The sequence below is a fragment of the Anser cygnoides genome, chromosome 26, assembly GCF_040182565.1.
Source record: "Anser cygnoides isolate HZ-2024a breed goose chromosome 26, Taihu_goose_T2T_genome, whole genome shotgun sequence".
NCBI classification, from domain to species: Eukaryota; Metazoa; Chordata; class Aves; order Anseriformes; family Anatidae; genus Anser; species Anser cygnoides.
The window spans coordinates 720,014-986,225 of NC_089898.1; the positions used below are offsets into that span (position 1 = coordinate 720,014).

A 266,212-nucleotide genomic window follows, 5' to 3' on the forward strand; every position below is an offset into this window, starting at 1 on the left:
GAAAGTTCTGCAGCTGGAAAATGCCTGGGGCTGGGGCCAGGCGCGGGGGCAGCCAGGTCTCCTTGGAGCAGCCCTCCGCGCCGTGTTTGTTTTGCTGGCCGGTGCCAGCGGCTCGGCGGCTGCGTGCCATGGCTGAGCAGTCAGCGGCAGCGTGGCCGCCGTGCCAGACCCGCCTCCCCGCGCAGTCACTGGGTGGGTTTTCGGCTGGCTACATATGGAACGGGTTATGTTTTTATAATCATCTTTCTGCAACCCTTTCCTTTCTTCTTCTACACTCCCAACATTATTCCCGCATCGTTCCTCCGCTCTCCCCTCCACGGTCTTTCAAGCCTGCATCCACGGGAGAGCACCCCAAGCCTTTCAGGGCCCTGCACGGTCCCCTCCCGCACAGAGCCCACGGCCCATCCATCTCCTCTTGCAGTCACCTCTCGTCCTGCGGACCCGTGCAAGTCACTGTCACGGTGCCCACGGCCAGCAGGAGCCACAAGCAGAAAGAAGGGGTAGGGGGGTGGGAGCAGCTCTGATTACGCTACCACGGGTCCCCAGTTTCTGGCACTCCTCGTCCTCACTGAGGGGGTTCCTGGCATGGGGCTGTGCCCTGGGCTGCTCTGATGGGGACCTGGAGCGCGACCAAAACCTCCCAGCTCGCTGAAGTCAGCCCAGACTCACTACAATTGCGCTGAACATCGCCATTTCCCTCCCTGCACTTGTGCTTTGCCAGTTACCCGGGGATCTCTCGGGCAGGGAGGCTCTCTCCCCCCTCGTGCACAGAACGTGAACAGAGGAGGGCTCGTGCCTGTGGCCACGGCAGGGGGCAGGAGGCGGCGGGGAGCTGGCGCCCCGCTGAGCACCCCAACACCCCCTGCACCGCGCTGCCTCCCCGCGCAGCCATCCTGCGACCTGCAGGCTGGGATCACTGGGTCGGAACAAAAACCACCGGTGTGCCGGGATCGCTGGCTCTGGGTTCACCGCCTGAGCCTGTGTTCACCTTTTCCAAAGAAAACAAGGAGACAAGATTCCACTTTTCCACATCGCTGACATATCTGAGCTCACCCATGGCCCCACTGTTAAATCTTTGTGTTTAGAGACCAATCTACTGTGGTTTTGGTTTTGTTTTGTTTTGTTTTTTTTTTTTTTTTTTTTTTTTCTATTTTTTTAGAGACTGAGACTGTCGGTGCTATCTGCTGGAGCCAGCTGCGCGTCCTGTCCTTTGGAGAGCCTGGACTTGTTTGGATGCGTCCTCAGGACATTTTGCTGGCAAACACATTCCTTTGCCCTGTTCCCTGGAGCTCAGCGCCACACCAGCCAAGTTAGGAGGGCTTTAGCTCCTGCGGAATGGCAAACCGGAGCCTGGGCTGAGAGCAGCTTCTTCGAGGCCCTGCGGCAGCAGTGCCCGGGCAGCCCCGCGGGCTCCTCCTGGCCGGACCTGGACCGAGGCCGCGCTCGGATCGCCCTGGCCATAAAAGCAGACAGGGCTTGAGATGCAGGCAGGGCAGAGGCAGAGTGCGTGTTCTCACTGTAAATGAAACGAGATGATTAATTAAAGTGCACGTCTGCTGCCAAGAGGAAGAATGGGGCTCAGGTGGCTAATTAAACTCAGGCTGCAGATCCAGCCAGAGAATTTCTGCCGTATGGTCGTGCACACAACATCTGCTCCATTAAGATTTCAAGAGATAAAGGCAGGAGAGGTGCAAGAACTGAGGAATTCCAGGAGAGCTGCTGCAACAACCTGGCTGCTGCCGCGCTCTGCTCGGGGCGCTGCCGCTGCCTGGCGCCGTCGCGCCCGGGACGCACAAGCGGCAGCCTGAGGCTCTGCAGGGACACATCCCCGGGGATCCCCCCTCCCTGGTGGGAGCAGCAATGCCCCCGTAACCACTGCTTCATCCAGCAAGCCGTGCTGAGGCTCTGCTCCCGCCCTGCGGCGGGGTAATATTGAGTTCCCTCCCTGAACATCTGTGCAGATGTTAACAGGCGTTGCGGGGCTTGGTTTTCAATACGAGAGGCGAAGGGTTAGAGTTGAGCTCTTGGGTAAGCGACACCAAGAAAGCCGACGTTTAATTGGCATTCCTGCCCGGGATGAAAGCCCGCGGCTGCCAGCGGTCACGGGCTGCAAAGGCCACACAGGCGGCCCCGGGGCAGGTCGTGCGGGAGGAGGCGTCGCAGCCGGAGCAGCATCCCCGGCCCCTCCGGCAGCTGTGGGGCAGGACCACGGGGCTCAGGTGAGCCTCCAAACGTCCGTGAGCAAAACAAACACGTGGGAAGAGCTGCTCCCAGCCTGGCTCTGCACTGGGGAGGGGGTAATGCCCGTGCAGGACCCCAGCACAGCCCCTCTGTCCTCCCCCAGGCTGTCCCTCCCGATGCAGATGCACGCTTCGGGGCACCGAGGGAAGAGGAGAGCCCCGCAGCCACGGCGCTGCTCCCTCCCTCGTCTCAGCTGCGCCTGATCGCGGGGCTGGAGCTCGGTTGCTGGTTCCCATTAGCGCGAGGTCCCCTCGCTCTGCTGCGGAGCTCTTCCCACGTTAAACGCTTCGCTGGGAAAACGGAGCCACCGAAGGCAGCCAAGGCCCCCGTCCCTTTCAACTCCGGCGCTGTAGGGGAGCTCGGGGCCCCGAGGGAGCATCTCTGCTTTGGGCTCCTCGGAGGAATCAAAGCAAGCGGAGGAGCATCCTCCTGGAGCCGGCCCTTCGGGGGGCTGGCAGGCAGCCTGCGAGCCCCCGCGCAGCAGCCGCCCGCGCCGTGCCCCCGCGCAGGGCGAGCAGCCCCCCCGCCAGCCCCGCGTTGTTTTCAGTTTGTTAAGGAACAGCGAAGCATTTAGTCCTCATTACAGAGCTCTCGGCTGCCAAATCCTTTCCTTCAACTCCACATCTGTTCCCGAGTTGCAAGAGCCACGAGCGCACCGGGGCTGCAGGCTGCTGCTCGGCCCCCTTGCAGCCCGCAGCTGGCCGGGGAGCAGGGGGCGAGGGGAGCAGAAACCCCCGGGGATGGGGATGGAGACGGAGACGGGCAGGGACGAGCAGCCCAGCTCGGGATAGGGCTGCTCGGGGAGGCTTTGCACCGGGGTGCGCGAGCCAGGGGATGAGGATCCCATGTCCCACCTTGGCAGCCACACAGGGCACGAGGTGACAAAGCAGCCACACAGGGCACGAGGTGACAAAGCAGCCACACCAGCCGAGCACGCAGGGCCAGGGCCGTCCCTTCCTGCAGCCCCCAGCCCCCAGGGACACCCACGCAGCCCCGCAGTGCCCTGCCGCCGCAGCCCCCGCTGCTGCCCTGCCCAGGCCGCGCTCCCCGGGAGCCTGACCCCCTGGGTTACACGTGAGCTTGTCGGAGGTCCCTAAGAAAGGCTCGGCGACTGGAGCCAATTGTAGTCAGGTGGTTGTTATTATCAGTAGTTTTCATCGTAATTCAGAGCTGCTGCCACTTGCCAAGCGCTTTCTGCAGCAGCCCGTTATTAATAGCACATTGAAATGCAGCCGAGCTTTGCTTTTCCTGTCAGACAAGTACTTCTGCCGTCAACTGCTCTCTGCAGCCCGACAAAACTTTGGGTTTCCCCTGCGGACAGTGGGTGCTCGGCGTCCCGGAGCCAGCGCCGTGTGCGGCACCATCCGGGTGCAAAGCCCGGCGGGGCTGCAGGGCACCGGAGCTGGTGATGCCTCGTGGAGGTGCCCAAGGAGCAAGATGGGGCCAACGTGATCCCACACCCCACCCGCCCCTGCGGCCAGGCTGGATGTTTCGGCAAGTCGAGCGATCCTGGAATTACAGAATAATCTACCATAAAAATTCGTCGTGATCCCCACTAGCCAGCGGCTGATGCACACCACGCGGCAGGATGCCCGTCCCCAGCTATTTTTCTGCAGTTCCTCGGGCAGCCCCGTGGGAAGTCCCATCCCCTCCTGGCACTGCTGGGGTGGGGATGGGCCAGCAGGGGTGGCACGGGTGGCCTGGGGGGCTCTGCGAGGACGAGGAGCCGTGGTCTGTGCCGGGGGCTGCACTGAACAACAGCAGGAGTTAATGCTGGCTCAATCTCTGACACCGCTGTGCTTGAAATCAATAAAAAAATCTTACGAAATAAAAGCTTTTTGTGCAAATACAATGGGCCCCTCTACCCTCTCTTTCCTCCTTGCTCTGGACCATCTGACTCCCACAGGACCACGAAAATCTCCCCTGTGGTTACAGCTCCAGTGCCGCACTGCCGGGACCAGCCCTTGAGCCCTCTCCCTGGTGCCCATGGTGAGGGTTTCAACTCCCTGCTTCCTCCAGTTCCAGTGAAACCGTGATTTTCACACAGAAAGAAAAACTTGAGAAAGCAACCTTTTGGCATGTTTTTGAGGCCAAAAAAAAAAAAAAACTTTGCTTAGAAAACAGGCCAAAGCCTAACCCCCATTTGCTTGGAAATTGGCTTTGTTCTGTTTGAAAAAACAGCCCTATTTTTCTATGGAAAATTGGAAAAAAGACCCAGATTGGCTTCAGAAGAATGCATGTATCGCAACACAGCTTTCCATGAAAATGACTCGGCTTTGGAGGTGGCAACAAAGGAAAAACCCTCGGAAGTGGAATTTAGCCCTGCACCTCGTGGGGCTGCTGCAGGGCAGTGGGGCAGGGCACGGGGCCGGGCGCCCGCACCACCCCGCAGCGAGCATCCCGCCTTGCTCCCACACGTCGCCACGGCCGCTGCTGCCGGCCTGAGGAAAGGCAGGTGCCCCGGAAGGTGCGGCTGGTTTTTTTCCAGCTAGCTGGTTTAATACGAGGAATTAACTCACCCTACAAAATTTGCCCTGTTAATGCGATTTTGGCGTGGCATGTTGCCCGATAGGATTTCTATTAAAATGTGATTTCCTCCTGCTTATAATTTCATTATCTGAGGCATTTGTGTAGAACATCGACCACGCAGGTAATATATGGGAAGGGTTGCTAAATTAGAGAGCATGTACATTTTTTAATGGAAGGTTGCAAATAGACATGAAATAATCAAGGCTGGATACAGCTGCCATCATTTACTGGTGTCTGACATGGTGAAATACTTCATCGAGGGGTTATTGCCATTTAACACATCTTTCACTTCTTCCATCTTTCCTGAATAAAGTGCCCGGCTGTCCCATCCGTCTCCACGCGGGGATCTGTCAGCGCCGTGCTCTGCACAGCCTGCCAGCAGCGCTGTAATTCTGATGTATGCTGCAATCACCGCGGCCGAGCAGGAAGCATATTTCTCTTTTATTTATCAGCAGCGAAGGTGTTCCCTGTAAATGCAAAGACAGGGCTGCGCCGGTGAGGAGGAAACAGTCATGTTCATCTCTTGCCCCATCCATCTCACCCTGGATTCTCCGGACCATAAATTCAGCTCGGCGCCCATCCGCGTGTCTGCAGGCGGCTGGCGTGGGACGCGTGGGAGGGGTGCTTTGCTGTACAGCCCCTTCCCCACGGCTGCAAACACCTCTGGGAAAAGCTTCTGTTCTGTTCTATTCTATTCTATTCTATTCTATTCTAGAAGCTGGGAGGGAGCAGAAAGGTGTTCTCGTGCTGTGGTGGTGCTTGGGCGTGTGGAGATGCTCTCCCCGGTGCTGCCACTCAGCATTCGCCCAGCGTCTGACAAATAAACGCCGCATTGTTCTAAGCCCCTCACTGCAGAGGCAAGAAGCACTTAGGGGCTTTCATAAAGCCCATCTGCATAATAATGGTGGGGAATTCTTATCTGGAGTGATCTGAGTGTCAAAAACCGCAAGCCAGCCGTGAATTATGGGGAGGAAACACCGAGGGGAAAATGACCCTGGCTGCTGCCCAGCCCAGGGAGGAGGGGAGACGGCTGGGAGCCGCTCTCGTGCTTCGCCCTTTCCACCCAAGGTATCAGCAAGGCTGGCTGCATCCGTACACGTAGCAGAAACATCCAGAGGCCAGACGTGCTCCCGAAGCCGTCTCGGGACCTCCCCAAGGACCGTGGCACAGAGAGGGGCACTGCAGAAGGGCGCCAGGGCCAGGCCAGGGGTGCTGGCTGCGCACCCAGGCTCCCCGCGCCCGCAGCGGAGCCCTGCCGAGCTCCCTCGGGGCTCCGCACCCGTGGGAATACGTGCCACCTACCAGATGGGCGACTGCTGAGGAAATTCTGATTTACGAGCAGCCAAACCTGCCAACGCCGCCGCTCTCCGGAGAGGGAGATGTGTTTTTTGTGGAGCGCTGCAGGGCCGGGGGCTGCTTTGAGCCCCGAGCCTTCCTGAGCTCCCAGCCCCTCGGGGTGTGAGAGACTGGGAGGTGATAACTTATGCAAACACACATGTTATTACCCGGCCAGCTGAATTTAGCATGAATCAGGAACTCCGGCTTTGCAAGAAAAACAAAGACAGTGAAACGAGGCAGGGCAAATGGAACAAAAGCCCTTTCCTAATTAAGAGGAGAGCACAGACGGGGAGGCAGCCAGGCTCAGGGCTGCGAGGCCCCGCAGCCCTGCCTGCCCCTGGAGAAGTGCTGGGGAAACGTGCCCCGAGCTCCCCTTGAACAGCAGCGCAGTCCGACGCAGCTCGGATTTTTCTCCTCCGTAAAGCTCTCGTTTCAGTAAAGACCAAGAGGTGTCCTCGGGGTCTGTCTCTGGAACTCCAGCCCCCGTAGTTCGTGTGAGCACAGCGGTGCTCAGGCTCCCACAGCCCCCCCTTGCCTCCCCTCCCCTGCCCTGGCCTCCTCCTGCCTCCTCCCTCACCACCTCGCAGCCTCCCGGCTCGTTTCAGTGTCGACTGCCCGCACCTCTGATGGATGGAGGACGTGCTGAGCCTGAGCTTGCTGGGCCGTGGGGTTTGCTGCTGGTGCAGCGTCTGCTCCCCTGAGGGGCCCCCGCCTGCCATCCTCCCGGCCCCCCCAGCCCCGTGCCATGGCAGGAGCTTTGTGAGCCCGGTGCTGAGGTTTGGGACCTCAGTCTCCTATGGGGAGGCAGACACCCTCAGACCAGAGCAGTGGGCAGGGGCTGATCCTGCCCGCACCCGGGCACAGCAGGGCTCGGATGCAGGCAGCAGCCCCCGGGGCCGTGCCCAAACACGGCGCCCGGCAGGGAGGGGAGCATCCCCCCGCACGGCTCCGATGTGCTCCCAGCCCGGACACAGAGGGAGGAAGCTGCAGATCGGAATCACATCCATCAGCCGAAAAGAGCCCTTGAGAGGAGCCAAGAGTTCAGCTAGCACATCTTTAAATCATAATTTACCCTGTCTAGGAGGAGTTCAAAAGTTACTGGCTGCGAGGTCCGACCAGACCCCTCCGAGCACACCAGGGTATTGCAGCACGGGACACGACGTACCCGTGGTGCTTGTAAGTCATTCGCTGCTTGGAGCTCAAAACAAAACCACGTGTGTCCCACCCCCAGTCCTCAAAACTTCCCGTTCCTCACGCAGTGCAAGGAGAACATGGACGGGCATGGAAGGAAAGGGGCTGCTGACACCAGCAGATTGGTGCCCATTGTCACAAGCAAAGGCGATGCGCCGGCTGTCCTGAGCGCTCCCATTCCCAGGAAGATGCTGGGGTGTAGCACAACAAAACACGATCTTATTTCTGCCAAGTTGCATTAGGATTTACAAGGCATTTCCAAGATAGAAAAAAAAATGGGGAAACCTTGTGGATGCGCATGAATTTCAGCTCCATGCATGAGAAACCTTTACTGACTTTGGCAGGAGCCGACCGGGTCCTCTGCACCCGCCATGCAGCAGCGCCAGGCACCGGCCGCAGCCGTGAGCAGGAAGGATTTTTTTTACCCTGGAGGGTAAAAGAGGGTGGTGGGAGCGTGGGCTCTTGGGCTCCCTTCCCGGCTCGGGTCTAATTTGCTGAGTGACCCCAGGCTAGTGCCTTGTTTTGCTTTCTGTGCCCTCTGGAAACCACCCATAAAATCAGTTCGTGAGAGGCTTTTTTTCCCCTGAAGAGCCTTATGACACAAGGAAATGACTTGCATGAAAAAGTGCCGTTGCACCGGAGGAGCGCGGAGCCCCTCGCAGCAGCGCCCGGAGAGCCCGGGGGGGGGCGGCTGGGGGTGGCACCTCCCGCAGCCCCTCGGAGCCACGGCTCAGCCTGCAGGGACTGCACCGGCCACGGGAGCTCTGCAGAGCGAGAAGGGAATTAAGCATGCAGTTATTGATTCATTCCAGTTATTTTAACAGATTACTGGAAAGAATAAAGAACGAAACCTGGCATTGCTCGGCTCAGCCCGCGGCGCGCTTCCTCCCAGCGCTCCGCCACTCCCCGCGCGATTGCTCCCTGCGGACGCATTAAGTGAAGAAGTGCCCTGCTGCGGGCAGCATTGGCCTCCTGCACTGGCCAGACTGGAAGCCGGGGGAGGCATTTCTATTCTTAGCCGGCTGCCGCATCCTCTCGCAGCATCCAGTCAAGGTTTGCCTAATTTTTTCCTCCACCCCCAGCTGGTTCTGGACAGACGTTTTCGTGTGCAGGAACGTGAGGTGGGGTTTCTAGGCAGGGCAGATCTCCTGCAGCAACATCCCGAGCCTCTGGGCAGCAGGCACTTACGGCTTTCTATTCCAGGGATGGGCGCCTTCCAGAGAATTGTTCCTCCTCGCAACCTTCAGCAAACTGCGGGCTCCCCTGGCAACGTGCAGCGCTAAGTGCAGGCTGATCGCGGGGCCAAGTGCCACAGTGCCCGGCCAGCTTGGGGCCTTCGGTGGCTTTGATACATCCTGAGCAGCTGCCCCACAGCTACCGAAGGATTGGTGCCCAGCACTTGTCCCCTGCCTTTCACCACCCCCAGCACTTTGCAAAACGCTCACACCACTGGAAACAGCAGGGACATTTGTCGGGCTGTGGATGCCCCATGAGAAAGGGACCTGGAGCAGTCCTGCAGGCACTTGTCCCCCCCCCGGACATCCCTGGGCAGCACAAGAGGCTCATTCCCGCGGGGAGCAGAGGAGCCCTGCAGCACCCTGCAGCACCCTGCGGCACCCGCAGCTGCAGCCGGCGCCAGTCCCCGCGGGCAGACTGCACGCACCGCATGCACCGCACGCACCGTACACCCCGCACGCACCATATGCTGGTGCTGCGCTCACACCCCGAGGGCAGAACACAAACACCTTTTGTTGCGTTTCCCTCCTATTAAATATTTATCAGCCTGATTTGCATGGCTCCTTTGCATAAGCTGCTGGAGCTGTCTCTGCAAAGTGTCTCTCTTTAAGACAATCTGAAGCACTCATATAAATAATTCCGCAGGCATTTTGACTTCCCAGGACAGAGCCTTTGTTTTATGCCATTGCCAGCAAATTCCTGGTCACATGGGTTCAGGTTTCCAGCACAAGATTAGTACACAACAGTTCCCATTGAGAGCAGCAATGGAGAATTTCCCCACTTCCTTCCAACCCGGAGCAACAGCAACCCAAATCGTGTTGGGAAACCTGGTCCTTATTTAGGCGTCCAAACAGAACCGTGCTGAAAATCCCACTTGAAAGTGCCCTGGCACAGCGAGCCCCAGCAGCACTGCACCGAGAGCCGTGCAGCAGCATTTCTGCTGACATTTTTACGTGCTTTACTTACTGAGGCCATTTAACCAGAAGGCTCCTTTCTTACTTCTCACAGCTCCATTGAGCGAGAGGAAATAGGGTTGTTATGCTTTTGATTTCAGACCCTAATTAGGCCTCAGGAAAGGAAATAGTGCTGCTAAGGTAATGCACGCACTGCTCACTAAAGGGTCCCAGCCATTGCTCAGAGCTTTGACAGATTTCAGCCGCGCAGAGCGTCCCTGCTCGGCTCTCCTGGGCTCTGCGGTCGGGAGCGCGGAGGGGACGCTGCCCCGGTGACAAAAGCCCTATTGAGGGCTTTCAGCAGGGATGCAGGAAAGGAACGTTTCCTTGCAACCTGGCACACGGGCAGAATGCACACTGGGAAAATGGTTTTTAAACAAGAAACACCTTGGAGAGCAGAGCTCCCTGCCCGGGGGAAGGCGGCAGCGACGGTGGGCACGGGCAAACCCCGCGCCTGGGATCCTCGCTGGTGCACGGAGCCGGCGATGCTCGGGTGGGGGAGGATGGTTTCAGATGGAAGGAGCTGGAGCAGAGCCAAGGGGCTTGGACTCAATCCCAGCTCTGCCACAGGCTGCTGCTGGCCCTGGGGACAAGAGTGACGCTGTCTTGGTGGCACCTACAGGGAGGCAGCCGCAACACCTCGCCCTGAGGATGGGGCTGCAGCTGGGGGTGAAGCATCCCCAGCCCCAGGCAGGCAGATCAGCTCACACGCATCCGCGCCTGGGACATGCTGAAGGGCTGGATAAACCCTCCAGAAAATATTGTATTGCAGCGCTGAGTGGCATCCCCCCAGAGGGCCATCTGTCCACTTGTTTTTTTCCCTGAAAAACTGCCCCGTCACCATGGGAAAAGCCCTTTACCAGAAGGGAGCCTGACTTCCATACCCGTGTCTTCCCATGCTCGTGAGGGTGCGGTGCCCGGTCTTCTGCCATTGCCCCCTCCCTCGCCACCATTCCCAGCCAGCAGCTTATCTAACAGTCAAGCAAAGACCTAAACCATCAGAGGGAAAGCACAAAAACCTACATTTCCCGTTATTTGGTGAGAAGCAGCCATTCCGTGACACATTCCCCAAACCAGCTGCTGCAGCTCTGGCTGGGGAGGGAAGGGGCAGCGTGTGGCTCTGGGTCTGGGAGCACTGGGAGCACTGGGAATGCTGGGGCTGGTGCTGGAGCCTGGCAGGGCAGGAAGCCTTATGCTCCCACTGCCGTGGGCAAGCTGCACACGCAGCCTACGTGACGGAGCCCTGAGTGTTTGCCTGAAACAGCCTCCGGCCTGAGCAAGGCCATTGATTGAACAATTCTGGAAAAAGAAAAAAAAAATACCCAGCAACAATCCAATAAGATGTTTCTGCAAATACATCACTGCCCATTAGGCCAGCACGCGGCTCCTCGGCTGCTCGATGGGGCGGCTGCACGGCGCGGTGGCTCTGCACGCCAGCCCGGATCAATGCTCCCGCCGTTATAAACCCACTAATCACCCTGATTTATAGGCAACGTGTCTCGGAGGCACCTGGAGGCCTCCTGCATTTGTTCCAAGAAAAGAGCTTGAAACTCGGCTGCTTTTTAGTAATTCTGGTTGGGAGAAACTGGTGGTTTCAAGCTGCCTCCAGCTCCTTCCCTGCCGCCGGCAAGAAGTGCGAGGGGCAGAAGGCAGCCCCGGCTGGGGGAGGGCTGGCCGGCTCCTGGGGGGCTCGGGGCAAGACACACAGCTTTGGTGCCCTAGCAGATGAAAGAAGAAAACATACAGTGCCTTTCATGATGGTGTACACTTTCACAGGGAGAACGAATGTGTCTGCTCTCTGCCCTGCCCCAGGAGTCAAGCAGTCCCGGGGCAAAGCCCCCACGGCGCCCACAAAGCCAAGGAAGCCGCAGGTCCCCGCGCCCTGCTGGGGACACGGGGGCATGGGGCAGAGGCGCTGGGGAGGTGGTGCAGGGCACTGCGAGGAGGGAGCTCGGCTGGGGAGAGCGCCTGGCAAAGGTCCCCACCACAGGGAGGGAGCAGGAGAGCAGCCCCGGCACCGCGGCTTCCCCGCGGGGGGCCGGCACAGCCTGATGAGCCCAGCACCTCCCTGCCCCGGGAGGGCTGCAGAGCAAAGTCTGCTCAAGCTAATCAAGGGAGGCTGAGTGCTGCCTTGATTACGGTGACTAAGTACCTGCGCGGGCAGCAAATGCCAGGTACTGGAGAGCTCTTCAATCAAATCGTGCAGAAGATGGCACAGCGAGAGCCGGGCGCGCTCAGGGCGTGCACGGGGACCAGCGAGGATGATGAGGGGAGGACGGGGGGGGCTGCGTCATCTCCATCCTTCCCGGGGGCTGCAGGAGACCTGCCCGGCTTGGGCACACCGGCCTTGGGGCTCCTTCTGGCCTTCGAATCCATGGGCTTTATGTGTTTTCAAAGAATTTCCTGTATTTAAAGAGAGAGATGCTCTTAAGTGCTTCTCTGGACGAGGGCCAGAGCTGAGCGCCTGCAGGACAGACGCGGGATGGGGACTGCGTGGCTGCCGGCCTGGCCCTGGAAGGTGGAAATTCCCCGCGGCCGGCACCTCTCACCTCTCCTGCACGGCTGCAGCGTGCCCAGCCCCTGGGCCATTCGCCAGCTGCAGGACGGCACCAGAGGGGCAGTGGGGATGCCCCCGGCCCCGCACTCTCCCACCCTGCGCGCGTCTGAAATGATGGGCAGCAGCTCCTGGGGCCGGCATCGTCCGTCGAGAAAAGGCAGCACAAACCTGAGAGTTTAACAGTTCATATTAACCTTTGCACTGTTAGCACCTGTTAAAAGGAGGCAATTAAACACCTTCACGTCGGTTTATGGACGGGCTTTGCAAACACACGCCTGCACGCCCAGAGCAGCGCCGTCCCTGCTGCAGGGAGCTGCACACCGCGGGCACTCCGAGCCCCATCAGGGACAACACTGGCTGCCCTGCGGCTTTTGAGGTGCACTCAGGCGGATTTTTTTCCCTCCGAGCCCCCTTTTTTTATGCTATTTCCTTCAGGCTTTCCAAGACAGGCTCTTGGCTCCCCAGAGCTGCCTCCCCAGCCCAGCGCCGCAGCCCCGAGCCCACGGCGCACCTCCAGGGAAACAGGAACCCCGGCGTCCCGGTGCTGGAAAGGGAGGAGAGGTGTGAGAGGCTGCTTACTTGTGTCTTGTAAATAATGCATTAGTTTGCACTTACAGGAGTCTGAAAACACAGCGAACCGTTTTGTGTTCCTGCCAGGCTGCTGAGCCGGCTGCTGCTCCCTCAGCGACTGCTCCTGGGGGCAGAGGCGCAGCATCTCCCCCTTCCCTTGGGCTCCTTCCTTCCCACTAACTCTGCTTTTTACTCTTAATTTCCTCTTTCCTATTTAATGAGCTGGTAAATATCAGAGATGATGCCTTTCTCAGTGCGCCCTGTGCATTAGTGAGAGATTATCCCATTGGGAGCAGCCTAGCTCTGTGCACCACAGCTGCAGGCTCCTGCAAGAGTCCCCCCAGGCAGCTCTGCCCTCTCCCCGGGGAGCAAAACGTCCCTGGGGAGCCCCGAGCGTGCCCTGTCCCGGTCCTGGCCCTTCCCCAGGCCGGACACGGCCCTTGCTGCGCACCCAGAGAGTCCCTGCTGTGCAAAACAAGCGAGGCTTCACCGGGGGAACGCAGAAATTCCCAGAACTGTGGGTCACACTCTGAGAAAAACACGGTGGTTTTGGTTTTCTGCTAGTGAGAAAGCAGAGAAGAGCAAACAGGTTCTGCTTTTGGAAACCACGACCTTCTAGCCCAGGGACCAGGACACGTCAGCTCATCAGCGCCCATCTGCCAGAGACTCTGCATGTACCGGAGGTGTCAGAGCGACAGAGAGCGTAATTGCTAAATAATTCATCAGAACGGGCCAAACAAAAGCAAGTGAAAGAGCAGCCCAGCAGAGTAAATACGCAGGCAGACCCCAGAGATGCAGCACGGCTTCTACTCTGCAGCGAGCTCTCTGTTGGCAAGAGCGGCTTGGAAAACTCCGGGTGGCTTCGCTCCCAAGAACACGCCTGTTGATTTTCCCTCCGTCCCTCCAGCAACCCCTGGGACACCGCTTCCCCTTCTGCCCCTCCTGCTCGTCCCTATTTCAGACCACGGTGTGGGGGGGGTCCCCCAGCCAGGGCCGCTGGGTGCCCGCACAGCCCCTCGGCTGCACCCTGGGGTCCTCACCGGGGGCGACGGGGGAGCCCCGGCCCCCACCCGCAGGTGCCAGCCTGGGCACTGGCTCCCCTCCACGGCTGGGTGAATCTGCATCCAGAAATTGCCCGGGGGCACGGCCGGCAGGTTCCTGGCACCCCTCGCGCAGGTTAAATCTGTCTCAGACCACAAATGAGACGTGTCTGTTGAGCTCGTCTGAAATTACAGTGCAGAGCGGCCCTCGTAATTAGGAGCTTCGCTCTGAAAGCACAGCCCTGCAATGAGTGCCCTGCACACGCTTCTTCCTCCCTGGCATAAATCAGAGCAGGGGGGCCCTATCCTGCCCACGAAACGGCGTGCAGGAGGGCTGCAGCCCGCGGGAGCTGCCCCGTCCCAGCTGGCAGCCGCCTGGTGCAGGACTGCAGCACAGATGCGTGTGCGCGGGGCACGGGACTGCTGTGTCCCTGTGCCTCGTCCTCCCCCCGTGCAGTGGGATTTCCAGCTCCGAGACAGGAACACGGGGCCCTACACTTCCAGCTCCTCGCAGCGGGTCTGGCCACAGCAGGGCTTCCCGCGAGGGAACTGCGGTGCGATGGGGATCGCCCGCCCCGTGCCACGCAGCAGCAGCAGCAGCAGCAGCAGCAGCAGCAGCGGCACAACCCGGCCCTTGCAGCCGCCCCGTCCCCTGGCAGAGACCCCGCGGCCGTGCCAGGAATGCACTTGGCCGGCAGCTTCCCAGTCCCGTAACTGCCCGGCTCTGGAGCCAAGTGGCCGCTTCCCAGTGCCCGGGCAGCAGCAACATCTGCGGAGGCGGCCTTGGAACCGCAGGAGCCTTTGTCCTACAGAGGGAAATGGCAAAGCACCCGCATCTGTCAGAAAAAAAAGCCCTGCAGGAGAACGGGGGCTGCGGCCCGTGTGCTAGCGGAGCAGGGCAGGGCTGAGGGGTGGCAGGTTCCTCCCGCAGAGAAATACGCGGGACACTGAGGCTTAGCAGCTGGCAGCCCGGTAAAATGAAATGCCAGCCTCTGTAAAATCTCCTTGCCCATCCATCACCGACTCCTCCATCTGCAGCCTTGGAGCTGGGCCTTGGCTCCTCCGGCCCCCTCGGCAGCAGCAGCGGTTTGTGCGCAGCCTTCAATAAATCTCGCTAACGGAGGGCCTGCGAAATCCATTTCCAGACTGCAGGGCAGGAGGGGAGAGCCCCGGCACAAGTGGCAACTGTCCCTGTCCTGCCAGGAGCAAGGACACGGGCACCACGGGCATGTGTGCATGGGGACCCCCCCGCAGGCTGTGCCAGTGAACCAGCAGCGAGGGGCCCGGAGAGGTCCTCACACGGAGCCGGCCTTTTCGTCAAAACAAAGCAGGACAGAAAATCTGGAGGGTTTTTTTCACTGAAACCTCACATTCTCTCTTGCAGATAAAATTTCACTTTCTGTTTTTTTTCTTTAAAACCAAAATAACCTAAAGCATCTCAGAAATGCGCTCCGTAGCCCAGCCCCACATGCCTACAAGCATCCCCGTCCCAGCAGCACGGCTCCCGGGGCCGCTCCTCCCCACCGCATCCCGCGGCGCAGATGCGAGGGCACAGCCGGGCACCGCGCGCAGGATGCGACCGCGGTCTGCTGCCGGCCGGCCCCAGGACCCCGGCCTCGCCCCTGGGCAGTTGCTTCCTGCCGACCCGATGTTTCCATGGTCTTGCAATTGAGAGCAAAATTGCTCTTCCCTTCCTGCCCGCGCTGGTTTTGGTACCGCTTCCAGAGCAGGCGGCTCGTGCCAGCACGGGGACGTGCGCCGGTGCCGGGGCTGCAGCTCCCTGCAGGAGCAGTGTCCGGGACGTGCAGGGTGAGGGACGAGCAGGGGACGCTGCCCAGGACGCAGAGGATGCATCCAGGGTCCTTGCCACCCCCTCAGTAGCGGTGCTATTCCTGGCCTAATTGCTGCTCCCCAGCCAGCAAAGCACGCACGCTGCGGCTCGGTAATAGCTTTAGTGCTCGCGCATGTCGCTGGTAATTACATTAAGGCTCGGCAGGATCCTCCATCAAGCCCTGCAAGCTCCGACACTTGCGCAGCGTGTGCGTGTCCTGGCAGGAGGGGCAGGCAGGTCCCACCTCGGGCTCCTGCTGCCCCCAGACCCCCGGTGCCTGCCCCCCGCCACCCTGAGCCTCGCCGCAAGCCCTTGGGTGAGGCCACAGCAGGCGCCTCCAGCTGCGTCGCACCAGATGTACGCTTGGGCCGCTGCCCCTGTGGGTCTTTTGTCACCTAAAAATGCCACCTGTGTTTTCCTGCACAGTGGGGCAGTTTGTAATCGGTGCATATAAATACATACGTATGTATATATACACGCACAGCTGACCAGGAGAGCTATTTAAAGCCCAGGCAAGGAGGAGGACCAACGTCGAGCCCAGTGCTTAGGAAACGGGTGCAAGCCGAGGACACGCATCCACCCCAGCGCCTGTGCTGCGGGGTCACGGACTGGCAAAAATAGGACCGTAAGTAGGGGTTGGAGGAAGTTTAAGCAAACACCGGGGGCGGCACCTGCCCCGCCGAGGGGCAGCAGCGTGCGGTGCGGCCCCCGCTCAGCCCCGCGGCACCCCGGGACAGCCGCGGGGCGCGGGGCGCGGGTGCCGATGGCGCAGCCGGCGCTGCCCTGGCCGCCCAGCACCTGCTCTGCCCTCGCACCTGGGCACAAAGGCAGCCACTGTGCCGGGAACCCGACACCGGCCAGCTGAGCCCGGCCGCCGGGGATTTGCGCAACAGAAACCCCAGGCCCCTGCCAAAGCCAACAGAGGCTGCTGCCGGCCGGGGAAGGCGCGGAGCGGAGTTCAGAGCGGTTGCTCCGGCCCAAACACAAACCACCTCCTGCCAGCTCGGATGCAGTGGCTTTGGGGGTTTTTGCTTCCTCCCCACGATCGTTTGAGTCAGCCCTTTCTGCGGCACAGTGGGAACAAAAGCCCCTGCGAGAGGCAGAGCACTGGAGCTTCCCTTTGGGCCAAGCACTGCCACCAGCCCTGGGCACGGGGCAGCCCCGGGGCCAGCAGCAGGGCTGGGGTGACGCTGCACCCCCAAACCCGCCATGGCCCCGCGCCCCTCGGAGCCACCTCAGGGCTGCACCCACATGGGGACACCGCTGCTGGGCAGCTCTGTCTGGGAGCTGAGGGCGAAGGTGCTGCATTTTGGGGCAGGGAGGTGCTGCTGCCGTGGGGACAGACATCCCTGGGTGCGGGACACCCCTCTGCCGTGCATTCCCAGACAGCCCCATCCCGACCGTGCTGCGGGGATGCGTGCTCAGGAGACCAGCAAGGTCTCATCTGCCCCTCTCGGTGCCAGGGACGGCGTGCCCAGGGCGGGAGAGCTGCTGGCCCCCAGCCAGCACAACATCTGGGCAAATTAGGAGCGGCGCTAATGAGCAGCCACCCCCAGGAGCCAAGGGTGGGAAGCCTGCTGCATGGGGCCAGGCGGGAAAGGCTCTCTCGCCGTGGGGTCTGGTTTGGTTCTCCTTCCCCAGGACCCGTGGGGAGGCTGGGGGGTCATGCAGCCTCCAGGGGCAGCAGGTACCCCGCACAACAGTACCTTGCAGGAGGACAAGACCTGGGGCTGTCCGTGCTGCGATCGCTCTGGGCATCCTCCTCCTCACACCCCGAGCAGTGCTTCTGGCACAGCCGCCCCGTGGGGGTACCTGCTGCTGGCTCCGTCCCCGCACAGCCACCGCCCCTGCTCGGGGCCAGCTGGCAGGTGACGATGCGGGGGCTTTGTCTCTGGCCTATGATGTTGCCCATGATTTATAGGTCATTTTACAGCAGCTGTAAAGAGGCTGTAAATTATAGGAGGGGCATAAATTAGCCATGGACCCCTTTACTGGCCATAAAGATCTAAGGCCCACCACAGCTGCCTTTGGAGCTGGCACTCGGGAGCATTCCCAAGGACAGCCAGGGGTGTCTTCAGCCAGGCCACGGGGGCCGCGCGCGGTTGTTTGGCAGCCCCACATAAATGGGCCCTTTTATTGCAGCGGGGCCGAGGAGCCGGCGGTGACAGGTGGGGAGGGGCCGGGGGCACCCAAAGGGGCCAGGCACGGGGGGGCCGGGGGCTCCCTTCCAAGTCCGCACCTCTCCAAACCCATTTCATTGAGGGGTCACTTTGTGCCCCCAGGGGCCCCCGGCACAGCCCCGGGAGGGTTGGGGTCCCGCAGTGAGCTCCTCACCCTGCTGCAGCGGGGATGCGTTGGGGTGCTTGGTCTGAGCGGCTCGGGAGGGCGATGCTGTTGGGCTCCTGTTCCTGGCGGGTGGCAGCGGGACCCCCCCCCCCCTCACCACCTCTGTGCCGTGGGACGCCAGAGATGTTGAGGTCCCCAGCTATAAATACCGCGGATGAGGGCAGAGGCAGCTGGCACGAGCCCAGGCACACGCCAGTGCGCTGCCGGTGACACAGCCCCGGTCGTTGAAGCGCAGGAAGGAGCTCGCCCAGGGCAGCAGGCTGGGCACAGGCAGGGGTGCACAGAGCCCCCCGTGCACGCTGAGCTCCCGCAGAATCAACCCCACGTCCTCCTCCTAAGGAGCCCCGGCTCAGCGCCGCGCTCAGCTCTGGCAGCTCTCGGCAGGCGCTGCTGCGGTCGCTGCCTGCGGTGCTGGGTGCCCTCTCCGTGCAGAGCCTCTTGCGTGTGCGAAATTCCCCCGAATTCCTTCGCCGTCTGGCCTGCCCCGGCGTCAGTTGGTGCCCTGTTGTTCTCGTGTGTGACCCTGGAGCACAAACAGCTTTGCAGCTCCTCGCCATCCCGTTAATTACATTATGTCTAACGAGAAGGATCAGGCGGAAGGGATTAAACTTTGATTCTGCTTCCGCGGTCCCAGCGCACAGGAGAGAAAAGCAGCTTTATCCGTTCAAAACGGGAGTCATTTTTCACACCCGCTCCAATCCCAGCGTTAATCTTCTTAGTTTGAGAGCCCGCAGGCAGCTCCCCGTGGCTGGCAGGGCAGGGTCCTGGGCTCTTCCCTTCCTTGCCCAGCTTGGCAGCTTGCTGTGTGGTGGTGGAAGTGATGGAGCTGAACTTTGCAGCCCCTGCCCCAGCACTTGGCTGCTGCCACAGCCCTGACCCTTTTGGTGGCTTCTCCCCTCCCTGAGCTGCCTTCTGCCTGTCCCAGCCGGGCAGAGCAGCACATTTGGGATTTCAGAGAGTTGCCAGAGGCTCAGCATTTCCTCCTGCCTGGGGCTGCAGCTGCTGACCGCATGGCCACGAGCAGCAGTTATCTGCTTGGGACGCAGCACGTACCCCGGCGTTTCAGGCGGGAGCTTCAAACATTCGGGGTCCACACGTGCACGGCACCCACCCCCAGAGCCCACCCAAAACCCCGTGGAGGGCACTTCATTGCATGAACACAAAGGCAACTGTCTGGGCTAGGACTTGCCTAGCTCAAGGGTAGGAACAGTTTTGCCCAGCAAACCCTGTCAGCTGGAGCAAGCACGTTGGCACCCTCGCTCCTGGGTGAAGGATTTGCATGATTATTCTGCATCAATTTGCCTTCGTTACAGCGCAGGGCACATCCAGCAGTCACCGCTCCCGACGAGCCGGTGCCGCAGCCCGGCAGAGCTCCGGAGACGAGGCCGGAGCGGGTCAGCGGCTGGCGGCTGCGGCTGCTGCCCTGCAGCGGTGGGGTCACCTTGCTGCCACTCAGGCTGCTGGCAGGGGGGTGCTTTGCATTTTGAAAGGCTGGGGCACGACCCGCCTCTCTGCATGCAGCGCCCCGAGCAGTGCCGTCTCCCCGCCGCACCGGCTGCTGGCTGCCGGGGCTGCCCAGCTCCCCGGGGAATTGGGCAGGTGTTTCCTGCAAGGCCATCGCCCTCCTCAGCGCTGGCCCATGTCACTAAGACCGCTCGACGGCAGGCTTTCTCAGCCCTGTCAGGGGCAGGGGAATGAGCACCAAGTGCCACGGCAGAGCCAAGGACCGGAGAGGCGTTCTGCTCTGGGTAAGGGCTGCTCAGCTGGAACGAGGGCCGTGCAAGCCACAGGATAGCACCAGAGCTGAGATTTCTAAGCCCTGTGGCAGACGAGGAGAGCTGTGGCAGGACGCTGGTGGAGCAGGGACATGCCAGCACGGCGCTGGGTGCGGCCTGGCCGCAGCCCCACGGCCATACCGGGGCGAAGGGCCCCGCTCCGTGCGCCCGGCGCGCCCCAGCAGCCAGCCGGCACGCTGCCCCTGCGAGCGCCTGACCCCCGGGTCTCCCAGGAATAACAGGGATGACCTCTGCCCCCCGCACAGCACAGAGGGACCCTTGTGCTCCCCACCGTGCCCAGACCCGGCGGCAGCGGCTCGGCAGCATCACGTGCTGCAGCTATCACAGCTAACGAGAGGGGCTGGGGGCTGCCCCGCGGTGCTGTCAGCAGGGGCTGTGGGGTGGCAGCCTCTGCCAAGCCCCCCCGGTAGCTGCAGCACTGCGGGGGCCACGCGCAGCCACTGCCCCCAGGCCGGGAGCGCAGCTGCCGTCCTGCGCTCACTGCTCGAGTGCTAGACAGCAGCAGTAAATCTGGGCTCGTTGCTGGAGACCCCAAGGAGAGCATCTGCAGCTTGTTTTCAGCGTGAACTCCTGTAAAAAGGGCACCGTCCCTATAAATCCATCATGGGGAAACTTCCTGGAAGCTCCTGTTCCTCTAATTCTTCGTGCACGGACACCCTGCCACCGTCGGGACACGCTGGAGGGGCCTCACACCTTCGCAGCCCGCCGCCCTGCTCACGGCACCTCCCCGGTGCCCAGCAGCGGGGGCTGGAGCTGCCCTTGGGCACCAAGTCCCGGCAGCTCCCCGAGAGCCAGCCAGAAACCTCTGCTGGGGCCATTCTCCACACCATGCTGCGCCCTTCCGTCCCTGAGCACCACGCAGATAGAGCAGGCTTTAAAGCCTTCTTGGAAATCACTGTCCATCGGCAAGGAGAAGGGTAAACGTGCTCAAGTCAAATATCGGAGGACAAGCATGCCGCAGGATGTTTCCTAGACCCGCAGATTAATCCCTAAGGAATTAATCAATAAGAATCTAATTTAAGAAGCTTTTACGCACCTGGGCCGCTGTCGCGCTCTCTCTGTACCACTTGCCCAGCCCTGCACTGCAGGTGCTCTCACACGCAGCCGAGGACGAGGCACTGGGGAGCTCTGGTGGCCGCTTATCTCTTATCTCTGGCTGGGGGTGTGGTGCCGGGCCAAGCTCTTCCCACCCGTGCTGTGAGCCCCATTCCCTGCCCGTCCCCGGGGACAGCGGGGGCACAGCAGCGGGGCACCCCCAGGGCTGGGGCCGTGTCCCAGGGCGCAGGCGCTGCACCCTCGCGGGCGCTGTCCCTACGGAGGGGTTAACCCCCCCCTTCTGCCGGGTTTGCATTCCTGTGTCAATGGGAAATGTGATCCCGAAGCACCGGCCCCATGATGCCCCCAGGAAACCCGGCTGATGACAAGCCGAGGCCGCAGCCACCGGGACTGCTCCGGCCCTGGTGGGATGCGCTGGCGGCTGCGGCGCGTCCCTGGCTCCCAGTGCGGCCAGGTCCTGGTATGGGGCCGGGGGGAGCCCCGCGCTGTGGCCGTGCCCGGTGGCTCTCGTCCCTCTGGGGAGGTCTCTGAGGGGCTGGAGAAGGTGCCGGGCGGACGGGATGTTGGAGGGGATGTGTCTGGGCAGGGCGAGCAAGGCAGGAAGGGCTCTGAAAGTGGGTGGTGGAAGAAATGAGCTGGACGAAACTAAATGTGGTAACGCCGCGCTCCTTCCATCTTACTGCTTGTCAAAGGGCAGGGATGAAGTGTTCTTCCTCGATGGAGACACCCTTAGGAGAGGGCCTTCGGCCCAAGTTACGTTCCCCAGATGCCCGGGGAGACTTCCAGAGCCCTGCAGAAGCATCCCCAGCCCTGGGGCTGAGCGCGGGTGCAGGGCAGTCCAGCGAGGGTTGGCCGTGGCTGGGGGGGACGTGTGAGCTCCGGTGGTGTCTGGGGGGGGTGCCTGGGCGGGGTGTGTGTGTGTGTCGGGGTGATGGGAACACTGCCTCTGCGCTGGGAGAGCCCCTCTTACAGGGAGGGCTGGGGCAGCTTGAGTGTCTGCAGGAGCAGGGAGAGGGCCGGAGGAGCCCGGTGATCCCACGAGGGAAGGTGAAAGGAGCCGCTGGCAATCTGGAGGGGGTTAGGGAGTTTAGGGTCTGCCTGTGGTTTGCTTTGCCTTCCTCCTCCTCCCCTCTTCCAGCGTGTGGGAGGCAGCTTCGTTCCGGCCTCAGCAGCAGCAGCAGCCTTGTGTGGGTTTGGCAAAATAAGCGGGCAAAGCTCTCTGCCCTGGTCTATAAATACAGCGGCTTCTTCGGGGCTGTCTAGACAGGAAGCCAGCCTGCGAACGGGGAGAAAACTCCCCATGTTAAAGGGGACCGGCAGCCCGTGCTGGGAGCCCGGGGAAATCCTCCCCAGATACCCAGATGTGTGCGGGAGCTCCTCCGAATGGGGCACGGGCCCTGTGAGCGGGGTGACCGCTGGGCTGGGCGCATGGACGGAGACTCCTTGGGCTCCAAAAACCCTCCCTTCCCTTTCCTGGGGGTGGGCAAAGCCGAGCACCAAGGACCTCACGCCCCGCTCCTCGCCTGGATCGGGGAGGCAGCGTGGCCACGCAGCGCCCGTCCATCGGCGCTGAGCGACACTGCTCGGCCCCGGGGGTCGCCCTCCTTCCCCCCAGGCTGGGAACCTGTTTAGCGTTGTCTTTGCTTTCATTTTATACCCTTGCAGGGGAAAGACATCTCCCTGGTTGTTTTGTTGCTGGCTGTGGCTTTTTTTTCGCTATAAATATCCGAGCGTTGCTTGAAAGAAAGAAGAAGGGAAAAAAACACCACTCTAGGTAGTGGGAGAAAAATCATAGCCCATGGGTAATGACACATAATTGCAGCCTTTCTCCTGATGAAAGAAGCTGCCATTGGACTCCTAAATGACAGCGTGCAGAAAACGCTATTATCAGATTATCTGAGTGGCGGAATCTTTGCAGCAACAAGGAGGCAAAGCGCTCCCTCCGCTCCTCCGGCCGGGCAGGAGGCGAGGCCGTCGCCCTCCCGGTCCCAAAGGCTGCTGGTGCACACGGGAGCTGGCCTGGGGAGGAGAAGCCACACACCCCCTGCACCCCCGTACCCAAATCCTCCTGGCTGCCCCAGCAGCCTGCATGGTGCTGCCAGCCGGGGGGGCCGTCCCTGCGCCCCCCGTTCCCAGCAGGGACGGGGTGCAGCAGCCCCAGGGGCTGGGCACTGCGGATGGGGCTGAGCGGATGTGATAAGGGGGTCAGATCGTGCCCTCGTGGGCCGGAGGAGATCTGCGCGAGTGATTTGTCTTTTGCTCTTTGCCTGTGTCATGGTGAAAGCTGTAAATTGCGGGCATTTGTTATCTGGAGCTTCCTCCTCTGCTAGGCTAAGGCAACAGCCAGCGGCAGCTGCTGTTATGGCTCTGATAGGCTTTTGCACCTCCATTTACCCCTGGAAATCTCTGCGGGCCTAGATCCTGCAGCCACAGGAGCCCCTCCGGGGGGGAGCCAGGAGGATGGGCAGTGCCCAGCAGAAAGCGTCTTGCCCCAGCCCTTGGGACAGCGGCTGCTGTGCTCCTGGCATCTTGGGGGGAGTCCTCCGGGGGCTGGCCCGCTCCGTCCCAGGGCCCTGAGCCTGCCTGGGCTCTCCAGAGGGGCCTGAGGAGCGTGGGACGTGTGGAGCACCAGCGCAGCTAATGAAAAGCGCTGGATGTCCCCCGGGACGGCTAATTAAACGTCGCAGCCCTGCGAGAGCCTGGCTGGAGCAGCGTGACATCCATAACAGCTCAGCTGCGGCGTGAGGGGGCAACGTCAAGCAAACATCATTAATTTCCCTCTGCAAATCGATCGGGGGCCAGAAGTCAAGCCCGCCTCGTACCGAAGGTACACGGCGGTGAATAATCCTCCTGACGGCCGCGCGCTGCTCACCTCCCGGCGAACGAAACCTCCCCAGGGCTGGAGGTGAGAGGAGCTCGCGGAGCCCTCGCCGTGCCTTAGCTGCTGCAGAAAGCAGCGCAGGGCCCAGGCCGGGGCAGGTGTCTGGGCCCTGCACGGGGCAGGAGCAGAGCCCCCGGCACGGCGCCGGGTGGGACCGGAGCCTGTGGGGCCGTCGGGCTGCGGGGGTGCCGAATGCTGGCCTGGCTGCTAGCACTGCCCCGCAACTGGCTGCCCCAACTGTTGTCTGCAGACAATAAAATATCATGTGATGGCTTAATGAGCCCCTTGGTACTTGGCGACGGCGGGGAAAAAAAAAAAAGAAAAGCTGGGCTCATGTCCTTTGAAGGCAAGGCAGGATGGCTTCGGTGCTTTGCTCTCCCCGGCTGTGCTTGCTCGCTGCAGCTCCTGCTCGGCCTCCTGAATGCCACGTCTGTGACCCAGCGTGATCCTGAGGGATCCCTGAGCACCCCTGGTCCTGGAGCTGGTCTCTCCTCTGGCTGGTGAGGTGATGCCCGGGCTGACTGGCAGCCAGGGGCATCCGAAGGATCCGTTTCCCTTCCTCGCCGTCAGAAAAGCAGCCGAGCGGCACCAGATGGAGGGTGTTACGGTGCTGCTAAGATGCAACCAAGGAAGGAAAAAGCTGGTTTGGGTCAATGAAAATAGCAGAAAAACCTCAGAGTGAGGAGCGTGCTTGGGCCAGCGAGCTGAGCTGCAATCCTGTGGCCCCGCAGCCAGCTCTTCACCCCAGGACAGCCGCGTCCCAGCACCGGTGTGGGCCAGACCGGGGCCGCGGGCAGCCGAGGCCCAGCTGAGTGCCTGTGGCTGCAGCCAGAGCCGCCAATAAGGCTTTATTGAGCCGGAGCGGAGAGGCGAGAGAGGGGGCTTCCTGTAAAGGCTGTACTTAGCTTCTAAATCACGCCCGGGAGCTAATGTTTGCTTCCCGTCGCTGCTGATTTTCCTGCGTCACATTTTCTTGGGAAAGCTGGTGTTCTGCAAGCTGCCGGGCGAGCTCTCCGTGGCGTACCCGCTGGAGGCCGAGGCCGGGAGCTCGAGAGGGGCTCGGTTGCTCTCCGAGATGGCTCCAGCAGACCTGCAGCAGGCTCCTCCGCACCACAGACCGCAGCTCGGAGAGCCCCGGCCTTGGGACAGCGTGCCTGAGCCGCTCGGCGTGATTCAGATGTTCCCCCGGTGGGGAGCCGCTTGCCAAGGTCAGCCAGCACACCTGGCAGCCTCCGCAGCGCGGGGGAAGCGGAGAAATGACGACAGGGACGGGCATCGGCGCCGGCCGCCTTCACGGCGTGGTTCGGGTCTCCTGCCCGAGCCACGGGACCGGGCTGCGCCCCCCGGTGCGCCCGCTGCCCTGGGTGCAGGCGTCCTGCAGCGGGGCCGGTGCCCGTCCAGCCTCGAGCACCCACGCAGCGGAGCGGCACACGTGTGTGCAGCCAGCCCCCGGCAGCCTGCCCGGCCCCTCCTGCGGGCTGGGACCCACGAGCCAGGCAGCTGCCCGCACCCTGATGGGCTCCGGCCTTTTCAGGGAGAGATGAAGCTGACAAAGTCTTTGTCCCGTCAGATCTTTCAGGGAAAGCTCTTTGTTCTTCAGCACTTGCTCCTGCCTCCCCCTCCCCAAAGCCAAACTAGATGCATCTGCTTTTGTTTTCTAAATGCAGAATTAGGGACTGAAAAGGCTCCCTTTGTAGTGGGGAGGAGGGGAGAGCTGCAGATCTTTAACTGGGAAACCTAAGGTCAGGGGGGAACCGCTCTATTGTGCCGCAGCTCTCCGCCTCCCAGCTCAGCCCTTCTGGTGTCCCCCCCCCTCTCACTCTGGTTCCCACTATAACCAGTCTGGAGACACAGGGAAACAACTGGGCAGGCTGCACTGGGTGCTCCCCAGCCGGGGCTGCGTTGGTGCCCACACCGTGCCCGGTGTTCCTGCGTCCGATGGCAGCGATGGTGTGGGTTCACCCGTGGATGGTGTCGGTGCCACATGGGAGCGTGCGGGTGGCGGGGGACACCCCACAGCCTCGAGGGGGTCGGCAGCCTGGCGGTGCTGTGCATGCTGATGGGTACGTGTGGAGCCTGCAGCGTGCCCCTGCGTGGGGATGCGGATAGGCGGGACTCCCCGGCACGGCGCGGTTCCCAGCAGGTGGTCCCACAGCAGGAGCACAGGAGAACCCGGAGGAGCGCTGCGAGCAGGAGAGGGGCTGAGCCCTCCGGTGAGCCTCTGCTGCCCTGCTGGCTGCTGCCACGCTGCCACAGGACCTGCCCGACACACGGCAAGCTGCTCAGCTGTTGTGGGAGCCAAGACCTACTTCCAGTTTATCTTAATCCTGTTCTTGATTAAGGGCAGTTAGACTGAAACGAGCCCAGGTTCATGTGAAATTAGCATCTGCATTGCCTTGAAGTCGCATCACAAACGCGCGTGTGGAGGAGCCCAGCACATCGCGCCCGAGGCAGGGAGGATGTCCACGGGTGGGCAGGGGCAGGGAGGATGCCCACGGGTGGGCAGGGGCAGGGAGGATGCCCACGGGTGGGCAGGGGCTGGCGCTTCCCTGCTGTGGCTGAGTCCTCATTCCCTGGCCCTCCACCTGTCCCCAGCAGGCAGCGAGCCCCAGCTCAGCCCCCGGGGCCCTGTTGCTCCTCGGGACCCCAGCCAAGGCTCTGGGCAGCCCGAGGCCACCCTTGGGGAGTGCTCGTCTCCCTCTCCGTCCAGCAGGACCTGTTCATACTCCAGTTGTGCCACCAGATGGTGACAACTTGTGGCCACTCCCTTGCTGAGCCCCGATGCGGTGCTGGGGCCGGGGATGCAGGCGGATCCCTGAGCCTCCCCGGAGCAGGGACGGTTTTCCCCATCCGAGCCTCCCGGTGATGGAGCGAGCAGAAAACCATAACCAAGGACCGGGAGCAGCAGAGGCACGGTCCCTTTGCCTTTCCATCGCGGGGAGGTGTTACAGCGCAGCCCTGGAGGATCCGTTCAGGGCCAACACCAACGAGTCTGGCACAAAGTCCGGGGTGGCTCTGCTGTCCCCGCGCTCCCTGCTCTCGGCTAAACTCTCCCGTGCTCGGTTCGCCGGGGGAGCGTCCCGGCGGGCACGTCGCCTTCCCCTCCCTCCCCCCGTCCGCACCTCCTGGAAGTCAGCCTGGAAGGGCACCGGGGCTCGGCACAGCGCCCTCCGCACGGCTGCCGCCGGGGGCGGACGCCCGGCGATCGGTTCAAACGCGGCGGCGCCGCTCGGCCCGGCCGCCGCCCCCGCCGCAACCGCACCGCTGCCGGCGCGGGGCCTCCCCCGGCGGCCGGGGGGTGGCTGCCCCGGGGGCTGCCCCGGAGGGGGGGGGGGAGCGCGGCCCGGGGGGCGCCGAGGGGGCGGCCCGGCGGCGACTACAAGCCCCATCAGGCCGCTGAGGAGGAGGAGGAGGGCTGCGAGGAAGGCGGGGGAGGAGCCGGGGGCAGGCGGCGGGGTGCCGCGGGAGCGGCTCAGTCCGGCGGCGGCGGGCGCGCGGCGGGGACGCGGCGGCAGCGGCAGCGCAGCGCCAGTGGCGGCCGTCGGGGCGGCCGCGGCTCCCGGGAGCGCCTCCCGCCGCCACCTCGGGGCCGGCCCCGCCATGGGGCGGCCGCTGTGAGCGCGGCGGCGGCGGGGCTGCGCCTCTCGCCCCGGCCGGGGCTCCCGTCCATTGTTCCCGGGAGCGGCGGGCACCGCGCCGCCGCCGCCGCCCCGAGGGGCTCCGGTGAGTAGCGGGGGCGCGCACCGGCACCGGCACCGCGGCGGGGGCGGGAGGGGGGAGCGGGGCGGCGGGAGCTCGCTTTGTGCCCCGGGGGGGGGGGGGGGGGGGGCCGATCGGGACCGCGGCCCCTCCGCCGCGCTCCTCGCCCGCCGCCGGGCGGCTCGACGGGGCTCCCGGCTCGGGGCACCGGGGGGGGCTGCGGCGTGCGGGCACCGCGGGCCCGGCCTGGCGGCGGCCGGGGCTCGGCGAGCGCCGGCCGAGCTCTTGCTGGCGGGTGCGGTGCCCGTGCGCGGGGGGGGCTCCGCTTCGCCGCCGCTCGGCGCCCGCCGCTGGGGCCGGAGCTGGGCGCCGGGACCCCCCCCCCCCCCGCGCCCCGCAGGCTCCGCGCCGGGCTCGGCGGCGCTGCGCGGGCCCCGTGCGCCAAAAGTTCGCGAGCGGGAGCCCGGCGGCCCCCGGGAGGGGGTGGGAGAGGTGGGAGAGGAGCCGGGTTTTGTTTCGTCTGGGGCGCGAGGTGTCGGGGCGGTTCGGCAGGAGCTGCGCCCCGACGTGCTCCAAAGTCCGGCTTGGGCTTTGTGTCGCCTCCGGTGTTGGGGAGCCGCTCGAGGGGAGCTGGGCGGCTCGGAGGTGGGGGGCTCGCCTCGCCCTCCACCCAAACTCCCTGCCAGGGGATCGCTCCCGGCGGTGCGTGGCGGAGGCTCGGGGAGCACGGCGTGGCGGTGCCGTTACCTGCTGGGTGTCCGCAGCCTGCCGAGCGCAGCCGGCGCTGGATGGGGCTGGCGCTGCCTGGCGAGGGCAGCCGGCCGGCCCACGGGCGTGGGCAGCGGGGCCGGGGGCTGCGGGCCCGTTCCTAACGCGTTCAGGTTCCACCGAGAAGCGCTGAAGCCGCCTCGCGATTTCCCCCCTGCGCCGGGTCGTTGGGTAACTGCGCGCTGCCTCGCGTGCTGCGGCTGGCCGCCGCGGCTGCCTTGCGGTGAATGTTTAAACCTTCACGGCACGGCTCGCCCGTTAATAAAACTGCTTGCGTTAATAAAACAGGCGGATTCGGAGGTTGCTGGTTTGTCGGGGTCCCAGACGGAGTGGAATTGGGATTCGTGTCCAGCCGTGAGCAGGCAGCGGCAGCGGTTTGCTCTCCCCGGAGGTCTCGGGGTGCCACCCAGCTCCCTGCGGGCAGCAGCGACCCTGCGCAGCCCGGGGGTGCTGCAGGAGCAGGGGCGCGGACCCCATGCACCTCTCTGGCTAGCAGCCATTTTCCCCGCACGGGAGCACTTCCTCCCCTAATCTCTGCGGTGGCTGGCGTGCACTGTTGCCTTCTTGTGTTGCTTAGAGGGGATTAAAACAAATGAGCACAGTCCCTGCCCCGGCAGGCTGAGGGCAGGAGCAGCGCCGGGCGCGGGGCTTCGCTGTGTGCGAGGCACCTGGCTGCTGCAGCTGTGCTGGGCAGGAGCCCAGGTCGCTTGCAGGGGCAAACTGGAGCTCCCTGTTTATTTATCTGCCTGAAAATGTAAACTGGACTGGGAGCTGCTTTGCCTCCAGCCCCAGCTGATTTCACCCTGGTGCTGTGCTCTCCAGGCCTGGGCTGGATCGCAGATGCTCGTCCCACAATTTGGCTTTCTCCCCGTCGGGGACCTCCTGCTTCTGGGGATGAAGGCAAATGTGAACAGTAGGGGATACGTTTGCCGGAGAAGTGCGTGTCCTTCCGCTCCCAGCAGCTTTCCTGGGAGGAGCTGAGTGCAGGGAAGCCCCATCCAAGCTCCAGCCGCCTCTCCGGCTGGATAACCGGCCTCTGCCTCTTCCAGAGGCTGTGGCTGCGTCCTGGTGTCCTCATCCTGGAGCGCTCCTCGGCAGAGCAGTCAGCGGGACCAGCCTGGGGAGGTTTTTGGGTGCCGATGGATGCTCTGCAGATCTGAAAACTGAGCCCTGAGGTATGGGGCCCTGGATTTGGGGATGCTTCTAAACCTGAACTGGTTTTACAGAGACCTGGGGGTGAGGCTGGGCATTTCCCCGTCCTTCCTGCCCCATGCGCCAGACCCCTGCTCACACCACACACAGTGTGCGGTGAACTCGGCGCTGGAGACACTCCTGGTAGCTTGCAGCAGGCTGTAACGCGTATGGCTGGGAAGGGTTAACGCTGTATGTGTGCTGCACAGTTGGATATTTATTTTTCCAAGCATGCGTCTGCTTTAAGCATTACAGTTTTTCCCTGTAGTTACATTTGCAGTTGTGTTTGCTTTTTATTTCAGCAAATACTTGGTTCCCGACCTGAGGCCGGGGCAAGGAGTGCTGGGTGAGGGGAAGGTTCTCCGCGTCCCCCGAGAGCTTTGCCTTTGCCGTGCCCTTCTGTCCCAAGGGAGCTCGGAGGGGCTGCTTGTGTTGGGGCTCGGAGAAAAATATCCGTCTCTCTTCTTCACGGCCGGGCACATGCAGCCTGCTCCTGGGGGGCGAGCTCGGGGAGGGTTGGGTGCCCCCAGCCCCCGCTCCCAGCCCAGGGCGCCCCAGCCGAGCGGCCACGCTCCTGCTTCTGGCACCTTGGATGCGTTCCCAGGGATGAGCCACGAGCCGGGAAGGGGCTTCCCCGCCACACTCAGCTCAGAAACGCTCATCGGAGGCGCTGACGGGGAGGGGAAGGGCCCTGCTTGTGCTGCGTGTGTGCCGACAGCTCAGCCCTGACTCACGGCGTGGGAGAGCAGAGGGCGAAAGTCCGGCCCCCGGTCGTGCCGAGGGCAGCACAAGCGACAGGTTGCACGGGGCTGCTCCTCGGGGGCACGCGGGTGTGCAAAGGCTGGGCTGGGGCGCGGGGTAGGCGGGCACGGGGGTGTTCCTGCCGGCGCTCCTAAATAGCTCCGTGGGTGTAATGGCCAGCTATAATTGCAGCCTCGGCAGGCAGGTCTCTAAGGGGCACTTAGCCCTGGTTCCTCTCGCTGCTTCCATTTTTAGTTGTTTGAATCCACCCCAGGCAGCAAATTGCAGCGTGCTGGGGCCGTGCGGGAGCGGGGAAGATGCTCTCTGAGGCTTGTGCCTGGAAGGAGCCAGAGACCCTCCCTGCCTGGGCTGCAGCCCTTCAGAGCAAGCGATTTCCTGTTGGGATTCATATAAAAGCTGAGCGGAGCAGAGCCATGCCTTTGTCTGCGCAGGTAGGAGCCCTCTCCTGCTACCCCAGCTCCTTGCAGAGGGCCCCCGGCTGCCCCTTCCACCGGCAGCAGCTCCTCGCTGCACACCAGTGTCCCCGGGCTGCAGCCGAGGGGAAGCTGGGGGAGCCCCCGCTTCGTCCCCACGTGCAGGGCAGGTCCCCGTCCTGCCCCTCTGCTTTCCAGCGGGGCCGTAGCTGCCGCCTGCCTGTGCTGGGAGCTGAGCACCGAGCTGAGCCCCCGCTCCCCGCGTCCTGGCACGCGGCTCCCTCCCCTTTCCCCCCCCGTGACTCTCCCCGCCGTGGGGGCAGCTCGTCGCCGCTGAGAGACCCGCGAGCAGTGGAAAGAGGCTGCTGTCGAGCCCCTGAATCAGCCGGCCGGGCCCGCTCCGAGGTGGATCTGGCGAAGGAAGGGCTTTGCTGCGCGCCGAGCCAGCACTGACTCACTTGTCAGGAACTGCCGCTCGCCGAGGTGCAGCGCGCCCCCCGCCCGCCCCTCGGCACGGAGCCGCCCGGGGGCCCACGCAGACGCTCCGCATTAGGGCATGTTCCGGGGAGCATGTGCTGTCGATAAACAAAACCGCTTAGAGACAGAAAATAATTTCCAGAAATACCGACAGACTTTTTTTTTCCACCTCCCCCTTCCAAACCCTGATAAATTGCTAACATTCAATCACTGCTCTGAAGTGCGCTGCCTGGCGCCTGGGAGCGCTGGGGCTCGGAGATAATGCCGGTGTTTGCTGGGTGCTGCTTTTCCCTGCCCGGCCTCGTGTCGATATTTGGGGTCCCAAACGCTCCAGCGCTGGTGGGGAAGGGGCAACTGGAGCCCCCAAACCTGCTGGAGCTCTGTGCGAGCCCCCCAGGCAGCACCCAGTGTTAAACGTGGGTCCTTCAGGGACGGCAGGGGCAGCTGCCCTGCCTGCCCCCTGGGAGAGGCGATGCTTTGGGAAAGGGGAGCGGTGGCCCAGATGCGGGGCCCGGTGCCGTCCCCATGCGCCTGCTCCCGGAGCGCCCGCCGCCACCACCCCGGCCAGCGCAGCCGGGCTGGGGTTATGCAATTAACGGGGCAGGGAGCTCGTGCGCGAGCCCTGCGGTAAAGCCCGGGGGAACAATTAATGGCTGCTGGTGTCAGGACCTCAGTCGGAGGCTTTGCGATGTCGCAGATGTTGTGGAGGACGGAGCGCGGTGCTTCGCGCGCGGCTCCCTGGGGAAGCAAGCGGCTGGCTGGGGACAGCCGAGGGCGTCCGGGCTCTGGCTCCAGCTGCCCGCCCCGAGCAGGGTTTGCTCGTGCTTCTTCCCACGTGGCTGAGGGAGGCTCGGCCCCGCCAGCGGGAAGGACGGAGGGCTGGAGGGGCACAGATGGAGGCCACATCCCTTCGGCTCCGGCACAGCAGCCACCCGGAAAGGTTCCTCAGCGGAGGGAGCTCTGTGTGCACTACAGATCCCGTGGGAGATGGAGGGGCTGGGGGTTGCGGCAGGATCTGCCGTGCCGAGGGTGCGTGGTGACACAGATAACGCCGTATTTTGGTCCGGGCATGGGGGACTTGCCCAGCAGGAGGTCTGCAGCGAGACCCCTGCCATTTGGGCGCAATCTGCCTCGCCTCCCTGCAGCCCTGACATCCCGAAACGGCTTCAGGAGCACCCGGCTTGGATTAACCACACCGGCACCTGCTGCGTCCCCGGGGCTGTGTCCTGGGCTCGGCGCGGTCTGGGAGCTGCCTGGGATGTTTGTAGCAGAAGATGCAGTGAAAACAAGGAAGAGAGGCAGGCGGGCATTTGCAAACGTCATGCCTGCAGGCATGTGTGTGCGGGAGGGAAGTGGCCTGGCTTCCAGAGCCCAATGGGAACACCTCTCTGGTCCCACAGGACTTTTGGATCTTGAGACTTCTCCGTTTTGCATATGGGCAGAGTTAGAGAAAACTAAAAGGCTTCTGCCAAGTCCTGAAGATCTGGCTAGAATAAAGGGAGATTTTTCTGTTGTTGTTGCAAAAATTTTACAACATTTCGATCTGTATTAGACTTGCTTTTTTGGTGCCAACTATGTGAAGGAGAAGGAAGGGAGTCGAGCAGAAACCTCCCCTCTTTTAAACAGCATTTGACAATTTCTCCCACCATTCTGGGAAATTCTGCTTTACTCGGTTCTGCTTTGCCAGCAATTTTGCTCTCAGCGCATCGGCCTGTTCGTTTTTTTGGTTGTTTTTTTCAGAAAAACCTCACCCTGCCGATCTGAGCGCTGGGTTGCTGGAGGCTGCGGGAGGTCCGTGCGGGTCGGGGTGGCTCTGAAGGTGCCTCCCGCTGGGCTGGGGACACGAAGTGTGTCACTTGCCGTGGCGAGCACGTCCCAGCGCGGTGCCCATGGGGCACCACCATGCCTGCGCCGCGGGGCTGTTGGTGGGGGCTCCCCTCTGCTGCCAAAGGGGCGCGAAGGGGAAGGGGCTGCGGGGCGTGGGGCTGCTGTGCGCCCTGTCCTGACTCTGCTTTCCTCCTCCGCAGCTCGCAGCGGCCGACGGCCCGGCGGAGACCCCCCCAGTGCCCCCGCCGGCCGACCCACCCGGGGCCCCCATGGAGTGGGAGCTGCGGAGCCCAGTCGCCGAGCAGTAGCCGCAGCAGTGGGATGTTTACCTGGAGGTGCCTCATCCTTTGGGCTGTGCTGGTCACAGCCGCGCTGTCTGCTGCCAGGCCGGCCCCCACCCTGCCCGACCAAGGTAAGGCGAGCGCAGCCGCCGCGCCGGCTCGTTCTTTGTGTTCCTCTTGGGGCGATAAGATACCGCTATCTCTCCCGCCTTGCAAAAGAGGCAGAGGCTGGGCTGAGGTCCAGCGCGGGGCTGTTGCCCGCGGAGCCGCAGCGTGTGCGAGGGCACGACCGCTGCCGCGTGCGGCTGCCGGGTGCCCTGGGGCCACGGGCTGGTGCCAGGAGGGACGCGGCGAGCGTCGTCTGCGAAGAGCGAGTTGCACGGGCATGAAAAGCGCGTGCACGCTTCCAGCGTCGCCTGTGGGTGGTGTGAACCAGGAGCGAAATGGTGGCGAAACCAAACAACGGTTTGGAGGAGGATACAGCCCCTAAAGACCTGGCAGAGGCTGGGAGTTCGGGCTGCCTTCTCCAAAAGCACCGGGGTTGGGGCCAAGGGCCGCAGGAACTCGCTCCGACGGCCCCGCAAGGCTCCGGACCCTGGTGGCACCTTGAGACGCGGTGGATGGGGCTCCGTGGGTCACCGGGCCCCAGAGAGGGCCGGCCCCGCGCAGGGAGGACGCTATAGCATTTCAAAGCACGGCCTTCGCTTGGTGAGGCAGAGAATAAACAGACCAGCCACCGCCGCCCGGGACTTCTGACTGGCTGCCTTTTGGTTTTAATTACCCGAGAATGTCTGGGCTGTGGGGTACGACTTTACTTTTTAAGGCTCGCTCCTCCTTCCCTCCTCCTCCCACCAAAACCCCAAAATGTGGACGGACGTGGGGCTGCCCAGGGAACAGTGGCGCTCCCCGTGCCTGGGGGCTCTTGGTGGCTCAGGACCTGAGACAGGAGCGTGTACCCCATGGCAGCAGGCACACCAGCGAGCAAACCCCGCTTCGGCTGGGGTCCCTGAGCTGACTGCGGGGCATGCAGTGTCCGGGGGCAGCAGGACCCCATGACGGATGCGGCCGCTGCGATATCTGGAGCTGTGCGCGTCCCCGGGGAGCTGCAGGCTGCTGCCACTCCCGAGCAGTGCCTGGGCAGAGCATCGCTCACAAGCGACCTTCCCCGAGACTTTTCCACTGGCACGTTCACTGCCTGTTTCTGTAAATAACGCGGTTGACAGCAGTAAACATGTTTTTCTCGGGAGGTTGCTTCTCCTGGAAGAGGTTTCGTGGCAGCGCCTGGGGGAACGATGGCCCTGGGAGGGCGGCGATGGCGCACCCGGGCTCGGTGCTGTGCGGGTGCACAGCAGCTCCCTGGGCTCGTGGAGGTGCTGCGCTCTGCTCACCCTGCTGCCACCCGGGGAAAGCTGCCCGGGTGCTCGGGCTGAAGGCTGGTGTGAGCCGAGCTGGGTTTGGGGAGCCCTGGGGAGCCCTGGAGGGAGCAGCGTCAGGCCGCTGGTGCTGGTGGTGGATGAGAGGAGGGAGCTGGGCCCTCGCCAGCCCCATGGCAGGGCTAACAATAACTCTGGAAGCGCTCCCCGACACGGCTCCCACCAGGGCGGCCCAATTAGTGCCACAGCAGGAGCCCGGCTGGGGCAGAGTCCGGCCCCTTTGGCTCCGGAGCCGGCTGCTGGGAACGAAATGTTCCCGGCGTGGCGCGCGCCTCCGCACCGGGCCGGGAGGGAAAAGGCCGGGCCCGGGCCAGGACCCGCGGCAGCACCCGGAGCTTCACCTGCGAGGGCAGGCTCCGGATCCGGCCCTGGGGGGTTTGGGGTCCCGTGGGGGCTGTGTGTGGGGCACCTGCATCCCACCCCGGGGCTGGCGCACCGTCCTTCCCCGCATCGCCCGCACGAGCATCGCCCGGCGGGCGGCTGCGGCCGCGCTCCCGTCCCCTCCGTGGCGGAGGCAGCAGCTTTTCCGGACTTTGTTCTAGATGTTTATGGGGTTTCAGTTTACTCCTGGTTTTGAGGCGGCTAAGCTCCCTTCCCGGGGAGCGAGTAATCCCCCACGCTCGCTCGCGCAGGGCGAGCGGCCCCTGCCTTAGCTGCAAAGGAGGATTTCAAACCGCCGGCCCGCCTCCTCCTCGTGGCCTGGGGAGGGGGCTTGGAAACCCTGCCTTTGTCGGGGACTTGCTCCTGTGATTGAAAAATCTGCAGCAAATAAAATATTAATGGGCACTTACTGCATTTTATAGTTACCTAAATTTGGAGGTGGAAAAAAAAAAAAAAGAAAGTTAAGGGAAAAAGCCAAGAAATTTCCATGAGCAACCTCCGTCTCCCTCCCTCACAAAGCCAGTCTTTGTCTTCAGGTTAAACAGAAACCTGCAGAAAATTGCAGAGGGGATTTTTTTTCCCCTCTCTCCTTGTCTGCTATTGTCCTCTCCGCTGTCGGGGCTTTTCCACTGCTCCGGGTCTGCCTCATCCCTGCGTGCAGGGGATGCCAGCGGCATGAAGCACCCGAGCAGGTTTCCGCGGGGAGCCGGGTGCTGCTGGGCCCCGTTTGGGGAGCAGCACGTTTTGGGGTGCTCCGATCCCTGGAGGCTGCCCCGCTGCAGCAGATGCCTTTGGGGGGACGCGTCCCCCCCTGGGGAAGGGCGATCGGGGGCAAGGTGTGGTGAAGGGGAGCCCCGTGGGCAGGGGCAGAGCCGGGGGCTGCAGCTCCCCAGCGGCTCCGAGCCCCCTCCCCGGTCCCCTGGGGCCGCGGTGCTGGGCTCTGCCCCATTTCCCGGCGCAGACGCTGGCCCAGCTGGCTGCGGGCTTATCCCCCAGGCCGCGGGGGCCCTGCTCCCAGGTCACAGGGCTTTGTTGTGGCCGCCTCGTCCCCGGGGGGCTTGCTCCGGACCCAAAGGGACAGAGCTGCGAAGGCTCAGAAACCTCCTGCACTTCTGCTGATGGTGGCAGCCCAGGATCGATTCTGGAGCTTGGGGGGGTGGCCAGCAGCCCCCACCTGCACCAGTGAGCCCACTGGCTGGGGGGGGGTCCGTCTGCCCCGGCCCCCCATTGCTGCAGCCACTCTGTCCCCGGGGCACCGCCGTGTCCGCTGGGGCATCACGCTGCTCCCTTCCCCTCCCAGCCTGTCGAGCAGGCATTGTTCCCCGCCTCCCGCCTTTCCACTCGGATGCTGTCACTCCAGCCCTTAATTGAGGAGGGAAAAAAAAAAGAAAGAAATATGAGTCTTTGGGAAAGGCAGCGGCGCTCGGCCGCAGCCCAGGCTGCGGAGCTGCCCTGTGCCTTGCCCCATGTGCGTGGGGCTGGCCGCTGCCCCCGTGGGATCGCGCCGTGCCCAGGGTGCACGAGGCGCTGCCGCATCCCCTCCTGCAGCTCCGGGGGAGAGGAGCGGGGTCCCCACGGCGTTAGCTCCCTCTGGGCAGCGAGCAGGGGCCCCGGCAAACCGCTTGCTTACTGCAGAAAGCCACGGGCACGTGTGTGGGTCCCCGGGGATGTGCGGGACCCCCGGCTGCCCCGAGCTGCCACCCCGCAGGCTCCTTGGCTCCTGGGGTGTCACAGGGGGCAGGTGAGCATCCACCCCGGTGGCCTCGCAAGCTGCTGGTGTGCCTGGTACTGAAACACTGCTGCACCTCATGCTGCTGCACCTCACTGCTGCACCTCACTGCTGCACCTGCACCTCACTGCTGCACCTCATGCTCACACTGCTGCACCTCACTGCTGCACCTCACTGCTGCACCTCACTGCTGCACCTCACTGCTGCACCTCACTGCTGCACCTCACTGCTGCACCTCACACTGCTGCACCTCACTGCTGCACCTCACTGCTGCACCTCACACTGCTGCACCTCACGCTGCTGCACCTCACTGCTGCACCTCACTGCTGCACCTCACACTGCTGCACCTCACACTGCTGCACCTCACTGCTGCACCTCACACTGCTGCACCTCACACTGCTGCACCTCACTGCTGCACCTCACTGCTGCACCTCACTGCTGCACCTCACACTGCTGCACCTCACTGCTGCACCTCACTGCTGCACCTCACTGCTGCACCTCACGCTGCTGCACCTCACACTGCTGCACCTCACTGCTGCACCTCACTGCTGCACCTCACACTGCTGCACCTCACTGCTGCACCTCACTGCTGCACCTCACTGCTGCACCTCACCTCACTGCTGCACTGCTGCACCTCACTGCTGCACCTCACTGCTGCACCTCACTGCTGCACCTCACACTGCTGCACCTCACACTGCTGCACCTCACTGCTGCACCTCACGCTGCTGCACCTCACGCTGCTGCACCTCACTGCTGCACCTCACTGCTGCACCTCACACTGCTGCACCTCACACTGCTGCACCTCACGCTGCTGCATCTCACACTGCTGCACCTCACACTGCTGCACCTCACACTGCTGCACCTCACTGCTGCACCTCACTGCTGCACCTCACACTGCTGCATCTCACTGCTGCACCTCACTGCTGCACCTCACTGCTGCACCTCACTGCTGCACCTCACTGCTGCACCTCACTGCTGCACCTCACGCTGTTGCACCTCACTGCTGCACCTCACGCTGTTGCACCTCACTGCTGCACCTCACCCTGCTGCACCTCACTGCTGCACCTCACTGCTGCACCTCACTGCTACACCTCACACTGCTGCACCTCACACTGCTGCATCTCACTGCTGCACCTCACGCTGCTGCACCTCACGCTGCTGCACTGCTCACGCTGCTGCACCTCACGCTGCTGCACCTCACGCTGCTGCACTGCTCATCTCACACTGCTGCACCTCACACTGCTGCACCTCACACTGCTGCACCTCACACTGCTGCACTGCTGCACCTCACACTGCTGCACCTCACACTGCTGCATCTCACTGCTGCACCACACTGCTGCACCTCACTGCTGCACCTCACACTGCTGCACCTCACGCTGCTGCACCTCACTGCTACACCTCACACTGCTGCACCTCACACTGCTGCACCTCACTGCTGCACCTCACTGCTGCACCTCACTGCTGCATCTCACTGCTGCACCTCACTGCTGTACCTCACTGCTGCACCTCACGCTGCTGCACCTCACTGCTGCACCTCACTGCTGCACCTCACACTGCTGCACCTCACTGCTGCACCTCACACTGCTGCACCTCACTGCTGCACCTCACACTGCTGCACCTCACTGCTGCACCTCACACTGCTGCACCTCACTGCTGCACCTCACACTGCTGCACCTCACGCTGCTGCACCTCACACTGCTGCACCTCACACTGCTGCACCTCACACTGCTGCACCTCACACTGCTGCACCTCACACTGCTGCATCTCACTGCTGCACTGCTGCACACTGCTGCACTGCTGCACCTCACTGCTGCACTGCTCACACTGCTGCACCTCACACTGCTGCACCTCACGCTGCTGCACCTCACACTGCTGCACCACACTGCTGCACCTCACACTGCTGCACCTCACACTGCTGCACCTCACACTGCTGCATCTCACTGCTGCACCACACTGCTGCACCTCACTGCTCACACCTCACTGCTGCACCTCACTGCTGCACCTCACTGCTGCACCTCACTGCTGCACCTCACTGCTGCATCTCACTGCTGCACCTCACTGCTGTACCTCACTGCTGCACCTCACGCTGCTGCACCTCACTGCTGCACCTCACTGCTGCACCTCACACTGCTGCACCTCACTGCTGCACCTCACACTGCTGCACCTCACTGCTGCACCTCACACTGCTGCACCTCACTGCTGCACCTCACACTGCTGCACCTCACTGCTGCACCTCACACTGCTGCACCTCACACTGCTGCATCTCACGCTGCTGCACCTCACACTGCTGCACCTCACTGCTGCATCTCACTGCTGCACCTCACTGCTGCACCTCACACTGCTGCACCTCACACTGCTGCACCTCACACTGCTGCACCTCACACTGCTGCACCTCACACTGCTGCATCTCACTGCTGCATCTCACTGCTGCACCTCACTGCTGCACCTCACACTGCTGCACTGCTCACACTGCTGCACTGCTCACACTGCTGCACCTCACACTGCTGCACCTCACACTGCTGCATCTCACTGCTGCATCTCACTGCTGCACCTCACTGCTGCACCTCACACTGCTGCACCTCACGCTGCTGCACCTCACACTGCTGCACCTCACTGCTGCACCTCACACTGCTGCACCTCACACTGCTGCACCTCACTGCTGCACCTCACTGCTGCACCTCACACTGCTGTATCTCACACTGCTGCACCTCACCCTGCTGCACCTCACACTGCTGCATCTCACTGCTGCACCTCACCCTGCTGCACCTCACACTGCTGCATCTCACTGCTGCACCTCACTGCTGCACCTCACTGCTGCACCTCACACTGCTGCACCTCACACTGCTGCATCTCACTGCTGCACCTCACTGCTGCACCTCACTGCTGCACCTCACACTGCTGCACCTCACACTGCTGCACCTCACTGCTGCACCTCACACTGCTGCACCTCACTGCTGCACCTCACTGCTGCTGCACCTCACACTGCTGCACCTCACTGCTGCACCTCACCCTGCTGCACCTCACACTGCTGCATCTCACTGCTGCACCTCACTGCTGCACCTCACTGCTGCACCTCACACTGCTGCACCTCACGCTGCTGCACCTCACTCCTGGCTCGGCCGAGCAGCGTGCCCGGGGCTGCGCGGCGATGTGCCTCTGCTGCTGGAGAGCCGGGTGGGAGAGGGCACGGGGCAAGGGCCGAGGGAAGGAACCGGTCGTGTTTCTACGTGTGCCCTGCGGCGTCTCCCTGCTCACCGGGCAGCGGTGGCGGGACCCCCTGGGCAGGGGTGACGGGACCCCCAGCCCGGGGGATGCCGCGGGGCCGCTTGGCCACCTCCGTGCGCGCCCAGGGGCAGCTGCGGGGGCGAGCAGGGAGAGGCACTTTTTAAATAAGAAAGAAGCCAATCCCCACGTCCCGGTAAGCGCTTCCTGTTGGGATTAGCAGAGCTGTGGGGCATGTGTGTGCTTTTTCTTCAGGAAATACCTTCAGTGAGCCCTGGTGGGGTTTCCAGGGCAACCGGCGGCCGGACCCGCTGCTCGCGGCCATTCAGCCCGGATTGTTCCTGCGCCGCTTTGTTGGCCGCTTTATTGCGCTCGCTCTGGCAAACACAGCGGTTCGCGCTGTTTTGTCAGGGCTGAATGCAGAACTTCTGCATTCTGGCGGCCGGGCTCTGGCGCGGGGCCATTTGCATGCAAAATCCTTTCGAGGGGGAAGGAAGGCGGGCGGGCGAGCGGCCGGGCCGCGCTGGGAGCAGGGGGAAAGGTTAATCTGCGCCACCCCGGCGGCCCCGGCCTGCTGCCCCGGCCGTCCCCGGCCCCGGCAGGGGCCATGCCTGGGGGAGCGGTGGCAGTTCCAGGAACCCGCTGACACTCTCCATCTGGCTCGCGCTCGCCGCGCTGAACTCCGCGCTCGGTTCCGTTTCGAAGCTGGAATAAGGCAATGAAACGGCTGCCGGCGGCCCTGCCGTTCGTTACGTCGCGCATCCACTTCTCGGGCCCGTTTCAAGGCGAAGGCGCGTTCCTCCGGGGCCGGGGTCGCCCCTCCTTGCGTGGGACGTGGGGGCCCCCCCACGGGCTGTGGGCGCTCCCTTCCCCTGTGGGACGGGACGGGACGGGGCGGGACGGGGCTCCACCAGCCCCCCTCTGCAGCGGGAAGCTCAGGATTCCTCCCCAGGCTGAAGAATTCAGGTTGAAAAGGGCACGGCGGATAGCTCAAATGTGCCAGATTTAACGTGCGTTGTGCTGGCTTCTCCAGGCCTGTGCAGTGATGCTGGAGCTGGCGGCTTTGCCTTAAAACCCACAGCAAAAAAAAAAAAAAGAAAAAACACAACCAGAATCTCTCAGCTGAAGGCCCCATCCTCAGCCCTGCAGAGAATGCCTCTCCTGGAGTTGTTCTGGGGGTTCCCCGGTGTCCCCGGGGACCCAAATTCCTCCTCTTTCCTGCAGTGCTGCCTGCAAGGGGGCCACAGCCACGTGGGGCTGGGCGCTTTGGGAAGGCTCAGGCTGGGAGAGGGGCAAAGCAGTGCTGGGGTGGCAGGCACACGGGTACCCGGGGCCCTGGGGCCGCAGGGAGCAGCAGGGAACCTTTGCGGGGAGGCTGCATGTGTTCCCTTACGCCTTATTTATGTTTTGGGTGGCTGTTTCTCCTCCCCGTGCAGAGCAGCTGGCAGACAAGGGGGGTGGAGGGAGCCGGAGCCCCCCCCTGCTGCAGCTGGGGGCAGGCACGGAGCCCCCAGCAGGAGCAGCACCCCCCGTGCACCCCGTGAGGGCCGGGCGAGCAGCGCCGTGCTCTGCTCCCTGCGCTTGGCTTCCCTGCCAAGCAGTAACGGGACGGGCCAGGCCCGAGCAGAGCCAACCGTTTGTCCGGCCGATTAAGCTTTCGCTAGCGGGGCCTGCCTCGCGCTTGCTAGCACCCCGCTCGGAGCAGCCGGCTGCCCTCCGGAGGAGCTGCACCTGCTGGCTTGGTTTAAGTTACAGGAAAGCAGAGCGTATGAAAGAGACGTTTCAGGCCGATGGAGTCCAGCGATCAAACGGGCTCACCCTAATTACCATACGTGGGGGCAAGCCCGTCCCCGCCGCGGGCGCTGTGCGGCCGGGGGCACCGCGCTGCCCGGAGCGTGCCCGTGTTTCCGCAGGGGCTGCCCGGGCACGGCGCACATCGGCTGCGGTGGTGCCAGCCGGGCCGTCCCAGCGGGCCGCGGCGCTGTCCGCCTGCCAGGGCCGCCCCGGCAGCCGCATTGTGCCGCTGCCGCCCGGGGGGGAGCTAACCTGGACATGCTCATTAGCCTGTGAATTCGTTTTCAGGCCGTTCCCACCATGCCGCGTTTTCCGCCTTATCCCCGAGTGCCAGAGATGTGCTTTGGGTTACCGAAGGGCAGGATCCTGCCTGGCCCTCCGCCTCCCCTCTCCGTCAGGGGAGCGCCCCGTCCATCACGCCCCTGCGCCTCCCCGGTCACGCTGCTGGTGCAAAGCAGCCCCGGGCTCGCGGGGCCGGGCTGGGGGCACCAACTGAAAGGCACACCGGTGTGGGCAGCACCCCCGTGAGCCTGGGCTCTGCCCCCCGAGCCCCAGCAGCAGGTGGGGGTCTCCAAGCTCTCCCCGCCTCCAAAGAGCTTTTCTCCCCCTGAGCCTCTGTGTGGGTCCAGCTGGGAGGTGTTTGGGGGCTGCAGGAGTTCAGACCCGAGCCCAAAGCAGGTGCTGGAGGGCATGAAACAAGGGACAGACAGCTCCGGCTGCTGCGCCCGGTTTTCTTTTGGGTTTTCGTGGCTGTTTTTCGCTGGCTGACCTTGCCGTGTTTGAGAGGCGGGCGGGACGGGCAGGAGGATGCGGTGTTGTTGTGCCGTGCCGCTCCGACAGACGGGACAGAGCTGCTGCATTGTGTGCGTTGGGTGCTGCCTGTGACTAATCCTTTGAAACACAAATCAGAGCTGCTAGGAGTGCCCGTCCTGTGTGGCTGCGGGAGGAAAACACAGGGAAAACGGTTGCGAAAGCAAGGCTCGTCCCCCAGCAGCTACGGGACTCCGCCAGCCTCCATCTTCCACGCCGCAGCGCTGCGTAACCTCGCTGCTAGATCGGGAGCCTGGCTTTTGGTCCTCTCGCAGTCGAGGAAAGCGCTGAACTCTTCCCCAGCAAGCTGTTTTCGTTTAGGCGTTAAGCAAAAGAGAGAAGCTCTCAAGCTGTTCCTAGATGGTTTTCCCCTGAAGCCTCTCGGATGTGCGAGGACAGAAGTGGCCAGAAGGCAGAGCGCGGAGCATGGCTCGGTGAACGAGTCGCTGGAAGCCCGAGCTCTCCTTTCCAGCAGCAGGGGGGAGCGGAGCCTCCCGGTCCGGGCGATGGGCACCTGCTGGGCTTGCCCAGGAAGGTTTGGCACGTGCTTCTGCCGGGGTGCTGGCAGCCGGGCAGTCCCGAGGGCTCTTGCGAGGGAATCCCGGGATCAATGAGCGGTCACAGTTGGAAGGGACCTCTGGAAGCCGTTCCGAACCTTGGCACATGCAGAAAATGTTCCCGAGGATTTGCTTTGGGGCTGCCTCGTGAAAAGGCTCTGTGCTGAGCTGGAGCGAGCGGAAGGGGATGGCTGTTGCTCTCAGCCAGCCTGCAGCTGGCCGGCCACTGCCCAGAGAGCAGCGAGGACCAGGAAGATGCTGTAGGAACGCGGCTGCACCCGCCCTGCACCCTCACGGGGACCCTCAGCGCCTGCGGAGATGGTGACGGAGATCTGCAAGAAAACCTGTGGTGCTGGCACTGGAAGGGAAGCCAGAGCTGCACCTGGCTGAGCCCGTCCTTGGGCCACGAAACTGGAAGAGATTGTTTGAAACCCGGACATCTGCGCCGAGCCCAGGACCCGGGGACCAACAGCTTTGTGCACCGGCACTGCCGGGCGAGGGCAGCACTGGGGGATACGGCCCCGTCTGCGACACCAGGGACCAGGAGGGAGCAGCCCGCGTAGCACCAGGATGGACGGACAGGGTCTTTGTGCTGCTCGCATGAACATCTCAGGGTGGCTGCAAGCGAGGAGCGCCCTGCCGGCCCTGCTTGGCCGGAGCTCCCCCGGACTGAGTTTTCCCAGTGCTGCCGCTCTTGCCAAGCCTCGCACCCCGCCTGCTGCCCCCCCTAATTGACCCGGCCTTCTGCCCTTCCCCGAGGCGCTCTGACCGGAGCGGGGCTCCCTGCAGCATGGGGACCCCGGGGCCCGCTTCGCTGGCTGAGACCGCTCCTGGGCAGGGGGCACCCCGGGACCTGTGCGCTGCAGCGGGGCAGAGCCACTGCAGAGCTCAGCAGGGCTCGTCTCGGGTTGCCCATTTCTCCCCCATTTTAAATCCCTGCCACAGCACACTCCCTCTGCGAGGGACCGGGCCAGGCAGAGACCGAGGGCACTTGGTGGTTTTCAGCTCCCCGGCTGCTGCCTCGCCGTGCCGTGGGGCCAGGCGCTTGGTGCTGCTTCGGCCGCTTTCAGCCTCTGCCTCTGCTTCCCCTGCGCCCCGCGGGCTGCGTGGCCGCGCTCGGGGACAGCCGGCCGCAGGGCCCCCGGCACGTCCCAGCAGCGCATGTTGCCTGATTAACACAGCCCCTCAGCAGCTTGGTGTCCTTTTGTCTCTAGTTCTTTTCTCCTTCTTTTTTTTCCCTTCTCTCTCTCCCTCCCCTAACTCCTCCAGTTCTGCCCAAAGCGAAAATCGAAGTGGAGTCCTACTCGGCCCACCCCGGGGACCTCCTCCAGCTGCGCTGCCGGCTGCGGGATGACGTCCAGAGCATCAACTGGGTGCGAGACGGCGTCCAGCTGGCCGAGAACAACCGGACACGCATTACCGGGGAGGAGGTAGAGGTCAGGGACGCTGTGCCCGAGGACTCGGGGCTCTATGCCTGCATGACCAACAGCCCCTCGGGGAGCGAGACCACCTACTTCTCCGTGAACGTCTCAGGTTCGTAGCGGCGCAGGGAAGGGGCAGCCCAGGCGGAGCGAGGAGCGGAGTGCCCGTGCGCACGCGTTTGCATGCCCGCCGCCACGCGCAGGTTTGTTCGGCGGCAGCGCAGCGACTCCGGGCGCTGGCCGAGGGTCCCGGCCCCGCACTGCCCGTGGAAGCACCGTGCTCCCCACGCGTGGCACGGCCACAGAGCCCGGCTGCGGAGGTGGGACCCGCGCTGCGGGGTGCCTGGGGGAGCCGCCGGCTTGGTGCGAGGGCTCTCTGCCGTGCCTGGAGGGCAGCCGGGGTTGTCGCGCCCGCTGGGTCCACGCGGGGCACAGGCTGGCAAGGACCGTGGTGCACAGAGACCTCTGCGGAAGGGCAGGCACCGCCGGGTGTTCCTGCCGGCCCCGCGGGGCAGGGGGAGGCTGAGGCTCCCAGTGGGGAGCACGGATGGTATCCGACGCCCTCGCTGCCCCTGCGAGCCCACGGGGTGCATGCGTGGGAACACGTGTGTGCGTCTGCATGGGCTGGCAGGGCTGCACATCCGACCGCCACAACGAGCACGCGCTGGGCTCAGGCCGAGGTTCGCTTTGGTGTTGTTGAGGCACGATGGTGGAGGTGAATGCTGCGGGTCGGGAGGTGTCGGCTGAGCCCTGGGGGCTCAGCTGCCCCCTGGATGGATTGGTGTCGCCAGGCACGGGCAAGGCGCGGTGCCTGGAGGCGCAGCATGGGGCGCTGCCATCCGGACCCCAAAATCAGCCTCTGGGGGCAAATTGCGCTTGGACAGCGGGCAGTGCTAGCTGGGGCCCTGCTGGCTGTGCCAGCGGGTGCACAGCATCCACCCAGGAGCCTCGCACCTCCCCGCCGTGCCTCGGTGCTGCCCAGGTGTCGGGCCCCGTGCAGGAGGAAGGGCAGGTCCGCGGGCGGGCACTCAGCTGGGCGTCTCTTCTCTTGCAGACGCGCTCCCCTCTGCAGAGGATGATGACGACGAAGACGATTCCTCCTCAGAGGAGAAGGAGGCGGATAACACCAAGCCGAACCGTACGTTTGCCGGATGGGTTTGCCCCAATGCTCCTTTGCCCTTCCTCCTCTCTGTCCTGGCTGTTGGGGTGGGAGTGAGGGGAAGCCGGGCATACACGTGGGCATCACGCAGGGACCGAGGAGAGGGTGGGCAGGAGAGGGTGGGCAGGAGAGGGTGGGCAGGGCCCTGCTCCAGCCCAGGGCACCTGGTGTCAGCGAGGGCTCGATGGGGGAGCAGCCCCGGCTGCCCCGGGGCACAGCAGCACTGGGTTGTGATGGGGAGGCTGCTGCTGCGGCCGGGCTGGGCGTGCGCCTCGCCCCCGTCCTGCCCCGGGCATCCCCAGCATTGAACCACGAGCGAACGCTGGCCCTCCCAGTGCCCAAACCCCCGCCGTTTGCCCGGTGCCCTGCGCCCGCCGCGCTGAGCCCACCGCTCTGGCTCCCCAGAGGCCGTAGCTCCCTACTGGACCTATCCCGAGAAGATGGAGAAGAAGCTCCACGCGGTCCCCGCCGCCAAAACGGTGAAATTCAAGTGCCCGTCGGGCGGGACGCCCAACCCAACGCTGCGCTGGCTGAAGAACGGCAAGGAGTTCAAGCCCGACCACCGCATTGGGGGATACAAGGTACGGGTGCGGGCTGGGGCAGCACCCACACGTGGGTGCTTGTGCAGCTGCGCGGGCTCCATCCTGATGGGTCCGGGCTCCGTGAGCACCTCGAGGGGCCGAGCTGGGGGCTCGCTCTGGGGCGGCGCGGGGAGGAGGGGGAAAATGAATGGGCTCTGCGGCTTAAGAGGCACCGAGCCGCCTGTTCGCACAGCCCCGGGCCTCCAGAGGGGCAGATGGGCCCCCTGACATTCCTGTTGCAAAATAGACCCACGGCAGTGACCTGCTTCTGGGTCATGTTTGCACCAGCCTCAACCTTTGGGGGAGGGGGAAGGATGAAACCAGCCAGCCTTGGCCGGCCTCGCTAATCCCCCCGCGGAGCGTCCGCCCTGGGATGCTCCTCCAGCATCCCGGGTGCTCCTCCAGCATCCAGGGCCGCCTCCAGCCCCGGCACCCCACAGCTGCCCTGCCGGGGGGCACCATCCCCTCTCTTCATCCCTTCAATATTCCACGGGGGCTGCTGCTCTGGAAGCCTCTGGTTGCTCCGTTTGGTTTTGGAGCTGGGCTGCAGCTCGGGGCGCCAGGCACAGCCCGTGAAGGCAGCTTCCCATGGGGCTGGGGAGGGGAAATGGGAGAAGTGGGGGGGTGCAGGGGCTCAGCGTTTGGGATGCGGGGCTCAGCGCTGCACCCCGGGGCAGTGCGTCCCCGTCTGTGCGAAGCAGCTCAGCTGGAAGGTGGCGGCACGGCGCCCGGGATGGCTGCTGGGGCCGAAGTGCTGGGCTGTGGGCATCACCAGGTCCCAGCTCGGGGGGAGGAATGCGGCAGCCCCGTGTGCAGCAGAAGCAGCCGGAGCCCGGGAGCTGCAGGGGATGGGTGCAGGAGGCCGATCCCTGCGCCCCACGGCCAGGGGGGACCCGGGAGCGCTCGCAGCCCGGCTGAGCCACCCGGGGACCCAGCTGAGCGCCCGGACGGGCCGGGAGGAAAAACGCTCGGTCAGCAGCACCCAGGCCGCCCCGGGATGCACTGCGCCCTGCCCGCTGACCCGGCGCGGTGTCCCCCCGGGGGGCAGAACAATGCCGCTCTGTTCCCTCGGGGCGGGCGTCCCTGCGCCCGGCGAGCCCGGCGCGCGCAGCTCACAGCATCTGCTGCTCGGCTCCGTGGCGAGGCTGTCCCGGGGCAGCTGGGAGCAATTACGGCCCCTCTGTAGCAGAGGGGAAAGGTGACCTCGAACCCAGATTTATGTCGTGCCGGCGAGGCGGGGGCCGGGGGGCTGGGCCGGCTCTGACACGCACGCCCGGCGCCTCGCACCTAACGTGCCCCCCCCCCCCCCCCGCCCCCAGGTCCGCTACGCGACCTGGAGCATCATCATGGACTCGGTGGTGCCGTCCGATAAGGGCAACTACACGTGCATCGTGGAGAACAAATACGGGAGCATCAACCACACCTACCAGCTGGATGTCGTGGGTGAGGATGGCGCTGGGGGGGCAACGCAGGCCCGGCTGCTGCTGCTGGGCTGTGCTGGTCCAGGTGCTGCTCCCGAACCGGCCCCAGCCCCACGCCCGCCCCTTGCTCATCTTCCCCGAGCCGGGTGGGTGCTGCGCCCACCCCAGCCGCCTGTCCCCAGCACGGGACGGGGACACGGGGAGGGGACGCGCTGGGTGCCCCCCGGTGCAGAACAGGCGAGGCGGAAGGGTCACCCCGAACCGTTCTGGGGGCTTTTAATTGTGGTGGAAATAATTTCATAGAGCAGACAGAAACTTTTTCTAATCGCCTTATTAGCCATAATTCCCAGCTGGGAAGGCTGGTCTGAGCAGTTCCACATGTGGAGCTGCTCTAAATGCCAGTAAATGAACCATTAAAAATGTGATTTAATTTGATTACACTGAGCAAACTGAAGGGAACAGTCAGCGAGGTGAACAAAGGGGTTTGTTAATGCTGACTCACCACAGTGGCAGCCGCTTTGTTAACGGCCGGGGCCCTCGTTAGGTTTGTTTGACCTCTGACCCCCCAATAGGTAGCCAAGTCCCCGCACCGGGGTGTCACCTACCGGGATGTCACCCGTCCCCGCGCCCTGGGGCTGCGGGAGGAGACCCCTGGGGACAGGGGAGTCACAGCCCCCCCCCGAGCGGGGGTCCCCGTGCGGGGGGCTGCGGGGTGCCCCGTGGTAAGGCGGCCCCGTCCCTCCGGCCCCTGCAGAGCGCTCCCCGCACCGGCCCATCCTGCAGGCAGGGCTCCCTGCCAACAAGACGGTGGCCCTGGGCAGCAACGTGGAGTTTGTCTGCAAGGTCTACAGCGACCCCCAGCCCCACATCCAGTGGCTGAAGCACATCGAGGTGAACGGCAGCAAGATCGGCCCCGACAACTTGCCCTACGTGCAGATCCTGAAGGTAAAGCCGCACGCAGGGCTGCCCCAGCCCAGCTCCCTGCGGGGTCCCCGCCGGGCACAGCCGGGGTCCCACAGAGCCGGGGACCCCACCAGGTGGCACCGAGGCCGCCGGAGCCCCAGGGCCACCCCCAGCCCTGCGTGCTGCGCTCCGGGGGTGGGAGGTGGGCAGGGAGCAGGGAGGGCAGCGCGCAGGGGGCGCGTTAATCCTTGTGGTGCCCCAAAGGTGCACGCCGTGGGGCTGGGGGGGCCCTGGGAGCCAGCACGGGGGCGGACGGCTGCGCCCTGCTCCATCCAAGCAGGAGCAGCGCCCTCCGTGCACCAGCCGCTCGGCACCCCGGGGTGCTCGCCTGTCCCCATCCACGCCCCGGACCCCGGGGCGCATGGCTGTCCCTGCTCGTGCCCCTGGAGGCGATGCAGCAGGGAGCAGCGCTGCGGTCCCTCGCCCGCTGCCCCCCCTGCCCGGCTCGCCGTGCCCCCCAGCCCTGCCGCCCGCGGCGGTGCCGGCTGGGGGCAGCCCCCGGCTCGCCGTGCTGGCGGAGCGGGCGCCGATGCTCCGGGCGCCGCGAGTTTTGACGCCGTCAATGTGACTCCTCTGTTGTTGGTCTGTTCCAGCACTCGGGAATTAATAGCTCTGATGCGGAGGTGCTGACCCTGTATAATGTGACAGAGGCGGAGAGCGGGGAGTATGTTTGTAAGGTTTCCAATTATATTGGCGAGGCCAACCAGTCTGCGTGGCTCACTGTCACCAGACCTCTGGCAAAAGGTAATCGGAAGGACGCCCAGTGGGATGCTTCCTTGGACAGTCCGTCCCCAGCGGTGGAGAACAAAACTCTGGGCTCTCTTGTTTCTGCTGTATTTCTGGTGCAAAAAGCCATGGAAAAATACCCAGCGAGGCTGGCTAGGTTTTGTGCTGTCCTCCCCCCCCCCCCCCGCCATGTGCTTCCCACCCCACTGCGCAGCCACTGGAGCCGTGCCGGGTCTGTGCTGCTGTCCCTGCCCTCCCTCCTGTCTCCGTCCTCGTGCCCCCCACGTCCTGACACTCAGCCGGCCGGCTCTCCCTGAGGTCTATTTTTCCATGTAGCCCATTGCCAGCATGTTCAGATGGGCAGGACACTCAGTTTGGTGAAGGGTTTTTAACCGGCATCTCCTTAGGGCCGCTGGATGAGTGGTCATCCTGAGGGTCTCTTTAACAGGTCTGCAGTGGTCTCTGTCTGCTCCCGGGGGTCTGGCAAATGAGCCTGTGCTCCCTCCTCTCTGGCCCGCTTCCCAGAAGATCTCATGTCGTTTGCTTCTCCGTTTTTTGCTTCCATTTTTCCTTCTAGACGGCTGGCGTTAACACGACAGACAAAGAAATGGAAGTCCTTCACTTAAGGAATGTCTCTTTTGAGGATGCTGGGGAGTATACATGTTTGGCGGGTAATTCTATTGGGATCTCCCATCACTCTGCATGGTTGACAGTTCTCGAAGGTATATACTCCTTTTCCTGTCCCTTTCCTCCCTCGTTTCCACGTGTCGTATGCATTGCAGTCCAGGGCAGGGCGCTTCCCTGGTGGGTAGGGGAAGGGACGCGCAGCCCTCCCCTGCCCGGCAATGCATACCCGCCTGCTTTTAACCCGGGTTGGACCCGGGGCCAGGCCAGCATCCCGGGCACACGCCGGCAGCGGGGGGCTGGGGGGGGGGCGCCGGGGGTGCTGCCCGGCTCCGTGTGCGAGGAGCTGGCCTTGCCCCGCGGTGTGGGAGCGCGCCGGGGCTGTGTCGCTTTGCTGTGTCCGGGCGCATTGATGCTGCTCCCGGCCATCGATGCTGCCCGGCCCCACGGCTGATAACAGCAGCCAGGGAAAGTTTTTGGGGCGCCGCCTGCTCCTCGCTTTCCAGCCAAAAACTTTCCCCGTTATCAGCCGCCGCTTGGCCAGCCGGGCGTGCTCGGAGGTGGTGGCTGCAGGGACAGGAGGTTTCCACTCTTCCACCTCTCTCTGAGGCTCTGTTCTCTGGGGGTCAGGTCGGGGGTGCTGTGAGGGGGGCAACAGCAGCTCCCCCGCTGCCAACACGTGGTTTGTGGCTGCCCCGGCCTGCCGCCTCCTGTGCTGCTGGAGCCACCGAGGCGGCGCTGGGACCCCTCCCCAGCAGCCCGGGGGCCCAGCAGGCTGCTGCCGCTGGAGGCGCTTCTGGCTGCTCCGCTTGAGCTGCCCCGGTGTCATCTGTTACCAGTAACACCCGGACCCCCGCAGAGCTGGCGCTGCTGCGTGGCCCCCTCCGCCGCGCCGTAAGCGCAGGCCCCGGGGGACGCCCGGCTCCGAACGCGGGCACAGCTCAGCAGCGGGGCGGGGACCCCGCGGGGCGCTGCAGGGGAGCATCCCCAGCACAAACCCGTGGGCAAGCTCGGCCATGCGGTGCCACCGGCGCCATCCCTTCCCATGCGGAGTGGGGACAGGCACCGTCCCCCCCCCACGTCACACCTCTCTCAGCTGACCCAGCCTGGGGCCCCATCCCGCCTCCCCCTGCCCCAGGTGCCTGCCTGCGGATGCGGCCCAGGGGTCCCCGTGCGGCTTCCCCACAGCCTCCCTGGTCCCTGCTGCGCCCCAGGCCGGGCTGACCCCGAGCGAGGAGAGGGGCCGGGGTCTCCCCAGCACCGCGGGGCGGGCTCCTGCTAACGCCCTCCCCATGCCGACCCAGCTATTGAGGACACGCCGGCCATGATGACGTCCCCCCTCTACCTGGAGATCATCATCTACTGCACGGGCGCCTTCCTCATCTCCTGCATGGTGGTGACCGTCATCATCTACAAGATGAAGAGCACCACCAAGAAGACGGACTTCAACAGCCAGCTGGCCGTGCACAAGCTGGCCAAGAGCATCCCGCTGCGCAGACAGGTAACAGAAAGTAGAGAGGGGGTTTGTTTGCACCTACTGCTCCCCCCGGGGACTCGCCCTTGCCCTGGATTGGGGTTGGGGGGACACCAGGGCCGCCCCCCACCACGCTGCGTGCAGACCCTGTGCAGCCCTGTGCCCACCCACGGTGCCATGCAGGGTGGGGACCGTCCCCGTGGGGAGTGAGGAGGGCCGGAAGGATTTAAGGCAATCTAATGTTTGAGCACAAGAGCCTGTTTTACCCACCGAGGAGACGGGAGGACCCCCAGGCTGTGTATTTTGCGCTATCAGCAAGCAGGAAATTAATTAAAAATAATTCAGTCGCGCTCCGACCGGGAAGCGGCGCTGCAGGGGCCCTGTGCCCGCAGACAGCGTTCGGGATCTGGGCAGGGCCGGGGGGCGAAGGGCCCCGGTCAGAGCCTTCCCCCCGGCGGGGGCAGCCGGCCGCGGCCCCAGGCGCTGCGAGAAGGTAACCCACGGCCCCGCTGCAGGTGTCGGCCGACTCCAGCTCCTCCATGAACTCGGGCGTGATGCTGGTGCGGCCCTCGCGGCTCTCCTCCAGCGGCACCCCCATGCTGGCCGGCGTCTCCGAGTACGAGCTCCCCGAGGACCCGCGCTGGGAGCTGCCCCGGGACAGGTGAGGGTGCCGCGGGGTGGGAGCAGGGCCGGGCGGTGGGATCGCCGGTGGGTGCCGGGCGCCGTGCCGCTCTCCTTCCCCTGGCGTCAGGCCGTCTGTCTGTCCTCCCGGCAGGCTGATCCTGGGCAAGCCCCTGGGAGAAGGGTGCTTCGGGCAGGTGGTGCTGGCGGAGGCCATCGGCCTCGACAAGGACAAGCCAAACCGCGTCACCAAAGTGGCCGTGAAGATGCTCAAGTGTAAGCGGTGGTGGGAGCTGGGGGGGGGGCCCGCACGGTGCCTGGGGCCAGGCGTGCACGGCGCGGGGGGGACCCAGCCTGGCCCCCGCCCCGACCGGCGCCTCTGCTGCTGCAGCCGACGCCACGGAGAAGGATTTGTCCGACCTCATCTCCGAGATGGAGATGATGAAGATGATCGGCAAGCACAAGAACATCATCAACCTGCTGGGGGCCTGCACGCAGGACGGTGAGCGCGTGGGCGGGGAGGGGGCGTCCCGGCTGCTGCGGGGGCGAGGACGGCCCCCGGGGGCAGAGCAGGGGCTGGGGTCCCGCTCAGCACCGCTCAGCCCCGCTGCCCGCAGGCCCCCTCTACGTCATCGTGGAGTACGCGAGCAAGGGCAACCTGCGCGAGTACCTGCAGGCGCGGCGCCCCCCCGGCATGGAGTACTGCTACAACCCCGCCCGCGTCCCCGAGGAGCAGCTCTCCTTCAAGGACCTGGTGTCCTGCGCCTACCAGGTGGCGCGGGGCATGGAGTACCTGGCCTCCAAGAAGGTGAGGGCCCCGCACGCCCCGCGGTGGGGACGGGATGGGGACCCCGGTGGCCGGGCTGTGGGAAGGGGCCGTGCGTCCCCTTCTCCGAGCCCGCGTCGCCATGGGGGGGGGCCGCCGGGGTTTCGGGACCAGCTCACGGCCCCGCGCTCTGCCCAGTGCATCCACAGGGACCTGGCGGCCAGGAACGTCCTGGTGACCGAGGACAACGTGATGAAGATCGCTGACTTCGGGCTGGCCCGTGACATCCACCACATAGATTACTACAAGAAGACGACAAATGTGAGTGCCGTGGGCGAGGGGCTTTGCGGAGGCAGGGGGAGGCAGCGCTCAGAGAGCGGCAGGCTCCGTGCGCAGGGGTGCCCCAGCCCGTCCCAGCAGGTTCCCAGTTGTCCCCTCCGGATCCACGGGCTGCCCTGGGGCACTGGGCTGATGGGGGATTTTCTTCTGTCCCAGGGTCGCCTGCCAGTGAAGTGGATGGCCCCAGAGGCCCTGTTCGACCGAATATACACTCATCAGAGCGATGTGTGAGTACCCTGGGCACGGCCCGGCAGCAAACAAACCAATTTCTGTGCACGCACCCAAAGCTCTCCGGTGCGGCCCCCGCTCGGCGCAGCGGGCTCACGGTGCCCCCGCGTGCTCGCCCGGCAGGTGGTCCTTCGGCGTGCTGCTCTGGGAGATCTTCACGCTGGGCGGCTCGCCGTACCCCGGCGTGCCGGTGGAGGAGCTCTTCAAGCTGCTGAAGGAAGGCCACAGGATGGACAAGCCCAGCAATTGCACCAACGAGCTGTGAGTGCCGCGCCGGGCTGGGGACCAGAGGGTGGCCGCGCGCTGCGCCCCGCCGGTGCCGCTGCCCTCGATGCACCTCGGGGCCGCCCGTGCAAACCTCAGGCAAACCTCGTGCTCCCGTCCCGGAGCGCAGGCAGGTGCTCGCTGGGGAAGGCAGATGTTCAGAGTTACTTTTCCAGCAGTTCCCGGCCCTGCGAAAACATCAGCTCAATCTGTTTGCAATAATCAACATCTTCCTTTGTTATTCCTCAGCAGGAGTGAATCCCAGAATGACCCCAGAGCAGGGACTAGCTCAGTTTTGGCTAGGTCCTACCAAAACAGCCCCGTGTCCTTCCCCGTGCCCACGGCGGGGGCATTCCCTTCCTCCCACACAGGAGATTAGCACAAAATAGCACAATCTCCCCGAAATCCCACCTCTGCTGGCTGATGGTGCCAGCCTGCGGTGCAGAGCTCCCCGTGCGCCCGCGGGACCCGGCTCAGCTCTCGCCCCTTCGCCCCCAGGTACATGATGATGCGAGACTGCTGGCACGCCGTCCCCTCGCAGCGCCCCACCTTCAAGCAGCTGGTGGAGGACCTGGACAGGATCGTGGCCATGACCTCCAACCAGGTAGGGGAGCCCCCGTGCGCCCACCCCATCCAGGAGCCCCCCCCCCGGGGCTGCGCCGTCCCCGCCTGAGCCCCGTCCCTTGCAGGAGTACCTGGACCTCTCGGTGCCGCTGGACCAGTACTCGCCCGGCTTCCCGGACACCCGCAGCTCCACCTGCTCCTCGGGGGAGGACTCTGTGTTTTCTCACGACCCTCTGCCGGACGAGCCGTGCCTTCCCAAGTACCCCCCCCAGCACACCAACGGCGGACTGAAGCGACACTGAGGCTGGCACGGCCAGCGAGGGACCGGACGCCCGCGCGTGCCGCGGTGCCGGGGGGGTGCCGCCGCGCAGCCCGGCCGTGCCGAGCTGCGTGAGGGCCTCGGAGACACGGCCGCAGCATCCCGGCGCCAGAACCACCCCCGTCTCCTGCCAGCTTCTCCTGCCGCCTCCGTTGTGAACTCTGCAGCCCAAAGGTTTCGCTTGGTGTTTTGGGTGTCGGTTGTTTTGTTTCCTTTAAACTCTTCCGTGAGGTCTGCGCTTGAATCTCTCCACTTGGTTAAGCCTAAATCCTCCTCCGGGGCCAGCGCCCTGCCGGGGAGCGGCCGCCCCTCCTGGGACGCGATGTCCTGGGGGGAAACGGGGAGCCGGGCGTGCGCCGCGTGTGATCCCGACCTGGCGCAGGAGTCTCCGCGGCACGGAGCTCGCGGTGTGCGGCGCTGTAAGGCTGGCCCGCCAGCTCGCCGGTGCCAGTACCAACTCGCTTCGCTGACCAAACCCTTGGGACCTTGGAAGGGAGACGCCACGCGTGCATCGGCTCAGCACCGGTGGCAGAGGCAGCCAACAGCCAGTGCTGAAAACAAAAGTCCTGTGTACATAGCTAAAAATATGTATAAATATGAATATATATTTACATGTCTTTTTAAAAGGGTTGTTACCAGAGATATACCAGTTTGGTAGTAAGGTACTAGTGGCTGGTAGATATCAGTTGCTATAAAAAAAAAAAATCATATATTTTGCTACTTTTGCTGTTTTTATTTTTTTAAATTATGTTCTAAACCTATTTCAGTTTAGGTCCCTCAATAAGAATTGCTGCTGCTGCTTCAGTTTTATATGGGGTTGTATTAAACAATAATAATTATGTGTCGATGCCTTTTGGGAGCACGTTGTCATGGTGTAAATGGCCTTTCCTCCCCCTGGCTCCCGGGGTCTCCGGCGGTGCTGGGCCGGGTGCAGCCCCCCGGCGCTGTGCGGGTGCTGCCCGGTGCCCCCGGCTGCCACCGGGAGCTGCCACCAGACACCGGGGCGCTGGCACAGCACGGACCCCGCTCCCGGGCCATGCCCGCCTGTGCCTTAGCGGCGCCGCGGGGAGCGTCCTCGTGCCGGGCACCGCTCCCCGGGCCCTGCCCTGCCCGGCGGTGCCGGTGCCCAGCCCGCGGAGCTGCTCGGCGGGGAGGGCGCCGCGGTGCCTTGGTGGGGGGCGCGCGTCCCCGTCCCTCCCCGGCACCGGCGTCGGGACCGCAGAGCCAGGGCGCTGTTACTTGAAAAGTTTATTTTGCCTTTGTATGGAGAAATATTATTTGTTGTAAACTCTTCTGTAATGAATCTGGAATTCTTGTAATTATTAAAGACTTTAACCAAGCCGTGGCGGAGACGAGTTTTGCCAGTCCCGCGTGCGGCCGGGTCCTGGCCCCAAGTGCTGGGAGGCGCCGCGGGCCCTCGGCTCCTCCGGGCTGTCCGTTTGGGAAGGAAGAGTTCAAAGGCTCACGAAGAACGCAGGCTGTTCTTGTGGGAACTCTTTTTCCTGACTTCGAAATTCCCTGTATGAATACCACCCCGTTCAGCGACCTTCGCCTCCTCTCCGCCACCAGCGCGCGGTGCCCATGACGGCGGCGGCGTCACCCCCCACGCGTTTCCCTCCCGCAGGCTGGACCCCCCCCCCGGCCGTTCCCCCCCCCGGCCGCTCCGTCCCCGGGCAGGGAGCCCCCTCCCAGAGCAGGGGGCTCGGCCGGGGGTGCAGCCAGATGTTCTGGCAGCCGCGTGCGCGCTGCCGTCCTCGCCAAAAGCTCCGTGCGCAAGGCCAGCTGGGCTCCAGCCTCGAGCGCTGGAGATGACCGAGGGACCCTTAACCCCCTCCCTGTCACCCGTCGGGAGCTGCGCCCCGGGGTGCTGGGACCCCGCGAGGAAGAGGAGGCTGAGCCCCAGGGTCGGCAGCTGGGCGGCTCTTTGGAGGCCGGGGGGAGAGGTTTGTGTCTTTGGGCCCCCCCTGCCCGAAGGTGCTGGGGATCTCTGCAGCTGGGCGGCCGCGGGCAGCCCTCCCTCGGCCCTGACGTCAGCCCCGAGTCGATCCCTGCACTTTTCCCGTCCTCTCCTCCTCCTCCGAGGATGGAGCCGGTGCCAGCTCCAGGCTGTTTGCATTTAGATTTGACCCGCTGCCCGCAGAAACCGCGCCGGCCCTGGGAAAGGCGTTGCGGCTCCCGAGGAGCACCGAGCGGTTACGGGCATCGCCGGGAGCCCTGGGGGGGACGTGGTGGGGGTGTCCCCTGTACCCCGGGGCCGGCAGCGTGGCTGGGTCCTGACTCACCCCCCACAAGGGCGAGGGGCCGCCGGCTGCTCTCCGTAGCCATGAAATGGTTAAGGCGCAGCGGCTGCAGGCTCACGGTGCTCCCTGTCTCCCCGGCCCTTTTAAAAGCATCTGCTTGTTGCTATTTCCATGTGTAAATTAAATCGATCAGCTGCGCTCTCGCCCCCTCCCCTCCTAAATTAAGTAGAGCTTTTAATCAAGTGATTTATGTTGAATTCACAGTCCTAGATTAAACTCGCAGCCCAGGCAGCCAGGAGGGGGGGGAGCGGGGCTGGGGGCATCCATAAATCACCGCTCTCCTTGGGACCGGCTTGGCAAGGCGGCGGGGAGAGATGGAGCTCGTGTTTACATCATCAGAAACTGCTGCTATCACAATCTTCTGCTCATTTCCTGGGGTTACCAGGAGGGCAATTAAATATGATAATAAGCAGAGCGACTCCAGCAGCGCCGCTGGTGCCTGCCATCACACCGAAGCCTGGAGGCTGCAGGGACCGTGCTGCTTGGCCAGGGACGGGCACGGGGCAGCTGCCGGGCACGGAGCAGGGAAATTCTGATCCTCTCTGCCCTTCCTGGAAGGCGTCCTCTTCAAACTCGGGGAGACAGACACCCAAACCCCGAGATGGAGACACCCCAACCGGAGCCCCGGCCCGCAGCCGCACCCCGAGCGCGTGGCCAGCAGCACCGGGGGCACTGGTGGCCGCCGAGCGCTCAGCCCCTGGCCGCATGTTTGGCTCCTGCAGCGTCCTTTGTCTCTTCCACTCCTCGCCTTCCTCCTTCTCTCCTTTTAAAGCCCTCCGGCTGTGCAGGACCTAGACAATCTCCTGGCCCCGGCCCAGGATCTGGCTGCTCTGCGCAGCTCGGAGCTGGGCTTTGTCTCGCTGCCAGCGGCGTCAGGAAGCCTTGTTTGCAGTCCCACCTTGATGCTCCGTGCGTGCAGGTCCGTGAGCATGGCCGGGGGGTGGGAGCGGGGCCGGGGTTGTCCCGGGCAGGGCTTTGCCTCCTCCCGCCCCGTGCCAAGCGCACACGCATCCCGCGGGTGGCCGATGGCCCTGCGGCCGGGGGCAGCTTTCCAGCCATAAACCGTTTCCTTGGGAGGAAATAACCCCCACCCCGAGAGGCGGCCGAGCAGAGCGCGCAGGAAATGGAGTGGAAGCATCTGCCCGCGTGGCTCGAAATCCCCGGGCAGGGCTGGGGGCTGGAGGGGGAGCCCTTTCCCCCTCCTCCTGCATCACCACGGGACAGGCGCTTGGCGTGCCGGCAGCGCTGGTGCGGGAGCACGAGGGCGGAGGAGAGGAGGTCTGGATGCGGCCGCTCGCACGCGGGGCTCTGCGCCCCTGCCCGAGCCCAAGGCGGGTGTGAGGGGTGTCAGCCCCTGGCGCGCGTCCCAGCCCCGCACCGAGCACGCGGGACGGCCGCAGCGCGCGCCCGGGCCCTCCCGCAGCAGGAACTTGGCAGAGCGCTCGGCGGGGCTCTCCTGCTGTACATCACTTCCCCTGACAGCCCGCGCACCAGACACTGTCAAACACCACGGATCGGCTTGATTTCATCCAAACAAAACATCGGTTATGAACCGGGGCAGCTGCAGATAATTCCCGCTCCTGTCAAAGCCCTGCCACTGTGCGGAGGGCTCAGGAGGGATCCTGCGCCCCCTGCTCCCCGCTGGTCCTGCAGCACGGTGCTGGGGCTCGCCGAAATCCCGGCCGCCAGCTGCAGCGGGCAGAGCCCCTCTCAGCACCCACCTGCCCAGCACCACCGGGAACAGCACCCGCGAGCACCCCCCGCCCTCCCCGTGCATCCCGGGGCCACCGGGTGCAGCCGGTGCGAGGTGGGGAGGGAAGAGCCCTGGCTGATCCCGGGGGATCCCTGCCGTCCGCACCCCGTAACTCTCCCGGTTCCTCTCCTTGCAAGGTTTGGCTCTCGAGCCCTTGTTCTACATTATTTTAAGCTGGTGTAAGCCTCGGTCGTCTTTGTTACAAATTTATAACAGAGACAGAAAGCCTGCTAGGAATGTAATGCTCTAATACCGAGGGCTATAAATCTCAGCCTTTGTTGTGCTTGGGCCTCACTAAATCAGCGCTGCTCCCTCTGAATATTAATCCACTATAAAAGTGCTGACCGGTGCATCTTTCCCCAGCAGCCTTCAGGGGAGAAGCTGATGTAAGGCCGGGGACGGCCGTGGCACGGGGGACGTCTCAGCAGAAACCCCCAGCATCGGGGCCGAGCCGCTGCCCCCCTGGCAGCACGGCCGCAGTGGGACGGAGGCAGAAGGGGTTCGGAGCTGCGGGTTTGGGGTCGCTCAGGACCGAGCCCTCCCCTGCCAGCGTGAGCATCGCCGGCCCCGCACCGAGCGGTGACCGTGGGGATGCCCAGGGGAAGGACAAAGCCCCGCGAGCCGGCTCTCGGGAGCCAAGGGGAGGGCTGAAAGGTGTTTGGCACCGGCGGGGCTGGAAAAGCTCTCCCCACGCCAAAGCACACACGGCCTTGGAGCTCTGCAACGTTTAATTTGCCCGATGTTGCAGAACAGAATCCAGTAATTTATGGGGCTCTGCTGGGTTCGTTTCCTCCGCAATCTCGGTGGGTCGCGTAGCGAAAACGCTGACTTTCCCCCATTTTGTGCTTGGGGAGCAGGGGGGGCGCAGGAAGCTGCGGGGCCCTGGCCGAGGACGCGCGGCTGGCGCAGAGCTGAGCTGAGCCGGGGGAGGTTGGGCTCTGCCCCCCTGGACCCTGTGGGGCTGGGAAGCGGCAGGGATTTGGGGTCTGGGAACGGGTTTGTTCGGAGCAGCACAAGCGGCACGAGGCCGCTTTGGGCCGGTGATTCGGTGCTCGCGGGTTAGGAGCCAAAGCTGGCAGTCCCGCCGCGTGGCTGGAGGCAACCACAGCAAAACCCAGCAGGAGCAGGCCCCAGCTTCCAGCTCCTTCTAAATTAAAAATCCAGGAGGAAACCGAAGGGGAAGCTGCCCCCGGCGCACGCCAGCCTGGCCCAGAGAGCAGCCAGGAGCAGGGGGCGCAGGCAGTGCCAGCCGCGCTGGGGGGCTCCCTGCCAGCCCCTCTCCTCTCCTCTCTCCGCCTGCAAACCCCCCAGCAGAGGAAGGAGCTGCTCCCTCGCGCCGGGCTCAAAGGCGCTGCAGAGCCGGGGGGGCGCTGACCCGGCTCGCGGCCACATCCCCGGCCAGGAGGTTCCCCTGACAGTGCCGGGTGCTCCCGGGCTGGCCGGATCCCCCTTGGATGAACCTGCTGCTCCCACTGGGGCCGACTCGGCCCAGGGACTCTCAGGAAACTTCAGCTGCCCCTTGCCAGCTGCCAGCCCTGCCACGGAGAGCGCGGGCAGGACCAGAAGCTGGAGCAGGCGCGGGCTGCAGAACACCAGGCTGCAGAGCACGACTGGTGCCATTATCCCGCACCAGGTGGTACATACGATGTTCTCCTAAGGTGTATTTAAAGGCTGTCAGAGCGGCAGTCTTCCAAGGGAACATTACCCACTTGCAGGAAATTGAGGATGTTATCTGGGTAATTTTCTGCCCACCTCCTGCACCGAAATCAGAAAAGCCCCCAGCAACTTGAAATTCAACTCCAAATTCTTCGAGCGCCCGGAAGAATTTGCAGGCTGGCAGGATAACGCCGCGTGTGCCCCTGGGCGAGACCTGCCGTGGCTCGGTGCAGCGGAGAGCCCAGAGGGCTGGGGACACGCGTCCTGCTCGCAGCCCAGGGACCCCCGGGCCCTGCTCTGCACCCACGGGTCCCCCATTCTGTCTGCAAAACGCGGCCGCAGGTGGGGCCGGCGCTGCAGGCTCAAGCAATTGAGATCCCCTCCACGGGCTGGAGCTGGTCGAAGCGCAGCACCAGCCCGGGCTTTGAAGCTCAGCTGTTGCTGCAGGCGTGGAGAAACCAGAACCTTTGAAGTCTGGTGGGTGCTGAAAACACTTCATTACGCCGCGCTAATGAATGGCTTATTCTGTGAATTTGAAATTCTTCAGCCATGATGGGTGCCTTCAGAAGGGCTCTGCCAAGAGGGTATTTCTGGGTAACGTTCCCTCCTAGGGCTCTTAATTGCCCCTGGAAATAAAAACAATTCCTCAACCAAATTGTGCCTTTCCTGACAGATGCTGGCTTGTTATTGCAGGGTTGCGTGCAAGGAGCAGACTCCGCGTGCTGCTCTGTTGTTGTAGGGCTGCAGCCAGCTCTTTAAAATGAGAACGGGCTAGCAAACGCGTCTCGTGCATGTGGCTTTTACGTGCTGCGGGGAGAGGAGAGCCGCAGCTCCAACCCCGCGCGGCTGGACTTCGCGGGGCCCGAGCGTCTCGCGCTGGGTGCCGAGCGTGCCTCGCGCCTGGCGGACGGGAGCACGGCCCAAAGGGAAAGGGCATCCCGGCACGCGAACCCGGGCCGTGCGAGGTTTCGCTCCTGCTCCTGAAGGCTTCGGCAGCGCCACGCTCGGCTCTCGCCCCCCGTGCCCGGCCCCGCGACGCCTCGGCCCCAGCCCCCAGCCCTGGCGGCCGGCGCTGCCCTGCGCTGCCGGGGAGCGAGGGGCTGAGGGCGAGGGGGGCTGAGGCAGGCGCGGAGCTTTGGAGCGGGGCTCAGAAGCTCCCCAGAGGCAGCCGAGCTCGGAGCAAACCCTGAGGGCTGCTGCTACCTGCCGGTGGGAAGCGGCACTGGAGCCGCGTCCCGCCCGGCCGGGGAGCCCCAAAGCCGGGGCTGAGCGCGGGGCCGGGGCGCGCTGCGCGGCTCGGAGGGGCTGGGGGAAGGCAGGAGGAGAGCCAGAGCCCCCTTCGCCTGCACTCCGCCGGGTTTTGTGGCTGAGCCCCCCGGGGCAGCGAGGGGCACCCGCTGCTTCCTCCGTCACCGCACGGCCGCCGCGATGCTGCTCGCGGAGCCCCCCAGGAGCCAGGCACAGCCCGGCCTTGTTTGAGCACCAGCAGCGGTTCCAGCACGGAGGAAACGTTGGTTGGGGCTCATTTGTGCGAGTCGTGCGTGCAGCAGTTACCGTCTGGCCCCTCTGCCTTGCACTGGACAAACACGTCCCTCGATAATAGCAATGGAAACTGGTGACTGCTAGCAAAGGGGGAGTTTGGGCAGCGTAGCAGAGCCGGAAAAAGTCGTCAATATTAACGGAATTTTTGTATGTACCTGCTGCTGTGGGACAGGGATCAATTCCCTCAAATTGCACTAGTATTAGCGAAACTATCTGTCCTGCAGAGATGGCGCTCAGGCTGCAGTTATCCACCACGAGGTGCAAACAGATCTGAGGTCTCAACCCTGGCTCTGCGGCAGACCAGAACTTCTGCACTTCAGGAAAACCTATCCGAAGTTACTGACCCTGTTCACGTTCTCAAAAATGGCAGCTTGCCTCCTGACTGATGTTCTTGCTTTGACATGGTTTAGTGAGCTAGGTGGCTCTGCGAGCCCAGTTTGTGTGCTCTGAAGACACTTTTGTCTTGTACGGCTCTTCCCACTAACCTCAAGTTCAGGAATTGTACCTATAAATTCGGGAATTGTACCTATTTACCTGCTTTAGCCGGAACACAGAAATTACTTCCATTCTTCTACTTCCGCACGTTAACCTCTGTTCTCAGCACCACTGAAATACTGCACTGAATGCTTATGCTCAGCTCTTTAGGGGAGAAAATGCTTCTTCTGAAGAAGCAGGCCCTGCAGATGTTAGGTCACAGCTCCACTGGGAGATCAGCGGCTGTCAGTGCTTTCAGGGAGGCGAGGCGTTCTGCTGAACGGACAAGTACTCAAAGGCTGCTGCTGGCGACACCTCGTCCACGCCGCAGTGAGGCAGGAGCGACGCTTCAGCAATGGGGTTCTTTTATTGAAGTCATGTTTGCTCTCATTTACTGACCACCAATTAAATACCGATATTCAGCATTGCATACTGGTTACTAACGAGGCAGAGGTGCAGGTACGGAGCTAGGAACACGGTACAATGGGAGCTGCCTTCTGCAAGGTGTTTCTGTAGTGGTAGCAAGAGCCTGAAGTCACACGCTTAAAGCACTGGTAACACCTGACCTTGAGATGACTTTTTTGAGTCTGACTGCCCTAAAGGCTGTCTGACCTCTAGAAAGGACCTTTCATTCTACTTAGCACCAAGTCTAATTTTAATTTTACAGTAGGTATAAATACGCGTATCTACTGTCCATAAAGTAGTCTCTGAATATTTACATAGGCCAAAAAAAAAAATAAATGCTAAAAACAGCTTTTCAGTACCTTCCTCTACAGTCCACTAAAAACCTGTTGACATTGGAGTGTACGAAGAATCATTTATAAAGTAGTAAATCTGAGAGAACTCACTGCTGTGCAGTTCTGTGCCTGATGGGGGTTAACCTGGTCTCTACGTGGGAAATGTGTGGGTCCCCAGGTTGTTGCCTCACAAGACCTTGGGGGGGGGGGGGGGGATCCTGAAAAATGCAAGCCTCTGTTTTCTGTAAGAGTGTCTGGCACCTGGGCATGCCCGTGATGCAGCTGTTACTGACAAATGCAAACGCTCACACGGGGAGTTGTCTTCTCCCATGCTACTCCTCTACAGCAAGTTTTTAAGCCTTTCTGAAAAGCTCAGTGATACCAACGATGAGAGCGCTGGTCCTCCTTTCCTTCACTGTGGTTATTCTCTTCAGTACAAATGGGAGTTAAATGCAGTGGCCACCTAGGCCACTGCGCACTTTTTAATCAGTTAAACCACACTACCTAGGATCAAGGGCTCGAACCAAGAAAGCTGCAGCAGCAGGACAAGCTGCAAGCCCTGGATACGTGGCTGTGATCTTGCATGGGATTTCAAATCGCAGAACAGGCTTTACTGGGCTTCTAGCCTAGTTCTTTGTGTGCCCAGACCTTTGTGAGGATGAAAAGCAGCCTTTCCTAAGGTTCACGAGCACAAGCACCTGTTCAGTAAGTAACAGCACAGACAGTAGTGCAAGTATCAACATATTTACAACGTAAGTTAAAATGGTGGGGGGGGGGGGGGTAGAGGGAATGGAGTACAAATGAGAAGCTGGTGTCATCTGGAGAGCCTTAGCACTGCCTGACTGCTAATAAGCTTGGAAGAGAGGGAGAGAGCCCCTTAGGACTACTGACATGTTTCTGTGTAAAAGCAGCCAGCTGGAAAATCATTCTTCCCTTTTAAGGAGGTGGAGAGATGAAAGCTTTTCTCTTCCAGCGGTAGATTGTCCTTGCTGGCTTCAGGCTAGACTCCGCTGGCACCAGCCTTGCTGCTCTGAGATGCTTCCAGTTTCGTCTAAGTGTAAAAGTTGCAGATTTTAGACAGTACCAATGCAAATGCTTCTTAAAATCTTTTTTTTTTTTCCTTCTCCTGAAGAAAATCCCTTCACATTTTAATAAGGAAAGCCACTCTGAGAGTAACATTTAAGTGAGATCAAAGTTCTTCGGAGTTAAGGCGCATTCTACTGACAATAAAACTGTCTGGACTTCCAAACTTGCCTGAAGTGGGCATCCTAGATCTAGATGTAAGCAGCACCATTTAAATCAGGTATTCACAGAAAGGAAATGGTCAAGGGAAAAGGCTAGTCACTGTAGACACTTTTTTTATTTTTTTAAAGATGCAAAATGGCACTTAACACTGCACTGGTTCTGACAGAAGGCTGGTCTGTCCTAGTGGTCCTAAGCAGATTATTAAAGAAGAGACAAAGAAAGAGCATGCTGATAACTCCCTGCAACGCCCCGCAACCTCCCCATGTCTATTTTTGTATTCAGCAGCCCTCAGTGCAGTTCTGGTCCACAATTTCTCCAGTCGCTCCTTGACCTTAACATTCACAACATCTTGTAGCATGAATTTCCACAGCTTGACTGTAAGTTGTGTGAAGAACAATCTCCTCTGGAAAGTCTAAACATTTTGAAAAGCTTACCTCGTGGGGGAGGCTTAACTGGCACTTCTGACACTGGCAATTTCTCTGTTGGCTGAGATATAAATTCTTCATTCTTTAAGGAAAAAATAGCTTTAAGTCCCAGACCTTCTCAGAAAACAAAGCTCTAGCTAGACTCCATACAGTCCCTTTCCTTATCCGAACAAGGCTGTTTGCTGCCATGCACGTTTGTGAAAGCTATGTTGACATTTCCATAATTTCTCCTGCACTACTTAACAGGACTATTTTGAAATAATTCTAGCTGTTGACACAATTTTCTTCTTTAATTTTCTATTGTTGCTTTTATCAGATTGGACTAATATAAGAACTCTCTTTTGAATAACCAGCCGTCTCAAGCAACAGGGCAAGATGTGCTAGCTCATCTCTTTGTGCTTTCATTACCTCTCAAGACAGACTACGCAGCTGAGGCTCTCAGGCTAAAACACGTACGCAATACAAGAACCTACATTGCTCATGTACTCTGTGCAATTCTGTCAAACTCCTTTTTTTCCCCCTCCTTGCTTTCAAAAGTGTTGTTCACAAGCTATTCCCTAAGACCGCAACACTACATTTTCCTACTTGCAGGCCGCTATTTTCTAACCTTTCTTCCCTGTACAGCGGGGGCAGGATCCACCAGAGTTTCTTGGTGCTCAGGAACGGATGTCATCACTTCCTGAGTTTCACCTATCTAAGGAAGAATACACAGTTCAGTACAGTTAGAAATTCAGTCCACTTGGAGGATCAAAAAAACAAGACTCATGTCACAGTGCTTCACTTTTATGATGTGTAATGGTTAAACTATTAACCTCAGAGCTTTATTCAAATAACTCACCTTATTTTCTGGTACAGGCTGTGGCTTTAAATCTATTAAGTACAAGGTACGGGAAAGTAGGAGCAGAGAAGGTGGAACATTCTCTTTTAAATGCAGATCTAGCCACTATCAGAAGAAAAAAAAAAAAAAAGAAAAGTTATTTAACATCAGCTCTAAGTCACTACTTACTTATACAGCACTCCTTGTCCTTACAAGATCTTAAAGCTACCTTGAGTTTGGTTAATAGTTTTACGTTACCACAACGAGAAGAAATAGCTTTGAAGAGAATACCTATAGAATAGACACTAAAGAGGAAGTTTACAAGTAATCTGAATAATAAAACAGAAGTCATCTGTTTGAATAATTGTAAAAGACTAGTGGTGGCTCTACTTTAAGTTTTGGCTACTTTAGAAGCTTAAAACATTTTTTTCACCCCTCTTCATCTTGCTTCTAACCAGACCTGGTGCTTATTTGGTTGATTCTGTAGTCTGAGATGTAAGTAATTACTAAAGCTCAGCTATGCTGGCCAGGATCAGGCTAAAAACAATTGCAGGAATTCCTTGTGAAACCTCTGCCTGTTTTATCTGAACACTGCGCACCACTTCTCCCAGGAGAAACCTTCCCAAACCAGCAGACCAGAGCACACTCGCCTGTCCGAGCTGGTCCTTCAGCTGTTCCTCCGAGAGGCCCAACAATCGCACTCCTCTGGCTCTGCACGCACTCTGCGGTTCAGACACACTTAAGCCATTGACTCCTTCCTTGGCAATCATCTCAAATGAGAAGAAATGTTCCTACCTAGGCATACAACAAGCCGAAACCTTGATGTACTTGATAAGCTTGTGGCCAAAGAAACGTCCGTTTAGACAAATGTGCATAAAATCATTGCAAAGACAAGACAGAACTGACTTGAGCTAATTCATTCTGTCCTTGAAAAATGACAGCATTCAGCTACACAGGATGGAAAACTGGTCCGTGTATTTAAGCACCAAGAACTTCATTTTTAAATGTGATCCTACAGGTTTGAAGAATTCACTCAGCGCTAGGTCACCCTGAGAACTGTTGTTCCAGGATGAAAATGGTTGTCTGCAGTTCGCTCTGACAGACGGTTACAAGCTAGCTTGACTAGGGTGTTAGCTGCCAGGGGGCACAGCTAACAATGGATACCTGAAAGGGCATCTCTGTGCTGTCAAAGCTCTTTACAGTCTTCGAAAAATTCCCACTCTAACTGCCCAAAAAGAGCACTAAAACTGGTGTACGTACGGCTGCTGTCACTCCCAGTACAGCCCGCTTTACCTGGTGCACAGAGGAAGAGAATTGTGCAGCGCCCGCGGGCCGGGCCGGGCCGGGCCCTCAGCAGCGCGGGGCGGCGGCTCACGGCGAGCACCGGGAGGCACCGGGAGGCACCGGGAGGCTCCCGGGAGGCTCCCGGGAGGCCCCCGCCGCCCCCAGCAGCGCCCCGGCCGCGAGCTGCCGCCGGGGCCTGCCCCGGGGCTTCCGGTACCGGTACCGGGCCCGGTCCGCCACCGCCGTCCCATCGCGCCCTGCGCCGGCCGCTCTAGCCCGGGAGCGGCGCTCTATGGTTCTCCCCCCGCATCACGCGTCACGGCCGCTTCGGCGGGAACCAATCGGGAGGCGCAGCCGCGGCCCTGCCGGCGGATAGCCAATGGGAGCAGGGCGGGGCGGGGCGGGACCCGAGGTGCCCCGTAGGGAACGGCGCTCATTGGTGGCGACGCGCTAGGGGGTGGGAGTAGGGGGGTGTCGTCACGAGGCGGTGAGTGACGCCAGCGCGAGGAGCGGCGGGAGGTGGGCGGGGCGGTGAGGCCCCGTTCGGCCCCGTTCGGCCCCGTTCGGCCCCGTTCGGCCCCGTTCGGCCCCGTTCGGCCCCGTTCGGCCCCGTTCGGCCCCGTTCGGCCCCGTTCGGCCCCGTTCGGCCCCGTTCGGCCCCGTTCGGCCCCGTTCGGCCCCGTTCGGCCCCGTTCGGCCCCGTTCGGCCCCGTTCGGCCCCGTTCGGCCCCGTTCGGCCCCGTTCGGCCCCGTTCGGCCCCGTTCGGCCCCGTTCGGCCCCGTTCGGCCCCCTTCGGCCCCCTTCGGCCCCCTTCGGCCCCCTTCGGCCCCCTTCGGCCCCCTTCGGCCCCCTTCGGCCCCCTTCGGCCCCCTTCGGCCCCCTTCGGCCCCCTTCGGCCCCCTTCGGCCCCCTTCGGCCCCCTTCGGCCCCCTTCGGCCCCCTTCGGCCCCCTTCGGCCCCCTTCGGCCCCCTTCGGGTGCCGTAAGTCCCCACATGCCCCGTAAGGCCCGGTAAGGCCCCGTAAAGCCCCGTTAGGCCCTGTTATGCCCCGTTCAGGCCCAGTTGGGCCCCGTTCAGGCCCCGTTAGGCCCCATAAAGCCCTGTTTACGCCCCGTTCAGGCCCCGTCAGGCCCCGAGCTGCGGCCGGCGAAGCCGCTGGAGCCCCGCACGGCCCCGCGCGGAACAGGCCCCGCTCAGCCCCGGAGGCCCCGCGAGGTGCCCGCGTGCGGGGCAGGAGCGGGAGCGGGAGCGGGACGCGCCCGAGCAGGGCTCGCGCCTGGGGCACGGCCCGCGGGGAGGCGGCTGCGGGAGGGGGCGGCTGGGAGCGGCGGGGGCCGTGCCCGGGGGCCGGCAGGAGGCTGGCAGGGCGGAGAGGGCCCAGGGCAACGCGTCGCGTCAGCCGCAGCGTTGTAACGGGAGGGAAGGGCCCCGTGGGTGCTCGGTCGGCCGGGCAGCGTTAAAAACAGACAGAAAAGGAGCTGGGAAACGCGGGTGAGGGAGGCGGAGAGCTGCCGAGGCCGGCCGCCAGAGGTCTCTCGCTGCGCGTCCCAGCGGTTGAGGAGTTGAGCGCGATTCCCAGCGGGGGCCGGTCTCCGGGTCCTCTAACTTCTGGGAAAAAAAACTCCCCGCCGTCCATCCGAATCGGTTTTTACGGTCCGAAACATTTCTGGGTTGTTAATGCGGGCTATGCAACAGTACGGCTTTGTCCCTCAGTGCCTTGTCCTGCTAACGTCCATCCTGCTCGCGTGGGATTTTTTTCCTTAGGAGAGGTTCTTGCTTGAGGAAGTAACGGAATAGGAAACGAAAAGTGGATGAATTGGGAAACGCACGCACGCTCCTGTCCTGTGGCCAGCGCAGGAAGGTACCCCTTGCTCACCGTGCTGCAGCGAAGATTTGTGGTGCTGTGCAAGCACTCTGCCTTTCAGGAGCCTGGCAGAGCTCGTTTCGGCTCATCAGAAGCAGTTCGGTGGGGATTTGGCTTGAACTGCTCGGGAGGATCCCTGTGAGCCGAAGCGTGCCGTGGGGTGGGGAGGCAGAGCCCCCAGCTCCCCGGGGGCCTGCGGAGCCGCCAAGCACATGGTCAGAGCGCCGCTGTGGGAGCGGTGTCCCGGATTAGCGCAGGCTGCGTGGTGATCCTGGTAAGGATCACTGGTTACGTGTGCGTGCACGTTCCCCTGGGAGCTGTTTACTTCGTTCTCCTGGTCCCTGCAGACAGCGTTAGTAAAGGGCCGGTGTGCTGAAGCAACAGGTCAGCACTCGTTGTTTTCTGATAAACGTCTTATGCGAGAGCAGGCAGTAACCTCTGCCCGCTAACTTTCGCTTTCACCTAGATGTTAGAGTTAAAAACTTCCTTTATGCCAAACTCTTTTTCCTTGAGAAGCTGGATACTTTTCAAAGGCCAAATGTTTTCTTTACCCGTCCCAGGGAACAGGCAGAAGGGCGTTTTTCCCCCCTTGTTCCATGTTTCGTGCTGGGCACTGCACGGGTTGTCCAGCCTCCCTCGGGGGCTGAGGAAGGTCAAGGTGCTGCCGCGGAGCTTCCGTGCTGTGGACTCAGCGTTAGCTCCGGGCGCAGCTTCCCAACCAAGCGGCCATTTCACGTAAAAACTGTTGGGAAGAGGCACAAGTGGTGTGAAAGAAAGCTGAAGAGGAGAAAAATGGAGGAAGACGAGAACTGCTGTCAGCACATTGGTGGGCTGTCAGGAGGAGTCAGCAGGAAGCAGAAGATGCGTTCCCATCCCTCAGCCGCGAGAACATCAGCACCAGCCCAGGAACACCGAGCACTTGGGGCTGAAACTCTACAGCAGGGAGAGGAAGGGGAAGAGGGGAAGAGCAAGCCTTTCTAGGTCACCTCCACGTTGGATGGTTATAGCATTAGGGAGGAGGAGAATTGCTTTTTTAATTCCCTTTATTTGCAGCACTCGCAGCCCCTGCCCCGCACGAGGACAGCGCCTGGTGGCCGTGGGTGCTGAGCCGCTGGGCAGCGGGACGTGCTGTGCCTTGGGAATCGTCGCTCGGTGTTTCCTCGGCGGCTCGCGGAGCTCAGCACCCCCCGGTCTCTTCCTCCCCGTTGGGTCCCATCCCTCGCTCCCCAGCCGTCCCGGTTCATCAGGGGTTGGACTCGATGATCCCTGCGGGTCCCTTCCAAGCGGGGACATTCTGTGGTTCTGTGATTATCCGGCTCCCCGCAGCAGGCATCACGTTGTCTACCAGTCGTGGTTACTCCCCGTGCTCCTGCGCTTCTCTTGTTTCCATTTTATTATGTTTTCCTCTTCCTTTCCTCGCACGGTGCTGTTTTGCTGCAGGAAGGGCGCGTTGCGTTGGGTTTTCGCCCACAGGAGGCGGCTTTTAGAGGGGGCTTCATTGCGAGCATTTCCGTGCCTTGCTTGCCAGCCAGGGGGGACCCTTAGCCGGAGGACGATGTGTTCCCCGACCCGCTGGGGCCCCCAGGCCCCGCTCGCCGCCTGCGCCCCCGCCCGGCACCACCGCAGGGGCAGGATGCGACCCCGCGCCCCCCTCCTCCCGCAGGACTACATCCCCCAGCGTGCCCCGCGGCGGGCTCCTCCCGGGCGGCCAATGGGGCGCGGCGGCGCGCGCAGGCGCGGGACGCGGCGGCGGGGGGGGGGGCGGAGGCGGCGGCGCGGGAGCGGGGCCGGGGCCGGGGCCGGGCCGGGAGCGGGGCCGGGGGCACGGAGCGGCGCGGGGCGGGCCCGGGGCGGCCCCGCAGCGCAGCGCAGCGCCTCGCCGCCCGCCCGCCTTCCCCCGCCGCCCGCCCGGCGCCTCCCCGCGGCCGCGCAGGGGGCCGGGCGGCCTCCCGGGGCGGGGGGCCCGGCGGCGGCGGCGGCAGCGGCGGGGGCGCGGAACTCGAGGCCGGGGCTGCGGCGCGGCCTGCAGCGGCGCGACGGGACGGGCGGCCGGGCCCCGCCGCCCCCGCCGCCGGCCTTTGTCTCCGCGGGGCTCGGCGGACGCGGCGGGGGCGGTTAGAATGGAACTGACGGAAGGTGAGGGCGGGGGCGGCGCGGGCGGGCAGCGGGGGGCGGCGGCGCCATGTTCGCGGCGGCGGAGCGGGCACGGCCGGGGGGCGGCGGGGCGGCGCGGCACGGAACGGAACGGCCCGGCACAGAACGGCCCGGCCCGGCCCGGCGCTCGGCTTCGGGGCCGCAGGGCCGCGGCCGGAGCCTGCCCGCGGCGCCGCTCCGTGCCCCGGCTCCGTGCCTCGGCTGCGTCCGGTGGCTCGGCCTTGGCCGTGTGACCGAGTGTCCCCGTCCCTGTGTCCCCGTGGCCCCGTCCTCGTCCGGGCCTGCCGCGCCCCTGGGGCTCGCTGCGCGGAGCGGCCTGGGCACGGCCTCGTCCCGCACCGGCGGCGGTGTGAAGGCGGCTGCGGGGTCGCCGAGGGGAGGCACAGCCGCGGCCTGGCCCGGCCCGGGGGCTCCCGGGGGCTGTTCGGGTCCCCGGGCTCCTCGGGGAGCTGCTCGGAGGCAGCCCGCCGTAAGCGGAGCGGCGGTCGGAGGCCCCGCGCTGCTTTCTCGCGGCCGTTGGGCATTTTCGGCCCCGCAGCTCCGCCTGGGTCGGAAGCGGTGCGGGAGGCGCGCTGTCGCTGTTACCCCGGGCTCGGCATGTGCAGGCGGGCCGTGATTCACGCGGTACTGGGTATTGCCAGAGGTCTGACTCCTGGTTTTGTGTGAATATCGGCCTCTGAGCCTCCCCAGAGAGCAAAAGAATTTCCTGCGTGTCTCTCGCTCGAGTTCTGAGGCTCTCAGAAACAAACGAGCGCTCCGCGCTCAGGTCACCCCTTCTGTTTCTAAACGCACGGCGTTTTTGTTGCTGCTGTGTGAGATGGTTCCTTCCATTCCCCCGTGGGAAGCTTGTTAAAAGTGGCCTTATCGAAACCATCTGACAGCCGTGACTATTCCTTCTGGCACTTGGAGCCTTTAAAAAGGTGTGCAGGGAAGTGACCAGCCTCACCACAAGCTTTAAAACGTTGAGAAAAGTTTGTGGAGAGGCCTCTGATTCACCTTCGGTGTCTGCTGGAAGAGGCTGCTCAGGCTGGCTGAAGTCAGTACAAATCCACAGGCTGCAATTTATTTTTGCTAATGAACCTACGTGCGGCTGGAAAGCCGGGCGCTGGCCTAGGGTGTAGAAGTGAAAATATGTGCGTGAGTTCTTACAGGTGTCCAGAGCAAAACGAGACAAGCAGCCTACGAATACCGAATGCAGAAGTAAATACAGACGGTTGTTGTACTCCTGCCTGTTGCTGATGTGATTTCGGTAGCGCAGGAGGCTGTTGTGCCCGGTGAGTGGCTGTCCAGGTGGTTTTGACGTGACCGTAGAGGAAGCAGGGGCATGTTCGATTCTAGCGCAGGGTTTGCTGTCAGGTGTCAGTGCTGAGCTCCGGCGGAAAGCAGCCCGTAGCTGTCAGGTGCGCTCAGTTGGGCGGCCGTCAGGTTTTGAAAGGAGGAGTGGAAGCGCGACGGAGATCGGTCGCGTTGTTTCAGAGCTAGCCTGGCCCGCTGGAGCCAGACACCCCTGAGTTTGGGGGCGGCTGCTGCCTGGCAGCGTGCAGGGCGCCAGCGAAACGTACGGGGCGGCAGCGGCCCGCTCGGAGGTAGGTCTGCGTGAAGGGCAGCTGGGCTGTCGCAGGCCTGCCTGTGCAGGATGGCCGGGGACCGGGGACCGGGCAGGGGGAGCCCGGCTGAGCACGGGCGGCTGACTCAAAGCACGGCCTCAGAGCGCTGCCAGCGGGGCAGCTTCTGCTCTCTGCGGCTGTGTCAGACGCCTCCAATCCAACAAGTGCTGAGCCGCTGTAGGTCACGCACGTGGCGGTTGTCAGCGGGCAAGGAGAAGAGGTAAAATTCATTCCAAAAGGTTTTACGGGAGCTGGGTTTAAAATATTTGCGTGCTGCGCAGGTTTTGTCAGCGGCTGTTACCTGTGCTCGGGCTCAGCCCGGGGCCAGCTGGGTCCTGCCCCCAGCAGAGCTCGTTCCTCCCGGTTTGTCTCATTTACCTCTTCCCTCTGATACCTTGAGGTGTGACTCCTGGGGGCAGCACGGAACCGTTTGCGTCGGCGGTGTCCATGTGCAGAGCTGTGTTTGCAAACAGGCCCTGTAGTTCCCCTGTCGGGTTCGGGTCCTGCTTTCCCTCCTGGCCGGGAGATCCTCCGGCAGCGGGAAGGGCCCAGTGCAGGTCGCTGGCGGCAGTGCTAGAGGGCAAACTCCTCTTTCTCTTGGTAGGAAATTAAGCTGGGGTTTTGAAGGTATCTTTGTGCCCACGTTGTTTCCCAATACTGCTAAAAAGTATCAATTTCATACCTAAATTACTTGGAATAATTTCCTGTACTTGAAATAATGAAATTGTGCTCCTTCTCTATCTTTTGGGTGAGTTCCAGTGTCGTAGCAGGGCCGTGTCTGTTGCAGGCCGTATCTGGAAGCTGAATGCTCACCGGGGGGGTCTGACGCTGTAACTTAGCAGTAGTGGCTGTGGGAGCGAGGGCAGCGGGAGCTGCTCGAAGCGCTGTGCTGTGCGCCCAGCACGGAGCGCTGCGAGTGGCTTCCGCTTGCGCTCGTAGGTGGCGTCCCTCTGGCAGGGCGGGCTGGGTTGGGCAGGAGCCTCTCGGTGGTGTTCCAGTGGACGTATTCTGTGTTAGAACTTGAGAGGCTTTCACAGAGCAATCCTGCCTTGGGTGTACGTTCCGAGAGCCCCGCCTGGCGGGGATCCGTTGCGCCGTGCGTCGGTTCCCCCCGTACCACGCGCGGCTCACGCAGGAGCAGACCGAGCCGGTTTTGGAAAAGGAAGAAGGGTGCGAAAGCGGGGTGCGAAATCCGGGCGTACGAACCGCAGCGGCAGTGCAGGGCTCGGACGGAAGCAGCTCTCGATGACACGAGCTCTGCCGGAGGAGAACGGCGCCTTGTGCTTGAGGGCCGCTGAGAGCAGCCCTTCAGGGAAGCGTCGGCCCTTGCTGTTGCAGCCTGCGCAGGCAGATGCCGGAGCGGGTCGGAAGCTGAGAAGCGCGGGCCAGCTTCGGGGCCTGTTCTGTCCAGGTCGGCTCTGGAAAGGGATTAATTAAAAAATCAAAGCGATTTTGTTTAACTGCCAGCTCTCAGTCCAATTTAAACAGCGATGTGAAGTTTGCTAATCCGCAGGTGTTTTCACGTCACCAGATAAAGGACGCTGACAGCCTCCCTCCACGCCCCCGTCAGCCTGTGCCCGCGGGTGCCCGGGCAGCCCCGGGGCCTGTTCCAGCTCGGGACTCGCTGCGAGGGCTGAGGAGGAGCAGCCCCGGCCGTGCCCGTGCTGCGTCCGGGTCTCCCGGGCGGCGCTCGGGTGCTGCCGTTGTGCCGGGGGCTGCGCAGGGAGCGGCCGCTGCTCCCCGCTGCCGAAGCGCCGTTTTTGCTGCCGTCCCTTACGTCAGCCCTCCCGAGCTGTCCCGGCGAGAGCGCTCTGACCGCGTGCGGGGAAGGAGCGTCGCGTCTCTCTGTAGCCCCGGAGCGTTGCCGTGGCTTGGTGCTCCAGCCCCGTGAGCAGCAGTTTGTCCTGTCGCCGCGTGTAATGCCCCGGAGGATAAACAAAGCAAGGTGTCCCGCTGAAACGCTGCAGGGAACAGCCTGCTTTGTATCCCGCATCTTAGCGTGGAAGGTTTAGGGTTGCCGGCGTAATAGAAATGAAATTAAAGTTGGTTCCTACGTAAAAGATGTGGGGAAGGGTACCGTGTCTCGGGGCGGAAGCCTTTTGCTTCGGCTGCTGCGCAGCGTTGGTGCTGCTCGGAGCGAGGCGGCTGCGGGCCGTACGCGCGGCTCCTGCTGTTCCTCCCCATGCGAGCCCTGAGGCACCAGCTCCGTGCAGCGCAGGGAGCGCTCGGGGAGCTGGGCGAGGGGCCCTGTCCCGTCTGGAAGATGGCTATGCGGAGGTTCAGCTGCGCAGCTGGCTTCTGGGCGTCAGTAACCCTCGCCAACTCGAAGACGAGGGTTTGTGGAGGTTTCTGCGCCCGACGGTGTCGGCCGGGTGAGGGCTGGTTGTTCTGGTCCTGGCAGCGAGGTTTTTCTGTTTGGTTTTCCCCTCGTGCTCCGTGGGTATGTGCTCCTCAGAGAGGCCGTTCTGCGGGGTGAAGCGAGCGGCCTGCCTCGTGCTGGATGTTGCAGGGCCGGAGAACCTGCACTGGGCAAAAACATCTGTTAAAGGAGTTGGGATCCCTTCTCCTCCTTGTCGCGTTGTCAGGGCGGATGGGAGTCGTGCCGCAGGACCCAGAACTCGTTGCCACCCTTGGTCGGACTCGGAGCAGGAGAACACGAAGCGTAATTGTTCAAACGGCACGCGGCGTGAGCAGCGTCAGGCTTCTAACGCAGCGCAGAGCACGGCATAGCTGCGGGTTCTCGGAGGCTGAGCTCTGCAGCGCGGTGCTCGTCGCCTGCCCTAGCTCTGGGACGCCCCTGCCGAAGTTCAGGGTCGGGGAGAACAGCTTAGGGCTGCGCTCCGGGGGGCTGGTGCTGAGCTCAACGGGCGGGCCTACCGTCAGAGCACCGGGTAAAGGAAGGGATCGAGTTCCCGTTTAAAACCCAAAGTGCCAGGTTGGGCAGTTGTAACATTTCTCGCGCTGTTCCTGCTTTGGCCCTGCCCGGCCAGCAGCGGGTGAGCGCCGCCGCGGGTCCGTAAGCCGCGGCTCCCTTTTGGATCGTTGAGCACAATGGGTCGGTTCTGTTTTTAGCAACAAATAACAACGGCCGAGGGTGAAACCTCTTGCTAGTGGGAGAAATCTGGTCGCTCGTGGCTTTGGCAGGCGTGAAGCAGCAATTGATTTGCAGCTAGCGCAGGCAGTTCCTCTTCCTCTTCCTGGAACGGGCGGGGGCTTGGGGTGCTCTGGGGTGCTTTGACCTCGATAGGCAGTGCTCTCGCTGCGTGAGCCGTCCCTGCCGTCAGCAGCAACACTCCTGTCGGGGGCTCTTGCGGCTGCCGTGGTTTCACTGCCATGAGATTTGAGAGTTAGTGCGCTTAGCAGATCCTGCTGCACGGCGGTGTGCTGTTAGGGTGCTCCCCGAAGTTGCTTAATTACGGTGACGGATGCGCCCCCGGTTGATTGCACCAGGCAGGAGGGATGAGTACAACGTGGATATAACCCGGGGGCGAAGCTGGCAGGACGCGCAACAAAATTCTGGTCAAGTTCTTGTTGCCGCTGTAACTGCGGTTTCTCTCGGCAGCCTCTGAGGAGGGCAGTGCTGAAAACAAAACCTCGTCCGACAACGAAGAGGTAGGGGATGGGGGCGCGTCGGGAGGGCGAGACCGCCACGGGGGCAGGGGGCCGTGTAGGTTCCTGTTATGAGCAGTGGGATGTGTTCGTGTCACGTCAAACCCTGGCCAAAAGGGCACGGTAACCCTCCTTTGTGCCCGCGCCGGGCAGAATAAATACTGCAGAGCTATATTTACTTTGGGAGGGCTAAACTGACCTTGCAAACTGGTGTTTCTTACCTGTGCTTTGGGTCGCTGTGCGTTTCTTCCTACTGAGCGTTGAGATCAGTTAGGTGAGCGCTGTGTAAAAAATATTAACACAGGCAAAAAGCTTGTTCTGAGCCTGCGGTTGAGGTTTGGAAATCTAACTTTGGTTTAGTCTGACTTTGGGGTTTTGGGGTTTTAATAAGAAATGGCAAATGGGGCGTCTGCCCCACCTGTAATAACTCGGTGACTGACCGCAGGTTTGGGGATCCTTTGTGCTGGGGCTGCTGCCCCTCGGTCACAGTGTCTCAGCTCGGGGTGTTTGGTGTTAAAATGACGAGGGGAGGCGAGGAGAGCAGCCCTCCCCTCCGCCTGTTCGGAGCCAAGCGGGGCGCGCTCCGCTCTGCTTTTTGGCGAGGGAAGCGAGGGGGGAGCCCCACCTGCGGCCGCCGTTCCCTCTGAGCTGCGTCTCCCGGCAGCCGAGGTGGAACGACGTTCCCTGCGGGGGTGCCGGCGCTGAGAAAAGGCCCTGGCGTAGGCCTCCTGCCCTCCGAAGGGCTGCTCCCCAGCCCCGGATTCTGGCAGGGAGGAAGAGAAATTGTTCCTCCGTCGTTTGGGTGATCTTTGTGTCTTTCCTGGCACGTTCAGCTTGCAGTGACTGTGGTGTCGAGAGAACATGGTGTCTTCTGCGCGTCTGAGGCCGGATCGAAGCCCTTGTCCTGCCGCTTTGTGGTACAGTAACGCTTCCCAGCGGCACGCTAGGAGGGCTCTGCAGAGTGGTTTGAATTTGAGCACCATTGTTCTGGCTTCGTAACGGTTGGGCTCGGAGTTCTTAAGCATTTGTAGGTGCTTATATCATTTCTTAAATTGTCTTGGAAAAGAAGGAAGCGGGTATGTGAAAAAGCTGCTCTGCAGAGATGCTCAGGGGGCCCTTTTTCGGTAGTACCAGTCCTCTGAGGGCAGGAGCAGCTTGCTTCTGGAGGGCGGGGGGAGCCTGGTCTTCGGGTTGCTTTTCTCAACGCCGCAGTCCGCTCGGTTGCTGCCTTCTAACGCCGACTTCCTATTTCCCTTCTCCCTGCCTGCAGGCCCTATGAGAAGAAGGGAAAGCTGAGGATGCTGGAGCAGAACAATGGATTTCTCTTTCTCTTTCATGCAAGGGATCATGGGAAACACAATTCAGCAGCCACCTCAGCTCATTGACTCAGCCAACATCCGCCAGGAGGATGCCTTTGGTGCCAGCAGCGACATTGCTGAAGATGGTGGGCAGACGCCGTACGAGAGCGCCCTGCAGCAAGGCTTCCCGTACCCGACGCCCACGGCGGAGGAGCTCCCGCCCCTCACGAACGGCTATCCCCCCGCCATCAACGTGTACGAGCCTCAAGCCAAGTACCAGGCGTACAGCCAGTATCCCAATGGCTCGGCCAACGGCTTCGGTACAGTCAGAAACTTTAGTCCCCCGGAGTACTACCAAATGGAAAACTCGAACGCGAGGCCGCATGAAGTTCTGGAAAAACCTCCCCCTCCCCAGCCGCCACCTCCGCCGCCACCTTCGGTTTCACAGACGGGGATTCCAAAGAAGACTGGCTCACCAGAGATCAAACTGAAAATAACCAAAACTATCCAGAACGGCAGGGAATTGTTTGAGTCCTCTCTTTGTGGGGACCTTTTAAATGAAGTACAAGCGAGTGAGTATGCTAAGGCGAAACATGAAGGGAGAAAAGAGAAAAGGAAAAAAAGTAGCAAGCATGACTCTTCCCGGTCGGAAGAGCGCAAGTCGCACAAAATTCCAAAACTAGAACCAGAGGAACAAAATGTAAGTGGAAAAAGAGTTTCAGACGTCTGTGTACCTGGTACTGTTGATGGAGTGTGCATCTCGAGCAGTGTTTTTCCTTGCTTCTAGGTATATGTGTACTGAAAGTCGTGAGGCCGTGCTTACGTGTCAGATGCTCTATGTTAGGTTGCTAGGAACCGTGTCTGTAGGGCAACAGAGTTGTGGCGAGAAGCCTACGAATGAAAAATAAACATTAGAAAAGTTTATTTAATGCTTTTTAGTATTAGTCCTTTAGCATGTTCAGAGCTGGCTACGCTGTGGACAGTACCGGAGGTTGGAGCTTTTGACCCAAAGCACACAGGTATGCGCAGTTCCTAAAGCTGCCTTTCGAAGTAAAGCTGGGTTGTTCTGTGGAAATTCAGGTTACCGGAGTGTTTATTCATCACCGCAGCTTTCAGATATCGTAGGAGCAGTCTGATTTCCCAGAGGAAACAATCACCTGCTTCTCCAAAACACAAATATGCAAATCCACCCTAGAGCACCGTAGATACTCCCTGGGTTTGTGCGGTATCTGACCGTGCTTTGTGTGTGACTGGTGTTGGCCACGGACATGATTTTTGGTAGATGTGTCAATGCTGTGATGATGTACTACAGACCAGAGCTGTTGATGTAGCGTATGCGGAAGTCAGTAGAAGTCGGTGCTCCAGGCAGATCAGAAATACCGGCTGCCTCAGCAAACTTTCAGAAACGTTGGTGGCGATGTACGCTGCCGTGTTTGTGATAGGGATGTTCGTACGGGGGGGGGGGGGGGGAGGGGTGTAGGGGGGTGTTCCAGCTTCGATTCCAGGAGGCAGAGGCACAGGCCGCTGCTCTTTGGTCCTCCCGGCCTTTTTCTTTTCCTCAGTCTCTTAAGCCACTTCATTGCTTCTGTTCCCTTTCCTCTTGCTCATTGCTGCTAGCTCCGTGACGCCGGTTTCTGTGTCCCAGCCTGGAAATGCCGGCTGCTTTCGGTAGGCTTGGGAGGAGATCCCGCGCTCCGGGTCGGGGCTCTGGTCTGGTATAGCAGGTTTATACGCTTGATTTACTGTTATTTACTTTTAAACGTGTTTATTTTAATGGAAGACCTGCTGATTTGGCCCCTCTCTCGCCAGGAATATTTGCAGATTTAGAGCTGCTGAGCAGGTAGGCAGAGCTCTTCCAGGGGTCAGCTGGGTGCTGTAGCAGGGCCTCGAGCTTCTGGTTTATTTGAGCCTGGTGAAGTTGAGCGAGATTTAAAAATAAACCAACAAACAAATAAATAAAGCGATCCGAATTGGAAATGGGCTGTCCAACTGAAATGCAAGCAAGTCCTCCCGGACTGCGTTTGCGACCTCCTCGCTGTGGAAGCGGTGCCGAGGGCCCTGTCTGGGGGCTGTACGGGCGGCGGGGTGGCAGCTCCCCTCCAGCAGCCGCGGCCTCGCACCTGCACGGAGGTAGGAGGGGGCCCGGTCCCCACAGCCAGCTCTCGGCACCCCGCGGAGCCCCTTTCCGTTCCTGCGCTGCTTGCCTGCCTGCCCTTTGCTGCTGCGATGGCGCGCTGCCCCCCACAGAACTTTGGCTTGAGCCTGGGTGAGCGCGGTTCTTCCGGAGGGGAGTCGGAGGCAGGCTGTTACCCCGGCTTTCTGCCCTCTCCTCCGGGCTTCAGCCGTCCCTGCCTCGGGCTGTCGGCTCTGCCCTCTTCTGCTCTGCCTCTTACCGGGGACGGGCTCTGCTCTTGTACATCCCCTTGCCCGTCCCTTTGGCTGCTCTTCTCGTAGTCCGCAAGCGGGGTTGGCGCAGAGGGCGTGATCAGGGCGTCATCTTCGGTCTTGTTGCCGTGCTGACTTCCCCAGGCCGAACTAAGCCTTTGCCTCCCTAAAATTCCCAGCTCCTGGCTGTGTGCTCTCTGTGTCATCCCGGACTCACAAAAATCCGAGCCGTGCTTTTGTCTGCCTGGAGGCTTCTGTTTCCCTTCCTAGAGGCACTGCTGCTCTCTCGTGTTACTCGCCTGGGTTTCGGACGGCCGGAGGGATCGCAGCGCTGCTCGGCGTGAGCAGGGCTCTGTGCAGGTGGTTTGCAGCCAGTTGTCCTCGTGCAGGCCCAGTTTCGTCCTCCCACCATTTTGTTTTACGCTGTGTGATTTTGTCTTCGTGCACGTTCCTGATGTATACTCGCGTGATCGTTTGGTATCGATGGCGTGAGACTCGTAAGTTAAAATCATCGTGGTAGGGACAAACAACTCCTGCTGGAGCCTTCGCCGCTCCGGGCCTTGGGGTCAGCAGTTGGCTGAAAGCAGGCTGGCGTACAGTTGTTTCCTCCTCCTGGTGCTGCAATCTCGGTGCAAACCCGCTGATTGTAGGAGAGCGTTTGCACTGGGAATGCTGATTGGAAATGAAAATGTTATGCAAACATTGCTGAACTTTAAGCCGTGAGCATTTGTTCTAAGGAGAAGTTGTTCCGCCAGCAGCCGGAAGCTCGCGGCGCGTTGTGCGGGCTTCCTGCGCGGCCAGCCCAGCTCTTCTGGCGGAGGCGAGGTTTCCACGAGCTCGCGGCAGGGGAAGGAGGGCAGGAGCGATTTCTGCCCAGCAAATTCAGTGTGCTTGGTCTGAACGATTGTCTGCTGTGGGCTCTGAATGGCATTCCGACCCGTGCCAGAGCCGACCCGAGTCGTCCCGCTGCTGACGCGTTTCCTGGCCGAGCCGAAGCGAGCGGTGGTGCCGAACGTGGGGTCTCGGCTTTACACGAGCTAGGTGTAGTTTGGATTAGCAGCACCGCTTGTTTCCCGCTGCATGACTCCGGCTCCTCTTTCTGCTTTTCTCTGAGCCCTTTGGCTAACGTCTAATGCCTCTGGCTAACGTCTCTGCTGCCTGCTCTCTGTCCCGTTGGGCGGTGGCAGCCCGCCTCACGGAGGGCACGTGCTCCTCAGCCTGGCTTGTAAACGCCCTCGTAGGTCTTTTGTCGCCGTTCTCTGATCCCCCAAACCCTCGTCAACCGCATGCAGTCCAACAGAGATTTTTCAGCTTCCGTATCGTATCTTTAATACGATTTTTGTAACGCGCTTTTTGCAAACAACTGGTGTGCGGTGAGACTCGCCGTGTCCCTGTGGATCTCCTTCATCTGTCCTTCTCTGCTGCTTCGAGCTGGTACATTCGTTTAGGTGGGAAGTTAGCTGGGTTTGCTACCCCTGAGTGTTTTTCTGTCACCTGGTCCAGCAGAGCACTGTTCTATGGAGGTGTGATGGCGATGTAAATAGCAGAGAGGGGAAGAGGCGTTTGGTTGTGATGCTGCTTTTGTTTTGAACTGGGAATAAGGAATCGTCATACTTCTGTTTTCTGGGTTCATAGTTGCTTTTCTCTTTGCTATTTATTTTTAGTTTGGTTTCATTAGTATGCTTTTTTTGGTTTTACTGCCCCCTTATCTTGTTTGTGTTTATTTTCCTTTTTTCCTCCTCGTTGTTACCCATGTCCTAGAGACCAAATGAGAGGCTTAGCATGCTAGCAGACAGACCAAGAGAAGATGCACTGTTGGAGGAAACCCCGGTTAGTACACATACTAATTAACACTTTCTGAACTTCCACTGTGTTACTATTTTTGTTCCAGTTACGATATGGGTACTTTAATTTGTCAAATAAATCAGCGGCCATTTTTTTAAATGCTTGTTAATCACTACTGCAACAAAACATCTCTTGTACTGTATTGATCATTTTATTCTAAAAGCGACATTCACAGTCAACTTACAAAGCAGAAACTTATTTTTTATTTTTTGTTTGGTCTGTCTTGTTTTGCTTTGTTTTTTAGGTTGTTTTTTGTGGCGGGCTGTTGTGGTTTGGTTTGTTAGTGACTATCGTGTGTAAATCCTAGCTGTATGCAAGTCCTTTGTGTCGTGTTTTTCAGAAGTATCTGTCTCACATTAGATTATCAAACCCCAGTGATACCCAAGAGAAAAATAACAAACCCCTGTGGATAGCGTGTGTATATCTGCAAGTGCATCAAGTTGTCTTCCGTGGCTGCTAAGCTTGCGTTGTTCTTTGTAGGTCCAGCAGTTTTGCCTTCTCTTCCAACGCAAGCCGCCCATGACATCAAGTTTCAGGTTGGCGATCTGGTTTGGTCCAAGGTGGGAACGTACCCATGGTGGCCTTGCATGGTTTCATGTGATCCACAGCTTGATGTTCATACCAAAATTAACACAAGAGGTAAGGGAGGAAGATCACTGCTAGAGTACATCAGGTGTCTGTAGTTGCTCCTTTATTAAAAATCTCGTCTTTGAACTCCCTTCGTGGGATGGATTCTGCTTGTTTGTATTCTGAACTGGACTGTTACTGCAGTGCACAAAACTAGCGCTTTTTAAGTTACCTCTGCAAACGAGCCTGTGCAAACCGTGCTGGTGCACGTTTCCCAAGTCAGTGTGTTACAAGAAGACGCTAGTAAGTGTGAGCGCATTCGGGGTGGGCAAGGTACACTCGACTTCCCGTCTTAAGCTGCTCTGAATCTGGGCCTGTCGTACTTCTAGACGTAGCTAGGTATTTCCAACTGCAGCAGCGGAGTGATGTGGAGTAGGAGAGTGTAAGCTAAACACAAAAAGTGGTGTTAATAAAACTGCTGACTAGAATTTCTCAATTTCAGGTGCCCGTGAATACCATGTTCAGTTTTTTAGCAACCAGCCAGAGCGGGCGTGGGTGCACGAGAAGAGGGTTCGAGAGTACAAAGGACACAAACAGTATGAGCAGTTATTGGCAGAGGCTGCTAAGCAAGCCAGCAACCACTCTGAGAAACAGAAGGTATGATGAACACAAACTGTAGAAGAACATTTACGGTGCCTGTGAAAGTGAAACTCAAATGGGTGCAGTTCTGAAACACAGCAGTACTTTACTATGTGAAGGGTTGTCTGCACTCACGAAGATACCTAAAATGTTTCCATGCTCCTCCTTTTCCACGTGAAATTTTGGTAACTTGACTTTGTCTGTTCATCATGACAGTTGTCATCCTGGGCATTGGAGATCATTTTACATCTCTGTCGGAAAATTAAATAAAAACAACGTCTGTGTGTTCACTATTAACCAGTTCTTTGGAAAATACATAATTTAAAGGACACTCTGTGCAGCCCCTGCTACTAGTGCATATGTCCTTCTCCATTGCTGTATTTGAAATGAAGTGTTAGTTACAGCAATTATTTTCTGTGTAGATGGACTACTTGAGTCAATATTTATGCTAATCAAAATATTGATGTGGAAAGGAAAGGATGTTTATGGAAAAACGTGGAGGATTTAAAAGTAGGTGAATCAGGTTTCATTCTGTATCCCCTAGCAGAATCGTGGGCTTGATTACTGCCTGCTCTTGTCTTTAGTGAATTTGTAATTTAGGGCAGACGCTTTTAATGGTAATGGTCGTACAATCTAGCTAGAGTGTCTGCTTGTGCCCCGAGTGGGGGAATTCACAATCTACCTTTCAAAAATGCACTGTAAATGGAGAGTAAATTTAAATTTGCTGCCTGAGAGATTTGAAGAGCCTCGGGATTCTTCAGTGTAATTAGCTGCTTGTCTTTGTTCCTTAAGATTCGCAAACCAAGGCCGCAAAGAGAGCGTGCTCAGTGGGATATTGGTATTGCCCATGCTGAGAAAGCGTTGAAAATGACTCGGGAAGAAAGGATAGAACAATACACCTTCATTTATATAGACAAAGAGCCAGAGGAGGTTTTGTCAAAAGGCAAAAAGACTGCTGCTTCTAAGTCAGAGACCAAGAAGAACCGACGTCCAAAGCCAGCACTGAACGCCCAGCCAGAGCATGCCAACGTGGTAGCAGCATCGCCTTCCAGTGCGGAGTTGCGAAGACAAAGCCAGCGGAGGCAGTCAAGTGTGGAAGAGGAGGAGCCCCCTCCTGTGAAAATTGCATGGAAAACTGCTGCAGCCAGAAAATCCTTACCAGCTTCAATAACCATGCACAACTTGGATCTTCAAAAATGTAACATGTCTCCAGTTGTTAAAATTGAACAGGTTTTTGCCCTTCAGAATGCTGCTGGGGATGGAAAACTCATCGATCAATTTGTTTATTCTACTAAGGTACGTGCTTTGTGTAGTGACTCCTCTTGTTCATCATTATCCCAAGTCTGACGTACTGTGGAGCTTAAACTTGTGTCCGCTGTGCTTTTACAGTACATGTTTCTTTCAGTGGAGAGATCTAACAAAAGCCAGGCTATGATAACAATCTTCCATTGTATTAAACCTCTAATTTCAGTGCGTCCCAGAGTCTCTGGTAGTAACTACTTTGACTGTCGGCCAAGGAGTTCCCTACAGATGGTCATACTTTAGCTAATAACGTGTTCAAAATACCAAAGTTGTTTAATTCCAGCTTCCTAGTTAAAATAATTGAGCAAATCTCTGAAAATCTTAAAAGCAGTTTATTTGTGGGAAACAGACAAGATGACAAAATTGTTAATAATATATTGAAAAATAACTGCATTTTGCGTAAGACTTCTAAAATGAGTTCTGCCTCCTAGCTTCCTTCAGGTGCGCAGCAGCTTCTCACAGTCAGTGTAAGGAAAAGGTTTAGGACTATTTCTCTGCCTCCTTCTTCTGCCTCTCTACCTGGAGAGTATTTATTTCATCCTAAGCATTATAGAGAAGGTAATGTTTAGAAAAGTCACTGGAATATTTTTTTTTTCCTTGTATATAAGGGGAGATTGAGAGGGATGGAAAGTTGTGCAAAGAAGCGGCTCAGTAGCACAGACCATCACGTGTATGTGTTGTATTGAAGGTTTCCGTTCTGAGACTGAGGAGTAGATTGGTATGCCTGTTAGCAATAACGTATAAATAGGCTCACGCAATCTTTTTTTCTTTTTAAGGGAGTCGGTAACAAAACGGAAATAAGCGTCAAAGGACAAGAAAAACTTAATTCTTCATCAAATCAGAGAAATGAAAAAGCAACAGTGCAAAACGCGTCCTCTCCTGAAACGACTCCTGGGTCAACAGGTAGGCAAAATTGCAGGGTGTCTGCACTGTAACAACCTAGCGTTTAAACTCAAATATCAAAACTGGCGTTTTCTCATTAGGTAAAAAGGATTACGAACGTATTTGTGTTTACATAACAGCTGTACCAAACCTGGCTGATAAGCACGTGATGAGCCCAGATGTTTGAGAAACACAGGATGTCTTTGTGATGGCATTTAGCTGGTTTGGCCTCTGAACTTTTAGCGTCTGCAACTTGCAGGATCCAAGTCGTCTTATGAGAAGGATGGGTGCCTTGTGGAGAGCAGATGGCAAGTTGTTTTAGAAGACAACGTAGCGGACATATGTTAGCAGAGTACTGTAAAGGCTTTTGGCACCAAATGTAAAGTATGGTGGCTGAGATCAAAGGAAGAGAGTCTGGAAGTGGGATAGTGAGGAATGGATCTGAGCCGTGATGGGTGCTTGACCAAAGTTTGTTGATGAATTCCAGTATGACCTTTGTAGAGGGCAGTGATTTATTTTTTTAACTGCCTCTGATCACTCTATCAACAAAGTGATGTAATGCTTGATTCTGAAGTTGTTCTAGGGGCCCTATCATAAAACACTGAGTTTTGAAGTACTGTCTGAGGGAGAACCACTGAAGCAAATAATGGAGCTTGAGACTGAAAAGGGAAGGCCTGGGATAAGCTATTTGAAGTTAATTGGTAGTACAGTAGTAGGGAAGAATGAGAAAGGAAAACGGATTGAGTGCTTTCTAGACTTGGAACAGAAAACCAATGCTTTTTTCATGTTTTGATTCTGATAAATTGCTAATGGGAATTCTTCCAAATGGATTGATCTCCCCACCAGCAGAAATTTCCTTCTGCAGTGTGTTCTCTCAGCACCCCCAGAAGGAGACGTACCCCTCTGGGGAAAGGATGGAGGTTCCTGAAAAGAGGCAGTTTTGAGTCATCCTAAACCAAGAGATTTTCAAGTCCCTCCTGTCACTATAGGGACTTCTGTATCTCAGCCGCAGATTTTCTACAGTCCGTGTAAAAATCATTAACTGTTGTGTGTTTGTTAATGTGCTGGTAATAATATCCTTGGTATAGCCCCGAACATAAGTACTTCGTTTTACGTTGGGTATGTAGAAGTAAATCTTAGGTTGGAGAACACAACAGTGATTTTCTCTCATAGCAGGATGAGCAAGTGCTCCTGATATGGAAGGGAAAAAAATAAAAATGGAAGGCTCATTACAGTTAGCATGCCAAAAAAAAACCCAAACCGCAACGTCTTTTCTTGAGAAAATCTTATGAAGTTACTAAGTGTCACTTCTGCTTTAACTGTTTTGTTATTTCTCCCTTTCTGGACATAAAATAAATGAGACTCCAAGTCAAAAACCTCAGTCAACATGGGTGGGAACACTCTCCTCTGCAAACTCGCTTCAGTTTCTGCACTTGTATAGCTTTTAGGTAGGCTTTCTTATACACTATTTTCTGGACTATTTCGGGACTTTACAATGCAGGCTGAGTAGTCCGGATGTTCTGGTGCGAGTGGGGTTTCCTGATGCAAGCGGGGTTTCCTCTGCTGCTGTCGACAGTGGTTCTTTTTTCCAATCTGAGTCGCTATAGTTACTTCAGCTTTTTCAAACAGTTGTTACTTTAATTGCCTTGCAGCAGGAGAGGTGATCTCTGGTTTTTTGTTGGTTTTTTTTTTTCTTTCTCACCTGGGAACTAAAGGCTTCACCTTCACAATGGCTCTTCAGATGTAGGGGGTGAGAATTCTGAGCCTCTCTTTTTTCATTTTCTTAGGTTTTTTGGATACGTAAAACTCCACCTGATAACACCCTAAACAGTGCATGAGCTTTACTTCAGTATACACTCCAAACAGTCACTTTCAAAGCCATTTCCAAAGTCCAGACAGTTATTGATCCCCTCTCATGGAACATAACTGCGAAGTCCTTTTTTCAAATTTAAGGTCACCGGAACTTCAGAATACCTTTACGGTAAAGTATTTTACAGAATGACTCTGGGAGTCCTTATTAATAACCTGCAGCTAGATATACACAGGTCCATGATGCCGGGAAAAGAATTCTGTAACTTGAAATCTGGTAATAGGAGAACAGCTATGAGAATTCAGAGTGCCTCTGGTTTCCCCACACAGCCGAAACAGGATTGACCTGACCTGGCCTGGCCAGTAGGGAGGTAGATTGCTGGTCTGAAATCTGTCCTGAAACCGGATCAAAATACTCGTGAAGATGGGATAGGAGCATTGTGGAGGTGATGCGCTGGATCCTCGGAGAGCAGGAAGAGGAAAAAAGTGCCCATTATATTAAAAGAAACTGCTTTCAGCCAATATTAGATGTACTAATTTGAGAGTTTCTCCTCTGACATAGGGCTTTATCTTAATTCCATTAGGACAGTGAGGCAGCGTGGGGAGGAAATACGTTATTGATTAAATTAATTTTCTGGTCACCGTTGCCCAAATTGACTTTTAGCTGCTTCAGAGAATTTCAGCTGAACACAAAGGTGACAAAAGATGGCCTCTAGCTTTCGTGCTGAGATCCACGATAGTTTTGTGTGTATTGGTGGGTGTAGCTCGTTAGAGCCAAAAGTTACACAGCTTCTAACATGAAGGATGTTGAGCTGAGTCACTGATAAATTATTAACAGCTCCTTGCTACTATTACTTAATTTGCTGCAAAACTTGTTTCCCTCAAAGGAAAACATTATTTTCTTCCAGAAACACAGTTTTTGTAAAAACAAACAACTTTTTCAACTAGAAAGTTAACTTACTAAGGTATTCCAGAGCCACGGCATGCTACGTGCAGCCTCAAATAAAAAAAAAAAAAAAAAAAGCTTGTCCAATTAATGAAGTTTATTTTTCTGGAGACCTGTTGAGAGGCTTTCTTTCAGTGTCTGATTGACGCCTGTCCCTCTCTAGATATTTTATCTCCTAACAAGAAGCTGTAGGCTTACGACTTCCAACGCTGTATCTATCTTAATTACTTAATTAATAACTTCATCCCTGGTCCAACAGTTTGTATTTTTACTTGGAAGAGTACCGAGTATCTTACATTCACGTTGTCTTTAGGTAAAACACCCAAAACTGAAGAAAAGAGTAATTCTGCACAATAGATAATTGTGAAACTTCAAACTTCAGCTTTCTGCCAGTACAGCTCTAGGCACGTGCCTTGTTTCAAAACTTGCACGTGGTGTGGTGTTCAGGACACGCTTCTCAGTAGGGCCTTTTGGCAGATACTGTAGCACAGAGGGACCTTCCGATTGTGCCAACCTTACTCGTCAAAAAAAAAAAAAAAACAATTCATACTTTCTCTCTTGAAATAACATAATCTTCATTAATCTGAGTTTCTTTTCCATGGTAACATTTTTAAAAACTTGTTTTTCACGTTAATTATAATAATGCATCACAATCACTGCTTCTGTTTGTGCTTTCTGTTTTCTCCAACTCTCAAAATCTTTAGTTGCCCATTTAGATTTCATACTGATGGCACGTGTTGTAGCGGGGCTCTTGCTTGAAATTTTTGCGGTAGCCAGAGTTGCGAAGGAAGACCAATCCTCCCTGCAGAGCTGGGGCACCGTGCTGGCTTTTTCACTGGGAGTGAAAACGGGGAAGCTCTGTTTTGCGTCTCGAATTTCTAGCTTGTTTTAGTTCAAGAAGTTCATTGTGGATACCTCCCCATAAGCACCAAAGATGGACTGTTTGGTTAAAAATAAACCAAAGCGAAGACTGTGATTGAGAGGTGTGTTGTGAAAACCCATTTGCCCTAAACTGGATTCCAGCTTTTGGTTTTGTACTATTACTGGTGTCTTTTTCTGAAGCTGCTCCCTCTGTCTATGGACTCAGAACATGTTATCTGCAAACCATAGCACCAGTTGGCAAACAGCTTGGAACTGAATTTTAAAATAAAACATTCAAAAGAGGAAAAAGTCTTGGTTTCGTTACTTTACCTGTTGATTTGGTGTTGAACATCTTTCTGTAGCTCAGAAATATAAGGAACCATATAATAGAAACCCTTTTCCTTCTTCAGGTTCTTTAGAAAAGAAGCAACAGAGAAGATCGATTCGAACCCGCTCAGAGTCTGAGAAATCCACTGAAGTTGTGCCAAAGAAGAAGATCAAAAAGGAGCAGGTTGGCTTCCTCCATGTAGAGAGTTAAAATATATTGTATTCATAAATGTTGTGGCTTATATTGGTGCCTTTTTATTTTTCTCCATTTTTCCCCATCGGGTTTCGTTTTGGACTATCCTTCATGAAATCCCCTTGTCAATACCATTGCTGTGACTCTGCTACTGGCATCTTCACAGTATCAGTCAGGCTATGGAAAATGGGAACTCAATGATGCAAGACTCCTAATGAACCTGCCATGTTTGCTATGAGATTTCTGTTATGAGCAAAGTGATTTTGTTTCAGTAACTTCTATTTGATGGAATTGCCACCAGGTTCCTTCCTTTTGCTCTTGATTTAGCTGCTGGTTTGTATTGAGGTTTTGTTTTTCAAATGAAGTTAGACTGATTAATCTGACCACTTCTGAAAATGGACTCTGAGAATGATTTAAGTTAACGATGAATAGTCAGACTTTCTGTTGGCAGACATCAGCAAAACAGGTCTTCTGGGATATACGTTTTTTTTTTTTCCTTAAGTAGATCTAACGTGTACAGGGCATTCCTTTAATCTGGATGTCAGAGAGACAAATGTTGTTGCTTTAAAACAAAAAAAAATTCCACGTGGAAATGAGTAGGAAAGTTCAGTGGCTGGACATACTTTAATATTAAAAACTGAATACACTTTTTAACAAGTTTGTCAAAGTTGTTGGTTCTTTTCCTTATGTGGTCAATTTTCACTCTCCAAGGGCCTTTCCACTTGAAACCTGATAATTTTATATACAATGTTTCATAGGATAGCTTTTTTCGATGAGGGTTTTTAAAAAGGGACAGTCAGGTTAAAGATTTTATATGGGAAGGGGAAAATTTTGTTTTTATCTCTTTTATTCTAATTTATTCTTTGCCCGTTACACTTTGTTTTGCACTTCATTCATTTCAGAGGTTGATAGTAGACCCAGTTGCTTTTTTTCACATTTTTCTTTTGATGCCATAGCATTTACATCTGTATTCAGCAGAAGAATGTTCTAACTCTAGGAAGTTTCAGCGAGAAACTTGAAAGCGACTTAAATGTTGGGCGTGAGTGACCTGACATAGACCCTAAACCCCTTGCCATGGGGTGTTGCAGCCTCCATGTTTTCAGATGAGTTATTTTATGTTTGTAAATGCTTCTTAAATTAACTAAGGTATAAGAACCAACAATATGAACTTCATGGATCCCAGTTAGCTTTGCTTGCTTATATTATCTAGCTAACTAAGACTATGAACATCAAAGTGCTTTTCTCAGGAAAAGTATATGACTGAAAATTAAACACAGATGCACTGTAATGCGCATAACCTTGAATGTATTAAGTTATATTAAAAAAAGAAAAACTTACTAACTCCTTACAATTATGCAACAATATTTGTTACCCAAAGTCAAGTTTTCTTGCAACTGATTCCCAAATTAGTCTGCAACAACTTGGTATAAAATTATAACTGGAACGAGTACAATTAATGGGAAAAACAAAATGTTAATGCTACTGTTACAGTGACTAGTGGAGAAATAAAAGTGATTGTTTAGATTTTATATTTGTATTACGAAATGTATCCTATACAAATCCTTCTATTGTATGTTTTTACCTATTGTACAACAAAATAAAATATTTTTTAAAAAAATTATAGAATAATCCTTAAATATTTACTAAATGTGTTTCTACATGCATATGTAACCACATTGTAAAGAAATAACTTGTAATTCTTAACCTTAAAAACAGGACTTTAGGCAACAACTTTCTTCTCTAATTATTATACATTCGCCAAATTCTCACGTTACACGTACATTGGCAGAACAGTTTCTAAACTTGCCCTTCTGCTGTAGGATCGAGGACTTGAAGTGCTTTTGCAAGATTGTAAGCTTGTCTGCTTAAGTGTGTACTGGCATTGAGTTTCCAGCTGTATAGAGCTCTGCAACGCTCCGTGCGAAGCCCGTACCTCCATCCCCGTGGCCTTGCAGCACTCTATACAGAGAAAAAGTCTGTGTTCCCAGGAGCTCGGGAGTGCATGCTTGGTGGATGTGCCTTACAATGGCGATGCATTAAGTGTCTCTAACCTGAGTGTCGTGCCTGTTAAGGTAAACTTGTGCTTACACAGGTGTGGGGTTCTACAAAGGCGTCAGGGTTGGCTGCCCAACTGAACCCCGCTCCTGCCTGCTGGACACGGCTAAAGTTTTCCTGTCATCTTCGTGCCCAAAGGGAGCGATTGGGAAGGACCTTGCTAGTGAGCCTGTGGCTGCCTTGTCTCGTGGCACTCAGCGTAGGCAGCTAGGATAAATCCCAGCACGACGAGAAGGCTCGCGCTAAGAAGGGGATGACAGACTACATCTGAGTTCAGAGATGCTAATCGCTTAAACGTTAATGTTTTCTTTTTAATACTAGGGGAAAAGTTCATCTGTTTTTAACTATGGGTTTTCCTATTCAAACAGGTTGAAATGGTTCCACTGACAGCAGTGAAGACAGGACTGCAGAAAGGTGAGTTACGCACCAAAACACACGTTATTGAAAGTTTCTGGCTCTGCACACATTGGCAATGGTTTTCATTCTGTGTGAACTACAGAGATCTTGAAACTTTCTGGTGATGAAGGTGTCTTTTTTTTTTTTTTTGGTTTTGGTTTGGGTTTTTTGCGCTGCTAGTTGGAAGGATAGCCTGTGTTGTTCATATGCTGTAAGTACATAGTAAAATATAAGATGATATCTTTGACCAGATGTATTTTAAATAGGGGCGATGAAGAGGTAATCTCCTAATGGCTTATCCTCTGTTATAGACAATTTAGTAGCTTCCTCTACTATGTCAGCATATTCAGAATTTGTCAAAAGGACTTTCTAAGGTGATTTTCAGTTATTTAATTCTCTATTAAAAGTTAATTTAGTATGTAAGTTGCAAACTGAAAATTAAGGCTAGCAAATAAAGTCCAGTTTCAGGCTGTCTCATCTTTGTTGTTCCTTTACTAATTTCAAGCAAAAAAAAAAAAAGAAAAAAGAATGTACGTTAAGACTAATTTTAGTATGTTGTGTTAAGGTGCCAGCGAGATTTCAGATTCTTGTAAACCTTTAAAGAAGAGGAGTCGTGCCTCAACTGATGTAGAACTGACTAGCTCAGCTTACAGAGATACATCTGACTCTGATTCAAGAGGACTTAATGATTTACAGGTAAAGGCAAATTGTTGCTCACGGATACCTGGTTTTTAATTGATCAGTATAATAGACTCTTCAATTGTCTGTTACTAAATACGTGAATGCTATATTCTCTACAAATCTTGTATTTTTTACTGTCTGAGAAATAACTTGTGATCTTAATTCTAACCTCTCACATTATATCGATGTAAATAAGATACTTTTTTTTTTTTAAACAAATATTTATACTTTGACAAAACATTGGTTTAGGTCACTGACTCATTTTGCTCTTTGAAAAGCTATTAGATTCCTTGGGAATTTGGGGATGCTAGTTGGTGTGAAACTAAGAGGTGTCTGGAAAGAGTAAAATAGACAACTTTTTTTTGCTTGTACAGGTAAAAGACATGTCAAGGAGGTAGCAGTTCTTGTATCATTGCAGCGAAGTCCAGCGTCTTCCAAGGATATTTGTATCTCTTGGCATGTTGACTGATCTTTTAATCAGTGTTGATGTAAATATTTTTTTTCACAATGTGGTTGTCCTTTGAAAGTGTCTTGTTTGAGTGTCTTGGATTTTTCCTCTTTGTAGGGTAGTTTTGGAAAACGTTCAGACAGCCCGTCAGCTACTGCCGATGCTGATGCTTCTGATGTGCAGTCAGTAGACTCTAGCTTATCCAGGAGAGGAACTGGAACAAATAAAAAAGACACTGTTTGTCAGGTAAATGGTGGTACTGTAAAGAGATGAATGCTAAAGATGTATCGATAGTTTCTGTTAATTTGAGATTGTAAATTTATTAAATCAGACTGGTTTGTTTTCATCATGTCTCATAATTAGACATCTCAGAATATCGAGGCTTTTAGGACTCTGTACTCTGGAAATAATTCATAAGCTCTCCTCCATGCTAGAAAGCTCAGGTGTGGTATCTAACCCGTACTCCCTAACAGTAACCGCTGGGATTGTCTCCAGCCCGTAGGTTTTGTCAGGTCTGCTGTGGGATGTAGGGCAGTTCTCCTGGCTTATTGTAGCTATGAAGAGATTTCAGCCCATTTCTATTCTCTTTCAACATCTCGTAGTCAGTTGTGTTTATGTCAGATACCCTTTGTTCTCTGACTGGCTGTCTGCTCGTTTAAGATCTGCGAAAGCTCTGGCGAGTCTCTGGTGTCCTGCGAGGGCGAGTGCTGCAGCGTCTTTCATATGGAGTGTCTGGGCCTGAAGTCGATGCCAGATGAGAAGTTTTTCTGCACGGAGTGTAAAAACGGTGAGTGTGCTCCCATGCCCGGGAAATGGGGAAGGATTTCCTGCTCTGCTGAGGTGCCATAGTATGGTCAGGCCAAGCTGAGATAGAAAGATTATAGGTTTTAGAAGTGCATTTGTGCTATTCTGTTACTTTTTTTTTTAACTTCTCAGGCCAGATTCTCATGTTCCAGTTAGCAAGTACTTGATAAGAGAAAAAGTAGCAAACCATTCAGGGTACGCTCAGCATAAAGCAATTTTAGGTTGACAGCAATCAAGTGGTTACTGTGAATTCTAGTGACTGACTGACCTGTTTTAAGGCAGGGAGCCTGTGTTTCTCAGAGTGATGTAGCTCTGTTCACTTCAGAATTCTTTTTTAACAGCATCCGTATCGCCAAGTATTGGCAGTTACATTTAAGCTTCTTTTCCTTCTCTTACAAGGAGAACATACGTGCTTCTCATGCAAACTTCCTGGCAAAGATGTGAAGCGCTGTTCAGTCAACGCATGTGGTAAATTTTACCACGAGGCCTGTGTTCGCAAGTTTGCCACCGCTCTCTTTGAGTCGCGAGGATTTCGTTGCCCGCAGCATTGCTGTACGGCCTGCTCAGTGGATAAGGATATCCATAAGGCAAGCAAAGGTGAGAACAGAGCTGGCTCTGAACAGGAGGAGGAAGCTCAAACGCGTCATCACAATAACAGCGAGTGTAACTGTACTCTTGGTAATGCAGCATGCAGCAAGAAACAAGGGTTTCATTTTTAGAAATGAACCAAAAAATTTTAACAAAACAGTTGACTCTAGAATGATTAAACCATATTTTTTTTTCTTAACAGAGCTTTGAAGTGAAAGTTGAGTTAACTTTTGTGAAACTTTGAAAAGATGTAAATGTCTCTCTAATCTAGCGCTCTGGAATAAAAATCAGTCCTGCATCTGTCTATGGTGTCTTCTACCATATCCTGACTACAGGGTGACACGGTGCATTTTTCTGCATTTATATTAAACAGGTCGCATGGTGAGATGTTTCAGATGTCCCATTGCCTATCACTCAGGAGATGGCTGTATTGCTGCAGGAAGCTTGTTTGTGTCATCCCACATTCTCATCTGTAGTAACCATTCCAAAAGGAATCACTCCTCATCAGCTGTAAATGTAGGCTTTTGTTTCGTTTGTGCAAGAGGTGAGCACACTTGTTTTTTTCCCCCTTCTGTTTTATAGTTCTTCTATTGTCACTTGTGCAGCGTAGTGATAAAAGTAATGTATTTCATTAAAGAAAAACATCTCTTAGGGCTCTGAAGGATTTTAATGCTTCCTGTGATTTTTGGTTTAGTCAGCAGTTCTCATTAAGCTTTCCGTGTGCTATTTTTGGCCTTAATATTCAATATTCAGAAATATTCAGCTATAGCTACTCGGAAGGCATGCTTGTGTTGCCAGTAGGAAAAACGGATGCTGAGCCCCCAGTTCCTGCCATTGCAATCTGAGCATGAATGTAGTGTTGTTATTCAGTCTGTTAAGCAGAAGGGGATTCCTTCACACCTCACAAACTTAAAACTATTTAAAGTAAGGCTAGAAAGCAGGATTTACTCATGAGCTAGAAAAATTCATTTTAATTTTTAACTGCCATCACATCTGAGAACTTTGAAAGGAAAACATTTACAATACCATGCAAACAAGTTTCATGGTAGGATTTTCCATGTGCCAAACTTTTCTTTTTTTCTTTTTACTTTCTTTCTTCCTTTCTTCCTTTCTTTCCACTTGTTATTCTTAGGGCTCTCCAGTCACCTGACTTGTGCCAGATAGCAGGTTGAAAAGTTTCGCTGCACCAATTACTCACACAACTCAAAAACATCGTTATTTTCTCAGATGAATCAAACTGTCAATATTAGGTGTTTGCATAATAATAATACATAACTTATACAGTGTTTCAAAAGTTTGTTGAAAAGAATATATCCAACATAGCTTTGAAGGTTACAAAAAAGGAAAAGGAAATGTGACAGAAATCCTGGATCCACTTGTTTTTGCACGTGTTCATTCAGTTATTGGTTTAGTATGGGAAAGGTTGTCTTGACTTTGCAGGAGCAGAGTAGTAATCAAAGATCTCTGAATGGGAAGGGAAGGATAGTGCCAGAGTCATTTCTTTTCCACCTCTCTCCTTTCTTCCCCTTTCCTCATTTCCAAGTAATTTAAGAGCCATCACAAAGGATCAAGTTTTAAAAAAAAAAAAATCTTCAATAAAAATGTATTTTTTTTCCAGAGAAACGGTAGCCAGAAACTCAAAGAGGAACAGTAAGTTTTAGAATGAGTCTTAGAAAAGTTCCTCAGAATGTGTAGAAAGGTGTTTACGTGGTTCAGTATTTTCCCTCTTGTGGACTTACTCAAACACATCGCGGGCACCCAAAACCAGATACACGTGCTGTGAGTCACATTGGCATTGCTTAAATTCACACAAGCGAATATGACATGTTATGTATCTTTTGTTTTAGGTTTTTAGGTAGTGTTATGTATGTTTTAAGATTAATTTGATTTAATACGTACAAATGCCCAATCTGAACGATACCTAGCCAGTTGCTGTGTCTTTGAAGTAGAGCTAGCTGAGAATGCATGGCATAGCGTGCTGTTAGCAGAGAGCATCCGATACAGAATGCTTGAAAGCATCTAATGCTGTCTGAGAAAAATGAATCTCTTCTTCACCAGCATTAATTTAACCAACAACTACATTGAAATACCCCAGCTAAATACGGGGAAAGAGGCTGTTTGTTTTCTAGAGCTGGAGTAGAATTACTAAAACCAAACTTCTGTGGTAGGTAGAGCAGTTCCGTAATACCTGCGGCAGTTCGGTTTTATTTTTTATCTCAGTTATCCAGGGTCAGTCTGGTACCGGGGTCAGGTACAAGTTTATGACAGATGAATTTCTGTGGATTTTCCCTGGTTTGGCGGTCAGATTAGAAATGCCTCCTGGCGAGGTCCAGCAGTGGCTTAATCTGCCCTGTGGGTATTAATGTGAAGAATGCTCAGTGGTAGGAATGTGTCTTGTCCTGCTCTGCTCCTACACGAGGTCGGTCGTTGGATCTTAGCCCTTAGAGAACTGCATTGATGTGAGGGTCGCTGTGTTAATTATGAAAGCCGTGTTTGTACTACAATATGAATTTACAGCGCTGACAGTCTGCTAGAGTGGGGTTTATCCTAAACAGTTTTTTCTATCAATTTCAAAGCACTAGTAAGCTCTGGTAATTAAGTACGTTATGTGATGTAAAGCTGTTAAATAAGTTTCTTTGAAGTTGCATTTCATTACCCTGTGGGCAGCTTCTGCAGATGACTGAAGCTGACAAGATTGGAATATCACAGAAGAGCCTACTAGCAATCTGCACTGGCTTGTTTTAGATGCATACGGGGGTTAATCTCTCTCCGTGCTTTGGCTATGTACTCAGCTGTAAAGGCAAAAAATAACAGAGGCCTTGTACTTCCCTTGGGTAGACCCCGTTTAAAAGCTTCATGAACATGAATACCTGCTATTTGATATCCATCTTTTCTTCCAATATGTGTATAAAAATATATTTTTCATATATATGGCACAGATATTAGAATTTAGGAGTAGGATTTAGAAGACTGAATTACAGTTGTCTGGCTGCATAGTGAAGAAGTCTTACACTTCCTGTAGATGCAGACCTGCATTTATTGCTAAAAAGTAAGTGAAGTGCAGAAGATGATGTTCATGAGTTACTTTTTTTTGATGTTGTTTTAATAATTCCGTTTGACACTAGCTTCAGGTATAGAGATGAAATTACAGCAGTCTGTACTTTCTCCTGGCAATGTAAGTAACCTCAAGCCCAGCAGACGGAATTTCCTGTCCTGTGTGTTCACCGAATCTTAGGAGAACTTTAAAAGCTACAAACCTGCTGCCGCTGACCGAACCCTGCGTTTGGTAGCAGCTACGTACTTGCTCTAGGAAATTTTTGTGGGGTTTGTTTCTGCTAGGCATAGCTGGAGTCAGGAGCCAGTGAAGCTTCACCGAAGAAAGGTCGTGCAGGGTTTACAGTTAGCAAGCTGCCCGGATGGCTGGAGTCAGTCCTGTCTAGTCGTATGTGGGCAGCATGAGGGGCGTACGGCGAGGTCAGCCTCTGTGGCAGGAGCACCGGCAACACCTGCCCAGAGAGAAGGGACCTGGATGCTGTAGAAATACTTGGGCATCTGGATGTGAGAACGGTTCCTTACTTTGTTTTAGTTGATGGTAGGAAGGAGAGACTTTGTATTTAGGTGCAGAGTGTTACTGACGTGAGAAAATGCAATATCAGATTATCTATAGAATATTAAAAGTTGCTTATCATGAGGTAGATACTCGCTTTCTGGAAGATGTCTGCGTTACGCGCTTTATAGCTCACGTAACTGCATGTGTGTAGGTCGTTCTTGGTTTATGAATTCTTTTTGAGGACACGCGTTTCAGGTAGACTGATGCTGTTCTGCTTACATGAGGTTTTTTAGGCACCCCAGTTCAAAAGCTTCTTTGCAGCACTCAATTTTGTGTGCCTCTCTCCGGGGAAAGAATTTGTGGCTGTCTTGGTAGCTCATCTTCCCTGCTTCTTTGGGTCTCTTCTGTTCCCATGAATTCCTGGCCACGTGCTTCTCATCTGTAGCTGGGGCTCTCTGACCTCCGCTGCCTGACTCGTTGGAGCAGTGCGGAGAAACTCTTCTTAGTGGAGAAGGACGGAGGAAAACAAGCACGCGCCATTTGAAATAAAGGCAAACGTATGGCAGGACAGAGTGCTTAACTGCTCCGAAGTGTCTCATTTGGGAGCTGCGGAGCGGCCGCGCTGGTGCAGCTCTGCTCGCCACAGAGGGCGTAGGGCACTGTTTCCATCCGTTCTTTCGCCCCTGGTGCCTTGCAGAATCGCTGGCCCCTTGTTACATTTTTCTAATGCAGTCATGAAGGCAAAACGCTTCCGTAGGTAAGATCTTGGACTTCTAGTGAGTGGGATGGCGGGCTCTGCACTGTGCGGGGCCACGGATACGGCGTCTGTTCTTCCAGCCTGTACCCCTAGCAGTACCTCTGAAGCACTGACTGTCATCACCCAGCTTTTCAAATTCGCTTGCTTTTTTTTCATTTGGGAGGGAGGGTGGTTTGAACAGGATTAAAATTGGTTGCTTTTCTTGTGCTTTCCTGTAAACGCACAAATTAAGAGTAAAAGCACTATTGAAATTCCACCTAGAAACAGCTTATTCATTGTAGGATTTTCCAGTTACAATTGAATTTAGTCTCTCCGACACATAACCTCTCTCTTAGTGAAGAAACTTTGTCAGACTTTTCTTTTTCTTCATTTTATCTTTTTTTCATTCACACATATATGCATTATAGGTGTTCATTTGGTTTATTTTATTTTCTCCTTACGGAATCATGGGTAGTTTCATTGCAACTCATCTCTTTCTGTTTGTTTCGTATAGGGTTGGTAGTGCAGGATCATTCAGACCCCCTGTTCAGTTCATATGCCTATAAGTCCCACTACCTACTGAATGAATCAAATCGTGCTGAGTTGATGAAATTACCTATGATTCCTCCTCCTTCGTCAGCTTCCAAAAAGAAATGTGAGAAAGGTAACCAAAATAGTTTCTTTCTCTTTAATTTACTTTTGCTTTTTCTATTATTTCTTTATCTTTAAATCGAACAAGGAATGTGCGCTTGTCAAGCATCACTTACTGCTTTTCAGTAAACTTCACTCATTGATTATTGTGAGCGTGTTCATGTTGTTGGCAATTTTTTTTTTTTTTATTCTAAAAGGGCTTAAAATAATTGCTGTCACTAAATTCTCCTTGAAGGAGGCTAAGTCATTTAGTACCTGGCTATTCCAGCTTCAGGGAAGCGCTTGCACGGAATAGGAAGAGGTGGCAAATAGAGCTCAGTACTGTCGCAGTTCAGGGCATACCTCGACGACATAAAGGCAACGGCTTCTTAAATTGATTTTAGGAGCAGAAGAAGAGGGGGTGTCTGTTTCAGATCTTACGGGTAGCTGATGCCAAGCCCAAAGCAACAACCGATTTTCCAGGTCGGACGCTGGTGGGTACTGTCGCCGTTCCAGAGGAGACCCGGAGGGGGAAGGCGGTGTGAGGTGTTGCCCGTACGTGTCTGCTGCAGCCCTTGGGCCTCGCGTTCTGCTTCCGTTCCTCGGGGACAGCCCGCGCTCCTCCCTCTCCTCCCGCGGCTGGTGCTGCTCGGGGCAGGAGCGGCAGGAGGTGCTGGGTCCTGAGGGAGGGGGGTTCTGTCCCGAGAAGAAAACCCCGCTGGCCAGGAGGGAACAGAGGAGTTCTTTGCAGGAGAGGGAGCTCGTTTCACGGCGGTGTGGTAGTGCCGTAGCATCTCAGGATGCCTTGTGGGGAGACAACGGTTGGCTCTGTAAAATGCTCAGGTGTAACATTTTATTCTTCGCAGAAATTTGATTTCCCGAGAGTGTTCAGAAATGGTGCCCCATTAACCATGCCAAAGTTAGGTTATTTTCAATGTTGATGGCTTTCAGTAGTTTCTGTAAGTCCTGAAAACAAAAATTATTTTGAGCCCTCTGCTTAGCTTGAGCAATATCTAACTAATGCATCCCGAGAGCAATTTTGTTTCTTGCTTAGCACTGAAAGTTTTATGTTTGATTTTGTTTTGATTTTTGCATCTCTTGGCATTTTACCATGTTGGATGATGCTTTGGTAATTTACATTGGGTCTGTATTTCCTCTGAAACAACATTTGCAAAAATTAATTTAAAAGTTAAAATTTTACTATGGGTTTGGGGAACTCTGGAAAGTCCATATGGTTGGATTTTACTGATTTTAGCAGAGGAAATACAGTATTGGTTGTGTAAATGATTTGTGGAATGCTTATTGCAACATTCAACTATCAATTAACGCAATGACGTATTTGAAAGTCTATAGGTGGACAAGATTTTCTGATACATGTTTGAAAGTTATCATTCGCATTTCTTTTGATACTGTGATTGAAAACTGCTTTCAATCACCTCAAATACCTCCTGGATTTTCAGTCTGGCACCCAAAAATTTGATGATTTTTTGTTGTTGTTGTTGTTCTTGCTCTTTAATTCACATACGTTGATATATATATACATATATATATATATATTTGAATATATATATTGTATAAAATATTACAGCATGTATATTTTAACAAGTCTTATTGTACAAGTGGCTTTGTTTGCTGAGGGTGGCTTAGAGATGCGATGTGGTTCTCCACATTTAATACATCTACCAGAACATAAGCCAGCCAGAGCAACTTCCCTCCAAGTAAGTGTAAACTTCAGCCACCCTGCACTAAGATTTCCTTTGTGCGCAGAGGAAACTTTTGGGATGGGGACAACTTGTGTGGTGTCTCATTCTTCATTATATAGCTGAATTCACGTTGCTCACAGAGGTAAATTTCTTTTTTTGGTGAAAGAAACACATTGATCATGTATTGATCATCAGAATTCTTTTATAACGCTGTTACTACAGAAAAGTATTGATCAACCTATAGGCTGTGGGTTTTATTTTTTATGCACACTAACTGATTGCTAAGGGATTCAGTCATAACAATGTTGATTTAAAAAGTGTCTCTTAAAATTTGGTTATTTGTCATACTTAAACGTTTGGTCTTCCCCAAAGAAATTAAAGCTAAGAGCACTGCTTTCCTATGTAGCGCTTCATTTGGGAATATTGCATCTACTGCCAACTTTGCTCTTGTTGAAAAAATACTATTTGCTTTTTAGTATATTGCTGATGCAGTTGAGCCACAACTTGCACACTGGAAAAGTGCGCTGCAGTCTTTTTTTAATCCAGCATTGTAGTTTTGGCTTGATCCCTTTCTTTTGCCGTATTTTTGCTGTGAAACAAACCGAGGTGTAGAATGTATGACTTAAAATTAATATCGATTGCTATGCGCAGGGGGAAGCAAATCCTTACTTCTATAAACCAAGCAGGGTTTCTTTGTTTAAGGTGGAAAACTGTTGTGCTGTGAATCGTGCCCAGCTTCCTTTCACCCTGAGTGTCTCAACATAGAAATGCCTGAAGGATGCTGGAATTGCAATGACTGTAAAGCTGGCAAGAAGCTACGTTACAAGCAGATTGTTTGGGTCAAGCTTGGAAATTATAGGCAAGTTCACTATCTTTTTGGTTTTTAATACTTTAGATGCTTTTAATGTACTGTAAAATTACAGGAAGATAACTCAAAGCAGCTCAGTCTCAGTAAACAAGAACTAGAAACATGGTAATTTGTTTACTTTGTGTCAGACATTGATGTTGCCTTTCAAATTAAATTCTCCTGCTTTTTCCAGGCACTGCTGGATACTTGATTGCACTTACGCTGGCTCTGTAGAATGCAATAGCTGTATGGAAAACCAGGGGCTGTCTTAGAGAGCCACCATGTCCTAGCTTGTGTTTGCTGTGGGTCACCTGCAGGAACACAAGCCTCTGTAGGTGATCTTAGAAATCCACTCTTGTGCCGTGTTCTCACAAGGCTTTTCCAAAATAAGGAGTAAGAACACTGAGAACGAAGGGCTGCTTGTGTTTTGCGTGGTACTTCCCAAGTATTGCCAGAAGGAGCCTCGATTGCGTAAGGGAGGAGTTCATTTCTTTGAGAAAGGAAAACTACCGTTTATTTCTGAGTCAAGCTAAGCAAATGCAGAAGCTAAGGCTGTGGCTCACAGAACTTACGTGCTTCCTTTTTTTCTGTTTTCAGGTGGTGGCCAGCAGAGATCTGCAATCCCAGGTCTGTGCCTCTCAACATACAGGGCCTCAAACATGATATCGGGGACTTCCCAGTATTTTTCTTTGGTTCACATGACTACTATTGGGTACACCAGGGCAGAGTTTTCCCTTATGTTGAAGGAGATAAAAGCTTTGCTGAGGGGCAAACTAGTATTAACAAGACCTTCAAGAAAGGTAAAATCAAACAAAGTTTATAGTGGTTTATGACAAAAATTCCACGTGTTTGTGTCTCCATCACCACTTAACCTGCATGGGAATATTATATGGCTAGTGTTCTGTGTTCACATAAAATTGCAAACATTACGTAGATCCCTTGACTGCAGATAAAGATATCTTTAAGTGCCTACTCATTGTGTATTGTTGTGGGCAAGTTCACTTCTTCCACAAACTGGGAAATGTTAAGATGGTGCTTGGGCTCTGCTGCATGGGATCATTGTTCAACATCTCAGTACCTACTGAAAAGTATCTGATGAAATAGATTCATGATGTACTGTAATGACTCATTTTAGCTTGTATTTTGTTTATAGAGTTCTATTCCTAGCTTTAAAAAATAAAAAATGTAAATACATGTATGTATTTGACTAGCAGCAGCTGGTGCTAATTGCTTTCTATTTTGAACTCCCTTGCACAGCACTTGAAGAAGCGGCAAAGCGCTTCCAGGAGCTGAAAGCACAAAGAGAAAGTAAAGAAGCATTAGAAATTGAAAGGAATTCAAGGAAACCTCCACCTTATAAACACATTAAAGTGAGTTGGCTTCTTTCTTTTCCTTTTTTTTTTTTTTTTTAGTATAAGTAAGCTATGTATTTAAACAACCAGTGTTTGCAACAATTCAAGCTCAGCGAAATTCAAATAAATCATTTTGCTTTTCTTTTCAAGAATCTTTAGTTCTGTCTTCTGGTACCATAAAACATTGGTTTAGCAGAGTATCAGCAAAAGAGAGTAAGATCAACTTTACCTAAGGCAGAACTTTGCTGATTGCAAGCTGGTCTCATCTCTCTTAGATACGTACTGGCTATTAAAACGTAGTTTACTTAACTCAATGTTAATATGATACAGACTGCTCTGCCTACTGAAGACCTATAGAGCCTTCTCACATCAGTTGATGATGGGCTTCAAATAAAGTTGTTCAGAATCTTTGTACGCTGTCCTCATCTTTTATTCTTTCTTTTCCCTTTGTTCCACAGTCCAACAAGGTGATAGGGAAGGTTCAGATTCAGGTAGCTGATCTGTCAGAAATCCCTCGCTGTAACTGCAAGCCATCTGATGAGAACCCCTGTGGCCTAGAGTCAGAGTGTCTGAACAGGATGCTCCAGTACGAGTGCCACCCCCAGGTGTGCCCAGCGGGAGAGCGATGTCAGAACCAGTGCTTCACCAAAAGACTCTACCCTGATGCTGAAATCATAAAAACGGATCGACGTGGATGGGGTCTCAGGACAAAACGGAACATTAAAAAGGTAGAATTACAACAAACAAAGGCTGTGATGGCCATCAGTATGGCCTAATGTGAAAACACTGCAACTTGGTGCACCTTAAGCAAACGCATATTAAAATTTCAGCACTCTCCAGTAAATGTTTTGTATTAAAAAGGCTTGAGACTTCTGTAGGTGCAGCATTAATGGTGAAATCTGTTTAAATGTTTTGACGGAAGTGTCATAACCTTGATCTTTACTCACAGAGCAAAAGTTAGCTTCAGGTGACTGTGAATTTGAATTCTGTTGGTGGAGGGGAAGAGGTGACTGTCTTGTACTTCTGGGAGGAAAGAGTGTGTGTGTGTTTTCTCACTGACTACTGGGCAAAAAGGGAGAGAGCAGTCTGGAGAAGAGTAGTCTGAATGATGGTTTCTTTTCCTGGTAAGACCACTGAAGGTGATGAAATCTTGGAAGTCTTAGAGGCCTGGCAAAATAAGACACCTGTTTTTTTTCTTTCTTCTTTTCTTCCCCTCTTCCTTACTATAAGCACAGCAAATGACAATCGCAAAATACAAGGGAAGTTCAAAGAGTGGATGGAGGCGACTGGAATTGCGAGCCCCCTTCTCAAGGGGGACTTTTTCATAAGTCTTGCCTTTGCTCTTTAAGCTGTTACACAGTGACACGCTGACAGCATTTTCCTGTTAGCTGGTTGTGTGGGGGGTCCAGTTTGCAGTATTGCTCATATGGATGTCTGGAAACAAGTCAGCTCTCATCCTCCTTGGCGCTCAGCTCTGCAGCCCGGATTTATTTCAGAAGAACTCGCGGGGAATTAATGAAGGCTTGAGGTGATCAGACTACACTGGACAACAAACATTAAAGGTTCTTAGAAGTTCAAGAAGGCAGAGAAGAACAATGAAGATACAGAGATTTCTGTTGATGGAAATGATGCTATTTTTCCCTGCCAGGAGGTCTTTGGATATGGATCACTCTGGTTTTCCTTTACGCTGTATCACTGAACGCTGTTGCTGGGGGCACCGCTCTGTGGTTCAGGTGGGATATGAGACTGCTGGTACGGGAAAAGCAAAATACTGCGCCTGAATACCAAAGTGTGAGAATCCTCTTCTACCTGGATTGCAGTCTTGCTGTACTTCGAGGCAAGCATGAGGACGATGGGCCTGGATTTCACGTCTGCTTTAACTTGCCAGACAGAGGATGGGATCTGATGGACGGATGTATGTTTGCTCTTACTCATGCAGGCTTTGTTGTTTCTGAACACGATGGCTGAGCGCACCTGGAGAGCAGAAGATGCAAGTGTGGCCACAGATGGAAAGGGACGCTTTAAGACTTCAGGACAAGTTATTTTTGTCATGTCACCCACGTCCTCAAGACTCTGCTCTAGAGAACTCTCTTGTTCTTGGTTGCCTTCTTATTTTCTTCAATTTGAATTTGCACTCATCTGAGTAGCAACAGTATCCTGGAGTTTCTCGTCCCAAGGAAACAGGCCGTAGTTTTGGTGGACTTTTAACTTGATGTAAGGATGGCACTGCACGTCTCAACAGAAACTGGCTGCTCTACCAGCCTGGAAGTTCAGCTGTGACGTTTTGCATTGGATGGGTCCCCGTGGGGTGGCATGTTTAGCTTCCAGTGTAATCAGAATGTAATCAGGAAAGCAGAGAGATTCTAAATTGATTCTTTTGCCATTAAGCAGTGTGGTTTTTAACTGTTGTACGTAGGTAGTGTTTAGGATAATCCACTCAAGAGATCCTTTGTCTTAGTAAGAAGCAATAAGCATGGATTTCTTATTTTTATTTTTCAGGGTGAATTTGTGAACGAATATGTTGGCGAGCTAATTGACGAAGAAGAGTGCAGATTGCGGATTAAACGTGCTCATGAAAACAGCGTGACCAATTTTTATATGTTAACTGTTACAAAGGTAAATATGGTTTCATTCACTATAAACTGTTTGTTTGCAGCTGAATGCAAAGTGATGGAGGAATCATCATTCTGTGTTCGACGCGCATAGCTCAATTTCTATACACGTGAGAAGGAAAGCTCGTGCGATTCAGTTCAGGCAAAAGGTTTCCAAGTCTTCTGTTTGTAGAGTGCATAATTTATGGCTTCAGTTTGCATCAATTTTGATTTAGTGGTGTTAGTTTTGTGTGGAGTGGAAAAATGAATGCGTGGCCTGTTCGTAATGTCTTTGCAGAGCTCTTCAGTAAGATGTATAGTGGGATGTAGGCAACCGTTAGGAGTTCATAGCAATGTCAACTTATTTCCAGCTGGCACTTGGGTGCTGGTAGGAGGATAACATCTCTATTTTTCTCAAATAGAATGGGTAAAGAGATGAAACCTGTATCGTAGGTTATTCATTCTGTGCCTATTTCACTTCCATAAGCACGAGTTTTCAGATGCTTCTGCTTAAGACTAACCTTGTAGGGAAAAGTTCCTTATTTTCATTAATTTAAAATGAGCATTTTTTTTTCCTGCCTTAGCCACAACTAGTCACATGTCAGCAGGAAACATCTGTTTGTTTCTAAGTGTTAAGTATGATCTGTGATACCTATGATATGTCCCTCTCTCTTTATTTGAAGGATCGGATAATAGACGCTGGTCCAAAGGGGAATTATTCTCGCTTTATGAACCATAGTTGTAATCCAAACTGTGAAACACAGAAATGGACGGTGAATGGTGACATTAGAGTTGGACTATTTGCTCTTTGTGATATTCCTGCAGGTAAAAAGATGGCACTAACTTGTGTGTATGGGCTTCTCTTACCATGGCAAAATTCCTAACTTACCCAGGTTCTTTTTTCTGAAGCTACTTAATACAAGTGACGTTTATTGGAACTTCTGTCATTTGTCGGGGCGGAGACAATTATTTGAGTTCTAGTTTTAGCAGGGATCATATACCTAGTAGCTTCCAGCTTCAAACTGTTTCTGTTAAAGCTGAATACAGGGTTTGCTACTAAGTACAACGTTAATTCTGTGTTGTGTAAACACTTACAGTATTGATCCTTTCACCTGTACCTGTCTGGTCGGTAGTAGGTTTCTCTGTTAAGTGTTTTTACCTGAATTGTCATTTTAACTGAGTCTGTATGATAGCATAACAGCTGCTAGTTAAGTCTGATCTGGGTAGAATTTGCTACTTTGAATTTTTTTTTAAATCAGTGCACTATTTCAAGCTTGCCCTTTTGAAACATATTGCTGCTAATTCTCACAGACTACGAAGAGAGAAATGCTAATAAAATGTCATTGTCACAAGCCTGTCTTCCTCGATGTATGTGTGGGTGAATTGTTTTTCTTTTCATTTTAGGAATGGAGTTAACATTCAATTATAATTTGGATTGCCTTGGCAATGGTAGGACCGAATGTCATTGTGGAGCAGAAAACTGCAGTGGTTTCCTAGGAGTGCGTCCAAAGGTACGTGGATGAAAACTGAAGCTTCTTCTCCCAGGTCCAGAGATCTATTGAGAGTAGGGCAAAGAGAGGCTTTTGTTTTATTTAACTTCTTACTTTAGTCTATGTAATACTTTCCTCCCTTGAAAGTTAATTTACCAGGTGGTTACTTCAAATTTATGTGAATGTGCATTCCTGGCTCTTAAAGCTTAAAAACTTATTTGAGCAAGCTTAAACATAATTTGTGCAAATAACAAACCAAAGTTGATTAAATTTATTTTAATGCAAGAGATTTATAAAGTGACTGCTGTTATCTTTTGTAATTGCTAGACAGCATTTGCAACAGCAAATGAAGAGAAGGTGAAGAATGCAAAATTAAAGCAGAAGAAACGGAAAATAAAAACAGAACAGAAGCAGATGCATGAAGACAACTGCTTCCAGTGTGGAGACGGGGGAGAACTGGTTATGTGTGATAAAAAGGACTGTCCCAAAGCATACCACCTCCTATGCCTTAACCTGACTCAACCACCTTTTGGTAAGAGCTTTCATATAGACTCCTTTTCCTTCCTTCAGTAAGACAATGTTTGAGCTGAACCATAGCATCCATTTACACTAAAACCAGCGTATTTGCTTTTGGAGTACCACCTGTTTCTAGAAATATATTGAGTAGCAGTGTTCCTGAATGGGAACCTGCGGAGAAGAGGCATTGTAATGCTTTCTAACATTCTTCTTGATGTTTCTGTTCCTTGGATAACTTTCTTTCTTTTATTTTAATTGAAATGCAGGCATCATCTTGATGTGCCAAGCTTGTCAAGCACAATTGCCTGATAGTTCAAACTGTTGACAATACTGAGCACAACATATTAGGGCTCAATCAGAAAATGTATTTAAATTATCTGTGGTATCCTGATGCACGTATCTTCCATTTGGCTGTTTCTATGTTAAGGCATAGCTTTTTGTAGCCAGGGTTCAAATTATTCGGTAACACAACATCTTAATCCAATTGCGAGATTTTGTAGAAATCCTTATCTCTTTAATCTTCCTGATCCCAAAGCCTTCAATGAAAATCATTGGAAGTCCAGATTAGTCTACGATTGAATTAAGCAGAAGGCTGCCATAAGCAAAGCTGAATATGTCACGTGCCTTTTTGCCGTATTAGAAGCGTTCCCCAAAACAGCTTATTGGCTGGAGAAAGAAGTGACGGCATCTTATCACCGGAGCAACCTGAGCGAGAGTTTTCAGTGTGGGGTTTTGTTGTTGTTGTTTTTCTGAACTTTCCGTGCATTCATCTGAACAGTTACTACATGGAATAAGGACTGAAGCCCAGTGCTGTCCCTAAAATGCACTAATTTCAGCCTCCTGTCTCTCTCTTCTCCCTTCCACCCTCAGGAAAGTGGGAATGTCCGTGGCATCAGTGTGACATCTGTAGCAATCCTGCAGTTTCATTCTGTGAGTTTTGCCCTCATTCGTTCTGTAAAGATCATGAGAAGGGAGCCTTGGTGGCGTCAGCTTTGGATGGCCGTCTCTGCTGCTCCACACATGACCCCAAATCTCCTGTGGCACCTGAGTACTGGAACAAGATAAAATGCAAATTGGAACTTCAGAATCCTGTAGAAGAAGCAAAGGAATAAATTTGGTTAGAAAACAAGGGAGAGAAGATGGGCAAATAGGCGATGAACTTGAAGAGACTGCTACCACGCATTCAGTCTTTATCATCGGAGCCGTCTTGTGTGAACTGGGAATGGGACCATTTAATCTCAACAACAGGAGCAGGCAGTGGCGTTTGTTTTTTTATTGTTTGGTCTTTCTTTTACCCTTGAATGTGCTACAGCAGCTCTTACTGTTGGAAAACAGAAGTGTCTCGGCCTTCTAAAGAAAAAAGTAGACCTTTTGACAGTGAAAAGAATATTCTGTTTAAAATACGTTCTTTGAGTGTAGAAAGCAAAGCATAGCAACATATTTATTTATTTAATTTTTAAAGGGTGTTGAAGATCTGGTTTTGATCAGTCAACGTGTCTTTAAAAACAGCAAAGCCAATGTAACTTTTATGTCTAGTTTATGGAAAGAATAAACCCTCCTCACTCTGTGTAACATTCAGATACCGTAAAGACGAATGTGGGTTTCAGACCAGGTGACGGTGAAATGCCTCCATTCCAGTACTTATTTTTAAAGGCATTTTGAGAAGGTAGGTTATGTATCATGTTAACTTGTGAATATTATTGTAAAGCTTTTCCTATGAGAAATCAGGTGTATGATTCTGTGGAAGTGCTTGTAGCACAAGATCTAATATTTTAAGGGAAGAAATCATGGTTCCTTGCTTGAGAGCTATAATGGGTGGTGTCTGCAGACAGGTGGAATTTCAGAAAGAGCTTAATTTCACAATGGTTATTTCTTTATCCTGCCTAATTTGGAAAACCTTCCTAGTTAGGGGAGCGTCCTGGCCTTGGTCACGCACTGCAGCACACGCAGACCTGAAGCCTGAATCCTGCACTCTCTTTGGCTTCTTTAGGTGAAGGATTGTTCTGTGAGTATGTATTTGCGATCTGCCAAGTCTGCACTAATTTCATGGCAGTTGTATTTCTGTGAATCTCTATTGCCTTCTTTTCAGACACCCTTTAGCTTTAAAGGAAATTTGAGTGCTTAAGGAATCCAGCCCATATTCACGGGCTTTTTGATTGAACATTTAGGGTTTTTACTTCTGGGGAGAGAGAGCTTTTAACTTTAACGTTCGTTGCTATTGGAGCTGAGAAGGATGTTAGTCCCCTACAGCATCTCTTCGGTGCGCAGGGTATTTGCCCTTTCTAGGTAATGGGATGTATTCAGAGCAGCCAACTTCAGCCTCGTGAGTTGTATTTCTTTTGTTGATCTGTAGAGGGACGGACGGGCTGCTTCAGTGAGGCTTTTGAAGTGGCTTAGGTAGGCTCCTGCTCCAGATTTTGCTTTGGAAACCTGTCCTATCCTGCAATCCTTGCACAAGGAGCTTAGGGGGATTAGTGTCCCCAGGCTGAAGTTAGTCTTTGGCCAATCTCCTCCCCTAGCCTGCAGTCTTAAAGCCCTGTGCGTCTGCCATGGTATGGTTACAGCATCCTTTTGGTTTGTACGCTGATACTGGCCAACTTCAGGGTCTCTTTTTGCTAATGGGTGTTGAAAATAACCCTGAATGAAAAGAATTAATGTTAAGTGTTGCTGGTATCTGGCTAAATTAAGCCTTTGAATTAATTCTCAAGAACCCTCTCTCTGGAAAAGTGCTCGCATAAGCCTAAGGAACATGGTGACTTCTCAGCTCAAGAAAGCAGTAGGCTGGAAAAGTTCATGTGGGATTTTGGAACATGCCTTGCTTCTGGCTGGTGACCTTCTCATTCTCAAATTTATGTGCAGGGGAAAAATTGTGTGCAATTGTAAAATTACAAAATACACTACAGTCTCTTTAAGCAGCTGCTGTGCCATTTAGCTGATCTGGCAGTTCATCTTCAGAACAGCCTGCAGATGCCTTTCCTACAGACTCGAGGGTGTCTTGGGGGCGAAACTGTGCAGATATTTCTTGGGTCAACTTATGGTACAGAAGGCTAATGGGAGATACAAAGCACTTCGTCTAGTGGTCCATACTACAGTGAATGTCTGAAACACTAATCTTGCTTGAAAGCAGTGCTATTTTTTGGTATTTTTTACAAAAAAAAAAAAAAATTACAAGAAGGATTTTATTTTTCTTAACATTTTGTGTGACAAATGTCTCTTTTTAAGCTCTTACTGGGGGTGTTTAACCTTTCAGAAATTCCAAACATAGCTCTTGCTACGATGTCTGTAAGGCCTGATGTGTTTACTTTATGTTATTTATTAGGCTTGGTAACGTTCAAATGATTTTCTCTTGGGAAGTCAGAGCATTCTGAATATTGCAGATATGATGTAGTGTGAGTGTACCTACGTGCTTCTCTAGTTCTGTGTCCGTGGCAGCTTTCCGGCTGGAGGAGATGGCGTGGTGGTGCCAGGACGCCTTCACAACCGTGTGAAGCAGCAGAGAGCAGGCAGCAGTTAGTGAGCGTTAGCTGCCACGTGAGACGGATTGCTGTGACGAGCCGGTATGCTGAATAGCACAGAACATGTGAAGGTTTGCAAAAGGCTTTTAAAAATTTCTGAAATGCTGTGAATTGAGGCCTGCTGCTACTCTTGTGCCATGCCACTTGATGTCTTGGTTAACTTTGTTTTCAAACTTCTTACAGGTGCTCCTTTTTCCACCAAAAAATAATAATAGCCAACAGGTGGGCTTGAACTCAAAAGGGAAAACAGGAGATTGGTTTATAAGCTTGTACAATTTATGAACAAAAAGTCTGAACTGGATTTCACACTGCTGGAGTTAAGGTGAACCTTTCAAAAATCTTTAGGATTGAGATGAGCAAAGTCGAATCTTCTGTTCCGAACTCCGTTGTTCCTTAGCTGGAACACACAATCACACTTTTCCCTTACTTTGGTCTTAAATTTTGAGGTAGTACCGTGCTTCTGGTGAACACCTGTCTCTAGATCAGTAGCCTGTGCTCTCTGTATAGTATGCAGTATCTGAGCTGCTCTGCAAAGTTAACGGGATTTTGTTGTTTACTGGAGCTTTTACTCTACAGTACGCACCTTAGCACAGTGCAGATGCTCTGCAGACCATGGCCAAACGGTGCAATGGCTAGTTACTACAGTTTTATAAATACATGGTGCAAGCATTAGTTATCGTAGTTTTCCAATATTAGTATAGATTTGTCTTATCGATAGACTGTAAGAATTGAAGGCATTTGCAGCTCAGGAAGGATGACATTAAAGGCAATTTTTGGGCAAATTACCTTCTCTGGTCACCACCATGGTCTTAGAGAATCTGTTAGAATGGAGTAATAGGGCTGGAATGTTAATTTTGGCCTTTCTTCTAAAAACTTGTTATCTTAATTTCAGGATAGAATGGGAAAGACACAATTACTAGACGTAATTAACAATGAGCATAAAATCTGTATATATTGAAACTTTACAGAAATATTTGGGTGGGGTGGGGGAGGAGGGTGGGAGGGGGATGTCCAACGCTGGTACGAAGTAGTCACTTTAACATTGAAACCTCTGCCTCATTGAATTCAGGGTTTAATGTACTTGAAGCTCTGCAGTTCCTTATACAGCTTTTTTTTTTTTTTTAATTTATACACGACTTTTTTGTATACTACATTGAAAATGTCTTTAACTTTCCTGCAGTTACTTTCTGCTCCCAGTGTACAGTGAATCTATGGCAAACGGGAGAGTTTTTCAGAGCAGATGTCTCAGACCTGTGTGTTCAGGACGTGCAGTGCATGAGACATGGCAACCCTTGGGTAACGCTGTCCGTTTGCTTTCAGTTTTACATCAGCTTCCCCCCGCCATTATCTTTGTGTAGCAAAACCATTTGCACTTACGATACACTCCTATATGTTGGATGTATTCACAATGTTGTTCTGAGAAAAAAGAAAAAAGAAAAAAAAAATCCCTATTCTGTTCTATTCCTGAGCGGCGAGCTCAGGTCCTTGCTGCCCCGTGAGGGGCTCTCACTGCTCGGGAGTGGGGAATCGTGAAGCTGGAAGGCCAGCTGCGCTTGGTGCAGGAGACTTTGGTAATTAATGGGCAAACAAAAAGGGAAATCACACAGGAATTTGCCAAAGCCATTCACCCACCCGCTGTTTCTCCTGCGGTACTGAGTGCACGGGGGCTTTCCGTGCGCGGCCCTCGCAGGCACCTCGCACGGCCTCGCGCCGGGTGCTTTGGGGACTCCTCGGTCACTTTGCTTTGTAAACGGACTGGATGAAAGAGCTTCACGTTCCTTGGTCGGACTGTATCTCACTCTGGTGTCGCTTTTCCTTTTTAACCCGATCATGTTGCCACAGAAGGCGGTGCTAGGTGCCGTTAGCTGCCTGGCCCCGAGGGCTGCGGTGGGTGCACAACGCAGACACCTGCAGGCTCCGTCTCCATTTCCATGTACTATCTGTAACGATGACCTTTGTAGAGTCGTTATTTCTGTAGACTTTGTTTATCTGTACCAAACTTTGTAGATTCTGTGAAATGTTATTTTAACGAAATCACTTGAGTCTTTACTAGCAACGCATCACTATTCACTGAAGTCAATAGTAAGAGTTTTTGGAAGCTGACTAGAAGCTCTCGACACTAACGAAGTAGTGTTCAATTTCCCTGGCGATGTTCCACTGGGGCATTACTGTATTATGACTTGATGTTGCCGCATAGACTTTGAGATATACGATATTTTGGGGGGTTTTGTTGTTCGGCCTACGTTCTCTTGCATAGTGTGAAACCTGTAAAGCTTGGTTAACCTGTACATAGATAGCTTACTGTCCACTAGGTATAGCGTACTTAGAATTGCCTGTAATATTTTAGCTTCTTACTGAATGTGTGTGATGGTAGGACCATATAATTTTTGTACATTCTATTTACTGAGATGTTGCCTTTTTTTATTTTACAAATACTTTGGAATTCGGATGTGGTTTTTGCTTCCGTGAGGATTCATTTGGAAAGGTTTTTAACGACATTCCACTGATCTGAAATTTTGCTTGAGGTTGACTTCAATAAATCGTTCTGAATGTTCCAAGGCCCGGCCGCTTCCCGATGCGGGGGGGGGACCGGGAGGGGGGGAGGGGACGGGGGGGGCCGGGGCCGCTCCGCCCCGGGCTGAGGCGGGGCCGGGGCCGGCGCCATGCGGGCGGGCGCGGCGGGGCTGGCGGCGGAGGCGGCGGTCAGGGGGCTGCTGGCGGCCGCCCTCGTGTGAGTCCGGGGGGGGGGGGGGGGACCGGGGGGGGGGACCGGGACGCCGGGGGAGCCCCACCCGAGCCGCCCCGGTGCCCCCGCAGGGTGCTGGAGGCGCTGCCGCCCTTCGAGCGCGTGGTGCAGGCCGAGGAGCTGTGGCTCTACAGGAACCCCTTCGTGGAGGCCGAGCGCGTCCCCGCCGTGCCCATGTTCGTAAGTCGGCCGGGCCGCGGGCTCCGAGGCAGGGCCCGGGGGCCAGAAGCACCCCCAGCGCCCGGGGTCCTTCGTGGCTGGCGTCTGTGTAGCGCTGCCGGGGCCTCACCGAGCTTACCGCTGTTAGTGCTCGTTACCGGCCTCGCGTCCGGGTCACAGGGCCCGCGGCGTGCAGTTCCCTTGAAATCCGCCTCGCTAACGGACCTCGCTTTGGTTTTGCGGCAGTTCATCGCCTTCCTCTCGCCCTTACTGCTGATTGTCCTGGCCAGGCTGTCCCTGGGCGCTGACCAAGACGACACGCGGGAGGCCTGCCTGGGTGAGCTGCTCGCCTCCCCCCTGCCCTCCCGCTGCGACCCCGGGGCTGTGGTGGCGCAGACGAGCCCTTGGCTCTTGCCAGGGCGCAGACACCGTGCTGGGGGCGTTAAAGCCGAGCTGCGAGGCTCCTGCCGGCCTTTGCAGCATCGCAGCACGTCGGGCAGGGGCACGGGCTGTGCTCGCGGAGCTGTCAGGCTCGGGGCCGTGTCCTTCCCAGCACGGCTGGGCTGCGCTCAGCCTCCTTGCAGCCCCTGTCCCAGGGCGACAGGCCCTTGTTCCTCGCCGCAGGGGCAAGGCGAAGCTCGGCCGGAGCAAGCCGGAGCCGGGGGCCAAATCCGGAACCGTGGCAGCACCGGCAGCTCCGCCTGCGGGGCTCCCCTGCGCCGAGGCAGGGCTTGTGCGGCACTGACGTGAGCTCTCTGCTCTCTCCTAGCTGCCAGCCTCGCTCTCGTCCTCAACGGGGTTTTCACCAACACCCTGAAGCTCGTGGTGGGCAGGTGAGACGGTTGTCCCGCTCCTGGCTGCGCGGAGCCGGGCTGGGAGGTGTGCCTGCACGATGGCAGAGCTGGGAAGTGGGAGTGGGGGCTAGAAACTGAAGCTGGACATGCTCAGCCGAGAAACAAACGTGTTTTTTTCCAGCTGTAAGGATAATTTAGTATTAGAACGGATATTGGCAGGGATCTGCTGTCCTCTGAGCATCATCTAAATGGGCAGGTAGAGGCCTGCACCAGGGAGGAGCGCGCTGGCGCACGTACGAGGAGGAGATGGGGTGGTTGCACCCCTCTGGGCCGCCCGGCAGGATGGCACAAAGCCACCCGTGCTGCGTGGCGTTCCTCAGGCTGCGCGAGGGGGCACATCGAGGCCTCCCGAGCGTCCTCTGGGAGCGCAGGGGCTACGTGCTTTGCTTCTCTGCCCCAGGCCGCGGCCGGACTTCTTCTATCGATGCTTCCCGGACGGACGAGCGAACGCGGAGCTGGCGTGCACAGGCGACCCCAGCATCGTGGCTGAGGGACGCAAAAGCTTCCCCAGCGGCCACGCTTCTTGTAAGTCCTCGGCATCCCCAGGCAACGAAGCATGGTGAGCAGAAACCTGGGGAGAGGGGGTTGGTTTCGTGCACCCCACAGCTCTGTCTGCATTCATTGGCCTCCTAAAAGGTAATCTGAAGCTGTGTGTAACTCCTGGGAGGAGGGATGCTTGCCAAGCACCGGCTGCTGGGGCTCCCCCCTCGCTCAGGAGCCGCCGCTTCCCTTGGCTTCCATGAGCAGGGCAGGCGTCCTCCGCCAGCCCTTCTGCTTCCGCAGGGGAGAGGGCACAGGTTGGCTGAGGGTGCACAGCAGAGCCCGGCATCGTTCCTGAAGCAAATCGTTCTCTTCCAGTTGCCTTTGCTGGTCTCGCCTTCTCTGCCTTCTACCTGGCCGGGAAGCTGCATTGCTTTGCTCCCGGCCAGCGTGGCACGGCTCTGCGGCTCTGCGCCTTCCTCCTCCCCCTGTTCATCGCCACCCTCATCGCCTTGTCCCGCACCTGCGACTACAAGCACCACTGGCAGGGTGGGTCGGCTGCAGGCGTGGACGGGGCAGCCACCGCCGGGTGCCCCGAGCTGAAAAGCAGCGTGCTGGAAAACATTGCCGAGGCTCGTGAGGGTAAAAGGAAGCTAACGCTTTCCTGGTCTTGCCTTGCAGATGTGCTGGTCGGCTCGGCGATTGGCTTCGTGCTTGCGTACCTCTGCTACAGGCAGTATTACCCTCCTCTGACGGACTCCATGTGCCACAAACCGTCTCTGTCTAAATCCAAACAGCTGCCAGCGCACCAAGAAAAGTCTGCGACTTCCAGCTTTCACCTGGACATATAACGAGGGGCTCTGTCCTGCTGGCGCCTTTCCTTCCACTCCTTGGGTGACGGGGCAGGGGAGGCTGGAGGAGGTTGGTCCCAGCCCACAAGAATTGTCTCAAAAGGGGATGAGCCTGAAAACCAAACGGGAACTCTTCTCTGCAGCGTTGGTAAGTTGTGCTGTTCAGGGGGCCTGTGTTCAGTGTTTGTGAGTTTTGTAGGCGTCCCTTCCTCTGGACCCAATGCAAAGCGAGTTGAGCAGCCAGTGTGCAAGCCTGCAGCAGGACAGCCCGGCTATGGAAGGTCCTGAAGCTGAAAACTGGAACAATGTGACTGTGTTGTGCCGTGTCTGGGGGGGTGTTGTTGGGTCTGGGCCGGACAGCTCGGCCAGATGTCTCCCTTCAACCCGGCCGCGCTGTCCCACTCCTCACGGGAACTGTGTCGTAGTGAGCGCAGGGCCTGTCTGGTGCCGGGGTGACGTGCGTCTTTTCAGTCGGAGCTGAACTCATTTAGAGTAATAAGCGCGAGGCTGCAGCCTTTAACCAAGTGGGGGAGAGAGAGAAGATGCAACTAGCGTGATTGTTCTGTGCGTTATTGTGCTAGCCCTGTTTTTTTTTTTTCTCCAATTTGGCAAATAAAGGAGTTTAATTTTTCAAACGAGCTGTGGTACTGAAAACTTCAGTGGCTGGGTTTATGGCTGTATAAACAAACCATTTACTGTGGTATGTCTGCGTGGGTTTCTAGGTGGATATTTCTCTTTCTTTGTGGCTTTAATAGAGTTGTAAAGAGATGACAATCAGCAGAAAATGCAATAGCGTCTTAGAGCAAACCATGGTTTGCTTTCTCAGAGGAAAGGCAGAGCGCTGCTGAGAAACCCAAGGTACAGCTGTATGGCAGGACTGTCGTACGTGGCTGTTTCTCACTAGTTTCACACAGATGAGTGTGTTCTTTTTCATGTGTATACATGTGCACACAGCAAGGGTGAGACTGCAGCACAGCGAGGCACCTGTGCCTCTGCCAAGCCCAGAGAATGACAATAACGAACACACCACCCCTGTATCGTCAGCTTGAGCCACAGAAGCCCTGTATGACCCTGCAGCTTTAGTAAAAGTTACAGAAATAGCTTAACTTTCCTTTAAGATTTTGCAAATGTAAGTTCTTCAACCCACTCCCTCTCCTCCAAACATGAACACAACAGAGTCATCTATTTATTTATTTTGGCTTTTACTGGAAAAGACATTAAATAACATTTAAAATTCTTTTTTTCTTTCTTTCTCTTTTTTTTTAACAAAGTGCATAACTTAAAAAGCTGATCATGAATTGAATGTCCTATGTTAAGACTGTTCCTTTTCCTACTCTTGTAGGAGACGCTTCAGCAATCAGTAATTCAGGCTCCGACTGAGCAGCATGTCTGTTTCTGCAGTCAGGTAAAAGAACAGCTTCAGTTCCTTTGGGGTGGGAGGAGGTTGTAGGCTGCAAACAACACCTTTCAGATAGTGCAAATAACGTAGTACAACAGAGGACAAACAAACCGAGGCTGTGGAAACAAGGCTTATTACCCCATGCAGGGCAAAAGTCAGGGGGAGGGAAGGTGGCTTGGCTCTTTCCAAGGGCTGTCCCATATTATCAAAGCAGCAGCCTTACACATCACCGAAACGTCTGCCTCTGCCCTGCTCTGGTGCTCCTACTTCAGTGGAGGCAGTGAGTCAGCCTGGATGGTTTTGGTCACAAGGGGTGGATCACCTGGGGCTCTCCGGCCCCTGCCGCCCTTGGAGCAGAGCTAACAGAGAACAGCAAGCTGCAGCCTGCGCTGCACCCAAAGCTGCTCTCGTTTCTTCAGTTTTGTGTATTTGCAAACAAAAACAACGACAGGAGCCTGGCTGGCATGAGATCCCTGTGGCCACCTTGAAAGCCACGCGGCAGGACAGCAGCACTGCCGGGTGCCCCTGCAAAGCACGGCAGGGAGCTGTCCCTCCAGGCTTCTGCGTTGCCTGGGGCAGCTGCTTTCCCCCAGCCTAGCTGTAGTTTGGATCTGGAGGTAAAACTTTCCTCATGCATGGTTACACCTAGCTGCTAGCTATGGTCCTGTGGGAAACGCACGCAGTGCCGGGGGGGGGGGACCCTTCGTGGGCTGGGAGCTGCGGGTGCTGAGCGGTCGCTGCCGCCGTGCTACAGCAGGCAGGAGGTCACGTACTCACAGCCATGCCACTCTCGCCAGATGTTTATGGGGCAATCCCGCCGGGCACGGCCCACGGGTACACAAACAGCATCAGTGGCAAGGGGATGAGGACGGCTGGTCCACAAACGCCTGCCTGCTTACCTGATGCCCTTGCTCCTTGTCTGCACCGCCCCAAGGCTGCAGCGCGAGCCTAGTGCCCTGTGCTGCGGCAGGGAGAAAGGCAGCGCCTCATCCTTCTCCCAGGAGAAGTCAGCATCTCCTTCCCTCGGCAAGGCTGCTATAGCTCTCTCCTTGCTGCATGTTTAAGGCTTTTATTTCTCAGGGTCGCAAGCTGTGAGTTGTGTCGCTAAGCCCGCAGCAGAGTTCAGGCCCTCCTATGTCAATTCCTAGCCCAGGCAACCGGTCTGCATCGGTGCTGCAAAGCTGGTGTGATAACCTACAGCGTGGGCAGACACAGCTCAGGGCTGAGACGTGCTTATTGCACAGGGAGTCACAGTGCAAGTGCCGTGCGTTTGTGTGTGTGTGTTAGCAGAAGTGGTTTCCTTTAATTATTTTTTTTCACCCTACCCAAAATGGAGGAAAATCGTCCTTATCTCCAGGTAGCAGCAAGTACTGGGGAAGCAGCATGCGGGACACAGCAGCAGAGGAGAGAGGAAGGCAGAGAAGAAGTCTGGACTTTCCTGGTGAGTACTCGGTTGAATCATATCTAAAAAAGCAAACAGAACACAGGAATAAGCTCCTGGTGGCCGATGGTGCTTGTGTGCAGGGTAAGAGGTCTTTCCACCAAACATGCTGTCAGGACAAAGAGAAGCCCAACACAAATCTTTGCCTTGGATGCAGGGCTGTAGGTAAGGCACATCGTTCCCTCAGATGGACCATATGTCCTCTGAGGTCTCCCAGGAAATCTGGCAGAAGAGCACAGGCAAGGTGACTTACGTCAGGCGGCCAGAACAGCCCAGGTAGGTCATTGGCTTCCGGGCAGAGGCTGATCCAGTGTAATGCCTTGTGTCTGGTAGATCTCCTTCAGAACCAGCAGAACCGTGTCCTCTGACTCCCTGGAAGAGGGGGACGTGGGCATTAGAGGGGGACACTTCCCTCCGCTCTCAGGACATCCGTGATGGCTGCGGGGTAGGCGCAGCCTCTGCCAGTGCCACCCGTACCAGGCAAGAACGACGCCAGCCTCCTTCCCACCCCCCCCATCCTGCGTCGGTATCAGACAGGAGCGTACCTTGCTTACTCGGTTAAAGCTTTTCTTATTACATTGGCTTTAAAAATGACACTATTCAGCCGGTATCAGACAAATTTGAAGCTTGACAGCTATGCAGAAGCTTACCAATAGCAGAGGTGCCCTTGTAGTGCGAATAAATATTCGTTAAAGCTCTCGATTGGCTTCTCCTGTAGCACGTAGTCTATGCGATTCCCTCCGTTCAGCCTCCCCACGTTAATGGGGGAGGCCTCCTCCTTCGCTGCTGGGGGGGGCTCTTCTGGCTTTACATCTGGAGGAACGAAGAGGAGTGTGGTTCAGCCACGGGGCACCAGCACCCAGGAAAGTGCAGCCCATAGCCGTGCCCTCCCTTGCCCCACGGACAGGAGGAGGGAGAGGCCAGCTCTCCCTTTGGACTCCTGCAGACGAGAGGCTGCTGACGTGCCCGGTGCCTCTCCCCCAGGGCGCCCTGACTCTTGGAGAACAGGACTGCAGGAGACAGCGAGAGGAGGGCAACGGCCTGGCAGTCCCACAAGGTGCTGTGGTGTGCCACGACTCCCAGGAGACCTTTCCTGACCAGCCAGCCTGCCAAGTGCACGGTAGAAGTGCCAAATTCATCTCCCCCTTCATCAGGCAGTAATGACAGAAGGTCACAGCATTTGCAGAGACTACCATGGGTGCAGCTTGAAGGCAAGCCCTTTGCTGAGTGCAGAAGACGGCAGCAGCACCCGGCTTTGACACCAGGATGGGTAACAGGCAGCCCCAAGCAGCCTCTCGGGGGGCTGGTGGCGATGCCGCATCCCTCGCCCCCCACCGCCCCGCGCACCCCACCAACCTGGCGGCGGACCTGTCTGCTTCTCCACGCTGGCCTCGGCCTCAGCCTCTGCCTCCACGTCGGTGCTCCCGGCCTCCACCGCTGGCAGCGGGGCGTGGGTGAAGGATTGCCAGGCCACCCGCAGGGACCCCAGCAGGTTGTTCTTCAGGTCCACGCTCATGCGCGTCAGCCCTTCTTTCAGCTCTGAAAGGCAGGGGCTCAGTGTCAGGCCCGGGGCTGCAGCTGCGGCCGGCTGAGACGGCGGCCGTGCCCCTTACCTAGGTGCATCCTCTTCCTGCCTTTGTGGTGAGGCAGCAGCATGGGCTCAAACTCCACGTCCGGGACAATCATGGGCTCGATCCTGTACGCCACGGGGTCAAACTGTGCGGAGGAGGAGGGCAGTGAGCAGGGTGCACGCCGTGCCTCTCGCACAGGAGGGCTCTGGCTCTTATACCTACAGGGTGGAAGATGTTGAAGAAGCCTTTGCAGGTGGGCAGGCTGTAGTTGGGGTTGATCCTCTTCACTCCTCGCACTGTGAGAAACATCCCAATGGGAGACCCGAAAGCAAAGAAGATGGTGGGCTTGTAGATCAGCTGAGGGTAGTTTGCCGAGACCTAGGAGAGAGAGATTTGGGTTTGTTTCGTGAGACAGGCTCCATGCTGGTGCTGCCGACGCTTCGTTGCTCAAGGACGGTGACGGGCTCAGCAGTTACCTGTCCTAAGCCAATGTCCCGGTACTGGCAGTCCCTGCTGTCGCTTGTGCCATCGGGGCCAGTCTGCCCGCTGTGCCCGGGAGCTGCTGCGCTCCGCTCGCTGATGCCCTGCAGCAACACAAAGGGAACCCTGCAGGGGCAGATCCTGCAGCGAGTCCGCGCCACGGCCCCTGCGCAAGGGTGCGAGGCAGTGAGCTGCCGTCACCCCTACCCCTCCAGAACCAGGTCTGGCGGTGGTCAAGGTGAGAAACTCCTCCTGAGCACTTTCACTGTGTTTGAGGCAACGCTATCCTTCCCCAGCGCTGAGCACCGCTCTAGCGGGCGCCGCTTGCTTCGGTCTCTGCCACCACGGACACAGCATCCTGCTCTGGGGTCACCCTTCCTGGCTACGGGATAGAGACCCTGTGGGAGGGCAACATCCATAACACTAGCTCCAAAGGTGAGCCCCTGAAAGCTGTCTAAACAGGAATGGCCAGGAATGAGGCGTTCAGGCTGCTCAGGGACTGACACCTCGCGTCCTGCGTACCGCGATCGTAAGCGGTGACGCTGGTCCTTGTCTGAGCAAAGTGAGGTGGCCTGGATGAAGATAAGCCGCCCAGAAGACATACCTGCATCTCCTTCTTGGAGCTGATGTAATTGAGGATCTTCATTCTTGGTCCTAAGGGAATTCCCACTTCTTTAAGGTTTTCCTCTGTGCACAAGAACTAGAAAATAAGCAACACCGCTATTAGCCCAGGAGCAGAGCGGTGTCTGCAGTTATGTACTACTGTTCTCTATCATTCTCTTCCTGCTGCACCCCAAAGAGACGTTTCATGTGCAAGTGACTCAGTACCAGGAAGATTTCCCCGGGGGTAGGACCGGGAAGAAAAACAAAGGAGAAATACAAGAGATGGCAAAAAAAACCAAGAGCTTCTTACCAGTGCTTCCCTGTCCATTTTCTCCTTCTCAAAAACATCGCAGTATTCAGACAGCTCCAGCTTCTTCAGAATTTCTTTTAATTCTTCAACGCCTGTGTTGCTTGAAGCTGTCCTGGAGCCCTGTGAAGAGAGCCATCAGGGACTGTGCTTTCTGCTCACTTATTTTCTTTCTGTGCATTTTGGACCTTCTCCTCCTTCCCCCACCCCAGCACAGCTCCCCACGCGGGTGCTGCGGGAATGCCCTGGCTCCCTGCTCAGCCAGCGAGCTCGTACCTCTCTGCTCTGCTCGTCCTCCTCGGGAGCAGCCTTCTGGTTCGTCAGGAGATCAAACAGGATTAGTGACCCTAGAAACGAAGCACAGATGGATAGAGCATCAGCATCTCCTCAGGGAAAAACCCCGAGCCATCTCCCTTCTGGGCTGGAAAGACCGGGGCCCTCCCTGCTCCCACGCTACGGGGACACCGTGGTGACAGCCGCTTCCCTGGGACCGCAGGGAAGTTCCTCACCCAAGCTGTGACCCGCGATGGAGACCCCCCCTTTGAAGTGTGGGTTCCTCTGCAGGAAGAGCTGGTACAGGCGGTTCATTTCGGACGCCACCGTATCCACAATGGTCTGGCAATAGGTGGAGCTGTTGTAGAAGAAAACGTCCAGGATGGTGTCGTTTATGAAGTGACGCAGGCGATTGATGCTTGGCAGAGTGATTCGCTCCAGGTCCCTGCAGGGGCCAAAAAGAGGAGAGGAAACTGCTGTTAGAGGTGCCCATGAACCCTAACACATTTCTAAGGCAAAACTTAAGTTGAGGGAAGGACTGCCACCGTCTCAAAGGATGTGCTGTTGTAATCCAGGTTCTTTAGCAGAGACTAAATCTGGAGCACAGCCTCTGCTCTCACAGAGCACCCAGGAACCTCTCTAGGCAGGAGTGTAAGGGCCTGTCCTTCCTTCCCCAGGAACCCAACCTGCTTTCTCCCCCTCCTAGGGCACTGCAGAGCGATGTGTAAGTGCTGAAACGGGGTATTGCGTTTCCAGAGGTCCTATTTAATTAGATGTGGATGCCCGTGGTCCCTTCTAATCTTAGCTAAGAAAAGGCAGAAGCTTCTTCCCTCCGGCTGCGTGCTGATCAGATCAGACACCTGCTGTGCTCTGCAAAGCAGGGCAGAGGTGTGGGGGGGTGTGCACGGGGTGCTCCCCGTCTGTCCTGGTCACCCGTGCACACTCACAGCCCCGGACACTCACGGCTTTCCCTTCGTCTGCAGCGGTTGCTACAAAAAGCAGCCTTTACGTGGGAGGAGGCTGGCTGCGGACACTTACACGTCCACCCCGGTGGAGTGGAGGGAGCTGTGCCAGTTCACGGGCAGGAACTCCACGCGGCCGATCTGCTCCTGCTCCTGGGCTTTCTTGAAGTGTGCCTGCAGCATGCTCAGGGAAACGTTCCTGAAGTCGTTCACTGGAAAAAAACGTGAACTCTTATCAAGAGCAGCAGGGCTATAGGGCAAGCCTGCTGCATCAACAACACTTAATAAGATAAAAGAAAAGATCATTACCAGGGGAAATCCCACCAGGGTCTTTAAGCTGCTGCTGCTACCCTAAGACCTTGAATCTTTAACTACAAGATCAAGGGAAGGCTCCATGTCCTTACATGTGTGTTTACTGGATTTTGCTGCCCCATCTGTAACAAGCCTCCTTTCCACGTGTGCAGGGCTTTAATGTGGCAGTCAAAATAAGGAAGGTACTTTTAAAGAATTTAGAAGAAAAAAGAAACCATTGTGAAGATGCATACGTTAGAAGGAGAATCCTAAGGGAGGAGATGAACTTGAAATTACTGTTTTGAGGAGGGTGAGAGGCTGATTTCCCTGATTTCCAATGAGCAGCCTTGGAAATAGTTTCATTGGATGAACTTATAGAAGAACAGACTGCGTTAAAGACAGCCTGCTATGAAAAATCCCAGCTCCCTTGAGTTCTACAAGTTAAGTGATGTTGGGCTTCCAGGCAGTTTTGGTGACGACCTCTCATCAGAACCGAAGGTCTCCAGAACTACTAAGAAACAGGTCAGACTGGAGTTCATTCTGCTTAGTGTCCTGTCTCCGGTACTGATCAGTGGTGGATGTGTAGAGGAGTGCATGACAACAGCAGCCAACAACTTCCTCTCACACTCCCCTAGCCTCCAGGGATTTGCACTTCAGGGATTTCCTGAGCCGGAAGCAGCGTCCCTGGGTTTCTGTCCAAAATCATGCCAGAGGCTGCCGGGTTGGTGTTACACCCAGCGAGATTAACCTGGAGCAATAGACTGAGCAGGTTACTAATTAGTTTAGCAGGTTTAGACAGTTGGAAAATCTGTATCCAGTTTGGGAAGCTCACTATTCTGAGCAGCAGCAGAATGCAATGATGAAAAGTGGTTGCCCAAACCTTTCCAGATGGTAGGATTTAATGGATTAGCAAGCATTGTATTCGCACTCCCCATTGCAGTCTGCAAATTCAGCTGTGCAGCTTGCCAAGACGAGCGTCAGGATGGTATGAATGCGCTTTGACAGCGTTTCCCACTGTCCGTGCAGAGGAGGGTTTACTCGCTCTGCTAAACGCAGCGTATGGAAAGAGCTGCCTGGCCTGGCTCGCCACCTACCACACTGGACAATGCTTCTGAACCGAATGTCGCACGCTGGGCCGATGCCGTGCACGACGAACACCAGGTGATCGATTTGCAGAGGTTCTCCTGCGGATAAAAAGAAGAGGTCAGAACACAGACCCTGCCAGAGACCACCACTGAAGGAGGAACCGACCCAGTGAAACCACGTGCTGCAGGACAGTGCCAGCCTCCCATCCTCATCTCAGTCCAGGTGAAAAAAAAAAAAAAAAAAAGTGAGTTGGTGCCCCGAGTCTGTACTTTAAGGCAGTGGCACTTCTCGAGTTTCTGACCTGCTTGTCCTGCTGAGTTCTGTCCTGCTGAGTTCACCTTCCCACCTGGGATGGGTCCAGATCGAGGGGACAGCGCAGGAAGGTGAGGTGGCTCGAGGAGCTTCACCCATGCTGTCACTGTCCACGTTTGGCACAGGGAGAGGGCACGACCCAGAGGACTTGTTGCAGCTGCCCTGTGCACAGCCTCGAGTCACCCAGCCTGAGCACGGCCGAGGCTCAGCGCTCCGGCAGGAGCTGCCTCTCTCAAGCAGGCAGCAGGAGCAGTTGCATTTTGGTCCCGACTTCCCACACACTGTAGTTTGCATAAGTGCTTTCCCAAAGGCATATGCGCATGGAAAACAAAGGCGTTAGATGGGAAAAAATGCCCGTCCTCACCAACAGGACAAGTCATGCAGCCTGACGGCAGCTCAGAGCTGATCCGCGGCTGCAGAGATGGGGAGAGCACAGGAGACAGATGCCAGCACAGAAGGCTGAGTGGTAAGCTCCGGTGTCCCCAGCACGGAAGGAAACTCCCTTCCTTTAAGAACACACATGCCAAAACCTCAGGAGTAATTTCAGGCACCCTGGCGCTCTCAGCAGCTCTGGTTTCAGAGCGCAGGCGCTGGAAGCACCTCTCTTCCCACGTGCCTGCCTCCTCTCTGCACCGATGTGCACTGGGGGCTCTCTGGCACTACGAAGGTTTCTAAAAACCTTTCATTTCCGTTTGGCACAAAACTTTTAGACGTGCTCTTCATGGACAAGGACTATGGATGCTTCTGACGGTCTTTTTGAGAAACTGTGTGGAAAACAGACTCTCTAGCTTTGGTTGGGCCTAAGGGAGGGAGAAGCAAGCTCACCATTGGGGATCTCAACGGCGATGTTTTCTACTCCCCTCTTCACGGTCCGAGGTCGACCTTGTTCTGTAGGAGTTGAGCCCCAGTCATCAGAGGTGGCAACCGGATGGTAGTGCACCATCAGCTGTAAACAACACGAGCCTGTCATTAAGCTGCAGCGCACGCTGTGGTTAAGCAGAGGAGACGTTTCGCTACAACGGCTGACACGTGAGGTATGGAGAGGCTCCAGACCATGCTGTTGTAACCGAGCTGCTACGAGCCCTTTGCGCGGAGTGAAAGGTGCTTGGAGAGAAACGCTACAGTGTGAAACACCGCCGGCACCGCCCTCGGCTCTACAGCAGGTAGGAGAGGGGAACGGCATTTAGACAAAACTGATTTCTAGGCAGAGGTGGTTAAAAGAAACCGCGTAAAAGCAGAATGTAGACAGGCTCCCAAGAGAACTAAAGGGAGGCACGTGATGGCTTTCCCCCATCACTGAGGAATGTCCTTGCCAGCCCACAGAGAGATCACTCTCCTCACCTTTGGGTTGTGCAAGATGATGATCTCCCTGCTAGGGGACTCCAGTTTCTTCTTCCACTCATCCAGGGTTACAGCAATCATGTAAGCTTCCTGAGGAAAAGAATGTCCCCGTGAGTCAGCTGAAGGTATGCCCACAAATATTCAACCACTTGAGACGTTTCCCATCCATTTTAAGGCATCACTTTGTGAAAGAGGAATAGAAATCAGCTCGGTCAAATTGGGGAAGCAGCAGGATTATCTAAATATCACCTCCTAGGAAGTTTCTAAAACGCCCCCATTTCAATGGCAGCAACAGACTTCCCCATCAGAATCAATTCAGAACTGTGTTTTTGGCACATCAGGATACAGATGATCGTAAATAAGTGCATGTGTCTGCAAAGAAAAGCCCCCAGCCGCTAACAGTATAGACCAGCGGGAGTGTAACACTACACAGCATTCGGCGGGTCTCTGTAACAATAAGTACTCTTAGAATTCCTTTGGGTTTGGTGAAACTATGAGCGTGGTGAGGATGATTCTCACAGGGAGAATCAAACTGCAGGAGTTGTAACAGGCAGGGTCAGGAGAAAAAAAAAAGAACAAAGATGCTAGGGAGAGGCTGCAAGCAAGGCCCGGGCTGCATGGCTCGCGGAGAACAACCGGGCTCTTGAGGAGAAAGATGCAGGATGCTGCTGGGGGGGGGCAGGAGGAAGGGGAGGCCGCCTAGCTCCAGCAGGCTGGAAGGGAGACAGTGGCAGTATTTACAGTTATGTTAATCAGATGTGAAAATGTCATGCCAAAGCCTCTTTTGAGTTCATGTCCTCAGGCGTGCCTGCGGTGCCAGTAGCCCCATATGGAGTTTGGGATGTCAGGGCCAGCGTTTGACAATTAGAGGGCAAGGTGGATGCTATCAGGCAAGGCGTGTTTACCTCCAGCTCCTCACTGAAGGTCTCCGAGTAGGGAATGTACTTGTTGTCCTTGTCTCCCTTGTAAAACCAGGTGCAGCGACGCACCTCGGAGACCTCCTCCTCCCAGTACACTGCGACGCGCTGCCTCTGCTTCAGGTGAACGTCGTACCTACCCCCCGACGTCGGGACAACCACGTCTTCTTTCTCTCTTCCTGCAGGAACCAAAGCCCGAAATCACTCACGAGAGGACCACGGAGGCACGCTACCAGAAAGCTGTGCACTGCGCACCATCGGAGGGCTGAGACCGGAGCACCTTCCGCGGGCAGCACACGAACACCGCGAACGAGCAGCGGGGACAAACACCCGTGTTCTCTGCACTCGAGCACTGAGAACGGTGTCGGGGAGCATCCGAGGAGGGAGATGCCCCAGGTCAGACCTCCCCCAGAGGCAGAAGGTGAGGTGAGAGCACTGAGCTGCCGGCGGCCGCTCGCAGCACGAGGCCTTGGCCCAAGCGGGGCCAGGCACCGCCGCGTGTCCGTGTGAAGCGGCACACGTCCGCGCGGGAGGCATCTCCCCGGTGACATTCGTGCTGGCCGCCCCCACGGGAAGGGCCTTCGCGCTGTGATTATAAATAACTTCGAGCACGTACCCACCGAACGAGGTCGGAGCACGCGATGCGCCCAGCCGGCCCCCGGCCGCTGACGCGCTCCCAGCCCGAGGTGGAGGCGTGCTGCCAGCGCAGTCCCCGCCGGCAGCTCCCCAGGGGCAGCGCTGCGTCCCCGGCGGCAGCCTCGGGCTCCCCCCCGCCGCCCTCCCGGGAGCCGGGCCGGGGCCGGGGCCGGCTGGAGCCCGGCGGCTCGGAGCAGAGCGGCGGAGCCCCCCCCGTACCTGCGCCGTGCGCCTCCTCCAGCCTCGCCGAGTCCTGCGCGCTGAAGGGCACCCAGCGCTCCCGGGGCTCGCCGGCCTTGCGGTAGAACCAGTGCGGGGCCACCGCCTCGTAGCGGGGCTCGGCGGGGCCGGGGGCCGGCGGCGGCGGCTGCTCCGGGGGCTGCTCCCGGCCGGCCATGGGCGGCGCTGGAACCGGGCGCCGGGAGCCGCGGCGGAACCGGGAACCGGGCGCCGGGCTCGGCTCGGCCGCGCGTCTGCGGGGCCGAAGGGCGCGGGCCGGGCCCGGCTGCTGTCGCCCCCCGCCGCCCCCGTTACCGAGGCGGCTCCTCCGGCGGCGCAGGCCCGGCCCGGCCCCGCTCCCGGCCCGGCCCAGCCCGGGGCGGCGCTCCCCGGCCGGCCCCGCCCGCCGCGGCGCTGCCGGGCCCCCGGGACGGGGCTGGGGCCGGGGTCGGCCCCACAAAGGCGGCCCCCCCTTCCCCCGGCTCAGCGGGCCCGGCCCCACCGCAGCCCGGTGCCCGGTGGGCCCTGCGCTGCGGTACCGGGCCTGTGCGGGGCCCCCCTGCCCTGCGGGGCCAGCTCACGGGAACCCCGCGTAGCGGCGGGGGGTGCGGGTGTGAGGGGCACGGGGAAAGGGGCTCGGTGCCTGGGGAGAGGTTTGGTCGGTGCCCGGGGGGAGGCTCGGTTCCTACAGAGCCCAGCCTCACGGAGCACAGAACGACGCTTGGGGTTGGACCCCGCAGTGGGGTGGGTGCTGTGGGATCAGGCCAGGAACGGCCGTCGTGGGTACCGGGACATCGGTGCTCACTGGGACATCGGTGCTCAGCTCCAGCACGGCCCCTTGCCGGGAGCACGGGGCAGCCGCAAGTGCCGAAACCCTCAGACCCTCGTTTTTCCATCCGCAGAGCAAATGGCTGCAAGCGTCGCCCGTGCAGCCGCTCCTCCGCAGGCCAGCGCCAGCTGGGCGCCCACGCGGCGCTGCTGCCCGACTGCTGCAGCGAGCCCGGCCCGTCGGGGAGCAGCCTGGGCCCTGCTCCGAGGGGGACGGAAGGCACCGGGAACCCCGCGGGTACGTCAGCAGGAGCTTTCTGCAGGCTGCGGCACCGCAGGTGCGCCCTGATCCCATCACTGCCCCCCGCTCAGCAGGGCTTCAGGGAAAACAAGCCAACCCCATCTGTCCGAGGGGCACGCGAGCTGCTGCTCGGCTGGAAGCGTAATCCGGAGTCGCGTCTTCTCACAGACCTGCTCAAATAACCAGCCCTGCCGAAATGACAACCTGCCATTTCAGCCCGCTTTTCAATTTTATTTCATGTGATTTTAAATAGGGGCTTACATAATCCCCTGCCAAGTCCTTCCCATATATATGCGGGGATTTAAACTCCGGAAGACTGTGAAGGAATTTGTTACCTTGATGGGTTCGGCACCAAAACACCAAAAATGAAAAACACCTCCCCCCCTCCAGACTTTGTCTGCTCGTATGCCACGCACATACCTACGTTTTTTCTTATGAGTAGATAAAGTTATCATTCCTAGCACATCTCCGCAGCAGGAAACCTTTGCACCAGTCCACAGAGCACGGGTGATACAGCAGCTGCATGTACAGTTTTTTCTCCTCTCCTAGCTGACTGCATTGCAGTGTTCGAGAGGTTGCAAGATAACCAGGATCGCTCCACGTGCCTCCTTGCACAGGTGGAACTGACCTACCTCTTCTGTCTGGCAACCAGCAGGGGAGAGACGTGAGTAGGAGAGCAAACAGGATGCAGTAAACAAAGCAGCTTTGTTATTGATGCAAATCTGGCTGCTGGAAGTGAAACCAACATAGAAAACAAAGTTCCAGCCAGCTCCAGGGATTCCAGGCTGACTGCATCTGGCTGATAGCTTCTCCCCTGCACGAACCTTCAGGTGGTGACTTGCTGCAGCGCTTCTGCCGGTGACGCCGTGTCCTCCAGAACGCGGCAGCGCTGACACATCAGCCGCCTGTCTGTGGCCACGTTACTCAAGTGACAGTGGCAAAGCGAGCTGTGAAAGCTCATCGCTAGCGGGGGGAGACCTCCCTAGGGCTGGCGGCCACGTTTGGCCTATAACAAGGACGTGTTCTGGGTTAAGGTGAGGCTTCAGTTCTGCCCGCTCCTCTCGGTATGTTTTGTAGGGGCTGATTGAGCAACGCGGGGGCAGACCCTGCTATTAGGGGCTGGGTGGAGGAAGGCTGCGGGCACCCTCGCAGCTGTCTGTGCTGTACGAGGCACCGGTCCAAGGTCTGAGTGATTTCACTTTCTTTCCTCTGCCGAAGCGTGACTTACACACACCGCCTCTTGCGAGAACAAATTCCAGACCGTGGCTGGATCCTGCTCGAAGGGAATCCAAACCTTTGTTTCAACATCCACGCCAATGAAATAGAAAACGAATGTGGTAACGGGGAGAAACGAGCTCTTTGGAAACTCCTTGGAGAGCACTGGCACTGTGCGGCCTTGGCCTGGACGTGGAGCCGAACCTGGGGGGGCAGAAGCGAGAAGCAGCAGGGTGAGGTGGCCACGCTGAAGCGTGAAGCCAGAGGGGCTGCTGCGTCCCGCACCGGGGGCAGCCTTCGTTAGGGCCGGCTCCGCTCCCTTCCGGCAGACACGGTTGTTTCTCCCCTCCGTAATGCCCCGAGCAGGAAGGGAAGAGGCAGCAGAGGCTGTTCTTCATCGTCCTGCCCTCCCACCTGCATTGCTCGTGCTCTCCTTCCAAGCTTTCCTCCCTGCGGGAGAGCAGGGCTCTGCTGCAGCCCTTGCCTGAAGCAGCGTGCGGTACGGTGCCGCCTGCCTGCTGCGAGCGCGGCAGCTCGGCCTGCTCCGCCAGCTCGCCCGGTGGCTCACCCATGTGTCCTCAATTGCCAGGAAAGCTCCGTGGGCTGTGCTGGGGAGGGATTTCCAAAAACTTCTGACCTTTGCTCAGGGGATCTGCTCTTCCTACAGCTATCCACCTCGACGCACAGTAGCGTACTTGAGCTGCTGACGATGACTGAAGGCAAGCAAGCTGCTGCAGAGCATCAGCAAGGAGCAGCCTTTGGGGCTGTCGGTGATGTGCAACCACTTCTTGGAGGCAAACCCTCATCCCCCCTGCTGCAGAGCACTTCTGTGTCAGCCTCCCACCTCGCCACCTTGCAGGCTGTGCCTCTCGGTCCAAGTTCTGCCGTGAATCTCACTGTTAGGGCGGGGTGGGAAGGGAACTCGCCTCCGTGCAGCCTCTGGTTGGCCACCTCTGATCTAATAACTCCGGGACGCTGGGTGACGATGTTGTTGCCCCTGTTCCCTTTTAGAAAACTATAAATAAAGTTACTGCTGTATCAAGCTAATTCAGCGAGCCTGCAGCAGGCTCTTGGGAAAGACTTTGGGCCATCAGAGGCAGCGTTTAACAAGACTTTCAGCCATAAGATGGAACGATAAGGGTAATGACACCGCAGTGCTGCTCTTCGTTCCTCTGGGGGTTGTGCGGAAATCATCCCTACCACAAATAATCTCACAAAAAGAATCACCCACCGAAAGCACAGATTAATGCCTGGAGAAGCTGCAGACACTGCTGCCTTTAGCAGGGAAGAAGGGGGGCGTTCACTGGGGCTGGGCCCTTGCTTTCTGCATGCAGCCGCCAGCCAGCACCCCGTCCTCGGTGCCGCCACAGGGCATCACTCTGCTGATCGTGGTCTGCTTTCTCTCCCCGCAGAGCCACCGATCCTCCCGGTTCACGATGAAGCACAGATGGCTTGGCCTGGCTGCCCTCTGCCTGACAAGAGGACGGAACAAAATAGCCGCCAGGCATTTACCAGTCCCAGGACATTCGGCTTTTTCCTGGCTTACCTCCGACCGGGCCATTTTTGTGGGCTGACCACTACACGTGATCCCAGACGCATCCAAAGAGCTGCAAAGGTCAGTCCCGTGCGCGCAGCCCGCTCCGTCACTGACGTGGCATCTGCCGGGCTCCTTGGGGACAGCAGCTGGCCGCCAGCCTGCGGAGCACAAGGCTGGGGCTCCTGGCTTCAGGCAGGCTGAGTTCCCTTCCAGATCCCTTCCGAAACACGGCCACCACCCCTGGAGCAAGGCGAGGGCTCCTGGAGCCTCTGCTTGGGAGCGGATGGGGGCCCCCTAACCCCAACACCCCCCTAAACAAGCACCCTCGGTGCTGCTGATGAGCTGCGTTCATCCCTAACCTTCAGCTGCTGAGACAAGCCGACCGGTATTTTGGTCGTAGGCAGGTCTCAGTTACGCAACCGTGCACACGACTTCCCTTTAAAAGAAGAGACTTTAAGAGATCTTAATTACAAAACAACGTTTAAAAGTTGTCAGGGTTTATTATCTCGTTACACGCAGTAATGATTCACTTAACGTGGTGTAACCGGAAGGTTAGTGGTAGGCTGAGCTCCTCCCTTCCCTCCGTACTGAACAGTGCCACGGAGCAGGGGGTTTGCAGTGGAATACAGAACTCGCAGTACGTGAAAGGACGTTACGATTAAAAAGTGGATTTTTACCCGAGTGACCTGAAAAGCATTCCTACGCATCCCTCTGTCCAGGGCTGCCCCGCTACGACGCTTCTTCTGACCGTGCCCGTCTTTTCCAGCTGCAGAACGCAGAGGGCTCCGGGTTGTGTTCCCGCAGCCACGCAAGACATCGCGGAACAGCTCTGCACGGCAGCAGTAACGGCGTGACGCGACGTTCGCTTGTGCTGCTGCGCTGACCGGGCTGCCAGCAGGGTCACGCCCTGCAGCACGGCGCTGTGGCTGCTTGAGTGCACTAAAAACAAGCAGAACCCCCGACGACACGCACCAGCTTTTATGGCAAGGAATCTGAAGCTGAAAGTACACGCAGTGATTGACAAGCCCGGGGTCTCGGTTCACGGCTGCGCGTTGCAATGCCTTTGTGACAAAACCGGACAGGTATTCCAGCTGTCTCCAGAGCTGTGGCTCCAGGAGGTACCTATGGACTGGGCCTGGCTTGGGGAACTTTGTGCAGTGATTTTCTTCTTGTTAAGAGGACGCAGACCCGCCAGGGTCCTGTGCAGTGGTAAGTACCCCAGGTGGTGCTGCTTTTCCAAAGCCTGGAACAAACAATTTATTTTGCTGCTTCCATCTTCTCTTGATTTGTCCATTGCCAAGTTATCTAGTGGGGCTGGGCTTTTCTGTGGTTTTGCTTTGTTTTTTAAATCAGGGCTTATTGCTTTTCATTGTCAATAGTGCTTAGCAGAAAGAGCTGACATTTAGCAGAACTAAAACTCTTTGGAACCTCAACAACAGGCTGCGTGTTGTGGCTGACAGGCTTTCACAATCCCTTTCTTTCCAGTATTTCCAGAATGGCCTGAATTCTGTGGACAGCTTCTTTCCTGGCCTGCCGAACGCTGTCCTGGCCACCAGTCTCAATGGAATCCAGTTCTAACAGCAGCTTGGTCAACATCTCCTCCAGAAGCCGGTAGGATTTATCTGTCTTTTTCCCTACAAACTCATCCACCTCTTGTTCCAGCTGTACAGCCGCCCTGGTAATGTGCAGGATTCTCTGAATCTCTGGCTGGGTGGCTGCAGTGTTTCGCTGCAGCCTGGTCACCGGCTCTGAAGCCTGCCTCCTGGTTCCCAGCCAAAAGCTTCCGAGTCACAGTGTCGTACATCTGGGGCTGTGCGCTGTACTGCACCTTGGGGTTTGAGAGGGACGGCTTGGCGCTGAGTGGAGGGGGGGCCTTGTGGTCAGTCGCTGTCCCAGGCTGCTGGTGATTGACGTCGGAGCAGTAGTTGTGTTGGTTTGCACTTGGCTCGGGTTTGTCATAAGCAGTTTCCTATAACCAGAGGGGGAAATAAATAAATTTAAGAAAATCTTTAAGCATATTTCCCTTAATGCCAGGTTTTTGGTCTCTCACCTTGTTCTAGAAAGGCAGGCAAGCGTGCCCGAGGGGGTGGAAGCAGGCCCACTGCGACTGCTGTGAGGCGAGCCCGCCTAGGGCAGGGCAGAACTGCGGGGCGTTACCGGGGGCCCGGGCAGCGTCACGCTGCCACACGCGTGATGGCACACACACACCACGCCACGTCCCAGCAGCCTGGCACCCCGGGTCCTGCCGTGCACGCCGCCTGCCACCAGCACGAGTCCCATAAAGGAGCACGGGGACCGTGGTCCAGCCCCCGACCCGCACAGAGCAGGTCCCTTGGCAGGAGGAAGGCACGCGCCCGGAAGGAGCGGGGTGAGTCACTGAGCTCTCGTTACACCCAGAGAGGGTGAACGCCGAACGGACGTCAGCAAGGTCCCACCTGCACATACCGGAGAAGATTCTTCTCTCCGGGTAGCGCAGCGCTGAACTGTTCCCAAACGCCAGCAGCCCCGATCCCCTACAGGGCTGCTGCCGCGCGTGCCAGCCTCTGGGAAGTCACTTCACTCTTGGTCAAACCCAGAGCCATCGGAGGTGACAGACCCCGCCAGCTGCATCATTTCTGTGTATGTTCTCCTCAAACGATTTCTTAGCAGAGGATGACTGTGCCCCCCACCCCCAAGAAAAACACTTGCAGAGGGACGCTGGAGCCTGCAAACTGACCCAGAGGGTAGCCCCCACTCTTCGCCGGCTGTTAGCTGCGTCTGACACCGTTAGCTGCGCCAGAGAGGAGTGTGAGATGAGATCCGACCCATTTCAAGACCTGCCCCCAGAGACCTGCTATCCTCAGTACTTTCTGGAATTACAGCCCTGGACTTTGATACACGAACAGGAGATCGTGCCGGCAGCACTCAGGAGAACTGCTGCTTTGTTTCTACCTTCGCTTCTACGCAGAAGCCAGCTGTGCTTGGAGAAACGCTCATCCCGGGAGGCAGGGGCAGGTTTTGGGGCAGGCAGCAGGACCTGAGGGGTCTGACCCCAACCGGGACCCGGCGCGAGCGGCGCGATCGAAGCATCACCCGTACCTTGGAGTCCCGGGCGGGCGGGTAGGACGCGGCCCCGCTGCCGCTCCAGGCAGGATGCGGGTCGGTGACAAAGGGGCTCCCGTGCGCCGAGGCCGCGGGCCAGGCGTACCGCGGCTGCACCCCGTAGACGGCGGAGGGAGCCCAGGCGTCCTCCTGGGGCCTGGGCTGCGGCCCCTGCGGGGCGGCCCCGAGGTGGTTGTCTCCGTACGGGTACTGCGGGACGGGCATCCCCGGGGTCTGCGGGAGGAGGGGGACAGGCGTTACCCCGAGTCGCTCCCGCTGCCAGCGGCCGCGTTCTCAGCCCCACCGCACCTCTGGTGAGCCGCAGCGTCGGGATTGCCACCTGCTTTCTGCTCTACAGCCCCCAGGCGTGGGGTGAGTGGGGGAAGGGGGGGCTACAGGTACTTATAGGGACGAGCGGGGCGAGCGGCTGAGGACATAAAAGCCACTTAGGACCCAAAGTCCCATCAGAGGGGCTGCTGGGGGCCTTCCCTTCCCTCCGCCGGCGCCCCACAAGACTTCTCGCCCACCACGCACGACCCAAGCACTCGAAGCCGCGGTCAGGGCTGCGCTCTTACCTGCGGGGGGGAGTACCCGGGGACCTGCTGCCGCCGGAGCGAGGACCCTTCCAGGCAGTCCGGCGTGCCGTAGCCCCAGGGAGGAGCAGGTGACGGAGGCCGGTACATGCCCGTGGTCTCCGCGGGGTAGGGGCTGCGGGGGGGCCCGGAGGAGTAGTAACCTCGAGTCTGCGGCAGGCCGGTGTAGTGCGGGGCGGCCGGAGGGTACGGGGCGCTGTAGGCTCCGTTCGTGTAGGGAGAATCCATGCCCTGGGAAGGAGGAGAGGGGAGAAGCAGAGCAAAGCTTGGCTGAAGCGCAGCAAGGAGCTGCCGGGAGGCTCAGCCAAGTCAGGTCAGCCCGCGACTGAAACCGGTGGGTGAAAAACACCCCAGGGAAGTTCGTTTCCTCTTCCAGCCTGCAAACAGAAACGCCGTGAGACGACCAGATCTACCAGTTCCGGAGCCCGAGGAGCCGGGCACGCGGGCGGCGGGGCCGCGGTCACCGCCGCGCCCGCGGGCAGTCCGCCGTGCGGATGCCGGTACCGGGGGGGCCGCGTGCCCGCAGCGTTCGCCCCAACTCACCGGGGCTCCTGCGAGCCGTCGGCGGGCGCCCGGGGCGAGCTGCCCGCTAGGCAGAGGCAGCCGCCCGGCGGGGGCTCGGCAGCTCCCCGGCGGCTCCGGGTGACAACGTCCTGCCCGCGAGCCGTTCCGCGGAGGAGCGGCCGCGTCCCCCGCTCCCGCCGGGACGACGGAGCTGGCTCGGGGCCGCCCGTGCCGCGGGAGCAGCGCAAAGCGCAGCCCTCGGGGAAGGAAGCGGCCCCGGTGGAAGCCGTTAGGGGCCCGGCGCGGGGGGGGGGGTCCCGGTGGGACGGGAGAACGGGGCTCGGCCAGGCGGGCCCGGGGAGCGGAGCTGCAGGGGAGATCGTAACGGAGGCACGGCGGGAGCCTCGGGACCCGGGGGGCAGCGGGGGGCACGGCCCGGTAACACGGGGTCACGGCCCGGTACACGGGGGTCACGGCCCGGTACCGGGGGGCACGGCCCGGTAAGGCTCTGATTCCCCACCGGGCATGCCGGAGGCGGCGGGTGGCTCCTCCTGCGCGGAGCTGACCCCGGCCGTGCCCCGTTCCGCCCCGTTCCTTCCCGGGACAGCCGCCGTGAGCTCGGCCCGGTGCGCTGAGCCCCGCGGGGACCCCCAGCAGCACCGCAGCGGGGCCGGGGGCGGCCGTGGGGGCCCGTCCGCGCCGTGCCCCCGGGGCGGGTCCCGGGTCCCGCGGGGCCCTTGGGGCTGGCGCCGCCCCGGCACCGCCCGGACCGGCACCGAGCACCGGCGGCGCCCCGGGGACAGCGGGCACCGGGACAGGACGGGACAGGACGGGACCCCCCCGGCCCCCCCCGCCCCCCCCCCGGCCCGGGACCCCCCACCCCGCCCCGCGGCCCCCGGCCCGGCCCCGCCCCCCCCGGTGCCGGCCCCGCCCCCCCCGTACCTGCCCCGCCGGCGGCCCCGGGGCCCAGGGCGCGGCGCTACCGCGGGGCTCCATGGCCGCCGCCCGGCCCCGCCCCGCCCCGCGGCTCAGCCAATGGGCGGCGGCGCCCCCGCGGCTCAGCCAATGGGCGGCCTCCCCGCGCGCACGGCCGGCGCGGCTCTCTTAAAGGCGCAGCGCCCCGGCTCGGCGCCGCCCCCCCCCCCCCCCCCCCCCACCCTCCCCGCCGCGGGGCGGTTCCGGGGCGGTCCCCGCGGCGCATGGCGGCGCTTCCGCTCGGCGCGGCGGTACCGGCACCATGAACTACATGCCGGGCACGGCCAGCCTCATCCAGGACATCGACAGTGAGTGCCGCCCGGGAGCGGGTAACCCCCCCGGTAACCCCCCCGGTAACCCCCCCGGTAACCCCCCCCCGGTAACCCCCCCCCGGTGCCCCCGTCCCCGGGTGGCTGCCCCCATTCCCCCGTAGGCACCGCGCCCCGTGGGGGCGGCCGGGTCCCTGCCCCCATCCCCATCCCCCGGGGGGGTCCCGGGACTGGGCACCGGGCACCGACCCCCGCCGTGCCCGGCCCCGGCCCCCCCCCCCGGTGCCGCGGCGCCGCCTGACGCCCGTTTCCCGCAGAGAAGCACCTGGTGCTGCTGCGCGACGGCCGGACGCTGATCGGGTTCCTGCGCAGCATCGACCAGTTCGGTACGGGGGGGGCTCGGGGGGGGCCGTGTCGGTCACCGGGGGGGGGGGGGGCACCCGGTCTCGTCCTCCCCGGGTTCACCGCTCCCGCACCCGGCCGGGGCTGCCCGCCGCGGGGTCGCCCCTTCCTTCCCTGCCAGCCCGCGCAACCCCCGGCAGCTGCGGCCCGGGGCTTTGGGGGGCTCCCCGTAAAGCTGGGCGGCCTCCGCTGTCCCTGCCCTCGACGGCCGTGCCCACGGGCAGACGCCCCGGGCCTCGCCCCCAGAGCCTGCGGCACCGGGGACGCCCCCGTCCTCCCCCGGCACCTGGGCAGAGGCGGCTCCCGCGGCCGCGGAGCCCGGAGGGTTCGCTGCCCGGGGTTGCCCTTCCCAGCCGCGAAGCGCGCTGAGGGGTGGGCTTCTTCCTCTTCATCGCTGCAGCAAACTTGGTGCTGCACCAGACCGTGGAGCGTATCCACGTGGGCAAGAAGTATGGGGACATCCCCCGAGGCATCTTCGTCGTGAGAGGCGAGAACGTCGTCCTGCTGGGGGAAATAGTAAGTAATAAGTAAGTGACGCCTTCTGCCTGGCCACCTGCCGCTGCTGGCCGGGGGCAGCAGCTCCGGGACCAAATCCCGGGCGGCGTTTGTGGCTGAAACGATTCCACGGCCAAGCAGCAGCCGCGTGCTGCCACGGCGCCTCTGCCCCCGGTGCAGCCCCGGCTGTGGGACGGTGCCCGGGGTGCTGGAGGGGGGCTCGGTGCGAGCTGTCCCTGGGGCTGCAGCGTGCCTGGGGCGATTTGTGGGGTGACAAGGGGAGGGTGGAGGTGTGGGGAGGCCCAGGCCTGCACGTGGCATTGCGCCTGGCTGCAGCGGTCACCTCCCTGCTGGCTCCGAACTGCGGGGAGCCCCGAGGGGTGCTGGGGGGAGCTGGCTGCTGTCACGTCTGGTGTCAGTTTGTCCGTCCGTGTTGTGCTCGGCTGCTCCCCGGGAGCCTGCCCCGAAACGCCTGTTTCCAGGTGTCCCACCTGGACACTTGTTGTCGCTGGGGGTGGGTCCCTGCATGCCCCCACCCTGGCGGTGCCTCCAGCACCTGCTTGGCATCGTCTCTGCCTTCGGACCTGCCGAGGACACGTGGGCAGGGGCTGCCCCAGCTTCACCCCCTCCAGGCACGTCAGGGGCTCGCGTGGAGGTGACTTTGCCCTGCGCATCAAATCGGTGGTTGGGAGCCAGCAGGGGACTGAGGGGGACCCACCACGGAGCCCACCCGGGGCTCCAGGGACTTGGGCACGAGATGCAGCAAGCTGTCCTCGGCGCAGCAGCGCCCGTGCTCCTGGGAGCGCGGAGCCCGGTGCCCGCAGGAAGCGCTCGGTGTCACCGAAGCCACAAGGGGCAGTCGGTGTCTGTGTCCCCGCCGGCGACGCCGACCCCGCTGTTTGTGTTGCAGGACCTGGAGAAGGAGAGCGACACGCCGCTGCAGCAGGTCTCCATCGAGGAGATCCTGGAGGAGCAGCGGCTGGAGCTGCAGGCCAAGCAGGAGTCGGAGAAGCTGAAGGTGCAGGCGCTGAAGGAGCGGGGCCTCTCGGTCCCGCGGGCGGACACCCTGGATGAGTACTAGCGGTGCCGCCACGGACACGTCCCCCGCGGCGGGGCTGGGGTGCTGCCTGCCCACGTGCTGACGGAGCTCCCCGGGAAGGCTGCCTTTATCTCACGATTGTGTTTTCTGTGGCGCAGACAACTAAAAAATCATGGTTTCGGTTCCTCCGTGTGGAAAAGGAGGAGCAATGGCGTTGGGCTGCCTGTTGAGGTAACGAATGCTCTGGTGAGCGAGAGAGTTTTTGTTCCAAGGCAAATCCCTTGGGTCTTTTTGTTTGCTTTTTCCTCATGTGACTCTGGGCAAGAGTTCCCCTTGATGTGTAAATAAATCCTTGATCTCAACAGCAGCGGTTTGGGCTGTGCTTGGGATTTGGTGCATTCCTCGATTTTTTTTGGATGCTGGCACGTGGGACCTGCCCCGTGCTGACCTCGAACGGGGTCCCCACCCCGCGGGGTGCCGGGGCAGCGAGGGGACCCCTGCTTCTGGTGCGTTGGAAGCTCCAGGTGAGAACCCTGGGGGCAGCACCCCTGCACCCTGAGGGCTCTGCCCCTGCTCCCCAGGTGCGGCTCCTTCCCAGCAGCTGCCGTTAATTCCCTGCTAATTCCCTGCTAATGGCAGAGCTGCCTCACCTGGGCTGCCCCCACCCCCAGCACCCCCAGCACCATCAGTCCCTCTTCCTCCCGAGGTATCTCCAAAATTCGGTGCCTTGGTGAAGCTGGCACGGCTCGGGCAGGTAGGAGATGTGCGGGTCGAGCTGAATTGGGTGCTTTTGGGTGCCTGGGGGTAAGGCAGCGCCCTCCCCAGGGTGGGTGGCAGTGGCAGGTTCTGGGCAGCAGCCGGGTGCTTTGCTCTGTGCGGGCAGGGAGAAGCAAAGCTGGGGGGCGAGGGGAGCTGCTTCGTCCCCCTGCGAGGCTGAAATGCTCTGGGGGGAAAATGGGGGGGGGGACGGGACCTGGGGGAGCAGATTTCTCCTAAACCAGCCAATTCCTTCCCCAGGGGCGTGAGCGCTGGCACAAACGGGTCTGGCTGGAAAAGCGAACAGCCACCACCGATGGGGCCGGGGCCGGGGCCGGCCCTTCCCGGGCAGCCCCCCCCGGAGGCCGTTCGCACCCCGGGGGCCGGGGCCGTGCTCCGAGGGCTGCGGGGGGAGCCGCGGGAGCTCGGCCCGAGGAAAGGCGCAAACGCGGAAACGCGAGGGCTGGACGGAAAGAAAACAACCCCGGAGGCGGCGTGCGGCTGCCGGGGCTCCCGGAGCTCCGCTCGGGGACGGCACCGGCCCGGGGGGGGGGGGGGCGTTGGGCTCCGTTACAGCCGCCCCGGCCCCGCCGTTCGGTGCTGCGGCTGCTGGGGGGGGGGTCGCCGTGCCCGGGGGGGGGGCTTTGGGGCGGGGGGGGCGAGGGCAGCGGCAGCCCCCGGGGGGGGGGGGGGGGGTCCCCGGGCTGCGGCGGGGCCCCGGTGCCGGGGGGTCCGGGGGGGGGGCGGCGCTGCCCTTACATAAGGCGTGACGCCAAGGGGCGGCCCGTGACGTCACGGCCGTGACGCAGCCCGGGGGCGGCGGGAGGCGCCCGGCCCGCCCCGCGCCGCCGGGGCCGGGGCTGGAGCTCGGGGGCTCCGCCGCCCCCTGCCACCCCCCGCCGCGCCATGGAGCTGGAGAACATCGTGGCCAACACCGTGCTGCTGAAGGCCCGCGAAGGTAGCGCGGGGCGGGCCCGGCCCCCCCCCCCCCCCGGGTCCCCCCGGTCCCCCCGGTCCCCGTCCCGGCCCCCCCGGGTCCCCCCCGCCCCGCCCCGGTCCGGCCCCTCCGCTCCGCTGCGGGCGGGGGGAGGCGGCGGCGGGGCCGGGGGCGCGTCCGTGGGTCCGGCCGCGCGTGTCCGTGGGTCCGGCCGGCCGTCTGCCGGCCCGGCAGCTCCCGGGGCAGGGGCTCTTGGAGCGCTCCGGTGCTTCCCCGCCGCTTCTTCCCGGTCTCCCCCCCGGGCTCAGGGCGGCCGGGGCCGCTCCGTCGGTGGGTCCGGGCCGGCAGGGCGCGCCTGGCGCCGGGGGAAGCGCAGGGGGCGGTGGGTGCCCGGACCCCCCCCCCGGGGCGGGGGAACTGCGCGGCCCCCGGCCGCTTTTGGGTCCCTTGGGGGGCGGCCCCACACCCGGGGGGCGAGGGCCGGGGGGTACCGGGCCGGGTTGTGCCGTGCCGTACCGGGCTCGGCCCCCGGGGCGCACGAGCGCCGCCGCCCTGGCTCGGCGCAGCCCGGTCCCGTCGGGTCGCGGGGGGGGACCGGGGACCGCGCTCGGCGAGGCGGCGCCGGCGGCCCTGGGGGGCGGCTGCGAGCGGGGCTCGGCCCCTCGGGAGCGCCCCGGGTTCACGTCGGGGAAACCGGTGGTGAAAGGCGCCGGGAGGCGGCTCCGGCGCCGGGCCGGGCGCTCGCACGGTGCTCGGGGGGGGCTGAGCCGCTGGAGGGGGAAACGGGGCCCGTGCGCCCCGGGGGCTGGAAGGTGCCGGGGTCCCCTTGCCCCGCGCCTCCCCACGCCCCAGCGGGTTTCACCCCGGCAGCGATCACCCGATGGAATCGCTCCGTCCCCCGGGTGGGCGCTGCTGGGGAGGGGGCTCGGCGGGCTGGGGGCTGCAAGCGGGCACGGGGACCAGCGGCGGGGTGGGCTGCGGCCCTGGGGGCACCTCCGCACCTCCAAAGGGCCAGCGGATGGGGACGGCTGGACCTGCCCCGGCCCCGCCGTGCTGTAGGTTTGGGTTGGCCTCGTGGCCCTCCTGCCACCGAGCAGAGCCGAAGTCCCCGGAGGCTCCCAGCGCCAGGAGGAGTTCCTCTGAACCGCAGGCTTGGCCGCCCGCGGAAGTGCCCGGGGTAAATAACCGAGGAGTTTGTAAGCAGCGAGGAGATAACAGAGCAGTGAGTAACTCTTTATGGCTCGCCCCGAGCCGGCGACGTCCTGCGTGCGGAGTCCCTTGGAGGAGGAGGTCGGAGCCGCTGCCGAAACGCAGAGGAGCAGCGACGCGGGAGGCTGGGGCCGAGCCGCGTGTTCCTGGGGGTGCCGGGCAGCGGGGTGCCCAGGGAGGGACCCCGAGCCCCTGGGGCTGCTCTGGCAGGGGCCGAGAGCTTCAGGACCGCGAGCGCGGGGCTGGTTGGGGCTTTCCCTGCCGGCAGCTTTGTTGGTGTAACACACCTCCCCGTGCGTATGCCTCGCCATGTGGTACGTGGGCTCCTTTCCGCAGGGGAACAGTTTTATTTTGCTTTCAACAGCTTTTCAGATTGCAGAGGTCAGCTTGGCAGCAGGGAGGCTCCTTGTGGGGTTTCTCGTGTGCCCGGTGCTGATTTCTCCTCTTATCTCCGCTGCCAGCCGAGGAGGTCCCCGTGCAGCACCGGGGCTGGGCACCTCCACCCCGGGACGTCCCCGCTGAGCGGGATGTGGGGTGTACCCAGGGCCACCTCGCCACCTGCCTGGCTGCTGGATCCTACAGGCATGCAGGGCCAGTTTCAGCCCCTTTGGGCTGCTTGCCCTGGTGGGAATTGGGGTGGCTCTGCCCCGGTGCCGTTCTGTTGCTGTGGCTGCGGTTCTGTTGGACGTGGGGCTCTCCACGTGCACCCTGGCCGCGGCGTGCCCGGCACACTGCGCGTGTCCCCCTCCTGAGGCCACCCGGCTGGACACAGTCTGGTGTGCACACCGGCAGGGCAGGTGTGCGCCGTGCAGCCTTTCCCATTCCAAATACACCCAAAACACGTGGAATAACGTAACTATTACGAGATGAGGCACCCACATTCTGCCCAGGGCTTACGGCGTTTGTCTCCCCTCCTGGCCCTGGCTTCCCCCCCACGAGCGCTGGCTCGGTTTGGGGCCGCAGGAGCTGCGCCGGCACCGCAGAGCCCGCGGGGATGCGCTGGGTGCGTGGCGTCGGCTGCCCGCTTGCCGCTGGCTGACGCGGGGCGATTCCTGCCGGAGGAAGCGCGCTGATTACAGCAGGAAGCTCTGCCCGGCCGCCTCCCCGGGGCCGCCGAAATGCCGGAGCCCAGCGCAGCGGCGTCCCGCGGGCTCGCCTCGGCGTCACCGGGGCGGGCGGCGCTGGCCGGCCACCAGCTCGGAGCCGTGCTGATGTCAGGTCCCTGCAGGGATGACTTCACGCGCCAAGTATCTGCCCGGGAGGAGCGGCTGCAGCGGGGCCGTGCCGTTGCCCCCTCCTCGTCCCCGTCCCCACTGGGGACAGAGCGTGATCTGGCCGGGCGCTCGCAGGCCCCGCACGCAGACCAGTCGGCGCGGTGGGGAGAGAAGGAAACCAGATGTTTACGGGAGGGAGCCCGCGCGGGACGCGGCATTGTTCAGGGAGGAAGCCTGCGCCCCTCCGGGCCCTGCCCGCCCCACCGAGGTGGGCACGGGGCCCCAAACTGGGCAGGGGCCAGGAACAGGACCGGGGTTCTCTGCTGCGGTTGGAGCCCTCTCCGTGTCCCCGGTAGAGCCCGAAGTTTTGTTTTTCTGCGTGACTTTAGATAGCGTGCGGCTTTTGCTAAGTGTGAGAGCAACAGGGCTTTGTGTCCCCCGAGTCTCCAGGGCGCAGCAGCAGCAGGACGGAGGGAAGACCCCAAAATGGTGCCCGTGCCCCCCAGCATCACCTCCTCTCCCCCTCCCATCCATCCGCAGGTGGCGGCGGCAAGCGGAAAGGCCGGAGCAAGAAGTGGAGGGAGATCCTGCGGTTCCCGCACATCAGCCAGTGCAACGAGCTGCGGCGAGGCCTGGGTGAGCTCCCGGGGGTGCTGGGGCTGGCCGCCCCCGGGGCTCGGCACGGAGCTGTCCCCGCGAGGGCGAGGCAATGGGGTGGGTGTCCCCAAAAGCAGCGGCACAACGCTGGGTCGCAACTGTGCCGGATGAGGGGGGGGGCACGGTGCGAGGTCAGGGAGCGGCGCTGGCACCGTGTGGTCGTGGCACATCCCCGCCGTCCCTTGCAGAGCCGGACTACGGCAGCCTGTGCGAGAAGCAGCCCATCGGGCGGCTGCTCTTCCGACAGTTCTGCGAGACGCGGCCGGAGCTCCTGCGCTGCATTCGCTTCCTGGACGCCGCGGTAAGGGGCCCGCGGGAGGGGACCTGGGGACACTGCGGGGCTGGAAGCGATGCCAGGAGGCGACTTCAGGTGCTGGGGAATCAGAAAGAGGAGCCTCGCCGAACGAGCTGTGGTCCCCATTAGTGGGCTGTTTGTGCGGGCGGTGGGTGCGTGCAGTGGGGTCGCTTGTCCCGGGGTTGTGCCGGGGTTGGCAGGACCGGGGCGCTGGGGTCTCGGCTCGGCGGGGCCATACCTGATGCTGCCCATCCCCAATGCCCTCCTCCCCAGGCGGACTACGAGCTGGCCCCGGATGAGAAGCGCAAGGAGATGGGCGAGGAGATCATCCACAGGTTCCTGCGGCAGGAGGTGAGCCCAGGGGGGTGCCCGGGCGTGGGACGGGTGAGCAGGGGCCGGGAGCTGGGCCGCGTGTCCCCCGCTGGCTGCGTGCCCGCCCACCCCAGCTCCGTCTGCTCCCCGCAGTCCCCCGATTACCTGCCCGAGATCAGCCAGGCCCACGTCAGCCAGTGCCTGGAGGAGCTGCAGAAAAGCCCCTGCAAAGAGCTCTTCAGCAGCTGCCTGCAGTGAGTCCCCAGCCCCGCTGCGCCCTCCTGCCTCCGGCTCGGGGACCGGCCGCTGGGGTGGGCGTCCCTGCAGGGGCTGCTGAGCGTCCCTTGTGTCCCCGCAGCCCCCTGCGCCAGTACCTGAGCAGGGCGCCCTTCGCCGACTACCTGGACAGCATGTACTTCGACCGCTTCCTGCAGTGGAAGTACCTGGAGAGGTGGGCGGGGGGGGCCCAGGGGGGCGAGGGGCCGGGCGCTGAGCGGGGCTGACGTGCGGGGCTGTGTTGCAGGCAGTCGGTCACCAAGGACACGTTTCGGCAGTACAGGATCCTGGGCAAAGGCGGCTTCGGAGAGGTACGGCCGCGGCGGGAGGAGGGCGCGGGGCCGGGTCCCCGGGGTGCTGACCCCGCGCCCTGCCCAGGTGTGCGCCTGCCAAGTGCGCGCCACGGGGAAGATGTACGCCTGCAAGAAGCTGGAGAAGAAGCGGATCAAGAAGCGGAAAGGGGAGGCGATGGCCCTGAACGAGAAGCAGATCCTGGAGAAGGTCAACAGCCGCTTCGTGGTGAGTGCGGCGCCCCGGGGCGCGGGGCGGCTCGGCGGGGCCGGGGCTGACGGTGGCGCGCAGGTGAGCCTGGCGTACGCCTACGAGACCAAGGACGCGCTGTGCCTGGTGCTGACCATCATGAACGGCGGCGACCTCAAGTTCCACATCTACAACATGGGCAACCCCGGCTTCGAGGACGAGCGCGTGGTCTTCTACGCCGCTGAGATCTGCTGCGGCCTCCAGCACCTGCACCAGGAGGGCATCGTGTACAGGTGGGGGCGGCGGGGGGGGGGACATGGGGCCGGCTGGCCGGGGCTGCTCCGTGCTGAGTCCGTCCGTCTGTCCGTCCTGCAGGGACCTGAAGCCAGAGAACATCCTACTGGATGACGATGGTGAGGAGGAGACCCACGGGGTCGGGCCCTGCCCGCGCTCCTGGCTTTGGGGCCGGGTCTCCGTGCGCCCCCGAGGAGGCAACTTGGGGGCCACTGGGTGTGTTTCTGGGGAGGGCGCGTGGGGGCTCGGGGATGGGGCCCCCCAACCCCTCCCTGCCGCAGGCCACATCAGGATCTCCGACCTGGGGCTGGCGATCAAGATCCCCGAGGGCGAGACGATCCGGGGCCGCGTGGGCACCGTGGGCTACATGGGTGAGGTGTGGGGCCGTGGTGGGCGCGGGGGGGCCGGCGGCTGCGCGCGGCCGCTGAGGGTGCGGGGCCGCGGCCGTGCCTTGCAGCCCCCGAGGTGATCAACAACGAGCGCTACGCCTTCAGCCCCGACTGGTGGGGCCTGGGCTGCCTGGTGTACGAGATGATCGCGGGGCAGTCGCCCTTCCGCGCCCGCAAGGAGCGGGTGAAGCGGGAGGAGGTGGAGAAGCGGGTGCAGGAGCAGCAGGAGCACTACTCGGACAAGTTCAGCGAGGACGCCCGGGCCATCTGCACGCTGGTGAGCTGGGGGCACGCTGGTCCCCGAGGGGCTGGGGGCTCTCCGCCGCCCCCCTGACCGCCCGCCCCCCTCCCCAGCTCCTGGCCAAGGACCCCCAGCAGCGGCTGGGCTGCGGGGCGGACGGGGCCGCCGAGGTGAAGCGCCATCCCTTCTTCAGGGCCATCAACTTCAAGCGCCTGGAGGCCGGCATCACGAAGCCCTCGTTCGTGCCGGATGTAAGGCACGAGGCCGCGCAGGTGCCATGGAATGGGGGGGACGAGACCCCCAGCTGATGGCACTTTGGGCCCCCCCAGCCCCGGGCCGTATATTGCAAGGACGTGCTGGACATCGAGCAGTTCTCCACCGTGAAAGGCGTCAACCTGGACCAAGCCGACAACGATTTCTACGCCAAGTTTGCCACCGGCAGCGTCTCCATCCCCTGGCAGAACGAGGTGCGGGGGCGTCCTCATCAAACGGGGGCTCAGCTCCGGCTCCACGGCCCCGCTGAGCCCCGCTCTGCCCCCCCCAGATGATCGAGACCGAGTGCTTCAAGGACCTCAACGTCTTCGGACCCAACGGGACCCGCTCCCCGGACCTGGACTGGAGGCAGCTGCCCGAGCCCCCCAAGCGCAGCCTTCTGCAGCGCCTCTTCCGCCGCCACGTAAGCGCCGGGGTCCTGGGGCTGCGCCGCGGCTCTCCGTCCCCCTCGTCGCTCACCGTCTGTCTGTCCCTCTGTCCCTCCAGCCGGCCGACTACACCATCGGTGCCAACGTGCCGTCCCCGCAGCCGGCAGCCACGAACTCGCACCTTCCCGCGGCCGGCGCCGCCTGCCAAGCCCGGAGCACGGCACCGGCACCGTCCTGACCCTGCTCCTCCGTCCCCGGGGAGCCGGGGCAGCCCCGAGCCCCCTCCTCGCCGTCTCAGGGCCATCTTGGACTGCAGCGGGTGCTGCCGGGGCCGGGGTCTCGTGGAGGCGAGGTGGGACGAAGGCCGGCAGGGGCTGGTGTGCGCGGTGGCGGAGGGGCGCAGGGGGGAAGCAGATCCCGTCCCCATCCCGCTGTGACCCCACAGCGCCCCGGCCCCTCTCCCCAGCCCCCCAGCTGCCTGTTTTGGGGGTCAGCACCTGCCGAGGGCACCCTGGGGACTCCTCTCCCCCCACCCCAGGGCTGGATTCGGGTGCTGCGGCCGGCAGCACCCATTTTTGCTGTGTTTGAGCCCGGGCAGTGCCGGCGTTATCTTATCGCCAGCTCCGAGCGTGACCTCTGCGGGCGCGGGGGGGCCGCGGGTTTATCTGCGCTCTCCAAATAGAAACAAAGCAGCCTTGGAGCGGGGGGGCTGGGAGCGCCCCGGGGTCCTGCACGGGCTGGGGACGTGGGGAGGGACCTGCCCGAGGGGGGGGCACAGCCTCGTTCCCCCCCTTGCTTGAGCCACTGACGGCCACCAGAATGTGAAATGGGCTCAGAAAAGGGAATTTTCGCGCGAGGGGCAGCAGCACGTGTGGGGGGGTGTGCTGGCAACGTGGGGCTGGGCCCCACGGCGCTGGGGGGGGGCCAGGACCCCGTGCAGAGCCGAGCCCCCCAAGCAGAGACGTCCTTTATTTTTGTACGGTGCGCGCGGCGGGGCCCTCGGTCCCTTGCAGAGCTGTACGCCCCCTGGTTCCAGCGCGTTCGGTTTGGGTTTTGTACATTTGTAAACAGCTGTAAATATTTGTACGGCGGGCGCCTGGACGTGCGTTTTTAAGCTAAAAGCTGCGATCCGAGCCGCGTGGTGCTGTTGTGTGGTGGTGTCGGGGGGGGGGGGAGCGAGCGAAGCCCCCTGTCCCTGGGGTGGGGGCACCCAGCTGGCTGCTCACGGGCGGCTGCCGTGCGGCCCAGCTCCACGAGTGCTTTGTCCCCTTTTTCCTGCACCCCGCAGGGGTTTGGGGGGGGATCCGGGTGCTTTTCCCAGTGCAGGATGTGTCCCTGCACCCCCGGTTTGCAGGGTCCGGCCCGGCATCGCCAGCCGGGGGCCCGGGCAGGTCGCGCTGTGGCTGGGGCCGCATCCTGCGCGGGCAGAGCAGCTCTGCTCCTCCTGCCCCGACGGAGGTAGGTGCTGGGGCGCAGCAGGCACGAAGCCTGGCCCCGCTGCTCCCCTTCCCCACGGCACCCCGGGGGCTTTTCTGTCCCGGTGCCCCTGGGGCGCAGGGGGGCTGCGGGTCCCTGTCCCCTCCTGCAGGCTCCACTGACCCACGGCACGGCGACACCGTGGGACCCCCGGGGGACGGCCGGAGGAGATGGTGACACGGCATCGGGGAGCTGGTGAGCAGCCCGGGGACGTCCCCATTTTCCAGGCTCCCCCCCCCAGGGGCCCGCGGTGCCCTCCTGGCACAGCCGTGGGGGACCAGGCGCCCCGGAGCCGAAGGGGTGGCTCTGCCCGGGCTCTGTTTTGGCTCCTCTCAAAAACAAGAGCGCGTCCTTGTGCCGAGGCCTTGTGTGCGGGAGCGGCTGCTCGGGCTGGGATAACAACAGCCCCTGCTGGCTCCCGGCGTGGAGGGCTCCCTGCTGGTCCCCAGCTAAGGGGGCTGCCGCTCCCCAACGGTTCTGCCTCACGGTGCAGTGATTCGGGAGGGAGACGCACGGCTTCTGGCTTCCTCCCAGTCCCACCAGTGCCTCCATCCAGTTACACGAATGCAAAACGCCTCGCGTAGCGTGCGGTGGAAAGCGAATTTGTTCACTCCTGCGTGCAGGTGGTGGCCGTGCTCCGCACGTGGTGATGGAGAGCAGCTGTCCCGGAGCAGCGGGGCCGTACCCAGCGCAGGTAGGGGGACCAGTAGGGCCGACCACGCTGGGGGCTCTGCCTGGGGCTCCCCAGGTGCCCCCAGCCCAGCACGGGGGGCTCGGGGTGTCCTTTGCTGGCGCAGCGAGCGGCTGACCTCCCCCTTGGCCAAGCTGTTGCAACAGCGAGGAGGAGGAAGGTCAGGTTCCCCGCAGGAGGGTGCAGGAGTTGACGTCAAAGGAAGCAGCTGGTGATTCACGGGTTCTCGGGAGCGCTCGTCTCCGGGGCCGTAACTCATCCCTTAAATGTCATTTCATCCTTGAGTGTTATCGCTGCTCCGCCGTTGCCCACCCGCAGATAACCGGCCCCGGGGGGACTCGGGGCTGCCCCTCGATGCAGCCCGGTGCGGGCAGGGGGCTCGGGGCTGCTCGGGGGCTCCGAGCTTGCTGGGCTGTGCCCGGCTTGGAGCCCCGCGGGGTGCCGGAGCCCGGGGGGTGCCTGCTGCTCCGCACGCAGACCCCTCAGCAGCAGTCCCACAAGCTCTGGTCCCAGTAACGGGCGTGAGGTGCCCGTCCCGTGTCGGGGGGCTGGGCACAGCGGGGTCTGTCCCGCGGCTCAGGCTGGGGCTGGCTGCACGAGGCCGCGAGCGTGCGCCCGGTGCCCGGACCACGGGCGACCTGCGGCCCCCGGCAGCTGCGCGGGGAGGGGGCTGGCCTTGGCCCCCGGGGCCCTGCCGTAAGTGACGGCTCTTATCTCCCTGCTGACATGCCAGCATCCTTCAGCGGGCGTATTTAAGGCCGAGCACCCGGAGGGCTGGGGCAGAGGAGCTCTCGCTGCACAGACGCCAGCCCCGACTGCTGCCGACCGGGGAGATGCTGCCCGCCACCTTCAAGCTGTGCGCTGCCATCTCCTACCGCCACCTGCGCAACATGACCGGTGAGGGCACGGGGGTGTGGGGCTGCTGCTGGGGGGCTGCGGTCCCCGGGTGTTGCATTTTGGTCCCCAGGACCCCTTTGTGCTGCTGGATGTATTTCTAGGGCCGAGGGAGGAGGGCTGTGCCCCGTTTCCAGCGTGGCTGCGCCCCTGCTCTGCCGGAGCGCTGCAGGAGAGCATTTATCCCACGCTACAAAGGTCGCTGCAGGCTTCTTGCTCTGGAGCCCCAGGAGGAGCCGTAGATGACGTCCCCTTGGCTGTCAGGATCTCGTACTCGTGTTCCATTTCCTACAGCCTTGCCTGGGCACCTGCTCGTGCAGAGGCAGAGGCGGGCGACTGCCCTCAGCTGCTGCGGGGCTGCCCTCAGCTCCCCGTGCACGGCTTGGGCTCAGAGCGAGACCGCCCAGCTTCTGTCCTCCCGTAGCACGAGGGCAGTAAGCTGCTCCCTGCAGCGGTGGTGGGGGGTAAAAGGAGGCACGCCGAGGGTTCTCAGTGATCTATGTCTAAAGGAAAAAAAGCAAAGCCTGACGAATGCCCCGCGTGGTTCTGCTGAGTGACGCGCTCTCTGCTCCAGGTCTCCGACGACAAGCCGCCGTCGCCATCAGCCAGGAGCTGAGCAGGCTGGCCTGCCGCAGCGCGGGGCCCAGCACGTGGATTAACCAGGTCCGCCGAAGGAGCTCCCTGCTCAGTAAGTGACAGGCGGGTGGGGACCTGCCTCATCATGCCGTGTGCCGGCCCTCACGGGTCAGTGCTCAGGGACCAGCTGGAGGAAAGCCGCTCGTGTGTAGTCGTGCTTCTGCTAAGCAAACGGCAAGCGCAGGCTAGCGGTGGGAGCCGAGCTCAACTCCTGAGCCCCTGGGTTCTACATCTATTTGATGTAGAGCTTATCTGGTGTTACGACGTGTTAGCCGATTGTAATGTTCTTACGCTTGCTCCTGCTTTTGTCCAATGCCTTCCAGGCTCGAGGCTGGAGGAGAAGCCCTTCAGCGAGGTGGAGATGTCTTACATCAAGCAAGGAGAGGAAGCCCTCCAGAAATCGCTCAGCATCCTCGGGGATCGGGACGGCTGGAAGACAGAGACGGTGGTGGTAAGCTCTGCTCTGCGGCAGGCTGACGTGGTCCTGCTGCAAGCGTCTGTGGTGCTGATCCTGCCTTCCCTCGCCAGGATAACGGAGACAAAGTGCAGAGCAAGGTGCTGCCTGACGTGGGCAAGGTGTTCCGCCTCGAGGTGGTGGTGGACCAGCCCCTGGACGCGGTGTACAGCGAGCTGGTGGACAACATGGAGCAGATGGGAGAGTGGAACCCCAGCGTCAAAGAGGTCAAGGTAGGGAGTGCCTGCGCGGGGGGATCTGACCTGCCTCAGATGCATGCGCTGCTCCACGTGGTGTTACAGGGGCCGGGGAATCACTTTGCACATCGCAGCAGGGCGCGGGGATTTTTCCGCCCATTCCTTGGGGGATGGACTTTTATTTTGGATGTTTCCCACTACAGGCATAAAGCCTGTTCTGCTATTTCAGAAGAGCAGCCTGTCTGCGGAGGGGGGGGCTGATTGTTACCGATTCTGCAGGAAATGCACTTGCTCTTTGCTGCATGGCAGCAGTCCAGCTCTGTTGTGGTTTGTGGTGTTAGTGGAGAAGAAATAGCAGTACCCAACAGTAGGGACGAGCACCTTGCTGTTCTGCAGCTTGTCTGAAAGCATTAAGAGACTTGCCTTCCTTTTTCGGGTATCGAAATCTGGAAATGATGTTCTGCATTCCAGGATAATGCAGAAAATGCTTATATTGAGAGAAATTGTAAGATGAGCTACTGTGAGAGCATGCATCTGGTTACAAGCAGTGATCAAAAGCTAGCTTTTAACTGACTGTAGCCGTTTTTGCAATAAATGCCTCACATTACAATTTGTACCGTCCAGATTCTGCAGAAGATTGGAAAAGACACGGTGATCACCCACGAGAAGGCGGCTGCTACCCCCGGAAACATTGTTGGACCGCGGGACTTTGTCAGCGTCCGGTGCGCTAAGCGACGCGGCTCCACCTGCGTCCTGGCCGGCATGGCCACCAAGTACGGGGCCATGCCAGAACAGCAGGGCTTTGTAAGGTAACGGCCTCTTGTGTTCACTTAGCGGGCATAGAGGGGCGCTTAGTCAATGTCAGATTGACATCCTGGCTTTTAGCATAGGCTCAGCGTTACGGTGCTGTTTGTTTCAGTAGCAGAGTGAGTTTTGTGTTTTGGGGAAGAAATTGCGAAGGAAACCCTAACTCATAAAGCGCTTCAGTGCTTTTTGAGGTTAAGTCAGATGTTGCTTTTTAACACGCACGCCTGCCCTTGTACAGAGCTGAGAACGGTCCCACGTGCATGATCCTGCGCCCGGTGGCTGGCGACCCTTCGCAAACCAAGTTGACATGGCTTCTTAGCATTGACCTGAAGGTAAGCTCCACAGTGAATTATTTCACACGAAAAGCAAGGGTTACATCCGCGGCGAGTTCCACTCACGGGCTGTCGTCTGCTCCTCTCTAGGGCTGGCTGCCGAAGACGATCATCAACCAGGTTCTGTCCCAGACGCAGGTGGACTTCGCCAACCACCTCCGGGAGCGCCTGGCCCGCACGGTGGCCGTGAGCTGCTGACTGCGCCCGGCCCCGAGGCAGCACCTGCCCTCCTGCACGGACTAGTATTTAATGCTTTGTTCAGGGGTAAAAGTAGGGATCTTGGTAATTAGGTAAGTCAGACACAGTTTAACTCCAGCCTGTTCTAACAAGCCAGGCCTTTAATAGCAGACATTACTAATAAAGCTTTAACTAATTAGCTGGGAGCTTCTAGGAGCCTGATTTAGGAGGCGAGCCCAGCCAGCACATGCTCAGAGTGCACGTGCAGGACAACCTGAAATTTTACTCCCTTCAGGTATTGTGTTTGCACATACAGCATGTGCTGGCCCAGCCTTCTGCATCAGTTAAAGCTTTATTAGTAATGTCTGCTATTAAAAGCCTTGGCTAATTAGTTATTAGGGCGGTCCCAGGAGCCTGATTCAGAAGGCGGGGCCAGCCAGCACCTGCTCAGTGTGCAAACACAGGACTTAACCTAAAATTCATTCCCCTCCTTTCCCCCAGTGAAGCAGCTCTAACTTATTTGATTATAATTATGCATGTCTGTACAGGAAAATTATTTATTAAAAGCTCTGTAATGATGGTCATTGGCAGGAGTCCCTGTAAAGATAGTCAGTGCTTTCATACAGTTAGCTGGAGGAGAGCTTCAGATTTAAAGTAGCTACTTTGAGTTTACAGGTTACGAATGAAACTGGATATCTAAACAAAAAAAGAATCACAAGACAAAAATGTAAGAGTTTAAAGAAAGGTTTATTTTTAAACTGGCTGCCAGTTTATGTAAAAAAAAATACAGTTTGGGCAGAAGCCCAAATTTCAGTCTTACATGCAGTAGTCTTGCTACAACACAATCCTTCTGGATGGAAGCTGTTTACAATTAGCCAAACACAGGTGAGCAGAAGTGTCAATGTTGCTTCTGCACGTATACATACAGCAGGTAGGTCCAACTGCAGCCTGCTCTCACTGAAAAATGACTGTTACAACCCCAGTACATCAGGTGAGAAGTATCTCAACACAATAGTTGCTTCTTCAGCTAGCTACGCCGTAAGTTACTGAAGACTCCGAGAGATGCTCACAAATAGCACAATACATACTAAAACTGCATTCACTTAGACTCCAGCAGAGGGGTAGCGCATGAATCTTCAGCAGGTAACAAATATACATACAAAAACGCCTGCCACCAAGAGCTGCATTGGCTTCATCATGTTTGTTCATTGACAGATTGTTCTGAGTGATGCCCGTTCTCCCAGAATAAAACCCACTTGATTTGATAGCCACCGTGTCCGTGGTCTGTTATGCTGCACCTACTTCTTTTAAGGCTCCCAGGGTGGGCTTCGTCTTCCATCAACTTCCGTCTCTACGTGGTACAGAACATCTGCCAGCGTGTGCTCTACGACAGCACCCCAGCCCATGTCACTCATCTGCAAGGGGAGCGAAAGGCAGTTAGCTTGATGCACAACGCACAGGCTCAGGACAGAGGGACAAGCCCTGCTGGCCACCACTGTTTGTATAGCACTTGGGGTAGTGCCACCCCCGTGCCTGTACTCGAGGACTGTCCCTCCTGAAAACATTAGCAGAGATAAAAATACTGCCATTTCCTTAAACAGCAAGTCAGGCCTTATATTAAAAAGCTATCACAGGCATAATCAGGGCCCTAATAGTCTGCATCAAATATTTAATTAAAATGAAAGGTGTCTTTGTCAAGAGGAAAGAGTTATTCAAAGTTTTTTTTTTTAATGCACTTTGTCCTTCAAGATTTTTAAATACATTCCTTTCAGCTGCACTATCAAGCTACAAGTACAAAACCTGAAGAGGCCAGATACAGGCTTGCTATAAATCTACTCCTCCCCACCATAGCAAATTTTCAACCACATTTTGTGATAGCCGCAAGGTATTTAAATAAAGTGGGGGGGGGGGGGCAGAACGTCAGTCATTACTTACTGGACGGTAAGTGATATCTCTGGGTGGGTACTTGAAATACGGTCCAAAGTTTATAGAAACCTATGGAAGACATTTGCATTAGAAAAAAAAGGCAAAAATTCTTCAGGCCTCACCCTCTTACACTCCTGAGCTTAACTGCACCCTGTGCAAGAACATGTGAACATACAGCCCTGCAACAAAGGACAGCATTCACTCAGTACTCTGAGGAAGTTAAATCCCACACGTGAACAGCTGCATTGCTCTAGACTAGTTTTAATAAGACAACTCCCCATCTTTGCTCACTTAACTGGGCTTGCTTGACACCCTCCCAGCACGTCCACTCTATGCATTAATAAAGCTACGGCTGGACTTAGGCATTATCTTTGACAGTATATTACTTACTGTGCAGCCTTTGTACAAAGAAATAGCAGGAAAATAAACGCCTTCAAAAATGTCTTTAAAAGCAACACCTTGGCTGACACCGTTCTTGAAGAATATTATCTGAAAAGTAAAATGAAAAGTTTTTTTTTTTTCCACTGATGCTAACTTTCAGGACCTTACTTGTGATCCACAAAGTAATTGTCAAAAGGCAGCTTATCAGTGACTCCCCTTCTGCCTGATGCCAGACATTTTTAACATACTTAAGTGACAGCAAGAACACTACAAGCAAAGGGTGCAGCTGGTTTGGTCAGTTCACCTGTATTCTTTTTGATGCTCAGCCTCCCTTTGTGGTCATTAAATAGACGTGACTAACATACACAGAAAACAGTCTCAGCAGGCTCACCACTCTTAAGTTCTGCATCCTTCCACGCCACCTACCAATGCTTAACTTACCTGGCTTCCAGGTGCTTGCTTTAGGCTCTTCTCTGCTTTGTCCACAAAGTCCTTCTCTTCAAAGTACAAGTAGCTTTTAAATTTGATCAAAGCCTGAAATATTAGGAAACACCCACTTCAGAAATAATCCGAAAATCTGTTACCTACAGTGACATATTAAAGAACGGCAGGCCTACAGGAGCCCTGCTCTGGGAAAGGCGCGCCTATTGTGTCAAGAGTACCCATGAAGAGTGATTCACACAGCTCAAATATTTGAGAACCAGGAGGGGAAGAGTAGATGAAACGAGATGTGGGAAATCTCATTCAGTAGTTCACACGCAGTGTTCCCCGGCAGAGCCTCTGGGTGGGGGTATTTTGTTTTCTTGAAGTCAATGCTTCAGACTTCTCTGCTGTGAACCAGAGTGACACCCAGAGGTAGGCTGGGAAGGTCACACTCAGAGAGAGGAAAAACGAGGCTGAGCAAGCAGTTTCCTGCTAGTCCCCACAGTCACCACTTCAGTTAATGAAGCCCACATCTCACCTTATCTTTGTAAGTATCAGGCAGCGATTTGGCAGTCTCAGTATCTTCTGGAAGACAGATGTAAAAGCCCAGTATATCTCCCTGTCCGTAGCCAGATGAATAGTGCTTCCCTATTGACTGATGGAACTTGGTTCCCTTCTTGCTGCGCCAGGAGTAACTGAACTTGTCGTAGCCCAGAGGTGCCTGGAGGTTCCCTGCAGAAACCAATGCTTCTCGATCAACATTCAAATTGTATCAGGAACACCTCTTTATGTACGCCCCTTCATGTTTTGGGCTAATAATTACATTCCGTTAATAAATACAACTGTCATTAGCACAAATATGGTGACGAAAGCATTAAGCAAGGCCACGCATGCAGCAGCATAAAGGAGCTGTCAGTACTGCAGTTCTGCACAGCTCAGAGCACCTACTGAAAGAGTTTATCCCTTGGTAAAGCAGTGACAAAATAGGCAAGCTCAACACTAGTTCCTCTTCTGAGGTTTAAATTACTGGGAAAAACAACAACAAAAAGTAGGAACTAGTTAGAAACCAATGCCTGCTACAAATACTTGGTAAAATTATTTACCCAATGGCTGCGACCAGCCTAATCTGGCAGCTGTGTCCGGAGGCATCTCATCCATGGATATTTCAAAGTACCACGCTCCTTTCCGCACCCCGTGTGAGGCTCGTACCATCGAATAGCCCTTCTCGCCGACGACAGTCAGTCTGTCATCCGAAATCTTCAACTGAGGAGCTGCAGCAGATAAGAGCACGTTCACAATTCATTTGCAATTTCTAATGCCTTTTGATATCACTGCACAAGTGACCATACAGAAGTGGATTTAACATTCGCACCTCTTAAAGCAATAACATGTACAACCTCAGTAACTTGTAACATGAGGTTAGAGAAGATGGCCCCTGGTAAGAAGAGCTGGCTACATAATGTGTACGGTCAGCAAGCTGCGTACCTCGGTCGTGCAGGGCTAGGAGGACTCGTTCGTACAGGCAGGCTCTGTAGAGGTCCCCAGGAATAGGCTTCCCTGCCCAGCAGTCCAGCTCCAACTTCTCTGGGTCAGGCGCGTGGGGGTCAGGCTCAGCCAAGATGTAACGATATCCATCTTTATTAAAGGGGTGCTCCAGAGGATAGCCATGGGGCGGTAACCGCTGCGCAGAGAACAACGGGTCGCTGTGAAGCACAAAAACTACAGGTTGGCATCTCAAAGTGGCTGCAGTCCAGCTACAGGTCAGCCCAGTACCACCTCTTAGAGAGCAGTACCTGCAGCGTCACAGCCTGCACAGCACTTTGCTCTCAAAAGAGCTGGCGTGAAATGAGCACGTACTCAGCTACTTCAAATACTTTCTAGCAGGTGACGCACAAATAACATCTCAGGGTTATGGCATGACTCCCCCTAAATAAGGGCAGACAGAGACAGATGGGAGGCAGCCTAGGGCATCGAAACTACAGCCGTCCCTCTGTCCAATGTACGACTTGCTAAAGATGCTCATCACCATGCCACTTTGTCCTCTTTCCTCTTACCTTCTGGTTTTCTTGGCCGTCCCTGTGGTCCCTCCGTCCTGCTGCTTGCGTTTTGCTCCCCGTCCCTTCCCACTGCCTCCTGCGGCGATTCCCCCTTCAGAGAGAAATCACAGCATGTTAAGCAACCGGCGATCAGAGAGAGCCTGTGAGCGTGGAATCTCCATGAACAGCAGAGGCAGAAGCAGCCAAGCTCACATCTGTTCATTAGCTCGTGTGCCTTCTTCCACACAGCTACACTTGAAACGAACTGCACTGAGCACAGAAAAACCCAGAACTTTTCGTAGGTTGCAGTCACCTTTTCAAGTGTCGTAACTTAGAGCGGAAGTGAAATGAGATTTACCAATAAAACGAGCTCCACTCCAGTTTTTACAATGAGAATTAAAAATCTTTTCTCTCACAGAAAGATCTCCAGCCAGCAGCAGTAGGTTCCTGTCTGAAAGCATTATTATTTGTTTTCATGGAGATTCCAGTCACACAATGCAAATTTGTTTCTGCAAAAGCAGCAGAAAACCCAACCTACAGCACACGCTATCTGATTGTAAGCAAAGTTGTCAGCCCAGTGACACACGATGCTGGAGAAACACTCTGACACCAATACCTGCACACGCAGTAAGCACTTACCAATGTATTTTAATCTATAAAATAAAATACACCGAAGTTGGGTAGAAATGAAAAGCACTAGAGGTGTTTCTCTTCAGTATTACCAAAATTAGTACTACGATTAAAGCACGTCATTTCACATTATGGCACCCAACTTCTAGTGATAAATAAAACTGTGTTACAGGACAAGCTACGTGTCAAATTTTATCAAACTACTATCAGTATGAATATTTCAATACGTTAAATTGCGTATGCATTTTACCATTACACTATTTCAAAAAGCATTACTATTGATTTACAAGGAAAACCACAATTTCTCTGGACTGCAGATAAACACCTTTAAGAACCACAAACTGGGTTGTAACTAGAAACACAGCAAGCTTTAAATTATTGGCACTCCCCTGGCAGTGTGAGGGGTTCAGACCGCTGAAGGGTTACCATATTCTGCACACACGTGACGTGATCTGAACCGCACTTGCTAGCTTTAGTGCGGATATTGAGACTCCCCAGGTTGCCACCACTTATTTAACTAAGCAACCAGAATGTCACAGACTCAGACCTCTTATTTAGGCATTACGATTTTAAATCACAAAAATATCAGGTTGAATCCCACAGACTTAAAAATAATCTTAACTGAAAATAAAACTTTAAACCAGTCAGGCGGGGCAGAATATGATGAATTTAAAGCTTCTAATTGCTAAACATTAAAAGGTGAAATTGTTGGTTTGTATTAAAATATTCTTGCAATCACGTCAGGGCGCACTTTTGATTTTTAAATTGAATATAGCTTCTAAGATAACTGAGCAAAAAAGCTTTCCAAACCACAATAATACTTAAGTTTTAGAAGCTGAAAGGTAAATATTCACCACCCAAAGAGGCTCCACCTGTAAGAACAGAAGTGGCACCACATATTTGAGAAACTTCCAATAGTTAAAGAAAAAAACAACCAGTGCACGAAACGGAGACAATGCAGCCTTAAATCCTATTTTTAAAAGCCCGAATCACCTCCTGCTAGGTAATAATTCAGCATGTTTCACATGGAATGGTACAAGGAAATGTCACCAGCTCTTAATACTACTACAATAAGATCGCTAAAATTACTTGTGATGAGCTAGAAAAAGTTCTTCCTTCGCAGAGCTGTCATCCCACAAAAAGGAATAACAGTAAAACACAGTGTTTTAAACACATTACTTATACTTTCCCTTACTACTTGCAAATCTCAAGAGTGAGGAGAACAGGAAATCTGAGTAATACAAGTATGTAAATTAAAACAATTATGGAAGGAAACCATGGAGCTCAGCTTTCTTGGAAGCACCTTGAATTAGCTGGCCACCACGAAGAAGAAAGCTGAACCTTTACAGTAAGTTAATCCCTATGGAAAGGGATGGTGAGACTGGCTTGACGTGTTTCGAACATCATAAACGCAACCTCAGTCCACACAACAGGTTTAACGGTCACATCTCAGCTGATGTAACTGCACTCACGCTACGCTACAGGACTGGGAAAACGCAGCTTCGAACCAAATACTGGAAAAAAAGAAGAGTTAAAGAACTTGCCATTTAAGCTTCCACTTGTGGATACAGCGTTGTTCTGCTTCTGGTTATCGTACGCAGGACCAATATTGGCAAGATCCTGGAAAAGGAAGGAAAGAAAGAGCTGAAGTACAGACTCAGACAAACTTACCATTCCAAGTCCAAACACGGCACTTCCACGTGCTGGAGAATTATTCCAGCACATCACTGGGCGCAGCACTGGCTTACGCTGTCTTGGATAATTTTTGCTTATTTGACTGAGCATAAGCTATCAGCAAAAATAACACCCCTCCCTTCCCTCCCAACAGGGCATTTTCCTTCCAGCTCTAATTACGTACTTGGTCTAGAAGTCCAAATTTTGGGTAGTCTTCTTCTGGATCTTTACTCCCTGGGTCTGGATGCTCTTTCACTAAGAACACATCTCTTTCTTTACACTGAAACAGAAAACAAGGGATACAATCACAGCAAATTCATTAACAAATGCTTAAGTCAAAACACGTACTATTAACATGTCCTACCAGTACCAGCTACATAAGAAGCTGCAGGAAGAAGCATTACAATCTTCACCAGCTAGCTCTATGTCTAGACCTCAAAGATGAATGTCAGACAACTGTATCATTCACAGAAAATCCTCCGTGAACTTAACTCCAATTACGTACCATGGTTTTGACAATATTATTAGGCCAAGTCATTTTCCCAGGTCTCTGTCTTGTTGTCATACACTCCCAGTATTTATCAATAAATGGGATAATATCCTGTTAAAAAACAACAAATCCAATCAGCAACAGTTAACAACACAGATCTGAAAGTCACACTGCCCATATTTGTTTGAACTTGCTCTTTAGTGACATCATAAATTACTTTAATCTCTGATAATTTTTCTAACAGCCTTACCTTATCTTTTGAGAACATAGTTTTTGGGTGCTCATCTTGTGTCCTTGACTGCCACGTCAAGTTGGCCAGAGCACTAAGGCACATTTCCTTGAGATCTTAAAAACAAAGATATACCAAAGCTAGAGTCAGACTCCATGAGGAAGATCAAACACACGAGCACTCACGCGGTGATAACAAAACACAAAGCACCCATGCTATCTCGAGTAATGGCGAAATGTCCCAGGTTCCATCCCACCCCACACCAAACAGGTTTTCACTTTTACAAAGTTAGTGGCAAAATGGCAATACGTATTTTGAAAAAGCTGTGCGTGCTTGTTGCTCAAGTTTTGGCAAGTTCTAGCAGAAGCCTCCCAAAGTCTTTAGACAAAATGAAGCCCCTAGGATTATCTAGCACAAACTTTCAACGAGTGAGCTTTTACACTTACTTGCTTGTTTTCTTAGGAAATACGTGTTCCCACTGTGATGGCAGACATTGCAATGGAAACTGTAGTTGGTCATGAAAGGCAAACATGATCTGGAAAAGAGCACGCCGATTTATGAGTTCTGGTGCATGCCTCACCTGTTCCACCAGGTTAAGAAATCAATTACTCTCATGCTCTCGCTACAAAAAGAACATCTTACAGGTTCACTAATATTTTCATCAAATTAATTTTATCGTGAGCAGTAACAAAAGCCACAAAGCTCATTGGAACACTGTAAGCAAACTAAGCGTCATCTTGTTTCAGACAAGTCCTGAAATTCACCCAGCAGAAAAACAACAACAACCCAGAAGCTCTAGACAAGGAGCTCAACCAGAGTTAATCAATTAAAATTAAGTGGAACTCTGGAGTACTTTTTAGGCACAAAATACACAGTCCTTGTCCTTGAGAATCTCACTCTACATTTCCATTTTTTCTTACACAAACCAACCATAAATTTAGCCCCTAACATACCTGGTAGCAGCCCTTCAAAACTCATTGATTTGAGCAGACCGGATCAGAATCTTTTTGTGAAGAAATTTATTTCCTCCACCACCTCCTTGACTAACGATTGAACTTTACCTAACAGCACACTCAGTACCTTCCTATTAATTAAAGCACTGTACAGAAATACGAAGGGTTAATGACTGCACACAATGTTGTGCTCAGACTGCCCAAACACATTAATGACATTAAACTTCTAGCTTCCTCAGGCTGTAGCTTCTGCACTGATTTCTCTTAATCGGCCTCAAGCAGCCTGTCACTGTTTACAGGAGGTGGATGAGGACAGCGCAAGGTGAAACCCGCACCCGATTTATGTAGGCACATTGCTTTGTTTTCAAGAGAACAGGGGGCGCAGATAAAAGGAGACACCAAAGCTTCATGCCTAGCATTACGCAGAGCTTACATACGTGGTATCGATGCCAAACGTGTCTGCTGTGAACCACTTCGTACAGATCCCGCACTGCAGCTCGATCTCTCCGAGCTGGCGTCCGTTCTCCTCATCCACGGAGCCCGCCTGGGCATCCAAGGCCTCCGAGGCATCGCCGGCACCTTCCTGCAAGCAGAGCACATCAGCACACGGGGGCTGGCCGAGAGGCTGACCGGATCAGACAGCAAAGGTTTGTGCGGGAGCTGTCAAGACAGCGGAATTTGGAGCAATATTCGCACACCACGGCCCCGATACCGAGCCACGCTGCGAGCGAGCCTGAACCACTCTGTAGTTTCGGGCAGAACCGACCGGGTGCGTGACAGGGCGACTGCGGGGGTCACACGGAGCCACAGGGCGCGGGGATCACGGAGCCACAGAACGGCTTCGGTCGGAGGCGACCTCCGGGGACCGCCCAGCCCGACCCACCCCTGCCGGGCAGGCTCGCCCCGGGCACGGCGGCGTCCCGGGGAGGGGGGGGTTGGATACCTGCAACGGGGGCTCCGCAGCCTCCCCGGCAGCCTGCCCCAGGGCTCTGCCACCGGCACCGCACCGAAGCGTCCCTCACACGGCCACGGAACCCCTTGGGGGCCCCCTTACGCCCGTTACGCGGCCCCGTTTACCCCCGTTACACGCTCCCCCTTACGCCCCTTGCCCCCGTCCTACCTCGGTCCCCCCCTCCCCCGTACCCGGCCGCTGTTTGCGGAGGTCCCCGGGCTCAGAACCGCGGCTCCGCTCCCCGCCGGACCGGCCCCGGTGACGGACAGACCGACGGACGGACGGACCGACGGCCCCACAGCCCCCCCCCGTACCATGGGGTCCTTCCCGCTGCCGGACTCGGCCTCCAGCGCCGCGGCGACGTCCCCCGGCGCCGCCTCTCCCCTGAAAGGGCACAAACGGGGCCTGAGCGCGGGGCCGGCACCCCCGGTACCGGCACCCCCGGTACCCCCCCCGGTCCCGGTCCCGCACCCGCTGTCGCCGTCGGCAGCGCCCGGCTCGGGCGGCGCCGGGGTCTCGGCGGGGGGCGGCGGCTCCGGGGCCGCCTCCGCGCCCTCCCCGCCGGGGGCCGCCATCGCCGCCGCCGCCGCCGCCGCCATGGCCGCCGCCACTCGCCCGCTCTCGCGGGGCCTCGCCGCTCTCGCGAGACTTGCCGCTTCAAAGGGCGACGCCCGCGGTGGGCCCCACAGCGAGGGGCTGGCGGCGCCCCCTGCCGGCGGCGGGAGGGGAGGGCGGGGAGGGGGCCGCGGCGTCACCGCGCGGGGCGTGACGTCAGCGTGGCGGGGCGTGACGTCACGCAGCCAGGGGGCGAAGCGGGGCTCGGGGGGCAACGGGGCTGGGCGCCCTGCAGGCACCGCCCGGCCGCTCCCTTGGTTGGGGGGGGCTGGTCCCGGTGTCCCCCCCCGTATCTCCGTGTCCTCCCCCGGGATGTCCCCGGGGGATCCCCGCGGTGTCCCCGTCCACCCCCCGGTATCGCCCCGCGTCCCCCGGTGTCCCCCCCCGGGGTGTACCTGGGGTATTCCCGCGGTGTCCCCATTCCCCCCCCCCCGGTGTCCCTCCGGTCCCCCCCGTGTCCTCCCCGGGGTATCCTCGCAGTGTCCCCATCCACCCCCCGGTGTCCCCCCGGTGTTCCCGGTGTCCCCCCGGTATCCCTTTGTCCCCGGGGTATCCCCGCGGTGTCCCCATCCACCCCCCGGTGTGTCCCCGGTGTCCCCCCGGTATCTCTTTGTCCCCGGGGTATCCCCGCGGTGTCCCCATCCACCCCCCGGTGTCCCACCGGTGTTCCCGGTGTTCCCCCGGTATCCCTGCATCCCCTCCCCGGGGTGCCCCCGGGGTATCCCCGCGGTGTCCCCGTCCACCCCCCGGTGTCCCCACATCCCTTCCCCGTGTCCCCGCGCCCCCCCCCCCCCCGTGTCCCCCGGGTCCCGCACCCCCGGGAGGGGGCAGAAGGGCCGGGAGGGGGCACACCGGGGGCGGGCGGGCGGGGAGGGCCGGGGAAGGGGCCGGGGGAGGGGGCCGGGCGGGAAGGGGGCCGCGGGGGGCCGGGGGGGGCCGCGGCCGCTCGGGGCGGCGCTCGGGGCCGCCGTACAAATAGCGGGCGGCGGGCGGCCCGGGGCAGCCATGCGGCCCCCGCTGCGCTCCGCGCTGGCGCTCTGCGCCCTGGCCCTGCTCCGCCTGGGCTGCGCCCCCCGCGCCCCCCCGCGCTGCCCCCCGCTGATGCTGCAGCTGCTCCGCGCCCCCCCCGCCCCGCTCCGCGCCGCCGCCGCCGCCGCGCTCAGCATCGCCCCGCACGGTGAGTGGGGCCCCGGCCCGCAGCTGGCCCCCCCCCGGGGTCTTTGCGCGGCCCCGGCCCGGCACCGCGCTGCCCCCGGGTGCCCTGTCCCGGGTGCCCCGTCCCTGAGCATCCCCGTCCCGGCACCGGCTCTGCCCCCGGGTGCCCTGTCCCGGGTGCCCCGTCCCTGAGCATCCCCGTCCCGGCACTGTCCCCGGGCGCTCCTATCCCGGGAACTCCTGTCCCGGGTGCCCTGTCCCTGAGCATCCCCGTCCCGGCTCTGCCCCCGGGTGCCCTGTCCCTGAGCATCCCCATCCCCGTCCCGGCACTGTCCCCGGGTGCTCCTGTCCCGGGAGCTCCTGTCCTGGGTGCCCCATCCCTGAGCATCCCGGTCTCTGGCACCAGCGCCGGCCCCCCGTGCCTTTGCGCATCCCCATCCCCAGTCGCTCCTGTCCCAGGACCGGCTCTGCCCCCGGGTACCCCCTCCCTGAGCATCCCTGTCCCGGGACTGGCACTGTTCCCCGGTGCCTTTGCGCATCTCCATCCCGGCACTGCGCTGTCTCCAGGCGCTCCTGTCCCGGGACCAGCTCTGCCCCCGGGTGCCCTGTCCCTGAGCATCCCCATCCCGGTCCCCATCCCCATCCCGTCCCCGAGCGCCCCGTCACCCCTGGGGCCACCCTCACGTCCCCGCTCCTGCTGCAGGTTCCCGGCGGAACGGCTCCCGCTGGGCGCTCTCCTTCGACATGACGTCCCTGTGGGGCAGCCAGGAGGTCAGCCTGGCCGAGCTGCGCGTCCGCCCGCCCGCGCTGCCCCCGGCCCGCAACGTCACCCTGGACATCTTCCACAGCCAGCGGCGGTGCCCGGCCGGCGGGACCTGCCCTCGCGAGCTCTTCCTGGGCACGTTTTCCGGCAGCCCCTCGGACAGCCAGGCCGCCTGGGAGGTGTTCAACCTCACCGGCACGCTCAGGTCCTGGCTCCACCAGGACGCGGCTCCTGGCAGCCCGAGTCCTGCGGAAACGGAGCTGTGGGAGGCGAGCACGGTGCCTGCCCCGGCCACCGCCACGCCGGGCTCGTGGGACACGAGCGACCTCGGCCACGAGGAGCCGGCCGTGCCCCAGGAGCTGGCGGACAGCGTCCTGCTGCTTGTCTTCTCCAAGGACAAGTCTCCGGGAGACCACAGCCTCATCAGGACAGTGGAGACCTCCAAGCACGTCATGCGTGACAGCGGCCCCAAGGGCCCGGGGAGCCGGCGGCACCGCAGGAACAGGAAGGAGAAGCAAAGGATCAAGGTGAGCGACGCTCCCGCTCCCGGCCCGGGGGAGGACGCCAACGCCAAGTCCTTGTGCAGGAGGGTGGACATGATGGTGGATTTCGAGCAGACCGGCTGGGGCAGCTGGATCGTCTACCCCAAGAAGTACAACGCCTACCGGTGCGAGGGGCAGTGCCCGTCGCCCGTGGACGAGACCTTCAAGCCCACCAACCACGCTTACATACAGGTAAGAGGGTCCCGCTGCCCCGTGCTCCTGCCGCCCGGCCCGGCGGCGCGAGGCGGGGAGCTGAGGCCGTGCCCTTCCCGTGTCCCCGCAGAGCTTGCTGCAGCTCTACAAGCCCAACCAGGTGCCGTGCCCTGCCTGCTCGCCCGTCAGGATGAGCCCCCTCTCCATGCTCTACTACGAGAAGGGCGAAATCGTCGTCCGCCACCACGAGGACATGGTCATCGAGGAGTGCGGCTGCAACTGAGGCGAGCTCCTCCCGCGCTGGGGAGGGGACGGCGGGGCTGCGTGTCCCCGAGGACTGGCCGCCAGCCACAAGCAGAACACGGATGGGGCGTCTCTGAGCCCCTGCCACCTCCGGGACCCTCGTGCCCGGGGGTTTGGGACACGAGAGAGGAGACAGCACTGGGACAGACCTGTGGGAGGTGGATGGTGGCGGGGAGGTGACGGGGGGAACGTCCCCTGTAGAGGCAGCGCTGCGGGGCAGGGGCAGACCCAGGCGACGCATGGGGAGGCTGCTGGGCTGGTGCTGCTCCGCTCACGCTCGTGGAGCGTCCCTCCTTGGTGTCGGTGCTGCCCTTGCACGCCCCGAGCACTCCCAGTAGCTGGAGGCTCGCCCAGGGCCACCTGCAGCACCGACACCCGACCTCGCTCAGCATCCGAACGGCTGAGATTTGCAGCGTCCCCCAGGGGGGTGGGCGTTTCTCTTAAATTTTCTATTGTATTTCTATTAAAACTCTATCAGATTTCTATTAAAAGTTTCTAATAAGAGCTTGCACGGGTAAGCTGGGTGCCCCTGGATGTAATGCAGCCCTGAGGTCTGTCAGGGTACGTCTAACCCCCCCCCAGCCCTCCTGCCTGCCCTGAAAACCTCAGCTCAGGCGCTGCTTTCATCTGCACAGCCTTGCTCAAACCTTTTCAACCACTCACTGGATGGGGCGGTAGGGAAAGGGCCGTGTTTGTACCATTCCTCAATAAATTATGTATTTAAGAAATGCCTGCTGCATGCTGCCTATTTCCACCCCCCTTTTTGCTGCTGGGTGGTCTCTCGGGATGCGACCCCCCGGCTCTCCGTGCATTGTGGTGCCGGGGGCTCTCCCCCCATCGTCTCCAGCTGGGGTCTGGTGTGAGCAGCTGGGCGGCGAGCACTTGGCAGCCCCCTCCCGATGTGACCAACACGCCGCGGTCCGCAGCTCCTTCTACTTAAAATAAAGGGCTAAGGCTCCGGAGCAGAAGCGCCAGCCCACCTGCGGGGTGCCCTGTCGGTACAAATGGATTTCCTGACCCCCCAGGAGTAATGCACACACGCTGCCCCCACCCCGGCCACCCTCGGGTGCTCAGGGCCACCCTGCCCGGCTGCCACGAGGAGAGCTGGGCTGCTCGTGCAGCTTCCCCTGGGATTTCGAGGCAGATCGGGGCACAGGGGGGATTTGGGAGCCCCCCGTGTCAATGCAGCGTGCAAAGGGCACCGTGCTTTGTAGGTGTGCGGCAGGAAAAGATGTAACCCCGCTCCAGGGATGGGAAACTTCACCTGGGATGGTGAAGGTGCTGTTCCCACCCTGATCATATAGATTGTGGGTTGCTCAAGAGCAACTGGGGAAGCACCTGCGGCCTTTGAAGCGAGGAGAGGGGCTAAGTGGATTTCCACCTTGATTTGCCCCTGGGAGATAAGGGCAGGGCCGCATTCCCTAACAGCAATAATTTGAAGCAGGCAGCTCGCTTTTTGGGCACTGCTGCCGGGGGTCCCTGCCCCGGCAGTGCAGCGGGGGCGAGCGGGGGTCTGGGTTTGAGCCTGGCCCCCCCCCCCCACCGGCAGGACCCCCCTGCCCCGACTCCACATCCCCGGCCCAGCCTGATGGGCCCCAATCCACATCCCGGGCCGCGGATAAACAAAGCTCGTCTGGTTCTCAGCCCCAGCGGCCCTGCGCCAGCCCCGCTCACATCCCCGCCAGCACCTCGCCCCTGCAGCCGTCATTAGAGGGTCATTTGCGGGGGCTGTTAAACGCTGGGAGAGGGCGGCCCTGCTGCTAACCCCTGGCAGGGGGCAGACACCTGGGGAGCGGGGCTCTTTCTGAAATAAAACCCTTTCATTTTTTATTTATTTTTTTGCCTTTTCCCTCGCGGGCTAGGAGCTCGCTCTTAAAAATTACCACACGAAGCACAGCCTAGAGGGCCGCTGCCGTTCTCCCACCAGCCCCCTGCCCCGGCAGGGCCCCCCCCAGTTCCCTATCTCGAGATCTCGGCCCCTCCATCATGTGTCTGAAACCCAGCAGCGGGTTCAGAAGTGACCCTGGGGAAGGAGGGGGGCTGGCAGCCGGGCCGAGATTGATCCCAGGCTGGACGGAAGACATCAAAGCTACGTGTCGGGCAGGCAGGTATCTGCCTGGGCGCCCCGCGTGTGGAACGGGGCCTGCTCGGCCCAATACACATCGGCTGTGGGACAGAGGGACACCCAGACTGGGGGCAGTCGTGCTGGGGGGGCAGCTCCAGGCCCTGCTTGCTGTGGGGTCCTGCAGGGCCAGGCCGGGGCTCAGGGGACACGAGCGGCCCTTCAGCACCCCGGGGCCTTGGGACGGGTGGGGGAGCAGGGACCGTCCATGGGCACGTGCAGCCGGACCCTTCTCACCTCCCTGCTTAGAGAAGCCCTCGGGAGCCTCAGGGCTGTGCAAGGCACGGCCACCACCACCCGTGGGCCGGTGCCCGCGCCCCCGGGACCTGCACGTGCTCCAGGAGGCAAAGATAAGCGCGGTTTGCTTTGGACGCACGAGGAAAGAGCGCGTGAGAGCAAACAGAGCAAGGGCTTATCACTGGCACGGGTAACAGCCGTCCAGCCGGCCGAGTGAGGCACCACTCGGGTCAGAAGGCGTTCCTGCTCCAACGACCGGGACACGGACCGGGACGGAGGCCCTCCGGGAGCTCTGCTCTGCCTTGCCCCAGACAAAAAGGGGAGGGAAAACGCGATGACAAAGCCAACACTTGTCCCCCCGGACCTCCCCGGAGCACCCCAGCTGTGCAGCACCGCCACCCACGGCTGCTTCGCCCCCCGCTGTGTGCACAACTGCACCGGCACAGCTGCCGGCCCCGCGCAGGGGCTCGGCCTGCGACAAAGGCGGCTCCGAGCGCAAGGTGTCGGGTGAGGACCAAATGCCAGTACGGCAGGGACCTGCCCCGGCAGCCCGAGCTGCTCTTTCACACGGCTTAGGCAAGGTTGGAGTGCTAGAAACTTGGTGAAGGCAGGAGATGGAGCCAAAAAGCCCGGCTGAGAGATGTGGCACTGGTCAGGGGTGCGATAGAGGGAGGAAAACTGCAAAGGGAGCAGGGGCAGCTGCAGCTGCGTGGTCCCACGGCCCCAGCAAGGTCAAGGCCCGTGCCCGGGCTGGATTGCATCAGAGCAGAGCACCCCAGGGTCACGTATCTGTCACGGGCTCACAGCTTCTCCAGGTGAAGGCATTGATGTGCCCGTGGCCCCAGGGCGCTCCCTCTGCAAACCCCGCAGGAATCCTGACCTGTATGGACCCCGTTTGACACCTGGCCAGGTGCTTCTCCTTCCCCGGTGATCGGCTACGAATCGCTGCTGCGGGCAGCCGGAGCTTTGATGCCCTCCCCAGCCGTACATATGCACGCAGATACCGATGCACGGCTGCCGCAGGCATGGACAAAACACTTAGCACTTAAAATACTCCGTGACCCCCCTGGGCAAGGGGGGTGGAACAGAATTTAAGGGTATTGCTTGCAATAGCTGACACTTGCTCAGAAAAAAAAAACAACAAACAGTTGCTTTTGTACTGACAGAAAACCAGACATCACAAGACTCTCACTTTGGGGATGCTGCGGGTGAGGAGCTCAGATCCCAGCAGTTTTAGAACAGCCCCAGCCCGAAATCCCACCCTGGGGAGCACACCAGCGGAACACATGGCTCATGCACGGATTAGTTTGGTTAGGACAGAGCAGGAAAACTTGCTTCAGCACTGACTGCATAAACTTAGTTATTGCAACTACCGCCCCAAAAGCCTGTCATGGCTTTTCTGGTCTAGCCCTAAAGTAATCAGCTTCAAAAATTAACGTGAGGTCTCTCAGAAACAAGGCTCCTGCTTCCTCCCCCAGACAGCACAGCTGCAGAGCGCTCTGATTTTGCAGTGACCAGGAAGCAGGATGGGTCCGAGCACACACGAATCTGCAACCGCTGTGCAGTGCTGTCAGCAGCCGAGCGGTTTGGTGGTGCTGCTTCTGAAAATATCTAGCTGGAGAGGTGTCGGTGCCAGCTGCAGCTCACAGCACATGCTCCAGCAGCGACAGCAGCTTCTCGCTGAATGCACACACCAAAACTCAGCACTTGGTACGGAGCTGCAAGACTGATAACGTGGCACTGGGAGGCAGTGAGCTTGAATCTGTTCCCATTAAGGTTTCAGAGAAACACTTAACCTTATCTTTAGAAATGCAAGTTTTATCAGCATCGATTGCTTTGACTCTTTCTTCTGTTACTCACTATTAAAGGCTTGCATATCATAATGTCACGATTGGGCTTAATTAGCAGGTATTTAAGTATTATCTGCTAAGACTGATTCGAACAGACACTTATTGTCTGTTAGGAAGCCCCAAGTTCAGGCCATGTCCTAATACGCTTTCTTTTTCTTTGAGGCACCTCCGCAGCCATCGACAGGACAAGGCACCACCATCAGCACCATCTCTAAAGCAGTAACAGCAGCGTGTTAGAGACTGCCACACAATACACACTCGTTAAAATGTACTGAGACTAGGAATTTAAATGCCTTCTTTGGAGGGCCTAAGATGAACAGTAAAACGCCTCTCAGACAAAGCTTCCTCCCTCAAAGCCAAGCAAGCTTCCTTTTGGCTTCCCAGTTAACCCCCCAAATTTTAATTCCTGCTCACTAAATTATAAAAAGGAGAGCAAAGCGTAAAGGTAAGTAGGAATTTCAGCACAGATCACAACGAAACAGTAACCTCACCTGCATGCTGGAAGAGAGCAGCTGCTCTGGAAGGCAGGAGCTGCAGCACAGAACCTGCGGGCTCTGGGCAGGGCCGGGCCAGGGGCCCCTCTCTGCGCTGCCCAGCAGCAGGTGGCTCCCATTGCCTTCATCTGAGCCGCTTCCACCTGTGGCCCGGTTGAGCCCTGCCCCTTCTGGGGGATGATTTGAAGACCGGCTTTTAGAAGAAGGGCTTGTGGACACCTGCGCCGTGACCCAGCAAGGGAACTATCTGAAAGCACGTGGCAAACGGTGTTTGTTAACTATTTCTGGAAGCAGACTTCCTGCGGTGACCAGGTGTTCCACATGGTGCACACAGATGTTTTCAAAGAGGGCCGAACGCAGCTCAGCTTTCATCTTTGGGTGAAACCAAAAGCACGGTGCTGAGCTCAAGCCTGCACACAAAACCACCCCGCCAGCTCTGAGACAGGCTGGTGGTTTCCCTGCTGGAATGAATAAAGGACAGACGCTCAGTTTATTGCATTGATCTCCATACCAGGAGAGTCCAAATGATTTATTTCTCCCTCATATTGCATTTCGGTAACTCTTATAGTATTAAAATGATTAACAAAAGCATAAAACTGGAAACAAAAACAATCATTGAGACCGTCTCCCCTGGCACCCCATGGCCCATCAGCAGGGGCTGTACTTGTGTATTCACACCCACACGGAGAGGCTGAGATTCAGTCCTTGTAACAGGATACGCTCTGTTCTCGGAAGGGAATAAGCTGCCTTTCCCAGGAAGCAGGAAGGCACTCAAGGCATGGGCTGCTGTAAGCCTGGCTGGTGGGAATCCTCAAAACAAGGTCCTGGTTCTTCACGGATGAGCACTCTCAGGGCATGTGCTTTAGATGTCCATGTCAAACTGTTCTTCTTCACCTGTCGAGAAGGACAAAACCTGAATGAGTCTTCAAAGTTTCAAGTTAAACGCCAACTATTGTACTGAAGCGACAGCATCCAGCTGTGCATCAAATGTGTCTGTCTGGACTTAAAATCCACACTCAGGAACCAAGTCTGATACCAAAACAGCCCGTGCAAGCAAAAAAAGCAAGCTCTGTCCTCAGAGAGGATCGTATTCACACGGACAGACAAGAGCAGAGGTAGAGGAGAGGCCCTGCGAGTAATTCCTGCGCCTGGGATTCCTTACAAAAAGGAATGCAAAGAATAACGTTGATAATCTCTAGTGTAGACTTCTGTTACCACCGACAGACAGACCTGCTTTTTGCACCCTTGTGTCTGCGTGGCTGCCACCCCAGCCCACGCAATTCGATAGGATGCCAGCGCGAACAGCGACGATCTATTCCTGACAACAGGGCTTCTCTGCAAAGAAGTCACAACCTGGCTGGCACCCGGCACACAGCCCGTGGCTCAGCCTGCCGGAGCATCCAGGGAGACACCAAAGGTCACAGCAGTGGGTACGAAAGCATTGAGCAATACTGACCCTGCAACGATTTCACTTGGAGTAAGCAGGGCAGCCAGCTGATGGCTATTCAGAGCTTTATTTTTAGGGACAGGATCGCTGATCATACGTGGCATTTTCAGGTTCCTCCAAGAAGTGAGCTCAACTTTTTATTTTTAGACTGTTTGAGAGCAGTACTTGCCTCTTTCCTGCTACAGTGCCTTCGACGTGCTCCTGTGCACAGCGGTCAGTGATCTCTGTCCTGCTCTGGACTAACTTTTACCTTCCCATCTTATGCCCACCCGCAAGCTCCTGTGGAAGCCGCTCAAGACAGCGGTGGATACTGGAAAGCTTACCTACAGCAACCAGCCACCGTGCCTCAGCTAAGTCAGCTGAGCTCACTTGTACACCAGAAGCTCTGATGTCCAAACAGTCAGAGAATTTACATCTCAGGTTGGCTTCAAACAAAACTGAATTCCCAAGCAAATCCTGCTCTAAACCGTAACACGATCGTTTTCAGAAAAGGCAAAACAGCTGCGAAACGGCAGAGGCGAGAGCAGCTGCTCCCATTCTCTCACCACAGGATTATTGGTGCAGTGGCATTCTCCTAAACGCCAAATTAATGAGAAAAGTGATAACGTGATACAAATTACACCGAAACCAAGAAATGTTCGCATTACCGTGGGCCACAGCAGAAACTAGCGGCCATGAGAACCCAACGACCAGGCCCCACAGCACCTCGGGAGCAGCAGTGTTCACCACAGCCCGCAGGCACCTCCCGGCTCCGCTCCGCGAGAGCTGCCGTGTTCGTGGGAACCAGGAGCGGGCCTGGCTCGGGTCCTGCGTGCTCACCTACGCTCGGTTTCTCATCGTAGTTCTGCACGTGGTTGTTCTCAACCTTCACCTCCTCCACACTTGGGCTGGTAACGCCTGGAATGTCCGGAAGGTCAGAAGGTGGCGTTTTGGCAACCGGAGAATTGCGGCACTCCATCAGAAACTTGCGATCATAAATAATCCTGGTACCTGGAGAGACGAGAGCGCTGTCAGAAGAGGCACACGAGGGCCAGGCTCCGCAGCTCCGGCAAAGCGCAGCAGGCTCAGGGGGAGCTGCCAAGCTGGGGCTGCGCGCGGATTTCTAGGAACACGGCCACGCCGAACAGCGCGTTCTGTTCCTCGCGAGGGAGCCGCTGCTGGACAAAGCCCAAACCCGCGGGCGGAGAAGGGCTCCCTCCACACAGCCCGCAGCCTTAACCCGGGAGGCGCTGCGAACAGCTGTTCCCTTCCCCAAGAGGAGAGCCGCAAACCTCCGCCCTGGGGCTGCCCCTCGCTGCTCCGCTGCCCCTCCAGCCAGAGCAAAACCCTCCTGGGGCGCTTCCCAGAAAGCTCCGGCCAGAGGTAAACCCGTGCGGGGAAATAAACTCCCCCTAACAGCCAGGCCACCACGCTCACGTTATTTCGAAGGGTTGCTTAAAAAAGAGTAATTAGATATTTGGTTTCACGCTGCCGATGGGCTCCCCAGACACCACAAAGCCCGCCTCACCGCACGGTTTTGCCCGAGCCGTCCCCACAGGCCGGGGAGAACCGACACGACTCGGAGCTGCGCGCAGCCGGGCTGGCTCCCAGGAGGGCAGGATCGCACCCCGCCGGCTCCGCTGGGGGCAGCGGCAGCTCCTGGAGCTGCAGCTCGGGTACGGAGGGCTGGGAGCACGGCCCGCGACAGCCCCGCCTCGACACCGAACCCTCGGCGTGCAAGGGGAAGGTGCGGAGGGAAACGCGGCTCGCCTTGGGCGCTTTCCCTGGGACGAGGCTTGGTGGAAGCGCCCCCCAACACGCCCTGCCCCGCTCCCAGACGCGGCGGGTTCCGCGGTCACCCCGCACGTGGGCCCGGGGGGAGACGCCGCGTGCACGTGCCCTCGGCAAAGGCAAGGGGCCAAGCCAAGCACGAAGGGGACAGCGGAAGGAACGGGTGCTGCTGAAAGGCCACCCGCCGCCTCTCGCCTGCTCCTTCCTGCTGTCGTGTTAACCTCTGCCGCGGGGAAAGCCAGCTCCGTCCCGTGCCCACGGGGAGCTCCTTCGCTCCCCCCAGCCTGCCCGGGGGGGGGATGAGGGAGCCCAGGAGCCCCGGCACGAGGCAGCTCGCCTGGGTCAGCCCCGCTGCGGGGACCGGAGGAGGACACCAGCACACGCGGGGGACTCGGCGTGAGAGGTGCCTGTCGCCGTCTCCACGAGGGCTGCTCGTGGCGATGCAGGAGGAGGAATTGTTCTCGGAAAGGGGAGCAGAGGATGGCAGCAGCCCCCGGCTGAGGCTCCCTGACCCCGGGGCAGGCTGGGCCCCAGGCACCGCGGTCACGGGGCGCTGGGGGCTCTGCCGGGGCGCACACGCCTTGACGGCAAACACCGGCCGCTCTCCTTCCCTGCGCCGGGTGCTCGCTAGCTCCCAAACACCAGCCCCGCAGGGCTCGCCGAGCGGCCGGCGGCGCTGAGCGGGCCCGGGAACGCCGCCCAGAAGCATTCCTCCCAGCCCCACCTCGCGGGGCTCGGCTGCCCGCTGCCTTCAAGGGAGAGAGTGCAACAGAAACAACGCCAGGGCTTCGGCTCCCCGGCCAGCCCCAGGCTTCTGCACGAGCCCAAGCGCATGCGCCTGCATCAGCGGCGCCGACTTCCCCCTTCCCCACCAGCTCCCAGCCCGCAGCGCCGCTGAGAAAAACCTGGGGACGGTTTGGGGACCGTTTCTCCCTTCCTGCTCCCCGCTCCGATCTCTGGCAGCGGCGTGGAGAAAGCTCCTCAGGGGCACGGAAAATAAATAAAAAAAAATACGGGGGAGCTGCCGAGTAGGAGCTTGGGGTGCTGGGCTCAGGGCTGTGCCCCCGAAGCACGGCCCCAAACCGGGCTGCGTGGGGCGAGCAGCACCGGCAGCGGGCACGGCCGGGGGGCAGCTCCCTGCCCCGAGCTGTGTGTGGGGGGGTGTGGGGGCAGCAGCACCCCTGCGGTGTTTTGGGGCCGTGGGGCACGGCGCTGCCAGGAAAAGTTCAGGAGGTTGGGAGGGATAAACGGTTCCCTTCCACGCGGTGCCGCGGGGAGGGGAGCCCCCCCCCCAGCAGCCCCCCCAGGGGTCTCCCTCCTGTGGGGCAGCACGACCCCCCCGCTCCTTCCCCCCAGAGAGGCCCGCAGCTCCAGGCAGCCCCCCCCGAAAAGGGGAAGGGGAGCACGGCCCCAGGCACCCCTCCGAGCCCCCCCAGCCCGGGTGAGAGCCCACCAAGGACCCTACCCCGCCGCAGCCCCTCTCCGAAGGGGGGAGGCAGCCCCAGCCCCCACGGAGCCGGAGCCCCCCCCACAACGGGAGCCCCCTCCCCCCCAAAAAAACCCCAAGAGAACCCCTCTGGGGACCCACTCGCCCAAAAAAGCGCCCCCCCCGAACCCCCCTCCAAGGAGAGGGACCCCCCCCAAAAACAGAGGGGACCAAAAAGAACCCAAAGAGAGGAAGACCCCAAAAAAAGAGGGAACCCCCCAAAAACGGGGAAGACCCCCCCAAAAACGGGGAAGACCCCCCCAAAAACGGGGAAGACCCCCCCAAAAACGGGGAAGACCCCCCCAAAAACGGGGAAGACCCCCCCAAAAACGGGGAAGACCCCCCAAAAACGGGGAAGACCCCCCCAGAAACGGGGGAGGACCCCAAGAACCCCCCCCCCCCGCCCCGCTGCCGCTCACCGCCCGGCGTGGTCCCGAAGACGGTGCCCCCCGGCGTGGTGCTGTAGTCCCCGGGCGGCAGCGGGGCGCCGTCGGGCAGGGCGAGGCGCTTGCCGGGCCCCGGGATGTCGCGGCTCGGCGTCGGCCCCTGGCAGCAGCGCCCCGACATGGCCGCCACCCTGCCGCCCCGCCGCCCTGCCCGCCGCTTCCGGCGCGGGGCCCGCCCCTTCCGGTGCGGGCGGCACGGGAAAGGGGCGGGGCCCGGAGGGGGCGGGGCCTGGAGGGAGAGGCGTGGCCTGTCTGGGGGCGGGGTCTCAGTGGGGGTGTGGCCTAGGTGTGCAAAGGGGGCGTGGTCTAACGCTGGTGGGCGGGGCCGTGGGCGGGGCCAAGCGCGGCCGGGGCCGCCGGGTCCCTGTGCCCGCCGCTGACGGTGCCCGGCCCCGGGGCTCCGCGGGGGTGGGGGCTCCCAGTGCCCCAGTGCTCCCAGTGCCCCAGTGTCTCCAGTGCTCCCAGTGCTCCCAGTGCCTCCAGTGCTCCCAGTGCCCACAGTTCCCCAGTGTTCCCAGTGCTCCCAGTGCTCCCAGTGCCCCCAGTGTCCCCCAGTGTCCCCCAGTGCTCCCAGTGCTCCCAGTGCCCCCATCCCACCCAGTGCCCCCAGTGCTCCCAGTGCTCCCAGCCCACCCAGTGCCCCCAGTGCTGCCAGTTCTCCCAGTGCCCCCAGCCCACCCAGTGTCCCCCAGTGCCCCAGTGCTCCCAGTGCCCCAGTGCTTCCAGTGCTCCCAGTGCCTCCAGTGCTCCCAGTGCCCCAGTGTCTCCAGTGCTCCCAGTGCCTCCAGTGCTCCCAGTGCCTCCAGCGCTCCCAGTGCCCACAGTTCCCCTGTGTTCCCAGTGCTACCAGTGCCCTCAGTGTCCCCCAGTGTCCCCCAGTGCTCCCAGTGCTCCCAGTGCCCCCAGCCCACCCAGTGCCCCCAGTGCTCCCAGTTCTCCCAGTGCCCCCAGTGCCCCCAGCCCACCCAGTGCCCCCAGCCCACCCAGTGCCCCCAGTGCTCCCAGTGCCCCCAGTGCTGCCAGTTCTCCCAGTGCTCCCAGCGCCCCCAGTGCCCCCAGTGCTCCCAGCGCCCCCAGTGCCCCCAGTGCTCCCAGCCCACCCAGTGCTCCCAGTGCTCCCAGTGCTCCCAGTGCCCCCAGCGCACCGTCCCGGCGGTGACAGCAGCGTTCCGTCGTCCCCCCGCCAAGGGGCATTTGGGGCCCCGCGGCGGTGCCGGGCCGCGGCTGTCAGCGGCCCGCGGGGCTCAGCGCGGCCGAGCCCTGGCAGCGCCCCGGGGCCGACAGGTGGAGCTCGGCTCCCGCCGGCCGGGGGCTGCGGCTGGAAACGGCACAGGAAAAGCTACGAGCACTGCCTCGCTGCCCTGGGCACTGCCTGCGCACACCCCTTGGCCTAGGCTGAGCCGGCGGGGGGGGCTCCCCAAAACCAACCCCAGTCCCCATCCCATCCCCATCCCATCCCCATCCCCATCCCCATCCCCATCCCCATCCCATCCCATCCCCATCCCCATCCCCATCCCCATCCCCATCCCATCCCCATCCCATCCCAACCCATCCCCAGTCCCCATCCCCATCCCATCCCATCCCATTCCCATCCCCATCCCCATCCCATCCCATCCCCATCCCATCCCATCCCCATCCCATCCCAACCCATCCCCAGTCCCCATCCCATCCCATCCCCATCCCATCCCCATCCCCATCCCCATCCCATCCCCATCCCATCCCACCCCCATCCCATCCCCATCCCCATCCCATCCCATCCCAACCCATCCCCAGTCCCCATCCCATCCCATCCCCATCCCATCCCCATCCCCATCCCATCCCCATCCCAACCCATCCCCAGTCCCCATCCCATCCCATCCCCATCCCATCCCCATCCCCATCCCATCCCCATCCCATCCCATCCCAACCCCATCCCCATCCCATCCCCATCCCATCCCCATCCCATCCCATCCCAACCCCATCCCCATCCCAAAAACCAACCCCATACCCATCCCATCCCATCCCCATCCCATCCCCATCCCATCCCCAATCCCCATCCCATCCCCATCCCATCCCAACCCCATCCCCATCCCATCCCCATCCCATCCCCTTTGCCCCGGTGCGGCTGCTGAATCGATTACCGGGCGCTGGGCAGGAAGCCAACGCATCCGGCCGTGCCGGGTGACACCGGCCGTGACCCCAGCCCAGCGCGGCGCCCAGGCACGGCTTAACGAGGCCCCCGGCCGTTTCCTCCTCCCGATCCCAGAGAATGGGGATGGGGTCAGGGTGCCCGCGGGAGGTCGGGCTGCCGGGGCACATCCTGCCTGCGGTGGGGCTCGGGGCTGCGGTTCCCAACCTCGTCTGGGCGCCTGCCCCGCTGCCCGGCACCCAAAGCCGTGGATCAGGGTGAAGAGGGGGCGTGGGGACCCCAGCCCCCCACGGAGGTCCTGGGGGTGCTCCTGGTGGGGGGGTTTTGCCCTCCCCTCGCGGGCTTCTGGCCCCGCTGTCCGCGGGCTCGCGTTGGCAGCGCCCGCTGGTGCCAACGTGTTCATCTCCAGGGCGCTTTATCTGTTCTCTCCCCGGGCTGCAAAGCCCTTCATCATCCTCATGTGACGCACGTTATCACCTCGCTGCCTTCTAAATCGGGAACGGGGGGGAGCCGTGTGGCAGCGCCCCTCCCCAGCAGCCCCTGTTTGGCCCCGACCCGCTGGCACAAATCCCTCCTTGCCGACCTAGGGGGGGGGCATTTGTGAAACGCCTGCTCCTCCAGCGGGGCAAAACTCCCCCGTGGCTCTTGGAAAACTCGTCCCACAACCCACGAGCTATTCGGCCTTTCTGGTCGCCCTGCGTGCGGGGAGCACCCCCGGGGGTGCAGGCGTGGGGCAGATCCTGCCCGTCCCTGGGAAGAAAATAAACCCGGGGAGGACAAACTTCCCCCGGGGGTGTAAACAGGCAGCGAGGCTCTGAAGCCCTCCCCGGCCAGGCAGAGCACCGCTGGCGCCGGATCAGACCCCTCGCTGCTGCTATCGCCAACGGGGGGAGCACGGCCGGTCCTCGGAGGGTCCCCAAACCCCCCCCCCCGGGGTCCCAACCCCCCCTGGGTGCCCGCCGCGACCCCCGGCAGCGCGGGCGGCAGGGATGTCCCGGTGCCATTTCCCCGCCGGTGTTTACATTCCCCTGCGATGCCGGCGCAGATAGCGAGCGGCCCACATCCCCTCTGCCCGCCCAGGAGCTGTTCCTGCAGATAAAGTTGCCCCCGGTAAACAACCCCATCCTGCGTGGAAGCGCCGCCGCCCTGCCGGGGGGGTGAGGGGGGGGAGCCCCAGCCTGGGTCCGTGCCCCGGGCGGGTGCAGGCGCTGGCAGAGGGTGCTCAGCACCCCCACAGCACCCCCGGGGACGCGCTGCTGGGTTCTGCTGCTGCCGAGGCAGTTCGGCGGTGGCAGGGATGTCCCTGCAGGCTGGGGGGGGGGCACGGGCAAATGCCTGCCACTGGTGTTTCGTACGGGCCCTGACCCGCGTGGGGACGGCCCCGCAAGCCCTTCGGTCACCCCGCAGGGCAGGGCTCAGCACCTCTGCTGCCCTTTCTTTCCCCAGAAACAAAACACCAGGCTCCTGCTGCTGCCCTTGCTGGCGGTTCGGGTGGCTGATGCGAGCCAGGAGCCGCGCGTGATGGGCAGACCAAAAGCCAGCGGAGCTTCTCCCGGCTGCAGAGGGGGCTCGGTCCTCCCTCGGTGCAACCGAATGCCTTGCTGGCAGGCTGAGCTCTCTTACAAAACCTTTCCTTTGCGTCCAGCCACGCCATCGCTCCACCGCAGCGCGGGGAGAGGTCCCCAGCCTGCTCCCACACTCAGGACCTGGCACCCTTTGTGCCTGTCCCGTGGCGCTGGGGCCGCCGGGGCCGTAAGGACGGGGATGCTCGGGGAGCCCTGGCCTGGGGGGCTGTGGCTGAGCTTCCAGCACGATTCCTGTCTTCCCCTGAAAGCTAAAGTTTGGGAACTGGCTCGGTTCCTGCCTCCTCCTCCTCCTCTTCCTCGCTGCCCTGCACCTCCCTGTCCGGCACCTCCTGATTCACGCTCGCCTCCCTCCCGCCTCGGGCACGCCGCACCCCCCTGCAAAACAAACGTGGAGGGCTCATTGCATAAGCGCAAGAACCGGGGCTCTGGGAACGGCGATGTGAAATATGTACCGAGGAGAACACCAGGCTGCTTGGCACGCCAAGAGAAAGAGCGGGGCTTCACTGCTGGCGGGCGCTGGTGTGAGCGGGGCCGTGCCCAGCGCCTGCAGCATCCCCGAGCCCCCTGCCCGCACCCCCCCGGACCCCCCGCGCTGCCGGGGCGTCCTTCGGGGGCAGCTGCCCCTCTCCGGCGCCCGGCCGCGAGCTCGGCGGCGCGGCCCTCGGGAACGGACCTTTTCCCCATTTGCCTCCCCCCAGCAGTTTCTGAGAAATAAGCGGGGAGCGGGAGGAGTGCACGGGTTAAAAATAGCCCTGGTGACATGGGAGCCGCGGGTCTGACGTGGCTGCTGTCGTTGTCCCTGCTGCTGCTGCTGTTGTTTTGTTGTTGTTGTTGTTGTTTCCCATTCCACGAGCCTGGCGGGGCTGCGGGGCGCGGGGGATGCCCCGGCTGCGACGTGGGGCTGGATGGAGATGGGGCTGGGGGTATCTGCACGGGAGGAGACCCCTGAAGGTCTGGGGGACCCTCGAAGGCAGGAGGCGAGCAGGCACGTGGCGGCTTGGCCGGCGTTTTGCAGCAGGGACGCTCGCACCCCCTGCAGCAGGATCTGTCCCAGCAGAAGAAGAGCAGCCTTTCCTCCCCGCCGGCCGTCAGGATGCTCCTCTCCCCCCCCAAAACCTCTGTCTGGGGAGCCCAACTGCTTGCAGATGTTATTTTTGTTGCTGACATTTGTTTTTTTTTTTTTCAGAGGTTTCCACATTTTTTTTTGTGAAATTTGTGTCAGTGTTATTGCAAACTTGTCCCTCCTTCCCCCCTGCCTCTGTTTTTCTTTAGCAATAGCTGCTGGAAAACCAGTTAGCGGAGTGAGGGGGGAGCGCTCGTGAACATGGCCCTAAAACCTCGGCAGATGAGGCAAAGGCAGGCGAACCCCCTTGGCCCTGGGGGGTGGAAACGTCCTCGAAGTCCTTCCATTTGCTCCCCTCTTCCGTGCCTGGCCCCAGAGCAGCTCAGGGCTTTGTGCCCCCGGCCCCTCACCTGCAGGGGCTGGGGGGCTCCCGGCCTTTTTGTCCCCTTTGCAGCAGCAATAGGGCTGTGATGAGGTTTTGCTGTTTTCTGTGCCTTTTTTGGGGGGCTGAGGGGGAGGACTCCCTCTCCCACAGCTGGGGGCAAGACGGGGATGTCAGACCCGAGCCCTGCTGCAAGGTGCTGTGAAACCAGCGGACATTTCTCTCCTTGCCGCTTTGGGACTTCCCTGCAGCGACATGGGAAAGAAAACAGCTTTATTACCTTCTTTCTTCCTTCCTTATTTTTTTTTTTCAATGCAGAGACGTAATTGCGCAGGGACTTGGGGGGCAGGAGAAGGACCTGGGATTGCTTTAGCGCAGCCTTTGACACTGGCTGGGTTTCAGGCCCCGGGTGCCCCTTTCCCTGATTCTCACAGGGCAGCCGCAGCCTGGGCAGAGCCGCAGCCGTGCGCGGGCTGCGGGGCAGGGGCCGGCCCCGAGGCTCCCGGAGCCTCCCTGGTGAGCGGGGGTCTCGGGGGCCCTGCACGGCCCCCCGGGGGCTGCACGGACGTGGGCAGCTGGCTGTGGGAAGGGGCTGGCGAGCAGCACGACGGGGACCTCAGCCATGTGCGGGCAGCCAGCAGCGGGCTCCGAGCTCCCCGCGGCACGCTGCGCATCGCTCGTCCTTCTCCCTGCGGTGCTCCCAGGAGCTTGGCTCGGAAGCAGGATGTGAGCGTGCGAGGTCGCCGCTCGCCTGCCCAAAACGTGGGAGCTCCCAGGCTTCGGGACTGACCCTCACCCGTGGCCGATGGCTTTGCCCGGGGCCAAGATACGGCCCCTGGGGCCGGGATCGCCCCCGAGCGCTGCCAGGGGCAGGACGGGGGCAGCTCAGGGTCACTGCGAGCACCAAAGCTCGAAGCTGCCCCAGGTGCAGAGCACGAAGCATCTCCTCGCCCCGCAGCGATGGGACGGGCGCGAAGGGCAGGGGCACGGCCATGGCGTGCGTCCCGCTGCAGGGACGGGTGGGTATTGAGCATGGCTCGACAACCCGAACCCTAAAATCGGTGACTTGCACGGAAGTCAACAGCACATTTTTGTTATTTTTTATTGTCCTGGTGCAGGGAACGCTTCTCTTCCTGTGCCCGGCCCCGGCGGACGCGGAGCCACGGCCCCCGGAGCCCCGCGGGAGGGGGGCTGGTGGGGAGCCCGCGGTTTATGGCGAGCTTCCTCCGGCCTCCCGGGACAGGCAGTACCCAGCGGGTTAAAGCTCCATCACGGCGTGTTTATGTGCTGACAAGGAAACACGATGACAGATAATCCCAAACAACTTCAAAGCAAGATTTGTGAATCCGATATGGGAACTATTCCCGAGGTCCCGGCGCGCGGTGCCCCGGACCGATTACCAGACATTAAAGGCAGAGCAGGACCCGCTGCAGAGCCGTGCCTTCGCCCTGACCCCCTGCCCACCCACCGAACCCCAGGGCCCCCTCCCCACGCCGCACCAGGAGGATTTGGGGCAAAACCCCGCGCCTCGAGCAGCTCCTGCTTCAGTGTGCACGGCCCTGGGAATGCACAGAGGGGTTTCCCACAGCCAGGGACCTCCTCATCCCACCAGCCATGGGGTGGGGGGCAAGGATGAGCCAGGGTCCCACCCCTGCTGCTAGGCATTTGGGGATTAGGGAGGGGGGAATGAAAGGGGATGGGGAGCAGGCAGTGCTCTGGGGGTACTGGGTAGGGGTGCTGGGTGTCCTTGTGGGGCTGGGGCCTTGCTTTGTGCCCCACCAGGGTGGGCTCCCTGCAGCACCATGGGGTGGGGGCAGTGGGGGTCCAGGCAGGGCTTGTTCTGATGTGGATGTGGGCACGGGGGGTCCTGGGCTGGCAGAATTTGTTATATGAGTGTGGGCACATTTATTATATGAGTGTGGGGGGGTCTGGGCTGGCAGCGTTTACGTGCTGTTTACCAGCAGCTCTCGGGGCACTGCACCTACCCGGTGCTTCCCTAGGGTCCGTGCAGGTAAACCAAGTTTTGGGGCTCTGAGAGCTTCAGTGGCTGCTCGGGCTGGGCCACGCAGGAGCGAGGCACTGCCACGTCCCTGAGCGAGGCGAGTGGCTGCTTGGAGAGCTCTTTTCCCCCCAGCAGCGAGGGGCTGAGTCTGTGGTGCTGTGCCCACGGCACAGGTTCGGAGGAAGGAAGACGCAGAGGGTCGCATCCCGCTGGGTGCAGCGGGGTCTCTCTCTGCTCAGCTCCACGCAGGGTCCTGCTGTTCTTTCCCCCCGGTGGGGCCGGGGAGCTGGCAGCGCTGCCCGGCCTGGAGCGCAGTGAGAGGCAGCGCTGCCAGAGTCACGCTGGGTTTATCACCCTTTCTGTAATGGTAAGTATGCAAACAGGGTGCTGGGGGACAGCGAGAGTTCCCAGCTATAAAAAGGTTTTGTTTTATCCTAGAGTGGCAGCAGCCTGACTCAGTCTTGGCACGGCTTGGCTGTGCTGTGTTTAATGATGCCGGGAGGAGAAGCCGGCGTTTGCCCATCCCTGCCTGGTCCCCCTGTCCTCCTGCCTGTTATCCTGGGGCCCTGCCAGCCCCGGTGAGCTCACAGATGTGACCAGGAATTGAACATGGGGCAGAGAGGAGCAAAACTGTGCTTAATACCCGAGGTGGCACGCCATGGGAGCTTGGGCAGGGATCTGATAGCTCTCCCTACCACAGACTTGCATCCCTGTCGCGTCCCCGTCTCCTCTTCCCCTCTCAGGCCGCAGGACGAGCACCCTGCGGGTCCCCCAGCCGCCCTGGGGCTCTGCCTGGCCCCAGTGAAACCCCAGTGAAACCCCAGCCCTGGGCTGTGCAAGGGAGGCCAGAGCTCAGCTGGCACAAGCTGCCCGCTATCTGCTAACTGCCAGGTGCTGATTTATCTGCCCATTATCTATCTGTAATAACACCTCATCCGCTCACTGGGCACGGGGGATTAACAGGACCTGAGCCCTGTGTGGGGGCCTTAAAGACCCGATGAGGGCGGTGCGCGTGCAGCCTGCTCGGGGCGGATAAGGCTTTGGGGCAGGGATTAAACGTGCAGGGATTTTGCACCCGCTGAGGCAGGAGTGCCAGCGTGCTGGAACGCTGTGCGGATCGGGCGAGGGAGATTTACACCTAGTGCGGGCTCAGCACTGCCCGGCGGACAAACCAAGGCTCTCCTTGCCCTGCGTGGGGTGGGAGAGTGCGGGCCTCGTTTTTTTTTGGGGGGGGGGATCTGGGGCCGTGCAGGCATCTTGCTGCACTGCTGGGCTGTTGGAAATGAGAAATGCCCCGTGACGAGGCATCCTCCGGGAGCTGCCAAGCGCCCTAGAGGAAGAGGAGGACCACAGCTGCTGCTTTCTGAGCCACCTCGCCCCTCCAGCTCCCGGGCAGACGCTGAGCCCCTGGGCTGCTGCCTGAGGCCAGCTCCGACGTCTGTTCCCTCTCTCCGGGCACCCCCGGGTGCTGGAGCTCCAGGAGCAAGGAGCTGCGCTGCTCTGCGTCCTCCTCTCGTACCCCAGCTCTCCCCCAGTAGGGATCTTCTCTAATCCATCCTGCCTCTATATATAAAGATGTATTTTTAAATGCCCATTGTTTATTCTGTAGCAACAGCCAAAGGAGTGGCTCCGATCCATGGCATAAACATATTTTCCCAGAGTTTTCTAAACAGCCGCCTGACCCACTGGCCAGCGCTCCCTGCAGGGTCTGTGGGGCTGGGCTGGGCTCCTGCCTTCTCTTTCCTGGGGCAGTGGAGTTTGTCCGGGGCTGCTCAGGTGGTGCTGGCACGGGGCAGGCGACGGGGACACGTCCCGGGGTGGCTCCCAGGCTGCTGGGCTGGGAGGGGGGGGTGGCAGGGAAGGGGGAGCAAAACGGGGCAGGAGGAGAAGGCGCCAAAGAGCCTCACAGGAGGCGTTTCCAGCTGCTTCAGGGGTGTTCCTGCCTGCTGCCATGAGCCGGATGCTGCCCTGGGGGAGCGGGGACATCTCTCGGGCTGGGGGTGCAGCCCGATCCCCGGCACCTCGAGGGCTCGGGGCAAGGCCCACGGCTGGAGCAGGAGGACGGACGTCGTGTGGCTCTGTGCAGGACCCAGCACCTCTGCTTCAGCTTTCCCAGCTGGAAAACTGGGGCAAAGATACAGAACCACGTTACTTCCCCTGCCGCAATAAAAGGACTGGGACTCTCCCTTCCTCTCCCCGTTAAAGTCATCTGGCTGGAAGGGAGGGCTCCGGGCCCTGGCGGTGGGGGGGAGAGAGGAAGGATCTCGGTTCGGTGCCAGAGGGAGCCAGAGGCTCCGGGAGCAGGGCTCTGGCTGCACCCCGGAGGAAGGCCGGCCGCTTGTCTCGCTGTGGGCAGTGTCTCACCGTTCCTGCCTCTGAGCATGGCGGGAGTGCTCCCTCCGGGGCACGGCAACGTGGAGGTGGTCCGAGGGTGCCACCTCGGGCCGTCGGCAGGAGGGTTTGTTGTAAAACACCCAGGCTTTGTCCTGCAAAGAGCCCCTCCAGAGCCCACCACCCTCATTTTGTTACCCTTGGCCTCCCCGCGATACCCCGGCTTTACTTTTCTTGGGGCGACATCGAGCTGTGGCTCCGTGCACCAGGACGCACGGGGGCTGCGTGTGCAGCGACACCGCAGCCTCGGACGAGCGCACGTTTTGTTCACGCCGGGTCCATTCAGGCAAAGTGACGATCTTCCCTGGAGCAAATACGCTCAAGACTCGGCCCGAGCCAGCAATTAACGTAAGAGCTGGGAGCTGAGAGGGGTTGCATCAAGCGCTCATCTGACCGCTTTGAAAAACCAAAACAGTCTTGTAAAGATCAAGCTCGTAAAAAGCGGTCTCCGTTTTGCTAGCTCATGAATGGGCAGAAATGCCAACTGGATAATTTTTTACACATTCTTTTTTCGTCTTTGTCAACATTCCCCCATTTGGCTGAAACTTCAAATGCCGTATTTGGAGAGCGCCTGTCTTAGAAGTCCCGGTATTTGTATAAATAGCTGATAGTGAAAAAATTACCCGCCCTGGAGCCTGCCCAGGGGCCTTCAGGAGGAGCAGGGCTGGGGACGGCGATGGGGCCGCGGCTGCTCGGGCTCTGGAGCAGGGACTTGGGCGGCCCGGTGCCTTCCAGCCCGACGCGTCCCGGGGGAGGAAGCGTCCGGGGGCCTCCAAACACCGGCACCCACCCGAGGGCGGGAGGGGAGCAGCGGGGGTCTCCGTCCTCAGCCGGGGAGGGGGTCGTGGGATTCACCTGGGGGTGAAAAAGCGGCCGCGGGTGGGCTCCTTTGGAGCGGGGCCGGCGCTTCGGCACCCCTCTGCAGCCGCCCGGCCCCCCCCTCCCCGCCGGGGGCCGGTGCCGCACCGGGGCCAGCCCCCCCCGCCCGGGGGGCGCGCGGCGGGGCCGGGGCCGGGGGGCGGCGGGGAGGCGGTGCCGGCTCCCGCTCCCCGTCCGTTGATCCCGGGAGCGCCGCGGGAGCCCGGGGGCCGCCCCGAGCCTTTAAAGGCTCCTCCCCGAGCGGCGGCCCCGGGAGCGCCGCCGAGGGGAGCCCGGCGCGGGTGCAGCCCCGACGGCCGGTGCGGTGCGGGGAGCCCCCAGCCCCGCGCCGGCCCCGAGCCCGGCCCCGACCCCCCGACCCCCCGAGCCCGACCCCCCGAGCCCGACCCCCCGACGGGGCGCGCCCGGCTCGGGAGCGCGGAGCAGCGGCAGCGGGAGCGCGGCGCGCCCTGCCCGGCCCTGCCCTGCCCGGCGCGGCCCGGCGGCGATGAGCCCGCTCCCCGTCGGCAACGGCAGCGCCTGGGGGGCGGCAGCCCCGGGCCCCGGCCCCAACTGCAGCGGGGCCGCCAGCCTGAGCCGGCAGTGGGCGGTGGGGGCCGCCCTGAGCCTCACCGTGCTGGTGATCGTGGCCGGGAACCTGCTGGTGATCGTGGCCATCGCCAAGACGCCGCGGCTGCAGACCATGACCAACGTCTTTGTCACCTCGCTGGCCTGCGCCGACCTCATCATGGGCTTGCTGGTGGTGCCGCCGGGGGCCACCATCCTGCTGAGCGGCCACTGGCCCTACGGCACGGTGGTGTGCGAGCTGTGGACCTCGCTGGACGTGCTGTGCGTGACGGCCAGCATCGAGACGCTGTGCGCCATCGCCGTGGATCGCTACCTCGCCATCACGTCGCCGCTGCAGTACGAGGCGCTGGTGACCAAGGGCAGGGCGCGGGCCGTGGTGTGCCTGGTGTGGGCCATCTCCGCCTTCATCTCCTTCCTGCCCATCATGAACCACTGGTGGCGGGACGGCGCCGACGAGCAGGCGGTGCGCTGCTACGACGACCCGCGCTGCTGCGACTTTGTCACCAACATGACCTACGCCATCGTCTCCTCCACCATCTCCTTCTACGTGCCCCTGCTCGTCATGATCTTCGTTTACGTCCGCGTCTTCGCCGTGGCCACGCGGCACGTGCAGCTCATCGGCAAGGACAAGGTGAGGTTCCTGCAGGAGCCCCCCAGCCCTGGCTCCAGGGGCGGCCGGCGGAGGCGACCCTCCCGCCTGCTGGCCATCAAGGAGCACAAGGCGCTCAAGACCCTGGGCATCATCATGGGCACCTTCACGCTCTGCTGGCTGCCCTTCTTCGTGGCCAACATCATCAAGGTCTTCTGCCGGCCGCTGGTGCCGGATCAGCTCTTCCTCTTCCTCAACTGGCTGGGCTACGTGAACTCAGCCTTCAACCCCATCATCTACTGCCGCAGCCCCGACTTCAGGAGCGCCTTCCGCAAGCTGCTGTGCTGCCCGCGCCGCGCCGACCGCCGGCTCCACGCCGTCTCGCAGGACCCGCGGCACTGCCCCTGCGCCTTCAGCCCCCGGGGGGGCCCCTCGGGGCACAGCAAGGCAGCCCCCCTGCGGCGCGGGGAGGACGGCGAGGCTCGGGGTGCCGGTGGGACGGAGGAGACGGCCCCGTCCCACGGCAGCGCCCACCAGCCGTGGCCCCTGGGCGAGCGCTGGCCGCAGGGCACACAGGGCACGCTGTGTGAGCGGCTGGACGAGTGAGTACCTGCCTGTGCTGCGGGGGGGGCGGCACGGGGGGGGCGGTGGTCCCACGGGAGAGCGGTCTGGTGGGCACGGAGAGCGGGAGCAGGGGGTTCTGGGGGGGGCTGGGTGCGGGCTGAGAGCCGCTGCTCTCTGCTTTTAGGGTTCCCTAAGCCCCAGCCCCTCTGCTGGGCAGCAAAACTGGGGTCCTCGGTGCCCCCCCCGCCCTGTCCCGCCTTGTCCCTTCCCGGGGAGTGCCCCCGCCACCAGAATAATTCATTCTCTCAGAGATAATGCTGGCTGTAAATAAGAAAGAAAGGCAGCCAGGCAGGAGCGTCCCAAACCCTGGCGTTTTGTCCCGTCTCCCCCCACTCCCGATTTCTTTCAGGGAGCCCCCCCTGTGGCAGGGCGGGCTGGGGGGGGGTCTCTGGCTGCCGGTCTGGGCTCGGTGTGTCCCTTTGTCCCCTGGTGGCTGCAGTTTGGGAGGGGAATTTATCCGGTCCCCCCTGTCCCTGCAGCCAGCAGCCCGTGCGGGGCTCTGCCCTGCCTGCAGAAATACGGCGTGGTTTCCCCCCCGAGCTTTTTATTAGCGTTACGAAACGCGAATATTTTTTGGTGCGGGGGATTTCAGCTGGCTCCCTTCGGCCAGAAACCGCTCCCGACACCTGCGGGCAGGGAGGCTGCTGGCAGCGCGCAGGCAGAGCCGCTGCCGGGGGGGGGGGGGTGCGGAAGGAGCCGTGGGGAGGATTTCGGGGGGTGCGTTTCAGGAAAGGATCGGACCCCGCGGAGCCGGGGCAGCAGCTCCTGGGGAAGGTCGGGGGCTCTTCACGCTCTGTGCTCTCCCGTTGAAGGTTTACCGGCAGAGAGACGCCAGCAGGTCCTTCGGTGTGACCGGGAGCCGAGCAGAGGAGGCAGGACAGTGAGTGCGCTTCGCCTTCCCGGGGGGCAGCCGTGCCGTGGGGGCCCCCCGGGCATGGACGCGGCCGCCCCTCATCCCTGCAGCAGTCTCCTCTGACCAGCTTGGCCGTCCCCTTCCCTGGGGGAGCGCGGCCCTTGGCTGGCCCGCAGGCATGTGCCACTTGGGGCACGTGAGCCTGACGCAGGCATCTGCTGACCGTCCGGGGTGCTTTAGCCCCCCTCGGAGCAGCGGGCTCGGCGGTGCTGGCCGCGTAGGGACTGCGCTTTGGGGCTGGCTTCAGGGCAGGGCCCCCTCTTTGCACGCTTCCCTTTGGGGGGGGGGGGGGGTTGGTTGTGAGCCCCACGGGATGGGGGTGCTGTGAGGGATGCGCCCCCGCACCCCGCCATCTCCTGCTGTCTCCTTGCAGGGCCGGGCGCTGCGACGGGGACGCTGCGTGGGGACGGAGGAGCAGCACGGGGGGTGGCGGCGCTGGAAGGACCCCCGGAGAGGAAGGGGGCTCCCCCTCGGGGAGTGCACTGGGCTCCTCCGATGCCGGAGAGCTGAAGCCAGCAGGGAAAAGCTCCCGAGCCTCCTGCGCTGAGGCTCCCCACAGCAGCACGGCCGCCAGGGACGGGGGGAAGCTGCCCGCGTGCCCCCCGACGTGGCTGGTGCTGGGACGCGGTGGCCAGCAGCTCTGCCCCCCCTGCAGGACCCTGACTTCCCGGCCGTGCGGGGGCAGCCCCGCAGCGAAGGGAAGGAGGGTGCCCTGCAAATGAGACCCGGCCGTGATCCTCACCGGGTCGTGCCCCCGCCGCGGCGGTGAACTTCCCGGGGCTGCCGCGATGCTGGGAGCTGCAGCGACGCCGTCAGCTGGGGAACGCAGGGAGCGAGGGGATCTCCGGGCTTGGGGGCACCGGGCAAAACGTGCGAACTGTGCTCTCGTCCGATGTCGTGTTTATTCTGGGTGGATCTCCAGGTTCGCGGGGTTGGGGTCGGGAGGGGGGGTGTCGGGCGAAGCCTGCGGGAGCAGCGCCGCTTTGCCGCTCCGGGACCACCGTGCGGCTTCCACCAGCAACGCGCAGAGCCGCTGCCACCCTCAGGGACACAGCCGGGTTGTTTCTGCTACTTCCCACCCAGCGGTGGAGGGGTGAACGCCACGGGGCCGTGCCACGCACCCCGAAACCCCGGGGGTGAGCGGAGCATGGCCCAGAGCAGCCGGGGCTGGGCAGGGGTGGGGAGCCCTGCAGGATGGGGGGGGTCACACCGTGGTTGTTGCAGGTGCGGGGGGCGAGGGCAGCGGTGCTGTGCTCTTGTTTTAAAGCCGCCGTGCGTGGCCAGGAGGGCGGCAGGAGGTGGCAGCACCCACGCAGGGTGTGCGCAGAGGGCACCTCTAGGTGCCTGTGCCTGTGCCACCCCGCTGGCCGCAACGCCGGGCAGTCAGCTGTAAATGCGTCGTGGTGACTGTGAGTTTTTTCTGCCTTGTTTCCCCCCCCCCCCCCCCCCAGCTGTGTGAAATAAATCTTGGAAACCCCCCCGTGATGCCTTCGGGTCCGTGACAAGCAGAGGGATGGGGCCGGGCACAGCCTCTGCAGTGGTTGTGCTCCCACCGGGGGGCTTTGTGCCCCCTCCCGGGGGGGCTGTCAGCCTGGAAAAGCAGCCAGAAAATAGCCACCCCCATCCCACCATCATTTGGGAATTCGTACAGATGATTTGGGAGGGGCTGGGCTGGGGAGAGGCAGAGCACAGGGGCAGTGCTGGGAGGGATGGGGCAGCACTGGGGGCAGTGCCCCCGCTCCAGCAGCCCCTGGAGCTCTGGGGGGGTGCATTGATGGCACCTGGGCAGAGCTGCCAAGCACCTGGGCTGCGTTCCCAAATTGCCCCTCTGCCGGGCCCCCTTCTCTTTATTTGCAGCAGGCAGGGGCTGCTTGGGCTTGCTGCTGGAGGAAGGGACGTGTCCTGCTGTCCCCTGGGGGTGCTGCTGTGTGGGGCAGCTCCCCCCGAGACCTCTGGGTTGTGCTGCTGCTTCAAACGTTGACCCTAAGGAAATGCTTGGTGCTGGGTGAAAATCGAGGCCGCGGGGTGCCAGCCGAGGCTGCGGGGTGCTCCCGGTGCTGGAGGCTTGGGCAAGGGGCCGCTCTGGTCAGCGGGAGCCGCCCCGTGCTGGGGGCGCACCGAGCACCCCGTGGGGAGGCTGCTGGTCCTCGGAGCTGGTTTTGCCTGTGCAGGCACCTCACCGGCTCTTCCTTTCCCCAGGGGATGCCCAAGCAGCTGGGTGGCTTTATTCCTCACTTAGCCCTGCTCCCCTAGCCAGGGGGGTGCTGGTCCAGCTGCCTTCACCTCTTGCAGAAGGCAAACCGTGCTGCTGCGAGCTGTCTGGGGGCTTGGGAGTTTGCTCTGAGCGCTCCTAAGCCACATTTCTTCCACGTGTCGCTGTTGCAGACTGGTTTCTCTGTTTCACTGTTTTCTCCCCTCTTTACTTCACAGGAGCCAGCTCCCGGTGCTGGACCAGCCGCGGAGGATGAGCAGCTCTTCTCTCGTCTCCAGGTCGCTGTTGGAGGAGAGGCCGGTCACCGCCCTCTGGGGTGAGCAGCGGCAGCCCCTGCCCCAGCTTCCCCCCACCTCTCAAACCCCGGCTGCTCTGCTCCCTTTGAGGGCAATTTCCCTCTGCACCGCAGCCGCCTGCACTCCCCTTGCTGCAGAAACCCCTGGGGGGGGCTGAGGGTTCCCCATGGCACAGGGACACCCCACGGCCCAGGGACGTGCCAGCCCTCCGGGGACACCGTGGGGACACCCGGGGGCACCCCCCTCTGCTTTCCCCACACCTGGGGCTTGTTGGGGGAGCAGCTCCTGCGTGCAGGGACGAGGCTGTGTGTCCGCAGGCTGCGAGCTGGACACGGGCACGCGGCGCTGCGTGCTGCAGGAGGACGACGACTGCCTGGAGCACCTGGTCCTGCTGAGGACGGTAAGGCGCGTGGCACGGCTTGGGGCCCGCTCGGCCGCGCCGGGCTCCGCGTGCCACGGGGCTCTGCCGGGCTCCGCAGGTCTCCCTGGGGGCTGGCGCCAGGGACGAGCTGCACGTGGTGGCCGTGGAGTCGAAGAACACGTACGGAGGCTGCAAGCCGGTGCCCATCGTGTCGCTGCGCGGCTCGGTGCTCCCCATGGTAAGGGCAGGGCAGCGAGGGGCGGGGGGGGAAGCCTCGCCTGGGAACCACCCGGCCTCGGCGTGGGGGCTGCACAGGGGTCTCCAGGCAGTGCTGGGGGCTTTTTTTTTTTTTGCTGTGCCTGCAAACCCCTCTGCTCTGCCCGAATGAGATGGGGCAGAGGAGCCCCCGTCCTGCGGCTGTTGCAGGGTTCGCCCTGTGCTGGGGATGGGGTCGGGCTGGGGATGGGCTGGGGGTGCTCCGAGCTCTGTTTTTTTTGCAGATCAGCCTCAAAGGCCTGGAGTTTGTCCCTCCAGTCACCTTCGTGCTGGAGTGTGGAGCTGGGCCGGTCTATCTCAGCGGGCAGCACGTCACCCGTGAGTCCCGCATGGGGAGCGGGGCCGGGGTGGCACCGGGGGTGCTCTCTGAGTCCCGCGGGGGCTTTAGAGGCAGCTTCCCCCCCCCGTGCAGCAGCGTCTCCTTTTCCTAGTGGAGGATGACCGCAGGTACGGAGCCCGCAAGGAAGAGCTGGCAGAGGAAGATGCAGGCGATGAGGACGGTGCCAGAGCAGCGCAGGACGGGGAGTAGCCACAGTTTGGGGAGGATTTCTGCGTCCTGGGAGTGCCGCCGGCTGATGGCAGGGCTGTTCCCTGTCGGGGGCTGCAGGTGCCTGGCACTGACGGGGCCAGGTCCTTGCCCAGGGTTACAAACTGCCTCTGCTTTGCATACCGCCCTTTCCTCCTCTCCCTGCCCGCCCTGTTCATAACGTGTTCTGAGAAATGCTCCCCCTTCCTACCACTCCCCCCCCTAATATTTTAGCGCAATCGCTACGGGAAAGAGCAAATATCCTGGGGCTAGGCTGCACTGTGCTCCATGGTGCCCACACCAGCCTGCTGCTGCTCTTGTCCTGCCTTCCCTGCCACCACTGCCTGCTCCCAGCCTCATCTCAGCAACGCTTACACCAAGCACGCTACCACGGGGACATCACGCCACCGACCCCTGGTGCTGGGGTGTCCCCATGAGCAGCCCCAGGGGGACAGGCTGGGGTCACCCCCACCTCCCCGCACTGCCCTGGGGGCTGCTCTCGCCCCCCTCCCTCCGAGGGGCATCGCTCCGCCGGGTGCCTGCTCAGCTGAACCCAGCAGCAGCACGCTGCCGTCTGCGCAGCGGCCCCGGGGAACGCAGCCAACGGCTGCTCAGAACCAGCAGCTGCCGGAATAATTCAATTAAAGCCCCTCGTGGAGGAAAATTGCCCCAATCCATCACGTGTGTGACGTTAGCTGGCAGGGGGTTTGTCTCCAAAGGGGAGCCCTGAACCTGCTTGGGGGGGTGGGAAGGGAGCAGGGGCACGGTGTGGGTGCCCCGCTGGGTTGAGCAGGAGGGGGATGGACGGACGAACCCATCCTGCTGGGCTCAGCATCGCGTGGCTGCGTCCGGCACAGCGCCGTGGCGTGGGGCTGCGCCCCGTGTGTGGCTCTGGCAGGGCAGCGTCACCAGCAGGTGGCTGTGGCTGAGCTCCGCTCTCCTTTGCGAGCAGCCCGGGGGGGGATTTAGTGCGAACTGAAGGCAAAGTGGCACCAGACGGCGCGGCCTCTGCTCTCCTCCAGCCACCACCTTTCTTCGAGTGCCCACGTGTGCGCTCTGCTGGGCTGGGTGCCTGCTGAGGCAGCAGCACGCGCCGGGGACGAAGCTTGGCACGTCCGCTCTCGTCGCCCCCTGTAACCGTGCCACTTTTGTGTCCCCGTGCTTGCATTTACCGACTCAGTTGGGGCTCTGGGATCGTGGCACTGGGTGGGGGCCAAGGGAGGCTGTGGTGGGACTCATCCTGCCCGGCCGGCAGCCCCTTGCTGTCCCAGGGAGCCCCCGCCTCAGCACCCCTGGTGAGTTCGTGGCTCCTGATTCCTCAGGCAGGAATTAAATGCATCGTCAATTGGAAGTCTTGCTGAACGCCAGCCGCGCGGTGTGATCCAGCAGCCGCATTCGGACATCTCGCTGGGTGCAGATTACGCCACATAAAGAAATCCAGGAAGAAAAGAAACACAAAGTGGACTCAGGTCGGTGCCGCTGAATTTGCACAGTGGCCCCTCCAAAGCCCCGTGCTTGTCAGGGAGGTGCCCGGCGGTGAAGTGCACAAGCAGCTGAGGTGGTGCTGGCCGAGCTGCCCACCCTCGAGCCAGGAGCCTCCCAAAAGAGCCGTGGGAGCCCTGGGGACAGCAGCACGCGGCTGCTCCTCTCCTGGCGTCCTGCACCCCGCGGCGATGCTGCACCCTGCGGCGATGCTGCCCATGCCAGCCCTCGGCTGCCCCATGCAAACTCCCTGCCCTGGGTTTAGTTCCCCAGCCCAGTGCGAGTGATGTCCCTGCTGCTTTGAAAAGTCAATTAAAAGGTGAAAATTTCCCCCGTTGTGTGCTGGCAGGAGAGGTGGGTCTGCGAAGGGCATGCCAGGGGCGATGCAGCACCTTGCAGGGGCCAACTTATGGAGCTCGCTGGGTGTGGGTGCGCGGGGACGGAGCCCTCACCCCATGCAGACCACGACCCCATGCAAACCACGAGCCCTTCTGACCCCAGCTCTGCGGCACAGCCCCGACAGCCCCGGCTGTGTGGGTCCCCAGGGCGCTCGCAGCCTCTCTGCACGGGGGGGGCTGTGCTTGGGTGCTGCCTTCACCCCCTCCCCGCGGCTGCGGAGCGCTCGCCGCGTCCTGCACGGCAGCATCTCGTGGAGGGCTTTGGCATAACCATGGCAACTGCCAGGTAATTAACAGACGGCTCTCAATGTCATGGGAACAATCCAGGAGCAAACAGCGCGCGCGGGCGCTGGGCTGCACGCCTCCCTGCCCCCCCGGTGCAGGATGTGGCCCGCAGGGCTCCACCTGCCCTGCCCCAAAACCGGCTCCGTGTGCGCTGCCCCCACGTCCCCTGGGCACCAGTGACAGGTCTGGCACGAAGGGGCAGCCCCCAGCTCTCCGTACCATTAATGCCCAAGACAGAGATTTAATTTTCATTAAATTAATGCCAGCCCGTGATACAAAACCAGGATCTTATGTTCCGAGTGCTGGGGGGTTAAAGACTTTCTGTGGAGAACGAGGGACAGTACTTCTGGCAGGGAATGGGACAGTAAGAGTGAAATTTTAATGCAGAAGGTGCTCCGTCTGGGGTAAAAGCTGCTCTGAAACTGATGGGAACAGCTCGTGGTGCCCCAAAACAGCAGAGGAGCCCGCGGTGCGAGGCATTGCCACCGGTGCAGGGAGCAGGGCTGCCTGTTGCTCCGGCTCCAGATGCGTCCTTCGTGGCGGGGTGCCCTACCAGGGCGCGGGGCGAAGCAGGCAGGGCGCACAGGAGCTGATCTAAACCCACAATTAACGCAAATTCGGGCTGCCGAGCTTGCAGGGGGCTTCTGAGCGGCGCTGCAAAGCTCTGAGGCTGGCTGCAGTTCTCCATTCGTTTCCACTGGAGACTCAAAACCCGCAGTGGGGTTTGCCTTGGGGAAGTTCGGCACGTAAGGGCTTAGGAGTAAAACGAGGGCTGGTACAGAGAGAAAGGAACACGGCTACGAGTCCTGCGCTGTGAGAGTGGGAGATAATACATGGAAATAGCTCAGGAAATTAAAGTTTGCCTGCAGCGCGTTCGGAGATGATTCAGTGGGCAGCAGGGGAGGGAGGCGACGCGTGCGGGAGGCAGGGCTGCGCCTGGGGTGCACCGGGACCCCGCTCCTCCCGGGCTCTGCCTGCCACCGCTCTGCTTTTTACCCCGGATTTTTGCCTCGAGTTTCCTCCTCGCCCCCTGCCCCATCTTCGCAGCTGATGAAACGAAAGCGCGGTGCTGCTCTCGGGCTGCTGCCAGCGCCGACCTCGTAGGAGAGCGCGGCTAATCTCGTTAGGGGCAGACCGCGGAGTGCAGGCGCACGAGGCTTTGGTCAGTGCAAAAGTAGCAGAGCATCCTTATTCAGTTACCCATTAATGTCCTCTGCGATTTCCAGAGACGTTAGGAGCGACTCTCTGGCTCGCCTGCCGCTTCCCTTTGCTTCTGCCAGGAGCTGCCCCTGCGCAGCGGCTGGGCGCAGCAGAGGCAGGCTCGCCGCGACGCTCCGTCTGCAGGGCTGCTGCTGAGCCGGCTGCAGGTGAGTGCCTCCTTCTCGGGGCCGGACCTGCCACTTTTCCCCCTTTCCCTTCTCTCCACAGAGCCGTGGGCGCTGTTTAACCCCGTGCTGCCTCTCCTAGGGGGCCGTTTGCCGGCGTCGCCTCTTTTCTGACCCTCGTTTCCGATTTTCCAGGGAGCTGCAGCGAGGAGCCACCGCCCCGGGGAGCCCCCCGGCTCCCACCCTGGCGTGGGGCAGGATCCTGCGGGGTGGCACGGCCGTGATGAGGAGCAGGATGCGCCCCACGGCCACCTGAACCCTGTGACCGCCGGCTTTTGGGGGGCCAGGACGTCCCAGGGAGCTGGTTAGGGTCGAAGGGGCCATGGAGCCCAGCGGGGACGGGGCCAACGCCACCGCCTACGAGCTCGTCCTGCAGAACCGCCCCAACGCCAGCGCGCAGTTCACCGGGGTGCAGCTCATCCAGTCCTTCAAGCCCCTCATCATCCCCTGCTACGCCCTCGTCGTCCTCGTCGGCATCTTCGGCAACTACCTGCTCCTCTACGTCATCTGCAAGTCCAAGAAGATGCACAACGTCACCAACTTCTTCATCGGGAACCTGGCCTTCTCGGACATGCTGATGTGCGCCACCTGCGTGCCCTTCACCCTGGCCTACGCCTTCAACCCCCAGGGCTGGGTCTTCGGGAAGTTTTTGTGCTACTTCGTGTTCCTCATGCAGCCCATGACCGTCTACGTCTCCGTCTTCACGCTCACGGCCATCGCGGTGGACAGGTGAGGTGGGCGCAGGGGGCGGTGGAGGGGGGGGTCCGGGCTCTGGCAGGTCCCGCGGCAGCCTGCTGAAGTTTGGTGCGTTCACACTTGTGGTATTAACTCCGCCGGGGACGTTCCAGCTCCTCCGCTGGTCCGCATCAGGCGGTGGGCAAGCTTTACCGGACTACGCACACCTTTCCTGGGGGTTGGCATCCGGGGGGCTCTGTCTGGACAAACCCTGCCCCTGCTGCGGGCTCAGGCTGGGCGCTGCCTTCCCTGGGGTGCCTGGGTTTGGAAACGCGAGCCTCCTGCCTCCCCCGCCGCGGTTTTTCTCCCAGGTTCTCATACTACGCTGTGTAAATTTGCGTCAGGATTACCTCGTGGCCTGGCAGCTGGATGGAGAGCGCTTGTGCCTCCGGCAATGGGCATGGGCAGGACGTGGCAGGGGGGCTGTTTTAGAAAACCGGAGTTTCCATAGATACGTCGTGCCATAAAAGCAGCCTCAGGCCCTGCGGGGACGCAGCGAGGCAGGCAGAGCCCGGAGCGGCAGCACCAGGAGAGGCTCGGAGCCCTTCGGGAGGGTTCCCCTGCTGCTGGCTGGAGGGCGAGAAGGGACTGAAGAGGGGAAGGCGAAAGCAGGGGAGATTCAGCTAGAATAGCCGAGAAAACTTTGAGTGTTTGTGAGCTAAGCTTCCCTTGGTGGTGGTGTTAAGCGGCCAGGAGTGTTTGCACTGTTCTTTTACGCTTCAACAAAGCTGCTTTTTTTTGGGGTGAGAAGACCAATTCGCCGGTGTTTTTCCCACTAAACAGGCACCCACGAAATCACACCGCCCTCACCCCCTTCGTACAGCAGCCTTGGCATTTACACCAGGCGATGGTTTCGGCCCAAGCCCTCTGGCTGTGGCTCGGCTTTGCCGCAGCTCCGCCGGGCTCTGCTGAGCTCCTGTGGGGCGCAGCCCCGGTGCTCAGCGCTGCGTCCCCGGTGCTCAGCGCTGCGTCCCCGGTGCTCAGCGCTGTGCCCCCGGTGCTCAGCGCTGCGTCCAGCTGAGGGGTTCGGTCTCGGCATCACCAGGACTCGCAGATGCGGGGCTGCTACCAAGGGCAGAGCGAGGGAGCTGTGAAATCCCATTATTGCTGCCGAGTGCAGTGAGCGGGGAGCTCCCCGAATGCAGGCACTCGGGAGAGGAGTGGGGGGCGCGCAGGGGAGGGGGAAGAAGGGGATTAATTGGGGGGGTTATTTGCTTGGTGCCGCCTGCAGCCCTGCAGCCAGAGACGCTCTATGGGAGGGGTGCTGGGGTGCTGAGCCCTGCTCCCCCAAAACCACACGAGCCACCTTTGGCAGGGCAGGGGGACGCCGCCGCCCCCGGCCCCATCCAGCCCCATCCCACGAGTGGTTGGGGGGGGCTCCCCCCCCCCCGTCCCCGCAGGTACTACGCCACCGTGCACCCCCTGAAGAAGCGCATCTCGGTCACCAGCTGCGTCTACGTGGTGGGGGGCATCTGGCTGCTGTCCTGCGCGCTGGTGGCCCCGGCGGTGGCGCACACCTACCACGTGGAGTTCCGGCAGCAGGGCTTCGCCATCTGCGAGGAGTTCTGGATGGAGAAGGAGGCGCAGCGCCTGGCCTACGCCTACAGCACCCTGATCCTCACCTACATCCTGCCGCTCTCCGCCGTCTCCCTCTCCTACCTGTGCATCTCGGTGAAGCTGAGGAACCGCGTGGTGCCCGGGCACCCCACGCAGAGCCAGGCCGAGTTCGACCGCCTGAGGAAGAGGAAGATCTTCCGCCTCATCGTGCTGGTGGTGGCGGCCTTCGGGGTCTGCTGGCTGCCCATCCACGTCTTCAACGTCATCCGGGACATCGACATCAGCCTCATCGACAAGCACTACTTCCTGCTCATCCAGCTGCTGTGCCACTGGTTCGCCATGAGCTCCTCCTGCTGCAACCCCTTCCTCTACGCCTGGCTGCATGACCGCTTCCGCGGCGAGCTCAGGAAGATGTTCGCCTGCGAGCACCGCATCCTCCCCGCCAACAACTGCGCGGCCGCCAGCGTCGTGCTCTGAGGGCCCGCGCCCCGGCCGCCCCCCGCGCCCCCACCCGTCGCCGCGTCCACCAGAGGTTTCCCCGCCGATGCGCTGCCGTGGGGTCCCCGACGCTCGTCCCGTCCCATCCGCGCGGGGACCGATCCTTCCCCGTGGTGGGGGCGAGGTGTCACCCCTGGCACGGCTCCCCCCCCACCCCCTGTGCGCCTGGGTGCTGCCCCAAGGTCTGTGCGCCCAGCGCCGGGGAGTCTGGTCCCGGTGGCCGCGGGGTACCCGGGGAAATAGGGGGGGGACGGGGCTGGGGTGGGTAACGGGGCTCCGGCAGGACAAAGTGCCCGGGGAGCTTCGTGCTTGGCTTTGGGGCCGCAAGCACGTCATTATTGTGAATTAACCAAGAAAATGGGGCCCGCATCCAGCTGCGGCGAGCTCCGGGGGCGGCGGTTCGGTGCCCCCCGTCAGGCGCGTCGCGTGGCCTGCATTAAATCCGTTCCGGGCGCTGGAAACGGAAATTCTCCTGCGAGATTGTTTTCCGAGGGACGCCCGTGCTTTTCGGGTAACCTCAAAGCGGGCCAGGAGACAGCAACGGGGTGACCCAGCTGGAGCTTGGAGCCCCCCCCCCCCCCCCCGCCCCGGGGGCTGTGCTGGGAGCCCCCCCGGCTCTGCCCTTTGCTGCCGGAGGGGACACCGGGGGTCCCCCCCCCCCCACCCGCTGCCCCACGTTAAGCACACCCGGGTTAACCCACGGCCGGTTCTGGGAAGCGGGCTGAGCCCCGTCCCCCCCCCCCAGGCACGCCGACCTCCTCCTGCCTCCCCCCACCCCCCCTTCGCCCACTGCCCCCCCGGGTGCGATCTGCTGCGTGTCTGCGTGCGCCCGGCCTCATCGGCAGCACGGTGATGGCGCATCGTGTGCCTGCGCCTCTTATCGCTGATGGACCCCGCAGCCCCCCCCCCCCCCCCCGCAGCCCCCCGCAGCCCCCCGCAGCCCCCCCCCACAGCCCCCAGCAGCCCCCCGCAGCTCCCCACAGCCCCCAGCAGCCCCCCGCAGCCCCCCGCAGCCCCCCACAGCCCCCCACAGCCCCCCGCAGCCCCTTTCCACACCGACTGCCCCCACCGTGCCGTGCCCACCCCCAGCAGTGGGGTGGTGCGGGGGGGGGGTCCCCAGCGCCCGTCCCCCCTGGGTGCGAGCAGGGGGCCATGGGTGCAGCCGGGGGGGGCACAGGGGAATGCCGGGGGGGGGGGTCTGGGATGGAGGGGTGAGGCCCTGGGGGGGGGTGGGCTGGGGACGTAGGTGGGGGTCTGCACCCATGGGTGGGGAGGGGGAGGAGGAGGAGGGGGGGGCTCAGCCTCTCCTGGCAGCAGGGGGGCAGAGGTGGGGGGGGGGGGGGGGGGGGGGGGGCAGCACACACACACCGGTACACAGATGTGTGAACAGATGTGACCTGTGCACACCTGTGCCTGTATGCGCACACACACAAATCTGTACAGGCACACACCGCTGCACGCCCACCCCTGTGCACACCCAGGTGTGCTTCCCACCCAAGCACCCCGGTGTGCACACACTCGCAGCCCTGCACGCACACACATGCACGCCCCTGTGCACACCCCTGTACGTGTGCACACCCACACCTGTACATACACAGCCCCGTGCACGCACACACACTCACACACCCCTACACGCGCACACATACTCACACTTGTGCGTACATTCAGATGTGCATGCACGCACACACCTGTACACACACCTGCACACACACACCTGCACACACACATGTACTCATCCTCACCTGTACACACACCCCCCGTGCACACCCCTGTACATGTGCACACCTATCCACACCCAGACCTGTACATACACAGCCCCGTGCACACGCACGCACGCTTGCACAGCCCTACCTGTGCACACACACTTGTGCACACGTGCACACGTGCATTCACACCCCCCCGTACTCACACTCACCTGTACACCCCCCCCCCATACACACACACACCTGTACACACACACACACGTGCACACACACTTGTGCACACGTGCACACGTGCCTTCACACCCCCCCCCCGCGGTACACACCCCCCCCGTACACACACCCCTGTACTCACACTCACCTGTACACCCCCCCGTACACACACACCTGTACACACACACACGTGCACACACACTTGTGCACACGTGCACACGTGCATTCACACCCCCCCGTACTCATGCTCACCTGTACACCCCCCCGGTACACACACACACACCTGTACACCCCCCCCGTACTCACACTCACCTGTGCACACACACACGTGCACACACACTTGTGCACATGTGCACACGTGCATTCACCCCCCCCCCGCTGTACACACCCCCCCCGTACTCACACTCACTCCCCCCTCCCCTTCCCCCCCTCCCCAGGCCCCGCCCCCTCCCCAGGCCCCGCCCCCTCCCCAGGCCCCGCCCCCTCCCCAGGCCCCGCCCCTCCCCAGGCCCCGCCCACTCCCCAGGCCCCGCCCCCTTCCCCAAGGCCCCGCCTACCCCCCAAGCCCCGCCCACCCACCCCAAACCCCGCCCCCCCGCCCCGCCCCCTCCATTCCCTCTCGCGAGAGGGGCGGGGCGGGGCGGGCAGCGCTCGGGGCGGCTCCGGCGGCGCCGCTCGCTCCCGGTCCCCCCCCCGCCCCCCCCCCCCCCCCATCCCGGTCCCCCCGCTCCCCGCCGGCTCCCCCCCCGGCCCCTCTCCCCTCACCATGGCGGCGCCGGGCTGGGCGCCCACGCACGTGCAGGTGACGGTGCTGCGGGCGCGGGGGCTGCGGGCCAAGGCGGCGGCGGGCGGCAGCGACGCGTACGCGGTGATGGCGCTGGGCCGGGACAAGTTCTCCACGTCGGTGGCCGAGCGCTGCCAGGGCCGGCCCGAGTGGCGCCAGGAGGCCACCTTCGAGCTGCCGCCGCGGGCCGCCGCCGCCGCCGCCCTGCGCCTCACCGTGCTGCACCGCGCCCTCGTCGGCGTCGACAAGTTCCTGGGCCGCGCCGAGGTCGACCTGGCGGCGCTCCGGGGGGACGGAGGCCGCCGGCACACCAGGTGGGGAGATGGGGGGGGGGGCCTGGGGGACATGGGGGGGGGTCCTGAGGGGGGACATGGGGGGGGGGGGGCCTCTGAGGGGACATGGAGGGGTCCTGAGAGGGTTGAGGGGGGGAGGGGGGCTTTGGGGAGGGGGGGGGGCCTCCGTGGAGCTGAGGAGCCCCTGAGGGGAGATAGGGGGGGGGCCTGAGGGGACATGGGGGGGGTCCTGATGGGGCTTGGGGGGGTTCCTTGGAGGGGGGGAGCTGGGGGGCTTTGGGGAGGGGGGGGGCCTCAGTGGAGCTGAGGAGCCCCTGAGGGGTTGGGGGGGGGGGTCCTGAGGGGTTGGGGTGGGTCCTGAGAGGAGCTGGGGGGGCCTGAGGGGAGATGGGGGGGGCTGAGGGGTTGGGGAGGGACTTTGGGGGGCCTCCGTGGAGCTGAGGAGCCCCTGAGGGGAGATGGGGGAGCCTGAGGGGACATGGGGGGGGGGGGCTCTTGGGGAGGGGACATGGGGGGGTCCTGAGGGGTTGGGGAGGGGCTTTGGGGGGCCTCAGTGGAGCTGAGGAGCCCCTGAAGGGTTGGGGGGGGTGTCCTGAGGGATTGGGGGGGGTCCTGAGGGAGCTGGGGGGTTCCTGAGGGGACATGGGGGGGTCCTGAGAGGAGGGGGGGTCCTGAGGGGTTGGGGAGGGACTTTGGGGGGCCTCAGTGGAGCTGAGGAGCCCCTGAGGGGAGATGGGGGGGGTCCTGAGGGGCTTGGGGGGGGACTTGAGGGGACTGGGGGGGGCTTGAGGGAGAACTTTGGGTGGGGCCTGAGGGGGCTTTGGGGGGCCCTGAGCAAAGCTGAGGAGCCCCTGAGGGATTGGGGGGGGGGCTTTGCAGAGCTCTGGGGGGTTGGAGGGGACTTTGGGGGGCCCTGAGCAGAGCTGAGGGATTGGGGGGGGCCTTGGGGGGGGCTTTGGGGGACCCTCAGCAGAGCTGGGGGGACCCTGAGGGGTTGGGGAGGGACTTTGGGGGGCCTCAGTGGGGCTGAGGAGCCCGATAAGGGTTTGGGGGGGGGGCTTTAGGGGGCCCTGAGGGGTTGGGAAGGGGGGTTTGGGAGGTCCTGGAGGGGAGCTGGGGGCTCCCAGAGGTTGAGGGGGGCCCTCAGTGGGCCCTGAGGGGCTTTGGGGACCTTAGGGGAGCAGGCTGTGGGTGGTGGTCCCGGAACAGAGAGGCGGGGAGCCCCGGGGGGAGCAGCGGGGGCTCGGGGGGGAGCCCCTCGTGCCCTGCACAGGGCGACCCCCGGGTGGGGGGGTTTGGCCCAGGGGAAGGTGCCCGGTGCCTCTCCAGGCGCTGCTGCCCCGTGCTCGGGTTTCTCCTTTTTAAATATTTACGTGCCGGTGCGAGCGATTTACGCTGGGGCCAATGAAGTTGTCTGAGGAAGCTTAATGTGTTTGAAATGCCCCCTTGCTCGGGCAGAGAATGAGAGCCCTGCGCTGCCAACCGTTTGTGTATTTTTCTTAATAAATGCTTAGCGGAGCCTGGTGGCGTGTAGGAGCAGGTAGCTTGGCGCTGTTTGGGTTCATTTCCCCGCTGGCTGCAAGGCACCGAGCTGGAAGACTTCTCCTTGAACACCGAGTGCCAGACCAGTGTCACGCTTGCACCTTGGAACATAAACAGTGGTGTGGTGCCCTGAAATCCCCGGGGTGCTCACCGAGAGCGCCGCGCCGGGAGCCGGCAGCGCCGGGAGGCAGCCCGTGAGTCACCCTCCCCTCCTCACCCACCCGAGGAGCCGGTGTTTGGTGTTTATTCGCTACCGAAGCCAGGATCTGCTTCTTAACAAAGCCGTGGCCGCTTGTGAAGCCCTAATTACAGCGTGGCTGTCATTAAGGGCTGTGGGGCTGGTGTCAAGCCCTGATGTGTTTACGCTGCGAGGCTGGGTGCCCGCAGTCACCAGGGGTCAGCGAGGGGGTTCTCCCAGGCTGGTTCCTTCACGTCTGGGCCCAAGGAGAATTGTGGAAAGGTGTAACTTTGGTGCTTCTGGGGAAACTTGCGGTGTTTCCAGTCGTTAGCCTCCCCCCTGCCCTCAGTTTCCTGCGTGAAGCTCGTTTCTTCTATCGTCACTTCAGTGCTGTGGTGACATGCAGCAGCGAAGGGCTGGTGTCTTCTGGAAATGAAGCATGGTGATGGAAAGGTGGGCACTAATGTCCTAAATGCAGTTAATCAGACTTCCAATCCAAAAGCCACTCCTAGCGCTACTGAAGAGGAGCCGAAACGCAGCAGACAGCTCAGGCAGAGCTTTGCTACGTGAATTACGCCGGTTCTCTTTGCCTGGGGGCTGAGAGAAGCTTACGCCCTGCTGTGAACGCAGGGTTTACTCGCAGCACGTGGGGTGGTCCCTCCTTGTGTGCCGAGGCTTGAAAATGTTGGCTGTTTGCAGCTGGAGTGAGAAGTTAAAGTTTGCCTCTGGTTTTGGGTGGGTTTGCCGGTAAATGATTTACTCTCCCTGCTCAAACTGAAGTGGATGTGGTGGCGTGCTCCTCAGGAACAGCGGCGCGTTGGGCTGCCTTTTGCTGAGCACGTAGTTTTCCCTTTGTTTGCCTTTCAGACAGGGCCCTCGTTGCCCCTGGGAGGCTGCGCAGGACAGCACGGGCGCTGTAGAAACGCAGGCGTGCGCCTGGAAAGATCGCGAGGCAGGACAAAAGGGCCCAGCCACGGCTCGTGTGGAGGGCAAAAGGCTCGTGCGTGCCCTGCTGTGCCTGGATCGAGCGCGGCAGTTGCCAGGCTGGTGCTGATAGGAAGGTGCCAGCCGTCGCTGCGGGACTTGGGGCAGGATGAACCTGAAAAAACATCACATTTTCTGGAAACCCAACCCTCGTAGCACTGCGTGGTGCCGCTGCTGCTGTCCTGTACCCTCGAGTCTGAGCACTGACCGCGCGTGCTGCTCGCGCCTCCGCGTCCCTCACGCCGTCCTCCGCAGCAGGCTTCTGAGCCCCTCTTCAGCTAACGCCCTTCTGGTCTCTTTTTTCTGAAGAAAATGGCTTTTTCCCGTTCTCTTTCGTTGCTTCCAGCGCACAATCAGGGTTTTGAAGTGCAAATTTGCTGGAGAGGTCGGGTTGCACGATCCGGTTCTGTTCCTTCGTTTCCATTTACCAGCTGTGTGGGGTCAAAGCCAGCGTTTTCCACGCGTCCTTCCCTATCAGGCCGGTGGAGTCGGCAAGTCTGTGGCTCTTGGAACAGGCAAAAAAACAAACCAAAACCAACAACCCCCCCCACGTTGGTATGCAGCTGATAATATTTCTTCCCTGGCACTAACATGCCGTGGATGTCGCTGAGGAGGACGTACGGGGCGGTAATTGAGCAACCGGAGTCGCGGCAGGCAGGCGCTGGTTTGGCAGCCTGGTTTCCCTGAGCGCTCGCCGCTCGCGGTGCGTTCCTGTTCCGGGCTCGGTTTCAGAAAGGGATAAGGCTCCGTCCGTAGCAAACCTGGCTGGTTCAATGCAATCGCTGCCGCGGAGTTGTGGAAATCCCCAGAAGTTCTGTAATGCTTGTTTTGGTTCTCGTTGCGTTGATTAGGGGTTCCTTAGCTTAAGAAGCATTAAGATAGCAGCTGAGACGAAGTTGGAATGAAAGGTATGAGGGTGTGGGCTGTGTGCGTAAGCTCTCTGGTACCAGTGTCACCTCTCTGAGGCTCCTGTAGCACCCACTTCAAAGCTTTAATCTCTGTGAATTTCAGGAAGGCAGAGGAAAGTACAAAAAAAAAAAAAAAGTGGCTGAGCTGACCTACGTGAATTCCATGTTTTGTGGGTTTTTAACCCTTTCTGGTTTTAGTTTAATAACACAAATCTCACTAATATCACAGATTTCACTTTTTCTGTTTGCAGTAAGAAGTGTTTTCCTGTGGTATCTGGGGTTATAGGACTGTGACGTAGTTGTAAGATTAAAGGTTTTTCTTTTTCTCTACACGTAGACGTTTCAGGTTCTTAAAACATGGCCGTCCTCTGTTGTTTTTAACTATTTGTGAGTCTCGAGAGCTTGTTGCTAAAACAGATCTCCTTGGTTTGGCAGGTGGTACAAGCTTCGCTCCAAACCGGGGAAAAAGGAAAAGGAGAGAGGGGAGATTGAAGTGGATATCCAGTTCATGAGGAGCAACATGACAGCCAGCATGTTTGATTTGTCCATGAAAGACAAGTCTCGCTCTCCGTTTGGCAAGATCAAAGACAAGCTCAAGGGGAAGAGGAGCAGCGGGCTCTCTGACACGGCATCGGAGATCGTTCCCAGCACGACTCACTCCCCAGCTGATAGCGAAGATGAGTCAGCCGAGAAGGAGAAGAAGAAATCAAAGTTCAAAACCCTGTTTTCCAAACCTGGCCTGAAGAAGACTTCCCTCTCCCAGTCCATGTCCGTCCTGCCTACGCCTCAGCCCGGGGCCGAGCGGGTCAGGCTGCGGCCCAGCGACTTTCAGTCGCAGTGGGATGACGAGGAATCGGAGACCTCTCCAACCTCAGAAAGTGAGTAGATGAAGCGTGAGGCCTTTCCCCAAAGGGAAAAGCACTTTGCTTGCACTTTTCACGCTCCTCAGAGTGTTCGTAATGAACAAATCCATAGCAAGTCACTTCTGCCCACGGTGGTGTGTAAGTGTACAGGATGCTAGACACGGACAGCTGAGCTTACCTTGGGGTAGCTTAGAAACCGTGGGCAAAGCGTGCGCCCAGCGGTGGTGCAGTTCGGCAGTAAGCATCTGCAGTGTTTTTGGGCCACTGGAAGGCTCGTGTGATCCTGCCTGCCGAGGGCGGACGGTGCTAAGGGACCTGGGGGACGTGGAAGCAGCAGTGTAGTCACACTGGTGTCTGTTGCTGTGCCCAGTTAGTGAGCTGTGAAGCACTGAGGCTGTCGGCAGGCAGCGTAAGAGGTGTTCTTAGATCTTGAATTTCTCCCCATTGTTGTTTTGCAGGAGCCTTTGGAAATGCCCCGGAAGAGAAGTCTCATTCTCCAGTATTTAAATCTCGTAAAACAGCAACTTTGGACAACAGGCAACTAAACCAAATAACCACTAGCAACACCAAGAAAGAAGGGCTCTCCTTATTCAGTGGCCTTAAATCCAAAAACGATCCGGTCTCCAAGTCCAGCCTGTGTATCAATGGCAGTCACGTTTATATGGAGGAGAGCGCACTGAAGGACAACACTCCAGCGTCTTCCCCCTCTCCTCTCAACTTCAGGAGGAAGCAGCTCTTTGCTTCAGAAGAGAACCTGTCTTCCAGGTCTGCTAAAGGACCTGAAGAGGTGGGCAGAACGTCTCCCAGCAATGCTTTGTCTGGGTCTGCATCCCTGGAGACCTTCAAATCCATGACTTTGCCGTCGTACAAATTGCTTAGCAGTGAAGAGAACCTGGAAACCAGCACTCCCCTGACCGTCGAGATCATTAAAGAGACCAAAAAAACGGACCACAAAAAGTCTGCCTTGCTTTCCCTGGTCACAGGGAAGAAGGAAGCAGTGAAAACCAGTGACGCTGAAAGAATTCCAGAGAGGACTCCGAAGGAAGAGGAAACCAAGGCTGCAGAAGAGAAAAGTGAACAGGAGGCCAAACATTTTGAGTTTTCAGCAGACTTAAGCAGAGGAAATCCTCCAGAAGACAGTCACCTAGAAGAAGTCCCCACGAATAAAGAACCACTCAACCCTTTTGAGGAAGAGCCGAAACCTGAAAAGGCTGCTGCACCAGCGAAGACCAAAGCTGTGAAACCCAGGTCAGTCGTGCTTGCCTCAGATGTTGCTATCAATAGCAGCGCGCAGTGGTTGTAGGCTTTAACTAGACAGCTTCCTACCGCAGAGCAGCACCTGGGGACTTGGTGTGCTGCACACAGCAGAACTGTGTTACTCTGGGGGTACCCGATGGCTTTGAGCTAGGTGCCGGACCCAAATAATAACTTTGAGGTCTTTCTCAGTATGAAAAGTGGATGATGTAGGGCTGTTCCCTTTAAGCAACGCCAAAAATGCTGGTTTTCTGGGTGCAGGCATCTTTTCAGATGCTGCAGGGGTAATTCTTCTTGCTGGATCTCTTGCACAAACTAACATTCTTTTCTCAGAGCTGTGTGGCTTGAAACATACCCAGGGGCTGAAATACCAGTTCTAACATCTCTACTTCTCCCTTCTGTTTTGCTACGATCTTCAGAGGAGTTAACCTTGGAGCCCTTCTGCTTTTGGCGTTGTTCACAGCAACACGAAGTACGTTTGTGGCATTTATACACAAGGCTTTTTCGGAAATTCTGCTCGTGTAATTATGTATGTGGTTTCATATATATATTTATATATATATGTCTAAATACGTGTGTAAATGTATTCATTTTACTAATAAGGCTGTTCTGCGTCCTCCTCCCACCCTATCTTCAGTGCTGCTTCACGCTTAAGCATCTTGCGTATGAAGTGCCCTACTAACAAAATTGCTTGGGGTGCATCAGATGAGATCATTGCTGCGATGTCTGCTTCGGAGCGCTGCTTGTGCAAACTACAGCAGAAGTGTTCCGACATAATGGAGCGTTTTGTGAAGGTGCATTTAAGTATGTTAAGTCTATTAGGCAGGCTCTTAAGTCTCTTGCAGTGTAATTTGTCTCCAGTGTTAGGCGTTGATGGAGGCTGGTGCTAAAGCTTGTCTGCTCCCGCCTCGTGTTGCATCTGCGAGTGACGTACATGCGAGTTTTTTGTCCCTTTTGCAGACTGGGCGTGCCCGCACAGGAGGAAACCAAAGCCACGCTTCCTACTCTTGCACCTGACTCCCTTCCCGCTTTTCTTTCTGTACACCGTATCAGTAGTGAAAATAATCCCTTTATTTCTAAAACGGGACAGAAAGTCACCGTGCCAGGCTCTGGAAGCATTACTGGTTCTTCTGCATCTCTCCCTCCTCCTCTCACTGCAGAGCTTTTGAGTGGCAAGAACCCCTTCAGCCCCACCTGGGAGAGGGCGTCCCCGGCGCTGGACTCGGAGCACGCTGCCTGTTTGCCCCACCATCCCGCAGCCCCCGTTCCCAAAGCTCCCCTTCCCAGGCAGGCGTCTGGTAGTGGCAATAATCCTTTCGCTTCTGACTGGGGGCAGGGTCCCGAAAGCTCTGCTATGCCTGCTTCCTGGGCTGCCTCTTCTCCGCCTGTGCCTTCCCTCCCTTCGGGTCGCCACCTCAATGGCCGTAACCCCTTTGTGTCCCAGCTTGGAGGAGGGGGACCAGGCGTGCCAGGTTCCCAAGCTGTGGCCAGTTCTCCCCCTTTCTGCCCTCCCCGTGACGCGGGCCGTTCCTCCGCTGCGCACCCCGCTGATCTGAAACGCTCTGTGCTTACCGCTTCAGGGGGCTCTTCAGACTCGGCTGTGACTAGTAACGTAAGGGCTGTGTCAAACCCTCTCGGCGCTCTCTCTGTCGGTCCCGGTCTGGCTCCAGAGAAGCAGTGTGATTCCACGCAGGTCCAGGCAGACGCTTCTTCACAGGCGAGGTAGTGGCTAGGAAATGCGTGTCCTTTCTGCTCGGGGAGTCGCAGCCCGTTCCGGCAGGGGACGAGGGTTTGGGTGGGCAGCACCACGAGAAGCAGCCCTCTGATCCCAGGGGGGTGCTACCCACAGACGCAGACACTGCAGGGAGCGGAGCAGGGCTTGCTGACAGGCTGGGGGCAGAGAGCTGCCCATCGTCAAAGCTCTCTAGGGGCAGCACAAATCCCATCCAGAACAGCGAGGCCGCTGCTCAGGACGGTGTGGAAATAGGCAGTGTGAATACCGAGCCCTGCCCGAAGGGTGGCAAACGCTCCGCATCTCTCTCAGAGTGTAGTAAGAGCCTCTTACCAGGGAACGGAGCTGAACGGCCGCCTTCCTCTGCGAGAGAGCTAAATGAGAAGCAGGAGATCTTAAGTGAAAAGAGAAGGGAGGAATGCACACCCACGTTAGAGCCCCGGGCGTCTCCATTTGACCAAAATGACTCATTTTCTCAAGCAGAACGTACGAAACCAGCCCCGGGAGCTTGCACGCAGCCCCTTCGGGAGGCCGATGCGGGAAGGGCTGGCAGCGAGGCGTCGGTCACACCGAAGCCAGCACCGCGGCTGTCTTTAACACTGAAGAAGTGCCCACCGGTTTCTCAAACCGATGAGTTAAGTGACGTGCCTTCGTCAGCTGAGGGTGTGCAATCTGTGTGTGGGCTCTCATTGCATAACGACAAACCCTCAGATGCTCGTGGATGCCTCCCCCCGAGTGGCTCACTGACAGCTCTCACTCCAGCACTAAAGCTCAGAGCTGACAGCAGTAACAGGCATTTAAAAACCGAGGGTGAGGATGATTTATTCGACCGTCTCACAAATCTGAGGTCTGCCGTTCCGGTTACTGCAGACCATGGTGTGAAGCTGCCCAGTCTTCCAGTTATCCCAGAGGGAGGCTCCGATGACGAGCTGCTGGGTGACTGTCAGGAGAACTGCGGTGTTGCTGCAGGTGATGAAAATGGTCTGGAGGTTGGGAAGCTGTCTGTAGGTGCAGTGCCTCTGCACGAGGAACTGAAAGAGAGCCCTGGTACTTCTGCTGCAGCCGCAGCAACGCTGGCGGCTCCGGGAGGAGGAAATGCTCCTGGTGTTTGTACGCCACCTGTGAGGGTGCATGTGCGCGGTGTCAATAACCAGAGAGCTGACTCAGGCCTACGTACGGCATCTCATTCCAGGGAGCGCAGTGGTTGTTTTGAGACACAGGAATTAAAAATAGGTGCTGATGCTGAGGAGCGTGCGGAGAGTGACTTCTCTGAGCCTTCTGTTTCCTCTTCCTCTCTGTCAAGTTCTTCACAGCCCTGCTCTGCCTTTCGCTCCTTCTCCTCTGACACCCCAAGTCATAGAGCAGAGTCTCCGAAAAAGCCAACAGCAGAGGGCTTCGCAGATAAAGCAGGAATTTCTGGCAAGAAGAAGCTTCTTCAGGCATGGGTTTCACCCTCTGAAACGTATCCTAACCAAACTCAGCAGGGTGGTGAAACCATGTCTCCTAAGCACAGGTGAGAGAATATGGGAAACGCGCTGAAAGTATCTCAGTGCTGGTGTGAGCCTTGCTTTTGTCGGCACAGCTCTGTCTCTCCAGCTGCAGAAATCACTGTTCTTTTTAGTGACATGGCATTGTGCAGCCTGAACCTCTGTCCCGTGGGTTGTCGGTGCCTGAGCCCTGCGGTGCTAGCGTAGGGTCGTTGCTGTAACTTAGCAGACGGCACCAGAAAACTCGGAGCGTCCATGGAGGATGCTGACAGCACTTGAGGGGGCCTGCCGTTCGTAACAGTGCTGCCCCGCAAGAAAACTGCTGGGGAAACACGGTCACGTTTTAAGAAATGGGGTCGTTTAACCAAATTTGAGAAACAGACTGGGAATGATCCTTTCCAGAAATGGGAGAGCAGTTGCAGGAAGCCTGATAAACTGGGATACTCTCTCGTATATTGGAATCGGGCTCCTGAGCCCCAAAGTAAATTGCAGCCAGCGATGCAGCTAAAACCCAGCTCCCAGGAGCGTGTGGCTGCTTCCCGGAGCTGCTCCTCCCGTGGGTTGGGGTGCTGCTGCCCGAGGAATCGCGCTGCTGCCCTGTCAGCCCTCGGTGCTTTCATCTGCAGAGCTCCATCTAGAGCGTAGGATGCTTCTGGGTTGGCACGTGCTGAGATACAAAGTACAATTTCTTCCTCTGTTAAAGCTGGCAAAATGAATCCTGCTTGAGCAATTGAGGATGACACATTTTGGCAGCTTATGGCGCAAACTAAGATTGGATAAGATGTGACGTGCTCGTCACAGGGTAGTAGAAGCATTTGATATTTTGCAAGAACCGTGACTATGTTCTCGGTAAGAATGCCAGGCTCAAATGCCAGTGCACAACAGAGCAGGATAACCACTGCTGTGCACTGCCTGCTCGTGCAGACTGACCTTGCTTTTCTTTTATGACACTGTTCAAGATATTTTTCCCTTGTTACTGTTTCTTTATCTCCAATGCCTTAAGTCAATAAAGATAACAGAAGGAACTGGAGTGTACTTATAAAACACCTTCGGCTTGAGACAGAAATGCCTTATCTTAGAGACTGAGTAGGGTAGGAATTTTCCCTGATTTCTTGCTGTATTTGTTTTGCCTCTGCAGATCTGTGTAGTGCTAGTATTACACCTACTGCCTGAATAACGTGAGCCTTTTTCATGTTACAGACTCCATCCTGTGAAGCCAATGAATGCCACGGCAAATAAGTCTCAAAGTAAAAACCTGAATGTCATCAGCACTATGAATGAAAAGCTGATTGAGATGAACGTAAAGGTATGGAGGAACGTGGCGCTTCAAACCCAAGTTTAAGCAGCAAACTGATCAGAGTTTCAGATTCAGGATAGTTTCTCTGGGCTCCTGTCGTGTGTCCCAAGCAGAACAGTGGTTGTGCTCAGACATGGGGAACACGAAGTTTCCTTTTAGCGGTCCCCAGGGGTGGGGACAGTCTTTGTGCTTGCGAACTCGTCAGTGCTAGAATTGGCAGCTCTTGTTTGAGTGGGGGTTTCTCCGTGGAGAGGATTTAGGGGTGCTGTCCCCAGAGGCGAGCGGGATGTGTCTGAGCGATGCGGTCGCTGCAGGAGGAGGGACGGGTGACTCACTGCCTGCGCTACCTTGGCACGTAGTCGTGTTCGTGACGTGTAGGAGCTGCGTAACTCGGATCAGCCAGAAAGATTGGACAAATTAGTCACTGTTTGTATGCAAGCCTGATTAGTCCCCAAAGCTTCTTTTCACCCCGAAGTAAGTATGTGGCTCTTAAAGCTGAGGAGGAGGGAAAAAGTACCCTCAGGGTGGCTGTTGCCTTGCAGCGTGTTGCGTGAATACCCTGTGCCCTTTGCGAGACCAGGTGCCTGCTGTTGGAGCAGGGCTGGTTCCTAAAAAAGCTGCAGAGCTGTGCAGCTTGCATAATCACTCGGATTTAAAGTGATTTTTTGCATAATCTTTGTCTCAGGAGACCTCTGAAGCGAATGCTGTAGTGCCTCCTTCTGGTGTTAAGTGGAAAAGAAGAACAGGTTTTATTTGCACAATTTAAACTGACGTGTTGCTGTTTTCATTGAATTGAAAACTTGTGGCTGGTATTCTGGTCTGGTGCTCTGCTTCCGCAAACGAAGTTAGGCTCGACGTTGCAGTCACTGGAGCCTGTTGAATGAGTACTCCCTGTAACAGAAACGTCTGGGCTGGTCTTGCATCAGAGACTGTTTGGACTGAATTGGCAGAAGCTGCCAAGTATTTGTCTAGTTTGCTTAAGAGTTAGAAGCAGACTTCTCAGAGAAGCTGTTTGTGATGTGTTCTCTACAATAAGAGTGAAATGGCAAGACCTAACTGGGTGGCTTGTGCTCTTTAACCTGAATTTGACTGCCCAAGTCTTAGCTAGATTTTAAACAGTAGCTCTCCCCGTGCTTGTCAAAATGCTTTTTCTTGTAGTTGGTGATGCATGGCTCTAACTTCCGTGCACCTTCACTAAGCTGGATGGGCTGTTGCCTAGAGTCAGCATGACATTCTTTCAGCATAAATTGCAGCAGAGAGTTGAATTATAGAACTGACATTATGCAAAGCCTTTATGCTAAAAGCAATTGTCCGGTTGCTTTCTGTAACGGCTGATGCTCTCTGAGCCTGCCTTCTGTTTTGGAGGAGACTTGGTAGGCTCTGTAAATTGGCTCTGTGCTGTAAGTGAAGTATTACGCACCTACTCCAAAGTACTTGTTCTCTTTCCCCGAAAAAAGATTAAAAAGCTGTTCTGCGTTCTGCAAGTGCATGAATGTACAGTGTTGTGTGTGAAGTTCTCTGGGCTGGGTTTGATAATGGCCCGACGGTGCTTTATTGCAGAGAGCTCGTCTGGCCTGGCCTTGCCTGCCAGCCTCTCGTTTTTTCACGGCTTGGGTCTGGGCAGCCTGCTCTGCGCAGTCATAAAGCTTAATGATCAATGTTCTGAAATGCCATTTGGATGGAGCTTACCTTTAAAAAGCACAGTAATTCTTCTGAGAAGCAGCTGTGTTCCTGCAAATGCTGTGCGTAACTGTTCGTTGGTGCCTCAGCTCCCCACACCAGCTACCAGATAGCATTCAGTTGCTAGTTTGCAATGCCTGTATATCTGTAATAACCCTGCCTTTCTTCTCTTGAAGAAATACGATCCTTCAGATCCTGCCTATGCTTATGCTCAGCTTACACACGATGAGCTGATCCAGCTGGTCTTGAAACAGAAGGATACGATTAGCAAGAAGGATCTCCAGGTGCGGGAGCTTGAAGACTACATCGATAACTTGCTTGTCAGAGTCATGGAAGAAACCCCAAACATTCTTCGTGTTTCAACTTCGGGAAACAGAAAAGCTGGAAAGATGTAAAAGCTCTCTGGACGTTGAACAAAGAACTGAATTCCCGCCAGCAGAGTTTGATTAATAAGGAGACAATGTGAAGTAGGTGGTACCGGTTGTGCTGCCCACACAAAATGACCTCTTTCCTGTTTCTGCCTTGAGCAACTATCGCTTTGGTTAGTGGTTACATCAGGTCTTCTACAGGGAGTCCAGAAGTAGAATCAACTTACCATATTTATTTTTTTTGGTCTTTTTCCATTATTTGGGAAGATTTGTTCAGGCATCTAGTCCAAAGGATGATTGCGATAGGAAGGAAGAAGGTTTTCTTTGATACGTTTTCCTTGCCGGCATTGCTGATCCTTTATGAAGATTTTTTCATAGTTCAGTTTTGTAGCTGCTTTGATAGATCACTTACTCCTCTGTCCACATCTTAAGTTATAGTGCAATATAAAATCTTGTACAGTAGAGCTTGAGGATTTGATTTTTTTTCTTTGTTTTGAATAACTACACTGGAGAAGTCCAAAGATGTAAGCCTCAGAACAGGGCTGCGTGAGCTGTACTTTAAAAGCAATTAAGGCCCTAAAAGTGGAATGCAATTTAAACCATGGACTGGAAAGTAAGGAACAAAGCTAAATTAATGACACAATGTAAATATGGTTTCAAAGCAGTTCTCCAAGGGGAAGGTTTACAGGTGGTTTTTGGTCAAGGAAACACTGAGATGTCATGGTAGTTTATCTACCATAGGAATAAGTAGTAGTAGTGCATTTGGGCTGAAGGTACCTTAAATTGGAAGTTGTTCTCCTAGAGGCTTCAAATTCCCGATTCAAAGCTTGTTCAGAGAAGGAAGAAGGCAAAGGTACATCTGGTTTCTGTTCCCTATTCTTAAATAGGGATGGATTTCACTGTACACGTGTGTGGCCTGTGTCACTTGCTGTATGAAAGCTCAGTGATAATTTTGGTATTATACTGTTGCAGTTTAGTGAATCTAAGTGCCTTGGATTTTGGAGCTAGTGCTTACCTTGGAACAACCTTCTGAGGTGATCAGTCTTAACACTTTCTTATATTTGTTACGCAGCTATCAAAAGAACCAAATTGCCCTCCCCTTGGGACGGGAACAGTTAAAATTCTAGTGCTCAAATCTGATTTGGTTTTCTTTGTGACTTGAAGCTCGCAATGGCATGAAAATTTATGTAGCTGAAAAAGAGTACTGGTTTTGCAAGACAATCAGATACCTCGGTCTGCTTCCTTAGTTTGTGGCTTCTTTGCAGCTCAATAGAGACAGGTATGTTCTCCCCATCTCATCAGGCAGAAAATAACAGCATAGCACTGTCAAGCAGCCACAACAGGCTTCCTCCACTGAAAGTTAAATGTGGCCTTTTTGTGGCGAGCTCCTGCCAAAGATAACAAGTCAGATGTGTCTTTGCAGCTCTTAGATCAATCAGGGTTGTGAGAGTCCATGAGAAGTTTAGAAGAAAGTTGAAATATCAAAAGAGTGAGTAGCAGAGAACCAAAGTAAATGCTTCTGCCTTCTGAAATTGAGGTAATCTATTTAGTCACTCCAGACGCAGCTCGAAAGGGGTGAGTTTCTAAGGCAATTTTCCTACAGTAAAGCACTTTAATGAGGGACTAGCTGGATTAACTATTAACCTCTTAGTGGTAGTCTTCTTACTGGTTTCATAAAACACTGAAAACTACTGGAGACTTCTCAAATACTGTGTTTTTGTAGTGAAGAGTAGTTTAATATATTTGCCTAGAGATGAACACATTTATTGGAAAATTCAAAAAATGCCGTTAATTACATTTTGTTACTGTAAACTGGCTAACTACCAAAGTCTGGCCTAGCAATTGAATCTTTTCTGACAGAGCTCTCCTTCATGGGAAGCTCGATTTGAAACAAGCCTTTTTGGTTTAAGTGTTAGGAGTCTTTTAAGACTTCAGGTACTTCTTTACTGTACCCTCTTCTGTGAATGAAGGGTCTGAAACAAATTCTTAGTGGCATCTTCAGGTCTTGAGTGATGGTTTTAATTTTGAGCGGTGCTGGTTGGCATTACTGGAAATTGATGCTGCTTCTCGTGCCTTGAAATAATGAGGAAGATGAAGAAATAATTTCAGTTTCTTCCTTGTGCCTCAGTGGATCTCTGGAAAGAAGTGGTTGCCTATACCTCATGAATAAATTTGTCTTCTAGACTTTTTTCCACAACTTTCTGGTTTTCTACTTCAATCAGAAAAACCAGTAGTGCCTTTGAACAGTGGCATAAAGTTCAAAATCAAAAATGGTATTACTGGTAGTCATAACTGGACACATGTTAAGGAAGACTTGGCTTGGTTTTTGCTGTCCTTCTTTTAAAAGAATAAGGGTACTACCGTGTGGCTGCTGAAGTCACTGTGATGCTGCGTATGATGCTCTTGGTGTACGGATCTCATGAAGTTCTTACAGTGGATTGATTACATGCATTCCTTTTGGCAAGAATATGTATCTCGAGGTTGTATACACACAGACAAAATGGTAAGATATGCTAATAATAGTCTCCTTAGAGACGGAGCCTTAAAACTTGTAATATCCTCTCTCAGTAGCCTTTTGCTAGTTTCAACTTTGTCCATTAAGGTGGGCCTCGGGTTGTCTGGCTTCTGCACCTTGGGTGGTTATCTCCTGTGGTCGCAGGCCTTGCTGCAGGGTGGCGGTCCTGTGCAAGCCACGCTTCTACTTCCAGAGCTGTGAAAACACAGCGCAAATCTCATACCTCAGTCTTTTATCAGCAATACTATTAAATACTATTTAAAGCCTTTCTTTGGCATAAGGGGACAGGCATTTTATGTTCAGCAGGGTGCTTCACGCTGACTTTAAGGGGCCTAAGAATCAAGTGTATTGTTTTATTATTTTATTATTGAAGGATTTGAATATATTTTTTCCCTGTTCATAATACTGTCTGCTTTTAGCCTGGGTTGCTGTTTGTTTTTAAATGCCCTTTGGTTTCATGGAACACTAAAATAAAAGATATCTTAATTCCAGTGTCCTGATCACTTTGTTTCCTCAAACAGCAGTTTCAAAGAGTACTGAAACACGGAGAGCTGGGGGATGTCTGGGTGCTGCTCAGTAGGTGCCTTTGCCTCTTGCAGCCTTCCTGAGGGTTTTATTTGTGCCCCTCAGTTGTCTGATCTCTTGGTAACTTCTAACTGAAGTGCGAGATGCTTGTGGTTTTCTGTGCACGCTGTGGGCTGCTTTGACCTCCACAGTAACTCGCAGAAGCGTGGGGCGGGTGGATGTGCTTTGGAGCACATTGTGCGTATGGAGAACAGGTTGAAAATGCAGTGGTTGTGCATCAGTGACCTGCAAAATGAAACTAGTCCTCGGTGCTGCAGCCCCAGGACCTCACCCTTTCCTCGTGACAAGCTCTGCTGCCCGAAACTCCTCACCCTCCAGGTATTTTGGGGCTAGCTCCATCCCTGTGAGCTATCTGTGCAGGAAGTTCACGGTAAACACCTCATGGGGCGGGGGAACCTGATCGACAAGCTCATCGCCATCACGCGAATTGAGACTTTCTGTGAAGCAAAAAATGTGCAAAAGGTTCTTGGCCGGCAGCCTGGTAAATTGCCCCAGTGCCAACAATGCGGCCCCTAATTGTAATGGCCGCGCAATTGCGGGCCCTGATGGAGAGAGACCTGGTGGTAATCAGCCTCCCGCCGTCTCGAGGGCCATTTACCCTGAGACCTGCGCTCAGGAGCCCTGAGTGGCCTCGCGCCCGTTCTGGGGCCATGATGAAAGGTGTGGGGGGGACACGGAGGGCCTCGGCCATGGGGGAGCCCCTGTCTGAGGGGCTGGGGGCCGGAGGAGGAGGAGGCAGCGCCTGGTGCCCCTGGAGCCCCACAAACGATGAGTTGTGGGTGACGAGGCCTCGGTGGGGAAGGTCTTGGTGGGTTTTGTGGTGTGTTTTTTTTGTGGGGGGATGTGTGTTTTTTGGGGGTGTGTGTTTTTTTTTTTTTTTGGGGGTGTGTGTTTTCTTTGTGTTTTTTGGGGTGTGTGTTTTTTGGGGTGTGTTTTTGTGTTTTTTTTGTGATTTTTTGTGGATGTTTTTTGTGGTTTTTTTTGGGGGTGCTTTTTGGGATGTTTTGTTTTTTTTGGGGGTGCTTTCTGGGGTGTTTTGTGTTTTTTTTGGGGGGGGTGTGGTGATGTTGTGTGTGTGTGTGTGTGACTTTTTGTCTGCGTGTGTGTTTATTGTGCTGTTTTTTTGTGTTTATTCACGGGTTTTGGCTTCCCGCCCCGTCAGCCCCCCCCCCCTCACGGCCCCCTCCCTGCGGGCGGAACGCTCGGGGCCGGAACGCTCGGAGCGGGGCCGGAACGCTCGGAGCGGGGCCGGGCGCCGGGGCCGGCGGCGGGACGGACCCGGGCGGAGGCGGCGGCGGCGGCGGCGGCGGGGCCATGGCGGAGCGGGGCCGGGGCCGGTGCCCCGAGTGCGGCTCGGCCGCGCTGGTGGAGGACGCGCACTACGCCCAGCAGCAGCTGGTGTGCGCCGCCTGCGGCTGCGTGCTGGCCGAGGGGCTGCTCACCACCACCTACACCGAGGAGCAGCACCTGCGAGGTGCGGCCCGGCCCGGCCCGGCCAGGCCCGGTCCCGGGCGCTGCGGGGCCTGCGAGCCCCCGGGGAGGCCGCTCGGGGCCGTCCTCGGCCGGGCCCGGCAGCGGGGCGCTGCCCGAACAGCCCCTGGCATTAACAGCGGCGGCGGCTGCCTCTGTGCCCCCTGCGATTGAATTGCTCCGTGCTGTTTAATGATTCCGTGCAATGTAACCCGCGCAGTTCCAGCGCTCTCGGTGCCCTGCCTGGCAGGAGCTGCGCTGGGTGCTGCCAGGATTAAGCCCAGCTTCCCCCCTCCCTCCCCAAGCCAGAGACCAGCGCCAGGTTTTCTTGTTAAAATTCAGATTAAGGGGACTTTGGGGTCAGGTGCTGGGCCCGGGACACGCGGAACGCACACGAACACGCACGGTGTGCGGCTTTTTGGCATCCGAACCACCTGTAAGTGCCCTGGCGTAGCCACCAGGCCGTTTGCCGCTGCTGTTGTAGAGGGGCAGTGGCCTAAAGGGGATCCTGCTCCTTAACGTCATTCAACCTCTGCCACCAGGTCTTGTTTAGTGGCCTCAAAGGATTGTTGATTGTGAAAATCGAAATCTGGCACTGTGGCCGTCCAGTTTATCTGCCCTAACAGCTGCTGTTTTTCAGAGGTGGCCTATTCCCAGAGCACCGGCCAGAAAGAGGAGCTGAGCCGCTGCATGCAGCGAGGTAAGAGCGTGCCGGTCGGCTTCATTCGTACACGTTGATTCTCTTTTGCTGCTTTCTGCTTTGCTGCAGTTTGTCAATGCATTTCTGTTGCTCTCTGGAATGGTAAGAGCCTGTGGGGACTGGCACTAAACGAGGGCAGCAGTTAGTTCTGCGTCCGGCTGGTGCCTGCCTGAAGCAAACTGCTGCACTCGGGGTCAGGGGGAAAAGTCCTCGTGTCCTTGCCTGGGGCCGGGTGAATACCGGTTGCACAGTGATGTTGAGGAGGGATGAATACGCAGATAAGGAGCTGCATGAGCTGATCATAAAAGCGGTGTCTCCTTGCAGGGATCCGGCGGGTCCAGGATCTCTGTAAAGTCCTCCAGCTCCCGTCAGTGTTTGAGGAAACGGCCGTGTCATACTTCCAGAGAGCGCTGCAGCACCCCGCCTTCCACCTGGTCAGCCTGGAGAAGAAAGAGCTCCTGGGGGGCTGCTGCGTCTTCGTGACCTGCCGGCAGCACAGCTGGCCGCTGACGATGGGCACGATCTGCTCCCTGCTTTACGCCAAGCAGGAGCTGTTCGCCAGCGTCTACCTGAGCGTGCAGAAGGAGCTCGGCATCTCCGTGCCAGCGCTGAGCCTGGCGGATCTGGTGAAGACGCACCTCAGCAGGTAACGGGGGCCCTTCCATCCTGCCAGTTCAGCATTGGGCATTTGACACCGATGGCGTGCAAAAGCCTCTAAAATGCAGCCGGGGGTGGAAGGCTGTAGTCAGACACAGGGCGACCTGTTCTGTTACGCGGGGCTTGTGAAAAAGCATTCCCTTGGCCTGCTCCCGGCCCTGGGAGTCAGGCACCACCCGAGCCTTGGCGCTGCGGCCAGGTCTGAGGCTTCCCTGCGCTGGTGCTAGCGGTGGGCTCCGTCCTCTTCCAGCTTCCGCCTGTTCCAGCGCGCTGAGGACGTCCCTGCCCCGTTTGCGGAGGACAAGGAGCGGATGGTGGCCCGGACGCTGCAGGTGGTGGAGCTGGCCAGCGAGACGTGGCTGGTCACGGGCCGGCACCCCGTGCCCATCGTCACGGCCGCGGTGTTCCTGTCGTGGCAGTCGCTGCGGCCCGCCGCCCGCCTCGCCTGCACCTTGGCGCGCTTCTGCAAGGTGGCGGGCACCGACCTGCCTCCGCCCGCGCACCTGAGGTTGAAGGAGCTCCACGAGATCCTCCTGAGGATGGCGTCCCAGCTCGCTTGGCTGAGGGTGTTCGGCTTGGACAAGAGGACGGTGGTCAAGCACCTCGGGGACCTGCTGCAGCACCGGCTTGTCCTGCTGAAAAACGCCTTCTGCCTGGAGGGTGCAGAGGAGCAGCGCGTGGAAGCCCGGGGCGAGGGATCCGCTGGCCCTCCTCCTCCAGCAGCGGGGGCAGGACAGGAGGAGGAAGGCTGCCCTTCGGGAGGGAAACACAAGTGTGACAGCAGCCGGAGGCCCTTGCTGCCGCCCTGCCTCATCAAGCCAAGGAAGAGGCTGCGGACAGCAGCCCCGAGCGAGTCGGACGCTGCCCTCACTGGAGACGAGCCCATCTCTGACAGCGAGATAGAGCAGTACCTGAGGGGCCCGCAGGAGATCCGCGCCTTCAGGAAGGCCAAGGCGTGGCAGTGAGGACGGCCGTCGCCGGGACGGCCTGGAGGACAGTGCCACCAGAGCACCGGGACTGGGACCAAACCATAAAACCTGGTGGTAAGAGCGCCGCCGTACGCTGCAGGGACAATTGTCTGTGGACTGGGGGGAGCAGGGTGTGTCCTGATTCACGTTCCGGACCAAAACGGGTCTTTTAAAGAGCTCCTCCTGCTTTGGGTTTTGTTATATTTTGTTAAATACAGAAGTACAGGTGCAAGGAATGGGTTCTTGACTCTCTCTCTCTTTGCAGCCTCTGGTAAAATGCGTTTTGGTTAATCCAGGTGTTGTGGGGCAGGTGCCACGGGTGAGTGTGCGCTAACACAGAGGTAAGGAGGTGATGTTGGCGTGCCGGGGAGAGCCAGCCCAGCCCGGCCCAGCCCAGCCCAGCCCCGCGTCCTTCCTGCAGAAGCAGGTGGGCAGGCAGCCCCTTGGCTTTGCAGGGAGCACGGCAGCGAGGGCTGGCGGCTGCTGGGCTGGTCCTCGGAGGGACAGGCTCGCTCCCGAGTCGTGCTGCAGCTGGATTCGTCCTGAAGTTGGCCGCCTGTTTTTTGGTTCCTCGCTGATATGTGGCCGGAGCTAGCGGATGTGCTTGGAGCCAGTGGCTTTGGCTTGCACGTCCCAGGCCCCGCAGCAGTCGGGGTGAGGAGGACCGCGTGCGGCAGTCGGTCTCTGCCCCATTCGTGCCTGTCAGTGGCAGTGTGAAGCTGCTGCGGTGATTTTTGTGCTTTGGCGGGCAGAGAGGGAGAGGTGCTGCCCGTCCCTCGGTCACAGCGGGCGCGACGTGCAGGGTGAGGTGGAGGTTTCCAGCACCGCGGTTAGCAGTGGGTTTCCGGAGCTTTTCCATGGGTTTCTGGAGCTTTGCTCCAGCTTTTCCAGGGGTGGTCTCAGGTTCTGTGCTTCACCTCCTTCAGCCGATGGCGGGCAGGGTTTGGGAGCAGGCGGAGGGGCTCGCTTCCTTTGCTGCCCCACGCTCCCAGGCTAACGCAGCTCTGAGCACCACGCCCCCTCTTGCCAAACAGCGTGCGGCGCCTGCCCTGGGGTCTGCACGGAGCCGCGCAAGGAGGCTCTTGGGGCTTTCTGGGACTGCCAGGTTTAGGGATTACAGCCATCCCCTGGGAAACTCAGCCTGGCTCGCGTCAGGGAAAAACTACCCAGCCTCGGCTCAATAGGCAGCGGGAAGCTGCTGGAAATCTGTGGCAAAGGTAGAGCTCTGGATCGTGTGAGTGGAACGATGGTGGCTGTTCATTTCGAAGCATTGCACAACCCGGTGGAACGGTGACCCCTGTGTGCCTAGCGGGCTGTTTTGTGTTTGAACGCAAAGGCTGCGAGAAATAACAGTAAATCTTGGCAGGTTTGCAAATCTTTAATATATTAAACAAAACATATCTGCCAGAAACGTTCTATTTATATAAAAATGCAAAAGACCCCTTTAAAGACATTTCTTTGGCATATTTTCCCCTCCCTCCCCCACGTATATTGCAGGAAGCTCTCTGTTGATATGTCATTTGCTTGTAATGTAAACAGACAAAAAAAAAAAGTGTAATTAATAATACAAAGCTTTTTATATAATACTGTCACAGTGCAGCAAGCGTATATAACAACTCAGCATCAGCAAGACCACGTAGGCTGCGTATTGACATAAGGATTTAAATTGTATTAAATACCAGGCACAATAAAACATGTTTTTAAGCAGGCGGTTGGTCAGAGAAGTGTGGCAGAACTGCAGCGAACCCAGCGGTAATCCAGCCCTGCGGGACGAGGGGGTCCAGCGAGAGAGGAGCTAGTTCTGAAGGGGAGAAAATTCTGCCAGTAAGTGCTTTTGACTCCACCACCTTCCGGATCCCGCGGTCCCCTTGCCCCCTGGTGTACACGGAGGACTGGCCTGCGCGCCTCCTAAGCGCTTCTCAGTCCCTTGCTGATCCCTGTGACCCCGTGGGAGGTAGGCAAAGATCGTTAAACCCATCTGCACGCACAAAGACTGAGGCACAGGGAGGCTGCAGATGGCACAGGTCGCACGGCGACTGGGCTCAGCACCGTGCGGGTGCAGCACGGCCCCGGCTCAGCCCTGCGGTAAGGCTCTGCTGGTGCCCGCGCTGTGCTAAAGCAGGCGTGGGGGCTGCCGGCCTGGCTGCGGGGTAAACCGCCTCCTCTCCTTCTAGGACACCCGTAAGCAACCCCAGACGTGATGTGGGAACGCTCCTAGAGCCTCCTGCAGCAAGTACGGCTCTTCTGTTTGCATGCTAGGAAAGGGGGACTTGTTCTCAAATGGGGAAAAGTAAGTGCTCAGCCAAGTCCCGGCCCTTTGGACATCCCACGCCAGTGGTCCACAGGAAGGGCCCGACCACCACCGAAACATCTCCCTCACTAACCTCTCCCTGCCACCACCACGGGCATCGTTCTCCTGCCTCTCCCAGGAGCAGCCCCTGCCTCCGCAGCGCTCTTTCCTCCTGTCTTACACAGGACAGACTGCGAGGCCGTTAATTATGGGGCTGCCTGGGTTTTTTTTTTTGGCTACGTAAGAGCAGAGCATGGTATCTTCCGAGTGTGCACAGATGGGGTAAGGCTGAGGACCTGCTCTGGTGTCTGTGCCCAGGGTTGGGCTCTTTGGTTTGCTGGAGGCGACGGAGGAGCCGCGTTCGTCTGGCGGCCGGGCAGTGGTGCTGCTCCACCAGCCCCTAGTTTGCACAGGTTACCCCTGGGAGGGGCTGGGGGCACTTCCTTGCAATGATTTTCACGTCTGGCATCCAAACTGTGCAGGTACTGCCTTTTCTTGGAACGGCGGCTTCGCTTACCTTGTGCTTGCTTTGAAATATGGCTTTCACTTTGGCAACTGAGTAACCCACAGGGCTAAATACTGTCTCTTAAGAACACACGGATAAAAAGGATTGCAGGTAAAAACATTTCCAACTGAGATGCTTCTAGCTGACTTGTTCAGAACAAAGCTCGCCTAGGCTGGGGCCGTGCAAGCGTCTGCAGGATGGCGTCTTACGTAAAGGGCCCCTGACGTGGTCCCCTCGGCCCCGGTGGGAATATTGCAGTCGTGGCACGAGCGGACTATTGCCAAAACCCCCGGGGGCACGCTCGCCCCATGGAGAACACTGGTAGGTAACACGGAGGCACTCGCGTCAGTTACGGCTCTGTCTATACATATATACATTCAATAATATAGAAATTTGAAAAATAGACATTTGTTTCCTCTGTATATTATAAAATAGCATTTAGGGTCAGTCCGAAGTGACTTGCAGGAGCGATGAAGGCACGGCTGCCATTCAGGCTGCTGAAGAGCAACGCTTGCCTTTCACCTCGAGACCAGTGCTGCGGAAGGCCGGGGCCTCCCTGGGACGGACGGGCCCGGCGTCGCCCTCCGCCCGGCGGGCGAGCGAGAGCCGTGGGCCGCGCGCCCGGTCCCGCGTAGTGCACGTGGCGACGCTCGCAGCCCCGCGAGGACGCCCCCGGCAGCTCCGGCCGCGGTTCCCGGAGCCGCCCGAGGAGGAACGCGCTCCAGCGCCGCGGCCGTCGGGTCCTTCCCCTCCCTTACACCGTGGTTTCGCTCTTCCAGAGGCCGGTCCTCATCCCGGCCACGCTGTCGGCGCTGGCGAGGTTGACGTCGTACTTGCTGCCCTTGAGGCCGCCGTTGTGGCTGGCCACGTTGAGCGGGTAGGACCGCCGCTTCGCCTCCTTCTCCACGGCGCCGGCCTGCCGCAGGTTGTCCCTGCTGGCGCTCCTCCGCCGCGCCTCGGCAAAGTCGGGGGCCCGCCGCCCGCCGTCGCTGCCTTCCGACTGGCTCGGCGCCGTCTCCCCTTCCTGGGGGGCCGGGGGCCGCGGCCCCGCGCGGCCGACGTTCAGGGGGCTGTTCCTGCTGCTGTGGTAGCTCTCCGAGTGGCTGTTGTGGACGCTCCCGCTCTCGCTGGAGGGCTGCTCCGAGGAAGGGCCCCGCAGCATTTTCAAGCGGTGGTGCTTCCCTTCCCGGTACTGCTTAGTTCTGCCCTTGTGGTTCCTGCGCCCGTGGAGGTTGCTGGCGTGCCGGCCCGCCGCGCCGCTCTTGCCGTCGGGCTCCGGCTCCTCGCAGGAGGCCGGCCGGGCCTCGGCCTGGCTCTGGGCCGCGTGCAGGTTGGTGAGCTTGCAGCGGCCCGCGGCCGAGCCGGCGCTGCTGGGCGAGGAGGACGACCCTGCGGAGCGGGCCGCCTCCGGGTCGCACCCGATGAAGACCTGCGAGCCGCCCAAGGCCGCCGCCGCGCCGGGGTGGACGTACGCCTGCATGGGCAGCGCGTCCCTGTAGGAGGGGCAGCAGGAGAACCAGGAGCTGAGCACGTCCCGGCGCCGCACGCAGTGGTGGACGAAGATGAAGAGCCCCAGCGCCACGGCCGTGACCCCGTAGAGGCAGCTGAAGATGACGTTCAGGTACCAGCGCTGGGACACGGCCACGGCCCCGAACGTCCACAGGGCGACGTACAAGGCGTGCGTGGTGACCAGCGCCCAGAGCTGCACTTTCAAGGAGTAGACGCCGTCCGCCTCGGGGCAGGAGGGCCCCGAGTTCAGCGTGACCGAGATGGACCCCGAGTCCGTCAGGAGGTCGCCACCACCGCCCCCCAGCCTCGGCGGTGTCTCCAGCGGCTCGGGGACTTCTTTCTCGGGGGAAGGCCGGCACTGGAGGTTGAGCCCGGCGCAGAGGAAATACATCCAGGTGACGAGCAGAATGAAGGCCACGGGGACGTAGAAGGCTCCCAGGCTGGGCCGCCACACCAGCCAGCAGCTGTGAGGGAGAGAAGGGTTTCCGTCAGCAGAGCTGTGGCCGTGCACCGCGGCACCTCGGTGCTCAGCACCCTCCTCGTGGTGGCTGCAGCTGTGCTCCGGGAGCTGCCTCCACGTCTCAATAATTTTCCCAATAAATGGAGAGACCCCAGGGAAGACCCCACCAACCCTTCCCAAACGTGCCCAGGTTCCCCGCGCCGCCGGCTCCCCTCGCCCAGCGCGAGGGAGGAAGGCGGGGAGCGGCAGGCCACCTACTAGGGGTTGTTGTCGTGGTAGTTGTGGATGTTGACGGCTGCCGTGATGCCGCAGATGATGAGCGGGATGCCGCCGGCGATCAGGTAGAACCTGCGAGGGGAGGGAGGAGGTCACCGCACACCAGCACCGGGCATGGGGACGCGGGCTGGGCGGCGGCTTCTGGACAAACAGGAGCTGATCCTGCCCAGCCCGGGGGTCCCAGCAGGCGGTCAGGGCAGGGGCAGGGGCAGCGCTGCTGCTGCTGCTGCCCCGCAAGGCTGGGGCAAGGGGACATCAGTACCGTAGCATGGGCCGAGGGGCCGGCTGTGCCGCGTCCCCGTCCGGCTGCCGGGGCGCCCTCCAGGTCACCTCCTTGTACAGCACCCGGGCCTTCACCGCCATCCACAGCAGCGTGGACAGGGAGGAGTAGTGCAAAATGATGCCGACCTGCGGGACGAGGCGCTACGGTCGGCACGGGGGGGGGGGGGACGCTGTGGATGTGCCCGTGCCCCCCCTGCGCTGAGCCCGTCGCAGAGGCACGTACCGCCTGGCAGACGATCAGGTAGCCGGTGAGGGTGATGCCCCCCGCGAACACGGCGGACGTCATGGCGATGTGGAAGCAGAGGTTAAGCAGCATGTGCCAGCACTTGCGCGTGATGTGGATGGTGCTGGAAGAGAGCAGAAGGGCAGCGGTGAGGCTGGAGAGGCTGTCCCCAGCGGGCTGGGCAGGCGCTGCACACACCAGCAGGGAGCAGGGAGCCCCCCGCCCCGGCTGCCCACGCAGGCACGGCCCCGCCAGTCGTGGCCGAGGCCGGCTCCAAACGCTCACCCGTGGTTGACGATGTAGGTGATGATGGTGGTGAAGAGGCAGAGCAGCAGCACGGCCGTGCAGGTGTACATGGCCGGGTGCAGCACCTCCACGGGGCCCCGCGCCTCGCTGGGGAAACCGCTCAGCTCCTGCAGGGCGCCCCGCAGCCCGTCAGACCCCGCTCCGCGCGGCCCCGGCCCCAGCCCCCTTCTCCCCCACCTACCATGAGCACGGCCACGTTGCTGAGGTGCCGGCAGTGCAGGGAGGTGACGTTGGGCTCCCGGGCGGCCAGCTGGCAGCCCTCGGCGCTCCAGCCCCCCATGCCCCCCAGCACCTCGAAGTTCCAGTAGGCGGCCACGGGGTCCGCGCCCTCCCCGGGGTGCCGCAGCGACACGGCCACCGGCTCCGTCAGGTTTCCGACGCCGCAGCCGTCTGCGATGGGGGAGGAACGGAGTGAGCAGGACAAGAAGCACCAGACACCCCTCTGCCTGCACCCCAAGGGACGGACACTGGGGACCACCACGCGTGCACGTTGCCACCCCTCTGTCGTCACCACCTCCCCGGGAGGACCCCCTTCAGGAGTGCAGCCGCCCCCCAGAGATGGCTCTGCTCTGCAGGAGCAGCAGGGAAAGCACCCCAGGAGCCCCCATCCCAGCGACCCGCAGCCCCACTGACGCGCGGCCCTTACATGTCCCAGCGTAGATGACCGGCGTGGCCACGCTGCGGCGCTTGCCGTCGTCCGCCAGGCGCGAGGAGTTGCCGGTGCTGCAGAAGAGCTTCCCGTTGCGGAAGACCAGCAGCTGCAGCTTGCAGTCGGCCAGCGGGGCCGGCGGGACGGGGCTGGCGAAGAGGCTGGGCGGCAGCTGGATGGAGGCCAGGGCGATGCTGTTCTGCGGGGCGCACGGGCACCGGTGAGCACCGGCCAGCCCCTCCCGAGCCCCCCCTCCCCACCCCCAGCCCCCAGGTGACCCGTACCTTGATGTGGAAGCTGGTCAGGGAGACGTTGGGGCGCCCCGTGGTGCAGCGCAGCCGCAGCTGCTGGTCGGGCTGGGGCTCGGCCACCCGCTCGGCCGGGGGGCTGCGCCCGGCGGGACCCCCGTCCTGCCGCTGGAAAGCCACGCAGCTCAGCCCCACGTAGCTCTCGGGCTTCACCACGTACGCCTCGAAGGCGATGTTGCGTGAGTTCTGCCGGGCACAGGGCAGCCGTCAGCCCTGGCACGGGCAGAGACACCCCCCCCCCCCCCGGCACGGGCAGAGCCCCCCGCCCGCGCTCCGGCCGGGCTCACCACCGCCATGTGCTGGGAGTTGCTGCTGAGCGTGTGCGCGGCGATCTTCTCCAGGGAGCGCACGATGCTGGTGCACGCCTTCTCCTCCTTCTGCGACATCCACAGGATGTGGTCGTCCACCAGCATGATGTTGCTGGCCATCTCCACGATCACGTCCGTGAGCTGTGAGGAGAGCGGGCGGCATCAGCCGCGGTTCGCTCCCGTTCAGCCATCCCCAGCAGCAAACACCCCAATTCACGCTTTTACCCTCCCAAAAAAAGCACCCAGCAGGGCTGGGGAAGGCAGGGGACAGGAGCGGCGTTACCTGCTTGATCTGGTCCACGTAGCCAATAAACTTCTCTATCATCTGGGCCACGTAGAGGACATCAACCATGTCCGAGAAGTTGGCAGCCTCGGCCGTGTAGACGCGCAGCTGGTGGGCCAGGGTCAGGGCGTTGGAGGCGTTGATGGGCATCTGCGGGGGGGGGGGGGGGGAGACGGTCACCGGCTGTGCCCGACCCCTCCCCGGGCAAACACCGCGGGGCCGAGCCCCCGGCTCACCAGCACGAAGGTGTAGAGCACGCGGGTGATGTCGTTGGTGTAGAGGCAGTGGGAGTAGTCGCCCTCCTCCCAGCGCCCCGCGCGGTCGCAGCGCCGGGACGCCTGCTTCTCCGCCGCCGGGCCCCCGCTGGCCGGCCCCGAGGCGAAGGGGTACTGCAGGCACGACTGGTAGGCGGTGATGCCCGCCAAGGTGCGGGGCCACCTGGACACGCAGAGACACCGTGACTGCGGGGCGACGCTCCCCAGAAAGCTGCCGTCCCCCCTAATCCCAAATCCTGCTCGGCTCAGCACAGAAAAGGTGGGGGGGGGGGGCACCGCTAATTTAAGCCACATTGACTGTACCAGTAATTTATATTCCGTAACGGCCCCGCTGAGGTTACGGCGGGCGCCCGGAGCCTTTCGTCTCGTGCCAGAGAAATTCCAACACCTCTGCTGCTGGAGCCAGGCTGCGCTGCCGGCATGGGAAGCCCTTCAAAGGCGCTCGCGCTCCCCGCGGCCGCTAATTGCTACCAGACGCCCGGTCACCTGCGGGCCCCCGCCCGCGGCGAGCCCCCTGCCCCGGCACGCACCGCACACAGGGGGGACGAGGAGGCTCTGCGCTACACACAGCCCCGTCCCCCGTGGCCACGCCGCCGCCGGTCCCTACCTGAAGTCCCCGCGGTTGTTGGTGACCCGCTCGGCCGGGCAGTAGGACGCGGAGGTCTCCAGCACCACGATCTCCACCTTCTTGCTGACGTTGCCCTGGGAGGTGGAGACGGCGCACTCCCACTCGCCGTTGGCGGAGACGTGGATGTTGGAGAGGATGAGCTCGCTGCGGGCAGAGGGGATGTGCCACCCGTGTCCCACCCACGGCGCTCGGCACCCTCAAACCAGCGAGCCCCCCCCCCCCGGTGCCCCCATCCCCGTCCTGACCTGGTGATGAAGGTGCAGTCGTGGATGAGGCTCTCCTCCACGATGACGCCCGTGCGCTCGTCCTCCTCCACCGGCTCGCGGTTGTGGTACCAGCGGATCTGGGTGCTGTTGTCCAGGTAGGTGGCGGTGCACTGGAAGGGCAGCCGGTCGCCCTGGAAAACCACCTGGCGCAGCGACGGGATGAGGTGGTGGGTGTGCAGCTCCGGGGCGCCCGCTGCGGGGGGGACACAGGCGGCCGGGTGAGCCCCCCCCCCCCCAAACCCCGGCCGCGCCGCCCGCCCGCGCCCCGGCCCCCGCTCACCGCAGCGCAGCTGGCTGTCGCGCGCGCCGCGCAGCGGGACCGCGTGCACGTGCCGGGGGTAGACGCACAGCGTGCGGTCCGAGATCTGCGCCGAGCGGTTGCGGGCCCAGGGCAGCACCCAGCGCAGGTTGCAGTCGCACGTCAGGTACTCGGTGGCGAAGTCCCTGCAAGGGCCGGCGTCACGGGCGCCCCGGCTGGAGGCGGCGGCGGCGGCGCGGCCGTGCACGCGGCAGGAGGAGGGGATGCTCCCTGCGCTCGCGGCCGGTGCTGGGTGTGCACCTGGGCACGGGGACGGATGTGGTGGCATGGGCTGCGTACTCACACGACTTTCAGCGAGGGGAGCTCGTCGAAGACACCGGGCGGGAGGCTGGAGAAAATGTTCCCTGACATGTTGCTGCAAGACAGGAAAGGAAGGTGGCGTGGAGGGCACCGGGACCCCATGGACACCTCTGGAAACCCAGGCCCCTCGCCATGGCCTGAGGCTCCGGGTGTCACCCACTGCTCCAGGCGGGGCTCTGGGCTGTGCCCCAGACACCGGGAGGGGACCCAGGAGTCTGAGCCCCCTGCCACAGCCCGCTGACACGGGGCCCCCACCGCCCGATGCCCAGCGCAGAGGGCACGGTGGCTTTCGGCTGGCACTCGGTGGCCTCTCAGAGAGCGAGGAACGGGGCTGGCCGGGAGCCCCAGGGTGCCACTTACAGCCGCAGGAGGCTGGAGAGCCCCTGGAAGACGCTGGCGCTCAGGCAGCCGATGCGGTTGTTGGAGAGGTCCCTGCAAGGCAAGCGGAGGGGACATCAGCGCTGGGGACACCCCGCTGCCCCCGGCCCCCCTGGGCAGCCCTCGCAGGCACTTACAGGCGCTTGAGCTCGGGGAGGCCGAGGAAGGCGCCGGGCTGCACCGTGCTGATCAGGTTGTTCTTGAGGTCCCTGCGGGGAGACGGGCACAGGCCTCAGGGCGCGTGGCTGGGGGGGACCTGTGCCATCATCCTGCCCCATCCCCGCGCAGCTCTGTGGGGTGTGAGCACATCCCGTTCCTCCAGCAGCGCTCGCCAAACCCCTCCTCTTCCTCCTGCCCGCCTGGCCTCGCGCCCGGCACAGCCCAGGCTCCCGCCAGCAGCCTCCGGAGCAGCCCTGCAGCTCCGCTCCCGGCCGGGAGCCACGGCCAGGAGGAAAGTGTCGCTGGGTTCGCATTGCAAGGGAATTACCGCCCGGAGAACACGGCCACGCGAGCTGCCGGCACGGCCATGCTGCTGTCACCACACCACGGCCACACTGCTGCTGCCGCCACCCTCCCGGAGCAGAGAGGGGCTCCTCGGGGGGACGCAGCGGAGCCCCACACGCCCCATGGCCGCCGTCCCCTCCCACAGAGCTGTCTCAGGAGCAGCCTTATCCCGGGCGCGTTATCGCCCGCACGCGGGATGAGCGCACGCCGCACTGTCTGCACGGCCTCACCCGGGCTCCGCAGCCCCGAGGAAGCTCGTTTGGGTCGTGGGCCTGATTGGAGGCGTGCGTCTGATCAGACACGTTCCAGGCGTGCGCCGGCATGGGGCGGCTGCCCCCGCGGCGGGGACCCAGCGGTGGGGTGGCACGCTCGGCCGCGGCACCCCCAGCCTGGCGTGAACAAATCGTCCCACCGGCGTGCGGGGACGTCGGCCCAGCTCCGACTGGCTGCAGGATGGGTGCCAGGAGAGTGTAAGGGGCGTGCAGGAGCATGCGAGAGGAGTTCAGGGGCGTGCAGGGCGGCTCAGGTGAGGCAGGTGCTGAAGGAACAGCTCCCCTCACCTGCACCGCCGCCCGCGCCCGTCCCCAAACACGCCCCAGCCGCCCGACCCCAGGACACCGGCCCCACACAGCCAGCCAGGCACAGCCTGCAGCAGCAGGGGGGACGCAGCAGGCCGGCCCCAAACACTGCCAAAATGAAGCAGCCCCAGCTCTGGCCAGCATGCAGCCGGGGCCCCCCCCGGTGAGGGACGGCACCCAGCAGGGACCGGGGCTTGCAGCCGGCCCGTCAGGGAGCCCTCCTCGCTTCATCCCCGCTGGCCAGGCCCTGGGCTGCTGCTGCAGATTTGCGATAATCTGCAAATCCTCTCCCCGCACCGCGTTTGTTTGCCTTGGCATTCCCGCTGGTCCTGAGCCCCTTCCTCCCCCTGCCCGGCACGGAGACGGGCTGAAGGCGCGAGAGCTGGGAGCGGCACCACGCGTGCACCGGCACCCCATCGCCGTGTGTGCGCCGGGACCCCCACTGCTGTGTGTGCACGGGGCTGAGCCCGCAGCTGCACAGGCGGCACAGCACAAACAGAGGGCTGCTCGCAGCCCCGTGCGGACGGACGGACGGACGGACAGACTCCCTCCCCACAGCACCGACACCCCGGGAATCCCCCCGGGCCCACGGCCCCGTGCTCGCGGCACCAAGCAGAGCTGGGTCCTGTTTCTCCTCCCCGCGTGCCGCGTCTGTGCAGCACCTTAGGATTTCTTGGACCTTTCCCGGTGCTTTCATGCGCGGGACGTTAATAGCAGCTTTCAGCCGTGCTCCCCAGCCGCTGTTTACAGAGCACGGGATTGATTTACCCTGAAAGCCACTTTGCTCCTGGGCGCCCCTCGCTCCAGAGCCGCTCAGCGCAGGAGAGGGGCTCGCCCCCAGCAGCGCCCACCTCTCCTGGCTGCCTTCCCCCCGGGGCCGCCGTCGCCGTGGTGGCTGCTGTCACCCGGCCGAGCTCGGGGCCACCCCAAAAGCCGCAGCCCGGGATGGGGCAGGCAAGGGACCCATCCTGGCCCAGCCCCAAGCCCTGCGCAGGGAAAGCAGCGGCCCCGGCGTGGGGCAGGGCGCTCCCAAGCGGGGCTGCGCTAATGAGGGCGGCCCCGGCTGCATACCGGCCCCGCTCGCCCTCATTAATCTCATTAGGCCGTTACACATCAGCGGAGATGCCGAGCTGCCAGCCCCGAGGGGCGCTGCCCGTGGAGCTCCCCTGCACGCCGCGGAGGTGGCTCGGGGACCCTGGGAACAGCTCGGCCCCGACGGCCGCATCGCACCAGGTCCCAGCAGTGGGCACGGGGCCCCGGAGCCCCAGGAGCAAAGTGGGGGGGGGGCCCTGGAGCCCCCACCACGTCCCCGCCGTGCCAGCGCAGCCCCTCCACGGGGCACGTCTGTGCCGCGGCCCCGCACCGACCCGATGAGAACAATTAGGGCTGCTGTCGGGGGCAATCAGGCGAGGCGCGGCGTGACGCTGGCCGGCCCGAGGGACGGGGGGAGCGCGGCCCTCGGCCAACCCACCCCGCTCCGAGCAGGGTTTGGTGCAGCGGAGGCGAGGGGAGGTTACACCGGGCTGGCTGCTTGCTCGGGGCTCCCGGAGCACGGAGGTGTTGAGGAGCCCTCCGGTGCCCAGGGGCTGCAGAGCTGGGGTCCCCGCGGGGAGCTGCCCCCGGCCCTGCCACGTCCCCTCCCGGGGCGCACCGTGCCCGCAGCGGCCTGGGCTGCTCCCTGCCCGCGCACGTTAATCCGCCCGTTAATGAGAGCTCGGTGCCAGGAGGAGGGAGGGAGGGAGGGAGGAAGGATGTGACCCCACGCTTCGAACCACAGCGGGGGGGGGGACTCGGCTGTGGGGGATTACAGGGACTCAGGCAGGGAAACGTGGGTCCCCAAACCAACTGCTTTGGACTAAGCCCCAGAACAGCGCCGTGGGGATTTCCGTGGCTTTAAAAATCCCATATGGGCCCCAGCACCAGGCACCACGCACGCACCCTAACGCAACCCAAAGGCACAGCTCACCCCAGTGCCACGCATCGTGCCCCCGCGCCCTGGCGAAGCAGCTGGGCTCTGCTGCTGGCCGGGGCAGGTGCACGCCGTGTAACTCGAACAAGATTCACGTTAATAAATGCTTCCTTGTTCAGGCTAACGAGATCCAGGCTGTGCTGGTCCCTGGGGAGCCGCCGCCCCCCCCCCCCCCCGGCGAGACCCTCGGGTGGCTCCCCAAAGGAGCCGCACGGGGAGGGGGATGTCCCTGGCACCGCGTGCTGTAGGGCACATCCCCAGGGATGACGGGGGCACGACGCCCCGCAGGGACCCGGCAGCGGGGCCACCACCCTCCCGTGAAGGGACAGGGACCCTTGAGCTGTCCCCAGAGCAGGAGCCCCCCCCGGACCCGGGGCCACCCCAGCCCCGCAGGCCCCATTTGGCTCGGGAATGCGCGAGCCCCTCGACGGGCCGCTGCGGGGAACAAAACGCCCTCAGTGCGCCCGTCCCTTCTGCATACCTACAGATCAAATCCATATGGGGGCCATAAATCTCCCCTTATTACGGCTCCCACCATAGAGATGCCTTTCATGGAGAGATAAGAAAGTTGACTTTGTTCGGGGGGACAATGTCGCTTTTCATACCGGCCCCCACAGAGCGTGCCCCCCCCCACCACCACGGTGCCTCCCGCCCCGACGCAGCTCCCAGGGACCCGGGGACGCCCGCGGGTGCCGGTGGCAAACCCAGCGCCCGGGGGGGCAGCGCCCGGCCCCACCGGAGCACCCCGGGAGCGTCCCGCAGCGATTTTGGGAGCGTGGCCCAAGCTGCGCTGCTGGCACCAGGCTCCCGCCCGCCCTCGGCCCCCCCCGTCCTGCCCCAGCCCCCCGGGCACTCACAGCTTCTCCAGAGCCCGCAGCCCGAAGAAGGAGCCGTTCTCCAGCACCGTGATCTTGTTGTTGCTCAAGAGCCTGTGGGGAAGAGAGCACAGGGAGGGGGACAGGGACGGTGCCGTTATTCGACCTGCCACAGAGCCGCCGTGCGTGCCAAGCGCCCGCGGGTTGGGGGGGGGAGCGGGAAAAAATGGACCCATGGTAAGGTGCTGGTGACTCGGGGACAGGTTTTTAGGGCCAGCTGGTGGCACAACAGCCCTGCACCCTCGTGGGGACACCGTGCCGTGGTCTGCGCCATGGTGGCACCGGGCTGGAGGTCCCCAGGGCCGTGCCGGCTCTTGCCGCTTCGCTCCCATCACCTGCCTGGCCTCCTGCGCATGGACCTGCACATGGGGGTGTTCCCCCCAAAACCTGCACCGAGGGCCTGCAGGGGACCCCCTGGGGCTCCCCCAGCTCTGCCCCACGAGCACTCGGAGCTCACTGAGGTGCTCGGATGGCGCCGGGCACCCCCGACCCCGCTGCCCCGCGCCTCGCTCCCCGCCAGCCCCGCGGCGCGCACCGGTGAGAGGCAGAGGGAGAAAAACGCGGCAGGGAGGGCGCCCTGGACACGGCGTCCGGGGGAGAGGAGCAGGAAAAAGGGCTCATTGACGGCCGCGCCGGGGCTGTTTACACACGGGCGGTTTCTGCAGCGGGGCTGAATGGCGGCTGTGTGCTGCGGGCAGGCCTGGCCCCGCGCTCCGGCCGCCCTCCTCCGAAAACCCAGCGAGCGGGCGGACGCCGGCATCCGGGTTTCCCTGGCCCCGTTCCCACGTTGTGGCCAGGACCCTGAGGCTCCCCAGCTCCCGGGGGGCCGTTGTTGAAACCCCCCTCAGGCTCAGCCCCCGTCCCACTCCCTGCCCTGCAGCACACGGAGGGATGGGGCCGCATCCTGCGCTAAGGAGGAGCTGCCACCGGGCACCGCCGTGTCCGCAGGGCCCCGTGACCCTGCCGGCCGTGGGGAGAGGAAGCGTCCGGCCGTCCTGGGCCACCAAATTGCTTCCACACGTGGCAGCGATGGGGCCACATCTCACCATCTCCTCCCCAGCACTGCAGCCCCAAGCACCCACGCGGTGCCCAGCCCCGTGCCCCTGTGCCCAGCTCCCCCCAGCAGAGCCCCTGCAGCAGCCGCCAGCACTGGTTCCAGTCCACACCAGTAGCCCCAGAAAACCGGCCAGATGGGCTGGCAGAGGGACCAGCAGCACCGCTCCCGGGGCACGGCGCGCCGCAGCCCCTCGCCACAACGTCAGCCGGGGGCTGTTGCTCAGGGACGGGCTGGCCCCAGCGGCTCCAGAAGGTTTTAATTCCAGCAGTAGCGGATTTCACAACCCAGCAAAGCCTCCGCGGGCTGTGCGCATGGGGACGTCTCTGGGGCTGCCCGATAAAGCACGGATGGGGCAGCAGAAATCCCCCGCTCAGGACCAGCCCTGCTGAAACACACTGTGCGTGCACCAGCACCCCGGGGCTCAGGTCCCCTCTGCCGCGTGCTCCACGTCCCGAGGGCGCAGCTTTGGCCAGGGGTTACAACCAGGGCTGAAGCACGGGGAGCAGGAGGACGGGTGCCTGCACAGGGGGAGCTCAGCACCGCTGGGAACACAGCCCCAGGCAGGACCCGAGCCCACCCGGGCCAACACAGCCCCCGGAGAGAGCCCCCGCGCCAGGAGATGCTCGCTTTGTTCTCCGGACCCCTGGGACCTTCGAGGCTTCTGCCATAAAAACAAAACTCCCCTCCTTAAAAGGCGAGGCGCAGGCAGGCCAAGATGAAATCAGCATCCTGTGTGATCTGCAGCCAGGCTGCGGGCCGGCCGCGCTCACGGCCGGGAAGGCAGAGGTGGGGCGGGGGCGCCCTCCCCTCGCCCACCAGGCTCTGCCCGGTGGAGCGAGCGCATTTGGGGACCCCCCACCCTTCAGCTGGGTTCCCTGGGCATGAAACACATCCACCAGCACCTATGCGTGAGACCAGAGTCACGGAGGAGAAGAGTCCCCAAAACGCAGCCGATGAGTAACGGGGGGACGTGGGCACGGCACGATGATCTCCCCGCGCCGCGGGCACTCGCCCCCTGCCCGCACGAGACCCCCGACACCTGCTCAGAGCCGGGGCTGCCACAGAAGCAGAGTCTCAGCTCTCCCACGATGAAGGGAAACCGCTAAAACAAGCCCAAACCCCTCCCCAAAACCCAGGGGTCCGAACACAAACACCAGGCTGGGCGCGCTGCTGCTGGGCGCATTGTCCTCGCTTCGTGAAGGAAACGAGGCCCTCGACCAAACTGAATATTTGGCGCATGAAATTTGCAATTATAATAACGATTTGATTGAAAACTTGCTTCCTGAGGAAAATTTTCCGGCTAGCCACCCTCGTTCTTGTTTTCCCTGTCCCGCAGAAGCCAGCCCAGTCGTGCTGCCCCGCTACAACCGACGTCCGCAAACGCGCTTTTATTTTGCTTTCACTGATTTTTGCAGATATTGTGCTCTGCGACGGTTTGGTTTTGCTCAGGGAGCCCCACCAGGCTCCAGGGCACCCCGTGGCCCCCACGTTTGCGATGACACAGCAGCGTGCGGGGGTCCCCGCAGCACCCGGTGGCACCACATTAACCGAGACCCCCCCCGGACGCGATGGGACGAAGGCGCACGAGGCCGGCAGGAGGGTGCCGGGCCGAGGGCTATTTCAGGGTTTCCGCTGCTGTCTGGAGGCAGGACGCGGAGCGCTACAGATGTTCCTGGGTTTGTTTGGCTGCAAGAAATTCCCCTCCTTATTCCAGCGAGGGGAGGAGGCGGCGGGAGGGCGAAGCAGCGGGTGACCCGGAGGAGCGCTCGCCCTGCGGCTGACGGCACCGGGGGGGGGCCCAGCCCTGGCACGGGATTTGGGGCAATCCCCCTGCCCCGCGGCCGATGCTCGCCGAGTTCCTCGTGGCCAGCGGCGCAGGGGGGACACGGTCCCCCCATGTCCCAGCTGTCTGCGGGGCTTGGCAGGCCATGAAAGCACAGCTTTGCTCCTCAAGAGCTTTGCGTTGGCTCCAGCCCAGGCTGGGACTCTTCACCTCCGAGCAGGGCGCGCAGGCAGACGCCGAGGCAGGAGACACCCCGAAACCTGGGCTTAAACAGCTCTGAGCGCACCGCAGCCACGTGCCCAGCACAGGAGCGATGCAAAGCACCGGGCACATCGTGCTCACACAAAAACCTTAACGCCCTCGCGCCTCTCCAGCATCCTCCTGCCCCAAAGGCTGCAGTCCCCATCCCTCCGCGGCAGCACCAGTGGCTCCGCAGCTGAACGGCTGCATCGTGCCCCGAAACACACCACCGACGTGGGACGACCCCACACCGACGTGGGACGACCCCACACCGATGTGGGACACCCTGCCAAGGGGCACAATAATCGGCTAATTGAGCGGCGGCTGGAAAAGCCCCCTGGACAATGCGGGGATTACAAACCGGGGCGTGGAGTCAAACGCAAAGAGCAGGGAGGGGGCGGCGGGGTCCCACTGGGGAGCACCCTCCCACCCCCGAGAGGCTCAGCCTCCGCCCGGGGTCCCGCATCCTGTCCCCAGCCCGCTGGGTGTTGGGGGCACCCAGAGCCCGCAGGCGCGGCGATGGAGGAAGCCCTCTTCCTTCTTCCTTCTTTTTTTTTTTTTTTTTCTCCCCCCCTCATCTCAAAAAGAGGAGCCAAAAGCGAAAAAAACAAGATTGTTTTTTCAAGCGTGCTGGAATCCACTTGGATAAATAATGGCTCCAGAAACTGGGCTGCTGAAACAATAAACTTCCTATGTACCCAACCAAAAAAGGAGGCAGGAGACGTCGCTCCCCGCGGCCGGGCGCGCAGCAGAGAGGGAAACGCGAGCGGCGCGGAGGTTAATAACGGGGTGACGGCCGTGGGGGCGGGGAGGGCCAGCTATGCTTTGCTCTCCGAGTGCATTAATTTAAAGCATATGCTCGCAGCAGATACGGCGGAGGCTGTGCCCTGCGCAGAGCTCGGCGTTCGCAGGGATTTCAGGAGGAGCGGAGCGGGGGCCCCCGGCCGGCGAGGTGCTCTTCCCTCCCTGCAACGTCACGCCGGGCTATTTCGGACGGTGAAAATTATTGTCCCAACCCTCGGCTTTTGTTAGCGCAGGAAAAATAAGCCCCAGAGGGTGAAGCAGCCAGAGCTGGAGCGGTGTGAGTGCGGCCTGCGGGGCGGGGGGCACACGGGGAGGGCGAGAGCCTGCACTGAGCCCCCCGAAGCAGCCCGACGCGCTCCGGCGAGGGGCAGCTCCCTCCAACCTCCCTGCTCGCAGCCATGGGAGCATCTGCACCTCCGCGGTTCACGTCTCCAAGCCCTCTCCACATTGCAAATGCCAGAAGCCTCCCTCTTTTTCTTTTTTTTTTTCTTTTTTTTTTTTTCTTTCCCCCTCCCAGTGAATCGAGGCTGCAGCAGAGCCTGGACTCGCCGGCAGCGGCAGGGCTGGGATGCTGCGAGGCGCTGGGCAGCTCCCCTTGCCATCACCTGCACGGACACCGTGGGGTCCCCCAGGCCCCCACCACTTCAAGGAGGGCAACAAAAATTTGGGGGGGGAGGAAGGAAGAAAAAAACCCAAAAAACCTGCCCAATAAATATCGAATAAACGGCTGAAAAAGGTTTCAGAAAGAAACCATCTGCGGGGCTCAGGACAAACAGGCCTTGGAGAGGGGAGTTCAAGTAGAACTGGAAATTGGTCGTAAGTCAAAGCCCTCTATTCCCTGCAGACAATCTGTAATTTAGTGCAATCAAGCTGTGCACATAAATGAGGCCTGTGCTGGGATTCCACATCTGGAAGAGGTTTGGGCTCCTGCCCGTGTGACAGCGGGGCTGGCCGTGGCCAGGGCGGCTATCTGGGTCTGGGGAGGGACGCGGCGCTCTTTCCATGAGGCTATTAGCACGGGGTCAGCCGGGGGGAGGGCGTTAAACCTCGTTAGTGCACGTCTGCACAGCCCCAGCCCCTCGCTGCCACACCGCAGGGACGTCCGGGGCTGCAGGGCACGATGTGCGGCCACCGCAGCGCCCCGGGATGCCAAATGCCCCGGCCCCAAACTGGGGGCCCCGACGGAGCGGGATGCGCAGGGAGCACCACGACGGGATGGAGGCAGGTCCGAGGCCGGCACAGCCGCACGCAGCTCCGCGGGCACCAAGTCACAAAGGGGACGAGCTGGGGAGGTCGGCGCCGTTCCTTCCTCCCCGGGTGGCAGAGCACACGCACGTTTGCTCAGGTTGCACGGGGGCGTCAGGACGAGGAACATCCCGCCTGCTGAACCCCACACGTGTTCCCGGGCAGCACCGCAGCAAAGCAGCAGCTCGGCCACGAGGGAGGCCTTTTCCCTGTAACGGCGTGGGCAGGGGGCTCCGTACCTGCAGCATCCCATCCCCGAGGTGTTTCTTGGTAAGACTGCAGACCTGTGGGGCGCTGCCTGCTGACGTTTAGGCAAGAAGCGCAGCGTCCTGTCTTGTTAGGCACCCACAGCTGCGATGGATGAGGGCGGCTGGTGCCCAGCACCCTGCTCCCAGGCCAGTGCAGCCCCTGGGGCACCCAGGCAGGGCTCCTGCCACCACGGCTGCCCCACACGGAGTTAATTCTCCAGCCCAGCATCTCTGGTTTTACCTCCCTGCAAAGCAGACACCCCCATGAGGGGCCGAGGGAAGGGACAAGGAGCGGTGACTGGAAAACAGCCACGTCCCCAACCAGGGCAGCACAGGAGAGGCCGGAGCGGGAGCGAAACCATCAGCGGAGCCGTGGCCGTGCCCAGCGCCCCCCGCCCTGTGCTGGCTGCGCTGCCAGCCAGCGCTTCTCGGTCACAGGGGGGTAAATCAGCAGCAGCTGCCGCTGAGGCAGCCTTGGATTCCTCAGGGCAGGCCTAATAATCAAAGATAAATAAAGAAGTAAACCGAGAGTGTGGGAAAAAAAACAAAAGCGAGGCAGAGCGAGAGATGCGCGGCGCAGACCTCCTCCCGCCGGGAACGTCCTCCTCTCGCGTGCGGAATTAGCGCCGCTCATTAGCGCGGACGCATTCCTGCTTCCAGGCCGGACCGGATGAAGCCTGGAGCCGGGGCTGTTCCGGAGCGTTACCCTGCACCGAACACACCCGGGTGTGCTGCCCGTGGCCGGGGCAGCGCCGACGCCGAGCATCCCCGGGGCGCGCGGGAGCCCTGCTCGGAGCCGGGGTCGCGGGAGGCGGCTGTCCCCGGCAGGACGTCCCCGAGGCGCGTGCAGCCCGGGCCACGCCGCCTCCTCCTCTCCTGCCCGCACCCCAGTGGCTCCAGGAGACACTCGCGAACCCGGAGCCTCTGGTTTTGATTGTCCCATCTGGAAAGGGTTTAGAATAAATCATGTTTACTGCGAGAGAGCAGAGCCCAGGGTCACCACATATTTGTAGGTTTCTGCCTACGCCTGTAGGTTTCATGTCACGTTTTAGTGGGATCGTGTAATGCCCTAATGCTGCTGCACGGTCACCCCAGCCCCGTGACCGCCCTCCTGGCACGGCGCCTCCAAAAATCCCCTTCCCTCTCGGCCCCAACGCCGCAGGGTGCAGCCCGCAGCGCCCACCGGGAGCCACGCCAGGCACTGGACTCGCGCTGGGCAGTGCCATCGCGTTCGCTCCCGCTGAAGAAAGCCCAAGAGCAGGCACCGAGGCAGACACTTTTCCCAAACACGGGCTGGCAAAGGGCTCTGAAGTGCCCACAGGTATTTCCAATAGGCCGACACGTCAGAGGGCCCTAGGGAGAGAGAAATGCAGAGCAGAGCCAGCGCGAGAGAGAGCACGAGCACGGAGCCCAGCCTCCACGCGCCCCTGCAGCCTCCCAGCACGAAGGCGAGGCCCTGCACGAACGTCACTCCCGCCGCTTCGGGATGCCTCACGCTTTTATTACGACTGTTGTGTTTCAGAGCACGCTCACGGTGCCCACACGGCACAGCCGCGTTTCACAACCACGCTGCACGTGCGCTGCGGTGGGTCACCATCACGGCCCCCCGACGGTCACAAAACGAACATCGCCGCCCCAAAGCGAAGCCTCTCCAGTGGCACACGTGGGACCAGGAGCCTCCTTGAAACCGGGAGCGCCCGGCTCTGATGGGACAAAAACGTGGCCAAAGGGGTGCGATGGCGGACGGGACCACGAGCACCGCAGCTCCCGGCCCCGAGCTCACCGCACCGCAGCGCTCCCCACACCCTGCCGAGGGGCAGGAGGTGGCAGCCAGAGCCCCGGCTCCCCCGGGGACAAGGCTCTGGGCAAAAGCGACGTCCCCCTCTGCAGCGGCTGTGCCGTCCCTGCCCTCCAAGCCAGATTTTAATTCAAACATCTCCTCTGGAGTTATAAATAAACACCGTGACCCGCCGCCGCAGCGAGGAGGCGCGCAGGCTGCCAGCGCCTGCCCAGAGCCCCAAAGCTCCCCGCGCTGAGTTTTTAGGAAGCAGGCGACGGCTGCAGACCCCTGCACAAAGCCAGAGCCCCCTCGCTGCTTCTCAGCAAACGTTTCCAGCAAAAGCAGCCGCTTTCAAACAACAACATCCTCCCCCGGAGCTCGAAGCAGCCAGCGCTGCGCAGGGGAGCGGCGGGAGCCCCCCGCCCGGCCCGGCTCCCCTCGGAGCTCGCGGTGCCGCGAGCCCGGGGCTACCCGGGGCAGGAAAAAGGGCTTCTGTCGGGGCACATCTGGGCAAGGAGGGCAGCAGGGAGCCAGCAGGGAGGCAGAGGAGGAGAGCAGGAGGGCAGCAGGGCAGGAGCGCAGCGCGGCGCCGCGGGGCGAGGGTGGGCGCACGAGGGGGCGGACGCGGCCGGGACTCGGGGGGTGGGGGGCCACGGGCACCCCACGGCTCGGGGTGCCCCCGCGCCTGGCCCCCGCTCCGCTCCCTTCGCCCCCCTCCTCCTCCTCCTCTTCTTCCTTCCCCCCCAGCATCCACCCGGCGGCACCGGGCGGGGCACCTCCGGGGGTCGCTCCGGGGGTCGCCCACCCCTTCTCCCTCCCCCCCGCGGGGACCCGGCGCCCCTTTTCCCCCCGGTACTCACAGCGTGGCGGTGCCGTCGGGCAGCAGCCGCGGCTCGGGCGGCGCCGGGAGCCCCCCTCCGCTGCACAGCACCCGGCGGCGGGGCGCGGGGGGGCCGCTCGCCTTGTGCCGCTCCGCCGCGCACTTGCAGCCCAGGCTCTGCACCGGGCAGCCCCGCGACGCCGCCGCCGCCGCCCCCCCGCCGCCCGCCGCCAGCAGCAGCAGCAGCGCCAGCGCCGCCGCCGCCGCCCCCCGCCACCGGCCCCGCATGGCCCCGGCACCGGGCACCGGGCTCCGGTTCCGCGCCCGCCGCCGCCGCCGCCCCGCTCCCCGGGGCGGCTCCGGCGGCGCCTCCCCCGCTCGCCGCCCTCCGCCGCCGGCCCCGGCGCCTCCCCCGGCCCGCCCCCGCGCCGCCCCCGGCCCGCCCCGGCCGCGGAGCCGGGAGGGCGCCCGGAGCCCCGGGGGGAGCGGGGATGGGGGCCGGGGGGCAGAGGGGAGAGCCCCGTCCTCGTCCTGCGCCCGGAGGGCGAGGGGCGCTCCGAAGAGAGAGACGGAGCCCTGGGCAGGGTGGGGAGGGGCAGGGCTGGAGCCCTGGGTACCGGTGGGGAGGGACAGGGCTGGAGCCCTGGGCAGGGTGGGGAAGGGATGGAGCCGGAGCCCTGGGCAGCAGTGGGGAAGGACAGAGTCGGAGCACCGGGAAGCAGTGGGGAAGGGACAGAGCTGGAGCCTCGGGCGGCGGTGGGGAGGGGACAGGGCTGGAGCCCCGGGCAGCGGTGGGGAGGGGACGGAGCTGGAGAGCTGGGTACTGGTGGGGAGGGACAGGGCTGGAGCCCTGGGCAGGGTGGGGAAGGGATGGAGCCGGAGCCCTGGGCAGCAGTGGGGAAGGACAGAGTCGGAGCACCAGGAAGCAGTGGGGAAGGGACAGAGCTGGAGCCTCGGGCGGTGGTGGGGAGGGGACAGGGCTGGAGCCCCGGGCAGCGGTGGGGAGGGGACGGAGCTGGAGAGCTGGGTACTGGTGGGGAGGGACAGGGCTGGAGCCCTGGGCAGGGTGGGGAAGGGACAGCTGGAGCCCTGGGCACACAGAGCCCCCCCTGTCCGTACAGCCCCTGCTGTGACCCAGGGGTGACGAGCGCAGGGTGCTGCAGCCCCACTCGTCCCCCTGCCCGGGGGGGGCTCTGCGACCCCCCTCGCCAGCCCCCCGACCCCTGCACTACCCCGGTCGCCCCTGCCCGAAGTCCTGCAGACACCGCGTGTGCCTCCCTCCTGGCCCCGCTCCGCGGCCAACGCTCGGCCCCGCTTGTTTAAGGCTCTGCTTGCTCCGGTGGTTTTCACGCTAAGCTCAATATTTTCCTTCCTGCTCCCCCTCCCCTGTCCCCGCTGCCTCTTGCTCTGCCCCCAGCTCCCTCTCCTCCCAGGGCCCATCTCCTCCACGGACACGGCTCGCTGCAGTTTTAATGAGAAGGGATCAAAAGCACGCGATGAAGCCTTCGGGACACCCGCGCCAGGGAGCAGAGGAAGAGGGTCATGGAAAGAAGACAGGACGGGGCTCAGGGAATGCAGTTTCTCTCCAGGACCAACAGTTCCTGAGTGAGAAGAGAAATCGACTCCTTTCTCTAAATAAATACGTCTTGCTGCGGCGGTGGGCGGTGGGAAGAGGAGATGCTCGTCAGCACACACTCCCAAGCTGCTTCCACATGCGTTTTTGTTTTTGGGAGCATGAGCAGTCGAGGTTCCTGCGCAGTTCGCGAGCGGTTTAGCCAGCGGTGGCCTCGTTTTCCCAACCCGCCCGTAGCCACGCTCAGCCCTGCCCCAGCGCCTCCCGCACGGCAGCGGCGAGCGGAGGCTCCTCGGGTCCCCCCGAGAGCACAACGCGAGCCCCGGCTGCGGGAGCTTGGCACCGACTCGCCGGTAAAGCAGAACCGCGCAGCGGACCCACGTGTCCCCCCCCCCCCCCCTTTTGTTTTCTTTCCACTGAGCAGAATTTCCACCGCAGAAGTGACCCTGCGGTGCTGAGCGCCGCAGGATGCTGGTCCCGGACCCTGCAGCTGAAACTGGAAGAGCAACAGGAAACCGCCTGCGCCCAGCATCCGCCCCGGGATCCTGTGCGTGTGCGGAGCTGGCTGCGGCGAACGGGAGGAATAGTCTCTTTCTCTTGACTCCCCCCAAAAACAGGGAGCCCTGCCTCGTCCTGCCTCCCGCTCAAACCCCGCAGAAGGCAGCGGGCCCTTCCCTCCTCCTCCCGCAGCAGACCAGCCCGGGGTCTGAAGCCCGCTCCCCGGGTGTCCCCACCGCGGGACAGAGGCTGCTGCACCCCGTCCGCGTGCACCAGATCCCGACACAGTGGGCTGCAGTCCCGGGCGACATTCTGCCGCTGCAGCGAGCCCCGCAAGGAGAGATGTTTCTCTCTGGGAACTGCAGCGCGCGCGACGGCCCCGGGAGGCACCGCACAGAGCCGCCTCGGCACCCACCAGGGCACGGGGCTGGCAGCAGGACCCCAAATTTCTGCGCCTCTTTGCGAGACGGGCCAAGCGAGACCGCAGCAGCTCGCACGTGGCTCCTCCGCAGCGAGGCCGGGACTTGCACGCCTGCTCTCACCGAGCGCAGCTCTGACCCAGACCCAGAGCAGGTCTCGTGCCCCTTTCTGAGGGCAGGGACTCCATAACCGTGGCTGGAAGGGCCCTGGAAAACCCCGGCATTAATCTAAGAGTTCCTTGTGCGTGGACAGGATGGGACTTGGCACAGATCTCGAGCCCGGCAGGATACTGGTCAGTGCTGGAAGCATCCGAGGACAATCAGGGCTCTGGAGCTGTCTCCGCAGCACATTGAAGCAATCAAGCCACTGTACGTGGTCCTCAGAATCTTAATCCCCTATAAAGTTACCTCCAAGAACAGTCAAAACCTTGTCCAAACCAATAACAAATGCGAAATGCTCAGCCCCATCGCCGCTGAGCTCAAGCGACGCGTCCCACGTGGCTCGGGCCCTACGGAGCTCGGGTTCTTTCAACCCCTTCCAGCCCCTCTCGACGCCTCCCCGGAGCCCCCCAGCCCCGATCCCTTCCGACGCCTCCTGCCAGGGAGACGAGGCGGCATCCGATTCCAACCCAACGTTAAGGACGTGCCGGTGCCAAACCCCGCACCCCTGGCTCCCGCTCGGGGGGCAGAAACGCTCCCCGTCCACCGCAGGCGCGGGGAAAGACAACAAGCACGGGGCTCGAAATTCCTTTCACTGGGATCCAATAAAAACCTTGGCAGTTGCCGGCCTTCCTGCCGGAAACCCGATATCCAAGAAATAAACACGCTTCCCACTTTGAAGGGCTGCAGCGGGCTGCGGGGCCGGGACGCGAGCGGCTCCCGGCCGCCTCCGGACCCTCACCTGCCCAGGACAGCCCCATTGGGTGCTCCTTTGGGTGCAGCCCCGTGGCCCCGAGCTCCCCTGGGCCAAAGCTGCGCAGGAGATGGGGCAGCGACGAGCTCGAGGAGCCCTGGCTCCTTCTCCCAGCCACGGGGTAGCCGCAGGGTGCGAGTTCCAGCAGCGCCGTCCCTGGAAGCGAGCTCGGGGCCAGCGCACCCCAAATCGCAGCAGGAGCGGAGAGACAGCAGGGGCATGGCGACGCGGTGCTCGGCCGTCACGCGGGGATTTGCAGGTCCCCGAGCGGGCCTGGCCGTCGCATCGAGCGCCGCACAGGGCGAGCAGACAGCTCTCATGTGCCTCCAGGCCCTCCCCTCGCGGAGCTGGCCTCGCACCCAGCGCTTCCCCTGCGCATCTGCTGCGGGAGGCGCAGCCCGCTGCTCGGCAGGGAGGGCAGCTCCCAGCCAGATCCTCTGCGGCACAGGAGATGTTATCTGGTAAAAAATAAATCATGGCTGGCTCGGTGGAAGAGGGGAAGCGAACAGTGCCGGGACTCTTACCTCCTGCCTCTAGCGGGGGGGGGGGCTGCTGCTGCGGCACCGCCGCTTCCCCGCGGCCGGCCTCAGACGCTCAGCTCACCGAGAGCCATGAAAGGAGAAGCGGCCGCGCGCTGCCCCGGCCCAGGATAATCTGCAGCTTTATTCCTTTTAGAGGCAGCCAACGCACAGATGTTCCTCAAATCCCCGGGGATGAGTTCCTCCCCAGCAGATGTGCAGTCCTGCTCGCCTGCCGGCGCTGCCCCGCGGTGCTGGGGACCCTCGGGGCGCGCGGCCGGCCCCCAGCCCACCCGGCACTGCAGGGGCTGGGCACGGCCAGGTTCTCTGCCCGCTGCGGAGGCTGCGAAGTCATGAGGAGGGGTCCCTCCGGCCACAACCGAGCCTTTGCCTTCTGGACGCGTTCTTCCAAGGCAAACTTTGACAGTGACATTGCCCCTACGAGCCAGGGAGCGGCTCAATAACAGGCTGGGAGCCTGAATCTGCACCTTGCTGGCCCTGCTCCCGTGACCAGCTGCTGGGTGACCTCTGCAGGAGGAGCGGGGGGGGTCTGTGCCCTGTGCTGCCCTGGTGGGCATCTGGTGGCACCAGCACCGTGGCTCCGTGCCCTCGTGGGCAGGCACCGCGTGCCCGAGGAGGGCGAGCGGGAGTGCAGGCGGGCGCTGAGGACGCAGGAGGCGCAGAAGGCACCTGTGGCTGCTGCACCTACCTCAGCGAGGCTCGGCCACACGAGGAGCGAGGCAAAGCTCTCAGACGTGACATGCTCAGAAAAAAAAAAAAAAAAAAAAGCCTGCTGGAAGTGGGATGGGGCGAGAGAAACAGCTGCAGAGCGAGGCAGCAGAAGCTGCGCCGTGCTCCTCTCCTCCTCAGCGCCTTGTCGGAGCGCTGCAGCTGCAGCCGGCGCGGCTGTTGGGGCAGCGCACCCAGCCCCGTCCCGCTGGCCACCTGCGCAGCCCGGCTGCAGGAGAGGGGACGTCCCGCAGCTGGGAGCCTCGCAGCACCGCGCGGCACGGCTCTCCGGAGCCGCAGAGGGCTTGTGCAGGAGGCCAGCATCAAAGCCCGGGGGAGCTCTCGACGTCTTTAGCAGACGGCACGTAACGGATGGGAAAAGCAGAGGACCACACACTTCTGAGAGCCGGCCTGCTCCTACAGAACCGCTGGGCTGTCGGACCTCCAGGGCACGGAAGCCAGGACAAATCCTGCCCTGCCACACAGCCACCCGTGAACGCTTACCTTAACTACTTCATTAAGCGTGGCTGGTGTTCAGTTTCAGCTCAGGAAATAAGCACAAAACGCCTGAGAGAGGAAAAGCAGGAGGCTGAGCCATAAACCAGACAGTTCCCACAGATGTTCTGCATAAAACCATCCGACTCTTCTGCGCTCCAGCAGGAAGAACTGTCACGGTGAAGCCCTCTTGTTTAGCCAACGCCTTAAAAGTAGCGCTTCTCTAGCAAACAAACGCTGCAGGACACTGGCTGTCTGTGCACAGTTGAGTCAAATTCGGAGGGAAGAACGCGTATCCTGAGCTCATTCTGCAAAACAAACAAAACTTTTAATGCTGTGAAGTTTGTGGGCAGACCTCTGGCCAGCGTGCTTCACCCGTGCTGAAATTCCGGGGAGAAAGAGGTGGAAGAGGAAGGGATTAAATTCAACCGTCAGACGGAAAATGGTTAATTGCAAGGCTAATTACCGAGCCGTACCTGCCCCACGAGGAGAGCAGCTGCTGTCCCTGGCTCGGTGGACCCGGCGCGGTGCCCCGGTGCTGGGGAGCAGTGCCACCCAGAGGGCTCCTCCAGAAACAGCTCACTGCATCTCGCCTCTCGCCCAGCACAGCAATGTTTTCCCCTCCAGATCAGCCTCCCCTCCCTTTGCCAGCTCTGTTCCAGCTGTCGTTCAATCCACCGCCCTCCCTCCCTCCCTCCCTCCGGAGACAACCGAGTCTCACCAGACAGTAACTCCAGGTTAGGGCAAGGCTTCAGCAACTCTCGGGGCATTTATTCACCACGCCAGAACGTAAAAATAGCATCTTTAATTGCTTTATAGTTGGCACAGATGGTATTCAAACTCACCACTTTTTATTAACAAGCTATGAGACAACACATGGCGCAGTTCCACGGAGGGCAGCTCCGGCCGCGTGTGGCTGCTAAGCCGTGTGGCCGTGACAGGTTGGTGCTTTACTCTGTTCATTTACATTCAGCATTTATAGTCAAAGTAAAACCCAACAGCTAGCTTTAACCACACACACACACAGATAAGCCTGGGAAGGATGTTTCTGCTGGCAACCAAAGTCTCCTCCTCTTGGCAGTACACAAAAGCCCAGAAAATGTAGTTGTAACACGCGTTACAAGAGACTTGCCGCAGCCACCGCTGGCCAAACAGCACGTGACATAATGCAGGAGCTTCTACTCACACCTTGAAGAAACGGTTACGAGGAGAGCCCTGTCCCCTCCTCCAGGAGACGCGAAGGCCAGACCAGCACTTCACGCAGTAAGATGTGGTCTAGAAACTGTTGGCGGTGAGAGGATTTATTTCAGGAACCCAGAACCCAGCGGAATACTACTACTTTACTTTCTGAAGTACCTTTCCCAAAGGACTTCTAGCAAACCTCGCTGCTGCCCTCTGAGATGAGCAGGCTGTTGCTGTCCTCACACAGATGTGGACGGGGTGGCGGCGGCACCAAATGGTTACGTGACTTGCCTTGGGAAGCAACAGCAAGCCAGGAGACCAAGGAGCTCGTAGAAAAAGCCCCGCTTTGACCAAACAGAACACACGGTGTCAAGAACTACTACGCAGGATGAAAATAACTCCCAGCCACACTTCACGAGGGGGAAGGGAAAGGTTGAAAGCATCCCAGAAGGTCTGAGCAGACATGTAACTGACGGGAAGAGTTAGCAGTGTCAGTCTGAGAGAACAAATACGAACGTCAGACGAGACGACGGTCCCACACTCGCAATCTGCGTCCAAAACATGAGGCCATGAACTCACGCTGGCGACTGCATTCTTCCTCCATCCACATGTGCTTGTTGTTCATCTGCCGTTTAAATGGATGTCATCTCTCCGGCATCACTCAGTGCCACTAAGTGTTACGGCATGTCTCTGTCACGTAGTTCCTCTGCAAGCATTGCTCAATAGCAACCACGTGCAAAACTTTTACTGGGGGTGAGGAAACATTTATAGGTCTCTCGCAATACTGCAATTTGCTTAACGAAGAATTAAGTCCTCAGCAACAACGAAATCACTGACGCTGCTGCGGATACGTCTTGCTCATTAGCATCTCCATCCTGACAAATATTTAGTTTCTTCAACCTAGTTATCCAAAAGGAGCCCGAAGTAGCCAAGATACTACACAGTCACTTTCAACCTTCAATTTTCTTATCATTTGTCGGTAATAAAAATTTCCAGTTTCTATGGGTACTCTATAATCACAATAAGTTACGAGGCATTTCTGGCCTCTGTTCTGCTATGAGGAATTCCCTCTCACCGTCACGATCAGGTGCTGACGAGGAGGGAGGTAAGAATGCATAGTGTGAGGTCTCTGACCATCTGTCCTCCGTCGAGGCCACTTTCCCACCTAGCGGCCCTGTGCTGCTGAGGCCTCTGTTTTTCCTTTAGTTTCACCCGGGGCCTTGCTGCCATCTGCTTTGTTGGAATAATCTCGCTCTCCAAAAATAGTGCTTCCAATCCTGACGTTTGTGGATCCAACCTCTATCTAGGAAAGGAGACAGAAAGGAGGAGCTCAGAGCAGGCTGCCACCCGCCCGTCAGTGCAGTCTGCAACCAGTCTCAACGCTCCCCACGTCACAGAAGGACAGCTCCCCGTGTATTCGCCATCTGCAGCTACAGCCAGGGTCTATTCTGATCCCCGGAAAGGTATCCCAGGACCAGGAGAGCTGTTCTTCGTGGAACAGCACCACCGGGACCTCCATCCAAGCAGAGGACGCCTGGGCTGGACACCTGGATGCCTGCTGCTGCTGAGGGTAGCTTGGCTCCTGAGAGGAGCACAGAAGGGAGCGGGACTTACTGCATGCTGGAAGTCTGTGGACATGCCCATGCTCAGCTCCACCTTCTCAATGGGGAGATTCAGCTTCTCACACACTTCCTGCCGCAAAGACAGCAGCACCTGGGAGAAAGGAGGAAAGACAGGATCACACATTTGATGACAGCCACACCAGCTCAGTTCCAAGGTTTCACGGCTAGCAATTTCTGGCTTTCTTTGCAGTCTCCTTCATACAGGAGGCAAAGTTCCCACATTTCCTGCTGAGGCGTGCTCTGCAGCACTAAGAGAGCACCGGAGATTCCCCATTACAGGCTGCACTGCTGACAATGTGTGCACCTACAAGCCTACACATCCTTTGAAGAAAACCAATTATCACACCAGCATGACAGGCAAGGAACAGAGACCCAGTTCCTCTGCCTGGCGCAGCCCCGTACACAGAGCGTGCAAAAAAGGCTGACAGAAACCTCATCTGAAAGCAGGACCAGAGGATTTCGGATAAAAATTGCCACCTGACGTGCCCCTGCCAATATCCTGGCTACAGCTTCACAGAAGAGATGGGACCAAAAATAAACATGCACCTTGACCTCTGCAGAAAGGAGCCCAACACCTTCATTAACGCTGACGCTGCACGGGTCTGTACTGCCCTGAGCCAGGTGTGCATTTCTGTCGGTAATCTACAGTCAGACTCGTATCCTGACTGTAACGGGAGGCCAGCCAACAGCTGACAGTTTCTTCTAGAAAATCTTACCTGGAAGTCAGGATTTGGCCCCTTGCTAAGGTCATGTCCGACGCTGCCAATTGTCATCAGCCCCACGAATTCCAGGCTTGGACACTTGTTGATGACATGCTCCACAGCGGCTGCGGTGTCTCTGGGAGGCAGGCCATGCTTACCTGGCAAAAAGTGGGGTGATTTGAGCCAAGCTCTGCCAGAAAACTCCCCTCCCCATAGCCAGGCAGAAGCTAACTGATGGTGAAGTTTCATTTTAGCACAGAGAAACTCCTTAAGAGCACAAACCAACAAATCTCACTCAAGTTGTTTCTTCTATCGAGTCAGTGAGACAAACGTGTGTGTCATCAGAAAAAGCGTCCGCCACTTACTGTCCTCTCCGCTAGTGTTAACTTGCACCATGACTTTCAGCCTCTGAGGTGACCCCTTCTTCTGCCATGAGCTGTTGACTCTGTCTGCCAGCTTCACAGAATCCACCGTTTCCAACATGAACAGGTTAGGGACAGCTACAGAGAAAACACAGAGGCTTTGGGCTGCCTGTGCGACACACGAGCAAAGGTATTTACAGCTGTGCACAGCTAGCAGCAGACTACAGCAAGAGATAGCAAACAGACTGAATCAGGACTGAAAAATGGGGCAGTATCACATTGTTTCATTTGCTAATTGGCATTTCTTGCTAGCTTGCAATCATTAGTACTAATAGGTGAGAAAGGTGGTTATTATTTGAACCTTGGAAGAATACTGCCTGTGGGGTCAAACAGAGATAAACAGAGCTTACCGATCAACTTGTTGACATTATTTTTCTGCAGATGGCCAATAAAGTGCCACTTAATCTCCGGGCAAGAAGATAAAATCTGGAAGCAGAGAGGAACAGTTAGGTTTGAATGACAATTCCCCCTTCCCCTATGTAGTCCCTGTTTGCCCACAAACAAAACACCAGACATCCAGTCTTCTTCTTTCGTTTACCAGACATGGGTTTTGTTTCCCTTGCTAGGCACGGTGTTTTTTCAGCAGCAGGATCAAACCACCTCCATAACAAACTCCCTAAGAAAAGCCAGGACTTTGAACAGCCCTCAGGACACAACTATGCAAGGGGAGAGAATGCTTAAGAAACTGTCAACTTACTCTGGAGTCCGATGCCTTTTCTAGCAACTCCTGAACCTAGGAGAACCCAAGACAACCTCTTGTTAAGATCACACCAGACAAGATCACGCCGTAGGAGCGACCTCGCTGGAAGCGGGGCTCCTGGAGCCGCGTGCGCCCCGGCAAGCACAGCGCCGGGGCCCCAGCGAAGCCCGGCACACTCACGTAGTTCTCCCCGAAGCTGCGCTGCCCGTGGCTGTAGGCGTCCATCACCATCTCGGCGGGCTTCGTCTTGCTGACGGCCACCAGCCGCGGCTGCACGTCCGGGAGGCCCTGGGGGAGCGGGGGGTAAGGGGGGGGGGGTCCCAGGGGGCGAGGGGGGGTCCCCGAGCCTCCCACATTGTCCCCCAGGCCCCCAGCCCCACGGACAGGCCGCCAGGGCCCGGGGACACGGCGGAGGGGGCACGGGGGTCCCGTCACTGCCCGGGGGGGTCCCGTTAGGCCCGGGGGGGGGGGGGTCCCGTGGAGGTGCAGGCCCCGTCTCCATGGCAACCAGGGCCTGCCCCGGCGATGCGGACCCGTCTCCATGGCGACGGAGGCCTTGCCGCCATGACGGGCGGGCCTACCCCGGCGGGGGGCGCTTCCCCCCCGACCCGCGGCCCCTCACCTGCGGCCTCCGCGCCGCCGCCTGCTGCACCCGCTCGGTGACGGCGCGCAGCGCCGGGCCCAGCCCTTCCCCGGCGGCCATGCCCGCTCTCCACATCCCCGGCCGCCCCGCCGCCTTCCGCCACACACCCGCCGCGCTCCGCCCCCCGCCCGCAGCCAATCGCAGCGCACCGTCGCGGCCGCCGGCCAATGGCGAGGGGGGGGCGGGCGTCCCGGCGGCGGCGCCATGTTGGGAAGGTCGGGGCGTCATGGCGGACAGCGCAGAGGGCAGCCCAAAGGCAGTCAAAGGCACCCGGGGGCGCCCCAAGGGCACCCGCGGGGCCCGGGGACAGCTCGGGGATGCTGAGGGGAAAGGCAGGGCCGAGGGGCCCGGCTCTGGCTGCCCGTGGTGTGCACCCTTCCCTTCCCTCAGGCCTTACCTGGGTTGTAGCCCAAATTCGTGAGCGCTGTGCCGCGTCCAAGGTCGCTGCCAGGCTGCGATGGGTGGCGAGGAGCTGTCAGCGTCTGTCCCTGCACCCCAACATCCTCCTCCCGCAGAGGAGCTCCATCAGGTTTCCACCGGTTGCAGCTTCTCAGAAAGAGAAGGCGTTGAGCAGGCGCCTCTGCCAGGCTCGGAGCAAGGCACCTGCAGCAACCCGCGACCTTCACGAGGAGAAATAAAGCCTGGTGGCCAGCAGCCTCGGCTGGTCGGAGGGCAGGTAGCCCCCGACAACGCAGAACTGACTGCGAGCTGCATGCCTGGCACAGTCAAAAGCAAAACACCACGAAACCACCCCCAGATCCACCCCCAAAGAAATGGGATTCTTGCCATCTGCACAAAGAACCGTTCCTCCAGGGTGCAACTTCCAACGCTAAACGAACAGACCAGCCACATAACCAGCGCGGGCTGCACCACTTGCTCTGCATGCCCTGTTTGAGCAAGCAACTGTGAAGGCAGGGATGTGCGGTGGGAGATGTTGGAGTGCGGCCACGAAACGCGGCAGCCACCCATGGTAGCCACACAGTCAGAACTAAGCCATGGGGAACTGGAGGCCCCAGAGCTGTGGGGCTGCAGACAATGCCAGGCTTTATCACAGCAAGTCAAATGGAAAGAATGGGAAACTGCCAGCTGGAACCCATTTACTAAAATATTTGCCTTAATGTGCAGAACTCGCCCTCCCTCCCCATATTCTGAGCAATGACAGTATTTACACAGCTGTTCCCAAATACCCAGAAGGTTCCTGCCCTTTGTCTGGTAAAACATGACAATGATTTTCTGCAAACTTTACCAAATCCTAGACGTTTGCCACCGAAGCCTCGTTCCTGTATTTTTCACTACCCGGTTTAGCTAAGCGGGGTCAAAACGCCTGCAGCGTTCCTCAGCTGGCTGCTGAGCCGACGCACCTCTGCCCGTCTTCCGCCAGAGCTCTGCTTTATGCTCCCTGGGGAGGGAGAACTCTCACAGCCCAGCAGCCCGGGCACTCGTCTGCCCCTCATGCTGCTGATCCCCTCCTGGAGATTTACCTCGGTAAATCTTTTACCCCTGGTAAATCTTCCCCTGCAAATATATCCAAGCATTGTGTTAAAGGTCATCCATAAAAACAGACAAATTAAAATTGAAGGCCATTTTATTATCATAGCAAGTATCAAAATAAAAAGGCTTTTAATTCAATACATAAGATCAACAACCATGCTGGTAAAGCATCACCATGCTCCTGCCAGCAATTCCCAGCTATCAGCAATGCCACAAACCTCTATTTGCTTTGTTAAACAGTGGTTTTAAAATTCAGTCTTCATTTCAAGATTGCAAGATCATGGAGATTATGACAGAATGACAGTTAAAGAGAGAGATCAAATAAAGATTTACATGTAGTGACTACTCTGGAAAATTAAGGAAATTATACATATAATGAAGAATCTGAACAAAAAATAACAATTTTGGCTTGTAAAGACTGGTATTATTTCAACTTGTTTCTGCATTTTCCACTCTTATTACAGTTTAACTAAATTACTCGGTTTTCAATGATGCAGAATCATGAAGGTTCCATAATGGTTTTAAAATGTGGGTTTGAAATTAATAATACTGGCTACTCCTTTTTCTGTTCTCCCCCCTCCTCTGAGAAATACTTTAGCAGTAATGTTTTCAATTAAAAAAAAAAATCTTTAAGACCTATTTATTCCAAACTATTGTTTTACTGTAAAGTCATACAAAAACATATTTTATAATACCACTTTGGTTTATTTGGGTCTTTTCATTAGTGAAAACACTTGCATAAAAAGCAGGTTTTTTTAGTTACTAATGCAAATCCTTTATGTGAATGTAGAACAGTCCGAAACAAACATTCAGGTACTCAAAGATTTAGGTACCATCACCTCATTCCTATGTTTCTGCTATTCCCTGTTCATAATCTTCCTGCAGAGACCAATTTACAAACGTGAGTAATATTACTGCCTATTGATGCAATTTTGGACCACTGCTTTCTAGTGTATCAGTCTGGAGATGGAACTTTTCCTAGCTCAGCTTTTCCAGCAAATACAAAGATGACATACGAGATGGAACTTTTCTCCAGCAGAAATTGATGGTATCTTTTATTTTGCATTTTCAAGTATCAACTGTCATTCTCCTAACAGGGAAAATAAAGCTGAAGTGAAAATACTGGAATGAGCAGCAGAAATTCATCCCATTTCTATCTTAGTGTGACTGCCTTATTAAAAAGACTAATGCACATTTAGAACACTGAAGAGTGAAACGAAGAGTAGTAAGTAGCAAGCGTTTGGGGCAGAAGATCATAAATTCAATAGGTTGGTCCCTGACCAACTTAGTGCTTACACTTTCATCATCTTATATGGATATATTGGCTGCAAATTATAACAGCAATTAATAAACAGGCTCTCCTGCCAAGTGGCAGATGGATTTGCGGGAGAGGATGAAGAAAATTCTCCAACCCTGAACTTTTGTCTTTAACACCCCCTCCATTTTCGTATCCGTGTAAACTAAAAGCTATTACCTCTCTGCATCTGGTATGTGAAAAATTAACCAGTTTTCTGAAGTGAAAGGTATGCTACATAGCATTGTTCTGAGCAAAGAAGGAAAATTCCTCTTTGAACAGTCCAGCAACAAGAGGTTGTCATCTTTGCCCTGTAGTTTTTTTCAGGATGATGCTTTGTGTCCTTTGCTACCAGCAAATCTTCCTCTAAAGATCTATTCTAAAAAAAAAAACGAAAAAAAGAACCAACAAAACAAACAAACAAAACCAGTAAAACTGTTCTGTTCATTTCGGTTTACCTCAACATTATCTCTAATATGAAACTACAAACACTGAAATCCAGTTGGTCTTGCAGACCAGCAGATGATGCGCTGTAATGACCGTGGGCCTAGTCATTCAAGCAGATACTCACTAGCAAGGCTTTTTGCAAAGTCAGGGTCCCTGAGACAAAAATTCTTTCTCTCTCTAGTTTTTCTAACTATGATGACTGTGACAAACAGCATGCTCGCAGTCTGGTTTCACCAGGAGCTATGTCCAATTAGCCACTGGCAGGACATTGCCCCTGCCAGCATTCCTAAGCCCCATACCTAGCAGATAACACCGCTGGCAAGGACTACAAAATTCCGACTCCCCTTTGCCCAACCCAAATATGACAAATGGAAAACGAACCAGTGTTATGATGCAGAAGATGAGTAGTTTGGGCCACTACCTGTGCGATGCGTGGTCTAAGGCTTAGATCCCCCTCCAAGGTAATTAGGTAGCCTGCAGCACTTAACTACAGCTATTGTAACTCACTGTGCACGTGGTCTTAGCTGCCCTACTGAGGTAAAACACATTGGCTTAGACCTCAGTAAAAGGTGGTTTCATGGATTTGCTACACCTTGCACTCAGGATGGGCCTGGAGAGGACACAAACTGCTAGTCCCAGTGCCACAGAGCACAGGCAGTGACCCACCATCTGGCCAATGTCCGGGCCTTCAAGCAGACACGGGTAGTGTACAAAAGTCTAGCACCTCTTTTTTTTTTTTTTTTTAAGGGGTTTGAAATTAAGTACTGGAAATTTCCAACAAGAAAAAAAAAAAGGTCATAGCAGCAATCCCCCTCCCGCCAAAATCTCAAAACTTATTTACTTTCAACTGCTACAAACCACCTCAATCCAAAATCAAGTACCCATCTAAGCTGGCTGCAGAACAAATAGCCTAGCTAGCCTCGCCGGAGTAACTGGGTTTATTAGCCCATCGGCAAGGAGAGGTGCATCTAGCAGACTTATCTGGAGCAGAGTGCTTAGAAGTTACCAGAAAAAAACACCCCATAAATACCAAAGTCATTGTGTCCAATTGTCATACAAAAGATTGAGAGGATTAAGACTTATCTTAAGTCTTTCAGTACAGGAAAGGGGGAAAACAAAAAGGAACTTCCCAGTTCATGTTTCTTTTGATATAAAACAAATATAAACGTTTCTTTTTCAGTTGATGTTATGAAGCAATTTTGTGTCCTCACTGGTTCCTGCCCCATCCTCTTCGTGGATTCCCTCTGACAGTCCCTCTGCAAATTTAGTCTGGCTACCTGCATAGTCCATGAACATGTTGGGGATATCTTTGCCAAAATATATCTTGCTGTTTGCTGCAATGGCCTTGTATTTCATCAGCTGCAAGTACTCAGGAGTTAACTTCATCTGCACAAAAAGAAAACAGATCACTAACAGCTCAGATTCGTCTGAAAGCAAATTTCTGACGCGAGCATACAAGGCGTCCACTTCTCCAGAACGCTCGTGGGCATGCTCATCCCCTCTCCAGCTGAAGAGCCGGAGTACCCAGAAGGCAGCTCTCCTTCAGCGTGTCTAAGCAAAGCTCTATATTTCAGGGACTAAATGGCAAAATGAGAAAGCGATGGAAGCAGCTGGGGAAAAGTTCCATCCACACGTACCACAGAGATGGAGATGCTCTAAAGCCCATAATTCACTGAAAGCTCTTGCAATGCAAGCTACTAGAAAGAAAAATACAACTGGCTTTTTTCACAGAGCAGACTGAAGAGTCAGTTTCAGAAAGCAGCGATCGTTCCTTCAGGATAACGACGCTATAGCAGAGAGAATGGAGTAACTGGGACAGAACTTGTGCACAAACATCTCAGACCTCCAGCCATTCTTACTGACCCTTTCAAAACAAAGTCTTCCTGCTGGGACTTTCTGGGAACTTGCTGTAGGCAGTAACAAGCCTGGCAATTGTATCCATATAATTTTTTCTGTTTCCAGTATTTTTTTTGGACTTTATTTTTGCAGAAGCAAGACTTTGCCAGGCTAATTAGTTTGGTGTATAAGAGCAGCTCCATTTGTTATTTACCTGAATTCTTGTTTGCTCTAAGCCTGTCACGTGAGAGATCTCCCTGCCAGCTCGCAGATTGAAATGAATCAACACTTCTGACTACAAAAGGATGAAAGGGCAACACTGAAACCAATATTCTATCTACAGCACCTGGCAGAGATGTCTCCAGACATAACCAGGTATTTCATATATTCTGACACAAACGTATCTGTCGAGAGGAGAACTTGCAAATAAGGATCTAATTATTGTTTCAGTTTCAAAGATAACTTTTCTGTCTTTGGCTTAAACAACAAGACACAATGAGCGAACAAAGACAGACTGCTCTTTTGCTGAGTTCTTCTATGTAGCCTAATGTAAGGAGCCCTGCTTCAAGGCACAGAATAAGGAAACAATACCTTGTTGGCCTCGGCAACTTTCATAGCAGTATAGCATTCAGCATCAGCTCGTGCCTTCTCTCTTGCAAGAAATGCAGCATCTGGAAGAAAACATGCTCCCACATTCAGATTTTTATTTCCGGTCACGTTAGCACCATTTGCAGCTGGAAAATTTTTTAAAGCAGCCAGTACCACATCTAAACCATACGGGATACGACAAGGGCAAGAGGGAACAAAATGGGAAACCCAGAAACGGGATCTCCCTTTACATCTAAAACGCTACAGGATGATAATATTAAATAAGTAAATTGTATCTGCAACTGAAGGCCTCAAAGCATTTTATAAACATAAGGTTTTTATTACCACCCTGTCACACAGGCTGAGAATATTCTTTCTTCTCTAGCCAGCCACTAACTCTCGTGCTGCAAACGAAACAACTGTTCCACTGCAGAAGTGGTATTTACCCACGACATTTGCACAGGACTCCAAGAGCAGCACAGCAGACTGCTCTACAGATGAAGTTTGTTGATGCGAACGCAATTCCCCAGATGGGATTCTGTCTGGGATATTGAGGTTAAGATTCTGGCACACAGGGGCAGGCAATTTTAACCTTTACAGGCTCTGCCCCTTGGACAGATGTTGGAGAGCTGTTTTGCTGCAATATCAAAAATTGCGTCAAGGGTCTGATCGTGTGGGATACCGAACTTCCCTGACTGCTAGCAAAGACGTGAAAGGAAAGAAACACTTCCCCTTTCTGTATCACATTCCTGTTTTTTTCTTCTTTTTTTTTTCCTTCTTTTTATCTGTCAAATGACACTGATGTGGTATCAGGCCATCAAGTTAAAGCTGAGCTTAATCTGTCTGATTCAAGGTTATCTCTTTATGTTCCTTCTGTAACGGGGAGCCACATATTCGTAATACATGCTAGACCAGATCTGAGAGCGGCGCAGCTGGACAAGCCATTTGTTTACCTATACTAGCAGGGAGTTGCGTGAGCAGCTACCCTTAAAAATTGGATGGATTGTCCTGAGACTTCCACTCCTCTGGCTAACAACCAGAGCGGTCTGTCACGGACACTAGAAAGAATGAGGGAGACCTGAATCCTCTACTGGCATGGAATTGAACTGGCATGGAAGCTCCCCCTCCCTCCTTTCTTTAGGATCTTTGGGTCAGTCACTACAGAACATTTACTTACTGGAAGTTATCACTCACCTTCGATCTCTGAAATTCGTTTCTCTGTTTCTTTTTCCATCACTTTCTGTCCGTAAGTTATTTCAGCAACTTGTGCAATTTTTTCTGCCTCTGAAATGAAAGAGAGCATGTCCACATTGTCATCACACAGTCTTCCTATTGCTAGAACCAACTTTACCCATGGAAATCCTTCCCACCCTCTTCTGGTGGCAGTAAAATGTGGGGAGAATTTTCAGCCCTCAGAAGGTGTCAGCCCGTTTGTGGGTAAAGCCGGAACCCATTTGGGTTTCTCTGGAAGAACATCAGACCAGCAGCAGAGAAATCACCCAACAGCAAACCAGGTGCGTACTTTCCCCCTCCCAGTTTGGATTCTGTTTTCTGCCTATCCCAGTCACACACCCCTGTAAGCTACTGCCTTCAGGCAAAGCTGTACAGACCAATGAGGGCCTTCTTCCTTTCTGTCTCCGCTTCCTTCTCTACCACCTTCTGCTTCTGTGCTGCAATCAGTAGCTTTGTCTTCTCGCTCTCCCTAGGGAGCCAGAAATAGTCAGTTACAAAACGCGAGCCTATCAGGTGGCCTGGCCTACCTCACGTTCAGGACGAGCCGTTGGCTTAATCCTCCCTCAAGTGTGTGGTTAGGGCAGGCGGCAACGATGGAAGTGAGTGCATCTACCTGCAGAGCTTTTTTTTTTCTAAACTAAAGCACCTCTTCCTCCCCTTTATAGCAGGAGGATTTTTCAGTCAAGATGGTGTGAAACATTCCCTGCTACTCTCCGCAGACTGCCACAATGCCTTCCAGCAGAGGCAAGTCATAGAACAACATCTTGACTACACACATGTGCAAGTTTAACGGGTTACTATTAACAAGGACACTATTAAAACAAAGTGAGAAATTAAAATCCTGTAACTTGCCCTCACGGATTGTTATAAATTTCCCACAAGACAGATGTACGTGGCTTTGAAATCACCCTTCATTCAGTCACGTGGGTCTGTGCATTTTACTTGCTAAAGCCTTTTCTCTCTCACTGCTTTGTGCGCACACTGAGAAGTTTTAAAAGCGTGTGTGTACATATATGCAAAAGAATTTAAATACTCTGTGCCTGCTCCCAGTCAGGGAAGAGAGATTAGAGTCAAGAACAAGTCCTTCTCAACTGGATTTACGGTAACAGATAAGAACAGGCTGATTTGAGATTCCATCATGCCCTTACTGCGCATGACTTACCACGATACCAAAAGGTCAAGCAGAATGGACGAGAGGGATCTTACTCTGGCCTATGTAGACTCTGTTGGCAGAGTGCTCAAAGAACATAAGCATTTCTGAATGATCAAGTGCAAGAAAAGGCAGCTGGCTCACAGCATTGAAAAGGGATCAGTATGTCAAGTGCTATTAAAGAAAGTTATTTCTAAGCTTTGCAGGTCCTCAGCCTGTTGAATCAACAGTTTCTCCATCCTAGTCAAACAGCAGGATTAGTGGTGGAATCTATCCACCTGCCACTCACCCGCATGCTCTGGGAAGTGTTTGTAAAGTAGGGCCAGTGTCAAGGGGAAGGAGGCCCCGGGAAAATAATTCCTGCACTCAAGTGTTCAAAATGGAGCAACACCCTAACTCGGCAGTGACCTGCCGGCCATTTACAGTGACAGACACATCTGGTGCAGCCTCACCAGCCCCTTTCTGAACGGCAGCGAGGCAGCACGAGGCTGAGCACAGGCCTGGCAGAGGGCACTCTGATCAGTGCACGCTGTGAAAACACATTAATCTGGATGACCGACTCCTTTTGGTAACAGAGGTGCAAGTCTCAGGCACTTACATGAGCTCATAATTCCTCCGGATTGTTTCAGGGATGTTTGGCTTTGTAACTCGAACTGCCTGGAAAGAGAGACAGAAAAAAACATAGGCAAGCAGCCAACAATCAAAAGGCAAATGGCCCTGAGGCTGCAGAGGGTGGGGGAGCTAACACTTATGACAAGCTCTGTCAGACAAAGCTTTTACTTGCTGCAGAAATTGTGACCAGCTCCAAACTACAGAGAGCAAACACCGGACCGACCGATGCCCTGACATGACAGGAGGTTACAACCTGCGTGAACGAGTAACCAGGGGAACACCACGAGAAACCCAACACGGCAAAGCTACAAGGGGACAGGAAGGACACTGCTCTCACTCCTCACGTTAAACAAACTGGATCATAGAATCATTAAGGTTGGAGAAGACCTCCAGGATCATGTGGTCCAACCGTCCCCCTACCACCCACTAAACCACGTCCCCGAGCACCACATCCAACCTTTCCTTAAACACCCCCAGGGACGGTGACTCCACTACTTCCCTGGGAACTTTAAAGCTATTTTTTTACTTTAAAGCTTTAAAGGAACTTTACAGCCGTACTTTAAAGAAATTTTCTAAAAGTTACAGCTTATTTTCTGTCATCCCTTAACCCTCGCGGTCTGTAGATCTCCAAGCAGAACCCCAATTACCTGTATAATTAATCCGGGGGCCATGGTAGTTAGGTCTTGCTGCAATGCCAGTTTAAGGTTTTCATCAATCTGATCTGATTGGAGGGAAGGAAAAAAAAAAAAGTAACTAAAAGCCCCCCAAAGGCAGCTTGCTGCCAACAGGTACAGAATTAGCTGGAACAGCTCAGATTTCTTATTCCTGGAAAGTAAGTGGAAACGTAAGTTTGATATAGAAGTGGTGGGCTGAGAAAGACCATCCCTGACCTCAGGGCAGGTTCACATCTCGGCACGTCAAGCAGCGCTGACCAGTGGCAAGGACTTGGGAAAGACTACAGGAACACGGCCAGCATAAAATGAAGACCTCCCCAGTTTCCAATAACCTGCAATTTGGACTCTTTTTGAGCCAAAAGTAGCATTTTTATGGTAAAGAATCGCTGTTCTAGCCCACTTTCCTACTGATACCTTCCCAACTGGATCCTGAAGTAGATGTGGTCCAGCTAAATCATGACTGATTAGTAACTGTGCCTACGCCAGCAGCAGACAAAGAAAATGGAAAGGGAGAAACGTAAAATGGCTGCATTAGTTATTTTAATAGGCTGCAAAAATTTCATCAGTAAAGCCTGTCTGGCTCAACGCAGAACGTTTAACTCCAGCACAGCTAAGAAATTTCAAAAGGAGACACAAAACAAAACCCTTCTTCAGCGAAAAGCTCTAAGGACAGCAGTGTTTCCAGTTGGGGCCTGCTGAGAAATGCAAAGGGAAAATAAAATGTAATAGCCTTGAAAGTGATCACATCGCACTCCTTGATTATTTGCTTTGGTCCCAGTTTAGCTAGCTGGAACTCACACTCACAATGAAGTTCAGCCAGGAGTTTAGGAAACAGCTGTTATCAGTTTCCTGCACCTGCTTGCAGATGTGGGGGCAGAGAATGACATAAGTCTGCCTGAAATGGGCTGTGCCCCATTTCATAACCGTGGAGCCAGAAAACATTCAGCTCAGACTGAAAGAGTTACACAGGGGTTTATACAAGTTCCTTCTGTGCAAATTGGTTGTCTTGAGTCCGTTTCAAGCAGTTGTCGTCAGCAGCTGCCGACATCTGGAGCCTCCATCGACAAAGAACCAGAACATTCACCAGCAGCCCCGTAAAGGAAGAGGAGGGGAACTGCGCCCTAGTCCCACACTTGGTGCAGAGGCCCTGTCAGAAAGGGGACAGCCAGGCTTCTTGGAAAGCCCCGCTTAAACAGACAAGCGGTTTGCAAACACCTTGTACTCTTTCAGGCACTTGGCGCTAAAAAATCCCAGCCAGTAATTCTGTCAGCCCTGGGTCCAAACCGTTCGCAGCAACGCTTCACCCACGGCCAGCACCGCTGTGCTGTCAGATGCTGGAAGGGATTTCTTATCACTCAAAGGCCATAAAGAAAACACGCGACCCTGGCAGGGACCGGCCCATTTCTCCTAAGAAACCAACACGTTTCTTCAGGCTGTCTCTTGTACCGGGCTCCAAGCGTTCGTGCCTGATTTCCCACTGGTCCGGAGAGAGGAAGGGAAGGTCAGCCAGCCCTCGCCACGCAGCCCTGGCTTCTAGCACTCACTCGCAGAGCCCAGGAGCCGCGGCGATGCGCATGACACACAAGTAATCAAACCCACAGGGCTTTTGGTAACAGCAAAGAACAGAAGAGTGGCTTTTCCATCTGGACTAGCAAATCCTGCAACTGATTAACCAGCCACATTTGCTAAACACACGTAACACAGCAGAATTACTGCTCCCTCTCCTAAAACCCTCTGCTACCACTGGCAGGTTTGGGGATTTTTGTTGTTGTTGTAGTAATATGGTGAAGCACTCAGCACCAGAAGACGATAAGGAGCAAGTAGCTGTAACTGGTTAACAATTCCAAACAGAGCAGGCACCAGATCGACATGTAAAAGGCCCCCCAGCTGGGGCAGCGACTTCTGTACCGGCAGAACACGCAAAGAGCTCACAGAGACATCGCTCAAGGAGCTATCAACCCGGGAGTGAAAGGCGGAGAGGCAGCTCACCGAACAGCTCGATGTAGACCTCCTGCAGCGTGTGGACACTGCAGAACTGGTTCAGCTCATGGTGAATCTTGTTGAAAATGAGAGCTTTGTCGTAGTCAGCGGTGTAGTTCTTCACTATGTCATACACTGCAAAAGGAGACGTGACAGTGGCGTTAACAGCTGGGACAGAGGGATGCCACAGGCTGGGCGCTCGCAGGAGAAGGCTTCTGGCTCAGTGACAGCAAGAGACACAGAGCCAGACTGAAACGAGGAAAGCACCGCAAGAGAAGGCTGCACCACAACCAACTACTTCATTTAGGGGAGTTTTAATTATTGCTGGCATTTCATCCCATCCCAATCAATATTCTGCCACATGCCTTGTAAGCAGAGCGACACCTTAGTATCAGCAGCCCTCGCTGCATTATCTGCGAGTCTCTGCCCTGCGGACACACGAGTTGTGCCTGAGTTTAATACAGAGACCGTGTGGTCTGTGCGCAGCGCGGGAAGGGCATCCTCCACCCGGGGTAAGACACCGATGACCCAGGCAGTGTCATCATGCCTGTAACCAACAAGACATTCAAACAACCCACACAGAAATAAATTAAAAAAAAAAAAAAAAGCCTGACTGGTCATTCTCCTGGTGTGTCAGACTCCAGCCTTCTGCTCACAGACTCCCCTGCCCCTTGCACACCTCGTTGTTCAAATCAGAAGTTCTTCACCGAAGCATAAAGCCCAGTGGGGCCACAATAATACAAATAATAGAAGTGATGGATGGTATTTGGGTATTAGCGAAGCAACCAGTAGCACAGAACTAGTATGTGCAGAAATAATAAACAGTGTCAGGGAGAGCTGGTTTGAAGCTCAAACCCAGGAAGTACGGGGCTCCACGAGGCACACAGGAGAATACCTGGGGCACTCCCTAGCTCCAAATCAAAGCACGGGCAGGCACGACCTCTTCACCTTACCTCGCACTAGCAAGATCACCACCACCACCTCTGGCTGGCAGGATTATCAGGGTCACAGGGGAAGAACTCACCTGCACTTTGGATCAGGAAATTCACCACCTCAATTCTGTCAAAATAAATCATCACTCCTCCGCTGCAGAAGAAAGAAAAAGAAAAGGGGGAAGTTTGCTGGAGGCCGCGAGCTGTGCCCTGCAGCCGGACGGCCTCTGAGGGGGGACACTCCCCTCTAGCGGGTGAGCGCAGCATTCACACCTCCGGCAAGCACCGCTGCGACACTACGGCAGGCACCCGCACCTTGTACAGGCTCCCGCTGTCTCCAGCAACTGGATCATGAAATGTGGAGCCAGGCTTAGAAAAATCATCTTTTTAGTGTTTACTACATGTAAATACAAACCCCTGGTCCCTTCCCTATTTCTGTCCGTCCTATGATACCAAGCAATCCACTTTCTTCCTGTGCTTCAGCTCAGGCAAGCACAGTAGGAGTTACCTTATTTACAAAAAAAAATACAGCTTTCATAATATTAAAACCTTGCACGTAAGTTGCTGCAAAAAAAAAGAAGAGAGTGCAAGGTGCAGCCTGTTTGTGGCAGAAAGTAACTGCACTGGGAATTAGAGTACCAGCTCCTGCGGCACCTGCATGAACGCCAAACGTGGAAGCTCAGCTCAGGTGGGGAATCCGTGGTAGCAAGGCGTGTTTTAAAGCAAGGCCGTGCGTTTTAAAGCAAGGCCGTGCGTTTTAAAGCAAGGCCGTGCGTTTTAAAGCAAGCGTTTTAAAGCCCGTGCGTTTTAAAGCAAGGCCGTGCGTTTTAAAGCAAGGCCGTGCGTTTTAAAGCAAGGCCGTGCGTTTTAAAGCAAGGCCGTGCGTTTTATAAGGCAAAAGCAAGGCCGTGCGTTTTAAAGCACGCTGGGGCGAGGAGGAAGGGGAGAAGGGAAAGCACCAAAAGCAGCCCAGCAAAATCGGGGAAGCACAGGGGACAGAAGCTAAGCGACTCACCTGGTTCCGCAGGGCACGTTTTTCACCTCATCCGTCTGCAGCGTGGTCTGGACGGAGAAATATTTCAGAAAAGCCCCTCTGGAGCTAAGCCTCCCCCCGGCAACCGGGGTTGGCCCCGGCCCCCCGAACCCCCCCCCCCCCTGGACCCCCCCGACCCCCCCCAGCCGCACCTGCACCGACTTGTAGGACGTGATGAAGGGCAGCATGAGGTGGAAGCCGGGCCCGCTGGTGGAGGTGAGCAGCGCCCCGCCGCTGAGGAGAGAAGCGACAAGAGAGAAACGCGGCCGTCAGCGGCGGCTCCGGGCCCGGCCGGGCCGGGGAAGGCCCGGGGAGCCCGTGGGAGGCCGCGGCGGCCGCCTCACCGGTAGTAGACGCCGATGTGCCCCTCCTCGATCTTGTGGATGGCGGAGAG

The 266,212-nt window shown here is 58.6% G+C and overlaps 20 protein-coding genes and 1 long non-coding RNA gene across 46 annotated transcripts in view; 13 read left to right on the forward strand and 8 right to left on the reverse strand.

Moving 5' to 3' along the window:
* Positions 1-27,037: 27,037 nt before the first annotated feature.
* On the forward strand, positions 27,038-55,718 carry FGFR1 (fibroblast growth factor receptor 1). Of its 7 annotated transcripts, none has more exons than XM_066983510.1 (18): positions 27,038-27,288; positions 32,903-33,114; positions 44,179-44,442; positions 45,385-45,468; positions 45,895-46,070; positions 47,390-47,513; positions 48,246-48,436; positions 49,048-49,198; positions 51,109-51,311; positions 51,794-51,939; positions 52,054-52,175; positions 52,291-52,401; positions 52,517-52,707; positions 52,864-52,986; positions 53,161-53,231; positions 53,356-53,493; positions 53,995-54,100; positions 54,186-55,718. In XM_066983510.1, the coding sequence occupies exons 2-18, from the start codon at positions 33,024-33,026 to the stop codon at positions 54,360-54,362; spliced, it is 2,469 nt and encodes an 822-aa protein (XP_066839611.1). In that variant the 5' UTR covers positions 27,038-27,288; positions 32,903-33,023; the 3' UTR covers positions 54,363-55,718. The 7 variants fall into 7 exon arrangements, with proteins under 7 accessions (XP_066839611.1, XP_066839609.1, XP_066839608.1 ...); XM_066983508.1 differs by having other exon boundaries at positions 27,154-27,288; positions 51,109-51,305; XM_066983507.1 differs by lacking the exon at positions 49,048-49,198 and adding an exon at positions 49,758-49,902 and having other exon boundaries at positions 27,154-27,288.
* A 6,734-nt stretch (positions 55,719-62,452) lies between these two features.
* LETM2 (leucine zipper and EF-hand containing transmembrane protein 2) lies at positions 62,453-66,917 on the reverse strand. 3 transcript variants are annotated; one of them, XM_066983514.1, is made up of 6 exons: positions 66,622-66,896; positions 65,979-66,123; positions 65,350-65,454; positions 65,119-65,205; positions 64,521-64,593; positions 62,453-63,892 (listed from the first exon to the last, which is right to left on the reverse strand). In XM_066983514.1, the coding sequence occupies exons 2-6, from the start codon at positions 66,096-66,098 to the stop codon at positions 63,837-63,839; spliced, it is 441 nt and encodes a 146-aa protein (XP_066839615.1). In that variant the 5' UTR covers positions 66,099-66,123; positions 66,622-66,896; the 3' UTR covers positions 62,453-63,836. The 3 variants fall into 3 exon arrangements, 2 of the variants coding, with proteins under 2 accessions (XP_066839615.1, XP_066839614.1); XM_066983513.1 differs by lacking the exon at positions 62,453-63,892 and adding an exon at positions 63,902-64,115 and having other exon boundaries at positions 66,622-66,917; XR_010826652.1 differs by lacking the exon at positions 62,453-63,892 and having other exon boundaries at positions 64,183-64,593; positions 65,979-66,098; positions 66,622-66,887.
* Positions 66,918-70,316: 3,399 nt separating this feature from the next.
* Positions 70,317-113,357, forward strand: NSD3 (nuclear receptor binding SET domain protein 3). 2 transcript variants are annotated; one of them, XM_066983515.1, is made up of 24 exons: positions 70,317-70,613; positions 77,118-77,845; positions 81,292-81,364; positions 81,856-82,014; positions 82,445-82,599; positions 83,374-83,877; positions 84,660-84,786; positions 88,792-88,892; positions 91,325-91,370; positions 91,918-92,048; positions 92,599-92,727; positions 93,142-93,268; positions 93,685-93,882; positions 94,247-94,417; positions 98,674-98,823; positions 101,195-101,351; positions 101,937-102,139; positions 102,597-102,709; positions 103,150-103,419; positions 105,191-105,307; positions 105,966-106,107; positions 106,687-106,793; positions 107,100-107,304; positions 108,159-113,357. In XM_066983515.1, the coding sequence occupies exons 2-24, from the start codon at positions 77,162-77,164 to the stop codon at positions 108,398-108,400; spliced, it is 4,311 nt and encodes a 1,436-aa protein (XP_066839616.1). In that variant the 5' UTR covers positions 70,317-70,613; positions 77,118-77,161; the 3' UTR covers positions 108,401-113,357. The 2 variants fall into 2 exon arrangements, with proteins under 2 accessions (XP_066839616.1, XP_066839617.1); XM_066983516.1 differs by lacking the exon at positions 98,674-98,823.
* Positions 113,358-113,428: 71 nt separating this feature from the next.
* Positions 113,429-116,531, forward strand: PLPP5 (phospholipid phosphatase 5). The gene is made up of 7 exons (XM_066983625.1): positions 113,429-113,534; positions 113,621-113,729; positions 113,955-114,045; positions 114,478-114,541; positions 114,963-115,087; positions 115,421-115,591; positions 115,724-116,531. The coding sequence occupies exons 1-7, from the start codon at positions 113,467-113,469 to the stop codon at positions 115,891-115,893; spliced, it is 798 nt and encodes a 265-aa protein (XP_066839726.1). The 5' UTR covers positions 113,429-113,466; the 3' UTR covers positions 115,894-116,531.
* A 539-nt stretch (positions 116,532-117,070) lies between these two features.
* Positions 117,071-128,087, reverse strand: DDHD2 (DDHD domain containing 2). Of its 2 annotated transcripts, none has more exons than XM_066983623.1 (17): positions 127,732-128,087; positions 126,865-127,055; positions 125,960-126,049; positions 125,444-125,564; positions 124,315-124,404; positions 123,006-123,141; positions 122,204-122,412; positions 121,971-122,041; positions 121,698-121,817; positions 121,389-121,484; positions 120,781-120,888; positions 120,527-120,682; positions 120,347-120,449; positions 120,102-120,272; positions 119,384-119,546; positions 118,987-119,105; positions 117,071-118,756 (listed from the first exon to the last, which is right to left on the reverse strand). In XM_066983623.1, the coding sequence occupies exons 1-16, from the start codon at positions 127,907-127,909 to the stop codon at positions 119,015-119,017; spliced, it is 2,094 nt and encodes a 697-aa protein (XP_066839724.1). In that variant the 5' UTR covers positions 127,910-128,087; the 3' UTR covers positions 117,071-118,756; positions 118,987-119,014. The 2 variants fall into 2 exon arrangements, with proteins under 2 accessions (XP_066839724.1, XP_047903298.2); XM_048047341.2 differs by having other exon boundaries at positions 120,090-120,272; positions 127,732-128,086.
* On the forward strand, positions 127,053-131,633 carry LOC125179920 (uncharacterized). The gene is made up of 3 exons (XR_010826681.1): positions 127,053-127,302; positions 128,634-128,797; positions 129,350-131,633. It is a non-coding gene; the product is annotated as an uncharacterized lncRNA (long non-coding RNA).
* A 386-nt stretch (positions 131,634-132,019) lies between these two features.
* BAG4 (BAG cochaperone 4) lies at positions 132,020-136,810 on the reverse strand. Its single transcript, XM_066983624.1, is given in 5 exon segments — positions 132,020-133,277; positions 133,279-133,521; positions 134,631-134,867; positions 135,209-135,457; positions 136,673-136,810. Coding segments are annotated over 5 exon segments (1,044 nt in total). The 5' UTR covers positions 136,727-136,810; the 3' UTR covers positions 132,020-133,016.
* A 53-nt stretch (positions 136,811-136,863) lies between these two features.
* LSM1 (LSM1 homolog, mRNA degradation associated) lies at positions 136,864-139,274 on the forward strand. Of its 3 annotated transcripts, none has more exons than XM_066983627.1 (4): positions 136,864-137,013; positions 137,292-137,360; positions 137,777-137,903; positions 138,782-138,921. In XM_066983627.1, exons 1-4 carry the CDS (start codon positions 136,968-136,970, stop codon positions 138,885-138,887), a joined length of 348 nt encoding a protein of 115 aa, XP_066839728.1. In that variant the 5' UTR covers positions 136,864-136,967; the 3' UTR covers positions 138,888-138,921. The 3 variants fall into 3 exon arrangements, with proteins under 3 accessions (XP_066839728.1, XP_066839727.1, XP_066839729.1); XM_066983626.1 differs by having other exon boundaries at positions 136,869-137,013; positions 137,777-137,892; positions 138,782-139,274; XM_066983628.1 differs by lacking the exon at positions 137,292-137,360 and having other exon boundaries at positions 136,877-137,013; positions 137,777-137,892; positions 138,782-139,274.
* Positions 139,275-140,467: 1,193 nt separating this feature from the next.
* On the forward strand, positions 140,468-147,744 carry LOC125179919 (G protein-coupled receptor kinase 5-like). 5 transcript variants are annotated; one of them, XM_066983620.1, is made up of 16 exons: positions 140,468-140,624; positions 143,567-143,662; positions 143,872-143,984; positions 144,252-144,329; positions 144,444-144,544; positions 144,649-144,741; positions 144,814-144,877; positions 144,945-145,085; positions 145,149-145,339; positions 145,422-145,459; positions 145,573-145,711; positions 145,798-146,006; positions 146,084-146,221; positions 146,300-146,437; positions 146,515-146,646; positions 146,730-147,744. In XM_066983620.1, exons 1-16 carry the CDS (start codon positions 140,573-140,575, stop codon positions 147,197-147,199), a joined length of 2,193 nt encoding a protein of 730 aa, XP_066839721.1. In that variant the 5' UTR covers positions 140,468-140,572; the 3' UTR covers positions 147,200-147,744. The 5 variants fall into 5 exon arrangements, with proteins under 5 accessions (XP_066839721.1, XP_066839723.1, XP_066839719.1 ...); XM_066983622.1 differs by having other exon boundaries at positions 145,622-145,711; positions 146,730-147,028; XM_066983618.1 differs by lacking the exon at positions 140,468-140,624 and adding an exon at positions 141,794-143,378.
* Positions 147,745-148,349: 605 nt separating this feature from the next.
* STAR (steroidogenic acute regulatory protein) lies at positions 148,350-153,526 on the forward strand. The gene is made up of 8 exons (XM_013194444.3): positions 148,350-148,781; positions 149,512-149,675; positions 150,247-150,360; positions 150,632-150,759; positions 150,837-150,995; positions 151,584-151,768; positions 152,005-152,098; positions 152,189-153,526. Exons 2-8 carry the CDS (start codon positions 149,612-149,614, stop codon positions 152,294-152,296), a joined length of 852 nt encoding a protein of 283 aa, XP_013049898.3. The 5' UTR covers positions 148,350-148,781; positions 149,512-149,611; the 3' UTR covers positions 152,297-153,526.
* On the reverse strand, positions 153,004-162,598 carry ASH2L (ASH2 like, histone lysine methyltransferase complex subunit). Of its 2 annotated transcripts, XM_048047326.2 has the most exons (17): positions 162,441-162,598; positions 162,284-162,353; positions 161,455-161,600; positions 160,511-160,599; positions 160,086-160,180; positions 159,851-159,946; positions 159,530-159,625; positions 159,216-159,291; positions 158,526-158,543; positions 157,060-157,153; positions 156,491-156,708; positions 156,109-156,276; positions 155,544-155,737; positions 155,024-155,116; positions 154,592-154,690; positions 154,211-154,270; positions 153,004-153,690 (listed from the first exon to the last, which is right to left on the reverse strand). In XM_048047326.2, exons 1-17 carry the CDS (start codon positions 162,566-162,568, stop codon positions 153,583-153,585), a joined length of 1,848 nt encoding a protein of 615 aa, XP_047903283.2. In that variant the 5' UTR covers positions 162,569-162,598; the 3' UTR covers positions 153,004-153,582. The 2 variants fall into 2 exon arrangements, with proteins under 2 accessions (XP_047903283.2, XP_047903284.2); XM_048047327.2 differs by lacking the exon at positions 158,526-158,543.
* Positions 162,599-163,523: 925 nt separating this feature from the next.
* NODAL (nodal growth differentiation factor) lies at positions 163,524-166,174 on the forward strand. Its single transcript, XM_066983578.1, has 3 exons — positions 163,524-163,761; positions 164,443-165,236; positions 165,328-166,174. The coding sequence occupies exons 1-3, from the start codon at positions 163,590-163,592 to the stop codon at positions 165,478-165,480; spliced, it is 1,119 nt and encodes a 372-aa protein (XP_066839679.1). The 5' UTR covers positions 163,524-163,589; the 3' UTR covers positions 165,481-166,174.
* Positions 166,175-170,692: 4,518 nt separating this feature from the next.
* On the reverse strand, positions 170,693-175,521 carry EIF4EBP1 (eukaryotic translation initiation factor 4E binding protein 1). The gene is made up of 3 exons (XM_066983481.1): positions 175,326-175,521; positions 172,470-172,640; positions 170,693-171,097 (listed from the first exon to the last, which is right to left on the reverse strand). The coding sequence occupies exons 1-3, from the start codon at positions 175,471-175,473 to the stop codon at positions 171,066-171,068; spliced, it is 351 nt and encodes a 116-aa protein (XP_066839582.1). The 5' UTR covers positions 175,474-175,521; the 3' UTR covers positions 170,693-171,065.
* Positions 175,522-186,044: 10,523 nt separating this feature from the next.
* Positions 186,045-189,338, forward strand: ADRB3 (adrenoceptor beta 3). The gene is made up of 3 exons (XM_066983492.1): positions 186,045-187,541; positions 188,376-188,443; positions 188,850-189,338. Exons 1-2 carry the CDS (start codon positions 186,271-186,273, stop codon positions 188,413-188,415), a joined length of 1,311 nt encoding a protein of 436 aa, XP_066839593.1. The 5' UTR covers positions 186,045-186,270; the 3' UTR covers positions 188,416-188,443; positions 188,850-189,338.
* An 839-nt stretch (positions 189,339-190,177) lies between these two features.
* On the forward strand, positions 190,178-192,193 carry LOC106044380 (nucleoplasmin). 2 transcript variants are annotated; one of them, XM_066983495.1, is made up of 6 exons: positions 190,178-190,481; positions 190,907-191,004; positions 191,302-191,384; positions 191,464-191,583; positions 191,846-191,939; positions 192,053-192,193. In XM_066983495.1, the coding sequence occupies exons 1-6, from the start codon at positions 190,468-190,470 to the stop codon at positions 192,148-192,150; spliced, it is 507 nt and encodes a 168-aa protein (XP_066839596.1). In that variant the 5' UTR covers positions 190,178-190,467; the 3' UTR covers positions 192,151-192,193. The 2 variants fall into 2 exon arrangements, with proteins under 2 accessions (XP_066839596.1, XP_066839595.1); XM_066983494.1 differs by having other exon boundaries at positions 190,185-190,432.
* A 3,826-nt stretch (positions 192,194-196,019) lies between these two features.
* On the forward strand, positions 196,020-199,004 carry LOC106044381 (prolactin-releasing peptide receptor-like). The gene is made up of 2 exons (XM_048047339.2): positions 196,020-196,426; positions 197,833-199,004. Exons 1-2 carry the CDS (start codon positions 196,020-196,022, stop codon positions 198,464-198,466), a joined length of 1,041 nt encoding a protein of 346 aa, XP_047903296.2. The 3' UTR covers positions 198,467-199,004.
* Positions 199,005-201,106: 2,102 nt separating this feature from the next.
* RAB11FIP1 (RAB11 family interacting protein 1) lies at positions 201,107-216,777 on the forward strand. Of its 7 annotated transcripts, none has more exons than XR_010826634.1 (7): positions 201,107-201,498; positions 205,525-205,967; positions 206,411-207,200; positions 207,626-207,678; positions 210,242-210,451; positions 211,626-211,731; positions 213,579-213,749. XR_010826634.1 is itself a non-coding variant. In XM_066983411.1 (6 exons), the coding sequence occupies exons 1-6, from the start codon at positions 201,167-201,169 to the stop codon at positions 213,795-213,797; spliced, it is 2,100 nt and encodes a 699-aa protein (XP_066839512.1). In that variant the 5' UTR covers positions 201,107-201,166; the 3' UTR covers positions 213,798-216,777. The 7 variants fall into 7 exon arrangements, 5 of the variants coding, with proteins under 5 accessions (XP_066839512.1, XP_066839513.1, XP_066839514.1 ...); XR_010826635.1 differs by lacking the exon at positions 213,579-213,749 and adding an exon at positions 212,408-213,572; XM_066983411.1 differs by lacking the exon at positions 207,626-207,678 and having other exon boundaries at positions 213,579-216,777.
* A 1,354-nt stretch (positions 216,778-218,131) lies between these two features.
* On the forward strand, positions 218,132-220,901 carry BRF2 (BRF2 RNA polymerase III transcription initiation factor subunit). Of its 2 annotated transcripts, none has more exons than XM_048047353.2 (4): positions 218,132-218,344; positions 218,981-219,040; positions 219,365-219,686; positions 219,948-220,901. In XM_048047353.2, the coding sequence occupies exons 1-4, from the start codon at positions 218,185-218,187 to the stop codon at positions 220,660-220,662; spliced, it is 1,257 nt and encodes a 418-aa protein (XP_047903310.1). In that variant the 5' UTR covers positions 218,132-218,184; the 3' UTR covers positions 220,663-220,901. The 2 variants fall into 2 exon arrangements, with proteins under 2 accessions (XP_047903310.1, XP_047903312.1); XM_048047355.2 differs by lacking the exon at positions 218,132-218,344 and adding an exon at positions 218,361-218,776 and having other exon boundaries at positions 218,883-219,040.
* A 1,123-nt stretch (positions 220,902-222,024) lies between these two features.
* ADGRA2 (adhesion G protein-coupled receptor A2) lies at positions 222,025-242,482 on the reverse strand. The gene is made up of 19 exons (XM_066983616.1): positions 242,174-242,482; positions 234,139-234,210; positions 230,368-230,439; positions 230,213-230,284; positions 229,836-229,907; positions 229,514-229,677; positions 229,213-229,426; positions 228,947-229,111; positions 228,301-228,502; positions 228,065-228,214; positions 227,761-227,922; positions 227,450-227,659; positions 227,163-227,364; positions 226,698-226,906; positions 226,496-226,623; positions 226,211-226,334; positions 225,968-226,113; positions 225,688-225,777; positions 222,025-225,433 (listed from the first exon to the last, which is right to left on the reverse strand). The coding sequence occupies exons 1-19, from the start codon at positions 242,419-242,421 to the stop codon at positions 224,215-224,217; spliced, it is 3,921 nt and encodes a 1,306-aa protein (XP_066839717.1). The 5' UTR covers positions 242,422-242,482; the 3' UTR covers positions 222,025-224,214.
* A 5,582-nt stretch (positions 242,483-248,064) lies between these two features.
* On the reverse strand, positions 248,065-252,682 carry PLPBP (pyridoxal phosphate binding protein). The gene is made up of 8 exons (XM_048047321.2): positions 252,528-252,682; positions 252,086-252,193; positions 251,903-251,938; positions 251,556-251,631; positions 251,149-251,283; positions 250,799-250,941; positions 250,075-250,173; positions 248,065-249,763 (listed from the first exon to the last, which is right to left on the reverse strand). The coding sequence occupies exons 1-8, from the start codon at positions 252,621-252,623 to the stop codon at positions 249,626-249,628; spliced, it is 831 nt and encodes a 276-aa protein (XP_047903278.1). The 5' UTR covers positions 252,624-252,682; the 3' UTR covers positions 248,065-249,625.
* A 1,433-nt stretch (positions 252,683-254,115) lies between these two features.
* Positions 254,116-266,212, reverse strand: part of ERLIN2 (ER lipid raft associated 2) — a 12,206-nt gene continuing 109 nt past the window's right edge. Inside the window, exons 1-11 of the mRNA XM_048047320.2 lie at positions 266,163-266,212; positions 265,971-266,052; positions 265,801-265,847; positions 264,878-264,939; positions 263,863-263,988; positions 261,847-261,920; positions 261,186-261,244; positions 259,815-259,906; positions 259,399-259,488; positions 258,208-258,287; positions 254,116-257,166 (exon numbers count right to left, since the gene is read on the reverse strand). The exon at positions 266,163-266,212 is cut by the window's right edge and continues 109 nt beyond it. Of these exons, the coding sequence (XP_047903277.2) occupies positions 256,957-257,166; positions 258,208-258,287; positions 259,399-259,488; positions 259,815-259,906; positions 261,186-261,244; positions 261,847-261,920; positions 263,863-263,988; positions 264,878-264,939; positions 265,801-265,847; positions 265,971-266,052; positions 266,163-266,212 (972 nt within the window). The 3' untranslated portion in view covers positions 254,116-256,956. The remainder of the gene's footprint in view (positions 257,167-258,207; positions 258,288-259,398; positions 259,489-259,814; positions 259,907-261,185; positions 261,245-261,846; positions 261,921-263,862; positions 263,989-264,877; positions 264,940-265,800; positions 265,848-265,970; positions 266,053-266,162) is intronic.

Bases quoted from the DNA above. Each gene is read 5' to 3' on its own strand.
- BRF2 (XM_048047353.2), top strand. From the start codon at position 218,185: ATGGCGGAGCGGGGCCGGGGCCGGTGCCCCGAGTGCGGCTCGGCCGCG. The intron at 218,345-218,980 runs GTGCGGCCCGGC...GCTGTTTTTCAG, and splicing joins CGAGGAGCAGCACCTGCGAG to AGGTGGCCTATTCCCAGAGC. The intron at 219,687-219,947 runs GTAACGGGGGCC...GTCCTCTTCCAG, and splicing joins GTGAAGACGCACCTCAGCAG to CTTCCGCCTGTTCCAGCGCG.
- ADRB3 (XM_066983492.1), top strand. From the start codon at position 186,271: ATGAGCCCGCTCCCCGTCGGCAACGGCAGCGCCTGGGGGGCGGCAGCC. The intron at 187,542-188,375 runs GTGAGTACCTGC...CTCCCGTTGAAG, and splicing joins CTGTGTGAGCGGCTGGACGA to GTTTACCGGCAGAGAGACGC.
- RAB11FIP1 (XM_066983410.1), top strand. From the start codon at position 201,167: ATGGCGGCGCCGGGCTGGGCGCCCACGCACGTGCAGGTGACGGTGCTG. The intron at 201,499-205,524 runs GTGGGGAGATGG...TTGGTTTGGCAG, and splicing joins GGAGGCCGCCGGCACACCAG to GTGGTACAAGCTTCGCTCCA. The intron at 205,968-206,410 runs GTGAGTAGATGA...GTTGTTTTGCAG, and splicing joins GACCTCTCCAACCTCAGAAA to GAGCCTTTGGAAATGCCCCG.
- LOC106044381 (XM_048047339.2), top strand. From the start codon at position 196,020: ATGGAGCCCAGCGGGGACGGGGCCAACGCCACCGCCTACGAGCTCGTC. The intron at 196,427-197,832 runs GTGAGGTGGGCG...CCGTCCCCGCAG, and splicing joins ACGGCCATCGCGGTGGACAG to GTACTACGCCACCGTGCACC.
- LETM2 (XM_066983513.1), bottom strand. From the start codon at position 66,098: ATGATTGCCAAGGAAGGAGTCAATGGCTTAAGTGTGTCTGAACCGCAG. The intron at 65,455-65,978 runs GCGAGTGTGCTC...TTCTTCTGATAG, and splicing joins TGAAGGACCAGCTCGGACAG to TGGCTAGATCTGCATTTAAA. The intron at 65,206-65,349 runs GTGAGTTATTTG...ATTCTTCCTTAG, and splicing joins AGCCTGTACCAGAAAATAAG to ATAGGTGAAACTCAGGAAGT.
- NSD3 (XM_066983515.1), top strand. From the start codon at position 77,162: ATGGATTTCTCTTTCTCTTTCATGCAAGGGATCATGGGAAACACAATT. The intron at 92,728-93,141 runs GTAAATGGTGGT...TGCTCGTTTAAG, and splicing joins AAAAAGACACTGTTTGTCAG to ATCTGCGAAAGCTCTGGCGA. The intron at 102,710-103,149 runs GTGAGTTGGCTT...TTTGTTCCACAG, and splicing joins CACCTTATAAACACATTAAA to TCCAACAAGGTGATAGGGAA.
- EIF4EBP1 (XM_066983481.1), bottom strand. From the start codon at position 175,473: ATGTCGGGGCGCTGCTGCCAGGGGCCGACGCCGAGCCGCGACATCCCG. The intron at 172,641-175,325 runs GTGAGCGGCAGC...TCGTCTCTCCAG, and splicing joins CTTCGGGACCACGCCGGGCG to GTACCAGGATTATTTATGAT. The intron at 171,098-172,469 runs GTGAGCACGCAG...CCTTCTCGACAG, and splicing joins CGATGAGAAACCGAGCGTAG to GTGAAGAAGAACAGTTTGAC.
- ADGRA2 (XM_066983616.1), bottom strand. From the start codon at position 242,421: ATGCGGGGCCGGTGGCGGGGGGCGGCGGCGGCGGCGCTGGCGCTGCTG. The intron at 234,211-242,173 runs GTGAGTACCGGG...TCTTCCCCACAG, and splicing joins CCCGACGGCACCGCCACGCT to GCTCTTGAGCAACAACAAGA. The intron at 226,114-226,210 runs GTACGTGCCTCT...CTCGTCCCGCAG, and splicing joins ACCTGATCGTCTGCCAGGCG to GTCGGCATCATTTTGCACTA.
- DDHD2 (XM_048047341.2), bottom strand. From the start codon at position 127,909: ATGGCCGGCCGGGAGCAGCCCCCGGAGCAGCCGCCGCCGCCGGCCCCC. The intron at 127,056-127,731 runs GTACGGGGGGGG...TGGTTCCTGCAG, and splicing joins GGAGGAGGCGCACGGCGCAG to GAAGAGAGAAAGAAGACGTG. The intron at 120,683-120,780 runs GTAACTGCTGAG...TCTCTCTCCTAG, and splicing joins GGGACATTGGCTTAGGACAG to GTCTCGGCAAACTACCCTCA.
- LOC106044380 (XM_066983494.1), top strand. From the start codon at position 190,251: ATGGCACCTGGGCAGAGCTGCCAAGCACCTGGGCTGCGTTCCCAAATT. The intron at 190,433-190,906 runs GTTGTGCTGCTG...TTTACTTCACAG, and splicing joins GCTCCCCCCGAGACCTCTGG to GAGCCAGCTCCCGGTGCTGG. The intron at 191,584-191,845 runs GTAAGGGCAGGG...TTTTTTTTGCAG, and splicing joins GCGGCTCGGTGCTCCCCATG to ATCAGCCTCAAAGGCCTGGA.
- PLPP5 (XM_066983625.1), top strand. From the start codon at position 113,467: ATGCGGGCGGGCGCGGCGGGGCTGGCGGCGGAGGCGGCGGTCAGGGGG. The intron at 113,535-113,620 runs GTGAGTCCGGGG...GTGCCCCCGCAG, and splicing joins CTGCTGGCGGCCGCCCTCGT to GGTGCTGGAGGCGCTGCCGC. The intron at 114,542-114,962 runs GTGAGACGGTTG...TCTCTGCCCCAG, and splicing joins CTGAAGCTCGTGGTGGGCAG to GCCGCGGCCGGACTTCTTCT.
- FGFR1 (XM_066983510.1), top strand. From the start codon at position 33,024: ATGTTTACCTGGAGGTGCCTCATCCTTTGGGCTGTGCTGGTCACAGCC. The intron at 47,514-48,245 runs GTGAGGATGGCG...CGGCCCCTGCAG, and splicing joins CTACCAGCTGGATGTCGTGG to AGCGCTCCCCGCACCGGCCC. The intron at 53,232-53,355 runs GTGAGTACCCTG...CTCGCCCGGCAG, and splicing joins TACACTCATCAGAGCGATGT to GTGGTCCTTCGGCGTGCTGC.
- ASH2L (XM_048047326.2), bottom strand. From the start codon at position 162,568: ATGGCGGCGGCGGCGGCGGCGGCGATGGCGGCCCCCGGCGGGGAGGGC. The intron at 161,601-162,283 runs GTACGGGGGGGG...CTCTGCTTGCAG, and splicing joins GCAGCGGGAAGGACCCCATG to GAAGGTGCCGGCGATGCCTC. The intron at 159,626-159,850 runs GTACGTAATTGG...TTTCTGTTTCAG, and splicing joins ATAATATTGTCAAAACCATG to TGTAAAGAAAGAGATGTGTT.
- LOC125179919 (XM_066983618.1), top strand. From the start codon at position 142,931: ATGCCGGAGCCCAGCGCAGCGGCGTCCCGCGGGCTCGCCTCGGCGTCA. The intron at 146,222-146,299 runs GTAAGGCACGAG...GGGCCCCCCCAG, and splicing joins AGCCCTCGTTCGTGCCGGAT to CCCCGGGCCGTATATTGCAA. The intron at 146,438-146,514 runs GTGCGGGGGCGT...TGCCCCCCCCAG, and splicing joins CCATCCCCTGGCAGAACGAG to ATGATCGAGACCGAGTGCTT.
- LSM1 (XM_066983626.1), top strand. From the start codon at position 136,968: ATGAACTACATGCCGGGCACGGCCAGCCTCATCCAGGACATCGACA. The intron at 137,361-137,776 runs GTACGGGGGGGG...TCATCGCTGCAG, and splicing joins GCGCAGCATCGACCAGTTCG to CAAACTTGGTGCTGCACCAG. The intron at 137,893-138,781 runs GTAAGTAATAAG...TTTGTGTTGCAG, and splicing joins TCGTCCTGCTGGGGGAAATA to GACCTGGAGAAGGAGAGCGA.
- STAR (XM_013194444.3), top strand. From the start codon at position 149,612: ATGCTGCCCGCCACCTTCAAGCTGTGCGCTGCCATCTCCTACCGCCAC. The intron at 149,676-150,246 runs GTGAGGGCACGG...TCTCTGCTCCAG, and splicing joins CCACCTGCGCAACATGACCG to GTCTCCGACGACAAGCCGCC. The intron at 151,769-152,004 runs GTAACGGCCTCT...GCCCTTGTACAG, and splicing joins GAACAGCAGGGCTTTGTAAG to AGCTGAGAACGGTCCCACGT.
- NODAL (XM_066983578.1), top strand. From the start codon at position 163,590: ATGCGGCCCCCGCTGCGCTCCGCGCTGGCGCTCTGCGCCCTGGCCCTG. The intron at 163,762-164,442 runs GTGAGTGGGGCC...CTCCTGCTGCAG, and splicing joins GCTCAGCATCGCCCCGCACG to GTTCCCGGCGGAACGGCTCC. The intron at 165,237-165,327 runs GTAAGAGGGTCC...GTGTCCCCGCAG, and splicing joins CCAACCACGCTTACATACAG to AGCTTGCTGCAGCTCTACAA.
- PLPBP (XM_048047321.2), bottom strand. From the start codon at position 252,623: ATGTGGAGAGCGGGCATGGCCGCCGGGGAAGGGCTGGGCCCGGCGCTG. The intron at 250,174-250,798 runs GTAAGATTTTCT...CCTTTCTCCCAG, and splicing joins GGCCAAATCCTGACTTCCAG to GTGCTGCTGTCTTTGCGGCA. The intron at 249,764-250,074 runs GTAAGTCCCGCT...CTCCTTTCCTAG, and splicing joins CCACAGACTTCCAGCATGCA to ATAGAGGTTGGATCCACAAA.